A 216,185-nucleotide genomic window follows, 5' to 3' on the forward strand; every position below is an offset into this window, starting at 1 on the left:
TCAAAAGGATCCCTTTAAACGTTTAGTCACAATTACCTAATGTTTATGCATGAATGACTGTTGTTAAATTTTGATTGAAGGTCAATTAGAATTTGCAATAGACAAAAAACAGTCACCCTTCATTAATCGGACCTGTTAGAACATCTATCTAATAATAACGTCAATATTTCTCAAGGTCTATATTTTTGCATGAGTGACTTAATTCCATCCTTTATGGTTGGGTTTTACATAGATAAATAAAATCGTATAATATAAAAGCAAAATGAGGATGTTAAATTTGATGTATGCCTTTCGTGCTTCTTTGTTACATTTGTTTGTTTTTATAGTGATTAAGATGATATCACAATGTTGACTGATGTACCCTATTTTTGACAATTTTTTTTACCTATTGTGTCTGTTTGTTTTGTTCACGCATCGTTTGCAATGTAACGGAATTTGATGCGACTGTCATATAAGTGAGAGGTTTAGCTAGCTATAAAAGCAGGTTCAATCCACCATTTTCTACATAAGAAAATGCCTGTACCAAGTCAGGAATATGACAGTTGTTATCCATTCGTTTGATGTGTTTGAGCTTTTGATTTTGCCATTTGATTACGGACTTTCCTTTTTGAATTTTCCTCGGAGTTCAGTATTTTTGTGATTTTACTTTTTTCGATAAACATGCAGTTAAATCAAGGTCCATTTCATTGACAGTTCAAGGGTGCAACAGACTAACGATACGTCATTTACAGACTAACGTATTCATTTTTAACATTTTAGTCAATCAGATATTTCTCGTCAGAAAGATTTTCGTTCCTTTTCGAAGAGTCGTTCCTTAAAATTCAAATTTTGATTCGTTTCGTTGTATTTCGTTTTGTTTCGTTATGTTTCGCTTCTGTTTTCTCACTTAACAGCTAGGGGCCCCATTGACGACTCCTAAATTTATTTTTGCGCGAAGACTGTATTGAATTAGATAAATAAGGCGAAAAGATCGTGCATTACGTCAGTCAGTAAACCTGAATATATCATCAAGCCATTGTCTCTAAATCTTGAACACATCAGTATTTTGTTTCGACAAGTGTTAATAACGGTCATAACATTCACAGCTCAGCTTCTTCAGAATTGAGGTGAATGGCAGATAGATAGTCTTCTCCTTTCTCCCACCATCTCCTCCTTTCTCTTGCCCATCTTCTCCTTTCTCCCACCTTCTTCTCCCCCCACCCGAACAATATATTAATGTTAGATTAATTTTGTTTATTCTAAATCAATAAATACTGTGAGATCAGCAGTTGATAGGTGAGCTTTTCGCTCTCCTTTTCCTGTGACATTACTTGAAAAACCTAAAAAAAACCGAGATGGGAGTTATTTAAACACACACCGCAGCATCTATGAGAGTCTAGATGGGGGTCCTTATTTTCTGATAAGAATTCTTTCGATAGTTTTATTGGGGTGTAAAAGCGTTGACCTAAGCACATTTGCGCTTCATACTAAAAATGCGCGCACTGTCAACACTTTCACAACCCTAAAAAAATATCAAAAGAAGCATTCAATTCTTATAATTGCATTTTTATGATACAACCACGAAATTAAGTGTTATATCAAGCTTTTCGTTTGTTTTGTATGCATTATTTTAACACAGTCACGAACAACACGCGCAGTCATAACTGTTGTATTTTAGTTGTTAGTGCCTCGCGATTCTTGTCAGCCAATCAAAATTACGGGATCTAATGAAACATGCATGTAATCTTATTATTATTCTTTAAAATTTTTAAGCGTTTTTCTTTTATCTTTAAAAATAACGCTTATCCTTATCGCCTAATTCTAGAATTAAACTGAAAACACAAAGCGGTTACGAAGCAACCGTATTATAATGTGGTGGAGGTATGACGTTAATACAAAACAGACGTTCTTAAGAATAAAATCATATAAATTCTTCTACATTCAGGTTAGTGCGCTCTACAAAGAGCCAACGAGTAAACATTCATACCATTTCAATTGATATTTTATTGTGCGTCTTTTTATGTTGTAATGTTGTACCACTGTTTCAGGTTAGGGTGAAGGTTGGCGCCTGTGAAAACGTTTAAACCCGCTGCATTTTTATGCACCTGTCCTAAGTCAGGAGCATGTTTTCAGTGGTTGTCGTTTGTTGGTGTGGTTTTTAAGTATTTCTCGTTTCTCGTTTTTTATATAGATCAGACCGTTGGTTTTCCTGTTTGAATTGTTTTACACTAGTCTTTTTGGGGCCCTTTATCATGAGCTTGCTGTTCGGTGTCAGCAATGGCTCGGTATTGAAGGCCGTACTCTGACCTATAATTGTTTACTTTTTACACATTATGACTTGGATGGATAGTTGTCTCATTGGCACTCATGGGGACGACGTCAGAGGGTGAACAGAACCTGCTTCTTGCAAGACACTCGCCGTGAAAACAATTTGATATGAAGACAAGCTTTTGTTTCAACTTATACATGTTATAATTTTTTTTCTTCGAAATTTTTAACATGAGGCATTTGCCTCATTTAATTGCCTCAATGTAGTTACGGCCCTGTAACATAGTTTGTCGCATTTTATTTTCTTCTCTGTAAACCCCATCCATACCCTCATAGAAGAACGTATATATAAATAATAGTGTCCAGTTACCGAGAGCAAAGAGCAGAAAACAGCCCAAGCTAGGCCACCAATGGGTCTTCAACGAAGCGAGAAAATCTGCGGCACTCGCTAGTTCATCGAAATGGACGCTTCATTAAACTCCGAAACATACAAACTGTGTTCTCGGGCCAGTTAACTACAGCTTTTATTAGAATTCTTCGACTGCACTACCTTAGGTCTACTCATCCCGTAATTATGATCCTAATTCAAAGCTTTGACTTTCGCCTCTTTTACTTATCTACTTTTAAACAATATAATATCATGATTTTAAGAAACGGTAAAATAACAAAAAATCTCTCCACACCTCGGATATCCACGTGCTTAAAAAACCGCGTTCTATGGCAAGCCGTTCTCGTCAAAATTCTGTATAAACCATTTTCGACAAACTGAGAATTAAAAAAAAAACACACTGAGATTAAAAAACCTAGAAACACACACTGAGAATTAAAAATTACACACTGAGATTGATAAAAACGCACTGAGATTACAAAAAATGAAAAACACACACTGAGAATGGAAAATTACACACTGAGATTTGTGCGCACTTTTTATGCGCATATAAATAATTAGCATCAGAGACACATGTGTATATATGTCTCTGTTAGCATTATAAAATATTATTACTTAATCTGAATCTATCACAAGCTTAAAACTACTAGGGGACAGAACTCGTTAGTCCTTCAATTTTGCGCTAAATGATTTATAAAAAACATTAAAAATACAACGTATAGAAAAACTATGTTATAAAAAGACCAATAGAACAAGAAAAATACCCGACTAACTCTCATTACAAAATATAACCAAATGGTGAAAAACTTTATTAAAATTATAAGAAAACATTGGAACAATCTGCAAAAATACAAACAATGCAGTGATTTTTTTCCCAAGTGCATATTATAGCTTATAAACAAAAATATTAAAGATTGCCTTGCGAAATCAGGGTAACAGTTGAAAGACTTTTGAAAAGAGACCATGCTTAAACAGTTTTAAGCAAACAATCCCGATATACTGTTAGTAATAATCTGAATTATAGGCAACAAACTTATGAATATGAGTTAGCAAAAAAAATTGTTAAGTCTTGAAATTTATACGAATGCTGGTTGTATCATTAGGGAGACCAAGATATTAATCTGTTGAATTATTCATCTCATGAATATTCATTAGTAATTTGCATATTAATCTCAGTGTGTATTTTTGAAATCTCATTGTGTAATAAACAATTCTAAGTGCGTGTTTTTCAATTTATTTCATCTCAGTGTGTCTTTTTAAAATCTCAGTGTGTAATTTTAAATTCTCAGTGCGTGTTTTTCATTTTTTTTAAATCTCAGTGTGTAATTTTAAAATCTCAGTGTGTAATTTCGATTTCTCAGTGTGTTATTTTAGGTTCTTAAAGCTCAGTGTGATTTTTTTAATTCTCAGTGTGTATTTTTTTTTTCTCGAAAACATGGTTTAAACATAGTTTTGACGAGAACGGCTTGCCTTAGCGTTCCTAATTTAATTTCGACTGCCGCTAATCGAAATTCACCTTCACAATTTAGCACATTTCACAATTATGTTAAAGGAGGAAATGCCTCGATCTGCAACTAGATTATTCAACAAAAACGCACGTGGATATCCACAAATATTCCCGTGTAATGCCAGAAAATGTCAGATAATACTGATCGGTCATCAGAGAATGGAAGAACCTTTTCTCTCTCTTTTTCATATGACATCACTTGAAAACCCAAAAGCCTAATATATCTTGTAACATGAACAAAAACGAAATGTAGTATTCAATATGCAGGGCAGACTGGACGTGAATTTTTCAAACGAACACAAGAACATCTATACCGCTTCCGCAGACCTAAGAAATTCAAAAGTTTAATTTACCAACATTTAGAAAAACACAAACACAATATTAAATTTATCAAATTCCAACCACTTCAAACAGCTCACTAAACAAACAGGACAATCACATAAACAGTTTGAAGATTCCCGAAAAATTTGCGAACTGTCTTGAATTAAATGACTACAGACAGCGTATCCCTATGTCTAAATGACAATATCATGGACCAAGGGAACATACCTGTTGTTCAGTTGTTGTCGTTTGTTGATGAGGTTCATATGTGTTTCTCGTTTCTCGTTTTTTATAAAGATTAGACCGTTGGTTCTCCTGCTTGAATGGTTGTACATTAGTCATTTTGGGGCCCTTTATAGCTTGCTGTTCGGTGTGAGCCAAGGCTCCGTGTTGAAGGCCGTACTTTGACCTATAATGGTTTACTTTTACAAATTGTGACTTGGATGGAGAGTTGTCTCATTGGCACTCATACCACATGCATCTTCTTATATCTATATCTAAAACTTCCTCTATAGAAATCATGACTATTGTTGATAAAAGACAACACAATCATAGGTCTCATGGCAATCGCATTAAGTGCAATCAACGAAATAAACATCATTCTTATTTTACACTTGATGATTTATTAATCTATATTTAAAAAATCAATGGTAGACATCAATTAGTATGCAAACTGGGTAAAATGCCAATCAGTAAATTATATAATATTTATAACGAGTGTGATACAATATCGTTTTTCAGTCCAAAATGTGAGTGTACACGGATTATTACAGCTTTTTGTCACCATAGACTGTTCTCTCAAATTGACCAACCTGAATATAATAAAAATCATTTCTAAAAATAAAATACATTAATAGAGGTATTGATTTTATTAATTTGTCTAGTATTTTTCATGACTCTACCGTTCAAAACATTATACCTCCATATTTTGATAACATTGAACCACCTATAATTTCTTATTCGTATAAAAAAACAGTAGAAGTTTAATTTTTAATTATACGTCAGTTACATCAGATGTCAGTATAGAAAATAATGCTCCTTCAACATGAGACTGTGAAACACCGAAGTTTAGATATGATCCCTATTGCCATGTAATTACAGGGGACCTCAACGTCGTTCAAGACCGAGAGGTTATAAACTTTCTGAAAAAGGACCAAAATATCGTCCACCGTCGAAAATAAATTGGGAAAAGTGTCGTCAGGTTATTAAAGATGCTCTTTCGTCCTATTGTAAAAAATGGTTTAAACGGGAGAAATCTGACAAAAAGTCACTTGATTTCTATTTAAATAAATGTATGAATATTGTTGATATTCGCATATTACATTTCGAAAATAATTTAGAAATAAGTAGGTGATACGCCCATTTCTAGGATTAAAACCAAAATTCAAGTACTATCAAAGCATTTTGTGTTCGAACCGGCCGACAAAGCAGCCAACAATGTGGTGGTGGTATGACGTAAATACTACACGGAAGTCCTTAAGAATGAAATTATACATTCAACTACATTCAAGGCCGTACGCTCCACAGTCATATAGTAAATAATCATGTCACTACCACAGCTCAGCTTAAGGCCTCCTCGGAATGTTTGAAAGTCCCCACTATGTATTGATTACCTAAATTACACAAAAAAAAACCGTAAAATATCGTTTCATCTCGGCCTCTAGTAAGTGTTCTACTACTACTAATCTTTCAGTGCTTTTAACGAGTTCCTTAACTACTATCAAAGAACTTATCGTTAATTTTTGTAATAAAACATATGAAAACAGTGGAATTAATCATTTTTAGACGGTGTAAACAATTCTTTGGATGTTTTAGATAAATCACTTGCATTGGATGGTCCTTGAGATTCGGTTGACAGTTTTGACTTTTCCACTCTTTATACTACACTTCCACACAATCTTATCAAACACAAGTTTTCCTATCTAATTAAATGGTAGTTTGATAAATCAGGTTGCAAATTTATTTGCTGCAACTCACATAAAGCCTTTTTCTCTAATGAGAAAGGTAAATATGCTAGATATACTTACTGGAGGTGTGGCAATTAAGTTTATCGACAGGTTGTAGGTACTCCTATGGGCACCAATTGTGCCCCTTTAATAGCAGACTTATTCCTTTACTGTTACGAATCACAGTTTATGGCCAAACTCAGTAAAGAACTGTCTAAATTCCATTTAATTGATAGATTCAACAACACTTACCGTTATCGTGATGATATTTTTTCTTTAAATAATAAGGATTCTCTAACTATACTACTGAAATTTACCCAAAGGAACTTACTTTAAATAATCTTATATCAACAGCAATAACTGTCCTTTCCTAGATTTAGACATTTCAGTATTACACCAGAAACTCTACACAAAAATTTACGACAAAAGGGATGATTTTTCTTTCCCTATTGTTAATTTTCCCTTTTTGGACGGTGATGTTCCTTTGGCACCGTCTTACGGTTTTTATATATCCCAACTCGTTCGCTATGCTCGTGTTTGTAGCGCCGTTTTGGATTTTAATGAGCGTAATCTATGTATTACTAGTAAATTATTAAGTCAGGGATTTCGTTACCACAAATTACTTAAAACCTGTACTAAATTCTTTCATAGATACAAAGATTTGGTCTGCAAGTTTGGCTGTACCTGCAGAAAATTTATTTCGGCATAGCACGATTTGACGGTGATGTTGTAAACCGAGCCCGGAAATTTAGATACGATCCGGGTAAACCTATCATTCCTTTAAATACACTTATTCTAAAAGGTAACATATTCAACACTGTAATTAAATTTTTGAATATTGATTTTATTGGTGTAAATATTGATTTTGTTATGAGTAAATTAAAACCATACTAAAAATTACACATATGTACTTTCACGGTACTACAATCTGTCGATACTTATAGTTTGGCATTGCACAAGGTCCATGTTTTTCTCTGACTGTTAATGACGTCTTTACACTAAATCCATTGGAAGTTGGATGCCAGTGTACTGATTGATATTTAAGTCTTAGCTACATGATTTTTTTCATTAGTTGTTATTGGCTTTGAACTAGCTGCCAGTAACTGCGAGTACTCTCAGATCTGTATTAAGTGTCTTTTTGTTTTAGGGATGTATAAGTACCCGTTCACGTCCACTTTGTGTTTTTGTTATATGTATTTCTATTTGTATCTATCTGATGAGTTAAGCCTTTTCCAACTGTCCCAGGTTAGGGGGTGGGGGGGGGGGGGTGTTGAGCACTCCCAAACATGTTTAACCCCTCCACATTCTTTACGTGCCTGTCCCAAGTCAGGAGCCTGTAGTTCAGTGGTTGTCGTTGGTTCATGTCTGTCATATTTGTTTTTCGTAAACTGTTTTGTTATAAATTAGGCCGTTAGTTTTCTCAATTGAATTGTTTCATATTTATCTCGTCGGGGCTTTTTATAGCCGACCATACGGTATGGGTTTTCTCATTGTTGAAGGCCGTACTATTGCCTATAATTGCTTACATCCACTTCATTTAAATTTTTGTGGATAGGTGTCTCATTGGCAATCATACCACATCTCCTTATTTCAGTTTAAAATGAACCAAAATAGAAAAAAAAAACCACACACACAAGACTAACAAAGGCTAGAGATTCCTGGCTTGGGACAGGCGCATACATATTTCTATTATAATTTTAATGTAAAAAAAACATTGAGGCGGTTCAAACGTTTGATGTTGAAGAGTGTGTTTAGAATGATAAATATTACTGATATAACAAGAAAAACAACAAAGGAAAACAATGCATAGAAAAACAAACGAAAAGCTTTATATAACTCTTAATTTCATGGTTGTAACATACAAATGTAATTTTAAGAATTGATTGCTTATTTTTATGATTTTATAGGGTGCTTCCACTTTTGACATACACAATGTGCGTCGGTCACCGCTTACACCCCAAGAAAATTATAAAAAAGAAGCTTTCAATTCGTAAATAAATGCAGTGTGGTAAATAAACTTATCGCCAGGATTAAAATTTTGTACGCCAGACGCGCGTTTCAAGGCGTCTACAAAAACTCATCGGTGACGCTCCAATCAAAAATGTTTTAAAGGACAAATAACTTATGAAGTTGACTGAAGGGCATTTAGGACCAAAATCCCGAAAATAAATCACAGCAGGTTTCAGCCTGAAATGCCTATAAATGTAGTTTAAATTTACATAATGGATTTTCAAAAATAGGGTTCAATCATGTATTTATGGGAAAATCAAAATACTTTCTCAAAAAAATACCTGAAGGGAACAAATTAGCTGAAAGATATATAGATTTCTGGAAAACTAACCCTAATTGTAAAAAACTAAGAACGTACAGAAAATTAGAAAAAGATTACAAATTAGAATTCTGTTTTGAATTTCCTTGCCGTTGGAATTCTGTATTTTTGTTAAGTCTTTCGAGGTATGTAATACTAAGGTTATTGGATACAGTACACTAACAATTTAAATGTTCACGTGCTGCTTTTCTTTTTTTTCCAACTAAAACATTTGTACGCATGCTTATATATCCACTTCCTTCAAATTTTTAACATGGCTGCTCGGGTGTTCAAAATTGTCGCAAGCCGACCAACAAAGCTCTTGTTGCAGCCTTTCAAGGTCTATATCTCTTTATTAACTGACAATCAAATCAATATACTGAAGACACAACACTAAATCAACAGCTACATACACGAAGCTATGTTTTGAAAATAAACAAACTGCTTGGAACGTTGAAGGTCAAAAACATGAATGCATAACAAACCAAATTAACATTTTCTTGTGTCATAAGCAATTTATATTTCAACACTTTTTATTTATTTTAATATTTTTATTAATGCACATTGAGACAATTTCCCAAAATGGGGGGGGGGGGAGATGTGGGTTATATATCGTAAAAGGTAAGGCACAGTTGCTTGCCTCTGGCTCTAATTTCACCACATTAATTAAGGAATGACTGTAATATTTTTTCTGTCTATGAAGAAATAACATCAAAAATGTGGTGCACACTGAATAACCTGTGTAGCGGTTTATTTTAAAGTGCACCACATTTTTTATGTTATTTCGAGTAGACAGAAAAAATATTTCAGTCATTTCTTATAATTTAATTCTAAATTCCATTTTAAACCTGAGTAAACCATGAAAAAACGTTGATGACATCACGGTCACATGACAAAATTATGTCTATGAGCTAATAAACAAAACAACGTCAGCCAATCAGAAGACGTGTTACATCCAAAATTAAATTATTAGATTATCGATAGATACTGAGATAGAAAACTTTACTTAGATTCAGCATAGTATAAAAGATACAAACATAAGTTATGATGAGCTTTTTATCGAATATTAAAAAGTATGCAAAACAAATAAAAACACATCATGCATAAAGTCATATAAAACATCTGAATAAAGTCGTGCAACAATCAAAATTTCACATTTCTAGCAACCTTATAAAAACATTTATAAATTTATATTTCTCATCAGAATGTCTATTGCTATTTGTATATTTCTTTTATTGCTTTGCATTCAATTATTATAAATTGATCATAATTGTCAATCTTTTTATTTATAATATTTATGCCCCACCTACCATAGTAGAGGGGCATTATGATTTTCGGTCTCGTTCGTTCGTCCGTCAATCTGTCACGCTTCAGGTTAAAGTTTTTGGTCAAGGTAGTTTTTGATGAAGTTGAAGTCCAATCAACTTGAAACTTAGTACACATGTTCCCTATGATATGATCTTTCTAATTTTAATGCTGAATTAGAGTTTTGACTCCAATTTCACGGTCCACTGAACATAGAAAAAGGATGTTGCGAGTGGGGCATCCGTGTACTATGGAAACATTCTTGTTATTCTGTCGATTGATTCATTTAAACTTGGCTTGGGTCATTTAAATTCATTTCGTTTTTATGTCAGGTAAAATATGTTCAACACAATAAAGTTCCGCTTGGACAATCAACTAAGGTGTTAATTACCGGTCACCATAAACATGTTATTTTAACTGTTATACAAACAAGTATGTTTACACAGCTTTAATCTCTTTTGAAAATGATTAGGTTGCATAAGAAATATATCCAATTTGAATAGTAATCATTAAGTCTGCATGTTAAGAAATTTCTGGGGTCAATTTACATTAATTTTACATCGACGGGACTATAAAGTTTACTCGACTAAACCGAGTATCCTCGAATCAACCGAGTTCGACTCATCACAGGTAAATATGCATTGATCAAACAGGAATTTTACCAGACCAAGAAATTACTTAAGACTCATCCTAGTTTTCGACACAACCGAGTTCGAGACGACGAGGTTCGTCTGTATTTGGTGTATATAGTTATTGTAAGGTGTACATGTCTGTCTGTCTTGATAAGGCTGAAGAATTTCAAAATGTCAGCCTTAAAAAAATTGGGGTTGTAAAAAATTGTAAATTGTTAAGTTCCAGTTGTGGTTTTAATTTTTGTCTGGCCTAGACAGAGTCAAAAAGGGAGACTCAGGTATGTTGTTTCTGGCAGTGGCAGCAGGGTCAACACCATGGAGGTTATTTGGTTCTGCACATTAGTCATGGTTCACTGACTTTGAATGTTTTGCATAGTTTACATGTTTAATTTTGCCATTTGGATTCAATATTTGCAGTATACTACCAAAATTACAAAAAGGCAAGACATATCTCTGTGTCAACACTTATTATCAATGATCTTTTTTTATTATTCCATCATAATTTTCAATAATCATTTTAATGTGAAGAAACTGACTTCTCTTTGTGAATTTAAGGAATGTTAGTAACACCCATTAAGTATAATATTGAACATATTAAAATGGACAGTACTCTGTATTTATAGATGAACATATTAAAATGGACAGTACTCTGTATTTATAGATGAACATATTAAAATGGACAGTACTCTGTATTTATAGATGAACATATTAAAATGGACAGTACTCTGTATTTATAGATCTGTATGTCAGGATAATTGTACAACAATACATGCTCAAATATTACATAAGGAAAAGTGTGTAACTAAGTTTCCTATATTATTTTCAATAAAAAAACTGGTTATATCAAAAACACTACATGTTAAAGTTACATGATTTACCAAGATCTCATTCATTCGTTTAGTTATGCAAATTCTGTGTAAATATCTATATATATATAAAACTGTGAAATACGGTTTATATACTTAATATAATATCTAGATATAAAACTACAAAAGATGATTAATAAATTGAAAAATGAACAGATTTGTACAACCATAATGTTATGTTGCATTTTTGTAGACTGGGACAAGAATAACAAGATGTCAATCAGCAAAAGCAGCAACATATGAAAGTACTATAGAGAATTTACCAGAAACTAGAGTTACAACTTTAGACAATGGTGTTAGAGTGGCAACAGAGGACTCTGGGATACCTACTTGTACTGTAAGTTCTTATTTATGGGGCCTCTGTGGCCTTCTGGTCTAGATTGTTCAACTATAAACAAGGAACTATTTGAATCTGGAATAAATATGAATTCTGGAAAATTGATTAGAAATGTATGATGAAAACTAACCCAACTAAATAGGGTTAGCCATGCGCGCATGGCTAAGGTTAATTTTAATTTCACTATCATTTCAGTATGAACTAACTAACCCCCCTTAGCCATGCACGCATGGCTAACCCTATTTAGTTGGGTTAGTTTTCATCATAAATTAATCATCAATTTTCCAGAATTCAAAATTATTCCAGATCCAAATAATTCCTTGTTTATAGTGTAATGATCACTATCCTGTCAACACTGATATTGTAATTTGGAAACCTCCCTTTTTCTCAAAATGTGTTTATTTACTAGGATTTCCAGTTTTCGTGTCAAAGGTCGTTTTTTTTCTGTCCGGGTACTCCAGCTTCGTCAAACAATAAATTCAGGGGAGGGGCATGATAAAGCCAAGTGTGTTGAAAGTGGCATTAAACTTCACTAATTATTGAATTAATCAATATTAATTTTTGTTTATTAAATACAGAAAAATTGGTCTAAACTAAAACCATGTACAACTGAAATTTTTGTTTAGAATAATACACATATTCAATTAATACAGGCTGCTGGTCTACTTAGGAAGTTAGAGTTCCATTGAAATTGGTTTCAATCATGTCAATGATTTAAACTAAAATGGAAAATTTAAACCATAAATATTTTACCATTCCTGCTTAGTGCTAGTTTTCTAGCTAGGTTTCGAAAAGGGCAGGGTCCTAGATTGAAAAAGGGCACTTTAGAATGTAAACCTTGGACAGATATGGGCATTTCAGATTTATGTCACAGATAACCGACATCTTAGGTTCAAAACAAGGACATATGTATATTGATTGATTGATTGGTGTTTAACGCCCCTTTCACCATTGTTGTGCTATTTTGTGGCAGTCAGACTTTATGGTAGAGAAAGCCAGGGAGAACCACAACCTTCAGTAAATAAACTGACATATGTTTATACATTATACTATAATTAAAGAGGGTCTTCTCAATCTTAAAATACTTAAATGGAAAAATATAAAATCTGAAGCACTGGCAAGTATTTATACATACTGATACAGCATTACAATTTATCATCATGATTATCACTATTGTTTTCTAAACTTTTCGCTCTGATAACTCCAGTCGAATGTTTATCTATCATCTCAAATTCAATGTTTGTTTTTATTTGAACTTTGTACATAGGATGAACAAATTGATGATGATTAAAGTGTTAAGTTGAATTTGGAACAAGCAAGATCTTTTTGTTATGTTTTTGTTTGTTAGTTTGTTGATTTTGGAACAAACAAGATCTTTTGTTAAGTTTTTGGTTCATTCTTTTTTTTGTAACAAACCAGATCTTTTTATTAGTTTGTTGTTTTTGGAACTAAATAGATCTTTTCATTTGGGAATATAGTGCAAAGGTTCTTGATAATGGGAGGTAACTCTAATTTACCATCATCAGGTTTCATGATGAGTTTCTAAATGAAATATATGTAGGGAAGGGTTTTCTGATTTTAAGTAAAGATTATTTAGAATTGTGTTTAAGTGAATGAATCAAGATCTAAAACAAGTGGTTTCAAGGTTGATAGAAGTATTTTTAAATAAGATTGATTTAAAATATTTATTGGATAGAATAATTCTAGAGGTACCTCTATTACTCAAATTTGTACTGGCTTTTTATCCCTGTGAAATTTTGACCAAGTAAAGTACCTTGGTTGTTTCGAAATCAATAATTTAACAAAATATATTGATATGACATTGAAAGAAAGGTACAGGGATGTTGCACATGTTCTGGGACATCATGTGATGGTCTATGAAGAAAAAGGAGGGGGTATTATAATATTTTATTTTGTTCAAATCAGCATATATATATATATATATCTTATATTTATAAATAGAAAACAGTCTTTAGCTTTTGCCTGCATCTACTGATTTTAGGTTGGCCTGTGGATTGATGCTGGAAGTAGGTTTGAAACTGCAAAAAACAATGGAACAGCTCATTTTCTGGAACACATGGCATTCAAGGTAAGTTTTACAGTAGTTTCAGTGCTAACTTTTGGTCAACCTGTAGACCTCAATCCTGCAGTTTTCATAAAGGATGTGATATAAAGTATAAAAATTAAAATGGAACAGATGCTTATATATCTTTAAAAAATAACTCTTCAAACCGGCTTGGTTTCCTGAAAAATTTTGACAAGTGGATAAAGTATTTAAGTTATAGATAATGCATATAAAAGATATATAGCCACCTCAACCTTTCAAAATGAAAAAAAACAACAGTATAATGTGGACATTTCAAATTTATGAGTAGAAGATGTAATATTGAATTTATTATTTCATTCCTCATAGGTTACAGAAATTTTATCATAAATATGAGCAGGTATATGGATATTGGAATTTGCATGCTGTTCCTTTGAAAATGCCTGTTGTTTGATAATTTTCATTTTTTCAATTTTTTGTGCCCCATATATAGGTACAAAGTTGCAGACAGCAAAGAGTATAATGTTTTTGTCACGTCCATCCCGTCTCACCACTTAGTTGTCAACATGATAGTACTGTCAGTTTTCTCAGATTTTTTCAAATTTGGATGAAATAAGCTGCTTTCCACTCAACAAAACCGTAAATGAGTCCAATAAAAAACATTCTGAAATGGATACTAGTTTTTATATGACCGCAAAAAAATTTTGTGGTCGTATATTGGTATGACGTTGGCGTCGTCGTCGTCGTCCGTCGTCGTCACCCGAAGACACATTGGTTTTCGCACTCTAACTTTAGTTTAAGTGAATGGATCTTTTTGAAATTTGACCATAAGGTTAAATACCATTAAAGGAAGGTTGGGATTGATTTTGGGGGTTATGGTGCCAACAGTTAAGGAATTAGGGGCCAAAAAGGGGCCAAAAATAAGCATTTTCTAGTTTCCAGACAATAACTGTGGAACGGTGTATGGATCTCTCTGAAATTATACTACAAGTTTCCATACCACAAAGGGATGGTTAGGATTTGCTTTGGGGGGTTATGGCTCAAACCGTTTAGGAATTAGGGGCAAAAAAGGGGGAAAAACAAGGTTGTCCTGGTTAATGGACAAATACTTTAGTACAAAACATAATTTAAAGCAGTGTAAGGGAGATAAATCAAATACATCATTGAAATTATCTCCCTTACACTGCTTTTAAATTATGTATAAAGTAATGGTTAATGAACAATAAAGATAATTTAAAACAGTGGAAGGGAGGTAATCCAAATACAACGTTTTGGTTACTTCCTTTACACTGCTTTTAAATTATGTTTAAAGAAATGCATATCTATAAAGGAAGACCGGTAAAAATATCTGCAAATGTTGCATCTTTTTTTTATACAAAAAAATCCATATGAAGGTCCAAAGGGTCCAAAATTAAACTTTGTTTGATTTTAGCAAAAATTGAATATATGAGGTTCTTTGATATGCTGAATCTAAACATGTATTTAGATTTTTGATTTCTGGCCCAGTTTTCAAGTTGGTCCAAATTGGGGTCCAAAATTAAACTTTGTTTGATTTCAACAAAAATTGAATATATGGGGTTCTTTGATATGCTGAATCTAACCATGTATTTAGATTTTTTATTTGTGGACCCTGTTATCAAATTGGTTCATATTGAGGTCAAAAGAGTCCAAAATTAAACTTTGTTTGATTTCATCTGAATTTGAATTATTGGGGTTCTTTGATATTCCAAATCTAACCGTGTATTTAGATTTTTAATTTTGGGTCCTGTTTTTTAAATTGGTCTACATTAAGGTCCAAAGGGTCCAAAATTAAACTTAGTTTGATTTTAGCAAAAATTGAATTCTTGGGGTTCTTTGATATGCTGAATCTAAACATGTATTTAGATTTTTGATTATGGGCCCAGTTTTCAAGATAGGGTCCAGTATTTAAACTTTGTTTGATTTCAACAAAAATTGAATATATGGGGTTCTTTGATATGCTGAATCTAAACATGTATTTAGATTTTTGATTATGGGCCCAGTTTTCAAGTTGGTCCAAATTGGGGTCCAAAATTAACTTTGTTTGATTTCAACAAAAATTGAATATATGAGGTTCATTGATATGCTGAATCTAACCATGTATTTAGATTTTTTATTTGTAGGCCCCGCTATCAAATTGGTTCATATTGAGGTCAAAAGGGTCCAAAATTAAACTTTGTTTGATTTCATCAGAAATTGAATTATTGGGGTTCTTTACTATGCCAAATCTAACCGTGTTTTTAGATTTTTAATTTGGGTCCCGTTTTTTAAATTGGTCTTCATTGAGGTCCAAAGGGTCCAAAATTAAACTTAGTTTGATTTTAACAAAAATTGAATTCTTAGGGTTCTTTGATATGCTGAATCTAAACATGTGTTTAGATTTTTGATTATGGGCCCAGTTTTCAAGTTGGTCCAAGTTGGGGTCCAAAATTAAACTTTTTTTGATTTCAACAAAAATTGAATATATGGGGTTCTTTGATATGCTGAATCTAACCATGAATTTAGATTTTTTATTTGTGGGCCCCGCTATCAAATTGGTTCATATTGAGGTCAAAAGGGTCCAAAATTAAACTTTGTTTGATTTCATCAAAAATTGAATTATTGGGGTTCTTTGATATTCCAAATCTAACCGTGTATTTAGATTTTTAATTTTAAGTCCCGTTTTTTAAATTGGTCTACATTAAGGTCCAAAGGGTCCAAAATTATACTTAGTTTGATTTTAGCAAAAATTGAATTCTTAGGGTTCTTTGATATGCTGAATCTAAACATGTGTTTAGATTTTTGATTATGGGCCCAGTTTTCAAGTTTGTCCAAGTTGGGGTCCAAAATTAAACTTTGTTTGATTTTAACAAAAATTGAATATATGGGGTTCTTTGATATGCTGAATCTAACCATGTATTTTGATTTTGGACATTGGACCATAATAGGTAAATTAAGAAAAATTCAAGTTCTAAGACCACATTCTTTCTGTGTCAGAAACCTATGCTGTGTCAAATATTTAATAACAATCCAAATTCAGAGCTGTATCAAGCTTGAATGTTGTGTCCATACTTGCCCCAACTGTTCAGGATTCAACCTCTGCGGTCGTATCAAGCTGCGCCCCAGCGAAGCATTTTATTTAGATATGTTGGGCTTGTAAAAATTTGTCATGGGCATAGGACCTTTGATTTCTATTTACTCAATCCTCATCAAATTTGTATGAAGATTCCCATTTTTTGTTGGTTAATCAGAAATAATCTGAAATAGAAGACCATTTTTGGGAGTATGCTTGTAAAAATATCTCATATTAATTATGTGGGATGCTTGGGGTATGTGAGGTTGCTCAATAAAGATTCTTCATACAATTTTGCATATAATCTATTCCAGGGAACAAAGAAAAGATCACAGACAGATTTAGAGCTGGAAGTAGAAAATATGGGTGCACATTTAAATGCATATACCTCAAGAGAACAGACTGTGTATTATGCTAAATCATTCTCCAAAGATGTAAATAAAGGTTTGTATGAGTATAAAAGTTAAATAGGGTGTCATGATGAAGTGTTATATAAATATAAAGTGATGAGTAATTTATATTTACATTCTCTTCCATATAAAGACCACAGCAGCAATTGGTATACAGAAATTTCACCAAACTTAGCTTAAAATTGCCCAAAGGTAAAAGATACCCCTTTCAATTTTTTGGTCAGTGCCTCAAAGGTCAAGGTCACAGTGCCTGTTAGTAAACTGAAATGTAGGAATAAGTTTTAAATCAGGAAAAAAACCTTTAGAACTATTAATCAGATCTTAACCAAGCTGTAAGGGATAAATCACATTTGTGTGAAAGGATTTTTTATTTTGATTTTGAGGTCATTTTAATGATGTCTTTTTAAGAATATGTCCACATTCGCCAAACATTGTTTGAAAATATTCTTAATGAAAGTTTAATAAGATATTATTGCTTAAGAACCTTAAAGAGTCAAATAAGAATAACAAGCATAGCGCTGAGTGGCTTCAGTTCTTCAAGTATGATTTTCTAGTACCTTGATAGATAATTTGGACATGACCAAGACAGTCTCACATGTTTTTAATGATTTGTTACAGCTATGGATATATTGTCTGATATCTTACAAAACAGTACATTGGGAGAACAGGAGATAGAAAGAGAACGTGGAGTTATTCTTAGAGAAATGCAAGTAAGTAGTCTGTTATCTTACAAAACAGTACATTAGGAGAACAGGAGATAGAAAGAGAACATGGAGTTATTCTTAGAGAAATGCAGGTAAGTAGTCTGTTATCTAACAAAACAGTACATTAGGAGAACAGGAGATAGAAAGAGAACGTGGAGTTATTCTTAGAGAAATGCAAGTAAGTAGTCTGATATCTTACAAAACAGTACATTAGGAGAACAGGAGATAGAAAGAGAACATGGAGTTATTCTTAGAGAAATGCAAGTAAGTAGTCTGTTATCTTACAAAACAGTACATTAGGAGAACAGGAGATAGAAAGAGAATGTGGAGTTATTCTTAGAGAAATGCAAGTAAGTAGTCTGTTATCTCACAAAACAGTACATTGGGAGAACAGGAGATAGAAAGAGAACGTGGAGTTATTCTTAGAGAAATGCAGGTAAGTAGTCTGTTATCTTACAAAACAGTACATTAAGAGAACAGGAGATAGAAAGAGAACGTGGAGTTATTCTTAGAGAAATGCAAGTAAGTAGTCTGTTATCTTACAAAACAGTACATTGGGAGAACAGGAGATAGAAAGAGAACGTGGAGTTATTCTTAGAGAAATGCAAGAAAGTAGTTATTCTTAGAGAAATGCAAGTAAGTAGTCTGTTATCTTACAAAACAGTACATTGGGAGAACAGGAGATAGAAAGAGAACGTGGAGTTATTCTTAGAGAAATGCAAGTAAGTAGTTATTCTTAGAGAAATGCAAGTAAGTAGTCTGTTATCTTACAAAACAGTACATTGGGAGAACAGGAGATAGAAAGAGAACGTGGAGTTATTCTTAGAGAAATGCAAGTAAGTAGTCTGTTATCTTACAAAACAGTACATTGGGAGAACAGGAGAAAGAAGGAGAACGTGGAGTTATTCTTTGAGAAATGCAGGTAAGTAGTCTGATATCTTACAAAACAGTACATTGGGAGAACAGGAGATAGAAAGAGAACGTGGAGTTATTCTTAGAGAAATGCAAGTAAGTAGTTATTCTTAGAGAAATGCAAGTAAGTAGTCTGTTATCTTACAAAACAGTACATTGGGAGAACAGGAGATAGAAAGAGAACGTGGAGTTATTCTTAGAGAAATGCAGGTAAGTAGTCTGTTATCTTACAAAACAGTACATTAGGAGAACAGGAGATAGAAAGAGAACGTGGAGTTATTCTTAGAGAAATGCAAGTAAGTAGTCTGTTATCTTACAAAACAGTACATTAGGAGAACAGGAGATAGAAAGAGAACATGGAGTTATTCTTAGAGAAATGCAGGTGAGTAGTCTGTTATCTAACAAAACAGTACATTAGGAGAACAGGAGATAGAAGGAGAACATGGAGTTATTCTTTGAGAAATGCAGGTAAGTAGTCTGATATCTTACAAAACAGTACATTGGGAGAACAGGAGATAGAAAGAGAACGTGGAGTTATTATTAGAGAAATGCAGGTAAGTAGTCTGTTATCTTACAAAACAGTACATTAGGAGAACAGGAGATAGAAAGAGAACATGGAGTTATTCTTAGAGAAATGCAGGTGAGTAGTCTGTTATCTTACAAAACAGTACATTGGGAGAACAGGAGATAGAAGGAGAACATGGAGTTATTCTTTGAGAAATGCAGGTAAGTAGTCTGATATCTTACAAAACAGTACATTGGGAGAACAGGAGATAGAAAGAGAACGTGGAGTTATTATTAGAGAAATGCAGGTAAGTAGTCTGATATCTTACAAAACAGTACATTGGGAGAACAGGAGATAGAAAGAGAACGTGGAGTTATTCTTAGAGAAATGCAGGTAAGTAGTCTGTTATCTTACAAAACAGTACATTAGGAGAACAGGAGATAGAAAGAGAACGTGGAGTTATTCTTAGAGAAATGCAAGTAAGTAGTCTGTTATCTTACAAAACAGTACATTAGGAGAACAGGAGATAGAAAGAGAACATGGAGTTATTCTTAGAGAAATGCAGGTGAGTAGTCTGTTATCTAACAAAACAGTACATTAGGAGAACAGGAGATAGAAGGAGAACATGGAGTTATTCTTTGAGAAATGCAGGTAAGTAGTCTGATATCTTACAAAACAGTACATTGGGAGAACAGGAGATAGAAAGAGAACGTGGAGTTATTATTAGAGAAATGCAGGTAAGTAGTCTGTTATCTTACAAAACAGTACATTAGGAGAACAGGAGATAGAAAGAGAACATGGAGTTATTCTTAGAGAAATGCAGGTGAGTAGTCTGTTATCTTACAAAACAGTACATTGGGAGAACAGGAGATAGAAGGAGAACATGGAGTTATTCTTTGAGAAATGCAGGTAAGTAGTCTGATATCTTACAAAACAGTACATTGGGAGAACAGGAGATAGAAAGAGAACGTGGAGTTATTATTAGAGAAATGCAGGTAAGTAGTCTGATATCTTACAAAACAGTACATTGGGAGAACAGGAGATAGAAAGAGAACGTGGAGTTATTCTTAGAGAAATGCAGGTAAGTAGTCTGTTATCTTACAAAACAGTACATTAGGAGAACAGGAGATAGAAAGAGAACATTCTTAGAGAAATGCAGGTAAGTAGTCTGATATCTTACAAAACAGTACATTAGGAGAACAGGAGATAGAAAGAGAACGTGGAGTTATTCTTAGAGAAATGCAGGTAAGTAGTCTGTTATCTTACAAAACAGTACATTAGGAGAACAGGAGATAGAAAGAGAACGTGGAGTTATTCTTAGAGAAATGCTGGTAAGTAGTCTGTTATCTTACAAAACAGTACATTGGGAGAACAGGAGATAGAAAGAGAACGTGGAGTTATTCTTAGAGAAATGCAAGTAAGTAGTCTGATATCTTACAAAACAGTACATTAGGAGAACAGGAGATAGAAAGAGAACGTGGAGTTATTCTTAGAGAAATGCAAGTAAGTAGTCTGTTATCTTACAAAACAGTACATTAGAACAGGAGATAGAAAGAGAACATGGAGTTATTCTTAGAGAAATGCAGGTAAGTAGTCTGTTATCTTACAAAACAGTACATTAGGAGAACAGGAGATAGAAAGAGAACGTGGAGTTATTCTTAGAGAAATGCAGGTAAGTAGTCTGTTATCTTACAAAACAGTACATTAGAACAGGAGATAGAAAGAGAACGTGGAGTTATCCTTAGAGAAATGCAGGTAAGTAGTCTGTTATCTTACAATCAGTACATTGGGAGAACAGGAGATAGAAAGAGAACGTGGAGTTATTCTTAGAGAAATGCAGGTAAGTAGTCTGTTATCTTACAAAACAGTACATTAGGAGAACAGGAGATAGAAAGAGAACGTGGAGTTATTCTTAGAGAAATGCAGGTATGATAAATTTGTTATCAATTAAAATTATTGGTATCACCTTTCTTTCTAATTAATGCTTAATTAAGCATTTCAATTTTTGTTGGGCCTTCAAAGAAAGTTGCAGAAGTGAGACATAGCTATTCAGCATTCTGTTATTGGCATGTGAGTCTTGTCAACATTTAGGTATAGTCTGTGGTTAAATTATTTTTTAGACATCAACAACTTTGTCAAACCATTATGGAATATTAGGAAGCATGGAAGGAGCTTCTTGGTGATCAAAATAGACTATCAAGAGCAAATTTTGTAAACTATTTTTTCTTCATTGTACCATATTTTACTGAAATAATTTATTTGGCTCAGTATTTTTTTGCATAATTCGTAGTAACCAGTAAGGTTAAAGTTTTTTAGACATCAATAACTTTGTCAAACTATCATGGAATTTTACATAACGTTGACTCTTTTTTATCAAAAGACAATATCCAAAGCAAATTTAAAAAAAAAAATTGTTTTCATTTTTCTGTATTTAACTTATAAATTGACATAGTTTTTTGCATTTAACCTTTGAATACAGTCTTAGATTAAAGTTTTTTAGACACCAATTATGTTGTCAAACCGTCGAATTTTATGAAATATGAACATAAGTTTCTTTGTGATAAATGTTTTTTGGCAATCAATATTACACTTTGACACTGACAGCAGCAATCGCAGATGAGACACAGGACTGCACTGAACCCAAACCATTTTTTTTTTACCATGCTTTTGCATTTTTTATAAGTATTTTTTGTTTCATGCTAATTATCACTTTGCTTCCTTTACATTATGTTACCCCCATTCTAGGAGTGTTGGTTATAATGCATTCACATATAAATAAGAAGATGTGGTATGAGTGCCAATGAGTTAACTCTCCATCCAAGTCACAATGTGAAAAAAGTAAACAATTATAGGTTAAAATACGGCCTTCAACATGGAGCCTTGGCTCACACCGAACAGCAAGCTATAAAGTGCCCAAAAATGCTAGTGTAAAACAAATCAAACAGGAAAACCAACGGTCTAATCTATATAAAAAACGAGAAACAAGAAACACTTATGAACCACATCAACAAACAACCACTGAACAACAGGCTCCTGACTTAGAACAGGTGCATACAAATGCAGCGGATTTAAAAGCTTTAACAGGCATCAACATACACCCTAACCTGAAACAGTTGTGTAACATTACAACATAAAAAGACACACTATAAAATATCAATTGAAATGGCTTAACTCATTCAAAAAGACATAATAACAAAAACAAGTGAACAAATAAATTTGATCTATGACACAATATAAATACAATTTTAATAAATAAATTTAAATATAAAATTTTATTGTTAGGAGTACGGAAATATTTTGTCTGTTCTTCAGTTTATCCAAAAAAATATTTCTACCACACATTTTTCAGTCCTATTTAACAGAATGACTTCGTATTTGGTCAGCAGCTTGACAGTGATGAGTTAAAAAGTGTTTGAACTTTTCAGTTCTGTCAGACACCAATTTCCTATTTGCTGATAAATTTTTCTATAATGAATAAACTTTAAATTTTCATCACACATTTCTAAAGTACTTCTGAACAGAATGACTTCATATTTAGTCAGCAGCATGGCAGCGATAAATTGTAATGTGTTAGACACCTACTTCCTATTTTATGATTCTTTGAATTATTTGGGTTACGTCTCTTTTACCATTTTTGAGTTATGTCCGTTAATAACGTTAGATGAAAGCAGGGCATCATCTGTGTCCGATGGACACATTTTCAGTTTATTTGTGTTTGTAATTGCAGGAAGTAGACACCAATCTACAGGAAGTTGTATTTGATCATCTACATGCTGTGGCCTATCAAGGTACACCATTAGGAAGAACTATTCTAGGACCAACAGAAAATATCATGTGAGTAACTTTAATTATGCTATCACTCTTTTTTTCAAATTTTGAAAAAAATTAATGAAATTTCAGTACATGCTGTAAATATTTTTAAATTTCTTGTAAGTTTTAAATGTATATTTTATCAAAAGTGTGTGTATTTTGTCCCATTGTTTGATACTGCACATTTGACACTTTTTTTATTTGGAGACTGATAAAAAAATTGCATATACCAGCACCTCTCTCCCATGCAGTATAAGAATGTAGTTTACCTTGAAGTTTTGGTAACATCAGCTTAAAAAAACTGAGTACACATATTCATTGTTAGGCGAACGTTTTTGATTTGTATGACAAGTTTCATGGTTCACTGAACATGGACATAGGATAAAGCGATTGGATCATGCTATCATAGAGATGTATATTTTTGTTAACCCTTTCGCTGACAAATGCCCTATTTAAATGACGCCATGCCCTTTTTTCCCTTCTTTGGGTGACGCCATTGTCTCAAAAAATGCCCTTTCTTCCTGTCTTCATGTTTCTGGCAAGTTTATGACCCTCAGCTAATTAACATTTACAACAGGTGTTATAAAGTTGTGATTACAGTTAATCCACTTATCGCCATCGGATGGGTCACTAATCCGTTAATTATTAATAAACCTCATAATTGACCACCATAATAATTTTCCCCAGTAAAATCAGTCAGTTGGCATTTTAATTTTAATATTTCTCAAGGCCAACCACCACAATTTGCAGTTCGTTTGTCGTAGTTTCGTCATTTGAACAAAATTGTTTTCCCCCGGACAGTTCGCTTTTTAATTTCAATATTTCTAAAACGATCACAATTTGCAGTTCGTTTGTCACAGTTTCGTCAAATGATCGTATTTTCATGATCTTTGGTATAAAACGTTCAATTTCAATTAAAAAGATAGAACTTTATTCAGAACGTTCAGAAAAGATTTCACGAGTCAAACAAGTGCTTCCTTTACTGTTTATGATATACTGCGCATGTGTGAAAGTATATGAATTTATAGACTCTAAAACGTAAAATACGAAATAGATTTAGTTTAAAATAAATAGGAGAGACAAATATAGTTTTTACTAAGCAAATCATATTAAAAAAAAAAAGATAATTTACTGCCTTTTTGTCGAGCCTTCGACTTTAGTCGAAAAAGCGAGACATAGCGATCCTACATTCCGTCGTCGTCGTTGTCGTCGGCGGAGTCCACAAATATTCACTCTGTGGTTAAAGTTTTTGAAATTTTAATAACTTTCTATAACTATCCTGGATTTTTACCAAACTTAGACAGAAGCTTGTTTATGATCATAAGATAGTATCCAGAAGTACATTTTGTAAAAATAAAATTCCATTTTTTCCGTATTTAACTTATAAATGGACTTAGTTTTTCTGTGGGGAAATACTACATTCACTCTGTGGTTAAAGTTTTTAAAATTTTAATAACTTTCTTAAACTATCCTTGGTTCCTACCAAACTTGGACAGAAGCTTGTTAATGATCATAAGATAGTATCCAGAAGTAAATTTTGTAAAAAAAAAAAATCCATTTTTTCCTTATTTTACTTTTAAATGGACTTAGATTTTCTGCCAGGAAACAACACATTCACTCTGTGGTTAAAGTTTTTAAAATTTTAATAACTTTCTTAAACTATCCTGGGTTTCTACCAAACTTGGACAGAAGCTTGTTTATGATCATAAGATAGTATCCAGAAGTAAATTTTGTAAAAAAAAAAAAATCCATTTTTTCCTTATTTTACTTTTAAATGGACTTAGATTTTCTGCCAGGAAACAACACATTCACTCTGTGGTTAAAGTTTTTAAAATTTTAATAACTTTCTTATACTATCCTGGGTTTCTACCAAACTTGGACAGAAGCTTTTTTAAGATCAAAAGCTAGTATCTGGAAGGAAATTTTGTAAAAAATAAGTCCATTTTTTCCTTATTTTACTTTTAAATGGACTTAGATTTTCTGCCAGGAAACAACACATTCACTCTGTGGTTAAAATTTTGTAAATTTTGATAACTTTCTTATACTATTTTGGATTTGTACCAAACTTGGACAGAAGCTTGTTTATGATCAAATGCTAGTATCTAGAAGGAAATTTTGTTTTCTTCCAGTTAACATTACATTCAGTCTGCAGTTAAAGTTTTTAAACATTTATTAGATTCATAAACTATCCTGGATTTTTACCAAACTTGGACAGAAGCTTCTTACAATCAAAAGATAGTATCAAGAGGAATATTTTTATTGATTTACCTCCTCATTTTTGTTGAGCCTGCGATTAACAGAAAAAGTAGGCGAGACACTGGGTTCCGCGGAACCCTTACAAATTTTTTTAGAAATGAACCAATCCGTAGATGAATCTGGATTCATTCTGAATTTAATATCTACTTGTCACTTCCCGTTTACATTTAATTTGTAAATCGAAAGTAAACGTGATCAATTCTCGATTAATTTACAATTTACAGTTATTAGAATCGTTCCAATAAGAATTTGTACAAATCCTTGGTTCCAACTTTATAGAAATGAATTCTAAATATCGATCTAAATGTTTTATAAGGATAATGATGATGCAGTGTAATAGTCTTACAAAGTTCTACAAGTTCGTTTATACTGTGAATCCTGGTTTAAAAAAGGGGGCCCAACTTTTGTTGACCAGAAATGTCCCCTGAAAATAATTGAATTGAAATTTTGAACTAGATTTTCAGATCCTATATCCTAATCTTCATATTTAAGTGCCACATCAGTCAAATCATGTAATTACTGCCTAGTAAATTTATGCATTAGTCCTTCAAAGTCTGACAAAGATGTATAGCTAGTAATATGCATACATCCTTGGTCCCTTGCTGTTACCCGGAATAATGTTGATTTTCATCTTTATTTAAAGATACATATACAATATTATTTTGAAACAATACACTTGCTATCTTAAATTCTAATTCCATTAACAACTGCCAGTCCATACTTTACCAATGCAATATGACAATTTATTGCATTTCTTGTTTTCAGCATACTGCAGGTGCCCTTTTGTTAATTTTCCATACACTGTAGGTGCCCTTTTTATATTTTTTTGGGCGCTCTAGATGCCCTTTTTCAATTAAGTTACCATGCCCTTTTTGTGTGATTGGGGAAACACTAACAATAAGTCCTAGTTTACCGGTATCGGCATACCTCTTTCATATTTCCCGCTGAAAAACATTGGGAATACAAGTTATCTATCTTTGTTTGTTGCCCAGATAAAAGTGTTAATATGTTGCTTCTGTTTGTTGAAAACGGTGTCAAAATCAACTGAAATTTATGTATTTTATTGGAATTTTAAGTAAAGGAACAAGTTTTTGATAGAATTTGTAAGAATTGAAGCAAGACTGAATTATTATTTTGATGTAAAATGCTGTTTTATGCACATAAACACTTGTAATGGACATCGTTCATTGTCAAGAATTTACAACCTCGTAAAAATATCATACTTTTGGGTTAAAAATAAACTATTTTTAGTCCAAAAGAAGAATTTTGTGAATTTTATGTATTTCATGTATTTCAATGCTGAAAATTGGCAGATTTGATTTTTTCTGGCAAAATATTTATTTTAAAAGATATAAATAAAACTGTGTCCATGGTGTAAGTGAATAAAAGACATAATTAACTACAGATAATATTTTATTGATATTAAATATAAAGTTCTCCCACTTGTGTCACAGCCAGGAAAGCCATCGTCTCAGAATAACTTCCGTCAGGGCTGCTATTGGTGAAAGGGTTAAATACATAATTCAGACCTAGCAGTATGGATCAAGATGTTCAACTATATATAATGACTTGTCAGGAAATGGCAATATAAATTAGATCATATGAATACATGATTCTGCCGTTGAACAATTACAACCTTCAAATAGAGAATCATCATGGCTTGTCCCTTGTTACTTGATACAGTGAGGGAGAATTATAAAACTGATTTGCTAGATAAATACTAAAATTACCTTCTTATGGCTGCATATTCATAAGTAAAAAGATATCAATTACTTTTCTATTGTCAAGATTGATGTTTCACTGTGACTACAATACTTCTCAGTAAAAAATGTAAGACATGAAATCTGTCATGGCTAAAAAATCTGTATTACTACAACTAATTGCAATCAACTGGAAAATTTCAATTGTTGAAATTTGTAATTTGAAATTTTTGCAACTGCTTTCTATGGGAAGGAACACTAGCTGTTTTTTTTTTTACTTTTAATGAATCATAATCATGAAACTTTTTAGAAGCATATGTATGAACATAAACTCCTTATCAGATGGGGGTCTTGTAGTCCAAATGGTGTACATAGTTAGTCTACAGTGATCCTTTCCTGAGGTTTTAGTCTGAGTCCAACATGTGGCAGGTGTGTTGAACACAGGTTGTAATTGACTATGATTGCCAATTTTCCTGCTGTAAGTTGGTGTATCTCTCAGGGTATTCTGGCTTCCTCTACCATATAAAACTTGTAATCATGTAATAGGCAAGCGTGCTGAAATTATTGTTAAACTGCAACAATCAATCAATCAATCAGTCTTTATCAGACCTATTGTAGGTTTGTAAATATTTAGTTTGATGAAATGCATGAAACAAAAGATATATGAATTAATTTCTGTTATATTACAGGACGATCAACAGAAACGACTTACTAGAGTACATTGGAAATCATTACAAAGGCCCCAGAATAGTTCTCGCTGGAGCTGGAGGTATACATTTACTTTGTAATAAAGTATTTGAACTTAACTGTTGTCTGATTTAAATCTTATCATTTTATTATATTGTCTCCTGGTATCCTCTTTCTTTTTATCAGGGAACAATGATATTAGAATTTGTAATTGAATTAGGTCCACTTTGAAGTCCACTCTTTGGCAATGTAGAGTTTTAGAGAAATCATACACAACATTCTGGAATTATAAAAAACATAATGTTAAGCATTAATTTGAAATTGCAGGACGCAAACAATATATTAACATTTTCAAGAATTTATAAATTGAGCTAACCTTACATTTCTTCCTGTTTCTTGAACAAATAAAAACAAATAAATTTAATATGTGTGACTTTGTACAAATAGCAAAATGAATATAGTGGTTTATTAGTGTAAATAAATTTATTTCATTTACGTTTGAAAGGTCATCAATTTTATTTCAGTTCTTGATAATTAAAAAAAAACAGCATTATTCTTTGAAGAATATGTTTAATGGTTAGTTCTGAATTACTTGAAATTATCTTTGTCTTTTTAGTCCCCTACTGACGAAGTCGAAGGGGACTTTAGGTTTGCACTCTGTCCGTCTGTCCATCTGTCTGTCTGTCCATCCGTCAGTCCGGCAAATCAGCTTTCCACACTTTTTTTCTTCGATCTTGAAGATATATATTTGATATTTGGTATATAGTTTTATCATGACAAGATATAGATCAAGTTCGAATTTTGTTCCAGTCTGATGATTTAGTCCAGAGTTATTTGGAACTATTAATTATATTTCATTATAATTTGAAAATAGATATACACTGTATTACATCATAATTAATTTTAGAGAACTATTGATCATATCTAATGTTTTTTTCACTCATATAATCAGTTTTCCACACTGTTTTTAGTCATGCTTGAAGATATTGACATGATATTTACTTTTTGTTTACACCATGACAAGTTATAGAACAAGTTAGCATTTTGTTCCAGTAAAATGAATTTTTACCCGGTAGGGGACTATGTATTGCCATGCAATACTCTCAGAATGCTTGTTCTTTATAGAAATAGATACTGTTGATAAAATATGGTCAATATTTTTAAAATGGTACAAAAGAAGTGATTGTTGTTTTTTTTTATAAATTTTATATCCAAATGAGGTTGTTTGATATGCAACCGACAAAAAATATTGTATAATGACTTTATATTTTTTTTTTGTATAGGTGTTGACCATGATGAGTTGGTTAAACATGCCCAGCAGTATTTTGGTAATCTAGGTGCTGGTTATGAAGGAAAAATTCCTACCCTAGAAACCTGTAGATTCACAGGAAGTGAAGTAAGAGATATAGATAAGAATAAGATATTCATTGAATGAGATCATATGAAATTTTAAGCAAATAAACCCCATAAACAATAGAGTAGGTCAAACTATTTAACACTGAATCATTAAGAGTTGAGCAGTAAACAAAAAAATCAGTAAACAAGCTCAATTGAAATTTCAAAAGCAATACATTGGCAAAGAATAGAAACTGCTGAGGAGCAAAAATTATAAAAATGCTACAGATAGGCAAAGTTTATAGTGACATTGTTTTTTCTAAGTTGCAATGATTTTAAAAAAAAAAAACAAAGTTATTTTGTTATACTTTTGTAAAAATATGGGTCAATAGTTATCCAATGAATGCTAAAATCATACTGTTAATAATATATTTATATTATAAAGTCCTCAGATTCATTAAAAGTCCATAGGTTTAAACTTTAATTGACAAATTCCTTTTTTTTTATTTTATGATTTCATCCCTTTATTCTGGCAGACCCACTTTCCTGATTCTGCCCAACTAGTTTGTTGTAGAATTTGTTTTTTCCCCTATACATGCATGAAGTATTTGCCTTTGGACATTTAACCAATAACATTGATTCTTTTTCTACAGGTACGTGTCAGAGATGATACTATGCCATTAGCTCACATAGCAATAGCTGTTGAAGGATGTGGTTGGACTAATCCAGATAATATTGCATTGATGGTTGCTAACACTTTGATTGGCAGCTGGGATAGATCTTTTGGAGCAGGAGCAAATATGGCTAGCCAGCTGGCTTCACAAAGTGCATCCATGAACCTTTGTCATAGTTTCCAATCATTTAATACATGCTACACAGATACAGGACTATGGTAAGGTGACCACCCTCTTATTACACATGTCCTTTTATGATTATAAGATTTGAAAAAAAGAGAGGAAAATTACTTCAGGATTAAGAGATGGATTTTTTTAAAGGTGGATAGAAATATGATTATTTTAGATTTGATTGATTGTTGTTGATTGCTTAATGTCCAGTGGCAAATATTTCATGTATGTTCAGGGCGAGAACAAATTAACAATAAATACAATAGGTAGGTTCTGTAATAGAGGCCGTCCAGGATGAAGGTCGGGGGAAATTTGGACTGCCACGGGAAAATGAAGGTATATTGGATAGGGACGGAAAATTAGCCCTGCAACAGGCTACCTACAGACACCTCAAAGAGTTGTTGCAAGCGTTCTTAATGTGCAAAGAGTGTGGCTCTCTCTTTACATGAGGCATCAGATTTAACGTTCCCATTCTGTCCAGATGTGGCTGCGAACTTGTACATCCCACGCAGCCAAATGGACGCCCCACTTTGGCGAGGGTTTTACTGCCTGTGGGAGGAAGACCATTCATTGGTGACCATATTTCTATTCTCCAGTCACCTTTTGGGAGGGGGAAGGGGGGGGGGGGGGCACCGTTGGTTTTCTATGAAATACATGTCTTTGTGTAAATTGTTATTATTTTTTTTTCATTTTGATTGAAAAAATAAAGTGTAATTTAAGTAACAAGCGGATATAAGTATAGGGTTTGATGTTTACAGTAGTATGGAACATGGAGTTTTTCTGCTGGTGTGTCGGTTTGCAGGAAGAATATATATAAAATTTTACAAAGAAATACACAATACTGCAACTATACAGATATACATACAGTTATTATACTACTTCAAACTTGTTCAAGATAACTCATTTTTATAAAAATACTGCTGTAAGCCTAGTGTTTTTTAGCCACATGTTCTTGTTATGATCAGTGTTCTCCCCAGGATTTTTGGATAGCACCAGGGTAACGAGTGTGGACTTCTTGGTGAAATATTTCATGCAATCAGTTCTTTCGCGTCGCGTCGCTTAGCTCTAGTTACTGTAGTTTTTATGTCTCTTGTTTTGTTTTAACACTGTGGTACTGTGTTATGTAGACATTGATTCAGAAAATTACTGGTAAAAAAGAAGTAAATAAAAAAACAGTTTGTATACTTTAATATTTTTTTAAAATAAATAAATTATGATTCATAATAAAATATTCATCTGAATTTAAAGTAATTAAATCTTTAATAAAATCCAAAATCAATAAAAATAAAAGATCATTCAAAAGAGAACAAAAATGTTCAATTTAAAAAACTTTCTAGTTTCTAGAAAAAAAGTTGTTGTATGTGAAAGGATTCCTGTCATAAGAAGATATAAAATTAACAAGAACAATTGCAAATATTGTTTTATTATTTGAACCAGTTTCTATCTTAGATTTTAATAAAAAGAAATTTTTCATAAATTTTAGAACATTTTGCCATAGATTTCATGTAAATATTAACCTTTCTTGTCTTTGGTGATAATCAAACATAGATACAGACCTAATACTGCCCTAAAATCTTAATCTTTATTTGTCATGAACTATTAAAAAAGAATTCCTAAATCTATAAATTTATCTTTGGTCTATAGATCTATAAGTAACCATATTCAATGTCAACAACTAAGTCTCCCTATTTTCCCGCCTAAATGACAGGAAGTAGATATAAATAGATTTAGCATGTGCTTATGGATAAAATTTGCAAGATTACTTCTGTTATTCATTAATTATGGATATAGATATCCAGTTTGAAGGTACAGTCATGCATTTTATTTATAAAATATAATAGATGGCAATTAATTGTAAATAAACTTGAATATTCTACGTGAACTAACTGGGTCATGTGATATGTACAGACAGATACTACAGTTTGAAACACGACTATCATGCAATAACTATGTCATAATTAAAGATAATATTGGCCATGGTTTAATCAGAGACATATAATACTATAATATAAGAATTGGGAAATGTATGGTTGTCCATTATACGTAATGAGCCACCATTATGATGTACAAAAAATTTACCTATCGGGTCAAGACACTGTTTTGTGTACAAAGTATTTGCCGACTTGTCACAGGTCAGTGCTTGGGTGGAGAGTGAAGCCATAAAATAGTTATCTGTGATCATAAAGTTATGAGCTCTTAATTAAAACACAAAAGAATCATGTTACAAGTGTTAATTACATCGATTAAATCCAATCGACAAGGTTAACCTCATAAGGTAAATCGATCACGTGGTGTAAACAATCTGTGTTGAACTGGTTTGAACTGGTCAAATTTCACCTGGAATTTTATACCGCACAGAAAAGATTTAACAAGTCGTTTAAAACTTTACCGATTTACGATTTTTTAACTGAAAATTTAAGCACCACGGAGAAAAATTATACATCGCGGTTAGAATGATAACACCACGGTAAAAAATTATACATCGCGGGCCTGCAGTCCTTTAAGGGCCTGGGGAGAACACTGATGATTGTATTGATTTTATATTTCAGGGGAATGTACTATGTTTGTGAAAGAGATCAAGTAGAATTTATGATGACTGCTGTCCAAAGAGAGTGGTAAGTTTCATTGTAGCTGGTTGATTTGTATGTTATTTTCTTTAGTTGCAAACCTTGGATATCTGTTTATTTAAAAAGAAGAACCTTATCAATTTTAAAATGTCGTAATCAGTACTGTAATATAAAAGAGGGAAAGTTGGTGTTGTAGAGTGCATTTGTGGACCATTTAATGGATTTCAATGTATATTAGAAAGTATTTAATATTAAAAGAAGAATATAGGATAATTTTCATTCGTGTTTCAATAAACGTATTTACACTTTGGTATTTAGCTGAATTTTGTCTCCTAATGACCTTAGATCTGCTCTGAATAACCTTCTGACGTCAAGCAACAATCACTTTTTAATTGTGACGTCAAATTTTTATACGACCACAAAAGTTAAAAAATATTTTGGTCGTATATTGGTATGACGTTGGCGCCGTCGTCTGTCGTCGTCGTTGTCGTCTGTCGTCGTCCGAAGACACATTGGTTTTCGCACTCTAACTTTAGTTTAAGTGAATGGATCTCCATGAAATTTTACCATAAGGTTCAATACCACAAAAGGAAGGTTGGGATTGATTTTGGGGGTTATGGTTCCAACAGTTAAGGAATAAGGGGCCAAAAATAAGCATTTTTGTAACTTCCAGACATAACTTGTGTGTTAGTGTATGGATCTCTCTGACATTGTACCACAAAGTTCCATATCACAAAGGGAATGCTGGGATTGATTTTGGGGGTAATTACCTCAAAATTTTAGGAATTAGGGGCCAAAAAAGGGGCAAAAAACAAGCATTTTTCTAGTTTCATGATAATAACTTGTGTGTAAGTGTATGGATCTTTCTGAAATTGAACTACAAGGTTCCATATCACAAAGGGAAAGCTGGAATTGAGTTTGGGGGTAATTGCCCAAAACATTTAGGAATAAGGGGCCAAAAATAGCATTTTTCTAGTTTCAAGACAATTACTTGTGTTCAAGTGTATGGATCTCTCTGAAATTGTACTGCAAGGTACCATACCACAAAGGGAAGGCTGGGATTGATTTTGGGGGTAATTGCCTCAAAATTTTAGGAATTAGGGGCCAAAAAGGGGAAAAAAACAAACATTTTTCTAGTTTCAGGACAATAACTTGTGTGTAAGTGTATGGATCTTTATGAAATTGTACTTCAAGGTTCCATATCACAAGAGGAAAGCTGGGTTTGAGTTTGGGGGTAATTGCCCTAAACGTTTAGGAATTTGGGGCCAAAAAGGGGCCTAAAAACAAGCATTTTTCTAGTTTCCAGACAATAACTTGTGTGCAAGTGTATGGATCTCTCTGAAATTGTACTGCAAGGTACCATACCACAAAGGGAAGGCTGGGATTGAGTTTGGGGGTGATGAATCATAAGGGGGTTCAAAAAATTTAGGGGAGGCATTTTTTTTTTCTTTAATATTTTCCATTTTATAAATTGGTTATTTCTGATTTATATATATAAGCAAATAATAATGATATGGTTTGAATAGGTAAATTAAAAATTTTTAAGTTCTTAGACCACATTCATTCTGTGTCAGAAACCTATCCTGTGTCAAATATTTAATCACAATCCAAATTCAGTGCTGTATCAAGCTTGAATGTTGTGTCCATACTTGCCCCAACTGTTCAGGGTTTGACTTCTGCAGTCGTATCAAGCTGCGCCCAGTGGAGCATTTTATTTAAATTGTGATGTCAAATTTATGAGAACTTGTACAATTTTACGAAATGGGAGACAAATTTACATACAAGCATACTGTGTTATGTAGACATTGATTCAGAAAATTACTGGTAAAAAAGAAGTAAATAAAAAAACAGTTTGTATACTTTAATATTTTTTTAAAATAAATAAATTATGATTCATAATAAAATATTCATCTGAATTTAAAGTAATTAAATCTTTAATAAAATCCAAAATCAATAAAAATAAAAGATCATTCAAAAGAGAACAAAAATGTTCAATTTAAAAAACTTTAATTGTGATGTCAAATTTATGAGAACTTGTACAATTTTACGAAATGGGGGACAAATTTACATACAAGCGTAAATACATCTATACTGTGGTTCATTTGCTTATTTCTAGAAAATGTAAAAACTTACTATTTTCTCTGTACAATAATTATAAAGAAAAGGATAACAGGAACTACCTTAAATATTGGACAGTCAAACAGACCCCAAGGGTTTCCCCTGGGTCAATTTCCTTTTTTATGCCCCAGCCGTAGCGGAGGGGGCATTAAGTTTTACTCTTGTCTGTCCGTACGTTCCAAAGTTGGTTTCCGTTCTATAACTTTAGTTTGCCTCAACCAAATGCTATGAAACTTATACACAATGCTTATTACCACAAAATACAGATCAAGTTTGAATTTTGGGGGTGTCACTTTTATTGTTCTAGAATTATGCCCCTTTACAAATGGAAATATTGCTGAATTTTTCATTTCCATTCTCTAACTTTAAGTTTGCCTCAACCAAATGTTATGAAACTTATACACAATTGTTATTACCACAACACTCAGATCAAGTACAAATTTGGGTAGCGTCACTTTTACTGTTCTTCAGTTATGTCCCTTTATAACTTTTTATGATAGACAAGCGGGGGCATCATCTGTGTCCCATGGACACATTCCCCATTTATTTCAACTCTTTCGCCACTCTCATTTTTTTCACCAACTCACATTAATTTATTTTTTATTCCGAACTTGTTTTCCTTCTTTCTAACAAAAAAAATTCAGGTTGCAACAGTGTTGTCTCATTTATTATTCTACATATCTTTTTAAAATGCTACATTGTAATAAATGAACACTCAATCAGAACAAAAGTTTCTTAAACTTTATCAAAATTACTGTAAAAATTGACTTCAGGAAACACTGGATTCATCTTTAATCAGTTTATTGGATACTCCCTGTCTAGCTGAAGGAAGAAGAATAAAATCAGAGATTTTTGTTACTTTTGAACAACTTTAAAACAATAGTTTTCTTTTCTGAAACCATCTTTGAAAGTAATAATGGAGATGTAAGACTATGCTTACAAAAAGTGCGCCGCTAAAAGGATTGTAAAGTATCCACTTCAAAACAATTGTTGTTATCAAAGTTTTAAAAACAATCCTTCAGCGGACATGTGATGCCAATTTAACACACATTTCCATTAAACAATATAATTAACACCTTTGTTAATTAGTCCATTGTTGCTGATTGCTATCAATTGCAATTAGCTGATTATTGATTTTCTGACAAAATCAACATGAGTTCAAGGTTAAATCCGAGTGTTGTCTAAAAAAAGAAATCTGAAAAATAATTAAAAAGATGGATGAAGTTGAACGTTATATATTTCTTTCGCCAATCATGAATTTAATCGCCACAATTATATTTTTTTCGCAAAATGCGAAAACGACGACCACCGGTGGGAACCCTGCAGACCACACAAACCACCAGCACCCAACTCCTTTGAAAAAATAGAGGTAAAAACAACAATGAAGGAAGGATATCACCAAGTCTGTCTTTGTTACAACTTTAAGTTTCAGAAAAGTTATCTGGAATTTCAGTAAAATTATCAAGTTGGATCCATTTAATGATAAAGGTGAAGTTTACAAATTACATCTGACAACAAATTTAAATGTGTGCCTCATTAATAATACACATAGGGAATAATGATAATAATAATAGTTAATAAAAAACTTTCTCTTAAATTGTAGATGTGAAAGGTATTAAATTACATGTAAATTTATTTTATCATTTTCTTCATCAGGATGAGATTGTGTAGAAGAAAAATTAGTCCAGTAGAATTAGAAAGAGCAAAAAGATTATTAAAGACAAATATGTTATTACAATTAGATGGTTCTACACCTGCCTGTGAAGATATTGGAAGGTAATGTTAGATAAGACCATTCTGTCAGAATAAGTGATGTTTCATTGACTTTACAGTATTCTTTCCTTTAGAATTCATAATGGATAGCATCACCATTTTCCATTGAACACCTTAAACATAGATAAGTTGCAAGGTAAAGCTTTTCCACCATTTTCCATTGAACACCTTAAACATAGATAAGTTGCAAGGTAAAGCTTTTCCACCATTTTCCATTGAACACCTTAAACATAGATAAGTTGCAAGGTAAAGCTTTTCAACCATTTTCCATTGAACACCTTAAACATAGATAAGTTGCAAGGTAAAGCTTTTCCACCATTTTCCATTGAACACCTTAAACATAGATAAGTTGCAAGGTAAAGCTTTTCAACCTAAAGTCTGTTTGCCTACTGGGGATTCATTTGTTTTTTCGTAAGTACCAATTTTTATTGAATTGAGGAAATCTTACATTTTTGTGTATATTTGAATTCATAGTTTTGACAAAGTCTGAATACAACCCTTTTGAAAATTTGTAATTTGTAAAACATTTAAATTCGTGGTACACCTGTACCACAGAAATGCATAAAAATTTGTATTATTAAGAAACTGCTTCTTTAAAAGCATGTTTTTGTCATGAATGTCTTGAAAGCTTTCCCCATGGACCCAAAGCATCTACTGATCCATCATTATTGGAAATTGACCATGCTGTTTAAAAACTGTTTGTACAGTGCAGAGTTCAAATAAAGTACGGTCATCTTATATTTTGAAAACAATGTCAGATAATATGAACTGGTTGTTAGAAACAATATGTCTTTGTTGAAAGTTGAGGAAAACCTGATAATGTTTAAAATTATAGGCACTTTAAACGAGGAAAAAACAACCAACTTGTATTGACCAAATTAAAAGGATTTATTCAAATGTAGTATTCTTATAAAAATTCCGGGATTCTTTGGATAATACCTGGCTGAAATTGAAAAAGCCATGGAATAATCTGTGAATATTTCACTGCTTCAATCCTTTTACAAATCAGATAAAAAAATCAATAGACTTCTAATACCATGTTTTACATTTCATACTCAAGTGGCTTTGGTTGCTTTTTTTCTTCAATATTTCTGTTGCATGACATATCCTTGCTTCAGGGAAACATCCTCAGACTGTTTGTATGATTTCATTTTTTACTTTAAAAAATAGCCAAAATATTCTGTTCAGTGATTGTTTTGTCTTTTCTTAATTTTCAGACAAATGTTATGTTATGGCAGAAGAATACCATTTAGTGAAATAGAAGCTAGAATAGATGTAAGTAACTAAATAATGCAAAAAAATTGAACAGGGGATGAATGTACATGAGGCTTATTCTAATTTAAACACTTGAGAAAAAGCCAGAAAATTTCACATAATGTATATTCACAGACACATTCCAACAAAATGAAGAAAGCTACATTCTAATGCAACATCATTTGTAACGTTCATTTTGATTGGATAACATCACCAATTTTCATGGCATCAATTCACAATTGATGCTATGAAAGCGTACGCGCAAGTATAGACGATGTATGACAGATTTTAAATGTATGATTTGAGGTTGTTTTCTGTCAGTTTCATTAGAATGGAGATAACAATATTGTATTTTAAGCTCCGACGGCATCAATTGGTGATTTGATGGTCGCAAATACCTGCTTACTGGCTCCGCTAACGCATTGCCAGTAAACTTAATTTGCGACCATCAAATCACCAATTGATGCCGTCAAGAGCTTAAAATACAATACAGTTATCTCCTAAGTAGTATGATGTTAAGCTACCTGAAAATGTATAAAAGCATGAAAATTACAAAGAAGCCTACAGCAGATGGTACTCATTTACACACACCTACCATGTATTGCTAAAGTTCATACACCAATAAAAAAAGATGTAACTGAATTTTTGTACAGTTTATTAATGTTGGAGAAGATGATGTCTTGAGGGTAATCAATTCTTTTCTTTTATCAAAGCAGTTAATAATAATTGAATTTTGATGACAATATATTTGTTTTCCTTTTCTCTATAATTTTTTATATTTTCCTGTTTTTATTTTATTTTTTTTAACCCTCTGCTTATAATCCTTACATGGTATTTGTTGATAGTAATATAAATTCATAATGGATTGATGTCTTCATTAATTAGAGATAGGCAACAATGAAGACACAAATTTTTATTCCAATACTAATTACTATATTATTATTTTATAGGCTGTGGATACTAGAGTATTGAAAAGTGTGTGTACAAAATATTTGTATGACAAATGTCCAGCAATAGCTGCAGTAGGTATGTATCATTTATTTATAGAAACCAGTCTCAACAATGGTGGGAAACGTTAGTAAATAGGTTTTTAAAAAAAATCATTTATTTGGTTAATAAAGGAATACTGCCATGCAGTAGTAGATAAGTTTCTTGGGATGCCAAGACATCTGGTACATGGTATAAACTAATAAAAAAATCTCACAAAATCACCAAAAAAAGTTACAAGGTACGTCTATATCCACTAAAGGGATCTTGACTATAGATGTTTTGACTGCTGTTTAAGTTGGAAATGGCACTCCCTCTTTACTTATCTAGAGGTCAATCTTTTTTCAAAATTATTCCTTAGGATGTATGAATTGGTGGATAGTGTGTGTACCTCCATGGATCTCCAATGTCATTTTATATATGACCTTTTGTCACAATAGATTAAGCATTTTGAGTATTCAGAGCTAGCTTTGAGAAATTAATCGTTTGTCATGTACATAAGTCACTGATTTTATGAATAATATCTTTCTTTCTTCACAACATCTGGAGGTACAAAATTAATAATTCTTCCTGTCCTGTATATTTTTTGGGAAGGAAGATTGGTGAACCTAAACATTGTTTTTATGACCGGTCATGAATAACCAGATAAAAAGTACAGTAGTTCAGAGGAGAGAATAGGTAGAAAATAATGATATTGTAAAGTCCATATGTTTAATTATAAATTTCTATTGTATTTTACAGGTCCAGTTGAAGCATTACCTATTTACTCCCGGTTACGATCTGAAATGTATTCACTACAAGTATAATTTATGACATTGAGGTGCTTTGGAAGAATCCAGGTCTTGAGCAGCCATTAGTAGTTTGTGGAGACAAAAACTATTTATTTTAAATCTGACATGGAAAACTCATATGTGATGTGAAATTGTTATAAAGTCATTTAAATGTTTATTGATTTTTTGTTATACATTTTGTAACTGCATGATTTTCAGTGATATACAGTTGGCTTATTACACCCTACTCAAGGAAGTTGCAGAGGTTATATTAGTTTTCACCTGTATGTCTCTTTGTTTGTCGATCAGTCCATTTGTCAACACTTTTTGTCTTAATCTCTTGTCTATCTTTCAATTGTTAATGAAATCAAAACATCGGTTCAATTTGACCATCAAACAAATCAGAAAGTAGTCATATTGACTGATAGCATCAAGACCATTGCTTGAGTTCCATTTAAAATTTGACATTTTGACATAGAAATGTTTAAATATCTATAACAAAATAAAAGTACAACACAAGATATGCACTGCCTAGTCATGAATGCAGAATACCTTATTTGTTGGAGAGTACATGATTAGAACTTTACTTATCAGAATTATGTTTGAAGGAAAAATTAGTTTTCCCCATAGATGTGTGTAGGAATAATAAATGGTTGAATGAAGTATTACAAATTTTAATATAATTGTGTTACATTAAAGATATTGCAAGGTTGAATTTTGCCTAAAATAGCAAAATTGAATACTGGTACATTGCAGTTTTGATATATATTTGTGATTGAGAACTTAATGTACCAACAAGAACCGTATAAAAATAAAAAAAAGGAGTTGTTGTCAATATAGACAGATGCTGTGATATATCTTAAACTGTTCCTGCATGCACTATACTAGATACTAGCAAACAAAGAAAACACATTTGAAAACTAGATGTGTCAGAACAACAAGAATGGCCCCGCTCGCAAAAAACTTACTAAAAATCAGCTCAATTTGTGAAAGTGTTTAGAAAAAAGTCTGTATAACTGTTCGTTGCAGAATGAAGGATGAGAGAATGACAAGGGTAAAACTATATGGCCCTGACAACTGTTGCGGGGCCATAAAAAAAGATCTCCACTTGCTGTGACAATCATTTTTATTGTGATATCATTGAAGGATCTGTTTTTTGTCTCGCCTTGACGGAGTCAAAAAGCTAGACATAGGTATGCTGTTTCTGGCGTCGGCGGAGGCGTCAACAATGTATTAGTTTGTGATTAGGTCTAGTTCATGGTGAACCACTAGTGGAAGGTCAATGATATTTGGTATGCAGTTGTATTAGTATTGGCACATCTCATTACCATGGAGATTATTTGGCCCCGCCCCCTCAGTCAAGGTCTATTGTCTTTGAAACTTTGCTTAGTTTACATGTATTAGTTTGTAATTAGGTCAGTTTATGGGGAACCACTAGTGGTAGGTCAATGATATTTGGTATGCAGTTGTATAAGCATTGGCATATTTTATTTCGATGGAGATTATTTGGCACCGCCCCCTCATTCATGGTCTATCAACTGTGAAACTTTTGCTTAGTTTTCATGTATTAGTTTGTGATTAGGTCAGTTTAAGGGGAACTGTTAGTGGTAGGTCAATGATAATTGGTATGAGGTGTATAAGCATTGGCACATCTCTTTTCCATGGAGATTATTCGGCCCAGCCCCCTCTTTCATGGTCTATTGACTTTGAAACTTTTGCTTAGTTTTCATGTATTAGTTTGTAATTAGGCCAGTTTAAGGGGAACTGTTAGTGGTAGGTCAATGATAATTGGTATGCAGTTGTATAAGCATTTGCACATCTCATTTCCATGGAGAATATTTGGTCCTTACACCTCAGTCATGGTCTATTGACTTTGAAACTTTTGCTTAGTTTACATGTATTAGTTTGTGATTAGGTCAGTTTAAGATGAACCACTAATATTAAGTCAATGATATATTCGGTATGCAAATGTATTGGCATTTGCAAGTTCCATTTCCATGGATATTTTATAACCCCACCCCCTAATTGTGGTCCATTGACTTTGAAAATTTTACATAGTTTACAAGTTAATGTTTGTGTTTAGGTTTGTTTAAAGGGAACGACTAATGAAAAGTCAATGGTATTTGGTTAGCAGTTGTATTAGCATTGGCACATCTCATTTCCATGGAGATTGTTGTCATGGTTCATTGACTTTGAATATTTGCATAACTTGCATGTTAAAGTATTGCTATTTTAATTTCAACATTTGCATTATCAAAATAACAAATAGGCGAGACATATCTCTGTGTTAACAGTTTATGATCTCTTGCTTGCAATGATAGTAGCAGAATGATATAGGGATGCACATCCTGGAGTGGTTAAAATGTAAACTCGTTGTATAAAGCTCTTTATTTCAAAAGGTAATTCATATATATGTATGAAGTTTCCAGTTCTAAAGTTTCCTTCTTGCATATGTTCATTAATCTTTATCCTCATTTCATGGTTCAGTGTCTGCTAAATATAACTAGTTTTTGTCATGTGAATTTTCACTTATGAGTAATAAGTTAACTATATTTGGTATGTGGTGTGCTTACAGGACCTACAGGTCTGTCAGGTAGGGTTCACCGAACCTTTAAATCATTTCTTTGAACAGCGAACAAGGTTAAGTTAATATGATTAGGTCTTGGATACTTTTAGCAATAGGTTAACTATATTTGGTGTATGGAATGATTGAAAGGTGTACATGTCTGTCTGGCAGGTTTCATCTGACCTTGACCTCATTTTCATGGTTCATTGTTGAGTGTTTATTGTTTCACTCTGTTATTTGAATACAATAAGCAATCGGTCAACTGTATTTGGTGTATTGAATGATTGTAACCTGAAAATGTCTGTCTGGCAGGGTTCATATAACCTTTACCTCATTTTCATAGTAAATCGGTTAATTGGTTTGTTTTAGCATAAATTGGGCAGTTAATACTCTCTTTTGAATTGTTTCAGATTTCGTCATGCAGAGGCCTATTGTTGAAGGGCTTCCAGTGACTTGCAGATAGTTGTCTACATCCCTGTCCTTAGGTCTGTGGTGGTTAGTTGTCTCATTAGTAATCATATCATCTCCTCTCATTTATATACCGATTTATAGAAGAATACAGTTGGTCAATTAACACAAATCAAGCTAGCACATCATTGATTGAAATGAAAAAACTACACCTTGACCTAAGCATATGGTCCACAAGAGACGAGTGCTATTACTATATGTCATTATATATACAAGTTTATGTATTTAGAGTTCCTTGAATAAGATTCGATAGGTGGATTCCCCTGAATAGAAAAGTATGTGTTTTTTACTCCAAAACCATTGAAGGGGTATTGGCATAGGATCCTTTGGAGTGGTTGGATAATTCAAATATAGAATAACAATACATTGTCTCGAAAAATAAATTTTATTTGTACAAGGCTTAAAAAGGGAGGCTTTGACGAGCATTTCTGTTTCGAGTTGAGTACAAATAATATTTATATTTCGAGACCATGTATGGTTATTCTGTATACTGCAACTCCTACATCTGTTCCAAATGAAATATTTAGGGTAAAAACCATCCTTTTTTAATTTGGAGCGGATGATGTAAAATTTCCGCGAACCTGTATTATTTATTGGCATCATAAATAAAACTCTACAGAAACGCATAAACAAGGCGATATATGGTCAGTGACTGTATATCAATATCACAAATGACAAGAAATGATTGTAACAGGATGCTGTTACGAAGTCTCCCAAACGAAGCTCCCATAATTCGTAATTCCCAGGGTCGCCTGACATTGGGCAACGTCCAGTGAAAATTGGTTTGGTCCAGTAAAGTTATATGCATTAGTGATGCCTGGGGACTAACCTTGTATATCATTCAAATCATTTTGGCATGACAAACCAGAATATATATGGTTTAGGGGTGGGGATCTCGACCATTTACAAGATACTAGAACATTGGGGGTGGGGAGGAACTCCTGGGGACTGACCGTATACATCATTCAAATGTTCGAGACATGACAAATAGGAATATATATGGTTTAGGGGTGGGGATCTCAACCATTTACAAGATATTAGATCTTTCTCAAATGGCAGGGGGTCGGGATGACACCTGGGGACTAACCCTGTATATCATTTAAACCATCTTCGCATGACAAACCAGAATATATATGGTTTAGGGGTGGGGATCTTGACCACTTAGAAGATATTAGAACTTTCTTAAATGGCAGGGGGTGGGGTGACCCCTGGGGACTAACCCTGTATTTCATTTGATGTGTTTTATCATGACAAACCAGAATATATATGGTTTAGGGGTGGGGATCTCGACCATTTACAAGATATTAGAACTTTCTCAAATGGCAGGGTGGTCGGGATGACCCCTGGGGACTAACCCTGTATATCATTCAAACCATCTTAGCATGACAAACCAGAACATATATGGTTAAGGGGTGGGGATCTTGACCACTTACAAGATATTAGAACTTTCTTAAATGGCAGGGGGTGGGGGTGACCCCTGGGGACTAACCCTGTATTTCATTTGATGTGCTTTATCATGACAAACCAGAATATATATGGTTTAGGGGTGGGGATCTCGACCATTTACAAGATATTAGAACTTTCTCAGATGGCAGGGGGTCGGGATGACCCCTGGGGACTAACCCTGTATATCATTCAAACCATCTTAGCATGACAAACCAGAATATATATGGTTTAGGGGTGGGGATCTTGACCACTTAGATATTAGAACTTTCTTAAATGGCAGGGGGTGGGGGTGACCCCTGGGGACTAACCCTGTATTAAATTTGATGTGCTTTATCATGACAAACCAGAATATATATGGTTTAGGGGTGGGGATCTCAACCATTTACAAGATATTAGAACTTTCTCAAATGGCAGGGGGTCGGAATGACCCCTGGGGACTAACCCTGTATATCATTCAAACCATCTTAGCATAACAAACCAAAATATATATGGTTTAGGGGTGGGGATCTTGACCACTTACAAGGTATTAGAACTTTCTTAAATGGCAGGGGGTGGGGGTGGCCCCTGGGGACTAACCCTGTATTTCATTTAATGGGCTTTATCATTTAGAACATTTTCAATTAAAAAGATTGTGTCTATCACAAACGGTTTTCAATTTATAATCATTTGAAAATTTTAAAAAATAAATTCCCATAGGGTTCTATAGTAAAACCCCCTTTTCTTTTTGCCCCTCAAAGTACCCCTTCATAAACCCCATTGCACAAACAAAACCCTGATTGCACCACTAGACATGTTAGTCTAACATATTGTGAAACCCTAAGTTAATCTGACAAGCGGTTTTGGAGAACGGGTGCGGACAAGTTCAAATTTAAAAGTGGCGGAAGAGGAAGAAGAAGAAGAAGAAGAAGAATAATAATAATAACTGAGCAAAAACAATAAGTCTTCCCAAACTTCGTTTGGGAGACTTAAATATATGGTCAATGCAATTTGACTGCACAAAGAGCACAGCTGCGGTATTTAAAAAAAATATTTTGAAACAACATATGGTTTGTTATTCGAAAGGCCACATGATGGTAATGACACTAGATTTAAATTTTGCTTTAGGGAGCATCTCTTTGGAAGTATGCTAATAGAAGCTAGCTTGATTCAGCCAAGGTATCTACATAAATTCCTCTTAAACTTCTGTTAAGATTCATTGGTCTTCAAGAAAAAGAACACACATATACATATTATTATTTTTATTACTTTTGAAGTATTTTGTATAAAAGGCAGCTCATATAAAGACGAGTCCTTATACAAAGCAAAAATCATATATATAAAAAATTTACATTTCACATTAAATATCACATTCAAAAATATCACTCAATTTATTTTCTTTTACATCATTCATTCACACATTCTCCAATATACACATACATTACATTTATACACAACCTTTAATATATATAAATCACAGACTTCCAATTATCCACTTGTTACTTATTGCCAGTGGTATTCAAGTACAATATAAAATAACAACACAAGATACTTAGTTTGAATCATTTAAAAAAAATATGATGAAATGGATGTAAAAATATCAATCTAAAGGAAGAACAACTACCATTATTTACTTCTTTGTGGATGGAAAGAAAATATTCTTTGCAGAAATATCTAAATTGTTCCTTTTGGAGAAGTGCATTTGTAGTTTATATGAAAGAATTACAATACTCTGACCCTTTGTAAGTATAAATTGTAAAAGAGATCATTGAGATAAAAGTATATCTAAAAAAACATAGCACATCAATTCTGGATTTTTATCAAAGGATTTCAAGGATCAACCTGTCAATCTATCTCACAGGTTTGTATAAGGACAAAATAAAAAAAAAAATTCTATCACATTTCATTTCTGTAAAATTGAATATGTATTTTTATGAATGATATGTATTACTGGGAAAATAAATGATAAGGAGCACCAGATATTATGCTGCTCTCACAAAGGCAGTAGAGAGCAAAGAAATGAAAAACACTTGAAACTGGATTTCCATCCAAATGAGCATTAAATATGGAATGATCAATATGAGAAGATTTCATTTGAAATGGGAATGAATAAAAGAATCATTTGAGATCAATGTTTATGACACTTGATTTGGCATTTAGTCTCTTTTAACTGTTATACTGTGGTCTCATTGCTGCATCTACAAAATAAACAGAACAAAAAGTTACGAAAAAAATCATGCATTCATGCTATCATGCAAAAAATTCAAATAAAACTGATACGGTAGCAGACAAAATAAAACAGACAAAAGTTTTTCCATAAAAAAATAAATGGAGAATGTGTCCCCATGGACACAGATAATGCCCCAGCTTGCATACAACATTATAAAGGGACATAACTAAAGAACAATAAAAGTGATGCTACCCAAATTTGTACTTGATCTGAGTTTTGTGGTAATAAGAATTGTGTAAAGATTTCATAATGTTTGGTTGGGGCAAACTTAAGTTACAGAACGGAAACTAAAAATTTTGCAATTTTTCCATTTATAAAGGGGCATAACTCGATAATGATTAAAGTGACGCCACCAAAATTCAACTTGATCTGTGTTTTGTGGTAAAAAGCATTGTGTATAAGTTTCATAACATTTGGTTGAGGCAACTTAAGTTAGAGAATGGAAACTAAAAATTTTGCTTTTTTTTTTTTTTAATTTATAAAGGGGCATAACTCAAGAATGGTTAAAGTGACCCCACCAAAATTCAAACTTGATCTTTATTTTGTGGTAATAAGCATTGTGTATAAGTTTCATAACATTTGGTTGAGGCAAACTTAAGTTCGAGAACAAAACTAAAAATTTTGTAATTTTTCCATTGATAAAGGGGCATAACTCTAGAATGGTTAGAGTGACGCCACCAAAATTCAAACTTGATCTGTGTTTTGTGGTAATAAGCATCGTGTAAACTTAAGTTAGAGAAAGGAAACTAAAAATTTTGTAATTTTTCCATTTATAAAGGGGCATAACTCTAGAACAGTTAGAGTGATGCTACCAAAATTCAAACTTGATCTGTATTTTGTGGTAATAAGCATTGAGTATAAGTTTCATAACATTTGGTTGAGGCAAACTCAAGTTAGAGAACGGAAACCAATTTTGGGACGTACAGATGGACAAGGGTAAAACTTAATGCCCCTCCCCTACGGCGGGGGCATAAAAAAAATATTTGTAAATGCATGTATATGGTGATTTAATTATAACTCCAGAACTTTTTTCTGTACTTGTAGATATTTTCCAGATATCACAGATTGAGATTTTTCTTTTTGATATTTTTTAGCAATCTTGGGTATGATAGGTATTTACTACAACAAAATGTTCAAAAATGATCATTAAGCCTGACTAATGCTCAACTTGAACATTGAAGAAATTTGATGCCAACTTCTACTTTACAAGAATATCTTTTTAACTTGTATGTTTACTCATTGCTGAAAAGATCAGAAACGAGAAATTTATGGAGATACAACATGATCTATTGTGAGAAAGTATTTCATTAAGAAAAAAAAAAGATATATCTGTAAATAAAGTTAAATTTCAACTGACCAATTTCAAGAAAATCTGAATTTGGTAAACAGTTTTGTGATAATGCAATAGTTCTTCAGCCAAATATCTAAAGGCTGTCTTTTGTTTGCTACCATTTCATTATTAAGAACAAAAAATGTCATGCAAATGTGTATTGAAACAAAAACCAAGTAAATTCATCACCGTTGCCTTCTAATATTTGAAGTGAGTGACAGTGTATCATTTGTGTGCAAAGTTCTGTGTGTCTTCAGACTATGGTGGACATTAAACAACAGTAAATGCATTATATAGGTATTGGATAACAGCATGCAAATAAAAGTATTTCAGGAAAGCAAAGAATAAATCTGAAAATATCATACTTATTTCTGGAGCATATTGATTTTATCTGTTTTGTTGAACACTATTTGAAAATATCAGATCACCTTTTATAGTATGATACTTTGAGATAATAAAGTCTATAGATTCAGAAATTATTATAATTGTTTTTATGGGGGGGAAATGCTTTAAAACGAGCATGACATTTGTTCTTCTTTGATAGAAATTTTCCAATACAATATTAAACTGAAATAACATTTATTAATCTTGAATTGTTAACAACTCTTGCCTTATTTTAATATAGATCAAAATTTCAATAGATAAATTAATTAATTTCTGAATCTTGAGAGTATTTAGCATAACTCAGTGCAATATCTGGATCTTTTTAATTATTTTATTGAATTCATATTCAACTATTTAATATATTTTTCTTTTACAATTTTTGCACACACATAAACTTGGATATCACACAAAACCCAAGATTTTGGATACGGAAAGTTTGATATTCCACTTACACTTACTCAGAGTCAGATGATATACTGCCATTGTGAGTTAGCACTTGAACTTTGACTCGTTCTGATGGCAGATTGGCCATGACAGAGGATACTTTACTAATACTGCTGGAGTCATTCAATAAACTGTCCATTCGAGTAGGAGGTATAATATAGTCCCTGTTACCTACATTTATAAAGGCAAACTGTATTGTTAAACTATGGCAATTAAACAAAAATTTGTTATGATTTACTTGTCAGATGAACCAACTAAGATTATCTAAATCCTCCTCCTAAATTGTACTTAATTCTATCAGGGATCATTTTACAAAAAATATTTGCATGTACACATATAATACAAATTACAACATCTATTTACATATTTACAGAAAAAAAAATGCAAAAGCATAAACATTAAACCAATCAATGGAAAAAAGCAACAAAATATATCACATGTAGAAATTCAACAAAATAAGTATTTTATATACACAGATCAACAGACAACAAAGACACTTATTGTGCAATGTGTGAGGAATTCTGGCAATATTTACAGCGTACCTATTAGGAATGTTTTTTGAACTTTTATAGCCAATAAATTACTGTCATGCATTTATAAGTTGTAAATAAATATAAACACATATTAAAGCACTGTTTGTGTGAGAGAACTTGTATAATAATGAAGTATGCCTGTTAATGCTTCTTGTCATGTGATTATCAAGACATCCCTTACCATGGCTATAATAATACATGCCATTATTTTATGATTATCATTTGTATCAAATGCCCTATACTTTACTTCTGAATACAGATTTGATTGCTGATAGTCAATTATTTCACTTCTTTTTAACAAACCATTTTGAAGTGGGTTCTTGTCATGAATACCTTATCCTGATCAAATTTTATCTAGAAAAGACCCCCATTCGTATGGACCCTATTTTTTTGGGAGGCTGATAGTCCTTTATGCTTTCATAGTCATTGCTACTTTGCACTGTGCTGCTTTGTTGATCCTGACTGCCTGTATATAGACTAGAATAATCATTGCTTGTACTAGCAAAGTCACTACTGGTATAATGGCTACTAGCTAAGTAGTCTCGACTACCTTGGAATTCCTGAGCATGTAAAGTGACATCTGGTGGAACACTGGACATCGTGTGTTGTATACTGTACTGGTCAGATGGACGGAAGTCTGACTCGTTTATCTGGTGATTGGCCAGATGTGGATCTCCTGGCCAATGGTTAAACTGTGGGTTATTATTAAACATCTGTGCATTATCTGGAAAAATAAATCAAATATTAATAAAGTTGATAATTATTAAAAAAATCTCTAATCTGTACTCGGGGGAAAAAAAGGTAACTGTATATTATCAAAGGAATCATAACTTGCTTTGAAAATTAAAAAAAAATATAATCATTTATGTTTTTAATATATTTTCACATTCTGTGTCTCTCATATTTTTACACTTATTGTTCCAGAAACTGTATTTCTTGAATATTAAAAGGAACAATTTTGAGCCTAAGTATGTATATCTGTTACATACCTATTACTGGTATTTGTTTATCTGCATCTTCTTTCTCTCTTTTCTTTTTCCTTATTTGTTCTTTGGCATCTTCTGAAAAGTATTACACAAAGTTCATTTATAAAAACATAAAAAAATATTTAAGTAGGTTCTTGCCTTTAAAAATTATCTACAGAGCAGCAAAATTGTAGGATTAACAAAAACACCAACACAAATAATACAACAGATTTAACAAAATCTACCTGAATAGAACATAAAACATGTCATGAAAAATTATGCTAGTAGTTATTTACCAGAACAGGCTAAAATTAATAATACTTGCCAACAATTTTATTTTTAGACATTTGTTTTTCCCATGAGGTAATGTTATCATCATCGTCATCTTCATCTGATGAATGACTTGATGCTAACTCTAAACTAATGTTTCCTTCGGATGCATCACTGTCAGAATCTGAATCATTTGGATGTTTTACTCTTCCAGTTTCATCAATTTCTTGTTCTACAAAATAATTATATTCATGATACTTTAATGTTGGAAAATATTCAAATGTGGTTGAGCAAATAGACAATATAACAGATATAATATGTAAAACAGATTTAACAATATGTTAAACAGGATAAAAAATAAAAAAAATAAACCTTTTTCCTACAGAAAGATAAAAAAACAACATTAATCAATTTAATTATCTATCATATATAACTTCTTACAGTTACGCTTTCAATTTGCAATCATGATATAAATAAAAAAAAAAGATGTTGGTATAAGTCATAAAGGCAGCAATCCAGCAACACAAATAACATAAGTACATCAGGAGGTCAATATAGACAGTCTTTTAACAATAGACAGGTGTTTACATTGTATGTAAAGCTCTCAAAGGTCTGGATTATAACTTTTTAAATGTAGTTTTTTGGTTTACTTTTATTTTAATAGCAAACTGTATGACTGTGTAGAACTCACACTTGAAGCATATTCCAGCAGAAGATGAAGATTTTGAATGTTCTCTAACCTCATGTCACAAGTTTTCTATTAAACCATACATAAAATGCCAATTTCAATACTGGAACCAAAACGTTCAATTGTTGAAATCACAAAAACATCCAGAAAATAATGTCAATCTTATAACAAGATTCTTCCTACATAAATAGTATTTACAAGAGTTCTGTAGAAAAATATTGATATTTTGAAAGTATTTCTATAATATCTAGCTCATAAGTTTATACATTAGCATTTATCAGCACAAAAACACTCATTACAAATAGTGTGTCAAAATAATTAGCCTTGTTAAACATGTTATATGATACACAAGATAATGTTCTGAAATAAGACAAAAGAAAAAATAATGTGAAAATTAAATGAAAATTGATAGATTTAGTACAACACAACACAAGGATGAAAAATGGAAAATGAGACGACCAAGGGAAAACCAATAGGTAGAAGAAAAACAAATTTTGGTTAAATTCTGCCAATCAAAGGTAGGAGGAAATTAAATAAAAGCCAACACCACAAAAATGTTAAAATTGACATCACCCATCACCAACGTCTCACCCTTCGGTCTTTTCTCCATGTAAGCCTTTGTATCATAAGCATATGGTGTCAATGCTGTTTTTTTGTTAGGATACATTGATCCCGGGACGTGTCCTGATGTGGAGGTAGTACTACAGAGGTAATCTTCACCTTTAAATAAACCTCCACTATTTTTACTGGTAGAACGACTAGTAGTGGAGGAGGCTGTTATACCAACACTGATTCTGTTTATATTGCCCTCATATGATGCATCATTTCTGTAGGCTAAAGCTGACCTCTGGCAAATATAAATAAAATGTTGATTTTAGATTTATGAGACCAAAAATACAGTAGAAACTGTTCAAATTGTATCGTATATATATCTAAAACCTGTTTTAATTGAACTACTGAATCAGGGCAAACTAAGTATTTATAATTTAATATAACCTGTATAAAAAAGACCTTTCAAATCTATACAATGTAAAATGATTTCAGTTCAGACAGGTTTCACTATAGCACAGTTTGCAAGTTACATATTTGACAACCAAAATATATATGCAAATATTCATCCTTTGTCCTTTGAAATAATTTTCTATTTTGTTTCTTTTCAACAGCATTGTCTATCTCTGATCAAATTAGTATATAATTGTAACTTCACCAATGTATTAGAATGTATTTTATAGTACACTTTAATTCAAAGTGGCAATTACATGTAACAATAATAAAATAACAGATGAAGATAATTGTTTGTATGATCAATAATGCATCTCATGCTTTAATCTTGTAATAAACAATCAAGAAGTTGAAGAAAAGAATATAAAAATAAAAATATCCATTGAACTTACAGAAACAGGAACACCTTTTCCAACCAGATTTTCTTCTGACTTTATGTTTCTACCTTGACATTTGAGCCACTGTCGTCTTACTTGACTTCTGACCTGTAATCAATCATATACAAATGAAATGAAACACATTCTATAAATTATCTCATTCAACAGCAATGTAAGAAATATGACAATTTTAACTACACATCAATTACACATTTATATATGTTAATCTCTATAGGTTGCACTTCAGTAAATTGTTATATATCAGTATGTATGGTCGGATTATGTTTCTGTGTGTAAGAGAGAGTTGTTCCCCTTTTGCCACTATTTTGTATTCTTGTTTGTGACGTCATCTTTGTCTGATTAAAATGTAGAAATGGAAGCAGATGTGTTTTTATCTGTCCGTATAAATAATCGCCTCCATCCTTGCTACCAGAGCTATTCCCCAAGTCTGTAACATGGTGGAGACCCTAAACGATCGATGGATAACGACGTATACATTTTTTTGGAGTTTTAATTTTTATGGATTTTGGACATTTTTACCTATGAAGTTGACCGACCGTTCCTGACGGATCCTGATATGCCGCCATGATGCTGAACACTTTTAATTGTTTTTGAAAATTTATAGCTGCACGTTTATTATAATACCAAAATTTAAATGGATTTTTGGAATGAAGAACAGACCATGTCTCGTCTCGTGTACTGTCTTTGTGATTTATTATAATGAATGTCTACATGTATACCGTTTTCAACCAGAAAGCACGTGAGATTTATCTCATTGCATCATACATTATTTAATGTCCGTAACATTTGGATCCTGTTTATATATATGCTATTTTGATTTGACATTAGTCGAGTTGCATCGGTGATAACTGTATCGCCATGCATTCTAAAGTTCCGATTTCATCAGAAGGGCCTTTTTTTACTGCATAACAATCTTTGTTTATCGATGATGACCCAGATTTATCCGCTGAACTACACGTGTGATCAGATGTATCTAATAATTGCGTTATGTTGACTGTATTGCTGTTGTGTTTCATTCCGCCGTAATATTTTGACTCTTATTAAACGTTATGGAATATTATGAGATTGAAGAATATCGCCATGGTTTTGAAGATTTCCAAGAAGACCTATTCATTTTAAAGAAAAGATGATAAATTTATTCTGTACGAGAACATTTTATTTCTAACTATGTTGATTTTATGAATCCAGATAATTTTCATGTCAATTTTGATCTACGTTATTTGTTTACTTTGAAATTAAACTGATGTGAATGTGTTTATCATTTAGCGGTGTGATATTTATCATAAATAAAACCTTTAATTTAAGAGTTTATAAGGTCTCTGATGATACTATCAAATTTGTATTCAGCTATTTATAATGATATCAGTTTGTCTAGTAGGAAATGCCATTAATATGTGTGTATCACTGTAAGTGTTGTGTGAAAGTAATGCGTGCATAAGGTCATCCGAGGGAGGAGTCCGAGATGCCAGACTTTCGGTTTTGCAGCGTTGATACGTTTGTTTTGAAATGGTTACTAGAGTGTCAAGAGATTAACTTTATTCATGTAAACTTTCAATTTTGGAAATAATTATAAATTGTATTTTTTTTAAACACATAAACATATTGACCATTGTAAAAAATTAGTATTTTTTTTGTTTTGTGGGCGGGATGTTATATATCAGTATGTATGGTCGGATTATGTTTCTGTGTGTAAGAGAGAGTTGTTCCCCTTTTGCCACTATTTTGTATTCTTGTTTGTGACGTCATCTTTGTCTGATTAAAATGTAGAAATGGAAGCAGATGTGTTTTTATCTGTCCGTATAAATAATCGCCTCCATCCTTGCTACCAGAGCTATTCCCCAAGTCTGTAACAAAATATAGACAATGCAATTTCTAATAGGAACTCCAATCACGGCTCAAACTGTGCCACTTTTACTATGAAGTTTCGTAAAAATTCGTATCCTAGAATGGAAAGTTCATATGCACTACTATTTTTTTCAAAGGTCAAAATATAGGGCTGTCCGGCATATTTTCAACATTTATATGCCTCAAACTTCTAAGAGTTTAAACTTATACTAAAATTCTGTACTACCCCTCCCTTCACTTTGGGTCTTCTTCAGAATTCAATTTGACCTATCCACATATATTTATACTCGTAAAATTCCCAAGTGGTGTCTCTTTGAGATGAAACAAAGAGACCATATCTGGGACCCAGTAGGTAAACAAAACAAAATATCTCTGAATATTGTATATCTCCCCAAAAGAGGAGTGGTTTGTGACACAGCTGTATTTACAAAATATGCAACCTTTAGGTAGAAATTACAATGCACTTTACTTCAGGGAAGTTTATTTGATCAATAACTTTGAAATCTGGCAAAATATTACTTTTCTATTTTTTAAATGCACCTTCACCATTACATGAGAAGTAATTTTTTCTAAAAAGTAAAATAACAAAAATACCGAACTCCAAGGGAAATTCAAAATGGAAAGTCCTTTATAAAATGGCAAAATCAAAAGCTCAAACACAACTAACGAATGGAAAACAACCGTCATATTCCTGACTTGGTACAGGCATTTCCTTATGTAGAAAATGGTGGATTAAATCTGGTTCTATAGCTAGTTAAACCTCTCACTTGTATGACAGTCGCATAGAATTCCATTATATTGACAACAATGTGTGAGCAAAACAAACAGACATAATAGGTAAAAACGTAAAAAAATTGGGGTACAGCAGTCAACATTGTTATATAATCTTAATCACTATAAAAACAAATAACTTTTTCATCAAAAAAACACAAAATGGCAAATAGACAAAGTACATAAGCAAAAATGAAAGACAAGAACTCAAAATTAACCATAGCACAATAACTAAAATGAGTATATGCAAATTATGCAACAATTGCTTTAGATTAGTTTTAAAGATCAAAATCAGACAAGTCTGTAAACAATGTACAAATAGTAACAAGTGTGTGCACCTTCAAAGTCTCCCATTTAAATTAGATGTAATGACCAGAAAAAGATGGTGCACAGGTTTACAATTATTGCCTGTAATTTGAAGATATTTACTTACCTTTGTGTCCCCTATAACATATGCTAAGAGCATGAACAATCCCTGAGCCATTACTACTACAGCATAGACATAGTACAGGGCAGTAGAATCATAGTTAACTGACAAAAGTCCTATTATCCAGTTTAATCCTAGTAACAACAGCAGAAAAACTCCACATAATATTCTACATCTGAAAAGATATCAACAGAAATTCACAAATGGTTTTACATCAGAGTGAAAAAGACGTTTTCTTACATGGAAAAACTTCAAATCAAAGAAAAAATACCAACAGAAATTCTCAATTGATTTAACATCAGGGTGGCAAAAAGATTAATATAATTACATGGAAGCACATAAAATAAAATTTACTGTAAAATTAAGTCATCAACTTTTGTGTAAGAAAACTTAATTTCAACAATTTAAATAGACCTCATTTCAAAATAAAAATATACACAGTAAATATGGTAGATATGGTAATTATGTTACATAATGACATCCATCTACCAGAAATGAAAGTATCAAAAATGTTAAATGAAATGTTATTGACTATATTTGTTTGTGCTTCTATTTTATCTTTATACTTTTTCATCAGGATATAAAACAAGTATTACTAATTGTTCCATGTTACATTACGTTCCACTAACCTGTGAGATGAAATATTTGAGACATGAACCTTTTCTCTTGTAGTTGCATGGAATCCCAAGATTGTAACAACAATACAGCTCTGGAAGAAAATTAAATGCTAAATTAAAATACCCAAGTTTATCTTTAAATAAACAAAAGAATAACTATATCATTCTATCGCAGATAAATTAACTGATTTTCAATATTCTTACCTTCCAAAAAAGAAAATTTCATTGCTCTTAAAATTGAACCAACCTGAAACTTTTACCATGGGGGCATCATTTATTTTAATATTTTTTCCTGTGATCCCTAGTCTGGAAAACACACAATAAAAGGATGAAATATAGGTAACTTTGACCCTGTGTAAAGTAAATGAAGATCTTCTACCAAGAAAATTGACACTTTTTTTATTTTCAAGTTTTGTCTGGTGCAAAACCTATACCCTTTTATCTTCAAATAAGACATATATATTTTTTTTTTTGGTGTGAACTGATGAACATCAAATTATCTTTATTACAAACTATTGTATATACTTACCAGAGCACCAACCATGACAGGTCCAGCAAATGTCCATATAAATGGCTGTGTGATGTCTAACCAACAGCTGAAAATAAAAAATTATATGTAAAGCTATGCTATATATGCTTAATGAATAAATGTAAAAAAAAAATAAAGAATTCTGCAGAACCCTTTTTTTGCTTGCAATTGCAACTGTCAATGTAAAAATGTAATATTGAAGGTAAAAAAACTAAGTCCATTTATTGAAAAATGAAAAAAATATCAAACTTTTGCTCTTTATCAAGAACTTCTTGCCTCATAGTCTAAAATTCCATAAATGTTTTACAATATGCATTTCATATAGGTTATAAATATATATTTTTTCTCCAAAATGTAACCCACTCTTAGAAATCAAATTTGTGTATTTATGTATTCAAAATGTTATCTTTGTAATTTCCCATCAACATATACATTGCTTCTAATCTAGTAACACTTACAATTGAGATGTACCATAAGCATCAGTGTATAACCCAACAGAAAATCCAACCACAATTCCTGGTACAACTGCAAAATGTTTTAATAAATGATATGGATTAAAAAATGTGAGATCCAGCTCAAATAAAAAGAATTAAAATTTATCCAAGACATTCAAACTATTTGAAGTTTTAAAATTTTTTTAATTTGCAATTTTTGTCATTTTTTCTTTAAGTTTATTCAAAAATGCAATTCCAATTTAACTTGCATTATTAATAACTAATATACAATGAATGTAAAATTTAACATCATAAATTGATCAATCAATTGTTTAATCATTTTCAATTTTATGATTGAATAATTATCTCAAGACCTTAGACTCACCATAACCAATGAGATAATAAAATTTCATTGCACCATAATTAATTTCTCTAATCTCCACAAGTCTTCTGTAAAGGTGGAGCATTTCAACAAACAACCAGGAAAATGCTGACAGATGGAAGAAATGAAGAGCAATGGCTACCAGTTTACACCATACATGTTGCTGAAAATATATGTATAACAAGTTTTAATTAATAATACATTATTTCAATATCAGAATTAAGATATATGTCTAAATTCCTACATGAAATGCATTTATACATTAGATATCTTTTTTTTTTACCTAAATGGCCAAACCTTATCCATAAAGTCTCAAGGTTACTCATACAAATACAGCTTTTAATTTTATGATATTCAATCTAAAATACTATGACAACTGTGAACATTTCTAGTATAGTCAAAAATAAAATATGACAACATTTCAAATATTTTTCAGGATAAGCATTGATTAAGAGTGGTTAAATGAACAAAAAAAAAGCAAATAAATAGTAATAAAATCATTAGAAAAGAGGTCAGAATACAATATTGAAGTTACCTTAGATTCTACTCTATACACCCCGACAATAAATGCCAGTTCTGCGAGGAAGATAACAAACACTAGGTTGATGAGGATGGTGTTAGAATTACACTGTATATGTTTGAATGACACAAGAATGATAAATGTCACTAACAGAGCGATCATTGACAGTCCAACACCAACAAAACAGACCACTTCTAATGACACAGCTCCTTCTGCAACATACTGAAAATAGAACAACCAAGAATCTGCAGATATAATTACACAAGAAAATGTTATCTGATTGTTGACTTTCCTCAGTGTTCCAGCTAGGTCGTTTTCACAGGGCGGCCCGCCCGCCCTTTCCCGAGTGCCGCCCTGTGCCCTTTTTACAGTTTGCAGGGCGCCCTGCCTTTTTTGAAGATCGATTAGTATATTATTTTGTTCGTATTGATATGATCAGCCAATTACGAAAATTTACCTGGCGACAAGTATATGACTTTGTTTACGACCCCAAGCTAATCAACGATTACAACAGGTGTCATAATCTGTTGTTATAGGTAATCCGTTTATTGGATGGGTCATTTAATGATCATCAACATTAATTCATTCAAATAGAATCGGTCAGTCGGCATTTGTCTTTGAACTTCAAGAAATGTTCATATAACTTGGGCACAATTAGCAATGTTTACCGTAGTTTCATGGAGAAAACGTAATTGACAGAAAGTCGAAAACCATAATCAACTCGTTAAAAACATTGCTCTTATTGTTTTCCGTGAAATAAATAGCAAATTAAGACGTATTTTTCATTGACTGCCTTCATTTTTTATACGAAAATAACAAAATCGGCAGCCATATTGTTGATCGTATTTACATCTTCTACGTACTGTTTATTATCCTCCAAAGAAGGAGCACACCCAAATAAAGAAAGATAACTCAATCTTATTTTTTCCTAGCATTGAGTAACCTACTAAGATATTATAAAATATGTCTTCATACTTCTGGCTTTAGAATTTATATGTTTAGGTGTTTTGAGTTATGGGAAAAGTTAAAGAGGGTCTTAGTAGCAGGGTTGGTCATCTTTTTCTGTATTTTTTTATTTTCAATTCAAATTTTCACTGTTCACTATATCCTAACATTGTGCATTTACAGCTGTTTTGTGCTGTATTGCCATTAAACACAGAAAAGGTAGAAAGGTAAAACTTGTAAAGTGTGTCAGACCATAGAAACAGAATGAAGCAGGACATTTTTCAAAAAATACTGCATATAAAGCTTAACTATGCCAAGCAATGATTTAAAACTTGTGTCACAAGCTGCTTGATAAGTTTTCAGCCTAAAAAGTAGAAAGATAGTTTTTCTCTGGGCTAATGATGTTGTTCTTGTATATTTATAACCAGTGATTCAATGAACAAACAATGTTTGATTATAATCTTTATTAAAACATGCCCTTTTCATATTATCATATCACACGTTAAATGCCCTTTTATAGGATTGGCACCCTGCCCTTTTGAAATCCTAGCTGGAACACTGCTTTCCTTGTAATGTCTTTTATGAAAGGTTGCTGTCTCATTCCCAACTTTTAATATTTCTTATTAATATATACACCAAGCTTCTTTACTTTTGTATATGTTAACTGTATTAAAATATAATAAAATGCTCCGCAGGGCGCAGCTTGATACGACCGCAGAGGTCGAACCCTGAACAGTTGGGGCAAGTATGGACACAACATTCAAGCTTGATACAGCTCTGAATTTGGATTGTGATTAAATATTTGACACAGCATAGGTTTCAGACACAGAATGAATGTGGTCTAAGAACTTAAAAATTTTAAATTGGACATTCACCTATTATGGTCCAATATCCAAAATCTAAATACATGGTTAGATTCAGCATATCAAAGAACCCCAAGAATTCAATTTTTGATGAATTCAAACAAAGTTTAATTTTGGACCCTTTTGATCTCAATGTGGACAAAGTTGATAACGGGGCCCAAAAATCAAAAATCTAAATACATGGTTAGATTCAGCATATCAAAGAACCCCATATATTCAATTTTTGTTGAAATCAAACAAAGTTTAATTTTGGACCCCGATTTGGACCAACTTGAAAACTGGGCCCATAATCAAAAATCTAAACACATGTTTAGATTCAGCATTTCAAAGAACCCTAAAAATTCAATTTTTGTTAAAATCAAACTAAGTTTAATTTTGGACCCTTTGGACCTTTATGTAGACCAATTTGAAAACGGAACCAAAAATTAAGAATCTAAATACACGGTTAGATTCGGCATATCAAAGAACCCCAATAATTCAATTTTTGATGAAATCAAACAAAGTTAAATTTTGGACCCTTTGGACCTCAATGTGGACCAATTTAAAAACGGGGCCCAAAATCCAAAAACTTAATACACGGTTAGATTCAGCATATGAAAGAACCCCATATATTCAATTTTTGTTGAAATCAAACAAAGTTTAATTTTGGACCCCAATTTGGACCAACTTGAAAACTGGGCCCATAATCAAAAATCTAAATACATGGTTAGATTCAGCATATCAAAGAACCCCATATATTCATTTTTTGCTGAAATCAAACAAAGTTTAATTTTGGACCCCGATTTGGACCAACTTGAAAACTGGGCCCATAATCAAAAATCTAAACACATGTTTAGATTCAGCATATCAAAGAACCCCATATATTCAATTTTTGTTGAAATCAAACTAAGTTTAATTTTAGACCCTTTGGACCTTTATGTAGACCAATTTGAAAACGGAACCAAAAATTAAGAATCTAAATACACGGTTAGATTCGGCATATCAAAGAACCCCAATAATTCAATTTTTGATTGAAATCAAACAAAGTTAAATTTTGGACCCTTTGGACCTCAATGTGGACCAATTTAAAAACGGGGCCCAAAATCCAAAAACTTAATACATGGTTAGATTCAGCATATTAAAGAACCCCAAGAATTCAAGAATAAAACCCCATTGAAATTGATCAAGAAATAAGCAATTTATACGAAGTATATTCTTTTGCACAATACTGTACAATTGACAATTTCTTGCTATTGCGCAATATAGTGCTATTGGATATTTCTTGCTATTGCGCAATACTGTGCAACTGAAGATTTCTTGCTATTGCGCAATACTGTGCAATTGAAGATTTCTTGCTATTGTGCAATACTGTGCAATTGAAAATTTCTTGCTATTGCACAATACTTATTGTATAATAATTTACACATCCTGTTTGGTGTGTATCTCCTACCATATCATTATTATTTGCTTTTAAATATAAATCAGAAATAATCAACTTAAAATGGAAAATTTTAAAAGAAAAAAAAAAGGAAAAAAAGAAAAAAAAAGAAAAAAAAAAAAATCCCCCCCCCCCAAATTTTTTGAACCCCCTTATGATTCATCACCCCCAAACTCAATCCCAGCCTTCCCTTTGTGGTATGGTACCTTGCAGTACAATTTCAGAGAGATCCATACACTTGAACACAAGTTATTGTCTGGAAACTAGAAAAATGCTTATTTTTGGCCCCTTTTTGGCCCCCAATTCCTAAACGTTTAGGCAATTACCCCCAAACTCAATTCCAGCTTTCCCTTTGTGATATGGAACCTTGTAGTACAATTTAAGAAATATCCAAACACTTACACACAAGTAATTGTCATGAAACTAGAAAAATGCTTGTTTTTTGCCCCTTTTTTGGCCCCTAATTCCTAAAATTTGGAGGCAATTACCCCCAAAATCAATTACAGCCTTCCCTATGTGATATGGAACCTTGTGGTACAATGTCAGAGAGATCCATACACTTACACACAAGTTATTGTCTGGAAGTTACAAAAATGCTTATTTTTGGCCCCTTTTTGGCCCCTAATTCCTTAACTGTTGATACCATAACCCCCAAAATCAATCCCAACCTTCCTTTCGTGGTATTAAACCTTATGGTAAAATTTCATAGAGATCCATTCACTTAAACTAAAGTTAGAGTGCGAAAACCAATGTGTCTTCGGACGACGCCAACGTCATACCAATATACGACCAAAAAATTTTTAATTTTTGCGGTCGTATAAAAATAAGAAGATGTGGTATGATTGCCAATAATACAACTCTCCATAAGAGACCAAATGACATAGAAATTAACAACTACAGGTCACCGAAAGTTTGATAATAATTTGTTTTATAAAGTTTTGGCATGAACACTTTAGATATAACAAGTAATCACTGATGATACCCCGCTGAAATATTTCGGTAAACAGGAAGTTGTTGAGTGATGAATCTGAAAACGCATCACACGGTATAGCTGACTTATATAAACCCTGAAACCAAATTTCAGAAATCCTTGTCAAGTAGTTCCTGAGAAAAATGTGACGAAAATTTTCAACTTAGCTATCATGTGTAAAATAATACAAGTATTCGGTAAACAGGAAATTGTTGAGTGATGAATCTGATAACACATCACACAGTGTAACTTATTATATAAACCCTGAAACCAAATTTCAGAAATCCTTATCAAGTAGTTCCTGAGAAAAATGCGACGAAAATATTCATGGGACAGACGGATGGACTGACGGAAGGACAGACAGAGGTAAAACAGTATACCCCCCTTTTTTAAAGCGGGGGTATAAATAGCATAAAAATTTGCAATAAAATGTCATTTTGCTTCTGAATATGAAATATTGACATACCATCAAAATTTTAGAGGTAAAATGACCAGTTAACATCAATTTTGAAAATATTACCATTAAGTTATAGAATTAGTCTTAAGAGATTAATTAAATGATTGAATTTTTAAAATTTGATATTATCTAAAATGCTTTTGCATGCTTTACATCATAAATTCCTTAAGTTTATAGATAATAAATTATTTTTTAAGATGTATGGTTAGCTAAGCTTGTGCATTCTTTTCAATGTTTAATTAGTGCCTTCCTTATTATGAAACATATCATTGTCTCATACACATTACCAATATATCTTTATTTCTATATCTATGAAAATAACAAAAATAAAAATGCAAAAAAGACTTTTCAGTTGTAAACAAACCTCTTTTTCAGCTTCATCCATCATTAATCCAAAACTGGTCATGTGATTACAGGAGCAGACTACATACATCTGTTTGATGACTTTGACATCTGTAGGGTCTTCTGGATTAACCTCTTTGACATCTAGTTCGTATCTGCTATCAACTGAGCAACCCTGGTTTGACCACTGACCCCCTCCGTTAAACTGCCAGAAAACACACTGAGGATCTGTGCGATTTTTGTTGACAGCTTGTTTGAAAGTGAGTTTGATAGGTTGTTTTAACCCACCACTGTGTATCTGTCCTTGATCCCGTATCTTAATTGTCACTAATGGAGCATTTAGGTTGACTGGTCTATCACTGACAATTCTGTAATGGTAAATAAATGAATATAAACTAAGTGAACAAGTAAATTTGTAAAAATAAATTAGTCAAACCTGTAATAAGCAGTCACTCATGGAATGTATTAAAAGTGACCCCTCAAAAAGAGGTGACCTTTTAAAAAAGGTCATGAAAAATTGTGATATTGACTTGGCTGGGAAAGTGACCATTAAAGACAGGTGACAGCTGAAACAAGCTGACCGTTAAGACAGGTTTGACTGTAGTACAATCTACAGTAGAGCTGTATTGTTATGAAAGGTTATGAAAAATTGTGATATTGACTTGGCTGGGAAAGTGACCATTAAAGACAGGTGACAGCTGAAACAAGCTGACTGTTAAGACAGGTTTGACTGTAGTACAATCTACAGTAGAGCTGTATTGTTTGTTGCATGTTACAATACTTATTTCTTATTCTATTTCAGGTTTCTATTTCTTTAATGCAAGTATTTTAAATTGCTCAAAATAAAAAGTATTCCTATAAACTTCATATTTGTAGGTCTTTTTTTGCCTATTAGGGAATTTGATGTAGATCTTGGATCTTTTGTCATCTCTATGCTAATATCTTTCAAAAGTTGTCTTGAACTAAGGAATTCACATATGAAATGGAAGCTTTTAAAACATCATTGATACCAAAGATTTTTTGGTGTGTTGTTTTCATTTCATAATAGCAGGTGTACAATATCAATGTGTGTGCTTTCTTTCTGCGAAAGTTTCAAAGATCTAGTTTGAAAACTATAGGAGTTAATAGGTAAAATTAAATAAAATTACCCACTTCTCTCAGCCAACCAACCAGACATCACCATGCAATAAGTAGGTCTAAACTTAGTGCAACTCTACAAATAAGAACAAGTTAAAGTGATTTACCTTACATCCTCCTGGTATCTGTTGGGTAACAAGTTCCCCAGAGTCTTGTACATTACAAATGCAATATGAGACTGCGGCACATGTCTGTTTTCAAATATCTGGGATATCAGTGCTGCAAAAATAAAATAATATCATTTCACATAAACATACAATGTTTCTTTATTATTTTTTTAAAAATGAATACTGCTAACGATTGCTGAACAGCAAAATGTTTGGTTCTTAATATAAGCATACAAAGGAAATTTTTTTTTAATATAAAATTCATTCATATGGGGTAGCATTATCCTCTTTTTTCCATATAATTTCCATAAAAGTCAGCAAAAACTTATTTATTATATTTAAATTTATATACATTATAAACAAATAAACAAAAAAGCAAATCTATAATAAGAAGGTAAGCAAGCCATCTGTAAGCTTTTGAAAATCAAGCATATTAAAACATGTTCTATTGAAATAGAAATCTGAAATGTGTTATAATAGTGGTGTTAATTTTTCTAATCAAAATAATATCAGCTACCAAACAAGGACTTGTTCTTTTTTTTTAATTGTGTGACATTACTTCAGCAAAAATTTTAATAGCAGTAGACATTACCGAGCTTCTCAAAATGATATTCATAAATTTGATTTATTTTGGTCTTTGTGAATCAAATCAGTAATTTTTAATAGAAGTAGAATTTTTGAAGCTTCTGAAATTAGGGAATCAATTTTCATATTTGATATCAGATTAAATTTTAAAGGTCATTAGGTTCATTCATATATATGATACTATGTCAAATCTGCCATGTATATTCACCAGATTTCTAAAAGAAGCAACTAGCTTCACTATAAGCTAAGGTTTAATATCTAATTATGTAATTTTTACTACATCCATTGTCTAAATTGTAGTTATGGAAAATGTAGCAACATGTGTATATGCAAGCTAACCCATAAACAAAGGATTAAATCTTAAACGGAATAAATAATTCAATAAGAATTTAGAATTTAGAGTATACATTTGATGCATAATTTGTTAGTTTCAACAGGTTCTCAATTGGAGTTCGTATTCCTGGATTGGTATATACTAGCTCAAAAATAAGTCTTTAGAATAAATGTCTAAACTTCGGAGTAATAACTGGGAAACAGAAATTTCCTAAAATATTCTCAGCGGGAGATAATTAGTTAATTGGACCAATCATGCTTTGCCTTTCAATTTTAGTTCAAAAGACCATGTTCTAAATGAACATCAACAGGATATTGTTAAAGAATGTGGATGGATTTTATTGCATACTAACTTTCATGTTAAAAAATGTCTTGAATTTCTTGTTTTTGCAATACACATGTAAGCATTAAAAAAAATTCTTAAATTGAAATTCGCCCTTAAAATTCAATGAAACTGAGTTATTCCACAAATAATTATCCACATTAAACTACATGTTGCTATATTCCAGTTGGTAAAAGTTATCTATTAAAACATTGTTAGGACTACACAGTACACATATCTTACCAGGATTCTCCTCAGCTAAAAACACACAATTCACAGTTAATACAACATGCTACATCAAGTATTTTCTAAAATAGTAGATCTAAGGCTTCAATGTCTCAAATTATTCCATAATGTCCACCTTAGATCTACCTCTAAAATTAGTTACATTCAACAACACTGACATACAACCTATCCTAATCCCCACTTACTATCTATACATGCTTGTAAAAATATGTGTTGTGAAGTTATGATCAAATGAAACAAATTCATTCACCAAACTCAAAACAAAATCAGATGCATTTAATATACATAAAGCTTATGAAAAATTGTGAAAATGCTGCAAGTGACAAAAAAATAATCATTATTTCAAAATAATACAATTGAACGGCATAAATATTTCATAAAATTCAAACAAAAACATTTTCTTTATACTCTATGTATAACACATTATCTCATTCAAGATGCAAGTATGGTCCTAAATCTAAAATGTCAACTAACCTGCAACAGACTGTTCTGAAAACAGGACAGCACTAGGTAGATCTACATGTGTTTCATCATCATAAGTTGACTTCTGTACAATATTATCAAATTTGGGAATTTCCAAGGAGCTGAAGTTACTTTTATTCACAGTATCCATCATTAGCACTGGGAAAAAAGAGCATTAATCTTAATTTGAAGTCAATTTAGAATTCAATACAGCAAAAATAAATAACATCACATGATGATTTCACACATTAGTTGTCAATTTATGAATAGCAACAGTAGTTTTACAACATTAGTAATATTCACAAGTTTAGAGACCAGACAATGATCTAGGGTTCTTAAGTGGATGCCACAAGATGACTTCTCTGCAAAAGTCATACCAGGTGTGACCTACTGTTTTAGGAGATAGAAAACCTATACAAGTTTAGACCAATAGACAAATGGGGATGAACTATAGCATAGTGTATGACTCTCAAGCTTATTTATGTATTATGTATGGACTGATATACATGATAATGGTCTTCTATTCTAACTCACAAAATAATTTCAAAATTGTAGTTGAATACTTGTAAAGTTGGGGTTTATGACAGATTTTCAGCTAGCACTTGCAGGGGCATAAATGTACAAAATTAAAATCACCTTAAAAGTAAATTTTCGAGACCTGTAAAATTAGAATCATGAAATCTAATTTGATTTATTTATTCTACTGACAGATAGTTCCTCAGTTAACTATCCTCAATCCTCAACTTATCTATTGATTTACCAGTATTTAAATTAACCTAGAGTCTAGAGTAAGAACATTCCTAACTTACCAACGCGAGCAGATACAACGCTATATGGAATTTTATGTAGCTCATCTAAAGTTGTCAGTAACTTTTCAGTGTAAGTTTCTAATTTCTGGAGGAGGACATCTGATGTTTGCAGTCTCTTCCAATCCTCACTGTATTGTGGATCCAAAATAACACTCAAAGCATCTAGTAAATTCTAAAATAAAACCATCAGGGTTAGTATTTATACAGTAGTATTTTGCTTTCACATTCTTTTTTACAACATTTGAATCTTTTTTATTTCTAGTTAACTTACTTTTGTAGATTTTTTCTAAAAGGTAAAATTTTAAAATTTACAAGAGTAAGTAAATTGTTGTCTTCAGAAGTTGAGGGAGCTTTAATAGTAAGCATCTATGACACAGAATAAAATACATAAAAGATCACAGTGTTATAATAGTCTTGTTTACATGCTTCTTCACTTAAGATTTCATATAAATTACTCCTGAAGTATAGAATGTGGCTGACAACAAAAGATACATTGGGTAGGCATAGTCTATCAAACAATATGTAAAAATTCTACCTGGTTATGCTTCACATTTAAGTGCTGGTCTTTATAAGAATCAGGCAATTAAGAAAAATTTCAAAACATGGCAGAAAAAAACCTACAGACCTAACCACCCTATTTTGAAGGTACCCTCATCCAGAGTTAGAAATGGTAGGTCTTTCGTTTCTGCATGTCTGGCAATTTGAGAAATATCTAGATAAATTTTGGTTAGAATGATAGCAAATTACAGAGTTATCTTCCCTTAATTGTTAATTTCTAGTGCATTTCAACCAAAATATATCTTGAATTACCAGAACAGGGAAAGGAAAGGAATGTTATATTCATGCACCATTATACATTCCAAACTTAAATAAATATAAAGCTGAGTGGGTTTTAGTTTGTCATGTATTCACCACTGCCTGATTCTTAGGCAGATTGGCACTTAAGTATAGCTATAATATATCCTTATAATAGGTGGGTAGATCCATCATACTACTGATAAAACAACCCATTCCTTTACTATAGTCATATACCTGAACATATTTCCCATCTTGCTCTGATGTAAGATTCATGCCTGTCTGTTTAAGTTCATAGTCCAATAAAGTCATTATGATTCTGTAAGTGATATCTAGATCCTGACCAAACAATATTTGTGCAGCTTGTAGTGACTCAGCTAATGTTTTCATAGTGGTCTTGGCTACAAATGGATTCAGTTTTAACTTTCCTTCTTCTATCAGTCTAATCTGTAACAAAGAACAACATCCATGAATGGTTCAATTGTGTACATAGTTATAACCAGTTGTTATAACAATGTCAGTGGCAGAGTGGTCTAGGTAGTTCATCTACTTTATCACAAGCCTGTCAACATTTAGATTGTGAGTTTGAGCCCTGAACATTCAACTCCAATCTTAACTGACTAGGATTGTCAGTTTCCTGCAGAATGGTACTCTCTGGGCACTACAGATTCTTCCATCAATAAAAACTGACTGCCACGATATAGCAGAAAGTGGCCTTAAGCACCAAAATCAATAAATCATATAACAGTGTCTGTATATTGACAATTTGTAAAGCAAGGGTACCAGTATCTATGATCTATTAAACTCATAGATATACTATGAAACCTAAAAAGACAGCAGTCTAAAAGAACATCCAATCAAAGTGCAAATAAAAAGAAATGTAAAACTCTTCCAACGTTTAAAAAAATCCCTAAATTTGGTTAAGTTTTTGCAGTATGCATAACAAAAGAATATTCACTTTTACATCTCAAATGTGTCAATATAAATATCTGGTACCAATTTCTCTCATTTTAGTTCATTTCGATGATAAATCTGTCAACGAATTATCATTCACAAACCAGGTACTTAATATATAATCAATGATTTTCTCACTGGAAATTTGACCAATTAATGACCTAGTTATATATGCTGGAAATTTGACCAATCAATGACTTGAAAACAAACCTGTTCCAATAATTTGGTCAAGCCTGAACTGGTACAGTTAGTAAAGTCTGGTTCATCCCAAAGCCTTGTCTCATGGCTGCAGTTTCTTTTAGCATCACCTGAAGAAAAAAAAAACATTCATATTAAAACATATTTCTAAGATTGATCAGAACAGTAGCTCTTCTTATCATTTTTAATATTTTTATGGCTACGGTTTTAGAAAAATAACTAAATTTTCCAATAGTTTCAGCATTCCAAGTAAACAAAATAAATGGTAGACTGATCTTAAAGTCTGATAAATATATAAATAGTTTCAGAATTTTTTTTGTGCTCAATCCTTCTTTGTTCTTCAAAATCTATATATTAAAATTGAGAATGGAAATGGAGAATGTGTCAAAGAGACAACAACCGACAAAAGAGCAGAAAACAGCTGAAGGCCACCAATGGGTCTTCAACACAACGAGAAAATCCCGCACCTGGAAGAGGGCTTTAGCTGGCCCCTAAACAAACGTGTGTACTAGTTCAATGAAAATGGATGTCACACTAAACTCCAAAACATATAAATGAACTAAAACAAGCATTCTGTGAGTATTACCTGGCAATACATAGTTCCCTACCGGTTAAAAATTTATTGTACTGGAACAAAATGCTAACTTGATCTATAACTTGTCAAGGTTTCAACTATATAACTAATATCTGGTCAATATCTTCAACATGTTCAAGCATTACGAAAAAAATGTGGAAAATTGATTACTTATGTGAATTTTCTAAGTCTAAGGACAACAACTATGCACAAAATAATTAGACTGGACAAAAATTCGAACTTGATCTGTAACTTGTCATGATAAAACTATATACCAATCATTAAATCAATATCTTCAAGCATGACAAAAAAAAGTGCGGAAAACTGATTATTTGAGTGAATTTTCTAAGTTCAAGGACCATAACTCTGCACAAAATCGCCAGACCAGAACAAAATTCGAACTTGATCTGTAACTTGTCATGATAAAACAATACACCAAATATCAAATCAATATCTTCAAGCACGAAGAAAAAAGTGTGGAAAACTGATTTGATGGATGGACAGACAGACAGAGTGCAAACCTAAAGTTCCCTTTGACTTCATTGGTAGGGGACTAATTAATAAACATACAAGACTAACAAAGGCTAGAGGCTCCTGACTTGGGACAGGTACAAAAATGTGGTGGGGTTAAACATGTTTTGTGAGATCTCAACCCTTCCCTATACCTCTAGTCAATGTAGAATAAACAAACACACAGCAGTACGCGCAGTAAAACTCAGTTTAAAAGAAGTCTGAGTCTGATGTCAGAATAGGTAACAAAAGAAACTTTTTATCATCATGAGAGGTATCTATCAATCCACCAAAATCCAATTCACATCCCAAAAGCTAGTCTATACAATACAAGGTGTACCCCCTGATGTTACATTCCTTCCCAAATCTACAATATGTATTGATCTTACTAACCTTTTCCTCCATGTGGACAGTCTCTGATTCTGACATATCCATGCTGTGTACCATCCCACCATACACCTCCTAGATAGTTTCTGGGACAGACATCATATACCACTGAAAGATACATTAAACATTACCAAATAATGTCAACTCATCATTTGCCTATTATAAGTACTTTTTCTCATGCCTGTTAAATCAGATAACTTTAACTAAGAATTACTAATGGCATTATGTACTAAAACAGTATATTGCTATAGATGCTTGAGCCAGAAAAGAATTAATTATTTAGTATATTTTAATATTATTACCTGTACAGCCTTTTTCTTTTTCTTGTAAAGTGATACCAGCATAAGGACTTTCACACTGATTACACTGTCGACCAATCACAGATTCCATACAAGGACATTGGCCTGTCACAGGATGACACGTGTCATTAATGGCACCCTTCATGTAACAGTCACATGGGAAACATCTATCACTTCCAACTGGGCGATAATGGTTAGACTGAAACAATATTATAAACATGCTTATAAATCCTAAAAAAAAAGCAATTTATGTTTGTTTATTCATCTTTTCTCCTTTTATCATTAAAATCCTTAAAAAAAGTGAAATACAAAAACATTAATATATTTCATTAAAATTGACTTAATCAAAATATGAAATCTGGACTTGAGATTTTGATACTTACTGATATTATATCACAACCACATTTACACAACATAATACAAATTTCGCTATGTTTAAATATTAATTAAATTTTATTCAAGACAAATGAGAATAAAGTGTTTTCAAAAGAACTACTTTAAATATATTGTTTACTAACCTTGCATCTACACTCTCTCTTCGTAGTGCCACAGTGACCAGAGAATCCTTTGTCCTCGGGACAATTACATGGTCCACAGATTGGAAAGCCGTACCAGTTGTCTGGGCATGGTTGTAAGAGAACTTCATCACAATACTGTCCACTCTGTAATTCCCCACATTCACAATGGTAACCATACAAATTTTGTGAAGGACTTCTACAGAATGCAAAGTTTTCACAAGGATTGTAATTCTGGCAGATATCCTGACAATTTGGTCCAATAGTACCTAAAAATAAGATAAGCAAATACTCAGGTGTATATCATATGATGCAAAATTCTGTTTGCCTACAATGCAGGTGTTTGCAAATTGTCATTGTCATACGTTTCTGTAGGTCTAAGATAAACTTGTATGCAATATATTCTTAAATTGACAGGCTATTTTTAATGTACATCATCAACTTTTCTACCACTAATGTTAAAATGATTTTGTAACATGCACAGCATTTGTCAAAACTCTTTTTGTTTTACAAAACACAACGTTGATTACGTTTGTATGTTTGTTTGATAGCTGTGTATTTCTGTACAATTTTATGAGTCATATTTACTTGACAAAAGCACATGTTAAAACAACAACATTCTCTGAGTAATTGACATATTAAGTTGTGTATAATTAGGGTTTTTATACCATGGGGTATTTTCTGAGAAGGGGTTGGGTATCATACATGCCTACAGTCTTACTATGCCATATTTGTAACTTGAATAGAAAAATTATGAAACAGAACTACAAGTAGGTGTATTGATTTTGTGTCATGAAGTAATACACCACACTCCACCTTTTATTTTAATAATGTAAATAGTTCAAAATATATGATAGCATTAAAATCCATGAACTACACAAATTGATATGTCAACTCAGAAACAACATTTGTCATATTTCTTTAGTATTTTAGAATTACTGTGGATTCATTATTATTCGTGGGAGACCATTTTTTTTATGGTTTTCGTGGGTATAGGTGAAACACAAATTTCGATGTTCATCCAAATAATAACTTTATTATTAGTATCTGTAAATACAAAATTGTAAACCAAATTTACAATGTGTTCCGATAAATGTGAACAATATGCATAACTGAAATATTCACATGCAACCGAGATATAATCTGACATTTACTGATATACCAAAATGCGGCCTTTAAGCCAGACTGAATACTATATTTGAAATACTAAAAATATCTTTGCTTGAATCGAAACATTTAAACATGACAAAAAGAATAAATATATTGAATACATATATCCGGTGACATAAAAATAAATCAACTTACCTGGTGGGCATTTACAAGAATATTGTTCCCACTCATCTACACAAGTTGCTCCATTACTACATGGGTTCTTGGAACATGGATTGTCAACAACACATCCTTCACGTGCTTGGTGTACATCAGGTTTAGTCAGACCTGTATAACCATTGTTTCCTACCAGGGCATTCTACACATTGAAACATATTTACTTTTTATTCTGTATCTATTATTTATACTACTTTGTTCAAATCAAAACTGTCAATATATTAGAGCATATGATAAGTAATATTTCATGTAATGTCTTAGAGCTATTTCCCTAATGCTTTTAATTTACAGGTTTGGTTGGCTTGCTTGTTTTGTTTGTATAAATGTTTGCTGAAGCATTGTAATTAAGATTGACATCTGCAAACAATAGATAGACGGGGCTTCAGCTTGTTTACATTATGCAGAGTAGATGTCAATCTTAATTACAATGCTTCAGCAAACATTTATACAAACAAAGCAAGCAAGCCAACCAAACCTTTAAACTACAAGCATTAGGAAAATAGCTCAAATTCCAAGAACTTATTTCTAGTAAGAGCACTTGGTACTTTTTTGTGTCAAAAGAATGGCTATATTCTCTTCCAATAAAACAAAGATATGCATGCTGAACAAATTATAGCACTAACACATTTCCATGTTCAGTGAACTTTTACTGGCAATCATACCATATATCCTTACTCTACATTTAACCTGATACATGACAGATGGATCAAATTTGAATTTCTAATTTTACAGTATATATTTGTACAGCTTTTTCTATATTTCATCATCTTATGAAGACAGTATTTTTAACTAGAAAAGATGTTAATGAAGACTGAATTACTCGTTTATCATATCAACTTGTGAAAAGAGACAAATTACTAAATAAAAAAGTCTCAAAAACCAAAATAAAAAAGTGAACTTTCAAACAGGTCATGTTTTTTTTTAGAAATACTTATACACCAGCATTGTTCCTTTTTTTCATCACCAAAATGGTGTTCAAATATAGCTCACAAGATGTTAAAATATTTAGTTGTTGCAGTTACTCAATTAATTGTTAATGAATTTATATCACATACCAATATCAAGAAGACTTACTACCTGAACAGTAATAAGCATTTACCTGAACACAACCTGTAAACTGATTGATGACTGGTCCTGTTCCCTGTCTCTGGCCACCAACAATCACTTGCTGGATCTGTTTACCTGCTATGGTGGACTGGATTGTAAAGGTCTTCTGCAAGGAAAAATATACATCATGTTCACTTTGTAAGAAAAAATAGGCTTTATTAGTTAACTTATAATTAGCCAATAAAAAAAAAGCAATGGTTGAAACTGAAGAAGTTAAAACACAAAATGAATAACCTCCATAGAGAAGGTTGTTGAAAATTGATTCAATTTCACCATTTAGACCATCTGTAAAAAAATTTCCAAATATGTACACAAACAGATAGGCATATCATTTATCTTTATATACACAAACATTATAGAAAGATTGAAGGACAAGAGTTAAAAACAGTAGGAAGAGCTGACAACACATTACAGGTACCCTAATAAAAAATTAAAACCTGGATGCTACTGAAATTCCAATACCTTTACAATGTTAAAACATTGATTGATTGATTGATTGGTGAATAATAAAACTTTCAGCGCTATTGTGCTATTTCATGGTGATCAGTTTTTATTGGTGGAGGAATGCCATAGTGCTAGCAGAGAACCACCGTCTCCACATTTTTTTAAAAGTCTGTTCTAAAACTTACTGTCCAATGGCCGTAGTCTAAGATCTGTATCAGTTCTGATGAAACTTTGAGCCAGCGAACTTCAAAATAATGCCATGAACCATCATTGACCTTGACATGATCAAATACGAATCCAACATTACCATTACTGTCTGTATAATTATAGTGGATGTAACCATCTTCCAACTGAAATTACAAATTCAAATATTGTAAAATTCATCTTCAAATAGGTTACTGAAATTAAACAAGAGTGCACACGCTGAAATGTCTCGCCTTCTTTATTAATCATTGATATTATGTTGATAGTCCTAAATATAAAGCTTTATTACAACTGTCACATAAACTTAACATTAACCAAGTAAACTAAACATTGACCAATGAACCATGAAAATGAGGTCAAGGTCAGATGAACCATGCTAGGCAGGCATGTACAGCTAACAATTCTTCCATACAACAAATATAGTTGACCTATTGCTTATAGTTTAAGAAAAACAGACCAAAACACAAAAACTTAACACTGAGCAATGAACATTGAAAATGAGGTCAAGGTCAAATAAAACCTGCGTGACTGACATATAGATCATAAAATATTTCCATACACCAAATATAGTTGAACTATTGCATATAGTATTAGAAAAAAAAACCAAAACTCAAAAACTTAACTTTGACCACTGAACCATGAAAATGAGGTCAAGGTAAGATGACACCTGCCAGCTAGACATGTACACCTTACAATCATTCCATACACCAAATATAGCTGACCTATTGCATGCAGTATTAGAAAGAAAGACCAAAACTCAAAAACTTAACTTTGACCACTGAACCATGAAAATGAGGTCAAGGTCAGATGACACCTGCCAGCTAGACATGTACACCTTACAATCATTCCATACACCAAATATAGTAGACCTATTGCATACAGTATAAGAAAAACAGACCAAAACACAAAAACTTAACTATAACCACTGAACCATGAAAATGAGGTCAAGGTCAGATGACACCTGCCAGTTTGACATGTACACCTTACAGTCCTTCCATACACCGAATATACTAGACCTATTGCTTATAGTATCTGAGATATGGACTTGACCACGAAAACTTAACCTTGTTCACTGATCCATGAAATGAGGTCGAGGTCAAGTGAAAACTGTCTGACGGGCATGAGGACCTTGCAAGGTACGCACATACCAAATATAGTTATCCTATTACTTATAATAAGAGAGAATTTAACATTACAAAAAATCTGAACTTTTTTTTCAAGTAGTCACTGAACCATGAAAATGAGGTCAAGGACATTGGACATGTGACTGACGGAAACTTCGTAACATGATACGAAATAACAAATATAAAGCTTTTAAGAAGTTAGCTAACGCCGCCGCTGCCGGATCGCTATCCCTTTGTTGAGCTTTCTGCGACAAAAGTCGCAGGCTCGACAAAAAACTGTCTTCACTCTTTCTCCCTCTGCAATCTTTTACAAATTGAAACCTGATGCCTACAGTACAATATACTTTAGTAGTTACACAAGTGTACAGCATCATAAAGCAAGCAAATCTACACTTAACGATATACGAATCTACAGAAATGTTGTAAAGTTTTGATTCACACCAATGTGAACAGTATGAGACTTGGCATTTAGACTTACACATTTGTAGAAATGACAACGGATATATATTTGCAACAAAAACCCCAAAAATCTAAATTGTTTAATTTTACATGGTATGAATCATTTCCATCAAATTTTGGTCCATTCCATTGAAAGCTTTATGAGATTCTGAAAAAATGTCCTTGACCCTTAGAATAAGCAAATTGTTTTTGTCTTCAATGAAGCAACATAAATTTATCACTAACCTGTTCCAATGAAATATCATTAAAGAACTGAAATTCAATATACTAATCAACCCTACAGCATAGTGTAAAACATATTTGCATGAGAAGATATTCCACCAGTTATCACATAGTGTAAAACATACCTGCATGAGAACAGATATTCCAGCAGTTATCACATTTTGTAAAACATACCTGCATGAGAACAGATATTCCACCAGTTATCTCATAGTGTAAAACATACCTGCATGAGAACAGATATTCCACCAGTTATCACATAGTGTAAAACATACCTGCATGAGAACAGATATTCCACCAGTTATCACATAGTGTAAAACATACCTGCATGAGAACAGATATTCCACCAGTTATCACATTTTGTAAAACATACCTGCATGAGAACAGATATTCCACCAGTTATCTCATAGTGTAAAACATACCTGCATGAGAACAGATATTCCACCAGTTATCACATAGTGTAAAACATACCTGCATGAGAACAGATATTCCACCAGTTATCACATAGTGTAAAACATACCTGCATGAGAACAGATATTCCACCAGTTATCACATAGTGTAAAACATACCTGCATGAGAACAGATATTCCACCAGTTATCACATTTTGTAAAACATACCTGCATGAGAACAGATATTCCACCAGTTATCACATAGTGTAAAACATACCTGCATGAGAACAGATATTCCACCAGTTATCACATTTTGTAAAACATACCTGCATGAGAACAGATATTCCACCAGTTATCACTATATGCATGAGTACACCATTGGTACTACGTGTACGGAAAGAAATACCATTATGCCAGTCCAAATAAATGGTAGGACTTGGAAGTGAAGAAGGTTGGTAAGACAAGTATCCAGTTCCTTCAAGTCGCCTTGGTCCCTCAGATATGTCTGAAAAATATAAAAATATAAATCCTACAAAAAACACAGAACATAGGATGTTATGTCTTAAATTGGCATGCATGTATAGTGTGAAAAACATTTTTGAAAAAAGAACTTTATTCATTTAGAAAACATTTATATATAAAGAAATACTCATTTGCTTTATGAAATTTTTTAACTTTAATGAATATAATATAAAACTGAAACAGAAGAATGCAAAACCATGACTATGGCATCAGTTGAACCTTTGACAAAAATAATCCAAGATGAGTGCTATAGGTGAAAGCAGTCAAGCTAAATCCTATTTCATGGGAACTCATGCACCAAATACCCATATAAAATGTTAATAACTATATCCAGTTTAGCATTGAATAAAAGAACTAGTTAAATGAAATTCTTTACTCAGGCCATAAAAAATTATTTCATTTCAGTTTTTCATTCATTTCAAATCATGAAAGGCTGACATTTTCTCTCTCTTAGTTTTACATAGAAAGATATGAATGATTTACATATACAAACATATCTTAAACAATGTTTCCATGAAATGATAAAATGAAAACTGAAGAAACTTTGATGGCTGTAAATTCAGGAGGTAGCATTGATAAATTCATTATATTTGACCTTTTTTTGAATTATAACAAGTATATTGAAATAAACAAAGACATAAATAGTATCAGTATGATCTACAATTCACTGATGAAAATCAGAACATAAGTTGGACACCAGAAATATGTTTCAACTAATCCAAGGTAAAAATAAACAAGAGTGCACACACTGAAATGTCTCGCCTGCTTTACTGACCATTGATTTTATGTTGATAGTCCTAAATATAAAGCTTTACTACAAGTATCACATAAACTTAACATGATCCAAGAAAATGAGGTCAAGGACAGATAAACCAAACTGGAAATACATGTACACCTTACAATCATTCCATACACCAAATATAGTAGACCTATTGCTTATAGTTACTAAGAACGAAAAACTTAACCATGAAAACTTAACATTGACCAATGAACCATGAAAATGAGGTCAAGGTCAGATGAACCATGCCAGACAGACATGTACACCTTACAATCAATCTATGCATTAAATATATTTGACCTATTGCTTATAGTAATAGAAGAAAAGACCAAATCACAAAAACTTAACAATGAGCAATGAACCATGAAAATGAGGTCAAGGTCAAATAAGACCTGCCACACTGACATGTACATAGTAAAATATTTCCATGCACCAAATATAGTTGACCTATTGCATATAGTATTAGAAGAAAAGACCAAAACACAAAAAACTGAACTTTAACCACTGAACCATGAAAATGAGGTCAAGGTCAGATGACACCTGCCAGTTGGACATGTACACCTTACAGTCCTTCCATACAACGAATATAGTAGACCTATTGCTTATAGTATCTGATATATGGAATTGACCACGAAAACTTAAACCTTGTTCACTGATCCATGAAATGAGGTCGAGGTCAGATGAAAATTGTCTGACAGGCATGAGAACCTTGCAAGGTATGCACATACTAAATTTAGTTATCCTATTACTCATATGAGAGAAATAAACATTACAAAAAAAATATTTTCAAGTAGTCACTGAACCATGAAAATGAGCTCAAGGACAATGGACATGTGACAGACGGAAACTTCATAACATAAGGCATCTATATGCAAAGTATGAAGCATCCAGGTCTTCCACCTTCTAAAATATAAAGCTTTAAAGTAGTCAGTTAAAGCCGCCGCCACCGGATTGCTATCCCTATGTCGATCTTTCTGCAACTAAAGTCGCAGACTTGACAAAAATCCATCTTTCAAATGAGCAATATTTAAAATTATTGTAAATTTTTTACTTACTGTCTACAAACATATGTAAAAGAGATAAAATAAGACTTTAAAATCATGTTCAACTATAAAATTATAACAAGACTGTTATGTAATGGTATGAAGATAAAACTTTATCAATAATGTCAGACATTACAAAATATAAGTAAAATTGATTGTCTGAACTGATACAAAATCAATAAATCTGAAAATTTCCTCAAATTCTACTAGGAAATCCATTTAAATCCTGCAGGATTTTCTATAGATAAATAATTATAAAGATATAATTTCATTTACAAAAATATCTACCACCTACCAACAGTGCAGTCTTTGCCTTTTTTGTTTGGTCCACACTGACATATATATGTCCCCCATCCTTCATAACAAGTTCCTGAAAAGAAAAAAACAATCAAGATTTATATATTTTCCGGTCTGAATCACACCGCATTTGCTATCTAGAATTTTTTTCTGTCTCAAGAAATGAATTTAGTTTTTAATGCTACTATACAGCAATTAAAATTAACTAAGCTTCAAAGCCTGTCTTATTTTCTAGAAAATTATCTGTTGATGATGAATATTAACAATATTCAACAAAACACAACTAATCTTAAATGACTGATTTCCCATAAATTTATTCAGAATCTTCACCTTATGACCTTAAAATTACAGGTAGTCTTGATCTGCAGCTCCATTGCAATAGATCCATTTAAAAGACCTAAAGTGTACTGCAAAACAGAATAAAGTCAATTTAATTTCGAAAATAGGCATACAAACCTCCATTCTTGCAAGGATCTCCAATACAAAAGTGTTTCTTAGAATCACACCCAGGTGATGTACCAACACTAGCTACAGACTGGTTCAAATCTAGTAGTGCATTGTCTAAGTAGAAGTCTTTAATACATCCGTCAAAATCTTTGGTTTGTATCTGAAACTGGGCTGGTAACTTGGGTAAGCCACCAATCTGCAGGGGACCAGTCAGGTCAAACAGTCTGAAACAACTTTCAGATGGGTTGTCACAACTGTAATCAGAATAATAATAAAAAAATATTGATAGTAATTATCTATAAACAGAATTAAACAATATACCAGACACATTCTATTCTATTTAAGTTGTCGATGAATGTCCTAGTTTAAATATGATGTTCTTTTTATTTTTTTGCTTTTTTTGTGTGTAGTATATATTTATCCAACTGCAGAGGCTACCTTCTATAGTTTTCTGCATTAACAGGCACATTTAAAGGTAGATTTGTGTGAAAGTAAAACTGGTTTGAATTAATTCCTGTTATCCTTATAAGATTAAATTACTTTAAACGTGGAAGCTTTAACACAAGGGTTATTTTCAGTTTTATCGCAATCATGCAAAATGCATGAAAAAATATTTCCTATGCGAATAGTTGGACAACTTAACAATATAACTTATATTTAGACTAATATCATGCTTTTTTCTCCCCCCCCTCCCCTAAAGTTATTTGACCCCTATCAGTGAGTATATCATCTGTAAATGGGAATAAGATTTGACACACAGATAATCTAATATTAATCAAAGACCAAGTACAGACAAGAAAACCCTACACTCTCTGATGAAAAGGTTCGTTTTCAATCAGCAATGAATACTGAACTATCTCTAAATTATCAACTGCATAAAAATCAGCTGTTTTAAAGTTTTTAAACCTAAAACCTACATGGTAGGGAGTACTGATTTTCCTTCTGCAGCACATCTATATGTTGATGATAATCTGTGTCCATATTTGACAGTTATTGCTGTATCACAATCTTCACCTACTGTTAATGTGGCAGTCTGAAAAGAATAAACATCAAACATTGAGTTTACAGTATAATTATTTTTGTGATTTTTAAAATCTATTTTTTAGATATGAGAATATTAGGTCACTTAGGAGTAATGATATTGGGCACTGCTTAAAGCCACCTGATACAATTTTTTTCACATCAACAAAAGCACTTTTGAAATATTATTTCAAAACTTCATGTTACAGTTTTTCTTGTCTAGCCAAGTTATCATTCTATTTAATACAAAAACATTACTACAACTTCCTCTGTACTTTAATGTATGATCAAACCATAGGCATATAGCAGACTAAGTAAAGAGCTTATATGAAATATAAGACCACTGTCTACAGAATATGAATATATTGAACTGTTAAACATGATAGTCTGCAGGCTGCACGAGACAATGACTAGTTTTCTGCTAATTCATGAGGGTCTGGATTAGGTTTACAGCATAAAGGGCAAAAAAATAAAGAATAGAGAATAATTGGGTGCTAAAATATAAGCAAAATAGAATAATGGACAAAAAAATATAGAATAGAGAAAATGGCCTAAAAAATTAAAACAATATTTCAGTGTCCATGAAAACAAGTTGGTAAGGCAGTTAAATGCTTCTTAATTCATGCGGCTCATATATAGATTTATTGAATATTTCATCAAAAATTTATATTCAGCACAAAACATCAACAACTATAGAGCCATTTATAGAGAATTTTTCTATTTGTTTTATTCACTTCCTTTTTAGTATCAATAGTTCAGAGCAAATTTGGTGATAGTTACCTTCAGAAATATATAATTGCTTGTAATCTTGTTTATAGCGATTTTTAAAAACTTTAAAAGGTTTAACTGTACAAAGAGATTGATAAAAAACAATAAATCTTATTTAAAAAGAAATTCTTGTAATTAACAAAATCAGTCATTAGTCCCAATTAAACAACCTTAATTGCAATAATTTGGATTTGTACCTATACTTAAATCTTTAAAAAGAGATTAGATTGATATCTTAATTAGTTCAATTAAAAATAACTTAAAATAAATCTATGAAATATATGCGAAAATGACATATATCATCTATTCAGAAAAAAACATTTAAATACCTTACTTTTTGACAACAATACACATGTCTCCTACTAAATACAAAAATGAATGTTAATGCCAAATAAATTTGTTCTAAGTACAGGTCATATAATATTATAGGTTCTCTAACAGTGTGACTGGTACAACTTATCTACCTGCACTGAACCTAAGAAGGCATGAAATGAAATATACAAATTTGAAGTTAAATCCTCATCATGGTATTCTAACATTTAAGATCATGTATCCTACACCTGAATTTCTTAAGTGTGAGCTATTGTGGACAATGGGGGTCTACAGGCATTTAAATATGAACCAATGTCAACTGCCTGTAAATATAAAAAAGAAGATGTGGTATGATTGCCAATGAGACAACTCTCCACAAGAGACCAAATGACACAGAAATTAACAACTATAGGTCACCATACGGCCTTCAACAATGAGCAAAGCCCATACCGCACAGTCAGCTATAAAAGGCCCCGAAATGACAATGTAAAACAATTCAAACGAGAAAACTAACGGCCTAATTAATGTACAGAAAATGACAGAAAAAAAAAATATGTAACATAAACAAACGACAACCACTGAATTACAGGCTCCTGACTTGGGACAGGCACATACATACAGAATGTGGCGGGGTTAAACATGTTAGCGGCATCCCAACCCTCCCCATAACCTGGGACAGTGGTGTAACACTGTGTTCATTGCAACTTCTCTTAAATAAATGACAATTTGCTGAATTGGGTACCACTGAAACTGTGAATTTCTGACATTCAACGTTTCCCTATTACACAGCAGAATGATTTTACTCCATGACCACCTACAATTTACTATAATTGTCCACTTATAATTTCAAAATATTTTAAAAGTCTCCTATTAATACAGAAATTGAAATCTTTGAGCTTTTCAATTTAATGTGAATTGAATCTTGGGTCTTTTTATAAAAATTTGAGAAACCTAGTAGGTGTTTTTGAAGCTACACTGACCAATTAATGGCAAAGGATGGACAACAATTCACTTTCCAATCTTAATATATGCACAAATCTTTATATTCATAATTTAATATCATAAATATTAAAATTTGTTATTATTAATCGCATTAAACTGACAGTTTCCCAACAGAACCCTTTTAAGTTCTGGTGATCACAAGTTAGGAATACAATAAGACGTTTTCTATGCCACTAAAGAGACACATTTACAACCTGTCAATTACCTGGTTTCTACCTGTGACTATTGATTGCAGGTAAAACCCTATGATTAAAACGGTTTAGCAAGTAACCCTATCCATAAAAGATATGTCTAATTCTAATGTGTTTAGATGACATTACCGCTTCAATAGTTAATTATGTATGTTGAAACTACTATGTAAATGTAAATATGTTTTCATGATAAATAACTTATAAAACGGTAAATACTGTTTTACAATCTTGGCAGCCTTTTAAGGTATTTAAATTCATTTTTATTTATTTATGGAAGCATGCCTTTTTTTCTCTTGATTGTAGCTTTGAATGCAACACCATCAGTTAACCAAGGAATTTAAAGTACCATAGTATATGTCAATTATTATAATCATTCTTTTTAATGTGACACATCAGTACTCATTCAAAGTCTATGACGCTTCTTTTCACATTCAACACAAATATTAAAACAGCCTACTTATGTAAAATCAAAATGGCCTTTTGAAATGAACATAAACAGGTCAACCTTCCTAGTCGTAATAATGAATGGGAATGTTTGTTATAAAACACAATTACTTGTACAAATTTCGATAGTAAATGAAGACATTCAAATTCAAGTCCTTTAGGTCTTTTGCTGTCAACTTTCAAGGTACTTGTCCTACTTCAAAGATGAAAATTTTATCATACAAAAGTTAAGTCTGAACAGTTTTGTACACAAATTAAAGTTCAGCATTTCCAACAGATAATCATTTACACATGGAATTTCAGATTTTTAGAGGTATTTTTATAAAAGAATTAATAATTCCTAATAAAGAAAGAAATAAAATAAATTAACTTCATCTATACATAATAATCCATTGAAACACTTCATAAACTTATTCAATTTGTTTATTGAAGTGTGTTTTATAAAGCATGATCATCATCTCGGAGGCAAAGCCAACAAACATTACATGTACATCAATTACATAATAACTTCCTATAATCGATGCAGCTGTTTTCATATTTTTTTTACCAATGTGCCAATTCACTTTTAAGTAATAATCTGATAAATCATCTCTCCTGAGATTGAAGAAGTGCATGTTATCAGGAAATTTATCATTTTTCTGCAAACAAAATTTCTTTCAGTTTCATTGATTTTTAATATTTAATTTATTATTTGATCATTAAACAATTTGAGGACAAATGTTTGTCATTCTTTGGCTCATCTTTAATAGCTGAATATCTTTTCAAACTGTCACACCTGATGTGTTCTCTATCAAATGAACTAATTTCAAAATAATTATCAAATAAAGCAAAATATAGATAAAACTTCATGGTTAAATATCTATATTATAGAATTTCAAAAAGTTAATCAAGGAACTTTTTTGATGATGCTTATTTATAATTAAGGAACAAAGATCAATTACACTAGTCTGTTAAATAGTGTGCGCTGAAAAAGTTGCTTTGTGAATTTCCAATAATTATTTAGAATGAATTTTAATTAAATGTGAATCATTCTCTACAGACTCATTTGGCTAGTAAAATGATATTCTATAGAGGGATTTGTAATCACAAAAACTGTAGTTCCATCATTGGAAAATTTACATTTCAGTCCACTTGAATAGCTTAAAACTGATATTTAATAACCAGGTATCAGCTAGGTCTCGCACAAGATAGGCCTTTGTATATATGTTTTGAGTGAAACAGTTTCTGATCAGATACTGAATCACCTAAGGTTGCTTTCAAAAGTAAAAACAAATGCATACCACTTCATTTTATCACAAGTCTTTTTCATTATTTTTGATTTTTGTAAAGTGTTAAAATAAAGACAAGTGTAAAACACAGATAATAAAAATTTCAAATTAAAGACACAAGCGTATGGACAAAACACCAAAGTTTTGACCACAATGAAAATTAAGTGTTGTCAAATCTTCCATTAAGCTAAATATATATCTCAAATAATTCTGTTTTCAGTTGTCTCAGTGTTGCTTCTTCGATCTGGAATTTCCATCACAGATCCTTTATGTAATTTCACCCAACTATCTATAACTTATCATATCATAAAATGGCTACCAGTACACATCAAAATATTTGTTTTCAAATAATATCTAAGGATACCGTTTGTATTTATTGACCCTTTTCCCTACCATAGAGACTATTGTATTTTACTCTAGACATTCAATTATTCATATATATATGTCTGAGATATTAAAGTACTGTATGATGTTTCACATCATTCCTCAACATAACCTTTGGTAGCTTAATAGCAAAATCAATATTTGTCCACTAAGAACAAATCAATATTCAATTGAATCTTTTTTTTTACCATAACAAACATTCATCTAATATATCAATTAGAAAGAAATTAATTAAACTAGCAGACTTTCATTGGATATTTGTATAAGTTTCCTCTTAAGGTCCATTCTGTTTTGTTTTTTTCCACTATAATTCATTATAAATAACCATTTTCGTTTGACATCAGACTAAACTGTGTTTGTAATGAAGTTTATCGTGATCTGCACTTAATCTCTGGGTCTGATCATTTTTTCAATATTGACTTCCTGAGGAACTATAGTGTTGCAGTCATTAACAATGTCATTATGTAGGAAAATTGTTGGACCTTATAGCTTTACATGCATACCAATCAATTTCTGTATGTTATGAAATTGACATACAACTAAAAATATACAGAAATTCAATTACAATGTATACAGAGTCAATGCCAAAAGTGATTACATAATAAGTGCATATTTTCACAATTTTACAAAGAAACACAAAGTACATTTCATTAGCAATAATGTCATGATTTTAATGCCATGTAATGTACAACACTTGATGTTATCAGTATCTTAGCATGTGGTTATAAAAAAAACTTTTACCTCTACAGTGTTTTTATTATTGATGAGCTCCAATGAAGTAAATATGAAATACATACCACAAGGAAAAAAGTGCTTAACAGTTTTTAGAAAATCTGTGATGAATATTCACCACCTCAAACTAATAATATATAAACTTATACTTATAGTTTTAGTGGAAATTACTTTAAAAATCAATAAAATGCTCCGCAGGGCGCAGCTTGATACGACCGCAGGGGTCGAACCCTGAACAGTTGGGGCAAGTATGGACACAACATTCAAGCTTGATACAGCTCTGAATTTGGATTGTGATTAAATATTTGACACAGCATAGGTTTCTGACACAGAATGAATGTGGTCTAAGAACTTAAGAATTTTAAATTGGACATTCACCTATTATGGTCCAATATCCAAAATCTAAATACATGGTTAGATTCAGCATATCAAAGAACCCCAAGAATTCAATTTTTGATGAAATCAAACAAAGTTTAATTTTGGACCCTTTTGACCTCAATGTGAACAAAGTTGATAACGGGGCCCAAAAATCAAAAATCTCAATACATGGTTAGATTCAGCATATCAAAGAACCCCATATGTTCAATTTTTGTTGAAATCAAACAAAGTTTAATTTTGGACCCCGATTTGGACCAACTTGAAAACTGGGCCCATAATCAAAAATCTAAATACATGTTTAGATTCAGCATATCAAAGAACCCTAAGAATTCAATTTTTGTTAAAATCAAACTAAGTTTCATTTTGAACCCTTTGGACCAATTTGAAAACGGAACCAAAAATTAAGAATCTAAATACACCGTTAGATTCAGCATATCAAAGAACCCCAATAATTCAATTTTTGATGAAATCAACCAAAGTTTAATTTTGGACCCTTTGGACCTCAATGTGGACCAATTTGAAAACGGGGCCAAAAAACCCCGTTGAAATTGGTCAAGAAATAAGCAATTTATACGAAGTATCTTTTTTTGCACAATACTGTGCAATTGAATATTTCTTGCTATTGGCAATACTGTACAATTGACAATTTCTTGCTATTGCGCAATATTGTGCTATTGGATATTTCTTGCTATTGCACAATACTGTGCAATTGAAGATTCCTTGCTATTGCGCAATACTGTGCAATTGAAGATTTCTTGCTATTGTGCAATACTGTGCAGTTGAAAATTTCTTGCTATTGCACAATACTTATTATATAATAATTTAAACATCCTGTTTGGTGTGTATCTCCTACCATATCATTATTATTTGCTTTTAAATATAAATCAGAAATAACCAACTTGAAATGGAAAATTTTAAAAGAAAAAAAAAGGAAAAAAAAAAAATTCCCCCCCCCCCCAAATTTTTTGAACCCCCTTATGATTCATCACCCCCAAACTCAATCCCAGCCTTCCCTTTGTGGTATGGTACCTTGCAGTACAATTTCAGAGAGATCCATACGCTTGAACACAAGTTATTGTCTGGAAACTAATAAAATGTGTTTTTTTGGCCCCTTTTTGGCCCCAAATTCCTAAACTTTTAGGGCAATTACCCCCAAACTCAAACCCAGCTTTCCCTTTGTGATATGGAACCTTGTAGTACAATTTCAGAAATATCCATACACTTACACACAAGTTATAGTCATGAAACTAGAAAAATGCTTGTTTTTTTCCCCTTTTTTGGCCCCTAATTCCTAATATTTTGAGGCAATTACCCCCAATATCAATTCCAGCATTCCCTGTGTGATATGGAACCTTGTGGTACAATGTCAGAGAGATCCATACACTAACACACAAGTTATTGTCTGAAAACTAGAAAAATGCTTATTTTTGGCCCCTTTTTGGCCCCTTATTCCTAAACGTTTTAGGCAATTACCCCCAAACTCAATTCCAGCTTTCCCTTTGTGATATGGAACCTTGTAGTACAATTACAGAAAGATCCATACACTTACACACAAGTTATTGTCATGAAACTAGAAAAATGCTTGTTTTTTTTGCCCCTTTTTTTGCCCCTAATTCCTAATATTTTGAGGCAATTACCCCCAAAATCAATCCCAGCATTCCCTGTGTGATATGGAACCTTGTGGCACAATGTCAGAGAGATCCATACACTAACACACAAGTTATGTCTGGAAGTTACAAAAATGCTTATTTTTGGCCCCTTTTTGGCCCCTAATTCCTGAACTGTTGGTACCATAACCCCCAAAATCAATCCCAACCTTCCTTTTGTGGTATTGAACCTTATGGTAAAATTTCATAGAGATCCATTCACTTCAACTAAAGTTAGAGTGTGAAAACCAATGTGTCTTCGGACGACGCCAACGTCATACCAATATACTACCGCAAAAATTTTTGCGGTCGTATAAAAATGAAGTACAGCTAGGTCGTTTTAGTAACAAAATTAAATAATATCTTCACTCATAAAATTTTCAATGATAAAATGCCCAATAAATATCATTGTATAAATTTGTTTCATCAGATGGCATCCAAGATCCAAAATTTTTCCTGCAGGGACCTTGACTTTTGACATCAAAATCATCCATCAAATTTTCTATTCCCAAATTCATAATAGTCTTACAAGTTTGCTAAAGATTGATATTCATTGACATTTGAAAATTGGAAGAATGGTGAAATGATAAATGTTTGAATGCCTGTCCAGACAACATCTATCATCTTGTGCAAGACAAGTTTAAAACATCAGAACCTGCCTAAAATATCTGTAATCGGCCACTTGCTTGATACTTACTCTGTTTAAGTAGTCCACACTGACCCATGTCCATTCACCATTACTGACACCACCTTGGACGTTAGTGTTCACTATGATTGTATTATTGCCAAGTGAGAAAGAGAACTGGACTTGTTCATCAATTATCTCCAGGGCAATGTAGTCATGCTTTTCATTGAAACGTCCATTGTAGAAGAGCAAGGCATTCTTAGCTTGTGTAGCAAATCTGAAAATAAATGAGAGGATTACATATATAAACTTCTAGAATGATAGAGTAATACGGAGAACCAGAATATTTTTATGGAGTATCTCAAAAGCATGTCCAATGTTTAGTATTTCATGCAATTTGTTAATTTTTTTACCTGAAATATTTTTACCAGGACAAATACTTTCATTCTTTTGTTTTTAAATTCAAAATAAGTGAAATTACCTCCTCCCCCTTTTTTTAAGCATAAGCATATTTCATTTTTGAATTCCTTTATTGGTTCATAAAGAAGACTGCAAATAAAGCATGATATGATTTATATTCAATAAACACAATGTCATTTTTGCTGTCAGTTTTTCAAGATCTAATTTCACATCATTTTGATGTTAAAAAACACTGTTACAATATTTGAGACTAAATACAATATTGACATATTGGGAAAACTTCCCGTATTAATCATAGTGATAGGCAATAAAACAATAAAACTTGTAATGGCCTACAAAGTTCATATTAAATTCCCACAAGAATAATCAATAATGAAACTTTCTTTCCTCACAAAATTACAATTTATATTGCAAATTATATCCTCAATGGTCAATTGAAATATTTATTGTACATTGGTTTCTTGGTTATTAATAATTTCATCAACACTTTTTTGTTTTACCCGTCTAATGTTAACATGCAACTTTCCTTGTGGGGGTTATTTTTCTCTTATCTAAAGATCACATAAAATGTGTGAAAATATCTACGGTGTGAACAGTTCACATCATTTTTGTTCACATCTACCATAATGATGTAAAGAGCACACTTATTGACTTACTCAGATTCAATCCCATTGCAAAAACAACGTGCATTGAAATCGCCCAAAAAATTTCTGCAAAATATTCATGTTTACTTTATATTTAAAGTTACAACCAACAGTTTCAAGTCTTGTTGAAATTAAATGTAAAATACAAGCTTATTCTAATTTGAAAAGTTGATCAAACAGTATAAAACTTGTTTTGAGTGTGGCCAGTGGGTAGGAATAAAGCCTACAATATACTCATTTGTTGACTGACAATAAACGTTATAAAGAAGGGGAAAAAAAGCCAGGTCTAGAACTGGTAAATTGTTGCAAAATCTCCTTCATAGTCAAATAACAAAACAGTTAGTTTCACATGGTGTATGCCCTCTACATACAATTTTAACTAAATTACCAAAAAATAATTTAGAAGGGGCTTTTAAATTTAGAAAGACGAGATATATAAATGAACAATTGCTTTTAACCTTTCTTAATAGAAAATAGCCGTATTTCACACTTCTCTTGCTAAAAATTTTTAAAGAAAATGATCTAATTGTTGCCCTGTTTGTTCTGTAGAGTTCCTGGGTCATCAAAAAGTGAATAATAATTGGTTAATTTTCAGAGCAATTTCAGTTTCTCCTTTCATTGTCATATTACAAAAGGGTCTGCGTAAGTAATTCTGGAAATATCTTTAAACTTAAATCTCTCCATTTAAACTCTTCTTATCAAAACAACTTATTTAGTTGACAATGTTTTGTCACAAGATGGCAAAATATTTACCAAAACAATATAAGAATCACTGAAAAAGGTAAAATTTTCCTTTGTTTGTTTTTTTACCCTTATTTCATGACTCATCTATAAAACAGATTTTTGAAATTCTGATTTCTTTATACTATAATCAATGTCAGACTAAAGAAATTTTTGTTTATACAATGGCACAATTGAAATAAGTATTCTAAATAAAATCTTGACATTAATATGTATTTTTTTCTTAAAATAAATTAAGTTCTTCAGTTTTATGACATTAAGAACTGGTAGAATGATGTTATAATGATATGATGCTGCAAGACAAAAAAAAGTATTTCTACAGGAATTAACCATCTGTCTACAGAAATAGAATGCAATCATTTCATAAATCTAGAATTCTTACGTTGGTTACTGCACAACAATGTGATATGTAAATGTAACAATTTACTTTAAGGAATTTTAGTTTTATGTGTTTATAACAAACACTTTCATGTAATAATCACGTAGGAAATATGAACAGTAACTCTATAGTAATACATATGTACCCATTCAAACAAGTTTAGAAAACATTGATCTAGCAAGAAACGATGATTGTTCACTGATGCCACAAAAAGTGTTTCACTTAAATTTTCTTCCCTAGAGCTTCTAATAATGACTTGACTTCCTTGATTTTGTGCTTTCCAATCAAGAACAGAAAGACCATTTGATTCCAGTTATAGATACTGCTGGCCTCGAACAATCACCATCCAATATGAACTTACTGATAACTCAATACTTATTAGGAGATTTCAGAAGAATAAAAGACTAATCCAATTAGTCTTATCATTCATAATCTTTTCCAGTAAGACCGACCTATTCAATAATTCAATACTCTATTCCTGGACTAATCTTTTCTAACAGATCAAATTGTCAGAATAATTTAATTCCCCTTATTACCTTAATTCTATCTTAAATCGGTTCCTGGATTTCAACGATGGAAATGTCAGATAAGATCCTTTGGTGAACCTTCGAGTTGTCAGTTGACAGAATTCATTGTAATGTATTTGCTGGCAGCCGTCACATCTAAATCCACCATTGATGAGAGGTACACATGGGAAAGAATTCTGACACAGGTCATTTGGACAATTTGTTACATCAAATTTTTCTTTGGTATTGATCTCACAAAATTTTCCTGAAAAAGAAAAATGGAAAGATAGTCAATAGTTTGTAAGCATGTGTTAGGAAAGGTTGTTAGATACTGTTGATTTGAAAGCAAAAAAAAATGTTTTTGGCTTGCCCCTTTTTACCATATGTTGTCTATTGAAAACGATGAACAAACTGAAGGAAACAACTGATCAAACTGGTACAAGCGTACTAATATTGGCCAAGTTTATCACAAGTATACCAGAAGAAGTAAAAATTTCACACTTAAGTTTCTGATTTAACATGTATATGTAAAATATGTGAATGAACTGTTGATTAATTTTATGTTAAATTGAAGTTGTTTGGAATTATTTAATGCCACAATCTGTAAATCCTTATAATTTCAAATCTGTTAAGTTTAATTGGACTTTAATGCATGGAATGAACAACCAACTAATGACAAATTACATGGGATAACATGGGATGAACAACCAATTTTTGATATGTTAGTCATAAAGTGCTTATTATCATCCTTGCTTAAGATTGCCAAATAACTCATCAACGACTACATAAGCACTATCTTTTAGTTTTGCTCTCTATATCAATTAAAAGTCCATAAAAAGTCATTTCTCATAACACTGGGTTCTCCTTCTTTTTACAACAAAATATTCAGATTTCTCCTGGACGTCAATCAATTTCAAGGAGAGTATCATAAGACATAGTTGAAAAAGTCAATATATTTCTTATGACAAAGACAATATAACTTTAGGAAGCTACAATCAATCCCCTTTTTAATAATCTCTCTGTAGACTTAAGTCATGGTCAGTAATTTAGTGCTATAATAATAGGCATAAAAAATGTCACCTCCTACAAAAATTTTGAAAGGGTCTACATGTACATTAACCAGGTGTGGAATTGTGATAAGGAAATAATTTGATTTCAAAACCTGCTATTATTAATATGTTAGATATTCAAGGATTTTCCAGGATTTTTGTCATTTTCATGAATTTCAAAGACATTTCCAGGCCTTGAACTTGAAATACTATTTCAGGCTATTTCCATTTTCAAGGTGTTGTGGGAACTATGAACACATTATCAGAATTAAAGCTGCATTGTGTGTTCTGTGTGTAACCTATGGAGTTAGCAATCAAGATGCTTTAACCTTTAGGATTTATAAACAGCCCAAAACACTTGAATAATTCATTCTATATTCATTGAATTACATAGAATCGGTTATAATTCATGCAAAAGACGGAAGGTTTTCATGGAAATTTAAACGTGAGGAACTGTATCCCCTAAAAATATCAATATATTCTATGCTAAATGACATTTTGTATCACGCTATATTCTGTCTACTGTTCTGTACATTATATCAATTATTAATAGATAAAAATACGTAACACTTTGCAACCCGTCTATAATTCAGTTGATATTGTTGTATGATGAAACTGAAGGAACACTGCCAATAATATGGAAATGATATTAACCATCTTCATTTCAAATCTTATCAAATTAAATTTGTAATATTTTGCTGGAGAAAAGTGTATTTTGATAGATGTTATATAATGTGTTTGACTTTCCCAAGGCATGTAATACCAACCAAACATGGAAATCATTGAAATATACTTGCTCTATTATTACAAATATTTGACAATGTGCTTGTAAACATGATGTCATTTAATATTTTCACACACCATAACAAAAAGGTTCACCACAGTTAGCTTTACATTTATAAAGACTTGAGAGAAACATTTCTTTTCTAATCTGTCAACCATAGCCAAACACATTATTTTTCATACATATAGGACCATTAATGAAATAGCACTGTGAAAATGTTTTGGAAGCTAAGAAAATATCAATTGTATTTAACTTAAAAATGATGCAAAATAGAAAACTGTTTAACTGAGAGAACATTTGAAAATATTTATATACAACAAAATGTACTAATTTTATTTGACAAAGGCACTGGAGATACCCATCCCTTAGTATGTCAGAAAATCTCCTTTTGGTGGGCTCCATATCTTCTTTACTACAGGAATGCAATCACATCAAAAACAACTTCACATCCCAATAGCCTTGCTTGACCTAGCTAAATAACCCTTACAATTTATCTACTTTGCCCATAAATTTTAGGCCAAATCTACTATTAAATATAATGAAATAATTATAACTGAATAACCACAATAGCTGTATGTACATGTCAAAAAGTACCTGCCATAATATAGGATATGTTTTCTTTTTGACAGATATATATCAAAAGGTTTAAATATTATCAACCACAATCTTAACATAACCTGGGCTCATCTCTGATTACCTATATTCTGTACTCATTGTTTGAATGTACCAAATTTCCTTCATTTTATGTAATGTTTGGTGATGTATTGAAATAGCAGAGTGATAAATGGCACATTGAATATTAAACAAAGGGTAATAGTAACAATGTGAATAGGACTATCATATCATATGATATTGTGTTAGGTAATTATACAGGGAAAATATATTCAAGTCCATTGTGTACAAGACAGATTACTGAAAACCCAAACACCCAAACAACATAAATATTCAATGCTTCTTTTGTAAAAAATGTGCAAAAGAGTTTTTTGGATTATTGTGTATCAGTGAGGATATGCATACTGATAGCTTATACCTGTGACATAAATTTTAAAATTTATAACACTGAATATTGACACTGTCATATATAAGTGCTAAAGGTATTCTTAAACACAGCATGAATCAACATTTTTCATATGTCAACAAATCTTCCTTGGACTGTGTTGAAATGGATCAGCTGCACATCTTTTGACATTTAAATTCTACCTGTATTATTTATATTATTATTACCTAAGAATATGAAGAAAAAAAGTATGTATACATACTTTAAAAATTTCAGTATTTGCTGTTTTCACTGTTAGAATGTACACCAGCTTAAGCTCTGGCATAATTTTATTTTTTTTCAAATTTTACTGAAATGTTACTCCCAAAAGCATAGTTGATCTTCAACAGTTTTTTTGTTTGTATTGTATTGTCCTATTGATTTCTTTTCTCTAAAACATTTGATATTTTTGGCTTCCTCAAGTCTTGAGCATGCCTGATAAAGGTGATTACATAATAAATCTTTTACATCCTACAATATCATGACAGTTACTGAAAAGTGTTCAGGGTAAATTATAAACTAGTTAATTTTACAAATGGGCACTCTGTTCCTTTTTACAGAACTTTATCTATTGGAAGAGTAAATTGCTTCCAACATTTGTCAAGGGAGATGTCAATCACTTACATGGAATTCCTCCTACTTCTCCAACTAGCCTAAGGATCGACCAAGTTAGAGATGTTTTGAGTAGTAGATTTTATGCAATTGAAATAGTTATGTCACAAAAATCAATCTACAACTGTAATGGAATTATTTACATCAAGAATATCAATAGTGAAACATTGAGCATAGTCTGACAGGATCAAGATGACTCTGTATCAGAATAGATCATTGATCTCCCTTGACAATAGATATGATTGGGTGAAAATTATTTTACAGTTAACTTCGTAAAACCAATGCACTGTATACAGCCTTCTTTTCTAAAACAAAAACATACATCCTTATAACATTATTGATGGATTTCTATTAGAAATATTTTTAGTTCTGCACTTTGCAAATTTTAATTTACATCAGTTTTATTCTTCCCATAATGCAGGAGTCAAGTTATGTGCTATTTACAATGATTTGTGATATTTTATTACAACATGGAAGCAGATATTAAGATTTGTTTTATATATAAATAGACAAGGCCACAATTAAAAATATTTCAGTTTGCCCAAACCCGACCCATGATGACTGGGTGTGGGTAGGTAGGTAGGCAAATTCTTTTTTTTTTATCAGAATTTGCATGAAAATATTTTTTTCCGTCAAACCTTTGTAGAGACAATCAAAAGCCATGAAAAACTGTCTGCCATTTTCACATGTTTTACTTCTTTACAGGGATGTCACTAGGTTTTGAAGTAGCAGGATTAATAATTAAAGTAGCAGGCAAGGATTGTCGGTGCGATGAGCTTTCTCGTCGCCCATCACGGGGAGGTTTTTTTTTTCTAAAATGGTGCAAAAATCCTGCATTCTGGGGGCTCCTGAACTCTAATTTAGTCCTAATCAAACACCATTTTTTTTAATGATGATAAGGTAAATGAGCAGCAAGATGGTCACATATTTTCTATAAAGTTGATCACATAAATATTATTATCACTATAACAAGACTTTCAGCTAACAAGTAGTTGAAGTTGTTTGAGGAAAATGATGAAGGATGACTCTGTAAGACATGGTGATCATTCAGGAAAAGATTCAAATTTGATCTTATTAGTTGAAAATATTTTTAGTTTAACTGTAGACATGCAATTATTCAAATAATTCGAACCCATAGACATTTTTTTTTATTTCTCAGTATTAATAATTTCACATGCTTATTACAATAAATCAGATGATGAATTGGACTGTTGCAGGCAAAAAGGTGAACTCTTTAAGGATGTACTTTGGTGAAATTAGAAAAATGTAGAATTTAAAATTGATACTATAAGTCAGAGGACTTCAAGAGCATTTAAGTTAAGAAGCAAACTAATGGAAAGAGAAGAAATCTACAATCTGCTTAAATTTTGGTATATGACCTTTTATGAGCTATTAATTGAAGTATTATATATGGAAAAAAATGGGGGTCATGGGGCAAAATATTTTACCCTGTATCGTAGGAAAAAACCAGAGTCCAAACATCTGACAGAAATTCCAAAACCTGACCTAAGTACATCCTTAAATACATAATCATGCAGGGCTCACACTACTTCAGAATCATAGGGAGAAGTGACTTCTCTTTTTGAAACTGATAGGGAGAAGTGCTCCTTTGCACACTGTGCTACAATGTTTGGTTTTTACTACCTATAGTACAAAGGGTCATATGTGAATAATGTATTTTTTATATTGTTCAATTCATATCTGAGTATACAATTAAAGTAAAAGTTCAAATTCAAAATTGTTTAAGTTTAGGTTCTTGTGAGAAACTACCAACTAAATATCTAGCACTAAAAAGATTTTTTTTTATGACAAAAAGATAAAGAAATTATAATATATAAATCACAATTCAATTAAAAAACTATCTTGTTTATCATGTTTATGAAATTCAGTGTTTCTCATCAAAAGATATACAAAGATAAGCTGGGCCATATATATTGGTATTAGTATTATAGTCCCAGAGTTAATTAAGCAAGTTTAATCAATATTTTGAAACAATCCATATATATGGAATTATATACATTAATCAAGTAAATCTAACAAATAGTCTGTTAATGCGTGTGGTATGCGCAATTTTTCCATTTTGGACCAATTTCCTTGTCAGCTGTTCCATTCATGCGTCCGTAGTTATTATTGTAAAAATACGGATTTCGGTCATAGCTGGTCCGTTTCCGATCCGTAGTTAGAAAACAGTTAATGGCGGACGATAAAATTTACAAAAATAAACGATGTTTGACAAGCTATTTGGAAAGGAATATAACGTTTTTAATGCAATAAATGGATTAAACATTTACTGGAGGCAAATTTTATCACGTTCAAATGAAGTAACAAACTTATTTTGTCGCCGAAAGTTAGATTGATGTACGATCTCGTGTAACAAGTACCGGAAGTGAATGAAGTGATAAAAAGTTGTCTTTTTATTAAATAATCTGCTTCACACTGTAAAGTCAATGCTTAAATCTCTGTTCTTCAATGTTTATCAATGTTTCATCGACTTGGTAAAAAAGGAAAACTTTGTGAAAATATTATTTTTGTCAATTTTGAAGTAGCCGGCGCCAAAGCAAAAGTAACCGTTCGTTAAATCAGAAGATAAAAACCGAGAACATCGAATATCGATTAACTGCGTCTCTTACACGCTTTCTTTTATCTTATTCACAGTTACTTTCAAACGCAAAGACGACGAACATTAAGTTTTATACGATGACGGAGCGGACACGAAAAAGATCCGAAAAAAAAAAATTCTTCAAAAAAACGGCAAAAAAAAGAATTTGAGTCGGCAGGTTTTTTTTGGGTCGGTCGCGTTTGGGCAAACATACCATATTTTTATTTTGGCCCAATTCAAAATGGAAACTGATTCATCTTATAACCTAACAAACTAATAGAGCTTTACTATCAAAATTTGGAGCGGCAAATTCATGATATAACTGGTTTTCTTTTAAATGTTTATATCAAATTTTTCTAATATCATATCCTGTCTAAGGTCAGGTGTATTCAGTTCTTTTTCTGAGTTTTGATACAGACAACAAATAATCTATTATTCTGAAAAGATGGGGAAACCCATGGTGGATCCACGGGCCCAAGGAGGCCAACCCTCAAAATCTTGTCTTAGTTGTGACTCCCTTGTAGGCCAAATATTTCGATGGACCCCTCCACACATCTTTTTATTTTCTGTACCTGCAAAGTTCTGTGCACATTTGCATGTGAAGCCTCCTTCTTTTCTTATACACTGGCCATTGTTTCTACAAGGGTTGCTATAACATAAGTCCACTTCCAAACTACAAAAAGCTGAGCTGTTACCTACAATGAAAATAAAGACTGAATAACTAAAACCAAAGTATACAAGTGTACAAGTGAGACAATGATTGTATTTTGATTGCAATCAAATTATAACTATGTATACAGTGCATTCATTAAGACCCGGTACCCGGTACTTTTACCCGCCTACGGAAGCGTCTGGTACCGGCAGAAAAAATAAAAATACAAAAAAAAATGTGTAAAATTCTTTTGAAGATCGTTCAAATCTAATTTCTTTCATTCCTTGATAATCTCCTTTCTACGCCGTTCATGTGTATGTTTAAAGGTGTCTTCGTCGAGGTCCGGGTTAAAGTATAGATCTATCTTCTGCCAATTTAGGTACACCTCCAAAGTAGGAGAAGTGATAATTATAAACCATGTGTCTGTATCTGTATCGTAAGAGCGCTTTAAAATGCGACGATTTAGCAGTATATTTTCAAGCGGCAAATTGTTGATGAATTTAAACAACAACAGCAATATTATGTCTAATAAAAGGAAAGCAGCTTGTATCACAGATTATTTTATGAATAAAAGGTTTAATAAAGGTGAACATTCTATGAAATTCAGAAAATCGTTAATCGTATTAAATCAGTTCGTTTCCCGTTGGACGTTGTCACTGATCTCCTTCTTCTCGATATGTGTTCTATGTTGTGATTGAATTTTTTAGTGTAAGACTTCGTGAAACAATCTGAACTAACACAACTGTTACGTTTACAAAATATAATATCTGACGAGATTTAAGACTTCTAAAATTAAAAAAAAAGACAGCTCTGAAGAAGTGAAAAAAAAACATTTATACTTACTATAGTCAAGAATCCTATGATTAATTCCCCCCCCCCCCCCCCCCCCCTTTTCACAATCACCCCTTTTTATAAATATTAAAGTTAAGTGAAAGTTGAATACATGTTTTTTTTTCTGACAAGAACAACCATCACAACACTTAGCATATATCAAAAACGTTTGTTTGCTGTTTTGCATGAGAGCATGTTTATTGTTCATGTTGTTTAATTGTTTGCATGAGCATGACACTGTTAAATTACCTACACAAACAATTGACACAGTTATGATTATAACAAAGCAATAAAAAAAGTTACAAGTTTTATCATCAATTTTTTTTAATAATATACTATGTAACTTATGAAATTTCATTCACAAAATTGAACAAATGCAAAACTTTTAATAAAAGTATAAAAACGAACAAAACATTTAAACAACATTTCACATGAAACCCCTGCATTATAGGTCATACCATGGAAGTATTATATTGACAATAATATAATACTTCCATGGTCATACATATTTTATAACTGATTACAAAATAATTATAAGCAATGTATTTTCAGATGATTACTCTAGCATGTCTAGAAAACCAATTCAATGTTAACTTACCCAAAATTGAAGCAAATATTACAGACTTTACCCTATTTTTTTTAAGTAAAAAATTAAGGCTGAAATCCCTAAAATCCATGAGCTTCTGGGGGGCCGAAGCCCCCCTGGTCCCCCTACCAGGGCTAGCCCTGGACCCACTGGGGGCCTTAAGTGGCCCCCAGACCCCTTGCCATTTAGGTTTGGTTCCCCCTATAATCTCAAAGGTACCTTCAGTCTAAAAAAATAATGAAACCCCTGTGTATATGGCTAAATAAGTTATTACTTAATCTTTAGCTTTCATCAATTTTGATAAGTTTATGAAATAAATATTTATATATATAGTGTATTCATCTGAAGTCTAAGTGATGCCTTCAACAGATTAAAAGCTAGCTCTGCAAGTTCAAAATGGTCCCCTATCAGAATTCTTTAATAGATTGATTTTAGCTTACCTGCAAACCCTAATGGACAAACACATTTATATCCATTTCCTGGTCGTATAGGCCTGAACAACATCATATCTGAACTAACAAAGGGTTCTGCACTTCCATAGGATAGACTAGATATACAGTTGTCAAAGTAGGGACACATCTCTACCAAGCACTCATTATCATCAAAAGGTAGAACCTGAAAAGAAGCAGAATTCTATGATATGGCAAGAAAATCTAATTAATACATTATAGAAAATAAATAAAAACATTCATTTTTTTATGAAACTTAAATATCAGTGATTTACCCTCTATAATATAATCAGAGCTGTATTGATAGAGAATTCTGTAACATAATATATTGTAAATTTAATACAGAGTCAAGACAAACTTAGGGTTGTTTAATATATCTAAGGTTATTTCATTGTAGAATTCAGAAAGGTAGAGCTTTATTCTGAAAATGTACTCTTTCATTTATGTACTCTTTGAAAACTGTGTAATTACACATGAACAAAAAGTATGGCATTTACAGATGGTCCCTTAGATGCTACATTTCCAAAATCTAGTTATGTACAAAGAGACTTTTCTTGGACAATGGGTCCAAGCATATTCACAAATTGCTAGACTCTGCAGAAAACTGCTCTAGGTATGGCAGTCTTCAGAAGGTCAATTCAAACAAAAACCCAGACTTTTATATGTTTTACTGTACTGGGACATGCAACCAGAAATAGTGGTTCCTGAAGCATATTCAAATTCTCAACATGTTAAGTAGTTATAGACCTCTGTAATGTGTGGGTCAGACAGAGAATGGAAGCCCACCCCTCCAAAATTGCCATTATTATGATTTCAATATTCAAAATAGGTTCAAACTACACCGTAAATGTGAAGATCATAACAATAAACTGCCTTAGGTTGAGCAAAAATTTCTGAAATTTGAAATCAATAGAAAAACAGCTTATCTCTTTATGTATGGAATGCCATTGGAGACAACAAAACAGATTTTGGGTAGAGGCTGTAACGGTCCCACACATGGTAATGGTTACACAAGAAATTAAATGACCTCTTTTGAAAAACATGAGTGGGTGTATGGCAAGTAAAAAGAGGTATACTTTTTTAAAATAAAATTGTAATGTTATACTGCAATATGCATATACAATACATGTATACAACAGGATATAGGTGTAGGAAACCTATAACTTGACTGTATTACCTACTACAAAAACTTTGGGGTATAAATGTATTTAATTTCTCACTACTTCTTTTGAAAAATAGTGTGTATGGATGTTTTATGGCTTTACCTAACAAACTAGAAATCATTTCTGATAAATCCTTCTGATTTATTTCATTTAATTTAAATGTCTACCTAAAGATAAGTAGTAAACCTGAGTCAACACTCAACAACAAAAAAACTTTTCAATCTGCATATCTACCTCTCCATGTTAATATACTTTAAACTACCATTCATTACTCATGTTAATTCTTGATTCTTTAATACCATTTTATAATAAAAATATTGATTCTCTAGTTTATGAAAGCTCCTCATGCCTCATTACTACTAAAGCTAGTAGGATAGATATGAGGAGGTCAATATTTGTCACTGACAAGGTTTCTTTTCAATATTGTAAGAAGCTGTTCTTGGATCAAACAACTCAAGGACATCCTCAATCAACATGCATTTGTAGGGGAGCTTCGTAATTGCATTGACGGTTCTGTCAATTTGACTTTTACTGTTAAATTTTATGAAAACAATTAATTCTTCTTTAGTAAAACAGTTGGTACATAATGATGGACATCAAATGATGACAACACCATCTAATTGGTAAGCAAATGAAAGAAACTGCCTCTAGAAAATGTCTTTGAAAATCCTCAAGTTGCAGAATTAGTGATGTGGCAAAAAACCATAGTAACTAAATTGCATCTTATTGATTAACCATTTAATCCGTTTTTTATTCCTTTTAAAGTGTAAACGTCAAAACCCATTTTCAAGGCATTTACGTAAAGATATGTCATCAGCTTTTTCTAATTTGTTGCATGTTTCAGGTAGTTTTAATTGCAAATTATTAGATACATAGCAACAATGTCTAAATTATTTAAAATCTTCATAATTCTTTAAAATTAGTTCCATTAAAATTGTTTTTGTATTATGGATCAAACTTAAGACACTGCTTTGTTATTTTTCTTGGAGTGTTTTAAAAATAATACTCAAACATGTTTTACTAAGCATAAGTTGAACTCTGAAAAAGAAGAATATTTTTTAATAAAAGTACAATATTAATGTGGATCCAAATCTTAATTAAAATCTAATACTAAAAACCAAAAAAACAGCTTAAAGAACTTTTAAATCCCAATCAAACCAATTCAAAGGTTTCTGAAATGAGACAACAGTGTATTTGTCCTGTAATTGCTTAGCTCAGCTGGCCTTTTGATTTTCTGACCATATAGACAGGTATATAACTGTCCTGGTATCTAAACACTTACAGGTGAAGTGGCTACCTGGCAATTACTTGACAATTTTATCAACAAACAACATGCAATTTAACAGTGACATTACCTACCAAGTTTATACAATTTACACCCATATAATTCCCATATAAAGAATATTGTAATTAACGGTTTCCACAGATTGATTTGTATTGAAATCTGACATTTTCCTCTTAATTGGTATGACTAATCATTTCTTATTTCAATAACCTGTTGACAAATAATTGCAATTTGACTGCTCTTTAACAATTTTAATAAGAATTTAAAGATTAACTAAAATGACAAGTCAATGAATGAATCAAAAGTTAAAAATATATGTAAGAAATAGATTTGAAAGAGTCTTTTTTACAAATGTTAATGCTGTAGTTCAGAAGGATTTTGTTTTCAAACGACTTGATTTAGATTAAAAACTATTAGTGGTTAACTTTCACAGTGAATGCTGGTGATTATGGGTGTATTATTCTATTATTCTAAAGTTTTTGGGGGCCTCGGTGGCCGAGTGGTCTAAGTAGTCAAACTACTGTATCACCAGCCAGTCAACACTGAGGTTGTGAGTTCGAATCCCACACGGGGCAGGTGCACTGGACTCCAATCTTAATTGACTAGGATTGTCAGTTTTCCTACCGAAGGTCGGTGGTTCTCTGCAGGCACTCTGGCTTCCGCCGCCAATAAAAACTGACCACCACGAAATAGCACAATAGTGTTGAAAGTGGCGTTAAACACCAATCAATCAATCAATCTTGAAATTTCTTTTTGTATAACTATTATTTATACACAAGTGATATATTATGATACAGGGTCATCAATCAGAGTGCTATCACTCTAAATCACCAACAATCACTGTGTTCCACACTCAATCCACATTGAATCACTCTACACCAGCAAGAGTGATTTTAATGGTATCCATACAGCTACTACCCAACACTCAAACATACCAACCCTTGGAGGGTGTAAATATTTGCTGTAGCTCTTTACTTACCTCTAATGTAGAGAGTTCAGCTAGTATTACTCTGTGAATATAGATTTGTTCTTGTATGTATTCAGCATTGTAGAATGATCCATCATTCTTCTTAACAGACACACTAACATTCAACACTTGACTTTTTACATCTGTATCATTCTCAATATTTATTACATATAAAAATCTATCCTCCGTCTTTAAAATGTTGGCCAAGGCATCAACGAAGAAATCATACAATGGTGACATGAATGCTGCTATTGTCATATTGCTGAGTCGGATAGTTACACTATTCTGTAGCATTTCCATGGAAACATATCTAACATACAAATAACATGTTGCTTTTGCCTCATTGAGTCCATCTGAAAATATATGGAATTTATATCTATAAAATTTGCTGATTATAATGTACATGCATAAAAGTGAAGAAGTAAAAATGGGTTAACAGTTACTGAATAAAAATATTGTTGTTTCTAAAAAAAATCAAAATTCCCAAATTTTTCTACTGTATATTTTATGCAATACAGGTGAACTGATTTAAATTTGAGGGAACAACATCTCTTAACTCAAATGTGAGGGTATGAGTAAGTATTCCTGTGGTTACTTATAAAGAAAAAGTATTTGGTTTAGCATCCAGAAACTGACTTTTTCAGCACTAAGTTTGGTCTATTTCAATAACTTTAACCTTGAATGTAGACATAGATGAGAAAAGGATCGGTGGACGGATGGGTCGAAAACTATGAAACCCAACTTCTTCATAGCATGGTATATAATAATAAATTATCCAAATTTTTGGTGTGTTAACTGCCTGCTGGCAATCTTTCAACAAAATTGATATACCAATGACCCTAAATATCCTAAAATAAATGTTATTTTTTCATGTGAAATGGAAATATCCATTCTAGGGTATATAATTCCATTGAAAAATCATTTAATACTTTATTTATGTTTATAAGGCTTGTTTTAAGAAGCAATGAACTGTACCATGGAGAAGACTGTATAATACTATAACTGTTTATAAAAGGCATAGACTTATTTACATATATATTTGTTTATAATTATTGCCCCTTTGATGGTGTCATAATATCTTTTATTGTGTTGACTTGTTTAAGTTGTTACACTATCTGCTCTATTGACTTTGTCTAGTGCTAAATCTTACAACCAGGTGATATATGTGTGAGACCTATAAACATTAAAATCCATCAATCGACATTCAATGGGTGAAAAGATTAAAACTTTCAGATATTTTTGACAATATGGTACACCTGCTTTCAGAAATCTGCCTTTTCAATGACCACTGTTGGGCGTCTTGACCCTTGACCTGACCTTTGAATGGGACACAAGCACATTTAGGAAAAATAACTTTTGGCAAATAATAACCTTATTTGAAGTAAGCTTAGAATCTGTATGAATTGTGCAAGGCATTGTTCTGTGAATAATACACGTTCTTCATTTACATAATTATTGAGTTAATTAATTGTTACTTGTTTAATGTCTAGTGGCAAATATTTCATGCATAATCAGATCGAGAACAAGATAAATACAATAGGTTGATTCTGCAAGGTACAATGTAGGTCAACAAGAATATAAGCTAGTTTGGAAATTAGAACCTGCCACTGGAAAATGAGGGTATGTTGGAAATAGACAGAAATGTTGCCTTGCCATAGGCCACCTACTGTTAACAGAATGAAAAATGTTCTCCCAGAGACCTACTTAATCAAAATAAAAAACGATCAGAAAGACAACACTGATCTAAATTATATTCCATGTCACAACAACACTGATTTTTTTTTTTATATTTAAAAAAATTTAAGTACAAATTCCTGACCAACTGACTGCTGATTTTCAGGTTCAAAACTCACTTTTTTCTAATACTTTAACATTTGTGAAAGGATTTTCTTTCTTAACATGTATAAATACATATGAAAAATGCATTAGCTTTTAAATGTGACAGTTTAACAACTGTAAATGAGCATTTAATAATTATAGAAAATGAAAAGCATGACTGAAATTTTATATTTGATATTTTCCTTTTTAACAATCTAAGATTTCACATATTTCATTTCTACATTCTTTAACATTTATGAAAGAAATTTGAGTCATATGAAAATAGGTCTACATCTGATAAATATATGAATACAATATTTAAATGCTGTCCAAAAAAATGTTGCAGATCAATCTATACAAAGCTATTTACAAAATAAAAAATATTTCAAGTGCAAAATGACTATTATTATCATCATATGAAAAACAGTCTAGATTTAATATTTGTAAAGAATTATTAACAATCTATCATCCTCAGGATTACAAGACTAGGAAATCTCAGATACTTGAGAGCGAAATATTTCCTATGTGACTGGAAACCTTTAACCCATTGTATGAGAGATTTCCTGGTTTGGTATAATTCCTGCAGGTGTTCCAATTCTTTATAACATCACTTATTCAATGTTTAAATAAATCAAAAGCGTTATGAAATAGTGAGTAAAGGGCCATGTAGGCCTGTCCAAAGTCAGGAGCCTGTAATTCAGTGGTTGTCGTTTGTTGCTTTATATCATATTTGTATTTCGTTCATTGTTTTTTACATAAATCTGGCTGTTACTTTTCTCGTTTACATTGTTTTACATTTGCCATTCTGGGGCCTATTAAAGCTGACTTTGTAGTATGGGTTTTGCTCATTGTTGAAGGTTGTACAGTGACCTATAGTTGTTAACTTCTATGTCATTTGGTCTCAGGTAGAGAGTTGTCTCATTGGCAATTATACCACATCTTCTTATTTTTGTATGTATCCTTATTTACCCAAACTGTTGGCAACTACATGTTGACTGTAAACCCCAGTTCCTTTATATGATTTACCTCCACAACTCTAGAAGGTAGCTGAGAGAACCATAGTTGTCAGTTGAATTAACTACCACTTTTTTTCATGCATGTAGTGAAATGAAAAGTTAAGAAACATCATCATTTTTCATCACAACTGAAAAAGGCTGTATAAATATTGGGGCCTTTTAAAGCTGGCTGTGCAGTACTGGTTTGTTTTTTGTTAAAGACTTATAGTATTCTATAGTTGCTTAAATTCATGACATCATTTTGACTCTGGTTGATAGTTGTCTCATTGGCAGTCATACTACATGTACATCTCCTTATACATGTATTCATATAAGCATTCAATAAATCTGATCCTCATAAGAAGGAACTAGTTAAACAAAATTGTTGTAAAATTAAGTCTAGACTATGTTTATATTGCCAAATGATCATAAAGGTAATCTACAACCTTCAAGTACATCTCCTTTTTTTCTAAAATAAAAATCACCATTTTTTTATCTGTGTTATTAAAACTTAAAAATTAAATATTCATAGGTCTTTAGAAAAACATATCCAATATCTTGTACAAATGTTTATCATGTACATGTACATGTATGTAAGACTGCTTTTTCAAGATAAATTCAAAGGCTTACAGGAGTGTAATCATGCATTTTATCTTTATAATACCAGATCATTTTTGTAAATCATTAACCTTTTAAGCTATTACAGTACTTAAAATGAACCCATCCTTGGGTAAATTTGATTTTAAGGTAGTGGTCATAACACAACTTAAAGTTCATATATACATGTATACCTTTAATATTAAACACTATTATCTTTTTTATTGAAAATTCCTTTTAAATTTCCTTCTTATAAATATTGGGTGCAAAACACCATCAACAGAAATTTGAACTATTTACATAAAAGTATCCAACTGTATCAATAACGAAACTTTTAATTTAGTTTTATGCACAAGTTTCATATTACTATCAAATACATACAAATGAAATGTTAGTCTTCTGTTTATAGTACTATCAAATGAAAATAAATGAAATAGTAAGCTTTTAGATTTTTTAAGAAACAAACTGAAAGTCAGATGAGTTTCACATTGAACAGGTGTATATTCTACTTGATTTACAGTCTGAAGAAACCATTTTTATTTCTATTTATCATACAATGCAATGATAACTAACTTTGCATTTTGCAATTATTTACATAAACAGACTATTAAAATATTTCAATTATGACAAAAGTTTTGTTTATTGTAGCATTAATAAACATGATAAAACCACTGAAATAGTTGTGAAAATTTCAAAAATGGCAATTTAAATTTTGTCCAAAATTTTTTATCACAAAAGACTTCCAATATATGTGAATGCACAATAAAAGAAGTCCATGACAGTAGTGGCCTATGGGCTATTTATTTAATGATCTGAATAAGTATGACATGTGCTGGAAAAATGTACAGCCGACTTTAATTTTCAATACAAACCTTTACAATATCTGTTATAGAATCTGACAATATCTCCATCAGCTAATTTCAATAAAATGCCGCCAATCTCTTTAAATTTAAGTTTCAATAGTATTACATTTCTACTAGATGAATACTTATTTGATTTTTATTGTTCAAATTGGACAAAGTCAAGCAAATTTTGAAACTTTTAACAGTCCAATGGGTTCTTCTAATCATAAGAAGTTGGTAATAAAATTAAATGCCAGTTGGGACACAATTTGATTTCCTTAAAAAGAGCTCGACACAATTCAATCAACCAGATACTAATTTTAAATTTGAGATGTAAGCTACATTTGTTCATGTACATAATTATCACAAATATCAGAAAGAGAAAGTTCTGTAGTGGCTTCCTAAGATACATGAGGGGGGATAAAAATTAAATAGCAAAGTTATTTAAGTTGCTTTTACATAATGTTTACATATCCGTCTATACTGTCACCACAAATGTGAACAAATTGAAGAAAAAACATGCATAATTGACTTTAAATCATGTTAATGGAAATGAAACATTAATTGTCTACAGGTTCAAATTCAGAAAGAGATATAAATTTTTGAATGTTTCCATTTATATAAACTGATGAACTTTTAGAATAGTGAATTTTTTTCCATCAGACATTTTTGACCTCAAGAAATGTAAATGTATTGTGGTGTACACAATGTAGCATTCAGGTAGATCTTAAAATGGAATGGAGGCTGACTTACTATCAGGGTTGGCAAAAACCCGAGTTTTATGAGTATTGCCCAGCCCAGTGGGAAATATTGGGAAAACCCGGGTTTTACTGGGTTTAATCGGTTAATACTGGGCAATACTGGGGTAATATGAAATACTGCCCTGAATTTTAAAGAGGATTCAGTGATTAACCACAAATGTAATACATTAAAGTCAAAGACTTCAATTTGTTTTTTTAATAAATATAACTTAAGTTACTATCCCTTATCTTGCTTAGAATATGTATTTCTCACATAACCAATGGAGATCAACAACAGTGAACATTTTAATTATATTGTAAACATAGATAGTTTATCAACCATTCAGATAAAAAGTTCTTAAGTTATATCAAAATTCTACTCTGAACCTACAAAAATTAACATTATCACAGGGATTTAATATCACAATTTGGTTGATCTTCAAAATCAATTTCCTTTGATGGTTATATGAATCATGACACCAAAAGAATCCCACAAAATTGTTGATCCTTATGTAGGCTAACATTGGTCGATCAATTTTCTTGAGCATTTTAAGAATATAAATTGTGGTATTATCCACTAATACTTGATTCAGTTTCTAGGTCTTATTAGGTTTAAAATCAATATAAACACATTATATGGCCACCTGAATGAGTGCAGACACAGGGGAAATCATTTTTACTATGTCCCAATGTCATGCACATGCATTGGGAAATTTATGTCTTGATTAAAAAAAAAAATCCGCTTATTTTTTTCAATAATGTAGTTTTTATGCATTTCAAAAAATAAGTTTTCTCATTAAATTATCATCCATACTTATTTGTTTTCTTAACAGTTCCAATAAAAATAATAAAATGCCATAAACAAGCTGTTTCAGGCAAAACTAAAAAATGCTGAATTAATTCTGTCTGCCGATTTATTCCTAACAGGCAAATGAAACTATACAACACTCTGACATAACTCACTTAACAAGGTTAAATTTATTACAAAAAATTCAATTAGCAGACATATACTAAGTAAGAAATTAAATTACAAAATTTGCTGAAGGCTTTAACTAGATAGTGTACATGTAGATGTAGTGACATCAAAACATGTCAAAATGAGCTTTCAATTGTTTAACATTTGTATTTAAATAAGTTTGGCTCCAGGTCAGACAAAAGACCTGACTTTTAATTTTATTATTATCCTTATTAATATAACAATGAGGTTGTCACGGTCATTTGAACTACAATATAGGTAAAAAATTATCTCTCAAGATTGGAATACAATTAAAAACCACCATTCAAAAATGTAAACAAAGTAAATGCCATATGACTGTATATGCTTCTCATATTTTAATCTTTAAAATCAACTAATTATAAAGGCCATTAAGTATATAAAATTGTACATGCATTTTGAATTTATAGAAGGTACATATTGAAATTATATATGTCAATAAAATCAAGAAAGTCCTTAACAATTATTTGTATCTGTTAATTGATATAAAAATATTTTTCCAAACATCAGTTTACAATACACTTGCTGAACATCAAACATTACTGGTTCCAAAAATACTTGTCCTTTGATATCAGCATTTATAAGTACTAAACTGTGCAGATACTTTTAGAAATCAATTAAATCATTGATTTGCGTTTTATTTCTCAAGTATAAAAAATGTTGGTGGTAATTAATAAATTAACACATTTTGTCTAAAGATTAATGTCTTTTAACAAATTTAAACTAATATTTAGCAGTACAATAGTACAGTTATTTTTGTGATTAAACGTAAACTTTTGAGGTTTTTTTTTATCCAAGTTCCTGTATCTTGCACAACATGTACAATACTGTTGGTAGACAAATCTTTTAATCATTTCCTTGTCATCACATCCCACTCCTTTTAAAATACACTTTGATTAAGTATACTCAATCTTTGTATGGGTCATCTACATTATACAGCTGTCAACAGGTTTGCTGCCAAATTGTTCTGGGGTCAATATTTAAATATTTGCCTGAATTTTGAACCTGTTAAATATTTCCTGTGTAAATCTTCTTGTCTCAATGGTTCATGATATCAAGTTTTTAATGATAAATTTGTTTGTTTACAATCTTAACGGCCCACTTGACTGAAGATAACTTCTTCAACCAGTTGATAGATTTGATAAAGCTGCATAATATTACATGGTCTGCTTCTGACTAAAAAGGGGTTTGACACTTCCATGTAAGATCGAAAAAATTTACCCATTTGTTATTTTTGAAAACCATGCAAATACAAAATAATCATAATAATTTGAAAATCATATAGCCATGTGTTTTTTGTGAATTTCTTGCGGAACATACATGTATGCACAATCATTCCAAATTTTCAAAAAGTGGGCAAACTATTTTAAACATAACACACAGTTAATGATTCTGTTACACTGGCAGTTTACAAAATCAACTGCAAGAATGTTTCAATTGTTTAAACTGTAAATTTTGGTATTCAAATATGTAAAAAAATGCAGTTTGCAAACTGAATAAATGCATCTTCTTCAGCGCTTTACTACATGTAACTGACATAAAGAGCTAATTAGTTTACCTTTTCTTAAAATTATTAATAATACTTTTAAATACTCACCAGAAACTTTGACTTTAAGGGTACCATTCCTTGGAATATCAGAATTTAAACGATCATCCAGAGTTATCTCCCCTGTAGTACTGTTAAGATGTAGAAAATTTGCTTCATTTCCCAGTGTGAAATTATACACCAATTTATTTCGGTCCGATTCATCTGGATCATAGGCTGGTATACGACCAATAACTCCAGTTATAAACTTTTCGTCATAATTGTTGAAGATTATCGAGAAGTCTTTTAGTACTGGTTTGTTGTCATTGACATCCTGTACATTTATATTAATCTTCAATCGACTAAAAAAAGGTGTAGATGTAGCAAGCACTTCAATTTGATAGCGTTTTCGGTTAGATTCATAATCAAACTTTATTAAGTTTTTCAGCTTTGCTTGCTCACCATGTTTATAATCCAATTCAAAGAATTTAAAATCCAATGTGTTTTGAATTTCATATTCAACTATAGCATTAGCTCCTTCATCAGGGTCACTCGCAGAAAAATAATCAATAACAGTTTTGATGGGAGTATTTTCTGGAACATATATTTCTTTCTCTTGTTGACCAAAGTCTGGACTATTATCGTTGACATCCTGGACATTGATGGTTATATTTACAGCAGTTGATTGAGATGGTACACCAAGATCTTTTGCAAATGCCTTTAAATGATAAACTGGAACAACTTCACGATCCAAGAGTTTGGCAGTTCTAATTTTTCCAGATCCACCATCAATTTCAAAATCTCCATTGCCACTGTTGCCATTATCAAAGGTATAAAGAATCTTAGCATTTTGATCAATATCTTTGTCACTTGCTGAAATTTCAACCACTAGAGTCCCGACAGTGACATCTTCCCTAACAGCAGCAATGTAAGAAATCTTGTTAAATATTGGTGCGTTATCATTGACATCTCCGATGTGTACTTGAATATCTGTTGTGGCTGTGAGAGCAGGTATTCCATGATCGCTAGCTGTGACAACAAATGTTGTACCCTGCATTACTTCACGGTCTAGGGTTACCCTGGTGGTTATAACCCCAGTATTGGCATCTATGGCAAAGTTTGTTGTATCATGAAGCTGATATGAAATTCTAGCATTTTCACCACTGTCTTTGTCTAAAGCTAAGACCTTGTACACTGAGGTACCAACTTCAGTATTTTCATCAACCTGAAATGTGTATGGTGTCCCCTGAAATTCTGGTCTATTCTGATTGGTGTCAAGTACTTTTATTACAACCTCTGCTGTGTCAAACAGTCCTTGAGAATCTGTTGCTCGAATTGTCAATATGTACTGACCCTGGACCTTAAAATCCAATTTCCCAGCTAATGTAATTAATCCCTCTCCATTTGACGGGCTTATTCTAAACATTCCTAGATTATCTCCACTGTAAATAGAATATGTTATAAGAGCATTTTCACCTGCATCAGAATCAGTGGCCATCACGTTTAATATTCTATGTGTTATCGGTGCATCTTCTGGAACGCTTGCATTGTAAAATTTCTTAACAAACTTTGGATTGTTATCGTTCACATCTCGAATGGTTATCTGCACATTTGTTGTTGCAGAGCGTCGTGGATTTCCTTTATCTTTCGCCATAACAACAAAATTGTAGTTTTCAACAGCTTCTCTATCTAATGCAGACTTCACTATTATTTCGCCATTCCTGGGATTTATGCGAAAAGGAAAGCTAACTGGCATGTTTATAATGCTGTATTCGATTTCTCCGTTTTCGTTAGAATCAGCATCATGTGCTGCTACAAATACAACAGAAGAATTTATAGCTACATTTTCCAACACTGATTCTTGATAAGGAGCAGAGTAAAATTCAGGATCATTGTCATTAACATCTTTCACATCAATGGTAACAGTGACTGTACTTATTTCTGGGGGAGAACCTCCATCAGTTGCTCGAATATTTACAACATATTCCTTTTTTGATTCATAATCAAGGGACCGGAGCAGTGAAAGTTGACCAGTATTTCTGTTCACACTGAAAGTATTTCCTGTATCTCCTATGATGTCGTATGTGATTAATTTATTCACTCCTGAGTCCATATCTGTAGCAAGCACAGTAGCAATCACTGGATCAGTACTATAATTGTGATCTTCAGAAATGGTAACAGTATAGGAAGTCTGATTAAACACAGGTTTATTATCATTTTCGTCCAACACTTTAATATTGAGTGTTGCTGTTGATGACATTCGTGATGTTACATCAGCGTTATCGATAGCCTGAATCAACAACTGATAAGCATCAATTTTTTCCCGGTCTATGGTTTGTTTTGTTGTTACACTTCCAGATGAAGGATCTATCATAAAAGCGTCATTGTTGCCTGTTGGATTTATAATTCTATAAGTAATAACCGCATTGTCTCCCTGGTCCCCATCGGTAGCCCGAATCGTTATTACTGTTGTTCCAAGTTGTACATTTTCCTGTAAGTTCTGGTAATATACATTTTGATCAAAAGCAGGTTTATGGTCATTTACATCATTTACCTTAACAATAAGCAAGGTATAGGCATTTCTCTGAGGATCGCCATTATCTGTTGCCACAACTTTAAAATAATGAGTCTGGATTAATTCTCGATCAAGTTTTTTTGTTGTATTAACAGTTCCTGTAATTGGATTGATTGCAAACATTTCGTCACTTCTCTGGTCCGACTGAGCACTCATTGTGTATGTTAAAGTACCTGCGTCTCCAGAATCCGGGTCGTTAGCGGTTATTGATATAACTGTTACTCCTGGATTCTGCTCCTCTTTGACATTTGCTATGTATTGTGTTTGGGCAAATGAAGGCTCTTTATTTTCAGTTTGTCTGCGAAATCGTCGATGAATATTAAACTTCATATCGATTTCTTCAAAAGACATTACATCAAAGTTGCCTGAATCTTGCATATTTTGAAGTAGAATGCTTATTGGAACCATTTCCAATATGTTTTTACAAGATACGAGAACATTTGCAAATACTGTAATGTTACTGGATTTAAAGCAAATTTCTTTAGTTGTTAAAATAGCACCAATTTCTGTTTTGAATGAATAAGATTGACTGTCAAAACTGACATCCAAAATCTTACAACTTTGATGATTAAATGAAGTAAAGTCCAACAGCGTTAATATATTTTGATACTGTGTAAAGCACTTTTTAAATTTTTTCTGTACCACAATATGATGAATGTCACTAACTTTCCGTCTTCCAAATTTTCTGTGATTTGGAACTTTGCATTTTTGTCCTTCCAATATAAATTTTAAAGGAGTTCTAGATATATTTGATGATTTATCTAAGTATGAACTCTTTTTGGATAAAATACTATAATACATTGGATTGTCATATTGTTCACAATTTACAGGTTTATTCAAATAAACTGCACCTGTTTTTGAATTTATGACCAGAAAGTCATTTGAAAAATCCCTTAAATTTTCATTGTAAATAGAGTAACTCCATCCTTTCCCGTGTTGTGAATCAAATACTTTTGTTCCAGGTATTAAATGATCTGACACTTTAATAAGAACACAATAAATATAAGATACGTTTAAAATCAAACTCACAAATATGTATAATGCACATTTCTTGGAGATATTGGAAAAGCCATCCATGCTGAATTATTTACCGGTGCGTCTCTACTGAGTAACTGCCGTTACTTCACTATGCACATTTAGCGTGTCTAATAATTTACAGGTAAGTCCGATGAAAAGCGTGAATGAAAAATAAAAGTTGGTTTAGAAATATCATCTGAATGTTGAATATTATTTTCGAAATGTTACCTTCTTATATTTTCTTGTCACAACAAAGTGTGTCACTGATCATAAATACCGCCATTTCGTCACAGAAATACACTGATCAGTTCCAATCACTACAATATGGCTGGCAGACACACATCAAAGAAATTGACGGCTGTTCGATTGACCTCCTACCCAGAGATATATTTTAATCGAAAACGATTGCGTCCTCTTCTATCAAATATTTTTAAACCCAGAAGGAGATGGTTACATGTTCAAAATGTTAATCACATTAACAAAGTAATAAACCGATTTTTATTAAACGTTAATTCTACCTGGGTTCAGGAAGGAATGGCGTATCAATAGAAAAGTGTCATCACGTGATCAAACAAAGGTGTTCAATATTCATTTATAACGATAATCCGCAAATCCAATTAGCTTAGTTATACAGAGAAACAGAAAATTGTACGTGAAAATTGGATTAACGCGAATCTCATTAAAATGAACATCGAAAATTAAATAAAATTATAATAATGCGCACTTTTAACAAATTTTTTTGTTTATTTTTATTTTTTCATCAGAGACATATATATATGTCTCTGGTTTCATCAAGGATTTGTATAGTGACATCTAACTATACAAATCCTTGGTTTCATCAATTATAGTAATGATATTTCATGTTTCATTATAAGATCTTATAATAATGATATAATAATTATAATAATAAATAATAGATAATACAAAACAAATACGTTTGAAATGAAACGTACTTACCATTGGTAGGGGAAAAATAAGGGTATTTTTTGAAGAACAATGAAACAAAACAAAATGCTACGCTTTAGACAAATATCTAAACTGATGTCTGCATGCTTCCTTATATTGTCATAATCAGACCAAGTATTTTTGGAGTACTATAAAAATCCTTGATTAGACTAAGCAGATACATATGTTTCTGGACAAAGAAACAATTTATGATTTTTTCTATCCAGTTTTCTATCAACGAAAAGACTTTTATTTACTTTTATTTAATTAACGGTGACAGAAATTTACCTATACCTAAATTATTTAAATAAATAAATTATTTAAAAATGTAGCGGAGCGTTCAAGTTCTTGTCCTTTTTTTGTCAATTTAACCTGGAGAGAACCACCTATTTTTTAAATGGTAATTAATTTGAAAAAGGGTAAATTGAAAGAAAACAATTGTATATATTCAAATTCAATAGGGCAGTCCCATGTCAATAATGTTTTGGTCTCGTTTTTATTTTTATATAAATCTGGCATTTACTACATGACATTTATAGCCACTGTAAAACTTATTCACGTTTGTCAAAGACTCGGGGGTGGTTTAGCGCCAGGCATATGTATATAAATCGGACATTTTTTTAACGACAGTCAAGTTGCTTAGATGATCTCTAGATTGTTTTACAGGACATGTTTTTTGAAAGAAGAAATAGAGATACAACATTTCAATAAAGTGTTATTTGAGATGAACATACGTGTGACAGATACCCAACGACAAATAGCAAAAAAAAAATCTCTAGAGGGCAAAACATAGATTTTAACAATAGACAAGTGTTTATACAGTGTATAAAGCTCTAAATCATCCTTAGCCTATAGAAGATGTTAATAAGTTTCGCAGAAAGGAGCAAAGAGTTGCCATGTACACCAAATTCTCCGAATAACCAAAACATTAAGCTATGATACAAGACAACAACTGATAGTGGTGTGTTGAACATACCCTAGATTTGTTTATACTTTTTTACATTTAACATTACTATCAATACTTTGCCCGTCTCATACTTTTGCCCTATTCCTTTGATTTTGAGTTTTTTTTTTACCTTAGTCTTACTTTTCTCCTGTTCGAACTATACCCATTTTGTTACAGTCATTTACCATTTTCTCAATTTTATAAAGGTTGCTAGTAATTAAGTTTGATTTGTATTTTGTGGTTGTGTTATAGGAACGAAAGAGTTATCTCCCATCCACGGACTATTATTCAACTTGTGACCTTGCGTTGAAAATAAGATATTATACAAAGAAAACTAATAGAGCAGTAGAAGATCTTTACAACAACAAGCAAACACACATACACAACTTAAGGGCATACGATGCAGTATTGATCCCACGGTGAATGTTCGACAAAAGTTTTCATACAAACTATTTTTCATCTATTCAATTCTAATATCATGTAATAAAAAATATACCTGCATGTGCTACTTTTACAGATAAATGGGGTCGAAATTTTAGACATGTACTGGAAATTTCGGTTTCTTGGACATTTCTACCCTTTGGAAAGACATACTTAACTTTTTGTTTCAAAAGTTAAACATCTGTAATACCTTCGATCTCTACATAAGGGACCGGTCAAAATTTCTTGATGCATGGGACCGGTGCAAAAAGAAAATTGTCTGAAATAATTCTCTTGATCCCATGGTTACTGGCAGAATAAAAATATGCTTGTCCCATGCACTTTACCTAGTAAAAAAGTGTGTGTCCCATGTAAAAGCACAAAAACATGATCAAAGTTGTGGCTACATTTCATGCTACAATGTATTTGGATAGCTGAAAAATAATGCTACTATGTGTGAACTGTATCTATATTGCTGTTATAAAGTAAACAAAACAATACATAAGCATATTTTATTGCCAACACAGGAGCCCAAACAGATGACAATATGTTATTGACCATAATAAATGATACATGCAATATCAAACAATTAACATGTATGAAGTGTATGGTAGAATACATTTTTTCAAAAAAATTGCAGCTTAATTTAGAATCTGACTATTCTAAATTAACAGTGGGTAGGTAAATTCTGCTTTATGGGAGGACAGAATTATTTTTGACAATCATGCTTTTTTGTTCAGAAACACTATCCATGAATTCGTTTTTTTTTACATTTGTCAAACAGTTATACATGTAAAATATCTAATCAAATTTTTACATATTTTTTAAATTTTATATCAAAGTATTTTTTCATGTTTATTCTGTTCCAAAGTTTTTTTTTGTTGTCTTCACTGTTCTTTAAGGGACTGGTCAATATTTATTGGGGGGTTGGGACAGGTGCAATTCATATTTCTCCCTTAAAAAAAGCTATGTCCTACCCTCTGAATATACCAAAAAATGTTTCTGTCCTATATGAAATATCTACTAAATAAGTATATGTCCTATCTAATCTATGAATAAATCAAACAGACTATAGTTGTTAAATTCTGTGTCATTTGGTCTCTTGTGGAGAGTTACAAGTCTCATTGGCAATCATACCACATCTTCTTTTTTATATTTAACTTCATTTTTATCAGATTAACATAGATCACATATAGTAGTCTTTGAATTTGTCTGGAATTTTAAATGATCTCCTCCTTGAAGAAGGCAAATAAGATTCCTTTTCAATTTCACTTTCACTTTCACTGCCACTATACTACTACTATTACTACTGTATTCATCATTTAGTATTATTATCATCATTGTCATTATCACTGTCAGAACTGTCATAGGCTCTTATTACAAGGTCATCTTCTTCATCACTTTGGATTTGTTCATTATCTACACTACAAACTGCTCAGAGTCTGAAAAGACCAGATTTTGTGCTCACATTTTACTTGACTAGTCTCGACATTGTCTCGACATGTTGATATATATTATATGAATATATCAAAAAGGGATCAAACATTAAAGAAATTATTAAAATCGTCCTTCTGATTAAAGTGGTGAAGTATAAAGCAATAGATCCTGCTTGGGGCAAAAAGATCACACCTACCAGAGAGTACGTATTAAATTCTAAATAACATTCATTCAAAATTGCAACATCCTGTTAAACTTAAATCGCAAGGCCTTTTGAATTCACTAGATAAGTAGGTAAACGGACAGAAAGTCACAGGACAAAAAGTCTCAAATTTTATAGGACAAAAAGTCACAAATTTGATAGGACAAAAAGTCACAAATTTGATAGGACAAAAAGTCACAAATAATATGTATACACTTGTTTGAATATTTTAGAGAAAGATCTTTAAATATTTACTTTTTATTACATATATTTATTTTACAGTTGAGGAAATTGTTCATTAGACTTGATAAATAAAGATTTATTAAATTTTAATCATGCAAAAGATATATTTCTTAGCACCATGAAGCCGTTTAAGTCTTTTCTTGTTAAAGAAAAATAATCTCAAAACTGAATTGTGACTTTTTGTCCTGTGGCTTTTTGTCTGTGACTTTTTGTCCTGTGACTTTCTGTCCTACATTCGATAAGTAATACACGAGTTTAAGAAAAGTAGGGCTTTCTTTTTACCTGTAAAACACACATGTACTGATGTAATTAAACCTTATTAAAGTGCCTCTTGTATACCATGTCTTTAAATATGACAAAAATTTATTTAAATTTGATTAAAATAAATTTTTACTGTAACTTTGGAACACATTTCCTTTTTTAAGAGGTTATCAAGGATTGTTATGTAAGTTCTATTATCATGATTATATTAAATTCTTGTTTTAACAAAACAAAGGTTTCATTTTTAAAATTTTATAACTTTTTCAAATCAGCTTGGATTTTCATCAAACTTTTCAGCTATCTTTATGATATATTTATCTTACAAAATGCCAGGTTGTTTTGTGTTTTGGTGTATTGTGTCAAATTTAAGGACTTAGTTAATAGGTTAAAAAAGGCTAAAATTTTCAGTTTTGACAAAATTCAGATAGAAACCTATAATTTAAATATTTAAATTTGACAGCAATAAACCAAATTACCAAATAACCTGTTTTTTTGTAAGATAAAAATATAATGAAGATAGCTGTAGATTTGGATGAAAATTCAAGTTGCTTTGAAATAGTTATAAAATAATTCAAAGTTAACTATCCAAATTTAGTCTGAACTGCAAATTCTAGCTTTTTTGAACTTGATTAATTTAATCCTTAAATTTGACAGCAATACCCCAAACAACATAACGACCTGGGATTCAGTAAGATCAGTATATAACTGAGATACAATGTAGCTGTATAGTTTGATGAAAATCCAAGTTGATATTAAAAAGTTATAAAAAACATTAAAGTGTACTATCTGAATTTAGTCCAAAATGCAAATTCTATCTTTTTTTACCTAGATTAATTTAATCCTTAAATTTGACAGCAATACAACAAACTACATAACGACCTGGGATTCAGTAAGATCAATATATATAACTAAAAAAGCTGTATAGTTTGATGAAAATCCAAGTTGATTTGAAAAAGTTATAAAAAACATTAAAGTGTACTATCTGAATTGAGTCCGAACTGCAAATTCTAGATTTTTTTTACCTAGATTAATTTAATCCTTAAATTTGACAGCAATACCCCAAACTACATAATGACCTGGGATTCAGTAAGATCAGTATATAACTGAGATAGCTGTATAGTTTGATGAAAATCTAAGTTGATTTGAAAAAGTTATAAAAAACATTAAAGTGTACTATCTGAATTTAGTCCAAAATGCAAATTCTATCTTTTTTTACCTAGATTAATTTAATCCTTAGATTTGACAGCAATACACCAAACTACATAACGACCTGGGATTCAGTAAGATCAATATATAACTAAGATAGCTGTATAGTTTGATGAAAATCCAAGTTGATTTGAAAAAGTTATAAAAATAATTAAAGATGACTATCTGAATTTCATCAAATTTTTTTTACCTAGTAATTTAATTCTTTAATTTCACAGCAATGAACCAAACTACCAAAAAAAACTGGAATTTTGATAGATCTATATTTAATTTAGTTAGATGGGCTGATTTACACCATATGTTACTTGTTTGTTCCTCAATTAATCTTGTTTATTTTGTTGTAATTAAATTTGTATAGACTATTTTCTACATTCATACATATGCCATAACAATATTGCTGTCCTATCAGTGCTGAAAACTAAAAAAGTAGAAGTTCTATCAAAAATTAAGTTAAAAAATTGTGTGTCCTACCGTGTTTTGCACCGGTCCCAACCCCCCAATAAATATTGACCGGTCCCTAAATCTTGAAAATGAATTTGGTATGTTGTAACTGTTAAATTCACATTGCTAGATGTTCATGATGTTATTTTTGTTTGTTATAGATTTATCAAATAATTTTTTTTTCATATACAGACATTGTTTCAAAAAGTTCATGTCCCATGCTTGCCAATAATGAAAAAACATTGAGTCCCATTCCTGTAAACACTGCAAAAAGTGCTTGTCCCATTACAGTTTGCACCGGTCCCATGCATCAAGAAATTTTGACCGGTCCCTAAGTGTGCTTTGAATTTGTGTAACGATTCTTTGGAAATTATTAATTTCGATCACATTTTCATGATTTTAGTGAAAGAACTGCATCTTTTGCTGTATATTTATCTTATTTAAAAAATCATCGGTCATTTGTTCATAAAAATTGGCACAAATAATCTTCATACATACGATATTGAACGCAACCCTGATTCATACCATAGTACATTAACTTGCAAATAAAAACGTTAATGAGGGTCAGACCTTAACATTACGAAAACGAAATGCCAAGAAATATCAATATTCCAGAGTATATGTTAAGACACCACAGAGCTTGCGTTTCCTATTAGGGTTTCGGGTTTCATTGATATAGATTTGGTGTTTACAAGGAAGGTACAACATGACCCAGTGTTTCTTTAATGTTGAGGTCACATCTCTGAAAGTAAAGCACATACGTTGTTTTTGACCTGGTTGGCAATAATGAAATATTCGTGTATTCTTTGGAGCACCTTCATTCTATTCACTCTTTGCGAAAAAGATTTATCATAAGTTGTTATTATCTTGGAACTAGCTTTCAGTAACTGCTAGTACTCTTAGATCGGCACTTTGTGTCTTTAGTCTTTATGTTAGTAGTTCTTTGTGCTTCATGCCAATCTGATGAGTGTTTGATTTTTTCACGTCCGGTCAAAGCTTTTTATAGCTGACTATACGGTATTGGTTTTGTTCATTGTTAAAGGCCGCATCGTCACCTATATTTGCATACTTCCACGTCATCTAGATTCTTGTGAATAGCTGTCTGATTGGCGATCACACGAAATTTCGTTATTTTGATACCTCTATTTGGATCATTCTATTCTTATAACATATAACATGTATGTATCTGTATGTCCCAAAGGGCTCCGATTTGGAAACAAAATATGTTTAATGTTTATAATGTTTTTCTACCAGCATTATTTCTTACTATTATTCTCCATTCAGCCGGGGAATGGCGAAATTGGAACATTTTTGCCTTTACAGATTTTCATCTGAACACACTTATTTTTCTTACATTAAGTGATACATTGTTACATAACATCAATACGATTTTGATTATTTTTAAAGTAGTGCCCTGGCACATGGTAGTCCAGTAAATGATCAACTACAAATGTTTCAGTTTGACTGACTTGTATTTTTACAACCTATATAAGTAACTCATTATGGATTATTGTGACAAACCATGTGTTGATAGCGGTATTTTTTATTTCTTGTATTTGATATCAGTGGTGGAAGATACCAAGGGAATGTTTAAAACTCGCAAATCAAAGAGAAACTGACAACGCCATTGCAACTTGCGCACATGAAGATTTCTATTGCAGGACCAGTTTTTATCCTTTGATAGTTGAGATTTCCCTGCTCTGTATACTATAATCTTCACGTCTTGACAAAGAAAGATTGTTCGCTATACTGTACTTGATCTATTTAATAAGTGGTCTATCCCTGTCACGTCCGGTCTGTGTTTTTGTTAGATTGTTCTGCTTTGTATTTATCGATCTGATGAGTTAAGCCTTTTTCAACTGATTTTTATAGTTTGTTCCTATGTTGTGCTGTTTCACCACTGTCCCAGGTTAGGGGAGGGTTGAGCGCTTTCAAACATATTTAACCCGGCAACATTCTTTTTGTGCCTGTCCCAAGTCAGGAGCCTGTAGTTCAGTGGTTGTCGTTGGTTCATGTCAGTCATATTTGTTTTTCGTAAATTGTTTTGTTATAAATTTGACCGTTAGTCTTCTCAGTTGAATTGTTTCATATTTTTTATGTCGGAGCCTTTTATAGCCGACTATACGGTATGGGTTTTTCTCATTGTTGAAGGCCGCACGGTTGCTTTTAATTGCTTACATCCACTTCATTTGAACTTTGGTGGATAGTTGTCTCATTGGCAATCATACTTCATCTCCTTATTTTATATCGATGGATCTGGAAACTACTGCGTCTGTTGAAGTCTTTACAATCCTTTTCAGAGTAAAACTTACACCAATACAATTTGGACTGCATACGAAGAAATGATTTAAGCCTTTGAGTGTGTTATTAATATAAATATTAGTTAGTAGATTAGTAGTAGTGTCAAGTTATTGGTGTTTTCCTTAATGGACTCGCTGTGTCCCTCTTGTTCCCAATTTATTCATTTGCTGCATGATGTGGATTGCAGTTTGCTGCAGAAATTCTTTAAGATCTTACGAAAAACCACTTGATTATTGTTTTAGCAATACTTGCAGATATTTACAGGATATATTCTCTGTTAACATTATACAAATAAAATTTATCAGCCTAAATTTTTTCTTGCCAAATCAAACATAAATAGTGACCGATATCCCTTCTGATGCTGGGGTGTCTCATACCTGGTAGTCATTTGATCTTCTGTATGGCAAACGGAACAACTATTCTTTCCCTGCTGTTCACATTTCTTTTGTTCTTTTGGTTCAATATTGTAAAGTTTGCATTTCTCAGTTGACTCAATGTGCGCATGTTAGCAAGAGTGTATTTGTTTTTGTCATTTATTACACTGTTATTTTGGAGATAAATGCTTTTTCTGCATTATTTTTTTTTTTTTTTTGCGTAGTCAACTTGTCAAGATCAGGGTCGGGGAAGTTTGAATTCTCGGAGGACTGGTTTGGCCCCTCCACAGGTCCAAATGTCTGTCTCAAGTCAGGGACATCGTAGGTGCATGGTTGTATTGTGCCATATCTTTAATGATTTTTGAGGTGTTTATATATATAAATATTATAATTGGTATGGTAGATCTTTGACAGTTTCTGTTTAATTTGTTCACAACTTTTATAACCTCGATGAGTGAAAAGTTTGACTGTGGACAAGAATCTGTCTATAATTGATGAAACCGATAATTTCGTCCTCTAGACGATGTCTTTTGGATATTTTTCGATATGTTGCTGTTTCATTGGCATATAATCCACATTTCATTTTTGTCCATATCTAGAAGTCAACCATACAATCCAGTCTTCAACAATAAACAGGTACACGCAATATTTCAATCTGTAAATCAACAAGTCTAAACAAACTTTGAATTTTTTAAACGAGACGGGGTGATCAAATCTCTTGTATTGTGTGTAAACGGTAGAATGCATCCCCGTGCTTCAGATTTATGCTATATTTTTGGTAAAACCTTTCAAAATTTTGAATACTCAATGCTCTTTAGCTTAGCACTTTATTTGGCCTTTTAAATTTTTGATTCGAGCGTCACTGATGAGTCTTTTGAAGGCGAAACGGGCGTCTGGCGGACAAAACTTTAACACTGGTATTTTTGATGATTTTTTTTTTTATTATTTGTAGTTTGCGTGCGTGATCACCCGCAAATAAGTATAGGATAGGGTGGCGTGCATGTTTGACCCCTCCCCAAACATTCTGTATGAATTTCATTTTATATCTTCCTACAGTAAATGTCTAACTACGCATATTTCGGTTCTGCTGACTAATGCTCTTACAACCGACAAGGAACTCGTAATGGGATATTGCGATAAAGGCATTGTAATAGTGGTATTAACTATTTATGGTGTGTGAAAAACTCTTTTGAAGTATTGGAATAGCTTCGATCCTTCAATAGTTAGTTTGCCTACGTTGACAGTTTTGATTTATCTACCCTTTATACTACACTACCACTCAGTCTTAATAAAGAAATTTTTTCCTATTTCGTAAAATGGTCTTTTGTTAGATATGGGTTTAGCTACGAATGTATATTTGAACTGCAAACCGTTCAAAATTCTCTTTCTAGTAATAAAAGTCACAAAAAAAACCAAGAATTGGACATGCTTGCAAAGAAATGATTTAAGAGGGTATCTAACACTTGTTCTCAAAAGAGTTGGCTCGTTTATAATATTAACTTTGACCTGTTGAAAAAATATGAAGATAAAGAAGCTCGATTTCTCTTTTCTAATAGTAGGTGATTAAAATGTTCAGCTGATTGGCATTTGATTTTTTGGCATTCAATTTGGCCTTCAATTCATATTGGCATTCAATTTGGCCTCACCGGCGGTGAACTATATAGGGTTATTGACCGGACGGTACAATTTCTCGAGGTTATTCACCGGCCCTGCCGATTTGGACGAAAATATCCGAATTAATTTACACCACGTGATCTTTTATTAGCCAATACATTTATTCAATTAAACTGCGAGGTATAATAACATCCAATGATTTTTATTTTAGTTTATAAAGGCGCGTAGCTCCCTATACGCCAGCACGCAGTTGCGTGCACATCGATTCGGCATGCAAAAAAAAGGGCAAACAAAAAATTTATAAATACAATGTTTAAACTTAAATGAAACACATATATGTTGTCTTTTTTTTAATTGGTGAAATGTCATTAAATAACGGCATTTGGTTTCAAAAGTTTTATATAAATCATGAACGATTGCGAGATGATGGAGATGACAAAGACGGACAGTGACTTGTATCTATTACAAGATTTGAATTTGTTATTGCTCTTGTAGTTTCGGAGCACTTTTACAGAGTACGGTGTATCTGTCTAAATACTTGCAAGTTATCAAATGTGATCTGTTGGAGGCTACAAAAGAATGTAGAACTGTTATTGAGTTGATACGAGCTGAACGAAGCGATGAATCTGTTTGGAATGAGATGTACCAATAGGCATTAGATTTATCCGAACCCTTCGATATCGTTGAAAATATGCCAAGGCAATGTGGTCGAAAGACTACCAGAGCGAATCACCCTGCAAACACGCCAAAACAGTATTGGAAAGTCTCATTATATTTTGTGTTCATAGACCACAAGATAATGGAACTGGAGTCGCGTCCGATATCATCAGAAAATATCTGCTTCCTCGTGTTGTAGGGAATATAACAAACGCACAAATCACAACATTGTTTGAGACATATGAGACTGACCTGGCATGTACTTATTTATTTAGACAAATTCAATCGAGAGGTCGCTTGATAGAGAACTAACTCACGACCAAATGCCAACTTCGCTGTGTGAGACACTTGATGCGGTAAGCCCAGTGCTGTAACCTTCTAGAGATACTATTTTGAGTATTATGTTGACAATGCCGGTAACAAGTGCTACCGCAGAGAGGACGTTGAGTGTACTACGTCGGTTCAAAACACATGTATACACATGTATACGATCAACCATGAATAATGATAGGTTATCAATTCATCGCTAGCATTAATGCATATTCATCGGGATTTCATTGTGAATATTGACAAAGTAATGGAGAAGTTCGTTTCTGTTAGGATACGAAGAGCAGATTTTGGACAATTTTGAGTAAATTCTGTCTTACAAAAATGTGTTGTTTATGTATTCAATTTACCATGATGTACCCTATTTAGAAGAATTCTGAATAGTTTAGCATTTATGAATTGTCTATAAATCCTATGTACATGTAACACCTCTTTTAACCCTCCTATGACCAAAAACCGAAAAAAAATCATTTTCTGCATAAAATGGTCCCAAAAATTGATAAAAAGCGTGCACATTATTTTATTCTAGCTACGCCCCTGTTATTGCATTCAATGAATGTATTTTGTTTGATACATATCCTTTTGCCTATCAGCATGTAAATATAGTTTTGTAATTTTGTTTTTTGTACTTATAAGAAGATCCCATTTTTTAATTACTTGTATATTAAATTATTTCGTATTTATTTATTCTTGCAGTTATACAAAACGAATTCTGTAATAAAATATGTTTACACTAGATGATATACTCCTTGTAAAGAATCCATTTTTTTCTGCACATTCAAATGAATTTGATCCACTTGAACACATTCTTGCTAAATCTATATCTTATAGAGGCAGAATCCTTTCGAACCCTTGGTACCTGAATTTCACTGACTTGGTAATATTCTTACCAAAATTTATGATAAACGGGACGGATTTCCCTTTCCGATTGTTAATTTTCCTTTACATGATAATGATGTTCCGTTGGAATTTTCTTATGTGAGTGTATGTTTCTCAGTTGATGCGATATGCGCGTGATTACATTGGAGTCATGAATTTCAATGAACGTAGTATTTTCATTACTAAAAATGTTTACAGCGATGATACAGATATCATATATTAGTCAAAACTATCCAGCTTGTTTAACAGTTCCTTTATTTATAAAACTAACAAACTTAAGTACTGTCATTCAAATTTGTGTCCTTGTCTTAATATATTCTTGTTGATAAAGGTTATATGGTTGTACTGTTGTTGTTGTTTGGGTCTTATACTTTAGGGTAAATTTCTCCCACTATAGTTTAAAGCAATAATAATCATTTAGTTTGTTTAGCTTCTCTCTATCTTCTTTGGTTTTTGCTCAAAACACAAAAGAGGGTAAAAAATCCTCACCTAAGGGCACTCACTCCCATAAAGAGTGATTGTCTAATAAATATATCGGCAAAATTTGACTTGTTAGTAGTTCATGTCTTGCTGGTCATTTTTATGATTTAAAGTGTCTATTTATCTATTATAATTTTTATCGTATAAGGCAAAACACAAAAAATAATGGTAAAAGGCAATAACTTCAATAAGGAATCGTCAGACGATTTCCTTTATGTTTGTCTTAACTGTAGATCTTGTCTTGCTGATAATTTTTGCTTTTTTAAGTTTCTATCTATCTATTATAATTTTTAAGATATAAGGCAAAAACGCAAAAAAAATGGGTAAAAATCGTCATCAAAGGGTAATAACTCGAATAAGGAGTCGACTGACGATTTCGACGATGCAAACTTATTCGTAGAACTTGTCTTGCTGATCACTTTTGCAATTTAAAGTTTCTCTTTATCTATTATAGTTTTCAAGATCATAGGCAAAAACAAAAAACAATGGTAAAATTTGTCATTTAAGGGCAATAACTCCTATAAGAAGTCGTCTAACAGTTTTGACCTATATGAACAATTAGTAGCGCTCAACATTCTGAACATTTTTGCCCCTGTCAGATTTCCTCTATTTAATATATTACGGGTGTCAAAATAATAGACAAAACTTGCATTACTCCTATGTTAGATATTTTTAGCCATGTCGGCCTTCTTGGTTGGCAGAAGGGGTCATCGGACCCATTTTTAAAACTAGATACCCCAATGATGATTGCCAGTATACATCCCGTCATTGTGTTATTGTGCAATGGTAGTTTATTGTATTCTTGTCTTTCATTCTTGCTTATGTGCTTTGTATTTATGTCATTTTGTTTTCCTTTTGTTGACATATTTGTTTGTTTTTATAGTGATTAAGATTATAACACAATGTTGACTGCTGTACCCCTATTTTTGACATTTTTACCTATTATGTCTGTTTGTTTTGTTCACACATTGTTGTCAATATAATGAAAATTTATGCGACTATCATACAAGTGACAGGTTTAGCTAGATATAAAACCAGGTTTAATCCACCATTTTCTACATAAAGAAATGCATGTACCAAATCAGGAATATGACAGTTGTTTTCCATTCGTTTGATGTGTTTGATAAAGGAATTTCCGTTTTGAATTTTCCTTTGAGTTCGGTATTTTTGTTATTTTATTTTTCATTAAGTTATTTGCTATTTTTTGTCAAATATGATATCTCGATTGCAAGATTGACTGGAATTTCGAATTGATAGAATTAGGGAATATAACAAAACAAAACGCAAAATCACAGTAGATGTGAAGATCCACAACAAATAACTGCCTTTGGCTATCTATATAAAACGATTATTAGTATGGTACATAAACATTTTACCCTAGTATCGTTCGACTGTCATACAAGTGAGAGGTTTAGCTAGCTATAAAACCAAGTTTAGTCCACCATTTTCTTCATAAGGAGATGCCTGTACCAAGTCAGGAATATGACAGTTGTTTTCCATTCGTTTGATGTGTTTGAGCTTTTGATTTTGCCATTTGAGAAGGGACTTTCCGTTTTGAATTTTCCTTGGAGTTCTGTAGTTTTGTTATTTTACTTTTTACGGTGACCTATAGATGTTAACTTCTATGTCAATTGGTCTCTGGTGGAGAGTTGTCTCATTGGCAATCGTACCACATTTTCTTATTTTTTATAACAATTGGAGTGTCAGGAACCGCGTCAGTGGTTTAATTATGTCATTTCGTATATTACTAGTATTTGAAGAATTTTGTGTTGTAGGACATGAGCTCATCGCTGAAACCTTCGAAAATTTAAAAAGGACGATCAAAATCAATAAAACAAAGTTCTGTCAATATCCCTAATGGCTAAAAGCGGAAACATGACCATGCTTTATTTCTTATAACTTGAGTCCAAATTATTTCACCGCAATGATATTGGACATGTTACTATTTTAAAGAATTGACTGAACTGGGCAATTTAAGTCAGCTGTGCAAGAGGATGAGTTTATAATGACATAAAAGCAAGTGTTTCAAAGAACTGAATTTCCTGATAAATTCATTTGGTAAAGTGATTGCTCTCTCTCAATATCACAAAATGGTTTGTAAAATTGCAGAAAATTTAATCTCTTATGGTACCCCTAAAATCTAAACCATGTGAAAATGTCTCAGCTTTATAAGTGAACCATCTTTGATATACAAGTTTACGATATCGACAAAAGAACTGAACAAAATATTGCTATTAGCCACCTACCTGATAAGAATAGCGCATTTTGACCGAGTTCCTACAAATGTTGGTGTTTTTTTTCGAAGTCATGATGTTCATAAGATCATTACCCCTTTTGCATACCAATATGCTTTTCTACTTAAGAAAAAGAAAGTCTTCATCTGGAAAAAGAAGTCATCACAGATAAAACATATATACACTTATCGTTATGGCTAGACAAAATACTTACTCCCATAAAATACCTTTATTGTTACAATCAATTAGAAACAAATCAGGTCTATGGAATCGAAAAGGTAGATGTGTTGTGTCTGAATTCACACCAACGGTCTAACACACTAGTAATATTAATTCCGCATGTCTTTCCTTTTAATATATGATGTACTTCACCATCGGCTTCCGATTCCCGTGGAGCATTTTCGATTTTACTGCTTAAATTTGGAGCATCTAAATTATCTAATTGTGATCTATAAATCTGATTCAGCATTTCGTTTGGAGTAAATGATGGCTGCTGTTGATGTTGTACGCGCCTTTTGTGATCTGTTCTTACAGATATAGCCAGGCAGAGACACATCAGAGTCACCATAAAAAATGTAGTTATCGTTCCGAAAAAGCTTAAAGTTGACATTTGTCTCTCTACTCTCAATAATTCAGTTCTATTTGAGCATTTTCGCAATAGTCGACGTCTTAAGTACCATAGCAGGAACCCAGCAACCGGATTTACAATAGTGAACAAAATTACCAGTTTATGTTTTGACCTAAAATTCATAAAAGATAAATGATCATCACTTGTAATAATAAATAATGTTCAAAAAGGTCGTAAAACAACAAACAATTTATTACTTGCCCTTATACATGCTCCGTTTTTTTTCACAAGTGCAAGAAAATATGATTTGATATACACTCGGCCGTTGGCTGTTTGATGTTGATGCTTGAGTTAACTGTAGTTAATATGAAAAAAGGGGGAAATAAGAGCAATGGAAATTTTGCTCATTCAAATGTTTCACTGGTTATATTTGTTCATATAGATGTTGTTATGACTGACACTACACATGCATGGTCTACTGCAATATTGATAATGAAAAGAAATAAAAATAATCTTTTTTCGACAAATTAGTCCTCACCATAACTTCATTTTGACGTCATTAATTAAAACATGAATCGAAATGTAAGAAGTAACTAAGGTAGATTTATGGCCTACGTAGTCGACCATCGTTGGACTACCTAAAAAAAAGTAGCTTTCTTTAAAAAAGAAAAGCAACACGTGAACCTAAGACCGCTGACTGCCGGGTCACCAAAAGATTGTTGCTGAATTTGTGTTTGCTTTTGAATTGAAATAATTGACTGTAATTAGAAGAAGTCAGTTGAAAGTGTATATTTACATCTACTATTTGAATGTACATTTTAAAGCTAGACTATTTTATTTAGTACTTGGGAATGTACATAATTTTCCCGATGATAACCCTTTTGCAAATCCCAATTTCTACAAACCAGATGACTTATGCAAATTGCACAAACCAATCGCAATATAAATTTATGCACTCTGTTTGCTTTTTTATCTGGAATTCTGCATGCATTTATTTTATCTATCATATCTTTATATTTTGCTTCCTGCATGGCCCTTCATCTTCTCAACTCGTTATTGAAGCTGTCTGTACTCATGGAAGATGTTAATTGTATAGATAAAACTAAAGTCCAATTTCCGTGTGCAATGAAACCTGTGGCATGCAACTGACTGGGACATCTTATAAAGAGACTTTTTTGGTCTAATAAAACATCTCAAATTTTAAGGATTTCTTGATTTTACTTAAATCAATTCAAATATTCTACAGGGAAACTTGGTTTTGCCGAAGAATATCTTAATTCCGATATTTTATGAATACCTGTACATACCCTCAAAATAACCAATTTATATAAAAAAGGTATGTAGATATAAAAAGATACCAAAATTAGAATGATGTTCGCCAGACGCCATTATACAAAAAAGCATCAGTGACACTCGAATGAAAAAAGTTAGAAGGCCAAATAAATTATAAAGTTAAGGAATCTATTCCTTGGGTAGACAATCCTTAGCTTTTCGAAAAGGTCAAAGTTTATTATAGGACAGTGACTCAAAAAAGAAACAAAAGAGAAACAGCTAGAGGTCAGAATACCGTAAGTAATGATGACCGTGCATAAAAGTCACATGCCAATCTCTTACAGCCGGGTCCTAAATTCAGATGAGAAAAACGAAAATGCGCATTCACGAGTGAAATTAGTATTATTTGAATTTTTGAGAACGCAAACCGATAGTGTGCGTTTGAAATGTGATCTATATTGTGAATGAATCAAGACGTGTAGGATAGTTGGGTAACACAGTGAATACAATTTTCAAAATCGTACCATAGTACAAAATATGTAGATGTTATAAGGTTAAACTATTAAAACAAACAAACAAAAGTAGAATTGAAATTTTACAATAAACATACGTTCCTGTTAGTAATTTTTTTCCGAAAATTTTTAATATATATACATATAGTATCAATAAACACAAACGTCAAGTATTTACGGACGGACATTTTATTTATCAAATGAATCTATTTTTAAATTCTACCATTCCACTATATGAATAGATTTCTATACAAAATATAAGCAAAGACTTATAAATCCATACTAAAACAGTACAAAAAAATTAACATTATGATAGTACTTTAATAATTAAATTTTTTTATGATTATTGTAAATTATTATTACGTTTTTTTGTGAGCTGCAAGGATTTAAAATCTTTGTGAATTGAAAACACACAAGTATTTTTATTCACGACCGTTTAAATTTAAATATTTAATTTACTTATCTTACTTTCCGTTTTATAGATATATTACAATACAAAAAAATAAATAACAATTACTTATAAAACCTTACTAAAACGGTAGAAAATAATTAACGTAGAAATATAATTATTATTGTTTATCAACATTTTTTTTGTATGATGCAAGGATTTATTCAGAATTAATTATTATGCATGTTTCATTTACAAATGAATGTTTTGAAATACCAAAGCAGAAAATCTGGTCTTGTTTTCCGATCTAATATACACATTTAAACCAGAATGTTCTCTCCTTTAAGTCTATGATGAAAATACACACGTGGTTAAATCTTCAGACATAAGTAGTTTACATGTTATCATGACAATGCACAATACCACGTTATAATTGACCTAGATACACACAGTGTACAGGGGTCGTTTTAAAACAAATATAATTGCGTTGTCATAATACTTGTGTAGAAACTTTCACATCAAATTCACATTATTAAAAACACATATGTTTTGTGAAAAGGCAAAAAGGTTCTTATATTTAAACGATTTATTGACTGCAACCTAGCCTTATTGTTTACTTTCCAATTTACTTTGATGGTGTAATGTCACTCGGTAGCCTAGGCTAGCCATAGAGGGACCGTATCAAAGACCTAGATAACTACCTGTATAAATGTTCCTGGGATCCTGGCTCACTGCTTGACAGTAGAGCCAGGCGCATTACGACGACATGATTTCTTCAATTGGATGATACAATGTTGCATCGTGGGATAGCGTCATTTCTTGACACGTGGCGGGAAATATTTATATTGTCACGAATTCATTGAAAATTATTTTTCATTTCATATGAAATGCAAATTTCGAAAAATTTAGCATAAATAATTCAAACGTTATTGATTAACGTCGTGAATCAACTGTTAATTAACGATCCGATCGATATATTCCTTGTTTATAGAACATGCACATGCGCAGTAATTCAGTCCTGTTCAGCGCTGATAGTTATCGACGAAGTATTAGATTGGGTCAGGATGCCAGGCTATATAAATGATCGAAAACTTTCGAGACGTTCCGAGAATTTTATTCCGACTTCCGGTCGAGAGATATCGAGTGGCCCATAGACACATCCAAAACTCGCCAATATATAAGCAACCCCTCAGGGGGTTCACGCAACAAAAACTCAAAAGACTGTACACCAGTAAAAGAAAATATCGACAATAGTGTTCGTCAATCGATTTTTTCCATTTCACATTTCACAATTTAGATTTAAAAAGTATACCAAATAAAACCGAACTCCAAAGCAAATTCAAAAAAGGAAAGAACATAAAAACTGACAAAAAATAGATTATATTATGATTATATATATGATCATATAATCTAATAAAATACCAAACGGTCATCGTTAATTTTTTATGTAGCTTTAAAAATTTGTTTGAACAAGACCTACAACGAAAAATCTCAAAGAAAACGGAAATCCCCTCTTATTTGGTAGGCCGTTTTTCCATTATATTATCAGTCAGGTTTATTTAACACTGATGTCCTATTCTCATTAACTGAAAGATTCGATTGCGTGAAAGTTAATAAACATAGTATGCGACACTGCCGACGAGCTTTTTGGTTATATTGTATCACTAATTACCTGTATTTATGCAGAGGTACTCGTGCCATCTCATCCCGGTGCATTCTGTAAAATAAACTAAAAATAAGTATATTAATGATAAACTTTGTTGGTTTATACATAATTTCACATTTGAATTACACATTATAGTTTTAATTGTTCGCTTTTTGGTATGTGCCATGTAAATTTGGTTGAAAAGGCAGTATCAACGGCTTTCACAAGAAAAAAAAAAAATAAGAATACGTCAATTTTTTGTAGGATAAAGTACATTCTGAAAAGGTAGATTTCATGGTTCAGTCAGTTAACAAAGATAACCTAAAATCTTCTTCATTCCTACATACTCAAATCTATCTGCTTTAAAGACATTTTATTTAAGATACGTATTATAGATAAAATGGATAAACGTTGATTCTTGAAAAAGAAACCATGAGCCCGGAGGGCGAAAGTGTTGTTTTTTCCATGAATCAACGCTTATCCATCGTTTCTCTAACTTAAACTATTATATTGATGTCTTTTCAAAATTAAAGCACTTTCTTGTTAAGAAGGTATTGTAAATGAGTTTAATTTACCATGTTATCATGTTCAACGATGCATTAATAAATAGCCAATTATAATCCAAAAATAAACGAGAAATCCCGCTATTATTACAAAAATATCAACAATAACATACAAAATACGAAAAACGGAAAAACTAAAGAATAGGGACAGCAAACAGAAAGCAGGGAGTCGAACCTAAACAGACAAGTCTCTACTTCTTCATTGATCTTAGCCTCGCGGCTACCAACTTATATTATACGATTGTCTATTATGTATATATAAAGGTACAATCATGTACGTCCGTTGTACCGATGTGTATCATATGTTCATTTATATATATATAAAATAGACACCTATATTGCAACCCATTTGGTAGCCGAAAGGTTTCGTCGATATGTCGATGTCAGTCACACATAACAGATTTCAAGGAGGGGTTCGATTCCAAATGAAGACATTTAAAAATTACAAAAGTTAAAGATATGTTTATAAATTTATCCCATTAGTGAACAGAAATCAGTAAATAAGCCAATTAAAACTTATTGAAATTAGACACATAAAGGAAACAATTGAATATAATTTCAGCCAAAGATTTAGGAAGCGTTGATTATTGAAAATTAGAATATGGCATAGTGCTCTCAACCAATGAAATTGTAGGATTTGATTTTGATTTTGATTTTTGGTTTATGGTGTTTAAACGCCACTTTTAAGCACCGCTTTTGGGCTATTTCGTGGCGGCCAATTTTTATTGGTGGAGGAAGCCGGAGTGCCCGGAGAAAACCACCGACCTTCGATAGGAAAACTGACAATCCTAGGCAGTTAAGATTGGAGTCGAGTGCACCCGCACGAGCGGGGTTCGAACTCACAACCTCAGTGTTGACTGGCTAGTGATTACAGTAGTAACTACTTAGACCACTCGACCACCGAGGCCCCTGTAGGATTTGATGCTTCTTTAATGTGAAGAATGAATGTAAATCATGTTCTTAGTAAGGGATTATCCTATTGTTTATGCCTATTTACAGTTCAAAACAAAGAGTTTCTATAAATGAGTAACAACTGCCCCGAAGCACATGTATCAGCTCACAGGGGTTTGTTACAATTTGCCGGGTTTACTATCCATATGAACCCCGAAAACACGTGTGTTTTTTTCGGGGTTCGTATGGATAGTAAACCCGTCAAATTGTAACAAACCCCTGTGATCAGCTTGAATGGATTTGTGATTGAAACTGACTAATATAACTTTAATTTTCAAACATACAAAAAAATTAGAATAAAAAATTAGAATATTTTAAAATAGTTCAATTTACTAAAAATTAAACTCTACCAAAGCAATGCAAAAAAAGTTTTAAAAAATTGAAATTAAATATGAACATAAATATTTATCTAATATGCTTGACACAACTCAGATTTCTGGATCCGTGTTTGGTATAAAAAGTAATTTCCAATATTCTGATAAAAAAAAAGAATCTCATTCAATTTTTGAATATATTTAAAACTTTTAAAGGCATTTCATTCGAATATTTCCCTGGCATAATGAAGTAGCATTTGATGTAAAGAGCTGGACTGAAATATTGTGAAATAAAATTCAGCTTTAACTCAAATTTTGAATTTATAGATTTGAACTGTAAATAAACAAAAAGATAATACCTCACTAAAACATTACATGAATAACATTTATATTCACAATCACGAAACTTATACAATTCCCACTATTTTATTGTACTGTTGTGTCATCAAGTGTCTAAACACAATGAATTATATTTTCCAAAATCATAAGAAAGTCCTTACATCACTAAAAATTATTCTAAAATAAAATACATAAAAAAGAAGTCATGCATTTTTCATAAACATTGCACTAACAATGAAACTAATTCTTGAATACAACCGATCAAGAAATCATTTGAGCCTTGAGCACTTTACAATATTCTAAGTTTGTAAGAGAATGATAATCCTTTTCATCATGATAATCATCCTCTTACATATACAGAAAACTTCAAACCACGGTAAATAAATAGGCTGACGTCATGGCAATGGTTTAATAATTTTGAATGTACCAAGTTGACAGTGTCCCTTATCCCAAAATTGTCTGCAGCTAGTTGAAATTATTTTTTTCTCAGTCTAGATCATAGCATGCATGTAACATCATTCTTTGTATATATATCATAAGATTATATTTGAAAATATATAAAGGGAGCAATTTATGTTAAGGTGGTAAAAACACCTTGACTAAAATTAATTTGGCTCGTTCAATTTTCATAAAATTTTTACAAAATATTTACTTTGAAAATTTGACATAACATGGAATTTAAAAAAAACCTCGAACCACACACTTTTTTTGGAAAAAAATCATTGGATACATAGCAGTTTGACAAATACTAATTTTGATCATTAAGAAGCTTAATATTTCCTTAACAATAGAACGTGATTATAACGTGCAGCTGATCTTTACAGAGTTATCTCCCTGTAGTGTTATGCACCACCACAAAAAGACTTTTTTTACACTTACAATACAGACCTTTCTCCGAAATGAACATAATTAAAAATGAGAGACGAAAGATACCAAAGGGACATTTAATTTCATAAGTCATTAAAGTATGCAATGTACCTATAAGTTAAATGATATGTGTAAATATTTATTATAATTCATGTTAAAATGTTAGATTTATATTGGTAAATACTGATACATATAATACAAGAGGTTGACAACTCCATTTAATGGTCATATAATCTTATGAAATGTCAAACGACCATCTCATTCATTTTCAAGCAACTTGTTCACGTAACTCGACATACTCCTCTCTTTTAATTAAAAAAAAAAATCAAAAATTTTTCCAGATATGGTTTAAATTGTTTGAAAATCGTATCTTTTAAGAAAAAGATTTTGTGAATTATTGACCTCAAGATATCAGAAATTCAAACGAAACAAAAAAAACGGACTGATTTATAACAAAACAATAAACGAAAAACAAATACGATGGACAGAAACCAACGAAAATTTGTTGATCCAAAATTGTACAACCTATTTTTAAAATGGGCGCATTACATTTGCGCGCATTTAGGGATAAACATGTTTTACGTTTACACGCAGCTTTTTATAACATTTGCGCGCATTTAGGGATTAAAATATTTTACGTTTGCGCGCAGCTTTTTATAACATCTGCGAGCATTAATTTTACTGGTAATATAGGTACAAATAAATACAAAGACAATTAGTAATAACTGTGTCGATAGTTATTAAATTTGAACATATTTTTCATTTTGAATTAGATATTTTTCACATTGATTTCTAAAAATGAGAAATTCTGTATTCGCTCTATCAGGCATACATGTAACTGAATTGGAAATATTGCAGAGTGAATAGCATTTTGTTTCCAAACTAAGAAGGCTTGATACACCAGCAGTTGTACTTGGAAGTAAATAGAGAAAACAGAGTATATGAAAGAACTATTTCGAAAATACCAGAATGAAGAAGTTGACAGAATAGTCTCTTAAAGCACTGGGCTTCAAATATTCAGCTAGTACCGATATGTACTCTTCAGATTTGCTCTGTTTTAACATCATTATCCTTATTTCCAGGATTTAGTGCTTTGTGCATAATAAAAACCAATTATACCTCCTCATTGGTGAACAGGGGACTTAGACTAACGGAAGGGGTTACTTGTAAATAGTTAAATAAATAAGATAAATAAATGAAATTAACCTGTGTGTACCTGTAAAAAAATTGCGCGCAAATGTAACCAAAAGATGCACGCAAACGTAATGATTTTCACGCGCAAATGTAATGGCAATGCTCGTAAATGTAATGCACCATTAAAAATACCGATGGTGTACAACGTTAAATATGAAGAAACAGAAATTCCAAATAGAAGACACGCTAGGTGGCTTCTGCTAGTATCTACAGTAGTCCCTAACTACATATGATAGTTCCCAAATGTCTTTGGTTGATTATTTTGGGTAAAACTAATCTCAAAATGTTTAAAAATAACTTTTCGTAAAAAAATGAAAACAACACTTTGTAAATTTCATGAGTTTAAAGCGCTTTTTGGGGATTTATCTTCTTCAAGAACGCTCAAAGCAGAATGTCTGAAAGCCAAGGAAGTATATATAAGAACAGAAACATTCAGAGAGCTTAATGACCAAAAAGAGCTCAAAAATTAGAAAAAAAAACCCACTAAAACAAAATAAGTTGAAAATAAAAAAAAAGATGTGCATAACGGTGTAACGAACAGGTCACACTTCTGGTTCAAAATCTAGGAACCTGAAATGATTTATCATAGATATACAGCTTAATACATAACTACAGATGATATATCATCAAATTCGGACAGAAATCAAAACAATAAATAAGTATCTACTTTTTGTTGAAATTCTTTTTAAATATACATGTAAATGCGGCTCATTTATTCACATCGAAAAACATAAAACAAATAATACTATATTATTAATAAAGTAAAGAAATAGAATAAATTTATCTTTTTGTCCGAATTTACATATAAGAACTTGATTTTAAAATGCGTCTATATTTTAATTGAACTTATGATTCTTACTTGATACAAAAAATACTATATAGAAATAGGGAGATGTGGTATGATTGTCAATGAGACAATCCCTCAACTCAGAAAAAGAGTGTTTAAAATCACCAGCACGCTTGATGGACGGATACACGGAGACTAATAATGATATTTTTCCGGAAATGTAGGAATAAATAAAAATGCAACACTTAACACTTCAATACCACCTTATACAAATTAAAAAAAAAAATTAAAAACGGCAAGATAAAGTCCTGGCAGTGTTTACGCAGGGTTTACCTAAAATTTGAGGCTAAAATGACTTCAAGGAACGTATTTTATAAGTTTACCGAATTTAATCATTAAAATACAATCTGATAAAACCACAAAAAAACATTAATTCAAAACACTATTAACTGATAAATGCTAAAATTGATAGAACATAACTTTTTTTTTAAATTGTCAACATTATAGCATCTTAAAGCTGAAAGTGTAAAAAAAATCCATTTCTCGTAGCAAATAATTTAATGTTTCCTTGTTTTGAAAATAAGATGTTTGTGCTCAATTTTCATTTTCAAATATTTTGTAAAATTCCTCGGTATAAATCGGTTAAACAGGAATCATTAAGGATTGGTTGATCACTGAAGTCTTACCTTGTATGAATCGTGTATCCTATACCCAAATTATTCTAAATTTTTCACTCTGTCCATCAATTTATCGTTGGATTTCGGAATTTCCGTGAAAAATGCATTGCTATTATTGTACAGTTGTACTTTCGAACTGAGTTAGTTTGCACGTGTTAGTGCAATTATGATATTTAAAACTATAACAAAATTGTCAAAACAAAGCTTGTTATATGACATATTCATTGACAGGACAATTGTCAAACGATGGCATCAAACTCTATTGAACCCCGAACCTTGTATTTTTAGTGTTATATATAATAGGTGTGTGAACAACCGGCCTCAATGAACAAAGGCTTCAACTTGGTGGGAGGAAGTTCATGTTTTGGTTTACTAGGTACATGTGTTACATGAAAATTGGAAACAATATTTGGGAGTTACATGACAATTTGGACCGAAAACAACGAACAAAAAATGAAAAAACAAAACAAAACAAACACATCTTATTGTCAACAAAAGTTGTGTTAATCAGTTACAACATTACTATTAATTCATATTCAATTCATAGTTATAATATAACTGTTTAATTCATCTACCATATTATTGAATATCCGAATGCTAGTGCTACCAAACAATTCCGTTCTTTTATTAGCAATTTAAAAAAATTTGGGTGAAACTCGAAACTTGAAAATGGTCGACCATACATTTTTAATAAAGATGTCATGTTGTGATTGGGTCATCCTAAATTAATTTAAACATTACTATCAGCCACCCTTGTAGATTAAAGAAAATATAAAAAAAAAAACAGAAACAAACATTATGAAATAAGGCCAAATCTTATTTTCAAAAGTTTAAAACACGGAATGTTTGCTTTCAAGAATTGCTTGTGTTTTAAGCATCAAGATGAATGCTTTACAAACTCTATTTTTCCTCCTTTTTTTACTTTTTTAAAATTGTACTTAACGCTGGAACACTGTTATGGTATGTCCCAGTTTAGAACGACCCTTTGAAAATCAGCTTTCCAACATTTTTACCGATTCGTAATATGAAGTTTCTTCACCTTAGAAGTTATATGTAGAAATATTCCGAGTATTAGGCGTCATCCCCTGGTTTAGGACCGCTGGTTCTCGATTCTCGAGTATCACGCAGCGTAAACAAGATATGATAACAAAGAAACTTGTTTATTGAAGCTATACAGTACAGGAATTATAATTGTTTCATAATTCTGCTGTCATAGTTGGCTTTTAAGAAACTTTTTCAATTTCATGTTTCGTATTTCCCTCTTTTTTATTAGTTTTGAGAAGTACCTGGGTGAATGTATGTATGCAAACGAACTGGTATGGTGTCGCTAGTGCTATTACAGAATCGGACAAAGTTTGGTTTTTTTTGTTGTTGCTCAGAAATTGCATAATATTGACATTTACATTACCGATGGTTTCCGAATTTGGTGATGTCTTAGGTAAAATAAGAGTCAATTACCAATCCGCTATTGCGTGATACATAATTACTTGATATAACTGATCAATGTATTTTATTGGAGTAACACGACGGGTACCACATTGGAAACAATATCCTCTCATCCTTCCGGAGCACCTGCGATCACCCCCGGTTTTTCGTTATGTTCGTGTTGCTCTGTCTTTCGTTTTCTATGTTGTGTTTTGTAGACTTTTTTTTGTCTTTTGGTCTTTTTTGCCATGGCATTGTCAGTTTGTCTTTGTCTTATGAGTTTGAGTGTCCTTCTGTTATCTTCTTCCTCTCTTTTACAATCAATCAATCAAACAACAATTAATGTGTCATACCAGTTCTGTCTGCAAAATGTTGGGTACTTCGTCGTTGCTGCTGTCCGTCCGTCACACTATTTATACTATTTTCGTCTCTGGTTTTAAATCCTTGATAAATAATTGCACATCATTTGTAGATGCGTTTTAACTACATCTTTTTTCTTTTCCGGAAAGGGTATTGAATTTATTGTAAACATAAATAAACATAGAAAAATTAAACTGAGTAGCTTAAAACAGCCAAGGTCCATAAGCGTCAATGTTAAGTCTGAACCATTAGACAGTTCAGGACAGGACGTTAAAGAATCAGTGCAACAACCTTTCGTTGATTATTCTTACTTGGTCCACACATATAGAGTCTTAACCTGCTAAATGTGTAATTTTTCTTGTGTTGGGGTGTTGGTTTTCACTTATGATAAATTTTTGTTAGACTTAAATAAAAACAAACTATATTTTTTCAATAACATACATTACAGGAACATGAATTTGTTTTTGGAAAATCAGTTTTTAATTTATTTTCTCTCTAATATTCAAATGAAACAAACTATTATTTTCACTTCCCTTCTAAAAAAATATTTGTTTTCAGGAAAAATAGAATAAAAAAATTAAAAAATAAAACATTCCCCCACAAAAAATGAATGGTCGGTACCTTATATAAATTTTCTTGCCTACTCAGACCGTCAAATATGAAACTTCTATTCACATCCAAAGAATCAATAATTTATTTTTCTTTTAAATTCTTTTCGTCTTGAATATCTTTTATAAGAATGGAAGCTGGAATTAAGCAAGCTTCTATCAACCAGTTTATTTACTTGATAAAATTACAGCTACCAGAAGTCCTTACAAATTAGGTTTTGATGTACTTACACCAGCAACAAATTCAAATAACAACAATATAAAAAGCAAAATGTCAGAGGTTAAAATACCATACCGAGAATTAAACATATTTTAATAGTTCTACGTACTTTGTATCATCCGATTTGATAAGGGAACTTTGGTTTGTGTATATATATACATCTGATAGGCTCTTTTCCAATATTACTCCAGTCTCCTAGTTCTTCCACTTTTAATAACACTCTTTTAGAAAATAATCAAACCGGATCTAGATTTGAGCATGATCGTAATACTTGATGCTGGACATTAATAATGTATCAATGAATCAATCATTACTTAACATAGCTAGTGTGTAAACAAAATTGAGTAAAATTCTAAATTGGGTGTTCGTTCCTTTTCTGGACCTCATTCACTTTTTGCATTTAAATGAAGTTAATGAATAAAGAGTTTTTGCATGCGACTGATGTCTATTAAATTGATGATCTTTATTTATCATAAACGAAAACATTACCTTGAATGCCAAATGTAACAGGACTTTATTACGATCAACGATCTTATAATGGAAGCAAATAGTTTTCGACGTCGAAGGTTGGTCTATATTCTAATCAACACGCTCGCTGTCCAGAAAGAATGTGACAAAAATAATTTCGTTATTATACTGAACTCCCTCAGGCAAAGTTGACCTCGCACATTTTTTGCTACCAAAATGGATCCGCTTGGTTTTTATTTTTGTTAGAGTTTTAAGTAATTTACCATCAGCACTTTTGATTTCGTGCGAACATATCATTGAAGGTATATTAAATTAAAAATACAATGTCATGCGCACGTGCATCGGTATCATACATTTAAATATACAGCAATACAAATAATGATGTGTTGTAATGGGGAAAACTTGAATATCTTATGAAAAAAGATCTTCACTTTCTTTTCAAATTCATTATTACTGGAAGAATCGATCGAAATGGATTGTTTATTTTCGGAAATTGCGGCTTGCGTTGTCAAATCATGAATTACGAATGTTGAACTAATTTTTCAAGTTATGGAGTCAATTTTTATGCTTATAATTTAAGTGATGCTTTGTTATTTGAAACTTTTGGTTGGCTTTTGGTCCATTTTTATCATTCAAAATTATACGTTGTGGTTGTTTGTTGTTAAAGATATGTTGCTGGTTTATATATCATTCCTTATTTCTGCATATAAAACGGAACTATTGACTTGAATCCGAATCTGCTGACAGAAAAGATATTTGGAACCATTTCTAAGCACAGAAACGACCAATAAAGTAGCAAAGAAATTTTCAAAATTGATTGGAACATATAAAATGAAATGAAAAACATTAATATACATTGTATATACTTCATTCTTTTGCAAATGAACATTAGTGAGTGTTTTAAAGGACTTCTGCTAAATGTTTAAGGAGGTTCAGAACACATAATGGAGTTAACTATTTAAAAACAAGCTGCACGTTTTAATCACTTTCTATAAGTAAAGAGATATCAAGCTTCCCAATGATTAAAATTAATGTTTGTCAAACTGCTATATAGCTAATGAAATCATTCCTGTAAATTATCAGGTCAGAGTAAATATTTTTTCAAAATTTTATGAAAATAAAACTAGCCAAATCTATTTTAGTCAAAGTGTTGCGTATTTTCTTAAAACGAAATCATTCTTATGTCTGTTGAAGGAATAAAGTCATATGTCAACGTTTCAAATGAATGATTCAGTCTCGTTCAAATTTCAATGTTATTGATTTTTATATGACCGGGGCTAGTTGACTGAATTAAGGACTTCTTCAAAATAGATTCAAATGTATAGGATTTTTTTTATTGTTTCATTTTGCGTAAATCGTTGCAACCCTGTAATAGAAGAACATGTCCCCAAAAACTTGTCATTCAGGAGATGTTCGTAATGAAAATGGACTAGTTAACACTTTTTGTTAGCGATCGTGTTAAAAAACGCCATTGTGTTCATGTGTATCAACACAGGCACTTGTCTCTGAAAAATGTTGTTCCCTATATACCTTATGTTACACATTAAGGTATATAGGAAAAACAAAATTTCAGAGACAAGTGCCTGTGTATAACGCGCTTGAATACTTAGAAAAGGGGAAGTAGTTGAAATTGTGGTTGTCAATGTTATACTAGGGAACGACCATTTGATATTCTGGAGAGGGGTCCGGAAGATTTGTTTCGGATTGACTATTCATTTACAGTTATTGCAGAAGGTCGCCACAAGATTTCGCTATCCAATTCTGTCTTTATCCTTTGTTTCGGCTTCTCCCAAGGTCATGTCAAGCTCCTTGAGTTCTGCTTCAATCTGTTGCTACTCGTGCTTAATTATTCATTTATCGCGAAAAAAAAATATTTGCGCTTTTGTACACTATTGGTTCCTGCATTTTGTGTTGCAAAATATCTATGTTCATCCTTTCGTATGCAAGGTTAAGTATTTTCAGCTCTTACCAGGCAATAATTTTCATTTTCAAAATTCTCCCCACCCCCCCAAAAAAAATGAATTCAAATGGTCGTCCCCTCAGTGTGAGTGTATACTCATTGTTGTATCCGTACTATTGTAATTCATTCCGTACTTTGAGACCACAATTTCTTTTAATCCAGAGAAATGAATTTAGAGAAACTGTAAGGCTGAGATACATATTTAATATATATCTACGTAACCCTTTTTCATTTAAAATAAAATGGAAATATACACTAGAACGTCCGTAATCAGACATATTAATATTTCATAATGTATACTTTTTAGCAATTTATAAAATTTCAAAAGAAAAGTTAGTAGGAATTATTAAAATTAATTCTTACCTGTTGGTCTCATGCAAGACGTTGTTCAAACCAGGTGTTTGAATTGATAAGCCTTTGTTAAATAAATATTGATTGCGCTGCTAAAAATCCAGAAATATCAGAAAAATATTAAAATTTATAGCTTTAACAATGTCACTTATCTTTGTAGAAAAATAATTTATATCATCTTGTTTCTGTGTTCAGCCTTTCCCATTTTTACATATACTAGAAGATGCTTTTAGTAAGCGCATGTAGCACAAAAGTTTTAATGCAACTCAAAGAAAAGGGAGATTCTGTATTTTAAATACCAAAGTTGAAATCTCTTTCAACAGTTCTATCAAATGTCAATAATACAGTAGTTTTGTACACACAGCTGATATATTAGTACACGAACTGTCACTCTTTATGTCCTAATATATTTTGTAGGTAATGCTTCTAGAATTAAATGTGCAATTATTTTTGAATGCCAGTTCATATTGCCAAACTCAAGTTTATAGTGTTGTCTGATGTTTACACCGTTAGCATTTCCTGTCTTCGTATTGGTCTTTGTCTTTTTCGTCAGTGACGTAGTAGCTTTGGAATTCTTTGTTTTTTTTTGTTTTTTGGTACTGTCCGTTATTTTGTATGTCCAACAGATATGAAAGAATTTTAAATTTACTTCTTTTTAAAATGGATTGGACTGAATCGACATGGTTGCTTATCACGATTTTTAGTTTCGGTATCTTTTGATCGTGTTATGGTTTACGTAATGGTATTTTGTTATATAGAACACTGTCTCTATACAGTATATAGTTAGGGAACACTTAAGGGTATTTTAATCGCTTCAATCTTTTCCAAAGATATAGATATCATATGTTGGTAAACACATTTACTAAATGCGACAAAAATATTTCATTTAATTACTTTCCTTTACTGAAATTCTGTTCACAAATTTACCTACGCATTGCAATAGACTGTGTTTAAGTGATAGTGCAGTGTTCACGAGGTTGCTTTTTGGAAATTATTTTTATTAGTTCAGCTTTTACGTGATTTTTTCCGTATTAGTGTAATTTTAGCTTTGCTGCAATATTTTCTTTGGATCTTTGCAAGTAATGTTCACTATATGCATATAGCAAAACACAAGATAAACAATGAAAACAACACGTTATAAATTTCATGCGTCCGAAGCGCTTTTCAGGATTTACCTTCATTAGGAACGTTCAAAGCCGAAGGATGTAAACGAAACAGTTGAAGAGCTATATTACCAAAAAGGACTTAAACAAATAGCCAAATCCATCTAAGGTCAACTTTGCCTGAGGGAGTTGAAACCTTAGTTTCTAATAATTTCAAAATTTATTAACAGACTATTTTAGAAAATAATGCAATCTGATGGTATCTAACCAGAAATTCAACTTTCTTTACGCGAAGCTTAATTTGCACAAAGACGCACAAATTGTTTTGTTGTAAGCTTAACACAAAAAAAAGTCATCATAAAAATATTGAATATGTAGTAGATATTTAGCATGAATAAATCAAAGTACTGAAGTACTGAACATCGGATGACCGCAGGTTCTTGTGGATGGTCAAAAGCACATGTCACAGAAACAGATCACATCTCTATACCTGAAACTGAGGTTAATTCACAGAGATTTTTTTTTCTTATACAAGTTCGTGCTTGGATGATGAATAAATGACAGGAAATTCAACCTCACCGTAATAACTATTATATTGTAGTGATACAAATCAGTATACCTTAGACTATTATACTAATATAATAATAGTTCCAGAGAATACACTGGTTTGTTGTTATATATTATATTAATATTACGGTTGCATGTATATATAATTTTCATCTATTTGTATATCATACTATTCTACTATTATTATAGTGTAATGTAAGTGCATGGTGGACACTCTTCTGTAAAAAAAAAGTCAAAGTCTTAAAGGCTGTAAAAGCAATTGCTGCCATGTTAATGTTTTTTGGACTTTTATTTTTCATCCATATATATAAGAATTAAACATGACAGGACAGGAGTGTTGACTAGTGAGAAGCAAGACGGTTTTAACTTTATATCAATATAAGACTTTAGCAGGAAATCATTTTAAATATGTTTTATATTTTACAAGGAGACAACAAGTTTACCAGGCTAAAGTTGGGGTTAATTATACATGTGCTGAAACATATAACTGAAAAAAAATCATTATGGATTATGGTAGTGTTTGTAACTGGGCAATAATTTCCTTTATTGATTTAATTTTAACCATTTTCATAATTAATTTAAATTAACCATTCAGTTAAAACATTTCAACTTTCCAGACGCAAATGTTGAAAAACGGGACAGAAATAAAATATCTTACAAGACATAAACATGTAAAAAATAAATATATATTTCAGCTTACTAAAAATATTTTCATAATGTTACTTTGACATCATTTCTTAAAACTAAGTCCCAAACATAATTGCTCAGTTGACATGTGTCATCCTCATGCGATACGAGATAACTATAATTCTGATGCAATCCCGAAAAGGGGGGTCATCACAAACAAACATGACATTAAATTGTCATTATACGAACTAGAACAAACAGCTCTATGTTGCTTTGATATTTATCAATTTTCAGGAAACATGTGAAATAAATTTCAGGTCCATTTCATTATAGTGCCTAACAAGATTGTGTGAGTTAGACGAAATTGACCTTAAAACGATCGTATTGTCTTTTGATGTCCAAAAATAGGCAGATCGGACATATAAGGACTTTATCTAATGACTACATAAATTTGGGATTTATTATTATATATTATAATATTCTAATGAAACTGAAATTTGTATTTTTTTTAGGATAAACAACAATTTTACCTGGCGTAGCCGTTCATAAATGTTTTTCTGCATTTATCTTCGAAAAATGGCGTATTTAAGGTAACGTATTTAATGGAATAGAACGTTAATTATAGAATAACTAATCGAAGAATTCAAATAGAGAAAAATATTCAACGAGTGACCGAACAACACATAAATTCACGAATGCGCGTAGCGCATGAGTTAATTATCAGTGTTGTTCGGTCACGAGTTGAATATTTTTCGATATTTGAATTCTTTGATTAGTTATTCTTTTTATTACATTGGCAAATGGCTTTTTTAATGAAATTAATGTAGAAAATGTAAGGAACTATATCTTTTTTCTACGCATTCACAATTTGTTTTGATCCGACGTTATCGACGTCTTGACAACGCCTATTGTTGTATGACGTCAGAGAGTGAAATAACCACGTTTATTTCACATGTGAAATTATCGGTTTTTATTTGACTGGGAAATCAATGTAATTCATTGCTACCAATGTAATAATACAGTAAACTTTCTCTTTTTTCTCCGAAATAGGCTATCAAAAATAATTTATCTAACGTGTATGTGGAAAATTATGTGAAAAGATAAAAAGTGGCAATTGTTACCTTTCATACCTTAAGTTTCGTTCATCTGATTCTGACCAATGCTTATATACTAAATATCTATTTATATGCCGCTATTATTGTTGTTGTTACCAATTATGTAAATCAATTGTATCTGATTTTATGCCCTTTATGGGCCCTGTAATTTGGGAAATAAAAAAAAATCTATTCATTGATAAAACGTAATATGGACTGGTCCAGTGTCCAGTTTGCAGGTCATTTCATTATAGTGCCTAACAAGATTGTGTGAGGTAGACGAAATTGACCTTAAAACGATCGTATTGTCTTTTGATGTCCAAAAATAGGCAGATCGGACATATAAGGACTTTATCTAATGACTACATAAATTTGGGATTTATTATTATATATTATAATATTCTAATGAAACTGAAAATTGTATTTTTTTTAGGATAAACAACAATTTTACCTGGCGTAGCCGTTCATAAATGTTTTTCTGCATTTATCTTCGAAAAATGGCGTATTTAAGGTACCGTATTTAATGGAATAGAACGTTAATACAGTAAACTTTCTCTTTTTTCTCCGAAATAGGCTATCAAAAATAATTTATCTAACGTGTATGTGGAAAATTATGTGAAAAGATAAAAAGTGGCAATTGTTACCTTTCATACCTTAAGTTTCGTTCATCTGATTCTGACCAATGCTTATATACTAAATATCTATTTATATGCCGCTATTATTGTTGTTGTTACCAATTATGTAAATCAATTGTATCTGATTTTATGCCCTTTATGGGCCCTGTAATTTGGGAAATAAAAAAAAATCTATTCATTGATAAAACGTAATATGGACTGGTCCAGTGTCCAGTTTGCAGGTCATTTAATTTTCTGTACACATTCATGCACGCTCTGATTTAATCAATATACTCGTACGAAAAAGCATGAACATTTTGAAGGTAATCTAATAATAACTTAATCCAATCAAATTGCATAAGATTCAATAACAATGTCAAGTCCACATCATAATGAGTAATAGAGGTAAACTGGGTAGGGAGAAAATGACAGATATTTCAAGTTAATATTTATGCAATAACGAATTAAAATTTGTCAACCAAAAGTTTTGCTACAATTTCAAAAACATGCCGTTCTGTATGGGTATAGTTTTCGGATCTTTCATTAGCGTATTTAAGGCTATAAAAAGTTTGGGCTTCAAAAGTTCACACAATTATTGACTTTATACAGAAAATTCGTCCTTGTAAAACATTTAATAGTTCACAAATGATACGCGATTTTAAAGTAAAATTATTTCTTAAAACACTGCAAAAAATTTCATTCATATTGATAAAGTGGTATCGTCATAAAGTGCGTTGACATGAACAGTGGTATAGCAAACATCGAATTCCCTCACAAAATGTTATCACACACTACAGTAAGGGGAGTCAGTTAAGTTTGTCTATTTTTAGATACTATACAGGTAATCTTTTGACACTACGTATACAACCTGTGTGACCTGTGTAGTGATTTTGATTTTACGATAAATTCATGAATGAACGATAATTTTATGAATGAACATGAGCACCTGACCTCTTTCTTAAACACCTATTAAACATATAAAACCGTATTTAATAAGGAGATAATTCAGTCAAATTTTCAGTACTAAATCAACAACTGAAATGATTCCATTTTTTGATGAAACATCGTACGAACGGAGAACGGAATCGCAGGTATAAAAATGCACTTTTTTCCCTTGTAATGACCGCGGATCTATAATTTTTATAGATCGGTTGAAATCCCAAAACTAATTTGCATAATGGAAATTTAGGCGATAGCAATACATCGGAGTGACCTCAAGGTCATCCTCTGTAAAAAGGGCCATTATCAAACAGCCATACAGTAGGTCCATTCTTTTTGCTAGGCAGTTGTCCCCCTGAAAATATAAAGCAGTAAATATTATTTCAAATCATGTATACAGCCTAAATAATTGTTACAATATTCCTTGTAAAAGTAATAAATTAACCCTTGCAGGACAACAGAGGCAAATACTTAACTTATTGTTTTAAGAAGGATACAGATAAATAAAATGTTTGAAAAAAATTATGCATTTTTCATTACTGTTTCCTGTACAGTAGATAAAAACTAATAGAATGTACATTTATCAATATTACAAAATCATTAATTTATTTAATTTTGGGAAATCATTTTGAAAACTACACAAAAATTCGTATTTTCAAGACATAAACACCAACATACAAGCATTGAAAACAAATACTTTTAAGATTTAACGAAATGTTTAGAATGACATATTCTACAGCAAAGTTCTTTCAGTGGAATATTGATGAAAAACACTAATTTTATTGTTATTTATCATTTTATAGTAATATGTTATTCTTAACTTTCAAAAACTGTATTACTAGTAAATAAAATGATGTTGCTCGACGTTTTCTTCCAAAAACTGAATGGTAACTGCTTCACTTACTAGTTTCCTATTATTTTTTTCTTCATATTCGATGTCAACTGTACAATATCTATTGGTTCCTTATTCACATGAGCAACCTGAGACAAGCTTTCAACACCATACTGTTCTAATAAAAGTTAACGAAACCATTATTTTTTTATAACAAAACGGACAGAAGATATCAAAGGTACATTCAAAACTCATAAGGCGAAAAAAAAAAAAAACGACAGCGCCATGACAAAAAAAAAACCGATAAACGAAGAAAAGACGAACAAGTCCACAAACCACCACCGCTGAGGTACAAGTTAAAACAAACGAGCTTGTTAATAACAATAAAGGATTTAAAAAACCTTACCACATAATGTGATTATTTCCCTTTTGATATACATATAGAGGAGAAAACAGCAGGCTATAGGAGTTTTTGTATGAAATATGTTTAATTTGTTGCTATGGGGGCTAATTCCTAACTTATCATACTCAATTTATTTCTCTGCTTGCTGTATACGTCACTGGAACACGCCATTTCTCTGTATGTGTATAGAGAAAGACCAGAGAAGTTCAGAAAACCACTATGTGTGTCTCATTTCCAAATATAGAAGCATAGGTATAATCAACCAATCTAAATGGCCATACAACCATTCTGGTAACTTTTTATGTGGCAAGACAGAATTAAAAGTATTGTTTAAGCTATGTATGCGGACCATCTATATACCTAAATTTAATATCTGGCAGATAATCCCTACTTCTCATCTGATTAGCGAATCATGAGCAAAATGATAAAATATATCAAACACACAGTCATTTTTGTTTTACCATCAATTAAAGTTTTCTTTTTGAGATTCCGTATTGTTGCTTATACATTTTGTGGAATGTTAACCCTAGATTACATTTCAGAGTCTTCATGGTCTCACTTAAATTAAATTGTGCAGTAAACACAATGTTTACTACAGTTCACATCGGATTTAAATGAAACTTGATTTAACTGCTTGTTGTCATTCCAAACTGTGCATAATATATATTTTGTAGAAAAATCTGTACCAATCTTTGTTTAGATATGGAGATAAAGAAAGAATTTCATGAAATCTATATTTTGCGGGTTCACGCTTATATATTGGTGAATTTGGAAGTGTCTATGGGCCATTCGATATCCTCGGAATCAAGATTCTCGGAACGTCTCAAAATTTTTTCGATCATTTATACAGGTAGTTATCTACTAAGGATAGGCTACTACGTGGCATTGTGTATTTCATCAATCAAAGTTCATTTGTAGATTGGATAGTAAAACAATAATGACTAGATTGCAGTCAAAAAATCATTATATGTTAGAACCTATTTGCCTTTTGAAAAAACATATGTGTTTTTAATATTGTGAATATTTATTAAATATCAAGTATAATGAAAACGCAATTATATAATTCATGCTTTGAGACGGTCCCCGTACGCGTTGTGTGTGTAGTATTTAATACAGCGTGTTGTTATGCATTGTGACAATAAACCTGGGAATAGTTTATTGATATATAATGTCCCAGAATAAACTGGGACATTATATATCAATATATTCTCTATTGGTACTGTACAGGTATACCTAACAACAAAATTATTTTCATTAACCTGTGTTTAAAGTTATTGCAAATGGATGGTATTTTTGTTCGAGCATATTGTTTTTCTTTAATTGTTTAACATTTCTTACCGATATAACATGTTACTTTTATTATTCTTCCCTTAGTTTATTTATTTTGTATTTACATTGTGTCATAGATCAAATTTATTTGTTCAGTGTATATATGTTCAATGGTGTTAATATGTCCTTTGATTGAGTTAAGCTATTTCAGTTGATATTTTATAGTGTGCCTTTCTATGTTGTGATGTTACACTATTGTTTCAGAAAAAGGGTGAAGGTTTGGTACCATTAAAACGTTTAAACCCGCTGCATTTGTTTGCACCTGTCCTAAGTCAGGAATCTGATGTTCAGAAGTTGTCGTTTGTTGATGTGGTTCATAAGTGTTTCTCGTTTCTCGTTTTTTATATAGATTAGACCGTTGGTTTTCCCGTTTGAATGGTTTTACACTAGTAATTTTTTGGGGCCCTTTATAGCTTACTGTTCGGTGTGAGCCAAGGCTCCGTGTTGAAGACCGTACTGTGACCTATAATGGTTTACTTTTATAAATTTTGACTTGGATGGAGAGTTGTCTCATTGGCACTCATACCACATCTTCTTATATCTGATTATTTCTGAACTTTTATCATTTGATATTTTGTATTTCAATCATAGCATGGGAAAATGTCGGAAAGCATGAAGAAAATTAAGAAAACGATATTTCTGATATAAATATTTATCTTAGGTCGGAAACACAATGGTCGGAAAGCAGAAAGATAATTATGATTAAACAAAAGAATTTTTCTGTCAAAAATATCTTATTTCATTAATAGATACTACCAGACCAAGAGAATATTCATTGTTAAGTTTAAACTGAGACTGAACTTATTCTTAATAGAATATAATGTAAAATGTTATATATACGTGCATTATGTCTCACAGGTTTGAACAGTGATTACATTTAATGAAAATTATATGCAACGTACGAGCACCAATGAGCAGGGATGCGTACCCAAAGTTAGCTAAATATCTAAATTTTTAAACGGTAGTGAATGAACAAATACTTGCATGGTTTTAATTCACATGGATTTTTAATCCTTGCATCTCACAAAAAAACGTAATTAATATTTTACAGTAATGATAACAAAATTTAATAACTATGTTAATTATTTTATACTGTTTTAGTTTGGATTTATAAGTCTATGCTTATATGTTGTATAGCAATATATCAATATGATAGTGGTATGTTAGACTTTAAGAAGAGATTGACTTGATAAATAAAATGTCCATCCGTAAGACGTTTGTGTTTATTGATATTATATTCTAAATTATCGGGAAAAAATCATTAACAGGAATGTATGTTAATTATAAAATTTTAATTCTTTTTATTTGTTTGTTTTAATAGTTCAACCTTATAGCATCCAAATCTTTGCACTATGGTATGATTTTGAAAATTGTATTCATTGTGTTGACCAGCTATCCTACTCGTCTTGGTTCATTCACATTATGTATCACCCTGTTCACACGCAATCTTTCGGTTTGTGTTCACACAAATTCCGGATTAAATGGCAATGAATCCGGAGTCAAAACACTTGAGGTAGGTAGTTTGACATCCGAATTCAACTTCTAGTATTAGATTGATATATGTGATGATGCAAATGAGTATTCTTATCCAGAGTATCAGTGCATATGCTTTCTATTTACTATTTCTTGCGCAAAAATACCGCATGCATGCATAAATAATGATTTCACTCGCGAATGTGAAGTTTCGCTTTTCTTATCTAAATTCAGGACACGACAGTAAGAGCTTGACATGTGACTTTCAAGCATGATCACTATTACTTACGAAATTCTAACCTCTAGCTGTTTCTCTTTTCTTTTCTTTTTTGAGTCACTGTTCTATTATAAACTTTGACATTTTCGAAATGCTAGGGATTGAAAAGATTACTTTAGATGTATTCGGCAAAACCTTTGTTTCGAAATTTTGGGTCCTGAATTTCTTTCAACTTCGTACTTTATTTGGCTTTTTTTTATTCGAGCCTCACTGATGATTCTTTGTAGTCTTAACTCGCGTCTGGCGTACAGTATTTTAATCCTGGTATCTTTTTATATCTACATATCTTTTTATATGAATTGGTTCTTTTGCGAGTATGTGAAAATAAGATATTTTTCAAAACCAAGTTATCTGTAGAATATTTGGATTGATTTAAGTAAAATTAGGAAATCCTTAAAATTTGAGATGTTTTATGAGACCAAAATAAGTCTCTATATAAGAGGTCCCAACGAAGATGGTGTGTTACTCTCAAGAAAATACACGAAACTTATAAGTTGCATGCCACAGGGTTTCACTTCACATGGAAATTGGACTTTGAATTTCTCTAAACAACATCTACCATGAGTAAAGACAGCTTCAATAACGAGTTAGTAATAATTGAAGGCATCCAGGAAACAAAATATGAAAATATGATAGATAAAATAAATGCATCCAGATTATAAAGCAAACTGAGTGCTTAAATTTATATTGCGATTGGTTTGTGCAATTTACATTAGACATCCAGTTTGCAGAAACTGGGATTTGCAATAGGATTATGAAAAAATGATGTAGCACTCCCTAGTAATAAATAAGATAGTCGAGCCTTAAAATGTAAATTCAAACAGTAGCAGTATATATACACTTTTCTATCCACAACTATCCAACATTGCTTTCAACTGACTTGTGCAAGAATCTACACACAATTACGTATTTTAACATCATCATTGTCTTATTCTATTCACAGTCAATTATTTCAATTCAAAAGCAAACTAAAAAATTCAGCAACAATTTTTTGGTGACCAGTTAGCGGTCTTAGGTTCACGTATTGCTTTTCTTTTTTTAAAGAAAAGCAACTTGTTTTCTGTATATTAATTAAGAATGCAACGTACTTGATATTAGTGATAAATCGGACAAAGACCCAAGCTAAAATATTCTTAAAAACATTGATTTTTAGATTACTTCAAATGATGAACCTGTATCACGTGACCTGTATGTATTAATTTCACTATCTGATACATCTGCAATTAATTGCAATCTACCTTTAAAGAAGATTTTTGAAATTTGAATCATTTGTATGAAATTAACTTCTAAATGGTATTCCGCTAAAGCAGACATTCCCAAGAACTAATTACCAGACAAAAAGAATTGAATATCGTGTGACATTTCAAAATTCTCCTCTATCTTATTCCTACGGATGTATATCCAGATGTTATATGGTCTCATTATATTTTCTTTGCTTTAATTGTGTGTTAAATTTTGGACGGCATATATTCACATAATTACTATACTATATATAAAAATATTAATTTTCACGAACCATTTAGGTCACAGAAATTCCAAAATATGGCATCAGTAAGGAGAGTTGTACAAATAATTTCAATACACAGAACCCCGATCCAATTTATCTTTTGCTAAAAGTATTCATCATTTTCTGTTTTATATGTTCTAACAACATTCCATTTTTCTACAATTTCGATTAGAATATTCTAAAACCTGCAGTTAAAATAGGTCACATGCCCCAAATAAACATATAATATTCCCCGATTGGTTGAACTACTGTGGCCTCGATGTAAAGCAAAGCAAGCCTCGGTGTAAAGAACACGCTTCCCAAGAGTAAAGGAGAGTTGTACAAATAATATGAATACACAGAACCCCGATCCAATTCATCTTTTTCTAAAAGTGTTTATCATTTTCTGTTTTGTATCCACTAACAACATTTCATTTTTCTATAATTCTATATATACTAGTTCAGTGATAATGAACGCCATACTAAACTCCAAATTGTACACAAGAAACTAAAATTAAAAATAATACAAGACTAACAAAGGCTAGAGGCTCCTGACTTGGGACAGGCGCAAAAATGCGGCGGGGTTAAACATGTTTATGAGATCTCAACCCTCCCCCTATACCTCTAGCCAATGTAGAAAAGTAAACGCATAACAATACGCACATTAAAATTCAGTTCAAGAGAAGTCCGAGTCTGATGTCAGAAGATGTAACCAAAGAAAATAAACAAAATGACAATAATACATAAATAACAACAGACTACTAGCAGTTAACTAACATGCCAGCTCCAGACTTCAATTAAACTGATTGAAAGATTATGTCTTCATCATATGAATATCAGGCACAATCCTTCCCGTTAGGGGTTTAGTATCATACCATCATAACATATATGAGAAGAACATAACCCGTGTCATGCCAACAACTGGTTTTTAAATAAATGTGTTTAGTGCCGATGCAAAGACCCTATAAGTGAATCAATATTAACGCCAAAATATGCAATCTTTAATGACCTGACAACAGTATCGTAACTATATCCCTTCTTAATAAGTCCATTTAAAGGTTTTGTTAGCTTCAGAGGTGAATACTGACATTTTTGTGCTTTATAAAGAATATTTATATATAGATAGACCTCTTAAGAGTTAACGTTATGTTTGCTGGAAAATTTACACGCCTTTATGACGTCATTTATTGGATAGACGGGACCGCCTGTATCACTGCACTATTAAAGTTCACCAAGTGTCTTTATGTAAAGATAAACTAGAAATAATGTTTGTTCTAAAGGTTCTTAATAACATTTCTCTAATGACAGAAGTGCTGATTACCAATTATAAGAATATATTTCACCAAAGTGATTCGTGTAATAAAGCTTTGTATGCCCCTGCCGTAGCGGAGGGCTGTCTATACGTCGCAAAAATTGGTTTCTGTTCTCTAACTTTAGTTTGCCTCAACCAAATGTTATCAAACTTATACACAATGCTTATTACCACAAAACTCAGATCAAGTTTGATTTTTGGTGGCGTCACTTTTACCGTTCTAGAGTTATGCCCCTTTACAGATGGAAAAGTTGCTGAATTTTTTGTTTCCATTCTCTTACTTAAGTTTGCCTCAACCAAGTGTTATGAAACTTATACACAATGCTTATTACCACAAAACACAGATCAAGTTTGAATGTTGGTGGCGTCATTTTTACCGTTCTAGACTTATGCCCCTTTACAAATTGAAAAAAATTGCTAATTTTTTTGTTTCCGTTCTCTAACATTAGTTTGCCTCAACCTAATGTTATCAAACTTATACACAATGCTTATTACCACAAAACATAGATCAAGTTTTAATTTTGATGGCGTCACTTACAACTGATCTAGAGTTCTGCCCCTTTATAAATGGAAAAATTACAAAATTTTTAGGTTCCATTCTCTAACTTGAGTTTGCCACATACAAATGTTATCAAACTTTACACAATGCTGATTACCACAAAATACAGATCAAGTTAGAATTTTAGTAGTGTCACTCTATCCGTTTTAGAGTTATGCCCCTTTATAAATGGAAAACTTACAAAATTTTTAGTTTCCGTTCTCTAACCTAAGTTATCTTCAACCAAATGTTATCAAACTTATTCACAATGCTTATTAACACAAAAAACAGATCAAATTTTAATTTTGATGGCGTCACATTAACTGATCTAAAGTACTCCCCCTTTATAAATGGAAACATTGCAAAATTTTTAGTTTCTGTTCTTTAACTGAAGTTAGCCTCAACCAAATGGTATCAAATTTACACACAATGCGTATTTCCACAAAATACAGATCATGTTGGAATTTTGGTGTGGTCACTTTAACCATTCTTGAGTTATGCCCCTTTATAAATGGAAAGAAAATGCAAAATTGTTAGTTTCAGTTCTGTAACTTAAGATTGCCCCAACCAAACATTATGAAACCTTTACACAATACTTATTACCACAAAACTTAGATCTGACATGTACAAATTTGACTAGCGTCACTTTTATCGTTTTGGAGTTGTGTTCCTTTATAATGTTGTATGCAGCGGGGGCATCATCTGTGTCCATGAGGACACATTCTCCATTTTTTTTTATACGCCCGTTTACGGAAGGTATTATGGTATACTGTTGTCCGTCTGTCCGTCCCTCATCAGCATGTCGGGCATTAACTCAAAAATGCTTTAACCAATTTGCATAAAACTTTGGCGAATTGTTCATATTTATTGACGTGAGCTCCCTTTCGTTTTTTATAAATTTTAGATTTTACGTTTCCAAGTTATGGGGTTTTATTCATTAAAAAAAGTGGGATTTTCCAGTTTTTGGACAATAACTCAAGAATGCTTTCACCAACTTTCAAGAAATTGTGGTGAATTGTTTATATCTATTGACATGAGCTCCCTTTCGATTTTTATAAATTTTAGATTTTACGTTTCCGAGTTACAGGGTTTTATTCATAAAAAAAGGGGATTTTCCAGTTTTCGGACAAAAACTCTAAAATGCTTTCAGCAGTCCTTATGAAACTTTGGTGAATTGTTTATATCTATTGATGTAAGCTCCCTTTAGAATTTTATAAATTTTACACTTTACATTTCTGAGTTCTGGGGTTTTATTCATTAAAAAGGGAGGATTTTCCAGTTTTCGGACAATAACTCAAAAATGCTGACAGCAATTCTCATGAATCTTTGGTGAATTGTTTATATCTATAGATGTAAGCTCCCTTTTGATTTTTATAAATTTCTAATATGACATTGATAATTGATTGAACTTTATTTGTTTATAGTCACCAGCCACATAATGAATCATGTACATAAGAATAACATCCTCTACAAAATGCAGCATGGGTTTAGAAAACAATTGTCATGCGATACACAACTAGTGGAGTTTATCAACGACATTACAAGGAACCTTGACACAGTCTTTTAATCCATAAACTTGATCAATATGGAATCAAAGGAAAAACAAATGCTTGGATAAAAGGCTTTCTTTCTAATAGAACACAGCGTATTGTCATATAGGGGGAGAAGTCTGACATTACAAATGTAGAATCCGGAGTCCCGCAGCGATCAGTACTTGGACCAAGCTTCTTCCTTTTCTACATCAATGTCATGCCGGACAACATTTCATCAACAGTGAGGTTATTTGCAAATGACCCCATTGCATACCTCACTGTCTCATCAGAAAGCAACAATCTACAAGAAGACCTCAACAAGCTAGCCACGTGGGAAGAAAAATAGATGATGCAGTTCCATCCCGAAAAATCAGTAGTTCTGCCAATCACCACAGAGAAGGAACCAATACACAAAATTTACATCCCCCATGGACACAACTTACAACATGTATCATCATCCAAATATCTGCGAGTCACCATAACATCTGATCTAAAGTGGGGTGCTCATATAAATAACATCTGTCAGAAAGCTAACAGGACAATAGGATTCCCTAAACGAAACTTAAATATAGCAAACAGTATGATCAAGGAAAAGGCATATACAGCTTTAGCTAGACAGACAGCTGAATATGCAAGTTCGGTATGGGATCCCCACCTACAAAAAGACAAGCATAAACTAGAAATGATACAAAGAAGATCTGCAAGGTATGTAACAAACAGGTACCACAACACACCATCAACTGAATCTATGCTACAAAACTACAAAGGCCAACACTAGAAGAGAGAAGAAAGAACGCCAGACTAACCCTCTTATACAAAATTTCAAATGAGGTAGTAAAGATTGATGTTGGTGATAAACTGATACCACCAGACAGATTATCAAGACATACCAACGTTCAGTCTTTCCAAATACCATTTTGCAAGACCAGCATCAGGAAAGAGGCCTCCTAGATAAAGGATTGGAACATCTTACCTGCCTCGGTGACCGCTGCAGAAAGTCTTGACTCGTTCAAGAGACTACTGCATGCACATTAAACTCCAAGTCTCATATTTTTATTTGCACCATGTATAAATGTTATGTACAGAACAAATTTCATTTTTCTTTTCTGTAAAATTATTTTGGTCTTGTAATTATGCAAGCGCACACCAAACTGTGACAGGATAGTCAACCTTATGACGGTTGTCACTTAGTGGTAGAAGTGGATGACGTACTAGATACGAGTCGAATACTAGTAGTTTAAATTTACAACATACAGATACAAACAACTTGTTCCTCTCATTTCATTCACTTTCATATTTTTTTATATATGGTAACATGAATATGACTCATACTGTTGTTCCAAGATTTGGTGCCACAAAGCCTGCTTTAACCCTCCCCCGCTTTGTTTTGAAAGTGCCTGTTAGTCTGACAATACAGATAGTGTGCACCATTTTTTTTCAGATGAACGTGTATTTGAATAAATCATTATTCAACTTTTTTGACGGAAATATCATGTCTTTTCAATTTTTTACGCAAGGGTACAATGAATAAATTACATGTACTACTTGCTAGAGTCATTACTATTTGCAAGCATATTTTCTAACTAGGATAATGGTTGCTTGATCTAGTCGATATATGGAGTCAAGCATATTGTTTTTCTAAAATTGTTTAACATTTCACAGCGGTATAACATGTTACTTTAATTATTCTTCCCTTAGTTTATTTATTTTGTATTTACATTGTATCATAGATCAAATTTATTTGTTTAGTGTATGTTCACTGGTGTTAATATGTCTTTTGATTGAGTTTAGCCACTTCAATTGATATTTTACAGTGTGTCTTTCTATGTTGTGATGTTACACTACTGTTTCAGATAAGGGTGAAGGTTTGGTACCATTATAACGTTTAAACCCGCTGTAATTGTAATTATATCTATTAACTCAATATGGATTCCAGAGGTCAACATATAATCTTAGATACTTTTTAATTATGTTTCGATCTGAATTGTGATTCTGATTCTAGTTTTATTTAAAGACTTAAAGCGACAGGAGGTCCATGTTTATGTACGTAACACGTGTTGCTAAACTAAAGGTATTTACAAAATCGATTATAAGTAGCTCTTTGTGAAGTTCGATCGCGGAAAACTTGTATAGTAGTAGATATATCAAGTGAAATGGAATATCCGTGGTCATCTGTGGCACAGATATTCCATTACGGTCAACCAAATCCATAAAACTTTCGAAGGGATAACTTCAACTTCAAAACTAGGATTTCTTCCTTCAATAGTTTCCTTGAAAGCTGCAACCCCCTGTGAAAGGAAATTATAATGGGAAATGCTAGCATTGAAATACCGTCTCAACTGGCATATATTAAATCCATATTTCAGCGGGGCTGTAATGTTGATACACGATGGAAATGGAATGGAAAGTTCACAAAGAAAAACATAAATAATCGCTTTTGTGGTAATGTTTAGTTCTCAACCGACTCGCATCAATTTCCAGATTTAAGACAAAATGTAAAGCAGACGCAACTATTTTTGGTATCAAGTTCATTGTGGTAAATGCGATAAATATAGTCACCATACTGATTCATGAATTGAGAGGACATCATCTTTAAAGCGGAACGTGAAGTTAAAGGATAATGCTAGCTTCTTTTCTTCTTCTTTTTTAAATAGCTATATATGTATGGAATTTGATCCAAAAATGTATGGAATTTGATCCAAAAGCATACTTGCCTTATGACTAACGCACACTTCCATGTCTGTTCAAAGCATTCGCATAAATTACATGAAATGCGTACTTTTAAAGTCAACTCACCATTTATTTGGGTTTGCTTCGATTACTTGTGCAATCTTATCAGTTTCAATCAATGCATGACGAATAGAAATAAAAGAAATACTTTATAATAGGTGTGGGATCAAGCATGTTAGCTTTTTATGATAAGAAATCACCTATTCCTAGAATTAAAAAAAAACCAAACAATTCTCTGAAATTGACATTATCAAGATGCTACTTTTCTTGTTTGACGATATATTAGTACATTCAAAGTATGCGTTTTTCAACAAACAATCGACATTCCCATGGGAATCAACTGTGCTCCTCTAGTTGACGACTTGTTACGCTATTCATATGAGGCAAACCTTCATATAGGATGAAAAGGAGATAGCATTATGCTTTAAATTGACGTTCCGCTTTATAGATGTTGTCCTCTCACTGATTAATTCAAAGTTTGGTGACTATGTTAAACGCCTTCAAACATTTTACGGACGCCATCACGAGTCGGTTAACCGTTATTGAATATCTGTTTAACAGATGACGACGGGTATGTTCCAATTTTCGTAACCACAGAATCATCTTATTTTTTTCGAATGTGACCTACCAAATTAGAATTATCACGGGGTTTGTATTTCCACGAGGAACACGACAGGTGCCACAAATGGAGTTGGATCTGCTTACTCTTCCGGAGCACCTGTGACCAATTACTGTTTTTGGTGGGGTTCGGTGTTGCTCAGTCTTGAGTTTTCTATGTTGTAATTTGTAGAATGTTGTTGGTCTTTTGGTCGTTTTTCGATTTTTGGCAAGTTAGTGTCAGCTCGTGTTCAGCGTACGCGTTTGGCTATCCCTTTGGTATCTTCCGCCTCTCTTCTATAATGTTTTATTTTCATATTAAGAGGACAAAGATATATTGTGGAATGAATATTGATAAGTTAATTACGACATTGGCGTCATATAAATATCCTCACTTACTTTTTTGTAAATCTGATGAACATTTATTTTTAATTTGAGAGGATGTAGTAACATAACAATACTCATTGAAAAGTGACATCTTAGAGGCACTTATACCATTTAACTGTTACGTGACGTGTCTACGTGACGTATCTACAAGTTATCAGCGGGCGAATTAATCAATTACTTTTCAATACTTGATAAAGCACTGAAACAATGCAAACAAACAGTTCTCAATTAATTCAATGAATTCCTTGTTAGTTTTTTTTACCAAATCCGTTTCTTTTTCTCTATTAGCGTGATAACAGAATGTACATAAAATATCGATCAGTAAAAATAACTTCAAAAAGTACTTTATTCAATAACAACGTTTATGATCTAGGCGCAAGTAACACACCACTAAATAATACCAGTATTACAAACGACAACATATATGTATAACTATTAGTCCGAAAAACATATTAGAGCTATTTTCCTAATGCTTGTAGTTTAAAAAAGTTTGAATGCCTTGCTTGCTTTGTTCGTTTAAATGTTTGCTCAAGCATTGCAATTAAGATTGACATCTGCAATCAATAGATAGGCGGGGCTTCAGATTGTATACGTTATATTTAAATGATATTGAGTATAATGTATACAAGCTGAAGCCCCGCCTATCTATTGATTGCAGACAGATGTCAATCTTAATTACAATGCTTGAACAACCATTCATACAAACAAAGCAATCAAGCCAATCAAACCTTTAGACTACAGGCATTAGAAAAACAGCTCTAAATTAAGACTGCTCACAGTTAGTGACAGCAATCTGCTGATATATAATCCATGCTTTCGTACACTAAAATATCATCTTCCAAAGAAAAACCAGTACATGTACAAAATATGGCTAGAAGATTTTAAAATGATTTCGACGTTTTATAACACCAGACTTAAATAGAAAAATTCCGTATTCAGAAATAGTGATCATGCTATAAGAGTTATGTATGTGAATTGGAGACATCTTATTTTGGAAAGGGGGGGGGGAGGGTGGAGTGGTTGTAAGAACACAACCAAAGATAATTTCGAAAAACTTATTTGTTATGAAAAAGCGTATTTGTTTATCTTATTCATTTGGTCCCACTTAAAGTTTATACCCCAAACTCTTTTTGAACTCAATTCAAGATCATTGTAACATCTGTTTCCGTTTGAACAGCTGATCTGAGGATCATTTGCCTAATAATACTATAAATAATATATTTTTGTTCTTTTGATGTGCTTCGTCATTATGATGTTAATGATATAAGAATGTAAATAACAACATGAACAATGCTAATAATAGCCATAAAATCTAAGAACAACATAGAAAACAACAACACATCTGTCTACAGATTCCATGTTTTTCTTCTTCTTTTGGTGAAACCTGATTTCTTGTAAAAGCTAGAAAAACTTGTTCCAGTGTTGCCTGGTGAATGTGATAGTCTTCAACATTAAATTGTTTCTTTGCCTTTTCCATTGCACCGAATAACAAACCTAAAGAAAGATTTTTGTCTGTTATTTGGAAATGACAATAACCTTGATGTGCATCAAATACTTGAGTACTTGGAAATTTGTCACATAAAAATTGTTTCAGGGGAATTGACGAGTCTTGTGTTCCATTTTCAGATGGCCCCATATTACATATAAGTGTATATCCCTGTCCAAATCTGCTCTTTAAATGTTGTGAACTTCCACAGCAGACGAATCTCCCGTTTACCATAATAACCATCTTGGTGCAGAGTGCGTCACATTCTTCCATACTGTTTAAAGAAATGAAATTGAAAACATCTTTAAAGATCGATTACAAAAGTACTCGATAAGTATTCAATATTTCTCAAAAATGAAATTAGAAAGAATTGGAAGATGCCAAAAGGCATAAGTCGAAGAGAAACTGACAAAGCCGTTGCAAAAAACGAAAAACGACAAACAAGATCACAAAATACTAGAAAATAGAAAACTAAATGCTAAGTAACACGAACTCTACCAAAAAACGGGAAAGATATAAATAATGAAAAAAATAAACTGAAGTCATATTTTTGTGGACTTAAAGAATGATGTAAAAAATACCGAAGTTTTTATACAAATATGAAATCAAGTTAACATCGGATTGATTTATGCTTCGAGAATATGAAAATCACATAATTTATGAGAAGAACGAAAAGTTTCTTTTGTTTTACAAAAAATATCAAATCCGTCTCAGATCAGTTCTGTCAATGGAATGATTTATCATGAAAATAAATTGAATTTCGCCAAGAAAGCAATCATATATCCAAAAAAGAAAAAAAGAAAAATGCCACAAACAGATGTAGACAAACAAGTAAATAAAGAACAATGAACGTTCATATGACGTCTGAAGTATTTTATGTTTTCTTCGTATAACAGATAGTATTTATAAATAATGAAACTTGGCTTCTGCAATATTCTTTGATTTTTCTACCTAACGTCTTACAATTTTCTGATTATGTAGCAATATGTGGCGAAATATAACGGTAATCGATTTCACTTGTGAACATACTGAATATGTTTATTATTCAGTTAATTAAACTATACTTCTAATTCCATTTTGTACGTTTCAAATACCAGACAATTGAAAATTTAAGGTTAATAATTGTAAACTATCATATTAACGGTATCTTTTATGCCATTCAGTGAATTAGGTTAAAACATCGATCATGAACAAATGGAGATGCAGAGGTTGCAGCAATGAAACAACAACATATAAAAATAAGAAGATGTGGCATTAATGCCAATGAGACAACTCTCCACCAGAGACCAATTGACATCGAAGTTAACAGCTATAGATCACCGTTTTTATATGCATGCATTTCAACCTGAACATTTCATAGTTTCTGATCTTTATCATGCCAAAAATGATGACTTTTAAGAAAATTTCAAATTGAGGAGCAAAACATTTTATCAAATTGAGTCGGAGTATAAACATCTTAAACCCCGGTTTTTTGGTGGGTTCGTGTTCTTCAGTCTTCATTTTTCTCTGTTTTGTTTTGTGTACACTTGTTCGTCTTTTGGTCTTTTTCCCCTTTTGTGCCATGGCGTTGTCAGTATATTTTCGACTTATGCGTTTGAATGTCCCTTTGGTATAATTCGCCACTCTTTCACATTTTAGAACCGAGTCAAATGGCGATAAAATTTCCATTTCAAAGATACAATTTTGATTATTTTGATTCATTGTACATACCTATGTGAAGTAAGAACTAATGTTCTCCCACTTGCTCTAACTTGTGACAACACATTCCATAACTGTCGTCTGGCGCCAGGGTCCATTCCTGTTGTTGGTTCATCTAAGAAGATAAACTGAGGGTCTCCTATCAAAGCAACAGCTGTACTCAATTTTCTTTTATTACCACCACTGCAATTGATTAAGATTTTATGCGATATTCAAATTTCCATCCAAGAACCAAAACGTATGGGTTACATTGTGAAACAAATATAAAAAAGATAATTAACATTTTTCGGGGGGGGGGGGGGGGGGGGAGGGGTAAATTTTATCAGACAGTATATGGTATATGATGAAATTATAAACATCATTGTAAAAATAAATCATCAATTAGGTCATTTGATTAAAACATGTAAAAAGAGGTGTACCAAAGCTTTATATTTGATTGCACATATGGATTTTTGTCTGTTTGTATTTATCTCTGTCTTTTTTACACCTAAGAACACTTTATATTCCATGATGGGATGTCAATTTAATATGATATTATACACCATTTGGGTTTCCGGAATGAATGAGTAGTATTGTTAAGAAATATCTTAAGAAACAAGAATCCCGCAATATGATTGGTTAATTACTCGGGTGTAAACAACATTCCCCACCCTTGTTCACCCGGAGAATAAAAGTTTGCCAAATTTTTTTCCAAAAAATTAAAATTTTGACAAAATTAATATGCAAAAAAAACAAAACAAAAAAAAATAGAATAAAAAATTGCAGAACTTTATAAAAAAACAAAACTTAAAAAAAAACCTTAAAAAATAATCCAAATTTCTCGAAAATAAAGAAAAATAAAAAAAAGTAATAGTTGACGTGCACAGCAAAATCGGTGTTGAAAAATGTTGTAGTGGAAGTTTTTCATTTAAGCGTTTTTTTCAATTTTGACATCCCGGCATAAAAAAAAGGGAAAGGAACCTTTAAAAGAAATATATTCGTTATCTTGGTGTGATTTAATTCGGTGTTGAAAATGCATTCACCCTTCGGCTGCGCATCAGGGTGTATGTATTTTCCACACCTGTGTACAACCCTGATAACTAATACTATTTAGTTCTTAACTTATTTTATTTCATATCATCCTTTTGGTACGCTCAACTTTCGTTTTTATGAAGTTATAATCGTTTCAATAACAACTCAAATTTAACAATCTGCTAGCCAAACGACTTAGCCTTTGAATTGCGAGACTTATACACCATGAACGCTGTTTGTAGATTCCCCTAGTAATTTACCAAAAAGCACACAAATATAACATCAATGTTTTATATATGTATTTTAATTTTATATGCATATATTGATTTGTTATGTCAAGCAATTAATTCTATTCTGTTCTCTCTATATTTCTTTTGATGCCAGTAGATCCTTCGTGGAGCCAATAAAGTGTTCAAACCAGGACCATTTCCAACAGTCTTTCAATTTTAATAACATTCGAAGTAGCACAGTCTCCGATGATGCGTATAATTTAAGGTGCTAACAACATTATTTTTTCTAAACATATGTAGATGACAACTGGGCTCATTTTAAATATCATTTTGTGTTTATCTAAATATGATTAAATATTTATGTCACATTATGAAAGAATTAGGCCAATCAAATATTATTCAATTTGATGGTTTAACTGTATCTCAGTCCATGCAAATAAAAAAAATAAAGATTCATGGATGGGATTTATTCTAGAAATATAAAAACATTAATACCTAGGATATTTATTTTCAAATCCATATACATTTAAATATAATTATATTTTCAAACGGGTAAAGGACATATTATTTTATTACCAATGGCTAAATAAATAACAAGTGAAAATGGAGGGAGAAATGGTCAACAAATTGAATGATAATTACATAAATGATAATCTGTTCATATAAATACTCTTTTAGAAGATAAGTTAGTACTGAATTTATTTGAAAAGCGTAAAAATAAATTGAACCCAAGGTTTATTTATAAAAATTCAGATTTATGCAACATTCTGTATAAATTTAACCGTATTTCTACAATATGATATAAGATTACAGTTGTCATCAAACGTATTTCTCCAGATGAGTTTGTCAAATTAACACATGACACTTTAACATGTTTAGCATTCTTCATGTTGTTTAGATCAATGTATCCATCATTATAATCATAAATAATTTTGTAATTTTATTGTTCAGATTAGATAATCGGTCACATTAATTCGTTTGAATAACTTGTCCTATTTTTGTCTTTTATATAACAAAATTATAAAATGTCTAAAGATAGCTCAAAAACTGAGATTTTAGAAGATTTTGGCAAGTTTTGAGTCCTAAAAACTTTAACAAAACTAAACACCTATTACAAGGTATTACATCTATGATTAAAGCTGTCCTTCAATACACATTAAACAAAACGAAACCAAAGTTTCAAAATGTTTCAAAATTTTCGTCAACAGCAACATTGTAGCTCTGAATAACATTTTATTGAAAAATCTCAAATTGTTAAAAACGATTAAAGTATATTGTATATATATACTCTTTAATGATTTTTTTTTTTATTTCAAGGGAAACAATTACTGGGATATTAGTCCTATCTCTTCATCATGGAACATCCAAATTCTATTACCTGTATGTACCACATTGCCTGTCTGCATATTGTCTAAGCATCATAATATCTATAAGATCATCAACAATGCTTTTTATTTGACCTTCACGCACACCACGAAGACGAGCAAACATGACCAAAATCTCTTTTCCTGTCATCTGGTCTATCAAAGCATCAAACTGTGGACAATATCCTAATTGCTTGTGAACCTGATAATAAAAAGTGTATAACGAATATTCCTTATTTATATATATATAAACGAACGACATCGGCATGTCGAAGATCGTCGAAATACATTCAAATAATATTATAAAAAAATATATGTCGTTATACTGGTGAATCTTGTAAGAGAAAAACTCAAATTAGTGTTGATTATTGAAATCTATAAGGACTCGATTCTTCGCTTAACGTCAAGTGGCAAATAGAATTATTGAATTAGACAGCATTCAAAAGACAATACATGTAATACTATACTTTGTTATAAAGAATACTAAATGCTTACCGTTTTCATTTCATGCTGTATATCGTGTCCATTCATCCAGGCATTTCCGGATGTAGGAATGACATCACCAGTCAACATTTTAAATGTGGATGTTTTTCCAGCACCATTTTGACCAAGTAATCCAAAACATTCTTGCTTAGCTACGCTTACACAAATTTCATCTACTGCCAAAAATGAGTCGTATTTTTTCCTTAGATTTTTTATGACAATTGAATCAGACGCAATAAGTGATCGAACTTCTGTTGTATTTATGCGATCCCTTTCAGCTCTGACGTCATCATCTTCGGCCATACCTCCTACCTTTGCCTCTGCTTCTTCGAGACCAGTATACTGTCCTACATTTGTGGTCTTATCGGACAAAGAGGCACATTGCTTTTGAAGAACGCCAGTTTCAAACAAAAACAGAATAATAAAAAATAAAGCTCCTTGTATTGCCATAAAACAAAAATATTTTCCACTACCAGGAAATTCCCATGCTAAATAGTTGTCTTGAAACTTAAAACAATTGTCTGTACATTCTGTAAAATCAAATAAACAATTCATTGAATTATCACTGATATTTGTTTCTGATCAGAAACACGAGGAATGCTACTAGTGAATCTGAAACTGTTAACCCTTACGGAGCATGTGGGTCAAAATGGTTTTTAAGTTTGTTTCGTATTGCTAAAAAATGTTTTCTGTGTAAAGTTTTGTTTATCATTGTACCTTTTTTTATTTTTTTTTACATGTATCTATCAGTCATTTGACTTATGAAACTTTTGTAACCTTTTGATATCTTCTATTTTTTTGTATCAGAGACATAAATTTAAAAAAATCAATGTATGAAAGTATTTAAGAAGTATTATACAATTATCAATCTTACAATTATTGACTATGATAACACATATACAAATGACACAAAATCTATGTAATATTATTGATTTGTTAAATTGAAAGAAAGGAAAAAGAACTTAAGATACAAAAAAAAAGTTATGCTTGATATAAAAAAATAAGGAGATGAGGTTTGATTGCCAATGAGACAACTAACTATCCACCAAAATTCTAATAAAGTGGATGTAAGCAACAATACGGCCTTCAACAATGAGAAAAACCATACCATGTCACAGTTTAGTCTGAAGATACAGAAACGACCGGTGTTGTCAATAACATATATCAATTGAAGAGATGATACTTACCCGGGACCTGGACACCAAGGACCGGTGTTGTCAATAAAACATATCAATTGAAGAGAGGATACTTACCCGAACCCTGGACAGCAAGGACCGGTGTTGTCAATTACACATATCAATTGAAGAGAGGATACTTACCCGAACCCTGGACAGCAAGGACCGGTGTTGTCAATAACACATATCAATTGAAGAGAGGATACTTACCCGAACCCTGGAAAGCAAGGACCGGTGTTGTCAATAACACATATCAATTGAAGAGAGGATACTTACCCGAACCCTGGACAGCAAGGACCGGTGTTGTCAATAACACATATCAATTGAAGAGAAGATACTTACGCGGACAACAATTACTAGTATTGTAAAATTCACATATCAACGGATAACCAGTTGCTTTACACCCCTCCGTGTATCCATAATTTGTGTAGACGTTCATAATGCCAGTTCCCATACAGTATGTTGGAAATATAACTGAAAATACCCAGTCAAGAGCGGTGGCTACATCTTCTGTTCCTAAGTCGGGTATCTTCAATACAAACACTGCCATCAAAGTTGCCAAACCTGAAAAAGGAAGTTTGATATTATTGAAGTTGAATATTATTTCTTGAACCAAACAATCTTTGACACCATCCACTTCATAAAAAACTGCGTCGTTATGTACATACTTCAAACGTCGGAAGAATTCTTTTACATCCGGGATAAGCTGAATGTAACATAAGGTAATAAAACATTGGTTTTTCTAAAACGTGTAAGTATCTCTTTTTTCTTATTTCCTAATATTAACACTTGAAACTGAATATACAGAGTGGATAGTAAATATGAACATAATTGGTATTGTTAAAAAGAATTCAAATCTAAAAAAAAAAAACATTAGATCGTTGTTAATTATATTTCAAAACAACAATTTTGTTGGCTGACAACAATTGAGAGGCACTCTAATATCCTATTCTATTTCAGTATAAAATACAACAGCTATGACTGCACGTGAGATCCGTACAATGTTAAATAATAAAGTCAGTGGTTGTTTTCGGCAAAACAGTGTGCCCATGTATTATCGATAATATCTTACCTGAAAGAATATTAAGCATGCTTACAGCTACCATCCCGGCAGGTGGAGTTTTGAAGAGAAACTGTATGATGTATACAAATGGCAGTGAACCCCATCCAAACAACAAGAAAAGGCCAAACAGAATACCTAGACGATGATCCTTCACAAAAGCGTCAGTATTAAAAGCGGCAAACACAATGATAATGAGAAGTACTGGAATCAAGTAATTAATCATGTCCCATAAAAAGCTAGAAAACCAGAACGCTCCTGTTCCTACTCCACTAACTCTCTGTAAATGCTTGGCTCCAGTAGCTCTTTCTTTTATCAAGAATAGCACAAAACTAGCAATTAGAAACGCCATTCCAAATATTACTGTGAATGCAACAACAAAACCAGTTCCTAAGGTTGAGAAAAAAAGACCCCTTGCATTTTCCGATAATGACTGTGGTAAAGGAAAGTTGATAGTAGTGATTGAATTGTTATTGTTTTGAGTAGCATGTTTCAAAATAGCGTTCATAGTAAATGCTAGTGATATAGCCGGTGAATGGAATGGTTGTCCATTGAAATAGGATATTATCTCTGTAACTGACTGGTTATCTTTCATACTTTTCTCCATTTCTAATCCAATGATATACATTTTATTGAACGTGGCAATTCCAACCGCTTTAGTCTGGTTTACAACAGCTATATCAAAGGGATAAGTATTCACACTAAATGGAATGTCATTACGATTTTTCAATGCATACTCATATCTGGAAGCTACACCCAACGTCAGATTACTTGGAGTTTTCCCAGTTGTGTATAATTCAGTCAATCCGTTTCCAAAAGGCTGTAAATTCAAAGTGAGAGGTGGTTCGTCTGTTTGTTTTGGAATAGACAGCTCGATTGACAAGGCCATAATTGTAAAAACGACTGGCACAATGAGTTGCACACCTGTTACTAGCTGGTTCCTTAGAGTATGAATAACTTTTTTAATGAACATCCCATAGAACTGTTGCCATACCAAGTCTTTACCAGTGTTTTTCTTTATATTTTTGTTAAAAGCTAAAATGATAATTAAAATATTATACTGTAATTTAAACAATTCTACACGTTAAAACGTTTTCGTTAAAAAGAAAGACGGAAGATACCAAAGATAAACTCATAAGTCGATCGAAAACGAAAACGAACTGACAATAACATGTAAAAAAAAAAACGAAACACGATCAAAAAGACAAGCAACAGTCTACATAACAACATATAAAACTAAAAACTGATGAAAATGAACCCCACCAAGAAACGGAGATGATCTCAAGTGCTCCGGAAGGGTAAACAGATTCTGCTCCAACCGTCGTGTTGCTTGATTAATTAAAATACGGCGATATGTCTAATTCGGTAGATCAGGAAATGAGGATGGGATTGTGGTTACGAAAATTGGAACATATCCGTCGTCACCGTCTCCATAACGGTCAACCAACTCGTAATGTCCGTAAAATTTTCGAAGAGTTGACTTCAACTTCGCCACACGGGTATAGATTCCATGTAAGCAGCAAACCTTTATCAAGGAAATAGTGATGGAAAATAGATGCGTTCAACATACTCACCAAACTTTGAACTTATTCAGTGTGACGACATCATTTATATAGCGGAATGTGAAGTTAAAGGATAATGCTAGCTTCTTTTCATTCTCCCTTAGAAGTTCCTGTATGAAATCTGCCTTATATGAATAAGGGAACAAGTCGACATGAAGAGGAGCACAGTTGGTTCCCATGAGAAAACCGATTGTTTGTTAAAAAACGCGTCCTCCGAAAATTACAAATATGTTGTCAATTAATAAATCAAGTATCTTGATAATGTCAGTTTCAGAGATTTTTTTGTTTGAATCAGAGTGTGTTTTTTTTACAAAGTCTATTTATCCCTCCCTAAAACATGATATTTTTATCTACGCTAGCCATTCATTTTTATGAAACAATGCAGAAACCAATTTTTCAATGGGTCTTTTAATTTGAATGGGGAATTCTTGTGTAAAAGGTAGAAAAGTAAAATGTTTGAATATTATTACAAGAGGGAAGAGACTTAAATTGTGCTCTCTAAATAGATCTTTGGAATTGTTTAGTATCCACATCTGATTCAAACCGCCCCAGAGTAGGTTGTTTCACAATATCTCTCCATACTATCTTAAAATGCTTGTATCATATATGTAGACATAAGTGTAACTATCTTTCCTAAACCAAAATATAGTATAAAATCACAATAAGTGATAACAACATACCAATAAAATTTCCACTAGCAGTTTCGTTCAAAGCTACGCCATTGCTTAACGTTCCATAGCCGTTTGCAATTTTACCATTTGAATGACCATTCAATAATGGTTTCTTGTCATGGTGATTCTCAGCGTAATTAGGATTGCTTATGCCTTGAACCACATTTTCACTCTCCTCTTCTACGTTATCTGGTTCGCCCACTCTGAAAAGAACCACATAAAGATAATCAAAAATTTACATTTTTGAAACATTACAAGCATCACTGAAGAGACATTTATTGTCGAAACGCCCATCTGGTACAGACAAACGTTAATGTTATTACTACACTGGGTCGATTCTTCTGCTGGTGGACTGTTAGTCCCCGACGGTTTCACCAGCCCAGTAGTAGGCATGAAACTACGGATTTTGTGTTTATATATATTGTGTTGTTTGGATTTTAAAATACTTTGGTATCGAGCATCAATAAGGAGACATTTATTGTCGAGATGCGCATCTGGTGCAGTAACCTTGGTACTGTTAATGTTATTAAGTACACATTGTGATAGCTACCCGGATATTTTAGACTTTACAGTTACAAATATTGACATAATATTTTCTACTTAGAAACAGAATAAAAGCACTTGCGATTGTATTGTATACCAAATGAGTGAGTCATGCTGGAAAGTTGACACAAATAACTAACTTCAATGGAAAAAAAACCAACCAAATTCTAATTTACCAGCCCAGTAGCCAGTACTTCGGTACTGGCATGGAAATACTGATTTTGTGTTATTTAAATCTGCTGTTACAAAACTTTGGAAATTATTTTAAATTAAGGAATATATCTCCCTCACCCAAAGCTCGGATTCCTTGCCCGACTTTGACTATACTTTATTGTCCATTTTGGTTTATGAGCTCTTCATTTTTGTAATAATCTTTAGATTTTCAAATGTTTTGGACTCGAGTATCACTGAAGAGACATTTATTGTCGAAATGCGCATCAGGTGCAGAAAAATTGGTATCGTTAATGTTATTATTCATTGAGATGAATACCGCAGAAAATAGTAGATCTTCCGAGTTAAAATGAAACATACTGATAACATCAATCTTATTTCAAATCTTATATAAAGAACATAAGGGAGATAAACGTTTGATAATTCAAATGTGGGATTTATGAGATCTGGTTCAAGTTTGCATTAACAGAGTGAAATGTTAAAAACTGTTAGAATTTCAAATGAAACCGTGCCTTTGTATTTTACATACTTAAGGAATACTTCTTCCATTGTGGTTGCTGTTGTTCCAAAGCTGGCAATTCCGAGATCATTACTTTTATCTTCAACTTCAAGTAGGAGCTTTTCAAAATTGTCTGATTCATCAAACGGTAACAGGTAAGAAAGTTCGGCACTTATTTCACTCTCTAATGACGCCGTGGCTACATGGGATTTGACCAACTCCGTAACTCTAGACGTTTGACAAGTTTTATCTTTAACCATTATCAAGTGATATCCGGCTCCTATAAATCAAAATAAATTGAATTATCATTCAAAATTAAATCCATATCAAAATTAAATACAACTGTCTTAATCAACCAATTCCTTTTTAATATCTTTTACAATTACATGATCTTACATATATGTTTCTGTATATTGACCTTTTACATAATACTGGTCTTTGATTTAGGATGATACTAAATGGGCGTACAATTTTTAGTTTAACTTTTTCAAATACCTTTTTATATGGAGAAAAGTGTCAAAAGCTTATTCTGTATACATTATTGAGAAATTGCAAAGGTTATTTTAAAATAAAGATACGGGCGAAACTCATGCATTTCCATAAGATGTCGTTTTTGTTATTGTTGTTGACCATTGTCGTACAAGGGAAGTAAAAGTTAAAATGAACACCGAATAGATGTAGCATTACCATATGTTTTCTTCAGGAAATAAGATGTTCCACAACATTTGACAACCCCTTCTGCCATAATAGCAATTCTATCACCGAGAAGGTCTGCTTCATCCATAAAATGTGTAGATAATATTAAAGTTCTGCCTTCTTTGAACTTCTGTAAAATATCCCATGTCTGTCTGCGGGCACCCGGATCCATACCAGATGTTGGTTCATCAAGAATCACTACCTGCATTATATTAGGGTGAAATGTGTATGTAAAATACTAGTAATCGTTTAATATACAAAGCCAAAGGCAGTTATTTGGTGGTTCATTTGATAACGGTTTGTGTGGATCTATACATCTACAGTGATTTTTCGGTTTGTTTTGTTAATGTTCCTTAATTTCATCAATTGCAAATTCCAGTCAATCTTGCAATCGAGATATAATATTTGACAAAAAAAAAAGCAGATGGCCTAACGATATACTACAGTAGATAATTGTTAAATACTTGGTTTCTCATTTATCTATTGTACCCTAATTATTGAGATAAGTGATTTTCATGTACTAATTTGAAAGCACGTTCTATTTTGTATCTATTGTTGCCTCACAGATTGAGTTTAACAGTGAAGGGTTGAGATTTAAAAAAAAAACTGTTGATATCATGTGTTCGTCAGTGGTTGTGTTTTGTTAGATCTTTATCATGTTAATGTTTTAATGTTTTTAGGAATTTCGTGTGGAGGGCAGATTTTAATGGTATCTGATACTTTATTTACAACTCCATATCAAAGGTCATGTTAAACAAATCAAATAATCTCTGTCTAAGTTTTTTTTATTAAAAATCTTACAAAAGATTACCTTTGAGCCTGCAATTAGTGCAATTCCAACCGAGAGTTTCCTCTTTTGTCCACCAGAAAGCGTGCTTGAAAATTTATGTCTTTTCATTTCTAACCCAAGAACGTCTATCATTTCATTTACTTCTTTTTTGACATTCTCTGACGGGCATCCCTTCAGCTAAAGCAAGAAGCAGACATTTAAATTTGATAACGTTTTAAAAAAGGAAAAAGAAACCCATTTAACTCAAATGGGAAAAGTTTTTTTTTTATATTTGCAAGATTTTTCCTTTACTGCAACTCTTGATTAGTGCAGCATGTGGGGTAGAAAAAATGAAATCTTTCCATAATCACCTGACTATAAAAGCAAATCAGGAAATTATGCAACTGATGTCAATAGTGGAGAACATTCTAGATTACATGTATTCAATCCGGTATTTTTGGTGGGGCGCGAGTTGCTTCATCTTAAGTTGCCGTGTAATGTATTGTGTCTTTTTACTGTTGACCATGGTTGGTTTTTTACAAATGGTTTTATTATCTTCTTTGTATCTTTTTTTGACTCCAATAAATACGAATTTATTTATTTTATTTATGAAATAAGAACGTCAATTTCGTATGTTTACTATTAAAGCCAAAATATTACATTTGGCGACAATATTGATACTTGAACCAAATTCCAGTATTTTTCTAAGAATGACACAATTGCGGGATGTTTTTGATATCTGATTTAGTATAACACGCGTACCCTGTTGACGTACTCGGTCTCGCCCCTTTTGGATTTCTAGAAGTTCCCTCAGTTTATGTTCTTGGCCTTGATTTGTATCTTCTAAGTTAATTTGTGAGATTCAAGGATCGGTAAACTACTTTTGCTTCTAATTTACTTCCACAAATGTCAAAGCAACTACATAACAAGGGAAATTTCGTACAGTTCAACATTTGTCCGCGTTTACAATTCTCGTGTCTTTGTGATTAATGATAGTATGGGTTTCGAAGAATACAAAAAATACACTGAAAACCAACAGTAAAACATATATAAATATTACACTTACACGTGCAAAAAAATTTAAATGTTCTTCCACTGTCATGGTATCAAACAATATATTGTGTTGTGGACACAGGCCAAGACTACTTCTGACACTCGTGATATCTTGTGTTATATCATATCCGTTCACTTGGGCTGTTCCACTGGTTGGAGGGATGAAGCCTTAAAAGGGAAACACTATTTTAAGTGATATTTTGAATTAGACTCGTATATCATAAACACTTCTCGTTATAATAACTTAATTTGATATCTCATTTTCGTAGCAATTTAGCCTGTACTGTATCTTACAACATCAATTTCTTACTTTTGAAAATGTTTTTTTTCTTGGTATAAAATCCAATTATATATAGAGTGTTTTCTTTAATGCTAAAAAAATGTGAGCATCAGGATGTCCATTAAAATAGGGGTGAGATCTATTAAGTCATAAGAATTGCCGTACTTTAATAGAAAAACAAAGGATATGGGGTATCCATCCATGACACAAAATCAGTACATGCACAACAAAAAAACTAACAATAAGCAAAGGAACAGCGCTTTTATTGCTGTTCTTCATCTCAAAGTCACAGTGAGGCCTTCAACAAGGAGCAAAAAAAAAAAAAAAAATCTCACCTCACTGCACTGTTTTCATTTTGTGTAATGTAAATTGAGCTTACCAGTTAACATTGACATCGTGGTTGTTTTTCCAGCACCATTATGACCTAACAGTGCGGTTATCTGCCCTTCATACATATTAATCGTTGTATCTCGGACGGCAACTTTCCTCGTCTTCCCCGACCCGAACACCTATATTGATATGAATAAGAATTGTGAAGCAATTGTTAAAGAACCTAACAAAACAGTCACTTGCTACGTTTAGCACATTTCCGATGTGTCGAAATTGGGGATTTAACATTTCGATTTCGTATACTCTCTTTTGAGTCCGATTTTAGATTTCTACGAAACTTGGACGAACTGTTTAGGATGTAAAGACTTATTTTAAAATCACCATGTAAAAGTTCGCGCTGATAGCAGTAGTAAACAGTTTAGTTTATATTCAAATCATACTAGAAAATCCCAATTGATTTTATCAATTTTATAGGCCATAGAAGCTTTTTTTTTTGTATAAACCGGATTCAATATTTTCTGCGTTGCTTTCCACCCAGAAAGGCGTTAAGGGGTAAAACGTCCTTATGGATATGTTTCTTCCTTTTGAAAATGGCACACAATGAGTTATATACAGCTATCACTTATAATCAAGCTAAATTGCAGTTTTTCATATCTTGAAAAGAATCATTTCTTAATTTTGTTTTCCTTCTTATATCGCCCATAAACTGCAAACCTTTCGTAAGTGTTGAATTGATATTCCAGGTCTTAAGTCTGTTGGATCTCTTTCAAAGTAAGTTGAATCTTGTGCAACAATGGATACTTGTCTATCAAACTTGCTGACCTGACTTGATCCAAACCAGTATTTTTTCTGAAGTAATATAAAGAATTAAATAAATAGGAATATGATAAAGATGATGTTTTTATTCAGAAATTCTGTAACCATTTTGCTATGATATATGTTTATCACATTATTACTACCATTTTTGTAAAACCTTACAAATATAATAGTATTTTGAAAAACAAACTCTTTTTTAGAAATGTGTTTAGAAAAATTGAAAGTCTTTGTTTTACCGAAATTATGTTTGTGTTTACTTACGGTAAATAGGAAATAAAGTGGCTCTGGTACTCCGTATTCGCCGGGCATTACTGCATCTACATACCATGTGATGAATAGATAAACAACCGTGTCGCACAGTAACATCACAATGGATGTCAGTAATGTAAAATTGCTGTCAACTGTTGGCTGTTTGTAAAAGTTGTTCCACTGAGCGCCCTCACCTTCAAATTTATAAGATGATTAAGTATCTTCTTGTGAATTTAATTTTAATTCAAAATTCAAGGAACATTGTCAAAGTTCAACATGATTGTTTCAGAATGAAAAAATCGGTTTAATAGACAAAGGTATTGGCTGAACATGATATCTTAGATTCATATATGCCAGTATCTTTTCGCATGACAAGGTTCATTTTTGGCAAAAGATGGCCTTGAATTTAAACTGGATTATAAAATATTAAAAGGGCCATAATCTGGTTCTTAAATGGATCTATTTGAAAAACCTTAGTGCTAGGTAAAACAAATGTCTTCATAATAGTACATTATAGGCTCCAAAGTCAGCTAATTTAGGAATATTGTCAAAAACGATTATTTTGTAATTTTCAGACCGTAAGGCTTTAGGAAAACCTTGTCCGCAATTTACGATCCAAAATATTCTGTAACCAAAAGATGCCAAGGTTGGTATTGATTTCAATCCCTAGACATATAATTTATGATAAAAAACCAAGCAACTAAAACAAAATAAAAAATGACGAAAATAATAAATGTTTGCGGTGAATTCATACAAAAAAACAAAAACAATTCTTAGATTCATACCTGTTCCCTCGTAAGATGCTATTGTTTTGACACCAAATGCCATTGCATTATTACTGAAGACACAAGCCAGGATTTTTTGTGTCAATGTCAGTGATGCGTATCGATTGTCATCGCCAAGGAAAAAATAGGGAAAATATGTTAAGAAGTGTATCATTCCTCCGGCAAAGGCACCTGTGTTGGCTATAAGAAATAAGAATGAAGATGATAAATTGAATAGAATTACTTAAACAATTTCATTAAAGTATGTTTAGATTTCTTGATTTCGCTAGCCTTTAGAGCTACTTTCCTAATACTTGTAGTTTGAAGGTTTGGTTGGCTTGCTTGTTTTGTTTGTACAAATGTTTGTTCAATCATTGTAATTTAGATTGACATCTGCAATCAATAGATAGGCGGGGCTTCAGCTTGTATACATTATACTTAACATCAATAACATTTCAGTATAACCAAACTTTAAAACTACAAGCATTAGGAAAATAGCTCTAATGTGTGTGATAACGTATCATTTTGGATAACAATTTTCGTTTGTGATTTCATAAACGCAGATTTTGTTTATTTTTGTTAACTTAGCATGAAAAAAGTCATCGAAAAATTAATTTGTTATGCAATTTAAAATAGAAGAAATAGAAACTGTAAATAGTGTTTCTCTTTATAATATAAACGATGAAAGATTTTTGTGAGTTTTGGATTAGAGGTAAGAATATTTCATATTTATTCTAAAAAAAAAAGAATAAAAAAGATGTTTTCCATTTTAAAGCGCGTTTTATTTTAAGAGGACTTTAAAACCACACCATCAGGTATCTCTAGTTACAAAAATTTCTTTGTTTTAACGTCGATGCTGCATTATTTCATTTATGTATAAATCAACCTTTATCATAACCGAGTAAGCCTGACATTTCAGCTATTCATTGTGAAAAGCCAAACGATAAATACGAAAATGTACACCGTATTAACTGTTCACTTTCAAATTAACATACCTTTTTTAAAGAATGTGCTTATCATAAACGATAAAGCAATAACAGACATAGCGTAGCACAGAAAAAAGACAAAGGTCAATGTTGGATCAGATTTCCCCAAAACACTTCCATGAACTCCTATTTTGATTGACAGCAATAACGTGAATATAAAACAAGCTATAACTAGGTAAATCAGCGAGACAGCAAACCATGACATCCAGTATACCACGGGACTTAATCCCATCATCTTCATAGACTCCTTAAAAATAGATGAACGATTCATGCTTCGGAGTTGTAAGTTATTATTATAATCATGGACGTATGGAGTACATTTAATATATGGTGATGACATATATAATACATTACCTTTAGACTATAAAAAAATAATACGAGCATTCGGAATAAAGAAAAGTGCCAGCAATTAAAAGTTGAGATACTATATTGAATAGGATAGTCAGTTTTCCTACCGATGGTCGGTGGTTCTCTCTGGACACTCCTGCTGCCTCCACCAATAAAAAACTGACAGCCACGAAATAGCACAATAGTGCTGAAAGTGGCGTTAAAAACAATCAATCAATTAATTTATACAAAGTAAGTAAAATAAAATTGATAATTCAAATATATACTCTATTTTTCCAAGAAAACTTAAAAATATAAAATTGAGAATGGAAAAATCAATTTCTTATTCAGTCTCTTACTATGATAAAGTAGTCGATTCTCACCTTTAATTTTCTTTCTTTCTCGTAAACTATGTTTTTTGTCGTTTGTATCACATAAAGAATAAACCCTAACATCAAAAACAGAGGTAAGTTTTGCTGAATTGCACCCAAGAGAGGATCTTTAAGGTATGGAGGGTATGGCATCTTCTTTATCTTGATCTCAATATCATCAAAGAAATTGTTCTTTCCCGACTTTTGCGTAATGATAGCCTTATCCACCTCGTATTGAAGCCACAGAAAGCCTGTTTTCTTATAGTCTGAAAAAATATAATTGTTGCTTCATTACTTCTATGTAGTTTAAAGAGAAAAAAATAGGCAAAAACATCTACAGGTACAAAATCAAATGATAATAAACAGCTGCGCCATAAGCGCATGATACGCCCGTCGTCTTGTGTGTGAATTTTTATGCAATAAGCATAAATAGTTTCTGACATACGGCGTGACATGAGAAAACCCCCCCCCCCCCTTTTTTTTTTACAAAAAACTCAATATCTCTAAAATAAAATTTTGAATCAAAACCAAAAAGTATACAGATCTTTAGATTAATATAACTAAGAAGTGTGTAAAATTTTAAGCAATAATCATAAATCGTTTTTGAGATACGGCGCGACATGTGAAAAACCTCTCCCCCTTTTTTTACAAAATACTCAATAACTCAAAAATAGAATTTTGAATCATCACCAAAAAGTATACAGATCTTAAGGTTAATATAACTAAGAAGTGTGTAAAGTTTTAAGCAATAGTCATAAACTGTTTTTGAGATACGGCGCGACATGTGAAAAACTCCTCCCCCTTTTTTAACAAAATACTCAATATCTCTAAAATAAAATTTTGAATCATCACCAAAAAGTATACAGATCTTAAGATTAATATTACTAAGAAGTGTGTAAAGTTTTAAGCAATAATCATAAATTGTTTTTGAGATACGGCGCGACATGTAAAAAAAAACACACACCTGTTTTAGTTACTAAGTCCCGTAACTCAAAAAGTTTTAATCTTATTATCACCAAAAAGTATACAGATTGTTTGACCATCATAAGAAACAACTATGTTAAGTTTCATGAAATTTGGATAAGTCATCCTCAAGTTACGGTGCGACATGTTTACGCCGGACAGACAGACGGACAGACAGACAGACGGACGGACAGACAGACGGACAGACAGACGGACGGACGCCGGACATTTGTATACCATAATACGTCCCGTCAAAAATTTGACGGGCGTATAAAAATTAAACATTATCAATTTCTTGTCGGTCGGCTATCCCATAATTCTATTTTTAGTGGTATAAACATAACATTATCAATTTATTGTCGGTCGGCTCTCAAATAATTCTATTTTTAGTATTATAAACATAACATTATCAATTTATTGTCGGTTGGCTCTTCAGTATTTCTAGTTTTAGTAGTATAAACATAACATTATCAATTTCTTGTCGGTCGGCTATCCCATAATTCTATTTTTAGTAGTATATTGATTCACTTATAGGGTCTTTGCATCGGCACTAAACACATTTATTTAAAAACCAGGTGTTGGCATGACACGGGTTATGTTCTTCTCATATATGTTATGATGGTATGATACTAAACCCCTAACGGGAAGGATTGTGCCTGATATTCATATGATGAAGACATAATCTTTCAATCAGTTTAATTGAAGTCTGGAGCTGGCATGTCAGTTAACTGCTAGTAGTCTGTTGTTATTTATGTATTATTATCATTTTGTTTATTTTCTTTGGTTACATCTTCTGACATCAGACTCGGACTTCTCTTGAACTGAATTTTAATGTGCGTATTGTTATGCGTTTACTTTTCTACATTGGCTAGAGGTATAGGGGGAGGGTTGAGATCTCATAAACATGTTTAACCCCGCCGCATTTTTGCGCCTGTCCCAAGTCAGGAGCCTCTAGCCTTTGTCAGTCTTGTATTATTTTTAATTTTAGTTTCTTGTGTACAATTTGGAGTTTAGTATGGCGTTCATTATCACTGAACTAGTATATATATTTGTTTAGGGGCCAGCTGAAGGACGCCTCCGGGTGCGGGAATTTCTCGCTGCATTGAAGACCTGTTGGTGACCTTCTGCTGTTGTCTGTTCTATGGTCGGGTTGTTGTCTCTTTGACACATTCCTCATTTCCATTCTCAATTTTAAACATAACATTATCAATTTCTTGTCGATCGGCTATCCCATAATTCCAAATTTAATAGTATAAACATAACATTATCAATTTCTTGTCGGTCGGCTATCCCATAATTCTATTTTTAGTAGTATAAACATAACATTATCAATTTCTTGTCGGTCGGCTATCCCATAATTCTATTTTTAGTAGTATAAAGCACAACATTATTAATTTATTCATGTTTTTTTTTAAATATTTAAAACAAAAAAGTGTTTACTTGGTACACCACCATCAGCTTTAAGATTCCTAGGGCTTGTCGTCTGAACAAAGTTGTATGTAAACTCTGTAGTCCACCTATCCATTGGATCAGCACGGGAAACACGTAAATCATATACGATATCAGCTGGCAGACTTGACTCGTACGATTTACTCGCATCAAATACTACAGCTCCCCATATCTCATCAGAATAAAGATTGTGATATTCTAATAACTCTTGTTGTGTCTTAAATCCTGTAAAAAGATGTGTTTCAATAATGTGTACAAAGTAAAAAGTAGGCAAAAAGACGAAGAAGACACCACGGGAACAATCCAAAGTACTATAGCAAATAGAATTGAAAAACCATAAAAGATTAACAACAGTCCACAAAACACTACATAGAAACATAAAGACTGAGAAACAAGAACATGACTAGGAACATGGACGCCATTACTGTAAGTGCATTAAATCGCATAATCATCCAATAATGTACATTGTTTTTTTCCAAGACTTTACTTTCCCTGTTTTAACAACTATGCCACACTAAAATAGTGCCTGATTAATCAATTCGAAAAAAATAACTTCAGACAGTTAATTATATATATAACATATATATCATATATCAATATGAAAACTATTCTTCTTTATAAAAAATAATTAAAACAAGCATTCTATGAGTATTGCCTGACAATACAAAGTCCCCTACCGGTTAAAAATTCATTGTACTGGAAGAAAATGCTAACTTGATCTATAACTTGTCATAGTGTAAACTACATAACAAATATCAAGTCAATATCTTCAAGCATGACGAAAAAAATGTGGAAAATTGATTATTTGAGTGAATTTTCTAAGTCCAAGGACTCTGCAAAAATCATCAGACCGGAACAAAATTCGAACTTGATCTGTAACTTGTCATGATAAAACTAAATTCCAATTATCAAATCAATATCTCCAAGCTTGACGAAAAAAAGTGAGGAAAATTGATTATTTGAGTGAATTTTCTAAGTCCAAGGAACATAACTCTGCACAAAATCATTAGATCAGACCAAAATTCGAATTTGATCTGTAATTTTTCATGATAAAACTATATACCAATCATCAAATCAATATCTTCAAGTATGACGAAAAAAGTCCGGAAAACTGATTATTTGAGTGAAATTTCTAAGTTCAAGGACCATAACTCTGCACAAAATCGTCAGACCGGAACAAAATTCGAACTTAATCTGTAACTTGTCATGATAAAACTAAATACCTATTATCAAATCAATATCTCCAAGCTTGACGAAAAAAAGTGAGGAAAACTGATTATTTGAGGGAATTTTCTAAGTCCAAGGACCATAATTCTGCAAAAATTATTAGATCGGACCAAAATTTGAACTTGATCTGTAATTTTTTATGATAAAACTATATCCCAATCATCAAATCAATATCTTCAAGCATGACGAAAAAAAGTCCGGAAAACTGATTATTTGAGTGAATTTTCCAAGTTCAAGGACCATAACTCTGCACAAAATCGTCAGACCGGAACAAAATTCGAACTTGATTTGTAACTTGTCATGATAAAGCAATACACCAAATATCAAATCAATATCTTCAAGCACGAAGAAAAAAGTGTGGAAAACTGATTTGCCGGACTGACGGATGGACAGACAGACAGACAGACAGACGGAGTGCAAAACTTCGTCGTTAGGGGACTAATAAACAAAAAAAAAACAAGAAAAAAAAACAAAAACCATCCATAGATCTGCATCCGTTTTTCAATCATGATTGACGACATGGTGATTGACCGACTTAGACAAGCGGAAGAACAAACCTACAATGAAAATGCTACATTCTTATAAAAAAAAAACAGCAAATCCAGACACACCAAACATACTTTTTATCCCATGCACATTATTCACAAAATGTCTACTAATTATTGACCAGATCAGTTTTTTTTATGGCCACTGATTTCAGATTTGTTGCCTTAAACAGAATATTTGGAATATATATAAATATGATCATTCACTTCTCCTTGATATAGTAAGAGCGTTAGTAAGTATAATAATCCTTGCCTACGAACTTAGTAAAAAATGTTGAGTAAACGTAAATTAAACGGTAAAGCAATAACATTCTGAAAACAGAAAAGCCATCCGGTGGTCAACACACGGGCTTCAACAATATTCAAGTTTCCTTAATGTGTCTATATCATATGTTAAGCTCGGATGGGGGAAAGATCACATGCAGGCGCTTGGGGCATGGACAACCATTTTTAGTTTAATTTTTAGTAAATATTCTTTAATATTATTCTTACTCTTATTCATACCAGGTAACACTATAAATAATGTAAAAATGCTGCTAAAATGTTATTGTAGTACCGGTATTGTATGGATAAGAGCAAAATAACATTAAATAAGTGAAAACAGTTAAAAATATTTACAAAAAAGGGGAGTTTATGCCCAATCGCCTGTGGGACAGATTACGAATGAATAAAACCGAGAGTATATCATAAAACGATTTGAACTCTGCTTGGTAAAAGTATTTATTAAAGTTCGAAGTTTTGATAAAATATTGACAGGTCGACTACCAATTATAACTACCAAAGAAACAAGAGTCTTTGACAGTCTTTGAAAAATCTTGTAACTTATTATTAGTATGTCTGTAAGAATTTACAATGTCAGCAAAATGGGGTCACCAATGCAAGTTTTTGGTTCAACATTTTCGGATAATAATTGTATAATATCTAAACTAACCTTGAATAGTCTTTTTGTAGCCTGAAATTGGGAATGGATATTTCTCATTTATTGAATTCTTAACATCTATCATGATATTTTCAATAAGCGTCTCATTTGGAGCAAACAAAATCTGATTTTTATAGTTCAAATCAGCTTTTGTAAAGTTTGGACTCTGCCATATTGTATTATCTGGATAATCCGTCGTTTTCACAAGGAAGCGAATTAGTACCAATATCAGTCCAAAAAACAGTGGTAATAATACTTCAAACAATGTAACACAAATTTTCCTTTTCTGTAGTGTCCAATTCTTCCATAATAGTAGCAGAAATTGGCTCCCTAGTGCCATAGTTTTTTTTTTTTATCTTATTTCTTTCTTTCGATATTGAAAACTGAAATTGACAGTATACAGTTATTATAAAAAAATCGTAACAATTAATAGATATTATTGATAACAAACATTTTTATTTGTTTTGCAACGTCTCTTTTTACTTCGGAAGGAAATAAATCCCACTTCTTGTAGATGGTATATAATTCCGTTATAAGAAACTAATTCATTACTCGCCATTACGCGTTGAATTAAAAAAAACTTCCTGTTAACCAAAAGGGGAGGGAATAACTTGAGTGTCTGTTACAGCTGATGAATGCCTGATATCTGATATGTTTATCATGTTAAAAATATAATTCCATTCTGCAAGAAATAAGAACAACCTACCAGAAAAGAAAGGACCGTTCGAAGTGTGTTTCATCGCAAAGGGCTTACATTGTGTTAGTGTATAAATTCACCGGTTGGCATTTGTAAATTGTTTTTGCATTTTGTTAGAGCATACCGTGTGTAAACAGAAAGTGTTGGCTTTCGATTGATTGATTGATCATTGTTTGCATAAGGTAGATTAGCAAAAATATCAAGCACATTTAACAATGTATCTGATCGTTAGGCCTAGCATAGTCAGTCATTCGACCGGAATAAGAGCATGGAAGTTGGACTGCCTCTAGAGAATGAGGGCATGTTGATTAGCAGTAGAAGTTTTGCCTACGATGAAAGTGTAGGGTAGATAAAAAGTAGATAAAAATAATCCCACAAAATAAATATCGAACAATTTTGATTGTACAGGTCAGTCTCAGTTCAATTTGTATTAAACTGGTCGAGAACAGACGATCTGGTTTGGGGTTTACAGAATAGAGAATAATGGGCAAATGTAACCCATGAAATAACGGTGTTATAGAACCATTAAAGTTAACCTAGGTTTATCAGAAAAAATTTCCTAGACGAAATGAACAATGATCAATTAAAGAATAAAAAGATGTGGAATGATTGCCAACTTTCAATCAGAGACCAAATGACGTAAAATTTAGCAAACAAATACTAAGTCACAGTACACCCTTATACAATAATGAAAACCCATACCGCACAGCAGCTATAATTTAAAGGCCCCGACATAACGAATAAAAATCAATTCGAATGATTTAACTAACAGCCTGATTTAGAAACCTGATTAATGTACCAAACAATAAACAGCAACAAATGACAACTACTGAATAACAGGCTCCTGACTTGTAACAGGCACATACATAGTGGAGGTGTTAAACATGTTTGCAGGCGCCCAACTCTCCATTAACTATAGTGATTCAGGCAACAGCATGGTTAAGACAAATTGAAAGGTCGCAAAATATGTACATCATCCAGTTCTCATATATTTTGGCTTGTGTTCTTAACTCATATATTTTGTTGTTTCGTTTCGTATAAATGTAGAGTTTCACCTCCTTAAACTTTTCTTATCTTTATTTTGTTTAAACAAATTATTGCCTCTAAATGATTTTATTGTAATTAATTTTCTGTTAAAGGGACATATCTAGGTTTGAGTAACAGCAATCCCCATTTTGTGTACAACACTATTTTTATTTTTTAAATTTTATTTTGGACAAACGTAGTATCTTTTAGATTGTTTAATATTTTTTTTCGGACAATTTGAACTTACTAAATGGAATAGCCATTACTTTGTTATGAAAGTGATCGTTTAAAGTTTACCCGTTTCCGCTGCATTTATATTAAATTTAACATTCTCGTAAAAACATGACACGGGAGGTGAACATTGAGCCAGCACTGTTCTGTAAGTTAAAGAGGCGTTGCAGATAGGAGATGCATACGAACGACAATTCCTTTCACATTATTTTTAGTTGCTTGTAGGAAAATATAACAGTTAAATATCTATAATAATACTAATTTACACATTTAAAAGTATTTTTAGAATTGAATGTACCTTTTCTAGCTAGTTTTCACTTCCTTGTTGCGTCCAAAGTTGCAGGAAATAAAAAGAATGAATTATATCAAATCTCACATATATTAATTGATGTGTATTGAACTCATCTCCATGTGATCCTATGATTGTAAACGTTGTGTAATGTAAAATCCTACATTTGATCACGCCGGTGGTCACATGCGTTTGACAATGTCTGATATATTTGTATACACAAACTTTATCGATTTGTAAATAATCATAATCTAATTATTGTAAAAGGACGGTTATATAACCTCCTAAGGTTATTTAAGTATGTTGAAAAGGTCACTGGAATGGACATATTATGTTTAGCCAGTTGAATGATGACACGAAGGACTGAATTAATGTAATGGTTCAACGGTTGAATACTTGTTTTATAATTGTAAGTTTATTGGAAAGACGGAGAGAGAAGCTTTTTAAATACGAAATTTTTTGGTAATTCCTGGTACCCATTATTTTAACCGACGATCTAGATATATTTTAATGATTTATGACATCTATTTTAACTTCAAGACTATAATTCCTTATGTTAACAGACGCTTTAAAGCTCCCCACGTAATTATAATTTTTACAAAAACTCTAACTTTAACTTCAACGTCTTAATTATTGTTAAAATGCCACAGAACAGATAAACACCGAGCCCCAAACTTCAAAACCATAAGTCCAATGTAATAAAAACTTGAAATATCCTTGTCTTAGAAATACCAAATTACCAGTCACCTGACAATTAAAAATCGTTTTTCAAAAACCATTCTTTTAGAAACTTATAAAGATTCCTAACATGAACTAAAGACCAAAACACCTGCTTAAATTGTACACCAACCTTTTGACTGTATAGTTTTTATCGATCTCAAATTCTTAACATCTCAGATTGTAAACTTTAACCTTTCACTTTAACATCGAAAATATTTTCAATTTTAAATTTCAAGTGTTTTGTGTTATGGTCAAAGGTACGGACGCAAATGATAAACCTAGTATGCTTGTTTTTTTCTGTTTATCCTTCTAATTTACCAGAAGCGCAGACGTCAACGGAAAACACCCATGACAATCCTATAATCAGAGGTTAATAAATGCTGCTTTACCAGCAGCTTTAGTTTCGTTGTTTTGATTGATTATTCATTAATGCGAAGATCTATCTGATATTTATAAGCACAATATAGTCAAATTTGGAAAAAAGTTTATTTTAAAACATTCAAAACCCATTTTCGTCACAATTAAATGGATATATTTATTTCTCTTTTTTAATGGATAAATAGATATTAAGGGTTGAAGGGGTAATTTGCAAGGATGAAAGAGAGTTCACTTCAGTTGCTGGTTAAATGTTTCCTGGGTGAAAGGTGAACAGGTAACACTGGACACTTTTAATTTGCAAAACACTCATTTGCAAATCCGCCGCCGCCTCTCCTTACAGCTACAGTGTCGTGTATATAACCAAAATGTGCAGAATTACATGGGATTCAATAATTTCATTGCTTTTCTGCTGTTATTATTATATATATTTTGAAATTTGATTGATAAAAACATGGGATTTTCAATATCCCATGGGATACAGCAAATCCCATGGGATTGACCATTATCCCATGGGATTTTGGTTAAATCCCATAGGATTTTTTGGGGTCCCATGGGATAATTGTAGTCCCATGGGATATTTGTTGTCCCATGGGACCAAAAAAATCCCATGGGACTATAATTATCCCATGGGATTTTTAATATCCCATGGGACAAAATAAAATCCAATGGAATTCAAATTATAAATATACAGTAATGTGTATGTTACAATGAATTCTGTTTGGTAGTAAAAAGTTTATAATATAAATATGAGTTTATTTTGGGTTTTTTCATTTTGTCACAAACATGTTTTTAATTTGTTTATATGACAATAAAGATTATTATTATTTTGGAAAGTATAATAATATTTAAAGTCAAAAAATAAAATCCTTTAACTGAAATAAAATGATGGCATGTCTTAATAAAAGAAAAAAATATTGATTTGAAATCTTTGGCTTTTTTTTTTTTATTATGAAAAATAGAACTGAAAAAAATATTTCATATTCTGACTGAATAAATTGACAAAGCACAGTTAATAGTTTACTCTTTTCATGAGGTAAAGTTTTCTTTGTTATAGTTCCATTGAAATACATGAATATGCAAACGATTTGAATCTTATACCTTTGTGGTGTTCATAATATTACGTTTATATTTGCAAATTTATAAAATAAACACTTTTCCTGTTAAGTTTTAGTTTTCTTGTTTCAGCTTGCTATGTACAATTATTCAGTCCACTATATAAGAGTCAAGTAAATAAACTATTTCATCCACTAGAATATTCCTACAATTCTTAGACAAAACATTTTTGCAATCTGTTCTTCAAAAATCTTCCTCGTACATCTTTATTGGATGGAGCAATTTAAATGAGTGGACAAAGCAAGTTCATTTGGACAACAAAATACTAATATATTTTTTCATTCCTCCATTCTTTCAATTGATAATTACGTTGTTGCATTTACATGATTTAGTTCTTGTGCATCTATGATCATGATAATATGACTCCTTTTTGTTTATAGTCATTATGTTGAAATTTCCTCTTTCTTATGTAGGAAAAAAAACACATTCCATTTCAAATGAATAAAAAAGTCACACTATGTAGAAAAATATCAACTTTAAGTTTTCTGTTCAGTATTGACCTGTTGAATGATGATCATGATAACCAAGATGTCTGACCTACAAATACACAAAACTCAAAGATTATAAATGAAGAGAAATACAGCAATAAAATGGCTACTTTATCATGTTTATGTACATTTTGATAAAACTTTCATTTGAATATTTAAAATTGTAAGAACTCTTATTTCAGTGCTTTGTGTCTATGGTTTTCATTTTAGTTGTTTTTGTGCTTTGTTGCAGTCTTTTGAGTTAAGCCAATTGCAACAAATGTTTACAGTTTGTTCAAAGGTTGTGCTGTTATTAAAACCACTGTCCTAGGTTAGGGGTGGGTTGGGTGCTCACAAAATGTTTATTTTATTAGTTGATATTTGCTATGAATTAGCTGTCAGTAACTGTGAGTACTAATAGATCTGTATGTTGAGTCTTTTTTGTTACAGGGAAAGAATAAATTTCCAGCCACATCTGGTCTGTGTTTTTGGTAGCTGTTTTTCTGCTTTGTTGCATTCTAATGAGTTAATAAAATTGAGAATGAAAACGGGAATGTATAAAAATAACCTGACCCAAGAGCAGAAAAAAGCCCTTTTCAATTGATTTTATAGTTTTTATATTGAACTGACACTTACACCACTGTCCTTAATTAGAGGAGGATTTGGTGCCAGCAAACATGTTAAACCATGCCACATTTTGTAAGTGTCTGTCCCAAGTCAGGGGCCTGTTATTCAGTGGTTGTCAATTGTTGCTATATATCATATTTGTTTTTTGTTTATTGTTTTGTGCAAAAATCAGGCACTTAGCTTTCGCCTTTGTGGTGTTTCCCCCAAGAATGTTTAGCATGGATAGACATTATGTCCTTTTTAAATGACGCCATGCCCTTTTTGAATTGTTTTACATTTGTTTTTTGAATTTCATGGCCTTTTATAGATTACTATGCAGTATAGGGTTTGCTCATTGTCGAAGGCTGTACATTGAACTAATTTTGTTAAATTTCATTTGATCCTTATTGGAGAAAAGTCTCATTGGCAATCATACCGCTTCTTATTTTTATATCAACCCTGCCATATTTTGCCTGTCCGAAATCAGGAGCCTGTACATAGTTCAGTGGTTGATGTTAGTTCACGTCCGTCATATTTGTTTTTTCATAACTTGTTCTTTTTAATGAATTAGTCTGGTATATTTGAAGTTTGAATTGATGTTTTGTTCCAAATTTTGTTTGTGGTGTCTTTTATAGATGACTATATCATGTATAGGTTATGGGTTTTCTCATTATTTACAGGTCATCATTGGCCTCTAATAAGTACCGGTAATTGCATTGCTTTCATCCACTTAATTGAACTCTGGTGGATAGTTTTCTCATTTATCATACCACATCTTATTTTCATAATAATCATTATTCAAGGGCAATAACTTTTATAGAAGTGGACTTACCATTTAGGCTTTGTTGACGTCTGTAAATCTATTTTTGTTGATAATCTCTTTTGTTTATAGTTTCCCTTTATCTTTAATGTTCTTGCCCTACACATAAAAGGGTAAACATTATCATTTAATGACAATAACTACTATTATATAATTAGTAGGTAACTGACAATTTTGGATCATTTGTATATCCTGTCATGCTCATCATTTTTTTGTTTAATATTATCAATATTCTATGAAAATGAGGTCACAGTAATATTAACCTTGGCAGACAGACAACTTCTTATTTTTATATGACACCTTGCAGTTATTCCATACACTTACAAGTAGACATATGCTTATAATATCTGATAAAAAGAAAAAACCAAGAAAACTTAGCATTGACCAAAGAACCATAAAATACGGTCATGGTTATATGAATCTGCCAGACAGACATGCACACCTCACAATCGTTACATCCGCCAAATATAATTTACCTGTTGCTTAAAGCATATGATAAACTGACAAAACAATGCAAACTTTTCATTGACCAATGAACCATGAAAATGAGGTCAAGGTCATATAAAACATGCCAGACAGACATGTGCATCTTACAATCATTCCATTCACCAAATATAGGGCCTTATTGCTTACAGTATCCGAAAAATAGACCAAACCACAAAAACTAAACATTGTCCAATGTTCTATGAAAATAAAGTCAAGGTAAGACGAAACTTCTCAGTCAAACATATCATGATATGCACCTTACTATCATTCCATACACCACATATAGTTGACCTATTGCTAATTTGAAAATAAGAAAATAGAAAAACTGACCAAAAAACAAAAAAATAACATTGAGCAATGAACCATAAAAATGAGGTCAAGGTCGAATAAAACATGCCAGACTAACATGTACATCCTTAAAAATTTGCATACACCAAATATACTTGAGATGTTGCATACAGTATTAGAATAAATTGCTCCGCTGGGTGCAGCTTGATACGACAGCAGAGTTAGAACCCTGAACAGTTGGGGCAAGTATGGACACAACATTCAAGGTTGATACAGCTCTGAATTTGGATTGCGATTAAATATTTGACACAGCATAGGTTTCGGACTTATGTGGTCTAAGAACTTAAAATTTTTTAATTTACCTATTATGGTCCAATATCCAAAATCTAAATACATACACGGTTAGATTCAGCATATCAAAGAACCCCAAGAATTCAATTTTTGTTAAAATCAAACTAAGTTTAATTTTGGACCCTTTGGACCTTAATGTGGACCAATTTGAAAACGGGACCTAAAATTAAGAATCTAAATACACGGTTAAATTCAGCATATCAAAGAACCCCAATATTTCAATTTTTGATGAAATCAAACCATATCATTATTATTTGCTTTTATACATAAATAAAAAATAACCAACTTAAAATGGAAAATTTTAAAGAAAAAAAATCCCCCCCCCCCCAATTTTTTTAACCCCCTTATGATTCATCACCCCCAAACTCAATCCCAGCCTTCCCTTTGTAGTATGGTACCTTGCAGTACAATTTCAGAGAGATCCATACACTTGAACACAAGTTATTGTCTGGAAACTAGAAAAATGCTTGTTTTTTGGCCCCTTTTTGGCCCCAAATTCCTAAACGTTTAGGGCAATTACCCCCTAACTCAAACCCAGCTTTCCCTTTGTGATATGGAACTTTGTAGTACAATTTCATAAAGATTCATACACTTACACACAAGTTATTGTCCTGAAACTAGAAAAAGGCTTGTTTTTTGCCCCTTTTTGGCCCCAAATTCCTAATATTTTAAGGCAATTACCCCCAAAATCAATCCCAGCCTTCCCTTTGTGGTATGGTACCTTGCAGTACAATTTCAGAGAGATCCATACACTTGAACACAAGTTATTGTCTGGAAACTAGAAAAATGCTTATTTTTAGCCCCTTTTTGGCCCCTTATTCCTAAACGTTTTGGGTAATTACCCCCAAACTCAATTCGAGCTTTCCCTTTGTAATATGGAACCTTGTAGTACAATTTCAGAAAGATCCATACACTTACACACAAGTTATTGTCATGAAACTTGAAAAATGCTTGTTTTTTGCCCCTTTTTTGGCCCCTAATTCCTAAAATTTTGAGGCAATTACCCCCAAAATCAATCCCAGCATTTCCTTTGTAATATGGAACCTTGTGGTGCAATGTCAGAGAGATCCATACACTAACACACAAGTTATTGTCTAGAAGTTACAAAAATGCTTATTTTTGGCCCTTTTTGTGCCCCTAATTCCTTAACTGTTGGTACCATAACCCCCAAAATCATTCCCAACCTTCCTTTTGTGGTATTGAACCTTATGGTAAAATTTCATAGAGATCCATTCACTTAAACTAAAGTTATTGTGCGAAACCAATGTCTTCGGACGAAGACGCCAATGTCATACCAATATACGACAACAAAAATTGTTTGCAGCCGTATAAAAACTGGACATTTTTACCTAGGAATAGTGATGTCTTGGACTAGGAAAAGTAGTGCGGGGACATAAATTACTGACATCTGACTAAATATACTAGTAAATTCTGTATCCATGGACTTTTTATACTAGTTATATTTGTCTGACCAGACAATTTTTACAAGGACTAATTTATCTCTTACTCTAGTTCTCAGAGGGACATGTCACCTTACCTTGACACATAATTCTGACTCTGAACAAACCAGTATTTGCTCTTACTCCGTAATAATACTGCATGCTTAGGGGAGCATCAGCAAATACCAACTTTAAAGTCTTTGGTTTTACCACGTTGGGTTCAAAATAAACAACCTTCTGCACTTGGGATGAACATGCTACCACGAGACCAGGCAGTATAATATAAGGAGTTTACCCAAGATTTAAAGTTTCCAAGTTTTTGCAAAAACTGGATCAAAATCATCATTGAAAAGCAATAACTTTTTAATAAGATTTAAGTTTCTCTTTAAATATTACAGTTTTAGAGATAAAAAGGCAAATTCAAGAAATATGAAGAAAAAAAATAAAGGTAAAAATCTGTATTTAAGGCAACAACTCCTATGAATCAGCTGCCAGTTTTGATGCCATTTAAATGGACAGTAGATTTTTTTTCAACATTCTGAACATTTCTACCCTTGTCAGATATTGTCTATCTATTTTGGCCTTTTGTAGCTTATTACGCAGTTTGGCATTTTGCCCATTGTTGAAATCTATACGGTGACCTATATAGTTGTTAACTTCTACGTCTTTTGTTTCTGTTGAAGAGCGGTCACATTGGCAATGTCCAATGATACCATATTTGAAGATGTTTTTGTCATGTAGGTGTAAGGGAGTTACCATTTGATTTTTATGGGGGGGGGGGGGCTAGGATGAAAAATGTTGTCCTGCATTTTTTTTAAGTTGTAATCTCTGTCCTGCCTTTACATTTTTCACTCTATTTGGTCCTGCCTTTCTGGTATTAGTTTATCCTGACTTTTTTTACATAAATTGTCATCCTGCATTTTTGTTTTTGCCATGTTGCTCATCCTGCCTTTTTATTTTACTCAAAACGCCTGTCCTGCCTTTTTTTTCAAATTTCATCCTAGCCCCCCCACCCCAAAGGAGACAACCTTTTGATTTTCTGGTGGGATAAAAAGTGGAGACAGATTTTTTATCACCTGGCCTGATTAGTTTTTCAGGGTTCGTAAGGATAGAAAATCCGGCAAGATGTAACAAACCCCTGTTGTACGACCATATTTGCCAAAAGATTAGTCCAAATAATTATGACGTCTTGCAAGGCTATTTTAACTTTTTTCTGGGCACGTAATAGTCAAAGTTGTGACTGAGTGCGGAAATATGAAGATAGATAGATAGAAAAAAAAATTAAAATAGTCTTGCAAGACGTCATAATTATTTTGACTACCTAAAGATGTAACCTTACTTGTTTGGGGAAAAGGAGAATTAACCGAAACACTATTCAATCTAAATCAGTGAACTGAATTATTGTCTTTTGCAGTAGTCCGAGTCAACATCTGTAACTAATCATGCAAATTGATAGTCAACAGTATAGTACCTTTTTCAGAATGCCAGCTTACAACAAAGAATCACTGGTGATAGGGGAGTGTAACCAATAAATTGATCCTAAATCAGATAAGATTTTCCCAGTAACGGAGAACCCCTTTCTTTGCGTGACTCTTGAGTGAATATAAATAGTGACGGGGGTCTCACAAATAAATATAAATCTGAATTAAGATAAGCAAAGTAAACTTACATATTAATCTCGAAGTTATTTACGGTAAAGTCAGACTGTGCTCTAGAGCTTATGTTGTATTGTTATATGTATAACCGACTTTAAATAAATCTTTTATGCAGGTATTAACTTATACATTTGCGTATATTACTCGGGGGGGGGGGGGGGGGGGGGGGCACTTCCTATATACAAGGTGATAGGACGTGCCGCTGGAATAGGTCACTTTTTCCAGCTTGAAAATATGGGAATAGGTGGGGAAAACTATCAGAAATATATGATAAGGCCGATAAAGTTCCAATTACTTGTATGTGCAAAGCCCTGTCATTTTTTCACAGCCGAAAGTCTCGCCGTAAGTAAACATTACATACAGAATCTTAGCCTTAAATATTCCACTTTTCCAACACACTCCACGAAACCCAACCAATATGGGAAAAAGTTACAATTTTACCCACGCAATATATGAAAAGGTATACATTTTTAAGATCTAAATTATATGAAAAGGGTGGGGTAACAGAACCCCAGCGACACCCCCTATCAATTAAGTATTGAAGTGTGTATTTGTGACATCAACATAACTGAAACATTATATTATTTCCCAGTAATTATGTAAATCATTTTGATTTACAAGTATATGAATATGTCTGGGACTTATGCATTTATATATCTCACAGGCACTTGTCTCAGAAAAAAAAATTCTATATACTTTAATCAAGGTATATAGGGGGGGGAAATCTGAGACAAGCGTCTGTGACATATCTGTCAGTCCCAGAATAATAAATATAATTGTATCTTAATCTTTGGAAAAATCCAATTATTAAATTGTTAAATTCTTTTACTTCATAATTATGTCAAAGTATACTTTTTAAAGTTTTAAATTTTAAAGTTAAAATAAATATTCCGTTTTGATCTAAGGAAAAACTTTTTAAACTGTAATGACATGGTCAGTCAACTGATTTGTTACATGGCTGATTACAGGTAATTAAAGCATGCAGTAATTTTCCATTACGACAGTGCGTGTACCCTAGGGTGTGTATAACGTTTTAGAAATACCATAGTTTTCTAGAGAACATCCTGTCGATGTGTAATACAGATTGATGACATTACACAAAATTTCTTTCGTTAAATGTAGTTAAGTATCTGTGTCCATTCCCTGTTGCAACACTACAAATTTTTCGAAGAAAAAAATGTTAAAATTTGAAAAAAAAATCATTTATATAAAATAAAGAAGAAAAAAAGTAGCAAATAAACTTATGTTATTTGCCTATCCTGCAGTAGACAAGAAATTGAGGATGAATACCATTTCTTCTCAGTCTGTCCATGCTATACATCATTCAGGGATACCTATATACAAAATATTAATAAAAATCTTAATTTCAATTTTATTAAATTGCAGTCACCTATAACACTGAGGCATATGGCCGCACTTTTAAATAGCAGTCTGCCAGTCATTATAAAAATCACCATAAAGTATATTAATGATTGTTTTTTATTGAGAACATCTGTATAACTTATGTTTCTTTTAATATGTATCCTAATTTTTTTTTTTTTTTTTTATTTTGTTAATGAACATTAATAATGTGTTAATTGTCGATACACACATATTTATAGTCTTTTTTCCCCCTGTGAATACCACCCTTCACACGGTACGTCTAAACACTGCTAAGGAGTCCTTAGTGCACTAAGGACGTATACTATGCCACTAAGGACTAGATGGGGTGCTGTTACATGTATTATTTTTCCATATTAAGTTAGAGATTGATATTTAATGCATAAATTAAAAAAATTATAGAAAAATAATCATAAATAAACGAGTTATTAAGCATTGTTTAAGCACGTGCCCATTTTTCTTTGATATGCCGAAAATCAGTGAACCGATTGACACGTGCCATATAACATAACAACTGAATAAACAATCATAATCTTTTTATTTTAAGTAATTAACAATTGTATCGAAAAGATTAATGTTTTTATAATTTATAATTAAATATGTTGTTCTTATTTGCAATGATTAAAATGACAAATAATTTTATTTATTTTTTATTTCTTTCTCGACAAAGTTATTTGCCATTTGTGCACGACGTTGATGTGCGCCAACTAATAAGTTAAGAGTGTGGTCAGCTTGTTGAATGTTTATGTAAGAGCATGGAAGTAATATTTAGAGATACCAAGACAAAAGGAATAGATATATTTATAAGTTTTTTGTTTTAATTTTAATTCCGACAAAGGTGCGTGTTTCATTAAAATTTATGAGTAAATTCTGAAAAAAATATCAAAACCGGGTGTTTGCTTTTCCACTTTCTATTACTGCTTCATACTTAGTACGAATTACGATTGAATTGAAAAAAAAAATCATGTGACGTCCTTGGGGTTATTCTAAACCACTAGTTTTCAACCAGTTTGATAGCTGTTTACAAAGGCTTCATACCGTACTTATTTTTTTCTTTTTGTAATTGTTCGACATTTGTTTTTTTCTCAAAGTATAAGAAGTTTAAATATCATTATCGAACTTCGAAGTTTCATTTTTAAATATATAAAGGAGACAAATGTTTTTTTTAAAATGTTCCACAGTTTTTAGCACATTATTTCCGAAAATTATCCCGGCCCGTATGTGTTAATTTAGAGCTTTAGATATAATTTTGACATAAAAAGGTTATGCTTCGTACGAATGCCTTGAAAATATGCTTTTTCATGATGTGAAAATAATCATTTTTTGTAATACAAGATAATTTGAATACTTTAAATCTCTCACGTGTAAAAATGAAAAAAAAAAATAAGGATTTGTATAGTATATTACTATATAAATCCTTGAAAAAACAAACAGAAATATTTTCCCAATATATTTTCTTTAAATCTATTTTTCTTTTAGAAGAACAAGTATGTCAGAAGGAAATCCGATTTGTATTTTTTTAACCAAATTGTCTGTTTAAGATATTGTATGAAATAATGACTATGTTGTATATGCTTTACTCATTGTTGAAGGCCGTACGGTGACTTATAGTTATTAATTTCTGTGTCATTTTGTCTCTTGTGAAGAGTTGTCTCATCGCCAATCATACCACATCTTCTTTCTTATATTGGTTGCATGTAGTAAAAATTTATTATCATATTGAATTCGTTTTTGTCCAGTAATACATTGCTTAACGTGTTCATATATGAATATAAATTTAGATATATTGCTCTGGAATACCACTGCAACCCTAATATAATTATAGTCAATTTAACTATTGTCAGTTTCTTGTCTCAATACTGTATGCCATAACCATTTAATGTAAATGTGTTTGTGCTTATAAATATTGTCTAGTGTCTATTGTAACTACGCATTGAGTAAACATAATTTCACTTTACATGTACAAACCCTTGAGAAAACGTATATATAGATGTGTTTAAAAAGGCCAATTCTCAGTGGATTTATTTCACACAAGGACCACTGGCACTTTTCTCAGAATTTTGATTCCTATATACCTTAATATAACATTAAAAGTCTATAGGAAATTTTTTTTCTGAGACAAATGCCTGTGACTAGGACATAAGATAACTAGAACTAAGTTCATTGGAAAGTCTTTTTGTCTAATGTATGTATACCTATAGATAATGTACATTATTAAGAACAGCTTCAAATATATATGCCTATAAATTAACGGTACGTCTAAAAATCGCTCAGGACCTCCTGAGTGCAGACAGGACATAAAAAGTCACTCAGTACATGTATATATGTTTTAGTGAGCGTTGAGGGTATACATTCGATAGATAATTTAATTTTTGATCTTATAATTTTGGTTTTGATAAAATCAACCCAACATTGAAGAAGTTATTTGGGAAACGTCATGCATGACCGATGATCATATTCAATACCAATCATCATTTTGATTAGGACGTTTGATCTTTAATAATTAGGACTGATTGGTGATTGTCAAAACACATACAAGTAAACTTTGCAAACAAACCAAAAAAAACGTGTCCTTGGAAAAATTATAAAAATACATGAATATTGTTTTTACAAAAAAAAATTTAATACATTTTTCGTTTTGTATGTAATAAATGAAGCCATTTAGAAATATAAGAAATCTTCACATAGTCGGGAAATTTTCAATTCAAGTTATTTCATTTGAAAACGTTAAAAAAATATAGATCTTATTCGATGAAAAATGTGGCGTCCTTGGAGATCCAAACCCCGTTTAAATAGGGTTTGTCTACTTTCGTCTATTGCCGAACATTCTATAATCAAGGATTTGTACAAATCCTTGCTATAATATAATGAATCGCGTCGCCAATATCACCACAATTACATAAATTACAAATACAATCTTCTCCTAAATATTTGGCATCTAACAATTTTTAATAGGAAATTTTGAGTCGAAACTGAAGTACCAAATCTACAAAAAGAATCACTATTTTTTGTAGTAGTAGGCGTCGAAAACTAAACTGTTTATAATCTTTTTTTTTCTCCTAAATTAATTGAAACTCTTGAAATAATTTAACATTATCTATAGACAGCTTACAAATTCAAATCTTTTTAGAAGTATATGAGTGTATAGTAATAATTTGTTCATTAACCCCCCTTTTTTCTTCTATAAAATTACATTGTAATCGATTTTATTTCCAAATTTGTGTTTGCTAGATTGACACTTAGAACGTACAACATGCATAAAGTAACAAGTAAAAAGTCACGATTCAGTTTTGGGATATTTTTTTCTTTGAATAAACTTAATTTTAAGAACGTTTCAGTATTTTTCTGAAATATTTTTGAAAGGAAACGGACTTGTAAACAAAATTTATTTTTGAATATTAATATTGAACAATGATTGTTAAGAAAACAATCTGCCAAAGTGGTTTGGTAATTAACTGGCTTCATGCTGTCAAAAATGTCTCCTTTTTATAAGTTTTTGATAAAAAAAACTATTTGAAGGCGAATTAATCATTTCCTCAACTATCTATAAATAAAGTTAATTCGTCAAGAACTTTCTCTCATATATTTAAACAATTGTAAAATAATTAATTTAAACTTTTGTACTGCGACTTTCTGTCCGTTTACCAATACTTATTCCTTGTTAGGTTTTTTCATATCCATTTACGAATACTTATAATGTGATAATTTTCGGAAGCTTTTATCCTATTTTCATATCAAACAACCATGTTACCCGTAGAACGGAGTTAAGTACAAATTTAGGAATTTAGTACTTAAAATTTTCAACAACAAAATTTTATATTTTCATTTACCTGGATTTTGTTCTACGCTTCGAAGCCGCCAGTGACCCTGTATCAAACATAGTCAACACCTCGCATGGCGTATTCACGATGTTGAGGGATTGACAATATACAATCAAAGTTAGCAATATACAGCAAGTAAGTAATTGAGTGTTGAATGCCAGTAGATCTGAATTTGTAAATTGAATTTAACCTGTTTAGAATGTGTATTGTTTAATAAAATTACACACATATGATAATCAAGGCTGATATGCATAAAACCACTTTAAGTTCAAAGTATCAATGAAACTGGGTCTGCATGAAAAAATGACTTATCACATAATACCAGAACCTATGTTTACTGTTAGATGATAAGAAAATATAGCTGTAGGCCTAGTTTACAAATTATTTATTCTTTTAATTTCTATTTGACTGTCTGGGTGCTTCTTATGTGTTTTAAATGTTTGCGTTTTGTATGCTATAGTTAAGTTTTACAGACTGTTGTACGTCATTTGGTCGTTTTTAAGTTTTTGCCATGGCGTTGTCAGTATGTCTTCGACTTATAAGTTTTATATAATCTGCATCTCTTGTGCTGTATTTTAAAATGTATCTTTAAACATTCATCAATACACCAACAAATATGAATAAAGCTTTCGTATATATATAAAAAAAGGAGATGTGGAATGATTGGTAATCATGGTAATGAAACAACTATCCGGGATATTTTGAGACAAAGTGCACGTATTAGCAGTCAGCCGAAACCACTAAGCGTTTTGCATCCATACGTTGTTTTTTTTTTCGGGATACTGACTGCATAGTATTTTATCAATGTACTAGTTGTTCTCGAGGGATGACCCTATTACAGAGACATATATACACATATGCGTATATATGTCTCTGCCCTATTACGTGTCAGTAACCTCCTCGACTCGGTTCATTTTACGGCGGCTAATTTTTGTCTTAAGAATAAACATAATTGATAAGTTTCTTTCCCCTGCATTCCTCGATCGCACTTGTAAATAGCACATTGGCTGAAGACATTGGTACACTATACGTTACAACTCTTGCCGTCAGTACTCAAAATTGGAAAAATATTAAATAAGAAGGTATAGAAAATTATACACACACACTATTACCAATCACAGACATGATGTTTTTCTCAATTGGCCTAAATCGTTATTCCGCAATACAACGAGGGTGATGAAAAGAATCTGAAAACCCACCACTTTGAACATAGGCACCGGCATGCTGTGAGTTTGAAAAATTCCCAAATGAATAACTATCCATTACTTTTCTACTGTAAAGTTTTATTAAATACATATTTGATTTGAAATGGCATATCAGAGAGATATATATATCATAGGCTGATCCAAGGGAGGGGGAGGCTTGGGGGCCCGGGCCCCTCCTTTCTTGGGAAAAATTTGGTTGATTATATAGGGAATCACTGAAGCATGACTGGAGCTGGCCCTCCCTTATGAAAAGTTCTGGATCCGCCACTGTATATTCATAAAAAAAACCTAACAAATTATCTAAAAGATGAATAGATAGTCTTTAAGGACTCCAGGAGTCAATTTCACAAAAATACTTACGACTAAGATTGATTATAAGTATACTTGAGTCGGTTTTACAAAAAAAAAACTTACAAGTAATCGTAAGTATACTGTATTGTACATGACTTAATGACTATCAATATTATTTGTAAGTTCGGGGCCCCCTTTTCTTGAATGAAAAAAATTGGTTGATTATATAGGGAATCACTGAAGCATGACAGGAGCAGGCCCCCTCTTATCAGATATAAGAATTCAATACAGCTCTCAGTCGCATTAAATAATAAAAACCTCACAATAAGTTCTGAAAATCAGAATGAACAGTATTGTAAGATTCTCAAAGTGTACAAATGAAGTTATGAAACTTAAATTAATCATGCTAATTTAACATGTTAAAGATTGGCATACAACTTGGAGTAGCCTTATGGCATTGTATAGTGTAATGAATTCAGAGGATAATGGCACTACCTCTTTGATTTTAAAGTCCTCAGAATCAATCTTTAATATTAATATGCATACTCTTGTACAAAGGAATATAAGTATGCAATAGACATATGGTCTTCAAAAATAAGAGGTATCCATGCTATACATTTATGACAAGATCTTAATCAAGTATTAATTTTGGTTTGTTTAAATATTTCGGAGGTTAGTATGACTATGACGTCCTTTTTTGTGATGATGTTTTCGTTTAAATTTGGAAAAATTGTTTGTACCAACAAAAATAAATACACGAAGTTATTTCAGAATTATGTGTTTATCATTTTTTTTAATTTTTTATGTTTAAGGTTGCCAGCAAGATGAAAAGAACAATGCAGTTCAAAAGTTAAAATGTGGATAAGCTGATGTACAAGGTCCTACTTTTGCAGATTTTCATATTTTGCATGAATGAATTTGAAGTTTATATCATGGAGGGCAGAGAAAGAAAAGAAACACTTCAATTTTCCTGCTTCTGAAGGATAAATGTAAAACATCTTGTTCGGTAAGTTTTATGCTCTGTTTTGATACTGTTTGTGCATCCATCTGTCTTTCTCTAAATTATATTCACTTAAAGTTTTTGGTTACAGTTCACCATGAACTTCAGTTAGTAACTTGTGGTTTTACATGTATATACTCAAAATTTAGTACTTTAAAATGTTCATGTATTTTTGTCGAGCCTGCAACTTTTGTCGCAAAAGCTCGACATAGGGATAGTGATCCGGTGGCAGCTACGGCGGTGGCGTTAGCTAACTTCCTAAAAGCTTTATATTTTAGAAGGTGGAAGACCTGGATGCTTCATACTTTGTATATAGATGCCTTCTGTCTGTCACATGTCCATTATCCTTGACCTCATTTTCATGGTTCAGTGGCTACTTGAAAAAAAAAGTTCAGATTTTTTGTAATGTTAATTTCTCTCTTATTATGAGTAATAGGATAACTATATTTGGTGTGTGCGTACCTTGCAAGGTCCTCATGCTCGTCAGAGAGTTTTCACTTGACCTAGACCTCATTTCATGGATCAGTGAACAAGAACTTAGTCTTAGATGCATGATTTTTTTTATTAGTTGTTAGTGGCTTTGAACTAGCTGTCAGTAACTGCGAGTACTCTCAGATCTGTACTTAGTGTCTTTTTGTTGTTTGGATGTACAAGTACCACTTGTATTTGTAGTATTTGTATTTTTATCCATCTGATGAGTTAAGCCTCTTTCAACTGATTTTTATAGTTTGTTCTTATGTTGTACTGTTACACCACTGTCCCAGGTTAGGGGGAGGGTTGGGATCCCGCTTACATGTTTAACCCTGTCACATTCTGTATGTATGTGCCTGTCCCAAGTCAGGAGCCTGTAATTCAGTGGTTGTCGTTTGTTTATGTGTTACATATTTGTTTTTCGTTCATTTTTATACACCTGTTTACGGGACTTATTATGGTATGCCATTGTCCTTCCGTCCGTCGTCAACATGTCAGACATTAATTCAAAAACACTTTAACCAATATGCATGAAACTTTGGTGAATTGTTTATATATGATGTGAGCTCCCTTTTTTTTTTTTATAAATTTCGGATTTGCCATTTCCGAGTTTTGGGGTTTTATTCATTAAAAAAGGGGGGATTTTCCAGTTTTCGGACAATAACTCAAAAACAATTTCACTAATTTGCATGAAACTTGTTTGAATTGTTAATATCTATTGATGTGAGCTCCCTTTCGTTTCTTATAAATTTCAGGTTTTCGGTTTCCGAGTTTTGGGGTTTTATTCATTAAAAAAGGGGGGATTTTCAGTTTTCGGACAATAACTCAAAAACAATTTCACCAATTTGCAAGAAACTTTGGTGAATTGTTTTTTTCTATTGATATGAATTGCCTTTTGATTTTTATAAATTTTAGACTATACATTTCTGATTTATGGGGTTTTATTCATTACAAAAAGGGGGATTTTCCAGTTTTCGGACAATAACTCAGAAATGCTTTCAGCTTTTTTAGCTCACCGGGGCCCGAAGGGCCCCATGTGAGCTTATGCCATCACTTGGCGTCCGTCGTAGTCCGTCGTCTGTCGTCATCGTCTGTTGTCGTAAACTATTTCAAAAATCTTCTCCTCTGAAACTACTCGGCCAAATACCTTCAAACTTTATATAAATGTTCCTTAGGGTATCTAGTATATAAGTTGTATCCGAAGTTTGTATCCATCGACAAACATGGCTGCCATGGCTAAAAATAGTACATGAGGGTCAAATGCAGTTTTTGGCTTTTATCTCAAAAACTAAAGCTTTTAGAGCAAATCTGACATAGGGTAAAATTGTTCAATTGGTCAAGATCTATGAGCTCTGCAATTTTGAGACGAATCGAACAACCCATTGTTGGGTTGTTGCCACCGAATTGGTAGTTTTAACAAAATTTTGCAGTTTTTTGTTATTATTTTGAATATTATTATAGATATATATAAACTGTAAGCAGCAATAATGTTCAGCAAAGTAAGATCTACAAAAAAGTTAATATGACCATAATTTTCAATTGACCACTTAAGGAGTTATTGCCCTTTAAAGACAATTTTACACAATTTGTTCATCAAGTTTGCTAACATTTAAAAATCTTCTCCTCTGAAACTACTTGGCCAATTACCTTCAAACTTTAAGTAAATGTTCTTTAGGGTATCTTGTTTATAAGTTGTATCCGAAGTTTGTATCCATCGACAAACATGGCTGCCATGGCTAAAAATAGAACATGAGGGTCAAATGCAGTTTTTGGCTTATATCTCAAAAACTAAATCTTTTAGAGCAAATGTGACATGGGGTAAAATTGTTTAATTGGTCAAGATCTATCGGCCCTGAAATTATCAGACAAATCGAAAAACCCATTGTTGGGTTGCTGCCACCGAATTGGTAGTTTTAACAAAATTTTGCAGTTTTTTGTTATTATTTTGAATATTATTATAGATATATATAAACTGTAAGCAGCAATAATGTTCAGCAAAGTAAGATCTACAAAAAAGTTAATATGACCAAAATTGTCAATTGACCCCTCAAGGAGTTATTGCCCTTTAAAGACAATTTTACACAATTTGTTCATCAAGTTTGCTAACATTTAAAAATCTTCTCTGAAATACAGGTGAGCGATTCAGGCTCTTGAGAGCCTCTTGTTTATGAAACTTTGGTAAATTGTTTATATCTATTTTTGTAAGCTCCCTTTTGATTTTTATAAATTTTCGATTTTACGTTTCCAAGTTATAAGATTTTATTTGTTTATAGTCTGACAACAGATTTACTAAGTATTGCGCAACAGCACAGTGTATTGCACAATAGCAAGAAATCTTTAATTGAATATAAATTCATTTCATATAACCAATTTCAAGTTCTTTGACTACATTTTAATATTCAGAAACCTATAATATGTCAAATATTTAATTACATTCCAAATTCAGACCTGTATCAAGCTTGGATATTGTGTCCATTTTTGCCCCAACTGTTCAGGGTTGGACCTCTGCGTATCCAGCTGCGCTCAGCAAAGCAGTTTATTTGTACATAAATTAGGCCGTTAGTTTTCTCGTTTGAATTGTTTTACATTGTCATTTCGGGACCATTTATAGCTGACTGTGTGGTATGGGCTTTGCTCATTGTTGAAGGCCTTACGGTGACCTATAGTTGTTAATTTCTGTTTCATTTGGTCTTTTGTGGAGAGTTGTCTCATTGGCAATCATACCACATCTTCTTTTTTATATTTAAGGTTAAGTTTTGGTGGTCAAGTCCATATCTCAGATACTATAAGCAATAGGTCTATTATATTCGGTGTATGGAAGGACTGTAAGAGGTACATGACCAACTGGCAGGTGTCATCTGACCTTGACCTCATTTGCATGGTTCAGTGGTTATAGTAAAGTTTTTGTGTTTTGGTCTGTTTTTCTTATACTGTATGCAACAGGTCTACTATATTTGGTGTATGGAATGATTGTAAGGTGTACATGTCTACATGTAGCTGACAGGTGTCATCTGACCTTGACCTCATTTTCATGGTTCAGTAGTCAAAGTTAAATTTTTGAGTTTTGGTCTTTTTTTCGAATACTAAATGCAATAGGTCAACTATATTTGGTGTATGGAAACATTTTATGATGTACATGTCAGTCTTGCAGGTTTTATTTGACCTTGACCTCATTTTCACGGTTCATTGCTCAGTGTTAAGTTTTTGTGTTTTGGTCTGTTTTTCTAAATCTATAAGCAATAGGTCAACTATATGTGTTGTATGGAAGGATTGTAAGCTGTACATGTCTGTCTGGCATGGTTCTTCTGACCTTCACCTAATTTCCATGGTTCATTGGTCAATGTTTAGTTTTCTTGGTTAAGTCTGCTTCTTAGAAACTATAAGCAATAGGTCAACTGTATTTAGTATATTGAATGGTTGTAAGTTGTACATGTATTTCTTGTCGGGTTTATATGACCTTGAATTCATTTTCTTGGATCATGTTGAGTTTATGTGATAGTTGTAGTAAAGCTTTATATTTAGGACTATCAACATGATATCAAAGATAAGTAAAGAAGGCGCAACATTTCAGCGTGTGCACTCTTGTTTATACATTATACACTACATTTACTGTTTTTACCCTGATTTTATGGATCACTGAACATAGAAATGTCATAATGTGAAATTATAGTACATTCTTAGGATAAAGTTTTAGGTTAAGGTACATAGCTTACCATGAAGTTGAATTTCATACACATGTTCATTATGTGGTGAACTTTTAAATTCAGTGCCAAACTAAGATTTTGAGCCTGATTACATGATTGCCTAGACATTGACACATGCTAGTGTTTGCCAGGCATGGTGTCCTGTACTAGGAATTTGTCCTGTACTAAGAACTTTAATAGTACTCGCTGAGTATGGAGTTTTTGTGAAAGTTTAATATTAGTGAGATTTTTGCATGACATCCTGTCAACTGCTTGTTGATCATGTTTATACATGTCTTAAAATTAATATCTGACACATTGGTGTTTTGTGAACTTGAAAATAAGTTATTTGATAGAATAATAATGTTTTGAGATTATCAAAATAAAAAATATCCCATTTTTACTATTAATAATTAAGTATTAAAAAAAGAAGATTTAGGATATATGTATAACCATATATAAAAATGAGACAGCAACCGAACAACACAAAAATAAGAAAAAAAAAACAATATAATTTTTTGTATCAATGTTATAATTTCCAACATGTCCAAAGAATTCAAGGTATTTTCTCATTGAAATAAAACACAAGTGGAACTCTTTCAGAACTTCAGAAGCTTAAATATGTTTTGTTTGTTGGCGTTTTGTATAATATATTGCAAATTCTTGTGAAAAATGGAATGTTATTGTAATTGCCTAAAGTTTTAACATTGATCTATATATATATATATATATAACTAGGGAAAATACCCAAATGTTATAAAGAAGAATACATAAATTGATTGTTATATAATATTAAAATAGGAAGATGTGGTATATTGCTAATTTGACAACTCTCCATCAGAGACCAAAGGATGTAGGAGGTTAGCAACTGATGACACTGGACAACCTTCAACAATCAGTAGCATAGCTATTTTTATTGAAAATCATATGTTATTGCTACATGTATGCAAACACTTTTTTATTATCCATAACTTCGGATTTTATTGGTTCTTTTTCAGAAGGATTGAAATTCATCAATTAGAATAAAAGGAGAAAACACAGAACACATGCAGAAACATGCAGAAACAAGACCAGAATAAATTCAAAGACAAAAGTCAGATCAGTTATTATTTTCATCACTCAGTCAATGAATTGAAGTTCTATTAAATATCTAAAGTCAAAAGATATTAAAACCACAATAATGACAATGTTCTGTGCTGAATGGCCAAAAAGTGGACTATACATTACGATCACACAATGCTGGATGATAAGAAACTATTAATTTTTTGGATGGAGGGATATCCTGAAAAAAAATAGATTTATGTAAAAAGCTACTAGTATGTTAAGCCTAATAAAAGAGTTTTCATTGATTTCAAATGGGAAAAAATTGTGTTTCAAAAAAGTATTCTAAAATTCATAAATAAACATATATTGATACTTACATTATCTACTTTGTTGTTTAAAAGTTTAGTTTTGAACAGTTATAGAACAATATAATTGCATTAACATTTCCAAGGAAAAAAAGATATACAACTAAAAAGATTCATCTTAAAACAATTTTCTACCAAACAGAATTCATTGTAACATACACATTACTGTATATTTATAGTTTGAATCTCATAGGATTTTATTTCGTCCCATGGGATATTAAAAATCCCATGGGATAATTATAGTCCCATGGGATTTTTTTTGTCCCATGGGACAACAAATATCCCATGGGACTACAATTATCCCATGGGACCCCAAAAAATCCTATGGGATTTAACCAAAATCCCATGGGATAATGGTCAATCCCATGGGATTTGCCTTATCCCATGGGATATTGAAAATCCCATGTTTTTCTAAATCAAATTACAAAATATATATAATAATAACAGCAGAAAAGCAATGAATTTATTGAATCCCATGTAATGCTGCACATTTTGGTTATATACACGACACTGTAGCTGTAAGGAGAGGCGGCGGCGGATTTGCAAATGAGTGTTTTGCAAATTAAAAGTGTCCAGTGTTAGGTGTTTATTCTTGGTTGTTCACGGTAAAAAAAATTACTTAAAGGAGTTGATTAATGTATTACGGTTGAAATATCAACTTCATTACAACTTTTACGTAGTTTATGTTCACTTGGAATATTTTTACATCGTCCCGCTTGTGTGTTTTTGGTCCCTGACACGATATCATGTCAATGATTGTTTATTTTTGAAAACAAGTCCCTTTTGATGAATAGTCGTCTAGATTTTTGTCGATTTTCATACAGCTATACGAAACAACCCATATATAAGAATTATCCCCTAATTGGTAATACTGTATAGTCATCTTTAAAGTCCCAGACATAACAAAATGTGGAACAATTCAAACGAGAGAACCAGCGGCATGATCTATGACAGAAACCAAAGAAAATGACTGAATCACAGACACACGAAGAAGAATCATACCACATCTCCTTATTTTCAAATTATGTCATTTTCATTAAATCTACAAAAATATCTTAAAATTTGAGTTTTAATGAATGTGCCAAATAGTATTTTAGATTTAAAACAATGTTTTTGAAGTCTTCAAACAGGATTTGAATGTCTTTTATGGACTTTTTCATATGAACTTTTCTTCAAAAGATAATGTATGATATTCCTTGATAGTGCCATTACTTGTTGAATATAGTACGTTATATATATAGATTCTAACACTGATACCAGTGGATTATCGAATTTATCCAATCGAGATAGTTAAATTATCAATTTTAAAGTCCGAGCCTCGAGACTATCGAGATTGGATAAATCCGATATTCAACGAGTAACTATGTAAGAATCTGTTTCTCTAATGACTAAAAAATAAATTTTCATTTTTTGTTAAACAAAAATCCCCTTCGAGTGCCTTCCAAATTTCACAAAGTTGTCAATTTCATTAACACCTGTTAGCATATTTTGATTCATTCAGTTAGCTGATTAAGGTTATGACCCTTAAACTCATCTTCTGATATCACCGGCAACCACACGTTGATTAATTTTTTTTATACAATGAGTGCAGAAAGGTATAAATTGTCAAAGAATTAGAGAAAACCTAATCCGTTTTTTGCGCACTTTTAAGGATTTATTTGTTTTCCATGCTCTTCAATTCGTATTTGATATTGCCTTCTTACTGTTTTGATTCGATCGCCACTAATGTAAATACTACAAATGGGACGATACCTCTGCTGGTGGACTGTAAGTACCTTAGGTATCACCAGCCCAGATTCCAGGATCAAAAATACGGACATTGTTTGATTGAAATTTGCTACTAGTATAATAACATTTTGACAATTATGTTAAATTTATCAATATATTTCCGTCTATCAAAGCTCTCAATCCTAACAGGATTTGGCATTACTTTAGGTTCTTTTTTGTTTAATCAGATCTTCAACTTTTTATTGAGTTTGGGATTGTAAATGTTTTGGCTTCGAGCAGCACTGAAAAGACGTTATTTTCCTAAATACGCATCTGGTAGACTAAAATTGGTACCGTTTATGTTATTACTACCACTGGGTCTATACTTTTGCAAATGGGCTGTTAGTCCGTTGGATATCACCAGCTGAGTAGTCTGTACTTCCATACTCATACCTGTCAACTGTCACTATTTGTGGGGGATTTCCCCCATGAAAGCTCCCAAATGAAAATTTTGAAAGAACGATTTTGTCCAAAATTCAAAACAAAACAATCAATTTAACATGGCTGTAGATTTGTACAAGTATGTAGTATGATACTATCTTGAAAATACGGATATCGTTTGATTGAAATTTGATGTTATAAAATTTGGGAATCATTTTAAATCAAGGAATAAATCTCCCGCATGAAAAGCTCTGATTCCTTAACCGGATTTGGGTATACTTTGTGTGTTTTTTGTTTTATCAGCTATCCAACGTTTGTAAGGGGAAATGGATGTTAAAATACTTTGGCCTCGAGCATCGTTGAAGAGACATACGTTAATTGTCGATATGCGCATCTGGTGCAGTAGTTAATGTCAGTATGAGTGCGAGTTGTGGGTATTGATGTTGAAGCTTTTTATGTAGGAATTTTGTAACTCAATCTTTAGTTTCCTGTGTTAATTTCGTTTATTGACCATTGATCGTCATGTAGTTTTTCTTTTGACCATGGTGTTGTAATTTTCAAATTTTTGAAACAGTTAGTCAGTGACTTTATATACTTATTCAGCGCGTCAAGTCCCCATTATCAAGACGTTCAAAGCTTCTTGATTCTCAATATACAAAGAAGATGTGGTATGATTGCCAATGAGACAACTCTTCACATGAGTCCAAATGACACAGAAATAACAACCATAGGTCACCGTACGGCCTTCAACAATGAGCAAAGCTCATACCGCATAGTCAGCTATAAAAGACCCCGAAATGACAAATGTAAAACAATTCAAACGAGAAAACTAACGGCCTAATTTATGTACAAAATAATGAATGAAAAACAAATATGCAACACAGCAACAAACGACAACCACTGAATTATAGGCTCCTGACTTGGGACAGGCACATACATACAAGATGTGGCGGGGTTTAACATGTCAGTGGGCGCCCAATCCTCCCCCTAATCCTGGGACAGTGGTGTAACAGTACAACATAAGAACAAACTATAAAAATCAGTTGAAAAAGGCTTAACTCATCAGATGGATACAATAGAAATACATCTAACAAACACACAGAGTGGACGTGGCCGGGTACTTGTACATCCCAACAACAAAAAGACACTAAGTACAGATCTGAGAGTACTCGCAGTTACTGACAACTAGACGAGTGACATTAACCATAAAATTTTATTTTTAATGCATCCACCTAACATACGGCTGAATCATATACCATTCGAAAGCACAACATCTGTACTATCTTTTTTGCCCGGTCGTCAAAAATTCGTATGGTGCAGTTTCCGTCAAATCACAACGAAAGGTCAAGGACATACAATTTCTAATTTTACTAGATGTCAGCATTTTTGCATATTTTGTCTTCTGAATAATAATATTTTGTATGGACATATGAAAATCTGTTAGAACAGACGTTAATATTAACTTATCAAAAGCACTTTGAAATATTAATGTCGGATTTTTAATAAATAGCGCCGTTTTCCAGAATTTCCATTGAAAATGACAAAAATGCATGAAAACCAAATTTTTGTCTGTGATTCAACTATTATTCACCATTAAACCAAATAACATACTTTATTTAGTGCTAAGGATGTTTTTGACACAATTAGATTACTGCAATTACGCTTCTTGTTTATTAAACAGCCAATTATAACAGCCATGCAGTTGCCCAAAATACCGCCATCTGCAAAAAGATAGCTTTTTCAGCTGTTCTTTGTTTAAACAATTTGTATGTAGTCAATATTAGGTTTAAAAACACAAATCTTAAAAGTGCAAAAATGTTAAACGACAGAATACACAGGTCAGTCATGCTTTTAGTGGAAAGTTTTGGAGCAAAACTTTGATATTTCAATATTTATATGTTTTCTTGGTTGCTTATACTGCATCTTGTATTGACTGAGGAAGTGAAAATTATTATAAGCTAGCCACTAAAATGTTCTTTATGCCTGGTCAAGGTATTTAATCCGATCGAACTACGTAATTCTTGTAAATAAATTGAGACTTTCTCAATTATATTTACTTACATTAATTTTTTAGATGGAAATTCTAGCAATTCGCAATAACCATATACATACACTCCCTGAATAGTTTACATATAAATACATTGTAATATAAAGATGCTTGATGAATTGTTGATGTTTGACGCAATTTTCGGTTCAGCACTATTGGTTACTAAAGTATTTAGCGGCGATCAGTTTTTATTGGTGGAGGCCCACGGAGTGCCCAAGGAACCACCGACCTTCGGCAGGAAAACTGTCAATCTCCATCAACAATACATTAGTTATAGCTATTAGTATCAAGGACGAAATTACTGTGTAGGTGTCACAACAAAAATCTACCAATCAGCATTGATCACCTTTTGTAAAAGTAGGCAACCTCTTACAAAACGAAGCAGTTTTGATATTGATGTTTACTTCAGCTAAATGTTACAAGTAATGTTGCTTAATAGAAACAGAAATGTAAATGCATTTGAACCACTTTTATTTCAAATTTAATTGGCCATGATTTTGCATTAAAATTTCAATTTAGATGTGCCACATAACATTTTAAGACATTTAGAAAAAAGAGCACTATTTTAGTAAATCATCTGTTAAGCATTGGTTGGACATTGGTTGGACATTGGCATATCAACCTAAAGATAGTACATGTACATTAAGAATAAATATGGTTAAAAGGGAGTTATTTTATTCTAAAATATCTATACAATTGTGAGAAATGAAAGTTGTGGTTGAATTTATCCAGTGGCAGTTGTTATCGAATAGTTCGTTTCTATGTATGTTGCATTGTCGTTTGTTTTTTTTGTTGTTGTTGCACCTAGTCAGTGTTTCTGTTGTTTCGTTGTTTTCCTCTCATAGTTGATGTGTTTCCCTCGGGTTTAGTTTGTAACCCGGATTTGTTTTCTCTCCATCGATTAACGACTTTTGAACAGTGGTATACTACTGTTGCCTTTATTTGTCCAGTTTTTTAATTGATTTTATGTCATCTAATCTTAAATTATGTTTGTGGAAATTTATTGTGCACTGAGCACTCTGTCGTTGATCTGACAGCGACTTTTGGTGATTTTCTCACTTTATTTTCATATTTTTCCGTTCGGGTTTTTAATGGTGCGAAGATCTCACAACAAGTGATATATTAGTTCATGAAAAAAACCCGTACAAAATGTTATGTATAAGTGTTAAAAACATGGATTAAAACAATCTAACTAAAATTCGGATCTATCACGACTCGCCTGCTCATTTATCGTATGAGAATAACGAAATCAAAGATCTACATTTTAATAAGATTGGGGTTAACTTTATGAGATAGCTTGAAAGCAGGTATGTTCTGGTAAATTTTAAGAGATAACTATTTTTAACTCTATTTGAATATATCTATTATGAAACAAATCCCTTTACGTATAACCTCTATATGTGCACTTTGAACTTCCTTAATTCTACCATACAATGTCGGAGGAATATTGCTCATTACAATTTTTTTAAGACTAACAGATGTATATGTGAATGAAAAGAACAAAAGGAAAAAAGGCGTAGAGACAAGATGATTCCTATATTTCCGCTATATGATTTAACGATAGAGAAAGAGAGGGAGAGAGAACAACGAGGTTTATGACAACTATTTTCCAATCGTTTGGTGTGTATCAGCTTTTGGTTTTGTCATTTGATAAGAGACTTTCCGTTTTTTATCCCCTCGGCCTATAAACGATAAATCTATTCTATTTTTGAAAACAAATATTCAAACTTCAGAAAACATTTAGATTTTGTTGCAATTTTATCATTTTTGGAAGTTTTTTTTAAGAAATGCAATTTTCTGTAAATAAAGCGCAATCAACATTTAAGTTTGCATTTGTTTTGGAATTATGGTAATTTGTTTTATAAGGTTTAGATATTTTTTAGAAAACAAATTCCATACAAGTACCAGAAAATGGCATTTTGTTTAATTCTGGCAAAATTTAGGAATGTTCAATTTTAACCTTTGACCTTGATTTAACGAAAATTGCACCGTACGAATTATTGACGACCGGACAAAACAGAAAGTACAGGTAATAAGCTTTCGAATGATATATAACATAGCCGTATGTTAGGTGGGTGCATTAAAGTCGTTCACTAGGCGTCTTTTTGAAAAATGTCACTCGCCTTAACTAGTTCAAAGCCAATAACAACTAATAATACAAATAAATCATGCATCTGAGACTAAATTATCAATCAGTAC

General features: G+C 32.0%; 3 protein-coding genes and 2 long non-coding RNA genes across 8 annotated transcripts; 2 read left to right on the forward strand and 3 right to left on the reverse strand.

Moving 5' to 3' along the window:
- Positions 1-8,953: 8,953 nt before the first annotated feature.
- On the forward strand, positions 8,954-39,780 carry LOC127702304 (mitochondrial-processing peptidase subunit beta-like). Its single transcript, XM_052206443.1, has 14 exons — positions 8,954-9,057; positions 11,714-11,857; positions 13,860-13,946; positions 17,286-17,415; positions 18,000-18,091; positions 23,230-23,336; positions 27,958-28,037; positions 29,239-29,351; positions 29,944-30,182; positions 32,685-32,750; positions 36,477-36,596; positions 37,811-37,868; positions 38,798-38,873; positions 39,576-39,780. The coding sequence occupies exons 1-14, from the start codon at positions 8,992-8,994 to the stop codon at positions 39,638-39,640; spliced, it is 1,443 nt and encodes a 480-aa protein (XP_052062403.1). The 5' UTR covers positions 8,954-8,991; the 3' UTR covers positions 39,641-39,780.
- A 5,527-nt stretch (positions 39,781-45,307) lies between these two features.
- LOC127701532 (cadherin EGF LAG seven-pass G-type receptor 2-like) lies at positions 45,308-114,500 on the reverse strand. Of its 4 annotated transcripts, none has more exons than XM_052205456.1 (36): positions 110,473-114,500; positions 102,902-103,242; positions 99,466-99,640; positions 97,529-97,651; positions 90,907-91,141; positions 88,259-88,463; positions 80,334-80,449; positions 79,426-79,670; positions 78,968-79,042; positions 76,656-76,834; positions 74,119-74,283; positions 73,482-73,595; positions 72,362-72,524; positions 71,060-71,325; positions 70,545-70,740; positions 70,249-70,350; positions 68,784-68,881; positions 67,857-68,066; positions 66,825-66,996; positions 66,028-66,174; positions 65,551-65,565; positions 64,068-64,179; positions 62,846-63,191; positions 57,845-58,051; positions 57,313-57,472; positions 56,952-57,018; positions 56,494-56,560; positions 55,977-56,056; positions 55,354-55,522; positions 52,299-52,391; positions 51,625-51,751; positions 50,272-50,448; positions 49,971-50,042; positions 49,532-49,705; positions 48,463-48,619; positions 45,308-46,258 (listed from the first exon to the last, which is right to left on the reverse strand). In XM_052205456.1, exons 1-36 carry the CDS (start codon positions 114,050-114,052, stop codon positions 46,234-46,236), a joined length of 8,955 nt encoding a protein of 2,984 aa, XP_052061416.1. In that variant the 5' UTR covers positions 114,053-114,500; the 3' UTR covers positions 45,308-46,233. The 4 variants fall into 4 exon arrangements, with proteins under 4 accessions (XP_052061416.1, XP_052061386.1, XP_052061396.1 ...); XM_052205426.1 differs by having other exon boundaries at positions 51,496-51,751; XM_052205445.1 differs by having other exon boundaries at positions 46,115-46,258; positions 48,457-48,619; positions 51,496-51,751.
- A 14,673-nt stretch (positions 114,501-129,173) lies between these two features.
- LOC127703501 (uncharacterized) lies at positions 129,174-139,182 on the reverse strand. The gene is made up of 3 exons (XR_007982993.1): positions 139,046-139,182; positions 133,372-133,416; positions 129,174-129,699 (listed from the first exon to the last, which is right to left on the reverse strand). It is a non-coding gene; the product is annotated as an uncharacterized LOC127703501 (long non-coding RNA).
- Positions 139,183-162,596: 23,414 nt separating this feature from the next.
- On the reverse strand, positions 162,597-188,393 carry LOC127701597 (phospholipid-transporting ATPase ABCA3-like). The gene is made up of 20 exons (XM_052205554.1): positions 188,218-188,393; positions 185,978-186,348; positions 183,266-183,499; positions 180,875-181,128; positions 180,174-180,411; positions 179,200-179,379; positions 178,427-178,608; positions 178,064-178,198; positions 177,399-177,528; positions 176,753-176,907; positions 175,729-175,884; positions 174,909-175,119; positions 174,252-174,501; positions 173,018-173,211; positions 170,788-171,810; positions 170,058-170,279; positions 168,553-169,070; positions 168,072-168,259; positions 165,465-165,635; positions 162,597-164,028 (listed from the first exon to the last, which is right to left on the reverse strand). Exons 2-20 carry the CDS (start codon positions 186,303-186,305, stop codon positions 163,581-163,583), a joined length of 5,217 nt encoding a protein of 1,738 aa, XP_052061514.1. The 5' UTR covers positions 186,306-186,348; positions 188,218-188,393; the 3' UTR covers positions 162,597-163,580.
- Positions 188,394-202,738: 14,345 nt separating this feature from the next.
- LOC127703663 (uncharacterized) lies at positions 202,739-209,782 on the forward strand. Its single transcript, XR_007983011.1, has 3 exons — positions 202,739-202,814; positions 204,041-204,234; positions 209,381-209,782. It is a non-coding gene; the product is annotated as an uncharacterized LOC127703663 (long non-coding RNA).
- The last annotated feature ends 6,403 nt before the right edge of the window (positions 209,783-216,185 follow it).

The sequence above is a fragment of the Mytilus californianus genome, unplaced genomic scaffold (assembly GCF_021869535.1).
Source record: "Mytilus californianus isolate M0D057914Y unplaced genomic scaffold, xbMytCali1.0.p SCAF_1, whole genome shotgun sequence".
NCBI lineage: Eukaryota > Metazoa > Mollusca > Bivalvia > Mytilida > Mytilidae > Mytilus > Mytilus californianus.

Coding starts and splice junctions, on each gene's coding strand:
- LOC127702304 (XM_052206443.1), top strand. CDS start 8,992: ATGGCTGCTCGGGTGTTCAAAATTGTCGCAAGCCGACCAACAAAGCTC. Junction 17,416..17,999: donor CTCCAAAGATGTAAATAAAG/GTTTGTATGAGT, acceptor GATTTGTTACAG/CTATGGATATATTGTCTGAT. Junction 30,183..32,684: donor TACACAGATACAGGACTATG/GTAAGGTGACCA, acceptor TTTATATTTCAG/GGGAATGTACTATGTTTGTG.
- LOC127701532 (XM_052205426.1), bottom strand. CDS start 114,052: ATGGATGGCTTTTCCAATATCTCCAAGAAATGTGCATTATACATATTT. Junction 91,142..97,528: donor ATGTGCACAGAACTTTGCAG/GTACAGAAAATA, acceptor TTTCTTTTTCAG/GAAAATTTTGTGAGATCAAT. Junction 51,752..52,298: donor GAAAAGGTGTTCCTGTTTCT/GTAAGTTCAATG, acceptor TATATTTGCCAG/AGGTCAGCTTTAGCCTACAG.
- LOC127701597 (XM_052205554.1), bottom strand. CDS start 186,305: ATGGCACTAGGGAGCCAATTTCTGCTACTATTATGGAAGAATTGGACA. Junction 183,500..185,977: donor CTACAAAAAGACTATTCAAG/GTTAGTTTAGAT, acceptor ATCTTTTTACAG/GATTTAAGACACAACAAGAG. Junction 175,120..175,728: donor CACTAATTGCAGGCTCAAAG/GTAATCTTTTGT, acceptor AATATAATGCAG/GTAGTGATTCTTGATGAACC.